Source organism: Dermacentor albipictus, chromosome 1, assembly GCF_038994185.2.
Source record: "Dermacentor albipictus isolate Rhodes 1998 colony chromosome 1, USDA_Dalb.pri_finalv2, whole genome shotgun sequence".
Classification (NCBI taxonomy): domain Eukaryota; kingdom Metazoa; phylum Arthropoda; class Arachnida; order Ixodida; family Ixodidae; genus Dermacentor; species Dermacentor albipictus.
The window spans coordinates 477,522,608-477,810,965 of NC_091821.1; the positions used below are offsets into that span (position 1 = coordinate 477,522,608).

The 288,358-nt window shown below is 48.0% G+C and overlaps 5 protein-coding genes and 3 long non-coding RNA genes across 12 annotated transcripts; 3 read left to right on the forward strand and 5 right to left on the reverse strand.

Annotated features, from left to right (window-relative positions):
• Nucleotides 1–19,073: 19,073 nt before the first annotated feature.
• LOC139054856 (uncharacterized) lies at nt 19,074–21,210 on the reverse strand. The gene is made up of 3 exons (XR_011511556.1): nt 20,669–21,210; nt 19,733–19,844; nt 19,074–19,521 (listed from the first exon to the last, which is right to left on the reverse strand). It is a non-coding gene; the product is annotated as an uncharacterized lncRNA (long non-coding RNA).
• A 5,106-nt stretch (nt 21,211–26,316) lies between these two features.
• On the reverse strand, nt 26,317–31,231 carry LOC139054857 (uncharacterized). Its single transcript, XM_070532522.1, has one exon. The coding sequence runs from the start codon at nt 31,199–31,201 to the stop codon at nt 30,026–30,028; it is 1,176 nt and encodes a 391-aa protein (XP_070388623.1). The 5' UTR covers nt 31,202–31,231; the 3' UTR covers nt 26,317–30,025.
• Nucleotides 31,232–58,246: 27,015 nt separating this feature from the next.
• LOC135907688 (uncharacterized) lies at nt 58,247–60,275 on the forward strand. Its single transcript, XM_065439391.2, has one exon. The coding sequence runs from the start codon at nt 58,263–58,265 to the stop codon at nt 59,538–59,540; it is 1,278 nt and encodes a 425-aa protein (XP_065295463.2). The 5' UTR covers nt 58,247–58,262; the 3' UTR covers nt 59,541–60,275.
• Nucleotides 60,276–78,432: 18,157 nt separating this feature from the next.
• On the reverse strand, nt 78,433–148,747 carry LOC139059553 (uncharacterized). 2 transcript variants are annotated; one of them, XM_070537984.1, is made up of 6 exons: nt 117,833–117,934; nt 107,615–107,721; nt 99,189–99,254; nt 98,460–98,534; nt 93,178–93,231; nt 78,433–78,598 (listed from the first exon to the last, which is right to left on the reverse strand). In XM_070537984.1, the coding sequence occupies exons 1-6, from the start codon at nt 117,918–117,920 to the stop codon at nt 78,497–78,499; spliced, it is 492 nt and encodes a 163-aa protein (XP_070394085.1). In that variant the 5' UTR covers nt 117,921–117,934; the 3' UTR covers nt 78,433–78,496. The 2 variants fall into 2 exon arrangements, 1 of the variants encoding a protein (XP_070394085.1); XR_011514196.1 differs by lacking the exons at nt 107,615–107,721; nt 117,833–117,934 and adding an exon at nt 148,543–148,747.
• Nucleotides 140,261–208,254, forward strand: LOC139059552 (uncharacterized). 2 transcript variants are annotated; one of them, XR_011514195.1, is made up of 9 exons: nt 140,261–140,505; nt 143,602–143,661; nt 144,436–144,488; nt 147,556–147,654; nt 167,907–168,689; nt 188,886–189,099; nt 190,082–190,124; nt 195,433–195,492; nt 204,480–204,507. XR_011514195.1 is itself a non-coding variant. In XM_070537981.1 (9 exons), the coding sequence occupies exons 1-8, from the start codon at nt 140,325–140,327 to the stop codon at nt 204,506–204,508; spliced, it is 1,308 nt and encodes a 435-aa protein (XP_070394082.1). In that variant the 5' UTR covers nt 140,261–140,324; the 3' UTR covers nt 204,509–204,538; nt 207,755–208,254. The 2 variants fall into 2 exon arrangements, 1 of the variants encoding a protein (XP_070394082.1); XM_070537981.1 differs by lacking the exon at nt 188,886–189,099 and adding an exon at nt 207,755–208,254 and having other exon boundaries at nt 204,480–204,538.
• Nucleotides 208,255–242,924: 34,670 nt separating this feature from the next.
• LOC139054859 (uncharacterized) lies at nt 242,925–250,438 on the reverse strand. Its single transcript, XR_011511557.1, has 3 exons — nt 250,296–250,438; nt 249,317–249,441; nt 242,925–243,062 (listed from the first exon to the last, which is right to left on the reverse strand). It is a non-coding gene; the product is annotated as an uncharacterized lncRNA (long non-coding RNA).
• Nucleotides 243,630–278,678, forward strand: LOC139054858 (uncharacterized). 2 transcript variants are annotated; one of them, XM_070532523.1, is made up of 3 exons: nt 243,630–244,388; nt 277,070–277,216; nt 277,963–278,678. In XM_070532523.1, the coding sequence occupies exons 1-3, from the start codon at nt 244,344–244,346 to the stop codon at nt 278,551–278,553; spliced, it is 783 nt and encodes a 260-aa protein (XP_070388624.1). In that variant the 5' UTR covers nt 243,630–244,343; the 3' UTR covers nt 278,554–278,678. The 2 variants fall into 2 exon arrangements, with proteins under 2 accessions (XP_070388624.1, XP_070388625.1); XM_070532524.1 differs by lacking the exon at nt 243,630–244,388 and adding an exon at nt 275,626–275,729.
• On the reverse strand, nt 258,147–263,143 carry LOC139059556 (uncharacterized). Of its 2 annotated transcripts, none has more exons than XR_011514198.1 (4): nt 263,008–263,143; nt 260,623–260,669; nt 258,541–258,640; nt 258,147–258,228 (listed from the first exon to the last, which is right to left on the reverse strand). It is a non-coding gene; the product is annotated as an uncharacterized lncRNA (long non-coding RNA). The 2 variants fall into 2 exon arrangements; XR_011514197.1 differs by having other exon boundaries at nt 258,541–258,663.
• Nucleotides 278,679–288,358: the final 9,680 nt, after the last annotated feature.

Genomic DNA, 288,358 nt, shown 5'->3' on the forward strand with positions numbered 1-288,358 from the left:
GACTGGTGGTGTTCTCAAGACTCCTTCCCGGAAACGCCGGAGGCGTTCGGTTAGCGTTGCCGATGCTCAGTGGGCGAACACTCTGTACAAATCATCACTGTCAGATTCCGGAAGCTGAAACTAGGAAGGGTCCAATTGTCAGGTCATAAAGTAACGTCCCTGGCAGAGGCTGGCGAGCGTTCCTGCCTGATATTTTGTAATAAAGTTACTGATGTGCTCAGGTCAAAGTATACACTTAAAACAATTAGCTGTCACTATTGTAACCCTGAGACTCTCCGAAGGATTGTGCAGTTCCGGTTAAACTATAATTTCTCCTCGGCCCACAATCGTAAGTGTAAAATATCGAGATGGTGCATAAAGCAAAAGTGAGGAAGGTAAACTACTAATTTGCGATGGAGAAAATTAAATGCTGTTAGAAAATATGCCCACCTCCTAGAGTAGCATTTCACACAAAAAGAAATGTATATATCAGCAGGAAAAGGATGTGACCCCGATAGAAAGGCAACAGATCCGAGCACTGTTGTACACATGTTCCCAGAGTTCTAATATATTTCGTGAGTACTATAACTAAATGTAAATTGTTACAAAAGGTTGTATTGCCAAAGCTTAAACATAAAGTTGACCTGAACATTACAAGAAATACATTCAAATTTTGGGCATAAATACTATCATGCACCCCAAAACAAATGGAATTAATAAGCTTTGTCCATGCTTCAGGCACAGCGCTGGCATGCACAAAGCATGTAGCAGTGATGTGTGCACATTGTTTCTGAGATTCTCATTAGCACATTGGCAATTTGCTTCTGCTCTGCTTCGAGCTTAACTGCATGCGATTCTCCTAACAAAAATAAGTTTAACAGTTTGCATTCATTGTGTCCTGTGTTCCTTCTGTTCCATTCTAAATGCAACTGTCTGCAGTTAAGTCAACCCTGGCAAGGCACGTAAAAATCAAACTACGTAATATACTCGTCTTCACAAACCCCGAACTCTAGCCGAACTATGTTATGTGTCAAACGCGATCTACCTTCCTGTCTTCTCTTCTCCTCGGACTCTGATGTGCCTGAGTTCGTTGCCCGTAAAGTTCAGTTTAAAAAGCTGCTAGTGACCATTGCTTGCATTTACATGCAACCAGCATCGCGCATTACTGAGTCAACTTTCATGCATTTCTTTCAAAGGATTCAGGGACCAGGCCTATTCTGCGGGGACTTCAATGCTCATAACGTTACCTGGGGCAGTAGCCACACTGATTCTAGAGGCATGTCTTTAGAAAAGGTTATAGACTCATGCGGCCTTGTTGTGCTCAATGGTGGATTGATTATCTTTGTAAGAGGCTACTATTACGCTAGTTGTCTTGATATTACTATAGCCTCCCCTGACCTTACGCACGATATTAGATGGTGCACAGATTATGAGACACGGGGTAGTGACCACTACCCAATTCTCATAGCGCATCCCCTTATGCATCCAGCATGATCTCCCAGAGTAACTACGCTTACTAATTGGCAACTATTTCGAGAACACAAGTCTGCAGTACTGAACCAAGTAAATGACCTGGACACGTTCATGTCATCGGTACTAATTACTCCAGGGCTACACGATACACAACTGTTCCGAAAGGACAAAACAGTGGCGACGCAGACTATGAACGACTCCGACCCGTTAGACAGAGAGCAGAGCGTTGGTTTTGTCATTTCGGACGGCTTGACGATTATCGAGAAAGTCAAGCTGCACACAAAAAATCTAACTGGGACATGCAAATACTGGGACAGCAACGGCGTAAGTTCTGTACGTCACTTACCCCCTTCGCTCCTTCCTTGGCCATCCGTTATCACAATGTAGTCCCTTCAAAAGCCTTGCTATAGCTCTTGGCATATCTGAATGCAAAATTGCAAACACGCTATCCGCAACACTAGTAAATTCCGCAATTTCTGTATCAATTCAAGATCAATCTATCTTTTCGGTGCAGCAAAGATTGAAAATGCTTGCAATTTAACTCATACCTAGTTGGATATCCTGTTCTCTCTATAATAACTGCAGCACGCTCTCTTGAAGACATGCCAAAGAACAGGCACTGGTCCTGACCACATCTCCTATTGTACCTTGAAAAACATTCGTCCAACAGGCACGTCCACTCTCCTACACGTTTTCAACAAAATGTGGGAGGAAGCACATGTTGAAGGATCACTAACGTAGTTCCATTGCTAAAACCTGGCAAAACGCCACTGTCCCTTGACACCTTCCGTCCTGTTAGTTTAACGAGCTGTGTTTCAAAGGTGATGGAAAAGATGGTCGATATTAGACTGCAATGGTGGATTGAATCCAGCAGTTGTCTACCATATCAAGTGGCTGGCTTCAGAAAATGTCGATGCATAATGGACTGCATTTTTTAGTCTGTGACGTTTGTTGACCACGAGATTAGCTGTGGGAACATTGCTGTTGCTGTGTTTATTGATATTAATTAAGAAGCTAGGCCTTTGACTCGGTCAGTCATCTTCACGTTCTGCTTGGACTATCAACTCTCGGAGTGCATGGCCGAGTTCTCAAATGGATCGCTAACTTCTTGAAAGACAGAAAGATATATATATATATATATATATATATACAAATGACGGACAAAGCGACGCACACACCATAAACAAAGGAGTTCCGCAAGGAAGTGTATTAAGTCCACTTCTCTTCAATGCAGCAATAGCAGGCTTACCAGCAGTACTTCCAGCAGACATGAACATATTGTTACGCGCGAAGGAGACCGTTTGTCACCCTTATGGATGAAGGCGACCGTTTACTTTAGGACGCGAAGGTGAGCGCAAGAGTGGCCAGCTGGTTGATCAACTCAGCTTCATCCTCTTTCACTTTTCCCGCTCCGGGACCGCAAGCACGTTCACCGGTATTCGTTTTCCTGACGCGTAACATTCCTCTCGTCGCAGACGAAGCCCGCCGGGCGAGTCAATCCACTTGTCTTGAAGTGAACAATTTCAAGCGGGCGACATGGACCACTTGGGTCTTTGCAGCTCTTCTACCATTCGCCGTGAGGCGAGCTATGTTAAAGGTGACTTCCGTGAGTATGTTGATGATAACAAACGGTCCATCGTAGGTGGCCAAAAGCTTTTGGCTTAATCCGCGTTTCCGTACTGGAGTCCACAGCCAGGCTAAACACCAGGGCGGTAGGTTACCCGATGGTGGGGAATGTTGTAGCGCGCTTTTGATCTGTTCTGCGATGCCAAAGTGCGCAAACGAGCAATACGACGAGCTTCTTCGGCAAGGCAGAGGGTCTCGGCGACAGTGAAATTTTCGTGACTACAAAAAGGGCAAACAGTGTCGACTGTGTACCGGGGTGGCCGTGCGTATAGCAGGAAGAAAGGGCTGTAGCCGGTAGTCTCGTGCTTGGCGGTGTTGAACGTGTATGTGATAAAAGGCAGCATATCATCCCAGTTCATGTGGTCGGATGAAACATACATGGATAGCACGTTTACAATTGTTTGGTTGGTGCGCTCCGTAAGCCCATTCGTTTGTGGATGGCATGGTGTCCAGTGACGCAAGTGGGATTCACACAAACGAAGCAGCTCCTCTACGACATCCGCTGTGAATTGTCGTCCACGGTCGCTGATGATCACGCGAGGCGGATCAAGTCGCAGGATCACATATTGCAGCAGGAATGTTGAAACGTCAGTGGCAGTTGCGGAGGGCACGGCCGCCATCTCACAGTAGCGTGTGAAGTAGTCGACGCAAACAACTATCCAGGGATTTCTCTTTGCTGATTTTGGAAAAGGGCCCACGAAGTCAATGTACACTTGTTGGAAAGGCGTGCTTGGAGGCGGGATCGGCTGCAGGAGACCAGCTGAAGCAGTAGATGGCTGTTTGTGGCGCTGACACTGCATGCAGCTGACCACATACGTCTCAACAGACTGTCGCATTCCAGGCCAATAAAAGCGTTCCTGAATCCGGTACAGCGTCCTCGCCGAACCTAAATGGCCAGACGTCAGGTCATCGTGCATAGCACTCAGAATCGCTGTGCGAAGGCTTTCGGTACCACTAAGAGAAAACGTGCGCCAGTGCTGGAAAAGTTCTTATACAGGAGTCCATCACGTACACAGAAACGGTTTGCTGTCGTCGAGGCGGTCGTAACGGTGAAGAGCGGTGCTAATTTAGCGCCTTTTCGCTGTTCGGCTTTGAAACAGTCGAAGTCTGGAAAATGCGGCGATACAGAAGCCACGAGGTGATCGAAGTCGTCGGCATCAGAGTTCGTAGTGCTAAGTGGCATACTCGAGAGGCAGTCCGCATCAGCGCGTCGTCGACCGCTCTTATAAGAGACGGCGAAGCTGTATTCTTGCAGTCGGAGCGCCCAGCGCGCAAGGCGGCCACAAGGATCACGGAGATTCACAAGACAACACTATGAGTGGTGGTCGGTGACAATTGTAAAGGGGCGTCCATACAGGTAAGAACGAAACCGCTGACCTGCAAATATTACCGCGAGGCATTCTTGTTCCGTGACAGTGTAATTCTGCTCGGGCCTACTTAATGAGCGGCTTGCATATACGATCACGTGTTCGCGGTCACTGTGGCGTTGTACTAGGACGGCACCAATACCTGTACCACTAGCATCCGTATGGAGTTCTGTCTGAGCTGAAGGACTGAAGTGTTGAAGAACCAGTCATGACGTCAGCAGAAACTTCAACTGACGGAAAGAAGAGTCGCACTAAGGAGTCCACTCAAAGGGGGTGTCCTTTCGTAGCAGGCACGGCGGATACGCGACGTCGGCGAATTTAGGAATAGAACGGCGGAAATAGAAAGAAAGTCCCAGAAAACTACGGAGCTCCTTGACAGAGCGCGGTGCACTGAACGCTTCAACGGCTGCTGTTTTCTGGGGATCAGGGCGGATGCTATCCTTATCGACGAGGTGCCCAAGCACGAGGGTTTGGCGGTCTCCGAAGTGTCATTTCTTGGAGTTTAAAACTAGGCCAGCGTTCCTGATGAAGTTCAGGCCAATATCCAGACGCGAGTTATGTTCGCTGAAGGTGCGGCCAAAGATGACGACGTCGTCGAGGTAGCACATGCAGATGTTCCACTTCAAGCCGCGCAGAACAGTGTCCATAAATCTCTCGAAAGTTGCCGGAGCGTTGCACAGTCCAAATGGCATCACATTAAATTCGAAGAGCCCGTCAGGGGTAACAAAGGCAGTGTTCTCCTTGTCGTCAGGGTGCATCGGAATTTGCCAATAGCCGGATCGTAAATCTACTGAGGAAAAGTAAGAGGCGGAATGAAGGCAGTCTATTGCGTTATCAATACGTGGGAGTGGGTACACGTCCTTTTTTGTAACAGCATTCAAACGGCGATAGTCGACGCAAAATCTCCCAGATCCATCTTTTTTTAAACAAGAATCACTGGAGCTGCCCACGGACACGCTGACTCTTGCACGACTTTGTTTTTCATAATTTCGTGCACTTGTTCGTTGATAATCTGGCGCTCTGATAATGAAACGCGATATGGTTTTTGCCTAATCGGATTTGCCGAACCAGTGTTGATGGTATGGCGTGTTCGAGACGCGGGGATTGCAGGTATTTTGTCCTTCTGTGCAAAGTCGAATACCGAAACGTGCTTCGAAAGCACACCCACTAACGTTCGGCGTTCACTCGTGCTGAGCGATTTATTTATCATTGACAAAAGGGTCGTTTCCGAGCTGTGGCCATCAGGGTCTTCCGGTACATCTGTAAGTTCAGTCACTGATAAGGACGCGGGTTCCCTGGCGAAGGCTAATTTCAAGCCGTCTAGCAGTATAACGGGCTCCTTAGAACAGTTTACGGTCCATAAGCTAGCGCGTCCGCCTTTGATCGACACCACACAATGTGGCACCAACACATTCTTCTTCACACAGTTAATGTGCATCGGTTCTACGGTAGCATCGAAGCTGTCGGAATCTTCGCCGCAACAGACAACGGGAATACGAACGGTAGATGATGCAGGTACGACCGTATCCCCACAAACGCACAGTGTAGTTTCGCGATCTAGAGGGTTCTCCAGGAGTCCTGACGGAATCCTACCACCTATGAATACTTTCCCTGTGCGGTAGTCGACAGCAGCACCACACTCCCGCAAGAAGTCCATGCCGAGAATAACACCATGGGTCGACCGAGGAATAATTACAAACTCTGTCGTAATAACATGGCCTCCCAAAAACACGTCAGCACTACACACCCCAATAGGTCGTAACGACTCGCCACTCACTCCACAGAACTTTGAATCTTCATCCCATTTAAACAACACCTTTCGCCCTAACACGTTTTTAAAAGAGACACTCATAATCGAAATTGTTGCGCGTGTGTCCACCAGAGCCATCACAGGCACATTATCTACAAGAACGCGAACTTTGTTTTTAAGCATCAACACGAGATGTATTTCTGTCAGTAGCACGTCTCCAGCGCCCTAACCTCCATTGGCCGCACTAGCTAGTTTTCCGGTGACGAAGGGGACGTGGTGCGACGCAGCGGCGAGGAAGAACGGCGAGTACGACGTTGCGATGGTGGTGTCAAACTCCTGTCAGATGCTGGGGAGCGATTCCGGAAGCTGCTCGGCGAATACTCGTCGCCAGTTGGTACGTGTGCTGGCCACGGGGCACCGGGGGGCCGGTAGGAGCGCCGTGAGGGCTGGCCATACCACGTGGTCATACGCTGGTTGCAAATCCGCGATATATGACCCGGGACACCGCAGGAGTAACACACTGGGAGAGGTCAAAACCTTAGTTGTTCGTCGATAAACCGGATATTATCGTTTTCCCTCATGTAGTGGGTTGGTTCATGTCGTGTGTCACGACGATACATCGGGCGTCGAGAAGGCGTGCGCTGAGCGCGTTGGTCATAGCGCGTAGTCAGAGGGCGTGTTTTCATCCTCGACTCTGGAACTGCGCTGTACTCTACGGCCGCTGCGCTAACCATCGGTTACCAAGGGGCCGAATGTGGCGCAGTCATAGCCTCACGTGACGTGTACACGCCATGGTGGTCAGCAGTTGAATGCAACATCTCTTCGCGGCGGGAAAGTTCCTCGCGGACAATCTGTCGGATAGTCGAAGGAAGGTCGAGGCAAGGACTCGTGTCCACACTGGCAACCGTCGTAACGTTTGCCAACCGACCAAAATTTGGCGTAATCCGACGCATCTTGAGTGTTTCAAAAGTTCCGCAATGCCGAATGACGTCGGACACAGAACTGAGGCTTTCCTTTCCAATTAGAAAATTATACACATCCTGAGCCACTCCTTTCAGTAAATGTCCAACTTTATCTTCTTTCGACATGCGAGCACTGCCCACCTTGCACAGCTTTAATACTTCTTCGATTGTATGTGGTGCACGTCTCACCTGGTAGCTGCGCCCGTTGCGACAGTGTCTGCTCCGCACGCTTCTTTTTTGGCGACTGAGTCCCCAAAACACGCCTTTAACTCGTCAACAAAAAGTTCCCACGTCGTAAGCGCGTCCTCGTGGTTCTCGTACCACACGAGTGCGGTATCGGTCAGGGAGGACACCACATTGGTGAGCTGAGCGGTTGCATCTCACCCATTGGACTTGCTCACTCGTTTAAAGTGGACGAGCCACTCGTCGGCATCTTCCCCCGCTTTGCCCCCGAAGGTGGTGGAACTCAGTAGTATGGCAGTGTACTGCTAGACGCTGCCCTCGGAGCGGCTCCTTCTTCTGGCATGTCGAAGACGGTCACGGCTGATGGCGGGAGGCCGGCAAGTCGACGGCTTCAACGAAGCTGCAGCAGTGACGGTTCCGTTGTTGTGAGCGCTACCCCGCACCTCCACCACTTTGTTACGCGCGAAGGAGACCGTTTATCACCCTTACGGATGAAGGGGACCGTTTACTTTAGGTCGCGAAGGTGAGCGCAAGAGTGGCTTGCTGGTTGATCAACTCAGCGTCGTCCTCTTTCTCTTTTCCCGCTCCGGGACCGCAATCACGTTCACCGGTCTTCGTGTTCCTCACGCGCAGTGGCGTAGCTAGGTCGTCTGGCACCCGGGGCCCACAGGTCTTCTGTCACGCCCCCTCCCCCCCCCCGGCTGTAGTCGAGGAAGGCGAGGATATCAACAATTTGCGAGTGTCTTCAGACGCATATGACCCCCCCCCCCCCCCCCCCCCGTTGCTACTCCATTGCTCAGGCGTAACAATATCTATGTGTGCTGATCAGGCACGTACCCAGGATTCTTTTTCGGGGGGGGGGGGGGGGATGGTCTCAACCCAAGGCAACTTCTATGCAAATGAGGGGGGGGGTACTTCACTACTACAAATGGGAATGACATCCACCATTCGCCATACAAACGCGTAAACCCACAAAAGAGAAATGAAATAAGGTGTATTTTACAGGTACGCCTGTGCGATACACCTCTCCTTTACTTGGCAAACAAGGAACTACGTCAAATGGACTTGCGCAGGAAAGAAGCGCAGGAAGAACGCTGCCAAGTGGCTTTATTCTGGACATGGGGATGGGGGAAACGCAGCCGCTCACGCAGCTGCCGCGCAAGCAGGTGGGCTTGATTACGCGTACAGCTCCCCACACTCCATTTCCTCGCCAAACCCCGCGGACCAAAATCCATACCTAAAGATATTTTGCTTTCGTAATGTGACACCAACTTGACGTTTTGCCTAAGAAACTGAAATGTAGGCACTGAACGTAAGGTTCTCGGTAAAGGAAAACAGTTTTCCTCCACAGTAAAAAAAATGGCTGTGGCTTAGCCAAGGTTAAGCCCAGGATGCGAAGCATACTAGCCTTTATTTCAACGCGACAGCGTTAAGGAGCTCGTGTCGCAGAAAAGCCGGTGTCGTCGGTGTCGGCGTCTGCGGCGTTAGCCGTGAGCGATAAATCCCAGCAGGCACTTCATGAATAAAGAACACGGAGGAAGGAAACTAAGAAGAGGCCCTACCCCCTCCGCGCGCTAGGAGAAAAGTGTGGCGGAAATGATGTAGTAGGTTCTAATTTTTTTTGCTGCTTTTCTCGCTATGTTGTGCGGAACATTGCTTGGAAACTCAGCAAATTTGGTACCCTCGGATTCCTGAAGTTGCAAGGCATCGTTTGACACCAGCCACGACGCAGTGAGTGGACCTTTACTCGAATTATAGAACCCTGAACATTGTGTGACCGTGCGCTCCAGTATAACCCTAACGCCGGGGCACCCGTGGCACGAGCGGGAGAGCAGCGGCTCGCGCCTGCATGCCCGCGGTGCACGCGCACGGTGCTCTCGCAGTAGGAGTGAATCGCGCAGAACCAGCATCTGGGGCGAAGCGCGCCCGCCCGCTTTTCTGGAAACAGAGATGTCGAACGCTTCACAAGAAGAGCCGACAACGGCGCGAATGGAGGTGAGCGGGGCTACCACCGATACCATACCACAGTGGACATACGACGCGAATAGCAGAAAAACGACGGGTAAAGCCCACATCGAGTGGCTACAAGTTAGTCGTAAAGGCAGATCAGCAAAAGAAGACAATAAATCCACCGAGGAAAGAGCCATGGAAGTCCTGAAACCACACCCCAAACCTCAAGCACAACCACTGCCGCAGCGTCAACGCATTCCGAAGATGCGCCCCTTCCCTACTGACGACTTTAAGATCGTCTTCCGCCCTTAAGCAGGCCTTGACCTCTCGAAACACACACTCATCGCAGTGACACATGCCATCGGAAGATCCAGTGGTTTGGTCCAGCTAGACTTTCACGATAATGTCCGAGTACAAGTGCAGAAACTAGAGAATGTGATCATCGCGAGCACGGCAAGTACGGAACGAGCTTCCAAACTGCAGCAAACTACAACACCATACAACTCGGCGGAACCGTCTATCAAGTAAATCCCCACATCCGGCACCCAGACGATGTGTGCCGCGGAGTGATATACGGCCTCGAACCGGGTACAAGTCCCGCGGAGATTGTTGCCGGCTGTTTGATCCGCACCGATGGCACCAGCTGTTGGAACCTCAGTGCTGACACCCGTTATTGCAATCGGACCGCTGGCGCCCGTTGTCGCAAATGGGTCGCAAGCCCCAAGGGTAGCGTTGGCCTGGCGGCCTGGGGCACACTGGAAGCATCCGAAGGTCCCAGCAAAGCATGAGGCGACTGCTAACAGAACAACTTGTTTATTCTAGCATCGCAAAGAGCGGGCGGTCAGGTCGACCGAAGTAGAGAGACGGGAGAGCACGTTACTCAACAGAAGAAATCGGAGCCTCTCTCCTGGCGTCCGGGGGCAGCTGCTCTTATACTCTTGGAGTTGAGAGCAAGAGGGAAGGTCACGGGACTACGTCACGTGACAGTGGCGACGGACGGACTGAGAGACACGTTGGAACAAGGAGGTGACGCATCAGACGGGCCGGCGCCGGTCAGACCTCCTCGCTTCACACTGGGGAAGCTCCTCTCCCGGGCTGCCGCGCTTTGACAAGCGTGGGCACACACACACACACGCACACACAAAGACACGTGGCACTGAACATGCCGGGACGCGCTCGGCGGGGATGCGTCGCGGCCGCTCCGAACGGGCCAAAATGTCCGCCGCTTTGAACGAAGCCCCGGCGTCCGTTGAATCCGCGCGGGCTACAGCGCGCGTCATAGGCGAAACGTAACAGACCGCCCCGCCGGGGGAAGGAGATCCCGATGGTCAGGGGACTGCATCCGCTGTCCATAGGGATGTCGCTCGATGATGCTCATAACCGAAGTCGGTCGTCCCTCGGCGTTTCTTGAGCGCAGCGCACCGAGAAGGCCTCGTTCTCACGTTCAGGTTCACACAGGACACTGCAAAGTGACTTCGGGAGAGTTCTCATTTTTCTCTCGTTCCCAGCAAGCGTTAGAACTACGCCGAAACTCAGCCGCTCAGTCAGCAAGCACGGCACAACCCTCACTAAGCCATGCCAGGCTCTTTCCCCTTTTATACTACTGCCTAGTTCCTTACAGTAGTCTAGCAGCACTCAGAACGCGTCCACAAATCGGAAAATTGCACTAGAAAGCACATCATCACTTTGAAACACTACACAAAAGCAATATGTTAAAAATCCTGCCTCAGGAAGAAAAACATCAATAACAAACAATTTTGAGGCTGATTCCCACGTTAGGGGCTTCGACTTAAGCCATCGGCGTTACCGTTGAGACTCCCCTTTTTGTAACGCACCTCAAAGGAATATTGTTGCAAAGCGAGGCTCCAGCGCAGGAGGCGGCCATTTTTGGGAGAGATGGTCTGCAGCCATTGGAGAGGGCAGTGATCCGTCTCAATGATAAACCTCGAGCCGGCTAGGTAGCATGACAATTTCTGAACGGCCCACACGAGACACGCACACTCTTTCTCGGTGGCGCTGTACGCCTGCTCACGACTGGTCAGCTTACGACTAGCATACAGGACGGGGTGTTCTACTTCTCCATTTTCCCGTTGGCACAGTACAACGCCCATGCCTCGCTCACTAGCATCGCACTGAACAACGAACCCTTTGGTGTAGTCGGGCGATCGTAGCACAGGCTGGCTTGTTAGGGCGCTCTTTAGGGCGCTAAAAGCTCTTTCCTTTGTCTCGTCCCAGATGACTGTTTGCGGCTCTGTCTTTCTTAGAGCATCCGTCAGGGGAGCCGCGATATCAGAGTACCTGGGGATGTACCTCTGATAGTAGCCGGCGACACCTAAGAACGACCGAATATCGGTCTTCGTGCGCGGTTGCGGAAAGTCTCGCACAGCGGCCACCTTTATTTCAGACGGGCGGCGACGACCCCGACCAATCACGTGACCAAGGTAGACAACCTCGGCCTGTGCTAACTGGCACTTGGGAGCCTTGACTGTCAAGCCCGCTTCGCGCAGGCGGGTTAGCACTGCCCGCAAGTGTGCCATATGCTCAGACCAGGATGCGGAGAATATCGCTACGTCGTCTAAATACGGTAAAGCGAATTCTTGCTGTCCCCGCAACACTTTATCCATGAGGCTTGAAAAACAGTATGGCGCGTTCTTCAAACCAAAACTCAACACTTTAGGACGGAATGTTCCCATTGGTGAAATGAACGCCGCATACCTACTAGCCTCTTCTGTAAGTGGAACCTGCCAATAACCCCTGACAAGATCTAGGGTGGAAATAAACTGAGCGCTACTAACTTTCTCAAGGCGCTCCTCGATGTTAGGGATCGGATAAATTTGATCTTTAGTTATGGAATTTAGCCTGCGGTAGTCGACACAAGGACGAGGTTCCTTGCCCGGTACCTCAACTAAAATCAAAGGGGAGGTATAATCACTCTCACCCGCCTCAATAACACCGAGCTGTAGCATCTTCTTTACCTCAGCCTCCATAATATCGTGCTGGCGGGGTGACACCCGGTACGCCTTGGATCGTACTGGCTCTGGGGAGGTAAGTTCTATATCATGGGTGAGGACAGAAGTCCTACCAGGCCTCTCAGAGAACTGACCTTGAAACTCTTGTAAGAGCTGGCGCAGTTCGGTTTTCTGCTCAGGCGACAGCGGTGCTTTACTGATTAAGTCACTAATGACTTGATCGGTGTCTTCCCTGTTCGTCACTGAGCCTAGTCCCGGAAGCTCGACCGGAAGCTCTTCGGGAGCGTTTACCATCATACACACTACTGCTTCCCGTTGCTTATAGGGTTTGAGCAGATTACAGTGGTAAACTTGCTGTGCTTTCCGTTTTCCTGGCAGACTCACCACGTAGTTGACGTCCGACAGTTTTTGAACAATCCGTGCTGGGCCCTCCCACTGCACGTCGAGCTTGTTCTTTAGCGATGTGCGCAATATCATGACCTCATCGCCCACCTCAAAACGACGGGCCCTGGCTGTCCGATCATAATAAACTTTGGCCCTCTGCTGGGCCTTTGCCATTGCTTCACCTGACAACTCCTGTGCCCTTCTTAAGCGTTCGAGGAGCTTAAGCACGTACTCCACCACGATTGGGTCGTCGCCCCTGCCTTCCCACGATTCTCGAAGCATGCGAAGCGGAGACCGCAGCGAGCGACCGTACACCAGCTGAGCTGGCGAAAACCCCGTAGCCGCATGCGGCGCGGTCCGTAATGCAAACATCACCCCAGGCAGACACAGCTCCCAGTCAGTTTGATGGTCGAAACATAATGCTCTCAACACGCGCTTGATGACGGAGTGGAGCTTCTCAACGGAATTCGACTGGGGGTGGTGCACTGAGCTGTGTAACAGCTTTACCCCGCACCTTTCGAGAAAGGCTGTCGTCAAAGCGCTAGTAAACACTGTGCCCTGATCTGATTGGATTTCCGCAGGAAAACCAACTCGCGCAAATATGGACAGTAGTGCATTGACTATCTCAACTGAGCTGAGTTCTTTAAGCGGCACTGCTTCAGGGAACATTGTCGCTGGGCAGATCACAGTCAAAATGTGTCTGTACCCCGTGGCTGTTACCGGCAGAGGTCCCACTGTATCAATAACGAGCCGTCTAAAAGGCTCAGTAATGATAGGTACCAACTTCAACGGCGCCCTCGATTTGTCCCCTGGCTTGCCCACCCGCTGACAGGTGTCACACGTCTTCACAAAGTGGTCTGCGTCCCGAAAACACCCTGGCCAATAGTACTCTTGCAAGAGACGGTCCTTAGTTTTCTTAACTCCTAGGTGTCCGGACCACGAACCCCCATGCGACAAGCGCAACAGATCCTGACGGTAGCACTGAGGCACGATCAGCTGATCGAACTCCACTCCCCTGCGGTCTATATACTTCCGGTACAGGACCCCACCTCTTTCCACAAAGCGAGCATTTTTCTTGGCGATACCTTCTTTGACAATGCAGCGTATGTTTTCTAGGCTGCCATCCTTCTTTTGCTCGGCTATCAAAGCCGACCGGCTGACTTTTAGCAACCTATCAAGTCCGTCTGACGTAGGCGCTATGAGCAAATCTGCAGATAGCTCTTCTAGCTTTCCCGCATCGGACATTTCCTCTCCAGTATCTGGTGCCTTCAACGCTACAGGCACAATTTTATTCAGTTCGGACGTGCTCTGAATATCAGCTTGCTGCGCCTCTGACCCTTTCTCATCGTTCGACAACGTCGGCCCCGCAACTACAGCCTTTGCAGCGAGCTCCCGAATCTTCGATCTGGTTAAGGCCTGAACGCTAGCCTCACCAAACAAAAGCCCCTTCTCGCGCAGGAGGTGATCGGACCTGTTCGAAAATAGGTACGGGTACTGGGGGGGCAGCATAGATGACACTGCCGCCTCCGTCTCAAGTGCTCCAAAAGGACCTTCAATAAGCACTTTTGCTACGGGCAGACACACGCTATGAGCTTCCACGGCTTGTTTGATCCATGCGCACTCGCCCGTGAACATATCGGGTTCTACGTAAGAGGGGTGAACTACATCCATCGTAGCTGCGGAATCGCGAAGCACTCGGCACTCTTTCCCGTTTACGAGGAGGTCTCGCATGTAAGGCTCGAGAAGCTTCATGTTCTCGTCAGTGCTGCATAATGACAAAAACACGACTTTTGTTTTTGTTTCTGGACACTGCGCCGAAAAATGACCCGGCTTCTGACACGTATAACAAACGCGCGCTTGCCTCGCCTCGAACCGCTTTCTGCGTTCGGCTTCGGCTGCCGCCGTCTCCTTACGTTCGGTCGGAATGCTTTCACTCGCATCCGTACTACGTGTGTCCCCCTTTGCTCTCATGGGCGTGAACTTCGGCCTCTCAAACTTGGAGCCAAATTCACCCTTTTGACCGTCCTTAGCTCCGCGAGCCCGACGCGTCACAAACTCCTCGGCTAGCTCAGCGGCTCTAGCCACCGTACTAACGTCTGGCCTATCCAAGACCCAGTACCGCACGTTCTCAGGTAACCGACTATAAAACTGTTCTAGCCCGAAACACTGCAGAACTTTCTCGTGGTCACCAAACGCTTTCTCTTCTTTGAGCCACTCCTGCATGTTTGACATAAGCCTGTAGGCAAACTCTGTATACGACTCACTTTTGCCTTTCTCATTTTCTCGAAACTTCCGACGGAACGCCTCCGCCGACAGCCTGTACTTTTTTAGCAGACTCGATTTCACTTTGTCGAAATCCTCTGCCTCCTCTCTCTCCAAGCGAGCGACTACGTCGGCCGCCTCGTCGGGTAACAAAGTGAGCAAGCGCTGTGGCCACGTTTCCCGAGAGAACCCCTGCTTCTCGCACGTTCGCTCAAAGTTAACCAGGAACAAACCAATGTCCTCTCCAAGCTTAAACGGCCGCATCAGGTCAGTCATTTTAAACAATACTCGTTCTCCTGCACTGTGTGCCTGACTTCCATTACGAGCGCGTTCCATCTCCACCTCGAGACGCTTCATTTCCAAAGCGTGTTGACGGTCACGCTCTTCTTTTTCTTTCTCTTTTCGTTCTTTTCGTTCAAGCTCATCTCTCTCTCTCTGTTCTTTACGTTCAAGCTCATCTCTCTCTCTCTGTTCTTTACGTTCAAGTTCCTGTCTTTTTGCCGTCTCCCTCTCCTCAATGGTCTCAAGGCATTCCGACAGCTCGTCATCCTCAGCTCCTAACTCAAGAATAGCCCTTAGCAGTTCTGGTTTTCTGAGTTTGTCTGAGACATCCAGACCCAACTCTCTTGCAAGCTCCAACAATTTCGGTTTGCGCAACGACTTCAAATCCATGGCTGCTCTGAATGCTGCTTTCTCTACTGCCTACTATTGTCTTGCCGCAACTAACCCGGCAGCAACGACAACCCCAATTACCAGCTCTGTTTCTGACACTAACAAAAGCCTGGCAAAACTCAGAAGAAGAAAGTCCCGCACTCACCAAACCTCGCAGCCAAGAATTCAGCGCAGTCGTTCCGCTGCAGGCAACCAGTCATCACACAGGGCTCGTTGCACTGCTCCCGGATGGTCGTTGTGCTGCTCAGCATACAGTCAACCGCATATCTCCGCTGCTGGCCTCTGTTGTCGCGATCTCACCGCTGGCAACCAGATGTTTGATCCGCACCGATGGCACCGGCTGTTGGAATCTCAGCGCGGCCACCAGCTGTTGGAACCTCAGTGCTGACACCCGTTATTGCAATCGGACCGCTGGCGCCCGTTATCGCAAATGGGTCGCAAGCCCCAAGGGTAGCGTTGGCCTGGCGGCCTGGGGCACACTGGAAGCATCCGAAGGTCCCAGCAAAGCATGAGGCGACTGCTAACAGAACAACTTGTTTATTCTAGCATCGCAAAGAGCGGGCGGTCAGGTCGACCGAAGTAGAGAGACGGGAGAGCACGTTACTCAACAGAAGAAATCGGAGCCTCTCCATAGAATAAAGAACAACTTTAGAGAAGGGAAACTGTACCTTCCACAGTGGTTCGAAAATAAGAAGCGGCAGCGCATGGAACTTAGTGGGGAACCCGACAGATGGCGCTACTTAAACAGAAAGCGGAACTGCTTTTTTTTAGTACACTATTCAATATGGCCGCTTTACAGCGGTGGCGTACGCTGGGTACGCGCCGTGTTCGCCTCGCTGGCTTTGCGGCATGCCTCAGCTGCCGCGTTTTAATGGCCAGGAGACTAAAGAGCCTCTACTGACGCCCATACAAACAAGCCACAAGTGAGTGAACAGGACGTGCGACTTTATTGGCAGAATAAAACCAGTGCACCTTCTCATACAAGATCAGAAATAAAATTTGCATGACGAGATGCGCTGAAACCATTAACGCGAGCTCGTAAACTGCTCACTTTCGTCGCCGCACATGGCGATCTGGTAACGAGCGACAATCAGTAGCGCAAGTAAATTGGGCAGTGCACCACCTGTTTGCATTGACAGTCGCCGTAACTTGCATTGCGAAGCAATCGGGTGACGCAAGGCATCTGCTGCCGCAACCAACACAGCGACATGGACTAAACGGCATTTTAGCGTTCCCGCCTTTCCAACCTGCACGTTTCTTTTTGTTCTTTCGGGGGCCGCTAATGTGCAACTCATAGTTGGTGCCCCACATTCTCCATGTGGGCATCACCATTTTGCAGCCACTTTTGCAGGCCTTTCCACCCATGTGGCTGTCAACTTCGGACCATGTAATAACGTGTGCTGTCTCCGCTCACGCCACATCACGGCCGATGAAGGCCCACAAGCATAATCGGCCGGTGGCTGCAGCAAGAAATGTCGAATGGGGAGAGCACCAATTACGGTGCATGTAAATTGGGAGTCTTTGTCGCTGTGTGGACTGCAGGAGCAGATGGTTACCTCGGGAGACTGTTGCCCATGCAGCTAACCAGGTCGCCACATCGAAGAAACATAACACGGCGACCATTATCAAATTAGACTCTGCATTCAATCACCGCATAAGGTTCAGACAATACACTGTACATTGGCTAAGATCCACATGACAACAGTGGGCATTCACGCACTACAAGTTGCATACAGCACATTCAGCTATCCGACTTCAGGCACAGTGCTTGCCTACGTCGCACATGGTGGTCTAATAACGAGTGACAACCAGTAGCACAAGCAGATTGGACAGTGCCCCACCTGTTTGCAATGACAGTCACCGTAACTTGCACTGCAAATCAATCGGGTGACGCAGGCACCTGCTGCCATAGCCAACACAGCGACGTGAACTACCTGGCATCCTAGCGTTACCTCCTTTCCTACATGCACGTTTCTTTTTGTTCTTCCAGTGGCCACTAATGTGTCGCTCACACTTGGTGCCCCACCTGCTCTCAATATGGACGTGGTCTGTTTTGTGGGAATCGCCAATTCGCAGCCACTTTTACAGGCCTTTCCACCCATGTGGATATCAACTTCATACACTTCAAACCATGTAATCATGTATAATAGTCTCTGTTCACGCCAAATCATGTACAAAGAAGGCCACAAGCACACTTTACCCATGGCTGCAGCAGGAAAGGACAAACAGGGAGCACCAATCACAGTACATGTAAACAAGGAGTTCGTGTCACTGTGTGGACTGCAGGAGCAGGTGCTTACCTCGAGAGGCTGTTGGCCAATACAACTAAACAGGCTGCCACATCCCAGAAATGTAACATGGCAACCATGACCAAGTGGGACAACATTGAAACAAGATTATGTAATCAAATCACTTTAGCATACTCTAACACAACACTCAATCTATACATTGGCACTATGCATTGGCTGCGATCTACATGACAACAGTGAGCATACACGCACATGGGCTGCTTGCGGCACATTCAACCGTCCGACTGTAGGCATAGCGTTTGCCTTCGTCGCACACTGCAGTCTGGTAACAAGCAACAACCAGCAGCACAAGCAGATTGGACAGTGTGTCTCACGTGTTAGTATCGACAGTCGGCGTTGAATATGAGCAACTTGCATTGCGAAACAATCGGGTGACGCAAGCATCTGCTGCCACAGCCAACAGCGACATGGAGTGCCCGGCATATTAGCGTTACCGCCTTTCCAACCTGCATGTTTCTTTTTGTTCTATTGCATGCCACTAATGTGTAACTCACACTTGGTCCACCACATTCTCCATATATGGACATGGTCGGTTTTGTGGACATAACTATTTTGCAGGCCTTTCCACAAATGTGGATATCAACTTCATACACTTAGAACCATGTAATTATGTATGAGAGTCTCCGTTGACGCCAAATCATGGCTGAGGAAGGCCACAAGCAAAATTTGCACACGGCAGCAGCAGGAAAGGACGGAACGGGGAGCACCAACCACGGTGCGTGTAAATTCGCAGTCTATGTCACTGTGCAGACTGTAGGAGCAGGTGCTTGCCTCGAGAGACTGTTTCCCAATGCAACTGACCAGGCTCCCACATATGAGAAACGTAACACGGTGACAAGTACCAAGTCGCACAGCGCCGAAACCATATTCTGCAATCAATCTCTTCAATGTAGCTTGCACAAAAACACAGGCTGTCGAGCAAGAATAGCAATCCTGAATGAGACTAGGAATTCAATATGGGAATGAGAAAGCTTGCATTCAAGAAAGAAGCCACTCTACCTTGCAAGCATTGAAAGCCAAAAACATTAACAAAAGTTAAATGCTACATAGCACACAGTGTAAAGGTTAATGCAAGACACACGCCAATGCCGCATCAGCTATTTCAGGAGAGGAATTGCACATGGCAACATACACTAGAAAGAACTGCTACACATATGTTATGCTACTAGACAGTGACTGGCATTAAGTATGAGCAAAGAATCGGTTGACCTTTAATGTTTGTATGAGGAATAGGAATGATCTCTAACAAAAGTGTGGAATGAAGAAGCGTGCATTCATTGAAACAAAATTATACTTGGCAAGAATTGGCAAGGCCAGGGAGCTCCCTAAGGAAGGGCAAGCTGACAGAACACTCTTAGCCAGCGTCGTCTGTGCTTGTTCAGAGGTTGCAGGTACATCTGAAGACAAATAATTTTTGTTGTTGAGGTACCTGGATGACTCGGCCAATATCCGTGCTGGTGGAATGATGGCGTAGGCTCTTTTCACTCTTGAAACAGTCGTCTGTAGACTTGATATCTCATCCAAATAATTCTGGAATGGCTTCTTTGTTCGTGGTCTTGTGAATTCAGCTCCAGCCCCTTCCTGTTGGTGTAGATGGGGGCTCCCGTGATGACCAAGATGTACTTGGCACAGACTCTGTTGGGGCAAAACAATGGCACATGAGATACAGCAAAGATTATCCAAACTCATGTAGTGTTTTCTTTTATGTTCGAACTAATTATGCTGAACTGTAAACATGAACAAATGTTCATATCGTCTGCTACAAACAAATGACATGTATCTCAAGACTAGCAAGCCAATACAGCATATATCAGGCATATTTATTTCTGAACCAGGTGTTGTTTACCTTGTAGTAGCAGCCAAAGTCCACACAATGACCTTGTTGTAGCAGGCATCAGCTTCTGTTTAGTGCATGGAGTGTGTTGCTTTATACTGGTGCCATCCTCATTACTGCATGTCTGGAACAGAAATTTTGACTGCATCAGAAATGGAATAAGCACAATTTTGCAATATAAAATGCGAAACGGTGCGACATATACATTGCAACGGTTTGTGACTACAGAACACATGCAAATGTACACTGTTTGTTCTAGGGCGCTTAAGCAGCATGGTAAATAAATATGGTTACTCTCCGTAAAATCGATGTCTGCGTAACTACAATGCATGTCAACAGCTTAAGTATTATTAAGATCACAAATAAGAACATTTGTGCGCTCGTTTATACACTAGAAGAGATCACACTGCTGATTTCACAAGCAAATAGATGAAAGACGTGAAGCTATTAGAATTGATGCATTCTTTTTGTGCATGAACGTGATGCACCGCTTCACTACTGCAAAAATAGATGTCCTGAGGTAAGCCAAACTGAACAGCAAGAACATTTGGAACCAACAGGTACGAAATATGGGTGAATTATCATGTGTGCAACTGTTTAATACATTAAATTCAAGCTTCAGTTTATCAAAAGGTTATTCGGTTCTGTGAACGAAAGAAGTTGCCGGCGGACTCGAAAAAAAAAATATATTGATAAGGCAACTCAGTCACTTATGGCTACGGCTAAAACGAGATGAAAAATGTGACGCGCGTTCCAATATCGTTTCTCTTTCGTGAATGTGTGCATAATGATGGTCTCGCAACTGAAAGTTTATTTCGGAAACAGCAACGGAGGGTCCTGACTGCCCTTATGTAATGCAGCATCTAGTTCGTTAACTTACCTCCGCCTGTAAGTTAACGAGACGAATAAATTACATAGCGATTGAAGCAGTGATGTTAAACGACTCACCGGTATTGCTGTCCCCAGTCGCAGCAGGACCCGGCTCCCATTTCGATGCAGCCGTGTTCCACATGGCTCACGACTGAAACCTAGCTTTCAGGCTTACACCCCAAGTTAAATAACGCGAGATATCGAAGCGCAATAAACTGGTGTTAGCACAAATTAACCAACCAATGTACGAACCAAGGAATCCGTACCTGCCGTGCACGCGAACATACCGGTAAAAATTTTAAATCCAGGCCAGAGGTCACGTGGGAGGTCGATGATGCTGAACGCTATTTTGCGTTTAAAATGACAAAAAACAACAAAGTTGGTAATGAAAAGTACAATGTAAAATTAGGAATTATACTTTTGTAGTCTTTATCATGCGATGAAAACGTTTCGTTTACTGTTGAAGAAAGTTTGAAGGTTAAAATTGCGCTTACTACGGCGCCTCTAGCGGGAGATAATGCGCTCAACGGGGAACCTTTTTAATTGGCGTACTATGCCTGTTTCTTTAGCAGCGCCGCGCGGTCGATTTTTTCGCCCTCTGTGGCCATTTGTTGAACTTGAGAGTGTGCCACCCCTGGCCTCTCTCCTGGCGTCCGGGGGCAGCTGCTCTTATTGGCCTCGAGCTCCACCACTGGAAAACCTGGCGCCACCGTCGGCGTGACGTGCTAGGAGGGATCACGTGGACATAGCGGCCGCGTCGGCTGCTTCGGGCGCGCCGAAGCGAGCTGAAAACGAGTTTAAATTCCCTCGTACGCTGCGGTCCTAGTTTAGTGGCGAAATTTTCCCGCTTCGAGTGTCTCCTTTACAACGCTTGAAAGCACTACAATAGGTAGTGGCTGCCTTTGAAGGCGCGCAACATGGTAGGCTACTGCTCGGTGCCGCAGGGCCGGACGCACGTAACGGAGGCCGGTGTCAGGCTTATTCACACGTAGCCGCAGGACAAGAAGCTGCGTGAAGCTTGGCTCGTGGAACATAAAACCGGCAAACAGTCATCGGCTACAACTCTGGTATGCAGCAAGCACAGACGCGAGGAAGATTTCTGCTACGGCCCCCGGTCTGCGATGTTCTGAAAACGCGCACTGAGACGCTCGTCCGCGTCCGCTGCCCGACTAATGTCATGACGGTTTGGTCTATGAACTTGTCGATGCTATAGATACTGGCAAGTTCAGTGGAATGGAAAGGCAGCGGTAAGAAGCACATTTAAAAAAAAAGCATGGCATATGGTCATGTTTGTGTTATGAATTAATGCACTGGATTACAAAAAAGGAGCAGCGGGAAATTCCACGCTGAGAACACCGATAAACATACAGTGCGACGCAACTCGAGAAATACTATTGAAAGGTCGAAGAATTTAGAAGAAAAAAACCTTGAATCGTCGCGACGGCACATCACAGTCCCCGTAGGCGTCGAAGTCTCTACAATGAAATTATTTTTGAACAGCTCTGATAGCGCCCACGCATCAATGGCTTCTTGTATACTGTGAAATGCTCATATTCTGCGGCCTAAAGCTCATGGCACGGCGCGGGAACGCGCGCGCGGAGAAAGCGACACAGTGCGCGGACAAGCATGCAGACGCGCAGTCGGTCGCTGCGAATCTGCGCGATCGCTGCATTGAGGCTTCGTTCTATTACACTCCATTTAGTTATGCAAACACTATAAGAACATATTTCACATAGTTTTCTCCCAGCGTTTACCTACCTTTCACGCAAGAAGCCGGTTCGGGAGACTCCATCGCGGCGACCGCGCGCAGTGGCGTTCGCTGTACGTATTCGGTAAAGAGATAGCGTCTGTAAACGATTGTGTGCTTTCAGTTTGCCCAAGATTATTATTTAGGCACTAAGAAACATCTCTCGTTTCGAAAGTACTTACAGAAATGTCCGGGAGAGCTCGCGCGTGGTGTTTTCAGCGAGCGCTGACAGCAAAACCTATGAGGAGCGCGCCACGTGATCCCTCATACTACGCCAGCGAGGCGCTTCCGCTAGATGGCGACTCCGTAACTCCTCGCCGCCAATACTCTTGGAGTTGAGAGCAAGAGGGAAGGTCACGGGACTACGTCACGTGACAGCGGCGACGGACGGACTGAGAGACACGTTGGAACAAGGAGGTGACGCATCAGACGGGCCGGCGCCGGTCAGACCTCCTCGCTTCACACTGGGGAAGCTCCTCTCCCGGGCTGCCGCGCTTTGACAAGCGTGGGCACACACACACACACACGCACACACAAAGACACGTGGCACTGAACATGCCGGGACGCGCTCGGCGGGGATGCGTCGCGGCCGCTCCGAACGGGCCAAAATGTCCGCCGCTTTGAACGAAGCCCCGGCGTCCGTTGAATCCGCGCGGGCTACAGCGCGCGTCATAGGCGAAACGTAACACGGCCTTCGAGTGGACACAACATACACGGTTCTCGGCGCGCGCATGCTAGGATCTTCAACAGCCGCGGTTGTCACCTTCGACGGACAGCACGTCCCTTATTACGTAACGTACCAGAGCGGTGACTACAGATGCAAGCCCTACCGAAAATCCGTCCAATACTGCAGAACCTGCGGCGCCATCGGACGCAGACAGGATATATGTCCTCAGCCGAGAGCCAACTTCTGCTACACATGCGGGCGCGATGGGGTCGCGGAAGAACACGATTGTCACCCGAAGTGCAAAATTTGCGGCGGAGACCACGAAACGGCAGGCAAGGAATGTAAGAAGAAACTCCGTAACAACCCGCCTCCCTACCAAGTGAGAAGACAGCAACTTGACAACGCTCACGCCCGAGAGAATCACTGGAGCTCGAGCACCGAAGACTTCCCCGCGCTGGCTACCACATAAGATAGCTCACGGGGGCCCTCGCCTCGACAAAGATCTGGCCGGAGTCGCTCTCGCTCTATCCTAAGATCGCGCTCTACATCCCGCTCTCGGTCACGGTCTCGCTCCGTTCGGCGAATCACTTACGTCGCCGCGGCGAACGGAAGCAGCGCCTCGAATTCCTCACGCAACCCGAGCAGTTCGGGTGAGACAGCGACGATACGGACTCTCGAACATAAAGTGCAGGATCTAGAGAGGACGATACAACAACAACCGGTAGCCGAGTGCAACATGTCAGAACTCGAGCAAAGAGTAGCGAAGAGAGTAGAAGAAAGCATACTAAAACATGTAGAAACCAGAATAATGAAGCGGGTAGACGAACGGCTGCAAGCACATGAAGCGAAGATTCTTGACCTTGTAGAACGACGCCTTCAAGTCTTCGAGGAAACCCTCACTACAAAACTTCTCGCATCAGTAGACAGGACTATACAGACAGTGATAACTAAAATCATGGAAAAGGTAGAGCCACTAACCCGTACGGTCAGCACACTCGACGCCAAACTGGATGGCTTCATGGCACAACAACACAACTTCATGACCTATGCTTACAAGAATTTCATTACTCATGAACATCTGGCGGAGCAGTTAGGAACCAAACGAAAAGGACGAAGGACAGTACGAGGGTAATCCGCAGAGGATTCTAGCTCGACAACGCCAAACCACCTACTCCAGGTGGAGGATAACCACCAACATGGCGGCTCCCAAACGTAGACATACCGAGCCGCTTCCCACCCTCCGCATTTGGCACTGGAATTGCAGATCCTATAGACCCCGCTCGGCCAACCTGCAAGAATATCTCAAAGCAAACAATCCTGACATAATCGCGCTACAGGAAACCAACACCATGAAAGTAAAGCTCCTCGGCTGCAACACTATGGCACAGACTGCCCGCACCGCAATTCTTGTCAAGAAGACACTAACCGCACAGCCTCACGAAATTGAAGACACTGAAATCGAACACACCATAGTGGAGGTGTTGCCGACTCGCAAGAATCAGCAGAGCCTATACCTGGCCAATCTCTACAGCCCGCCGCGGGAGCAGCTACTCCACTACGACCACTTCGTCCGGGACCTTCGCAAGAACGTAAACGGCAACCGGCTTGTTGTAGTAGGGGACTTTAACGCCCCACACGCGGCCTGGGGCTACCCCAATACCACCAAGAAAGGGACACGGGTTCACGATGCCGCACAGCAGCACGGTCTTACGTTATGGAATGACCTGCTCCAACCCACCCGAGTGGGAAACAGCGTGTCCCGGGACACCGATCCTGATCTCACGTTCACTCGAGACGTGCGAAAGGCCACGTGGACCCGACTCCCGGACACGTTAGGGAGCGATCACCACATAATTCAAATCGAGGTTGAACAATCTCACCGCACGCATAAGACAGCAAAGGCGCGACTCACTGACTGGAATGCGTATAGGAATGACCTTGATAACGATTCGGACGTCGAAGACGCTGAATCTTGGCTAAACGGTATCGTAGGTGCGCCTGACGGCCACACCAGGACGATTCAACTAGACGAGGACAACCCGGCGGTCGATAACCACCTACTGCACTTATGGGAGGCTCGGCGATCGCTCTTCAAACGATGGCGACGCCAAAAGCTCAACCGCAAGCTCCAGCGCCGAATTGCCCTATTAAGCATGCAGGCACAGGAGTACGCTGAGTACGCTGAACTTACTGAAACGTGGCGATACTCCCCCCCCCCCCCTACACCTGCATCATGTGGGTTCCGCGACACGAGGGACTCGAGGGGAATGAAGCGGCACACACCGCGGCCCGCGCAAGCGTCAACCGGGCTTCTCCGCACGGTATTCTAGAAAGGTCACACCCACACAAATCAGCGGAAGAAACGGAAACAATACCGTTAACTTACCAAGCACTACTACAACACTATCGGCTTGGACGCAGGGTGTACCCTCCACCACATCCCAAACTAACAAGAAACGAAGGCACCAACTACAGGCGACTCCAGAGCAATACCTTTACCCACGGAATCTTGCTGCATCATTTCCACCCGACGCTATACAGCTACACCTGTCCACACTGCAACGTGCCTGACACCCTGGCGCACCTCCTCCTGCAATGCAAGAACACCCGAGCAAGCATCACAGCGACACAACTAATAGCAGCAGACGCAGATCCAAACCTCCTCGCTAAAATGTGGGAGGCTGCGATCTCCAAGTCGGACCTGGTCGACCAGCGCGAACTGGTCGCCCGGGCCCGGAGGGCGATCCAAGCCAGAGGAATGGGAGGTTCCTGGAATAAGGGACCCTCCCACGTACCTCGACTGACAAGTCACGACTTCGAATAAAAGTTTCATTCTCTCTCTCTCTCTTGCTGTATGGTCACGCCTTTTGGGCCACAATGGCGGCGTTATTCTGATTTTGAGCGCTCACACGTGTTGCTCTGGTAGGTTTCGTGCCGTGGCAAAGGCGCTGTGTGGGCGGGTTTGCGTTAGTCACCGTGTCCTGTTGCGCTGTGTTACCTGCACCGTGCTCTGCCGGATGTTGCGCGAGCGCGCGCGCTCCGCGCGCGAAACCACGCGCAGCGCGGCGTGGTTTCGCGAAAGATGTAAACAAGAGAGGAGGGTGGCACAAAAGGCGGAGCATCGCCATGAGCAACGCCAACTTCCGGCTTCACTTTTGCTTCACAAAGAGTGACGTCAGGGCCTCTCCTTAGTTTCCTTCCTCCGTGATAAAGAACAACTTGCAAGATGGGCTGGGTGGGAATCGAACCAGGGTCTCCGGAGTGTGAGACGGAGACGTTACCACTGAGCCACGAGTTTTTTTTTTGTCTTTATTACCGACATGGCAACAAGGCTACAAAACAAGACATTTTAACAATAGACAACGGTCACGACAACATCTCTGCCATTGGTTGGCAGTCACAGGGCTAAAATCGCTTAAAATTCGCTAGCTCAGTCATCACACTGAGCCATGTTGGTTTTTCTTTTTGCAAATTATACATTTCCTTAATATGACAAATGCTTTCAATGAAGTATTCTCTAACAGGCCGGGCATTTACTTCGGCATGTCTCACGGCCATTCTAGTTCTCCATAAGCTATGTAAGGACACCAGCATGAACATGTCATAGGGTACTTTGTCTTCATTTAGAGTAGGCAAGAAACGAATCCCATATGGTGTAATCGGCAAGTCCTTCTTTAGTGTTCTCTGTAATATGTCCCAATGGAACACAGCATCCCAGCAGTCTAGAAAAATGTGTTCTATTGTTTCGGGTTTCCGGCATAGTAAACAGTTGACGCTCCAAGGCACGGAAAGACCTTTTTCATCTAGCCACGGTTTCACAGGTAAAGTATTGGTGTGGAGCTGGAAAAAGAAGGACTTTACCGATGGGCGTACTGGCATTCGTTTTACTCTTTTTAGTACGTCCTTTTCAGGTCCAATGCAGAACATCGAGCGATACAATGGCACCGGCAACATTGTGTCTACCAGGTCCTTATATAAGCGCTTTCGTGGTACCCTACTTAGGTATTCCATGGAGAACCGAACCTTTAACAGCTGAAACACCAAGACTACCTCTTTTAGGAAACCACGCGCTCTGCCTTGACTGCACCGATGTGACGATACAATAAACTCAGCTATAGCTTCGCTCAGCCTTGTCTGAAACATAGTTAATAAAAATGGGTCATTTTGGTCCCGTAAGAAAACAAACCGCGACACAATCTGCCTAATGAACAAATGTGCCAGACCTAATCCTCCATTTTTAACCGAACGAAAGAGATTAGTGCGACTGGTGCGCTCCCAGCTTGAACCCCATACAAACACTGCGAGTACTCTGTGTAAACGTTGTATGTTAGCCCTTGACATGCACAACGCTTGGAGCACGTAAAAAATTTTGGCAACGGCAAACAGGTTGCACACTGTCGCACGAGCAAACATAGAGAAATTGCGGCCTCCCCATTTAAGTGTACCTTCACGAACCCTTTCAGTTTCGGCATTCCAGTAATCAACGGCGTCACGGTAGTGCTCAAGCGGCAGCCCCAGGTACTTTGCCGGCGTGACTGTCCAGCGGATATTTGCAAACGTACTCGGATGGTCTTCCCAGTTGCCGATCCATACCCTTAGGGATTTATCAAAGTTGATAGCACTGCCTGTCATTCTGCAGTATGATAAAGCCTCTGCGACCGCGATTTCGATGCTTTCTTTATCCCGACAAAACAACGCGATGTCATCCGCGTATGCCAGCACTTTCACTTCCGCGGACTGCACTCTGAAACCCGATATTCTATTGTCATTCTTGATTTTCCTACAAAGCGGCTCTAGGTAAATTGCGAATAAAAGAGGCGACAAACCACACCCCTGGCGCACAGATGACCGGACACTAAAGGATTTGGTAACCTCCTTGTTTATAATGAGGCTGGCGGTACAGTCTTGATAGCACATCTTTACCCCATCCAAGATCAAATCCCCTACCTTTATGTGTTCTAGAATACTGAAAAGAATTTTATGGGCCACACGGTCGAAAGCCTTCTGCATATCTAACTGTAACATGGCACAGTGTTCCCCTAGGTCATTACAGTATTCTAAGATGCTTCTGGCAATATGAATGTTTGTGTAGATAGACCTACCTTTAATGCCGCATGTTTGATGCGACCCTACTATTCTGGTCACCACTCCCTGTAATCGCTTTCCCAGCACTCTTGTAAATATCTTATAGTGTACATTCATTAGTGATATCGGCCGGTAAGCGTCAACAGCTAACAATTTTTCTGGGTCCTCTGATTTCGGTATCAGGACTACGTGCGATGTCCGAAAAGAAGGGGGAACCTGTTTCTGCGCATAGGCCTCCTTAAACAACCGTAACAGGATCTCACTGGCATCACTTTTGAAGGCTTTATAAAAGGCCGCTCCGAGTCCATCAGGTCCCGGAGACTTGCCTACAACTAAATCATCTATGGCTCCTTCCACTTCGGTGATGCTCAGAGGCCACTCCAGACGCTTTTGAATGTCTTCCTCTAATTGCGGCATGTTTGACAAAAAGTCCGTCTTGAATTCTTCTGTGACGTCTTTAACAGTCCCGAATAATTTGCTATAATGATCAAGAAACACCTCTTCAATTTTTTGAGGTTGGCTCGTGATCTCGTTCTCGTGTTGAATCATTCTGATTTCATTTCGCCTCGCGTATGCCTTTTCGTCAGATAAGGCTCGTTTAGTCGGTGTCTCACCTAGCCAAGCCCTTTCAGCTCGTGCCCTTATAACTGCTCCTTTGAACTTCTCTTCTTCGATAAGCTCAAGCTGGCTTTTCAGTTCTCTTATCTCCTTTGTTCGGCTCCCGGGTCTCTCGCTTTCCACGGTGTACAAAAAATCAAGCTCACGTTGCATTTCATTTTCTTTTTTCCTTTTAATAAATTTCTCTTTACTGGATTTTTCTATAGCACTGATCTTGACTCCTTGTTTAAAGTTCTCCCATAATTCTAGCACGTTGCCATCTTCGGCTTCGATCAAATTATCTAACTTTTGCTTCACGCTTTCGCAAAAGGATTCGTTCATTAACAGCCCATCGTTGAACTTCCACAACTTCCAGTTAAACTTCGATTTTCTTTCTGTGGTACCTACACTAAAAGTTACAAGGCTGTGATCGCTGAACGAGACGTGTTTCACACTATAGCTGCCACACATCGGAACAAGCTCCAGTGCGACATACCCTCTATCTAGCCTTGCGTGACTTTGCCCTTGAAAATGTGTGAATGCAGGCGTGCCGGTACTACACAGGAAATTACCGACGTCATCCAGATTAGATTCTTGAACTAGTGTGTTTAAAAGTAAAGCACTTTTGTCACGCACTGGGAGGTTTTTCACTCGATCGGCCGCGTAACATACACAAATAAAATCTCCTAGCAATACGACTTTCCTGTCACACTGTAAATGCTGATTTACTGTTTCAAAGAAAGGCACACGCTCACTTTCAGTGTTTGGGGCGTAGACACATATCACGCGCCAACCTACACTCAGAAAGGAAAAATCCACAAAAACCAGTCTTCCACTTTCACAAGAAAAGACCCCTTCTTCTCTAATTCCCAGGTTGTTTCTAATGAAGATAGCGCACCCCGCGGAAGACCCAAGAGCATGTGATACACAAACATTGTATCTATTGCGAAACTGCAGCACCATGCGATCCGTTTGTTCCTCAGTTTCTATCTTTGTCTCCTGCACCGCTGCTATATCAACATCTGTTTCTAAATAAAGCCGGCTAAGCTGGTATTGCCGCTTTTTGGCACAAAGACCGCGGACATTTATAGTAGCAAAACGAAGTGCAGTGTTTTGAGCCATTATTATGTTTTTTGAAGGACAAACGAACCGCATGGTACCCACCTCATGCATCTGTGGCCAAAGCTGCTTTCGCCTTTTGCACAAACCTTCCGCAGCTGCCATGGCAGCCTTAGGAAGGCACAGTTGATGTCCCTGTCACGGCATTCCATCGTCCCTTGAGTTTGGCTTGGTCACTGCGTAGACTAGAAGAGACGCCGCGAAGCACACGCTCTCGCGGCTACGTCGGCGGCGTCTCCGCCGCCCTCCGGTCCGGAGGTATGTTCGGACGCGCCCTCAGCGTTGACCGCCGAATGCTCGCCGCCTTTGGCGGTGTTCCTTCCGAGATCCTTGCACCCAGGGCCTCATGCTCGTCCAGCGTAGCGTCGTGGCCGCGCTTGGAGACTGAGGCTCCGCTTGTTCCCTCGCTTACTTCCATGACTGCTGGCTCCTCAGGTGACTTCGACGGCGTTGAGGCATCCTGCACTTTCACGACGCCGGTGGCGTCGCCGGCTGCGTCGGTCAGCTTTGGGCTTTCCTTGTTAACACTCGCGTCTTGGGGTATGTCGGGCGGGGTTAACGTTGCCGCATCAAGTTCCTCGAGCTTCGACGTTGCTTCGCTTGCGGCTTCTTCAGCGTCAGCCTCGTCCATGACGAGTTCCGCAGTGTCTTCTCCACCAACCGGCCCCGCAACACTTGCGTACGTCTTCACGCACTGAGATTCTTCGTGTCCAAAACGACGGCAGTGCGTGCAGCGAGGAACTCGGCATTCTCGTCTGATATGGCCCTTACTGTGACACCGCAGGCACAGTGGCGCTCTACCGGGAGCGACTAGAAGGGCCATGTCACCGGCTACGCGAAGCTGGTGTGGAAGGTCATCAACCTTAATGCCGTTATGGAGCTTGAGGCGCACGAGGCGTGTCGTCGACCCCTTGTCTTGGATACCTTGAACTCTCCACTTTTCCTTCGAGACCTCGGTCACCTTTCCGAACGGAGCAAGCGCTACACGCACATCATCGTCAGCCACATTGAAAAGAAGCCAGTGAAGCTTCAGACGGACGTCCTGGTTTGCCGGATCAATAACCAAACAACGTTGGCCCTTCACCTTCATTTCGCCGCATGCCAAAGCTTTCTTTATCCCTTCCGTGCTCTTGAAAGTCACAGCCCATACGTGGCTCATCTGATATGCCCCCAACGCTACCACTTCGGGGAGCAAACCAAGACGCGCCAACATGTCCCGGAAATGTTCGACTCGGTAAGGCCTCGACCGGACATCCGCGTGCAAAAATAAAGTATTCAAAACACTACGACCTGATGGCAGAGTAGGCAAAACCACTTCGTATCCCTCGGTATCCATTCCGTCGATCCTGTCACCGCGGCCGCTGTTAGCCGCAACCACCGCTCCTTGGGAGCCCATGAAACGCACGTCCTTCCACTTCAGTAGCCAAGACGCGTCCACTAAGCCACGAGTTCGATGCTTCAAAGCGGTACAAAAGCGCCTCTAGTGAACGCGGTGTTGCCTTAGAAACGAGCTGTTTCTAAGGCTCAGGCGTGCGTCGCTTGCTCTGGCGCACATTTCGTTGTCGCGCCGAACGCTGCGTTGCTCGACGCTCACCGCGTCCGATGCGGGGCGCGTAGTCGCTGCGCCGTAGACCATTGTCTTAGGGCAAGATATAAGGGCAAGATATAGTCCGGCGTAACGCGCGCGCGCGGCTACGCGCGGCGCGCCCGCTTTGCAGCTGTTATGACGTCATATGGTAGCTACGCGGCCGCGCGCGGCGCAGCAAGGAAGAGCGTGATTGTGCGGCTAGTATGCTTCGCATAATAAAGCAGCTAGCTCAAAGTGCATGATTATTCCGTCGAAAACGCTTCTCGCTTCCGTCGTCTGCTCCATTAGCTAGGATGCGTGTCCCCGGGAAATGGAATGAGTCATCGCATGTTGGCGCCAATGCTCTTGTTTTCTTCCTAGAGAAGACATACACGACCTACCAGTGGTGATCCGCGCCCGTTCTAGGCCACGTTATTACTATCTCGTCAAACGTAAGTGACTCAGCCCGACTCGGCCGGCGGAGAAAGGCTGAATATCATCGACAGCGTTGCGTTCGTGATAGCGTCCTCGATCACCCGCACCGGTGCGCACCGGGGCGCCTTGGTGCGCACTTTCATCCTCGATCAACCGCACCGGTGCGCACCGACCATCCTCGATCACCGGAAGCTCACCCTGTTGGAGCGGTTTTCCGTTGCCCCGTCTCGCACCGAGAAAATCGGCGGTGCGTCGGGGTGCGATCCCAGCAAGCACTGCGGGACGCGCGCGAGCACTGCCGACTGGGGAACCGCGGACTCTCTGGCCCGATCGCTGCGGTTGCAACGGAGTTGACGGAATTAGCTAATGGAGACGTTGGCAATTGAAACTGCGGACTGCGCAACCCTGGAGCTGCGTGCGCACTGCACACCGCAGTGTGATTGGACGAACGATGGGGCGAAGGCGATGTCGGGGAAGCTTCTTAAGTACGTGCACGGCAGAGATTCGGCAAAGCTTGAAAAGACCGAAATTGTAGCGTCATTGTAACTTTTGACTCGCAGTATTTACTACATGTATGTATAAATAGTTTCCATCCTATCACTTGCGGATTTAATCTTAATAAACAGTTCACCACTTGCAATCAGCGTCACAGCCTTGCACACCTACTGTAATGTGAGCTGGCGAAGTTTTTGGTCAACGACATAGAGGGAAACCTCAGCTCTGCCCTGTCGTGCGATGTTAGATTTATTCTTATATCAGCAAAAGCATCGTAGACACAAAACCACAGGCCAGCGCACGCGCAAAAATGAGAAAGGAAACGCGGCTAGTTGCCGCAATCGATGAGCTTTTCTTCAAGTTCGTCTGACACCGAAGACGACATGCTGATCGACCTCGTCCAAAAACAATGTGGTGAAGAGCGGCCGAAAGTGGACCGATTCGTTGAACGGGTCGTCAGGATTAATTATACAATACATTGGTGTTTGCTTGCAACCAGGTATGTAAGAGCACGCAGTTTGACAAGGTTCGAGCGCTTGCCGCGGATGCTCAGCACCTGCAAACAATAAAATGTGTGCGCGCGCGTGCTCGCGCACGTTTTGCGCGCCAGGGACAAAGTAGCGCTGCATGCAAGCACCCTGCACGGGGTGCAGTTTTGTCTTCGATGTTGACCCTCCGCAGTGCGCCACCACCGCGGTGCAAAGCGCACCATTCTGGTTTCGGGGCAACCCTGGGGCAAGGTGCTCGAGGACGCTATGAGATATCCGCTGCGCGACCCAAGTGCCGGCGCTGCCATCTCTTGTTCACTTCGCTGTTTACTCGCACCGCGGGAGGAAACTTCAAGGCGCCGCCTTAGGTACAGGTGCCGACAAAAGTGGTATTGGCGGCGAGGAGTTACGGAGTCGCCATCTATCGGAAGCGCCTCGCTGGCGTAGTATGAGGGATCACGCGGCGCGCTCCTCATAGGTTTTGCTGTCAGCGCTCACTGAAAACACCACGCGGGAGCTCTCCCGGAAATTTCTGTAAGTACTTTCGAAACGAGGGAAGTTTTTTACTTTCTAAATAATAATCCTGGGCAAGCTGAAAGCACACAATCGTTTACAGACGCTATCTCTTCACCGAATACGTACAGTGAACGCCACTGCACGCGGTCGCCGCGATGGAGTCTCCCGAACCGGCTTCTTGCGTGAAAGGTAGGTAAACGCTGAGAACAAGCTATGTGAAATAGGTTCTTATAGTGTTTGTATAACTAAATGGAGCGTAATAGAACGAAGCCTCAATGCAGCGACTGCGCAGATTCGCAGCGACTGACTGCTCGTCTGCATGCTTGTCCGCGCTCTGTTTCGCTTTCTCCGCGCGCGCGTTTTCGCACCGTGCCATGAGTTTTAGGCCGCAGAATATGAGCATTTGCCAGTACGCAAGCAACCATTGGTGCGTGGATGCTATCAGAGCTGTTCAAAAATAACTTCATTGTAGAAACTTCGACGCCTACAGGGACTATGATGTGCCGTCGCGACGATTCAATCTTTTTTTTTTCTTCTAAATTCCTTGACCTTTCAATATTATTTCTCGAGTTGCGTCGCACTGTATGTTTATCGGTGTTCTCAGCGTGCCATTTCCCTCTGCTCCTTTTTTGTAATTTAGTGCATTAATTCATGACACAAGCATGACCATATGCCGTGCTTTTTTAAAATGTGCTTCTTACCGTTGTCTTTCCACTCCATTCAGCTTGCCAGTATCTATAGCATCGACAAGTTCATAGACCAAACCGTCATGACATTAGTCGGGAAGCGGACTCGGGCGAGCGTCTCAGTGCGCGTTTTCAGAACATCGCAGACCGGGCGCCGTAGCAGAAATCTTCCTTGCGTCTGTGCTTGCTGCATACCCGAGTTGTAGCCGATGACTGTTTGCCGCTTTTATGTTTCGCGAGCGAAGCTTCACGCAGCTTCTTGTCCTGCGGCTACGTGTGAATTAGGCTGACACCGGCCTCCGTTACGTGCGTTCGGCCCTGCGGCACCGAGCAGTAGCCTACTATGTTGCGCGCCTTCAAAGGCAGCCACTACCTATTGTAGTGCTTTCAAGCGTTGTAAAGGAGACACTCGAAGCGGGAAAATATCGCCATTAAATGAGGACGGCAGCGTACGAGGTAATTTAAACTGTCGTTTTCAGCTCGCTTCGGCGCTCCCGAAGCAGCCGACGCGGCCGCTATGTCTACGTGATCCCTCCTAGCACGTCACGCCGACGGTGGCGCCAGCTTTTCCAGTGGTGGAGCTCGAGGCCAATACTCCACGCAACGGGAGCCGGAGCAGCGGCACACTAATGGTATCTTCGACTGGTCGCCTGTATGCCCCGAAGCAGAGTCGGGTAGATCGGTCGTTTCCCGAGCTCAAAGGTAGGGCACAAGCGCGCAAGCCGAACGTGTGACTCGCTCTCGGAGGAGGAAATTGCCGACGCGAAACCGCGTGACTACCGCCAACGTCCGATGTTTCGCCTATCCAAAGCTCCCGGCGATGTCGGAAAAACCGGCGGACGTGCCGGCGGGACGAACGTTCGTCGAGACGCCAGCATGCAGTGGCCTAGGTTGCCAAGGTTACGGTGGGCCGTCGCCAACAGCAGCGGCGCGGCGCTGCGATGACGTTTCAATCTCGATGACTGCTGCGACGACAGGGCTCGGAGCGCCTCAGAGCGCTCCAAGATAGAGGAGAGCAAACGAGAAGAACCAGCCGAACGCAGGGCGCGCACCCTCTTTCAACCAGTCGAAGAAAACGCAGCTCGCGAGAGCGCTCCAGAGCGCTCAGAAACGACCAGCCGAAGATAGCATAAAGTCCCTTGATAATTTGAAAGTACCGCCACTCTTTGAACTCTGCCGCCGCCGCGCGACCTCCTCGCCTCCTCCTCGCCCCTTGCGTGTCCCCCCCCCCCCTCGCGGCAACCAGTTTTGCCCCCGTTTTTCTGCACGACGATTGGTCTCCCTGCCGTTGCCCTTGGAAACGCGCAGATCTTGAGTTTTGCTTGTGTTTTTCTTTTTCGTTCGCGCCATTTTCCTCCTGAGCACGGCTGGCTCGGTGCTTTAGCTCGGCGTAGCGAACGTTGTGCGCAGTGTTTCTGGTCTATGTGCTAGCGCTATGCCGGGCTGTTGCGCATATAACTGCAGCAAGAAGCCTGAAGATGGTTATGCCGTTTTTATGATACCACAACGAAAGCGTAACGGCTTGCGTAGGAAGCAGTGGCTGCATGACATTGGCCGAAGCAACTTTGTTCTGACAAAGAACAGCGTTGTTTGCGAGCTGAGGAGTCTTTCTTATAGCTCGTAGCAAAGCATCCCGTAATGCTGAATTTTTTTATTATTCTTCCGGCCTGCTCACCAGCGTTTTTGTTGCGGTTGTCCTCAGTATGCTTAATATTCTGGGGTGGCTCCATCACTTCGCACGTCGCTAACTGTTGTTATTCAGTCGGAAGCGCAGTATTATTGATTCTGCTTTGCGCCCTGAAAAAATTAGTGGCAAGTATCCCCGTAGTATTGTAGGTGATGAGCGTTCACTAGTCAAATTGAGCTTTTAAGTTTTAAGGCGAAAGCCTTTAGATCTTTATGTTTCAAGGTCGCGTTCTAAACTGGAAGTATCACGTAACCCAAGGAAGGCCAGAGGGGACCCAAAGCATGTCCACCCCTGTATGAGAGAATGATTACCCAAGTTAATTAATGAATCATTAGTGGTTGACACATAAGGTGGATTAGGGAGGATTAAGGTTGATTAGAGTGTACTAAAGAAGATTAAGGTGGATTAGAGTGCATTACGAATGATTAAGATGCATGAATTAAGGTTTAAGTGCGTGGAGGAGAATTAAGGCGGATTATGGTGGATTAAGGTGAAGTGTTGATTGGGGTGGATTAGGGTGCATGAACAACAATCCAATCACTAATCAATCATAACTTTGGTAATCATCTCTTATACGCGGCTGCACATGCTTTGGTTCGCTTCCCGCCTTCCTTCGGTCACGTGATATTTTCTGTAGCTCACAACGGGACCTTGAAACAGAGGTCTAAGGCTTTCGCTTAATAAGCCACACACAAAGGGATTTGTCACAAGCAATACTAGACCAGACGCACGAAGTAAAGCCTCTGATCATGTGGCAGAAAAATTGTCTGGAGTATAGAACTCGCCTCAAAGCTCCCTTTAAATCAGTATACCGCGTTCATATGGCTTTAAGAAAAAACCAGCCTCCTCATAAACGTTGCCTCCAGCATTATCGATGCTGTTATTAGCATTTCTCAAAATTTTCAACCCCACTGGGGCGCGCAACTGGCCCAATATAACACGCCTCCATAGAATCCTGCGGCCCGTCCGCGGGAGCCCAGGAGGAATAGCGTGCCGTGCGCAGCCGGCGGGCGAGGAGAATCGAGGAGGAAAGCGCCGTGAGGAGGAGAGTGTCGCTACTTTCAAATTATCAAGGGGTTTTACGGCACACTTTACGGCACGGCCGCCTCGATCACGCGCGCCCAGCGGGGCTGCCCCGCCGTGCGCGCGTGATCGAGGCGGAATAAAGGGCACCCATTGGCTGTCTCGATCCCGGATGCTGCCTGTAGATAGCGTTGCGATGCAGTTTGCCGTTGCTCCGGCTCCCGCTGCGTGGAGTATACCACTTTTGTCGGCGACTGTACATTTCTTTTTATAAATTAAAGAGACGCCGTTGTCATAACTTATAATTGTGCGAAAAGGCATTAATCTTGATTGCAATACAAACGCAGTACTGAAAAGTGGACAACGTTGCAGAAAGTTTGCCATGTTCAACAAATATTATTTTGTATAAACGCGTTCTTTTAGAAAATAATGGCCCAAAACACAAATGCCAACACCACCCGAAGTGATGCAAATACTATGAGCACGCGTTATGAACAAAATATTTTCATGGCGCCAAACGACAGGGAAAATGTGGCGATACACATTCCTCTCGGCCGCCATTGCACATGGCTGCTCATTAGCATAACTCGTGCGATTCGTCGCACCACAAATTATGGCGGAAAATCTCTGCAATCTCTGCAATTGACGTTAACAAAACGGCCCTTCACGTGACGCTCCCCATAGCATATTCCTTCAGCCACTCAGCAAGCTGGCATGGCGCATATCTTAAATCGCCACCACATATTCGCGAAATTTCAGATGCATTGCCATGGCTTCTGTACGCTACCGATCACTTTCTTTTTATTTATTGCCATGCCAGCTGCAAGGGGAACGGCATGCTTTGGCAGCGGATTTGTTGTGATACCGGCAGTGTGGGCCGCGATGAGGACCAAAACGTGAGCTGGACTGAGAAGGGAATCTGGAATGGGAATCACGGTCGCGCTGTTGATGGTGGGGCGATGACCGTAGTGCAGTAATAGTCTCAGCAAATATTGATGACAGCCAACCACACGCACAAATAACATACGCAGTACTGAACAGTTTAACTCGGGCTAATGAAAGGAAACGTGAAGTGATATTACAGTGGGTCCCGGTCCATGCTGGTATAGCAGGCAACGAACTAGTGGACTCATTGGCAAAATCGGCCCATAAAGATGCAGAAATTCAACTCATTCCTTTATCACCAATGTACACAAAACGGATATTGAGAGCACTAAAGAAAGGCTTGTGTATGTCAACATGGTTTAATGAAAACACTAAGGAATCAATCCTTTACAAAGTGGACCCTCAACTCAAATGCCAGTTGGATGTACAACGTTCCAAAAGTACCGAGACACTAATTAATCGACTGAGCCTTGGGACAGAATACACCAAACATTTCCTATATCTCATCAAACGGGCTCCTTCCCCAGCTTGCTCCTGTGGCCACGGAAATGAGGATGTTCGCCACCTACTCCTCGAATGCCCCATATACGAGATGCAAAACGGCAGCTACAACAAGAGCTACACTCCATTGATCCTCACCATCCTTTGTCACTCGCGAAATGGTAGGGCTCATAGCCATCGACAATAGCACAGCGAAAAGCATTGAACTCACTTGAACATTTTTATGAAGAAACAGGCATCCTGAACAAATACAAGGTATTGCACTGAATATACACACGATGTTACTATAACGTTCTTCTATTACTTGTAATTATTAGCGCTTGTATATTACGTGTCATACATTTTTTTTGCGCGAGTTATTTTAACACTGTGTAATTCCTCATCTGATTATATGCTCATCGAAGTCTACATCACGGCCGTTTGTGTGTGTTTGTGACTTTGTTTACGAACTCATTGGTGGTGTGCAACTTGCATTTGACTTTTATACCGTTATGTTCATGGGCGTAAGGACTGTGCCGTGGATTTCTGACCGTATGGAGTGATTTCTCCTCATTTTCTTCATTTTCCTACATATTTTTTATATTGTTGTTTCTGCTATGAGGAAAGGAGTAGCCGTCACCACTATAAGGTGACTGCGTCTCATTCTTTTATTTTAATTTCAATAATAAAAAATAAATAAATAGTAAATCCCATTAATCATTCGGTGTGTCACATTTAAGACTTCATAGTGAAGACTATTCGTCTTTACTAACGACCCCCCATTTGGGGGGTCATTAAGGTAGTAATAAGGGATGGGCTAACAAATGAAAGTTACAAAGAACAGTCTTCATGTGGAACAGTGTGCTGCAATGTTTCCTGCATAAGTTGATGGATATATGATGGCTGCAATGTCACAGGGAAGGGCATTCCAGTCCACTTCTGTACGAATAAAAAATGAGGCAGTGAAAGTGGTAGTGCGAGCACATAAGCGTGCAATTTGATGCGGATGGGATATGCGCATCGGTGGGATGATGTAGAGTGTGTGGTTGAGGAAGTTGTGCAAAAACTTGTGTAGCAAACAGAGGCTGGCGATGTGGCGACGCGCAGAAATATTTAAATGACCAGTTTCGTGTTTGAAGGATGATACGTATGACTATGAAGAATGAATGAAACTACCGGCACAATTTTGCATGGATTCGAATTCGTTGATTAAGTATACTTGGTGCACACTCCAGATTGGTGCCGCATATTCTAGTTTAGATCTGCTAAGAGGTTTATATGCGAAAATTTTATATCCTGTAGGGCGTGACACAAGTGATGCATCTAAAAAAAAAAGATATCTGTTCGCTGATGATATGATGTTGATGACATGTGCGTGCCAGGAAAGATCGCAGTATTAGGTGACACCTGGGTATTTATAAGATTGAAGTTGTTCAACAGTGGAATTAAGAGATTATGTACGGAAAAAGCAAATGATTACGCTGGTGTTGAAATGAAACGAGTTTGAATTTAGTGGGATTAAGCTTCATTAGCCGGATCGCACCACTCCTGTACACGGTTAAGGTCATTTTGGAGTGCAGTTTGATTAGAAAGGTTATAATTGTGTGATATATGACACAATCATCGGCAAGCATTCCATTCAAGAATTTGAGGGTGCAGGCTCAACTAGGCAAGTTTTAGTAACAGGCGTTTGTGTGATACTTTATCAAATGCTTTAGCAAAGTCCAGAAAGATTGTATCAGTGTGAAGGTTATCGTTACGATTGGAATGGAAATCATGAATAAATATTGACAGTTGAGTTTAACAACATAAGGGTTTATGAAAGCCATGCTGGGAATAATGAAAGAAATTGTTAGTGTCCAGGAAGTGCGTTATGTGAGAGTATATGACATGCTTCATGATTTTGCACTGGACGCTCGTTAGTGAAATAGGGCGGCAGTTTAGGGGGGATTGTTTGTTACCTGATTTGTATACCTGGCTGACCTTTCCCACTCTCCAGTCGTCTGGTAAAATTGCTGTTTCAAGCAACCGTGAGAACAGCATCGAGGAATACACTGCAATAATTTGTTTAGTATTTTTTAAAAGTTTACACTTAATTTTGTCGATGAGGGACGAAATGCTAGCAACAGAGAATGTCACTGGGGCGATCATTGGTAATGCTGTGTAGTAGGTGGTGTAGGTAATGGTACATAAGGTTCATTAGTAAACACGGATGAGAACACGACGTTAAACACGTCTGCACAATGAGCGTCGCTCACCTCCACGCCATTGTAGTTCATAAGTGCAATGTCGTGTGTCGGTTGCGGGTTTGTAACTTCCCGGAACTTCCTAGGGTTACTTGATAGAATTTTAGGTAACTCACTGTGAGAAAATGGCTGTTTCGCATTTCGAATTGCAGTATAATATGCGTCTTCTTCAGCTTAGTACCTATCTCATGCGCACACACTTCCATTAAGTTTTGCAGCACAAAAGAGGCTTCTTTTTTGTTTTCTTGTGTTTTCAAGCTTCTTGAAAACCATGGTTTGTTTTTATTGGCAAAAAAGTTCATCTTAGGGATGAATTTATTAGTTAGGTCAAATATTTTGTTCTTAAGGATTAGCCAGTTTTCATTAAGAGATTGGGAAACGATACTGGATTTCAACGCAGGCAGGAAATCACGTAGTTCATTATTAATTGCATCATAATTGGTCTTATTGTACAAACGAATTGTTTTGCTGAAGATGTGGCATGTTTTGGGGGCGAACTTGAATATAGTATGATTTACTTTGTGGTCACTGATTTCAATAAGTATGCGACAGATTTTAAGTTTTCGGGGTCATTTGTTAGTATCAGGTCTAAAATGTTCAATCATTCACTAGTGATGCGTGTTGATTCAGTTACCAGTCGACGAAGGTGAAAGTTCAGAAAAGCATCGTCAAATACCCTTGCTTCAGTATTTCCTGTAACTGGTGGTGTTTGCGTCAGCCAGTCAATATTAGGGAAGTTAAAATCCCCATAGAGGAGAATATGTGCGGTGGGGTATTTACTAGTAAGGGGGGGGGGGAAGCTGAGATAATATTTAAGTTTACGGCCAAAATCTGTATCAGTACAAGGGGGCTCGTAACATATGCCGAGTATTAATGTTGGTAAGATAGCATGATAGCTCTTTGTTAGTGGCGATGAATGCACCCCCGCCGCGTGCGTTCTTGCGATCATGGCGAAAAATGTTAAAGTGCAGCCAGCCAGCCAGGACCTCTGTATCTGAAATGTCATCAGTAAGCCACGTTTCGGTGAATATCAGTATGCTACTGCTAGATGATGAGGATGCGGTTAGGAAGAAAACTACACATGTTAGTATAAAGTACGGAGAATGAAAGGTTTGCTCTAGCATTTGTAAGAGGCTGTTCGCGCACCTACCGACAGCGTACTGATCCCTGTGATATCTCTTTGACAATTCCTGCTGCGTTGTCAAATATGTATTGCTGACATCTAATGTGCAAGGTCTTTAATTGCAGTGACAATGGTACAGATTTGCTCCTAGTGAAGGTAATGAGCTGCTTTCGTGCAATTCGAACAGGATGGGTGAAACCTTTGGCAATGCTAAAGTTTGTACCTTTTAGTTTTGGGCCACTTAAAAGAATAGATTCTTTAGTTTTGAAGGATGAAAGTTTTACTATTGTGGGGAGTCATTTGCAGTTAGTGGTGTGCTGCCCTTCCTTTAATTTTGGAGGATTAAAGTTTTACTATTATGGTTTGTTTGCGGTTAGTGGTATGCCACCCTAGGCCGTGCACACGCTGTATATCTTTTGGTTCGATTGTAAGATCAAGGCAGAGGTGAACAATTATTGGTTCCGATTGAGTTTATGTTTCCTTCGTATTAGTGAGCATGAAGTCCGGGATCGAATCCTGGCCACGGCGGCGGCATTTCGATGAGGGCGAAATGCGAAAAACACCAGTGTACTTAGATTTAGGTGCACGTTAAAGAACCCCAGCTGGTCAAATTTTCCGGAGTCCTCCACTACGGCGTGCCTCATTTTAAGAAAGTGGTTTTGGCACGTAAAGCCCCATAATTTTTTTTCGTATTTGTGCCAGGAAGACCTTAAAATATTAGATTGCTACGCCAGGAACAGTTCATGAGGTCGTCAAGATGCTCTTCTGGGTCACACACTTGGTGGGTTAATTGAACAGTCTTGGTGTTTATGGGGTCTACTTCTGTTTGAAGGGTTAGAAGATTTGACAATGATTTGCTAAATCTGCAATACGTGCGCGAAGATTAGTGATAGTTTGCTTTGTTGTCGTTAGCTGGGTTTTCAGACCTTGTACCTCAGATATTAGAGTTGACTAGCCAGTGGACAACTTTCTCAACTCGTCGGGGACAACTTTGTCACGACCAGGGTTTGTCACTGCTTCCCCAGATAGCAGTACCAAGGCACAATTGACATCGACACATTCGGTAACAAGTAAATAGCAGCACTGTAGGCTCAGCAGCTGCACCAAACAGTAATCACTTGATTATTTAGTAGGTGTGTGATACGAACTACCAACCTGCGTGATCAGCATTAACGGGTTAGCGGCCTGTGTGGTGGCACAGTCACGAAGCTCGCAGTGCATGCTGGATGGCGGTTGCTAGTTTATTGGCAGCGCAGATGATATTGGCAATGGTGATAGCGCAGCTGGATTTGTCACAATGATTCACAGCGGGAGGGGGCGGGCTGCCGAACGTCGTGAAGCATGGGTGACAGGGAGGGGGCAAACACAATTCGCCTTCCTTGGTAGCTGACAGGCGCGGGTGTCTCATTTCAGGAATCTCCAGCCGTTCGTGCGCAGGCGCGAGCACAAGTGGGTGCGAGAGAGAAAATCTGGTGGCTTTTGCTTATTGAATGTCTCTTTGTCTAGGTACTACAAAGTTTCTTTGCTCGTTTTGTATGCGTTTGACCCTACACTCTAAAGAAAAGTTTACACACTTTGGGGCTTACTTTGTCCCCAAACAATAATTGTCATCTGCCTTGCTTGCGTTTCCTCTTGAAAATTCGGTGCTCGCTACTTTCCTGTCGAGAATGGTGTGTCGAGCTGATAATGCGCAAGCCGTTCGTGACTAAGAGGTACCGGGCTTGCAGCGTTAAAGAAAGGAAATGCGGGCAAGACAGATGACGATTATTGTTTCGGGGCAAAATACAACCCAAAAGGTGTAAACTTTTTTTAGAGTGTAGGCGTACCGGCATTGCGGTTTCAGGTCTCGCGCGCGCAAGTACGTTTGTATTGATCGTCCAAAATGTTTCCTCCTGTTCCTTGGATGCTACCGGCGAGTTGCGTTTTTTTTTTGTCGCAACAGTAAACTAGGAAATCGTCTTATAGTCGCAAGGTGATCACATGCCGGATTACAGATTTCTCGTACCTTATGGCGCTCTACCTTCAATACAACATCACTGATTTTCCCAGGGGAGCAGTAGGGGCGGTAGTAGAGACCGGGATGTTCAAAGAGCAGCATCTTCGCTCGTGCCACGCTTTTCGTAAGCTGTAAGTGGAAGAGTGATCCTGACTTATAAGTAGGATCACTCTTCCTACACGAGTTTTAGGTCGCATGATCCAGCTTACAGTTTGTTTTACACTGTTTCATTTTCGAGTGCCGCCACAAGTAATTTTTGCAACCGCTTTCGGAGCCAAATTACGAATATCATTCCTTGTTTGTGGGATACAGGCATACTCGTTTTTGCCAGTGTGACACAGGGGGCCACAAAACCTTTGCAGCCCTTATTAAAAAACTCCCTAATGTGCATGGCATGACGGGTATATATTGCATGATGCCATGTTCAGTGCAGGCGCACGTACTCGATCGGTCTTGCGGTGAGCCTTTGCTCACAAGCCATGACTGTCGCGCTGTGTAGCATGCTGGGTTAATAAATATGCATTTCTTGACGATCCGTCTATGGTGCCTTCTCTGCGCCCTATCGACGAACGCGGCCGTAGCGTCCTCTGTGTGTGAGCATCGCGTCTTTTGCTGACCTTGCTTGCAGCGTAAGCTTCTCGCAAACCCGCCTCCACAACATATCGACTACAGCAATTAAAATTTGCATGGTATATGCATGGTTAGCACACGTGCGTCGGGTTTTGTGTCAAAAGTGCTTGCTGCGTCGCCAAATTGGCTTTTCGCCGACGCCAGGAACTGCGCTGAAATGTGAAATGACGGTTCCACCACTGATGGTGGTACACAATAAGTCTTTCGACATTCTTAGTTTTCGTTTTCGGGCTTGACGCGCTGCGTCATCATGACGACTTCAGAACTACGATGCATTCAGCGCATGCCGTTATAGGTGGCCCTCTTTCGCTTCATGCGATGAGATGTTTCTCGGCGTGGCCGCCAAGAGGCGAGCATCTAGTTAGAGTCACCAATATTACCCTTCCTGTAAGTTTCGCACACTCACAAAACTTGGAACAGTGCTATAAACACTGTATTAAACACCAGCACTAAACTATACAGTGCGAAAAATAAGCCATACAACGTCCTGCATCATACATATTGTTACCGTGGGAAAAGGAGGAAAATGTCGTCGATGGTGAAGACAACGAAGTGGCAACAGCCTCTCAGGATTCTCAGCTGCGGTTTATGTACGCCTTGTAAATACAACGACGCCGACGTCGTTGAAGAACTTTTACGGTTTTGTGGTTCTGTATATCGCCATTCCACTCCTTACCACCCGCAAACCAATGGCCTCACGGAGCGGACGAATCGAACCCTTACCAACATGTTATCAATGTATGTCGCTGCTGACCACAAGAATGGGGACGCCGTGTTACCTTTTGTAACGTACGCGTACAATAGTGCCAAACACGAAGTTACTGGATATGCGCCGTTCTTTTTGCTGTACGCACGCGCACCCCAGAGCTTTCTGGACACTATTCTACCTTTATCGTGCCCAGAAGATCCTTCCATCGCCCAAACTCTGTGTCGTGCTGAGGAAGCACGTCGACTGGCGCATCTTAGGACGTTGTCCTCACAAGGCAACAGCAAGATTCGGTATGATGCGCGGCATATCCCCGTCAGCTTTACTCCCGGTGATTATGTCTGGTTGTGGACACCTGTTCGCAAAAAGGGATTGTACCGCAAGTTTCTCGCCACTTACACCGGACCATTCGTTATACTCAGCCGCTTGAGTGATGTGAACTATGTCGTCGCCAAAGTGACGGCAAGTAATCGGCGTTCACGGGCGACACAAGTTGTTCACGTAGCCAGACTCAAGCAGTGCCATCACAGGTCCCTTTAACTCAATCAGCGAGCTTCGTTTGCCCCCGGGGAAAATGTCGCAGCACTGCGCGGCTGAGGCAGAGAAAGAAGTAGAGTGTGCGCGCGTGATCTCGCGGTACTCTGCGCCGGCTGGGCCTGGCCTGTAGCTTCCCTCTCAGACCTCGTTTCACCGTTTCACCCTGTAAATAAACATCATTCGTAACAATATGAATGCTCCATTTATTGGCACGACATACACCAGAACCGTGACCGAGAATATGCAAAATACCGGCTCAGTGATGGGAGGTGTAGGTTTCCCAATCTTCCTTGCAGATGTGTGAATGAGGATCCACTCGAGGTTATTGATGTCGTGTATCGACATCCATGCATTTGGGTCGATTACTGTGAAATCTACCCCGGTGGGAATGCTGCACATGAACGCCACGTGAACGTCGCGGAGAGCCGACAGGGAGAGTGCGGAGTAGCTCATATCTGTATGCGCCGATAGCCTATAGACTGGGGTGCGGAGGGCATTTGGAGGAAGGGAAGGACGGACGATAACTCAACACATTCTCATAAACGTTACTTGGTTGCACGAGTTAAATAGCTTTGATTGAGTGCAAAAAAAAAGAGAGCGGTAGCGTCCATCTGACAATGGCTGTGAAATGTCACCATAATGAATCTGACGCAACATTTTGCTACCGTCAAAACGAGTTATCTGTGAAGCGTGAACTGCAGCGGGATTACTCTTTCGCGCTTCCCTAAATGCCTGGCGCAATCTGGCGACGCCACAACGAAGCCTGCGCGTGGCCACCGAAACGCATGGCGCGTCGATGCGTGTCAACGCTGAGGAACACGGCAACCACACTCCTCTCTCGCACTCCTTTCTGGACACGCTGCGCGATATTGTGGCACTGCCGACAATTCCTCACGTGAACTCTGAGTCGAGAACCGTGGCGCGCCGGTGTCTGCTAACTGAGAGTCGCCCCGTCGTTTGCCGCACAAACTCAGTGGCCCACGTTGGCGAGAGTTTCATTGAAACCGTCGACTGAAAAGACAACGAAGTGGCAAGAGCCTCTCGGGGTTCGGTGCTGCTGTATATATACGCATACATTGTGTAAATAGTTTTATAGCCGTGACATTTTGGTGAAGTTGCGGGGTACGCGTCATCGCCACGGAGCTTCGCAGCGGACGTCTCACCCAGCCTGGGACCATGCTTCCAGTGGAAGGCACCGCGTCTGCAGCTACAATGCCGTCTACGCATGCCCAGTACGTTGCTCTACCTCAGCCACAAGACCCCGGCAAGTTCACCGGCCTCGAAGGTGTTGACGTAGAAGAATGGTCGAAGACGTATGAGAGCGGCCAATGTCGTGTTCTACCTCGACGGAACAGCGCATACGTGGTTTTACACACACGAAGAAGAGCTAAACTAGCTGGGACTTGTTCAAAGAGAAGCTGTCGGACATTTTTGGCAATCCGACCGGTCGACAACTAGCTGCCAAGCAACAACTCGCCACGCGTGCCTAAACCGCTGCCGAGTCGTATGTCTGCTACATTCAGGACGTCCTAGCCCTCTGTCATAAGATCGACACGTCCATGCCAGAAGCAGACAAGGTTGGACATAGTATCAAAGGCATTGCGGGCGACGCATTCAACCTTCTGGTCTTTAGAAACTTATCGACTGCCGACGCCATCATGAGGGAATGCCGCCGTTTGGAGCAGGCGAAGAGTCGCCGTATGTACAATCAGTTTGCACGGCTTCCAAATACTGCAGCGACCTCTTCCTGTACTGACCCCACCGACCAGTCTAGCTCACCGCCACCAAGCGAAAACGTGACCCGAATTTTACGCCGCGAACTCGAAGCAGCGTTTCCTGCCTCGCCTCAACACACGTCTTGGAACAACACTGCTGAGACCATATCGCTGATCCAGTACGTGGTTCTCCAGGAAATCGCTAATATGGATCTTACCAGCGCCTGCTCCTTCAGTCGCCCTGACACCCGCCCTGCTCCTATGCCTCGGTCCTATCGCAGTCCACCTCACAGGGTCCGTTATCCCTACACTACCAGGAATCCATCGGAATGGCGTACACCTGACGACAGGCCGATCTATTTCTGCTGCGGCCGAATCGGTCACGTTTCCCGTCACTGCCGGAGTCGTTGGCCGTCCCCTCCTCGAAACACCTTCTGGAATTCAAGTTCGCCGCGAAGTTCTTCACCCCGTCGCTTCTACGACGCTTCCGACGCCGCTACCTCGACTCACCGCTACGCTCGCTCGCCCTCGCCTCAATGTCGCCAGCCACGTCCGCTCTAGCTTCACCGCTTGCCGTCGCCGAGCGACCCAAGACCGTCCCAGCTGGAAAACTAAGCAATGCGACTCCTCGAGGTGGTGCTGCAATGTCGGATCCGCCGCAGAATTCTCATTTGACGCTGTTTACGGGACATAACCTTCTTGACATCCAAGTTGATGGCACACCCGTCACAGGACTTATAGATACTGGAGCGCACATATCGATTATGACCAGCCGATGAGGATAGCAATAGGGGCTTGTTGGTACGACATATCTTATTTTGTTATAGCGCAAGCTTGACAAGGACAACAGAAGGCACATCTGACACACACAGTGCTACTTTCAACAACAGATTTATTTCTCGTTCTCGTCGCTATATATACACCCTCGACCCGTCATACACCACGTGTAACATTTTTGGAATGTTACACGTGGTGGGAGCCACACTGGGAGCCACACGCCACATGTGGCTCCCAGTTTATATCTTTTGTTTATTTTTCCAAAAATGTTACACGTGGTGTATGACGGGTCGAGGGTGTATATATAGCGACGAGAACGAGAAATAAATCTGTTGTTGAAAGTAGCGCTGTGTGTGTCAGATGTGCCTTCTGTTGTCCTTGTCAAGCTTGCGCTATAACAAAATAAGATATGACCAGCCGCCTGCGCCGCCATTTAAAGAAGATAGTTACGCCTGCCGTTACTTGGTTCGTACGAATCGCCGATTGTAGCACGACCCACCGTGATTGCTTAGTGGCTATGGTGTTGGGCTGCTGAGCACGAGGTCGCGGGATCGAATCCCGGCCACGGCGGCCTCATTTCGATGGGGGCGAAATGCGAAAACACCCGTGTACTTAGATTTAGGTGCACGTTAAAGAACACCAGGTGGTCGAAATTTCCGGAGTCCCCCACTACGGCCTGCCTCATAATCAGAAAGTGGTTTTGGCACGTAAAACCCCACACTTTAACTGTAGCACGGTTACCGATGTCGGAAAGTGTAATGCACCTGTGAGCATTTCCGGCCGCCATACTGTCGTTCTTTTCACTGTGCTTGACCAATGCTCCCATGACCTCATACTAGGCCTAGACTTCCTCTCCGCCCATTCAGCGCTCATCGATTGTTCCACAAATACTGTGCGTCTTGACCTGCCAGTACTGGACGTTCCTCCGACACCACACGAAATTCGCCTAAGACCGACTGATTTTGTTCACGTTCCACCACGGGTCTTGACATACATCGAAATGTCGCCTTCTACGCCAGTTTCCGATGGTGATTACATCTCCGCTCCCATAACTGCCATTGTTCTCGCCCAGAATGTTACTGTCACGCATACAATATTATACTGAGGGTCACAGACAATCGCACGCATCTTCCTGTGGTGAATTTCAGGCTCGCTAAGCAAATTCTGCCTAAAGATATGTCTCTGGCTACTATCATTGCTTTAGAAGTTACCTGCTTTGAGGCTTTTGCCGTCGACGCTTCCTGTGAGCCTTTCCGGTCTGCCAAATGTACTGACAACGACATTAGGAACATGATTGCCCCGAATCTCACTCCTACAGAGACCGAACAGGTCTGCAGTCTATTGCTTCAGTACAAGGATAGAATTGACCTGAACAACCAACCTTTAGGCGAGACGTCACTTTTCAAACATCGTATACATACAGGTGATAATCCACCCATCCATCGACGACCCTACCGAGTTTCAGCTTCGGAGCGTCACGTCATCAAAACGGAGACAAGGTGCTAGCGAAAAACATCACTGAGCCATCGTCAAGTACCTGCGCATCACCTGTCGTGCTGGTCAAAAAGAAGGATGGCGCATGGAGATTCTGCGTCGATTACTGCCACCTCAATCGCATCACGGAAGAAGGACGTCTACCCACTACCTTTTATCAATGACGCCCTCGATTGCCTGTACGGGGCACAGCATTTTTCCTCCATCGACCTACGGTCCGGATATTGGCAAATCGCTGTCGATTATCTAGATAGTGAAAAGACCGCCTTTATAACGCCTGATGGTCTTTACCACTTTAAAGTTATGCCTTTTGGGCTATGCAACGCTCCGGCTACCTTTGAGCGTATGATGGACTCATTACTCTAAGGGTTCAAGTGGTCGACTTGCCTCTGCTACCTAGATGATGATATTGTGCTCTCGCCTTCATTCCGCACATACATTGAGCGCCTTTCAGCTGTACTTGCCGTTTTTCGCTCAACTCCAAGAAATGTAACTTCGGCCACCATGAGATTACTGTTCTTGGATATGTCGTCAATGCGTCTGCTATCCGACCGGACCCAGAGAGAGTTCGCGCTGTGAAAGAGTCCCCTGCTCCACAGTCCGCAAAAGATGTCCGAAGTTGGGCCTTTGCTCTTACTCCCGCCGTTTCGTTAGACTTTGCCACCATAGCACGCCTTCTCACAGATCTCGTGAAGAAAAGAGTGCCGTTTTCATGGGGATCCTCTCAGGCCGCCGCCTTTTCTCGCCTTACCACCATGCTCACCACCCACCGATTCTAGGACACTTCGCTACTTCAGCCCCTACAGAGGTGCCCACCGATGCCAGTGGCCACGGAATCGGTGCCATCTTGGCACAAGTTCAACACGGCCATAAACGTGTCATCGATTACGCTAGTCGTCTCTTGTCACCTGCGGAGCGGAAGTACTCTATTACCGAGCGCGATTCTTTGGCCGTTGTGTGTGCAGTAGCGAAATTCCGCCCCTACTTATACGGCTCTCAACTGCAGGATATTGTACCGATGCAGTTTTCATCCTGACGGTCCTCCCCTTCTCCTTGTCGTTCCTCAGCACATCCGCTCAACCGTGCTTCAGAAGCTTCAAGAGGATCCCCCGGGTGATCTCGTTGATGAACCTCTGGAACGTCTGAGCAGCGTTTCTCAGCCCGAACGGCATGCGTATGTATACTCGAAAAACGCGAATTTCATTTCATTTAATTTCATTTATTGATACTGTGAATCCCATCAGGGATTGTAACAGGAAGGGCTCTATGTTATACATAGGAACATGGTATAAGGTGTTACTTACAAAGTCTAATACAATAAAAAAAAACTTGGGCATATAACGATTTGATTACGTGATTATACAAAGAATAAATAGAACGGAGAGGTTATGACAAAGATAATTGCAGTTACAGAAACCAGTTACAAGGTCAGTATTGAGGTAATAACAGTCACGCAACAATCAAGGTTACAATAATGCTAACAAGAAATGTATTGCATCATTGCTGTAATTATAGTCAAGCACAGACACCGTTAAAGTAACAAGGCAACAAGGAACTACGTAAATAATGTGAATAATTATTGCTACAATGCGTATAGTTGATCCGCAATCAGGGTACCAAACGTATCTAAGGATGAGCTGTCAGTGATAGTTGTGCTAAGATTATTGCATTCGCGTGTCGCCCTTGGAAAAAAAGAGTATTTGAAAATATCAGTGCGGAATGGAAATTCGCTTAATGTGTGTGTGTTTACGACGAGTTATTCTATTCGAGGACGTTGATATGTATTTCATAATAGGCAGTTTAAGTTGATTGTGTATTAACTGATACATGATCTTTAGTCTAGCAAGCTTGGCTCTGTTATGCATGGTTAGAAGTTCTGCCCGTTTCAGTAATGCTGTTGGTGAGTCTGTGATGGAGTGTTTATTATATATGTATCTCAGCGCTTTTCGCTGTACCCCTTCAAGTTTTATGCGAAGCATATTGCGAGAGCTCAACCCAGCTCCTCAGGCGCGGCGGTGTCGCCTTGAATGCCACGTGACACCGTGACGTCACGACAGCGGAGAAACGGCGCTCCAACTCGTGCCGTCGCTCGCGGCGTCGCCTCCCGCATCGGACGCGGTGAGCGTCGAGCAACGCAGCGTTCGGCGCGACAACGAACTGTGCGGCTGAGCAAGCGCCGCACGCCTGAGCCGACGCCGACGACACCGGCTTTTCTGCGACACGAGCTCATTAACGCTGTCACGTTAAAATAAAGGCTTGTATGCTACGCATCCTGGGCTTAACCTTAGCTAAGCCACAGCCATTTTTTTTAATCAGTTTGTTAGTAGACGGGAACCAAACGGTGTTGGCGTACTTTAGAACCGGTCTTATGAGTGTTTTATATGCGAGTAACTTTGTTTCAGATGGTGCTAGTTTAAGGCGTCTGTTAATGAAGAATAGCTGTCTTATTGCGGTTGATGTGATATTGTTAACGTGAGAATCCCACCTGAAGTCAGATGTTAGTGTCACACCAAGGTACTTATGCTCATGAACAGATGCAAGAGGAATGTTGTTAAGGGTGTACTGGAAGGCTGATGTATGTTTTTTTCTGGTTACAGATAATAGAACGGACTTCTTTAGATTGATATCCATCTGTCAGTCCTTGCACCACTGGGAAACTGCTGTTATGGCGTTATTTAAAGTTCTATGGTCATCAAGGCAGTTAATTTCCTGGAAGAGAACGCAGTCATCTGCAAAAAGTTTGATATTCTGTGAAGCATATGCGGCTAAGTCATTAATAAAGATTAAGAATAATACTGGGGCTAAGACACTTCCTTGGGGTACTCCTGATGTAACGTTAGTTGTCGCGGACCTCTCGTTGTTAATTTCAACAAATTGTGTGCGATTACTAAGATAGTTTTTGATCCAATCAAGGATAGGGCCGCTTCCCAAAGTTAGTTCTAGTTTTGCAAGAAGTTTAGTGTGTGACACGCGGTCAAATGCCTTCATAAAGTCTAAAAATATGAGGTCTATTTGTTTCTGGTTATCAATGCTCTTGGATATGTCATGTGTTAATTCAATTTATTGCGTAATAGTAGAAAGGCCTTTACGAAAGCCGTGCTGACAAGGGGTTAGGATATCATTTACTTCTAGATAAGCATTTACGTGTTTTAAAATAATATGTTCTAATAACTTGCATACTGTACTGGTTAATGATATGGGTCTGTAGTTTGAAGGATCAGATTTATTTCCTGATTTGTGTATTGGTTTTATTTTGGCAGTTTTCCATTCCGTAGGAAGGGTGCAGGTGGATAATGATTTGTTAAAAAGGAGGATTAGGAATTTTGCCATCCACTCGGCATATCGATGAAGGAATATGTTAGGGATGTTATCTGGCCCTGGTCCTTTTTTTGTGTCGAGATTTAGTAAAAGATTTAGTACTCCTGTTTCTGTTATAGTTAATGGTTCCATCTTCACACCAGTGTCGGGGGTTATTCCTGGTAGTTCTCCGTTATCAGATGTAAAAATAGAGCAGAAATAATTACTCAAAGAAGTCGCAGCGTTTTTGTTATCCGCAGGAGATGTCGTTCTTTCGTCTATTTTCTTAGGGTTTAAATAACGTCAGAATTTTTCGGGAGCATTCTTTATAAAGTTAGGAAGTGTGTTTGTAAAATAGTGTGATTTGGCCTTCTTAATTTTTGTTTTTGAATCGTCCACGGCGTAAGTTAATTGTTGATCAGTTCGTTGTGAGGGATGGGATTTTTTATTTATTCTGATTCGGCGAACTTTCCTTTTTGCATGAATAACGGTCCGAGTATTATCCAGGGGTTATGTTTATGAGTTGTCTTAGTTTTCAAGGGGACGTAGTTACTGATGCAGTATGACACAACGGACTTAAATTTGTGCCATAAAATTTCTATGTCTGTGTTTCCATCATGTGCGAGTTGTTTGAATGACGATAGTTGAAATGACAGTGTATCAATAATGCTTGTATCATCAGCTCTGTTGTAGTCTTTGTACGTTTTTGTTGGTTGTGAAGAGGGTAGCGAATCTTGATACGGCACCTCACACAATACTAGTTTGTGATCTGACAAGCCGGTTGAGACTTCGAATTTAGCGTTATGGGTGGGGAAATGATTGCTTAAAAATACTAGGTCTAAAATGTTAGAACTGGATCCTTGTACACGCGTGGGTTCAGTTATTATTTGGGTTAGGTTAAAAGAGAGCATAATGTCGAAAAGAATATCTGCGCAAGGTGAACGGTGATGCAGTGTGTGCCAGTTGATATCAGGGAGATTAAAGTCGCTTAGTAATATGAGCTTGGTGCCCTTCACATGCTGCTGTATATACACGTGCAATGATTGCAACATATTCAAATCAGTAGAAGGACTACGGTAAATGCATCCAACAATGAAGGTGGTAGTGGCAAAGCAAAGTTTGAAAAATACAGCTTCAACCCCCTCAACGTCAGGCAACTTAACGTACGGAATTTCCTTTTTTATCAAAACAGCAACGCCACCGCCTCGTGTTGGCCGATCTTTGCGAATAATGACGTAGTTTGGGGGAGTAATTTCGAAGTCTTTGACGTCTTTGGTTAGCCAAGTCTCTGTTGTGCCTAGAAATTCCGGTTTGAAAGCTATTAACATTGATTCGAGGGGTCCGAGCTTACTACTAACACTTCGAGCGTTAACATTATCGAACGTTATTTTGGGTGTTAGGGACGGCGGGGACGCAAGGTTCGCGTACCGACGTCCTGGTTTTTTGTATCGCTTGAAGTGGACGCAATGGGGGTCACCTCATTATTTTCCTCGTCCCAAGAATAAAGGCAACTATTAATCTTTAGTTTGTCGTAGACCAGGGCCACTTTATCACTGGATTCCTTCCTTGCTTTTCCATATTGCCATAGCTTCTTCCTAATATCTCGAACTCGGGGTGAAAAGTCTTCGCTGATGGCGTAATCAGTATCCTTGAGTTTTTGCAGTTAAGTTTTGTATCGGAAGTCTAGGAGCTTAAAGATTATTGGTCTTGTTTTGTTTGCCATTGGTTTGCCTAGTCTGTGGATGCGTTCTATTGCCACTGCTTCTAACTTCAAGGTATGCCTAATGACCTTTTCATTCACCGCGCGTTCCAGAGATTCGGCATTTTCTTCTGTATCTTCCTGCATACCATACACAATAAGGTTCGACCTTCTGGATCTATTCTCTAGATCGTCTAGCCTTAATTCCAAGGACGATACAGTTTTTTGAAGGCTAGCGATTTGTTTAGTGCAAGCTGAAACATTGTCTTCAAGGCATGATAGTCGTTCTAGTTTTTTATCTATCGATGTCAGTCGTTCTTCCTTTATTGTCTTTATATCAGCGGCGATTTGAGTTAACTGTTTGGCAAGGCCCGAAAGGTCAGGCCCGGGATTTGTCTCGACATCTCCGGCAAGCAATAACAACTTTGCAAGGTACACCATGTCATACAGAGAATCGAGAAGCACTGTAGGGCACGGCAGCACGACGAAACAGCGTTCACTAGAGCGAAAATACTTTCCAAAATGTCTTCTTACCTGCATAAGGAAGACAAGCGGGTGAGCCATCTGCGTGCAAGCCCTGCTGCCGTGCCCTTTGGGATGTGCCGGGTCGTCGCCGGCTTTTATGCTCCGGGTAAGGTGAGGGGCCGTGCTGGATGGCTTCAAGAATCTTCTTCCGCTGGAGGTAGACTATGACGGGTTCCCTTCCGCAAATGGTAGGAAAGGAAACGACGAAAAGGTGTCGTTCTGAAGCACATGCACGTCGAGAATCACGAAAGGCTGATTTGGTTCTTGGTGTTCCGCTGGTATATCAGCAGCAGGCTGGCAATAATCTCCATAAAGAAGGCAAGCGGGTGAGCCATCTGCGTGCAAGCCCTGCTGCCGTGCCCTTTGGGATGTGCTGGGTCGTCGCTGGCTTGCAGTCTTTGTCGCAGTTGCAGTCTTTGGCCAGCCTGCTGGCTCGACAGGGATTTGATAGTAGGCCTAAATATATCTTGCTGAATATTACCTTTCCAGCTAGGTTGGCTGCGAAGTCATGAATGTGAGGGAGTGGATAGCGTTTAGCGCATGGTAGTCGCCGCACGGACGCCAATCCCCCAGGTCACGATATGGTACCATGTTCGCGCTGAAGGCCAAGTGCTCGACGAGGGAGGCATTGATATCCAGTTGTAGCATGTTGTTGAATTCTCTCCTTGCGATAGCAAAGCGGTCACCAGCGAGTCGTCTGGGTTGGCAGAACACTGGGGGGCCTGCGGTGACAACATGATGCATGACGTTGTGACGTACTGGCAGCTCAAGATTGGAAGGTTTCGCGATGGCTGGGAAGGCTGACAATCTTGAGGCGAACGCAGATGAGGATATCCTGAGTACTCTTATAGTGGTTGATGTCATAGGCGCGAGGATGCCTTGTACAGGCATCCTAGTCGTCGTGTCCACGAGGCGACGAACGTGGAGGTCGACACTAAGGACGAGTAGGCCAGAAAATCCACACCCAATATGGCCATGCGTGCGTCTGCAACAATGAACACCCACCGGAAGATGCGTCGGTGACCCAAGTCGATGGTAAGCGAGAGAGAGAGAAGTGGTTCTTGAGAGGAAGGAGAAAAGGATAGCGCTATTTTCTGCAACCCATGCGGGAGCACGGCTCAGCGCCAGCAGGGTGGAGGGGCCTATTGCAAAAACCAGCGCCACGGGGACCCAGTGCGCCGGATTATGGGCCCAGTACAGCGCGCTGGACGCTGGGGCGCTGGGAAGGCGCGGCGTACTGGGAGGCACTGGCTACTCGTGTAAAAAACAGCTCTAGCGCGGTAAATATGCGGTGCCTGGACACCGTACATATTTTTTTGAATACAGAAAGCACGAAAGAGCGCTTTAGTGCAATAAAAAAAGAGAAAAAAAACGTAAAAAATAAAATTGCTCCAACAAGGATTCGAACGACCGACCTACAGATCCCAAGCCCGTCACTTTACCACTACGCCACGCCATCTTTTTTTTTCTTTCATGGTGTTTATTATAGTTGCATTCAACCAGACGTTTACCAGTTCTGCATAGTCAGAGAATGGAGGGCACAATGAAAGTCACACAGAAGAGGCAGCGTTCACACTGTGAGTAGAAACGTTCATGTCACTTTAGAAGGGTGGTAAGGATAAGCACCTCACCAAAATAGGGTACCAGTCCGGTTGCACACCGAGTCCATCATAAACCTGCTTTAGGTGTAGTGTCATTTGGATGAAATTTGCTCTTGTAGGTACAACTGTTTCGGCGGTTCGGTCCATCATTCTCGTTTTCCACAAACTGTGCATTCCCATGACAAAAAACATATCGAAAGGTGCACTATTATCAGAGGTTGGCAGCAGGTATCGCACAGTATGAGCGTTAATCACAAAGTCTTTCTTTAAAGTCCGTTGGAGGACATCCCAAAATAGGATGGCGTCGGTGCAGCTAATAAAGCAATGTTCAGTTGTCTCTGGTACATCACAAAGGCGACAGTTAACAGGAGAGACAAAGATACCCTTTTTTTTTTGTAGTCGGCTTTCCCAAAAATAGAAAGTCGTTGTGGAACGAATGTCTGGGCGTAACTTTGCAGTACCGAAACCCGTTCTTTCCAATAGTGTGCGCTTAATTTATATGCGTCTAGCGGCACGCCAAGATACTTTGGCGGGACATCAGTCCACTTAACGCCTGCAAACTGTTCTGGTGTATAGCACCATGAGCCAAACCATAAGCCTAAACTTTTTGAGGAGTTCATTCGCGTTCCTGATACGCTGCCAAATTCTTCTATTTTCGATACTACTTTTTCAACACTGGACTTATCCCTGCAGAAGAACGCTAGATCGTCTGCGTAAGCTAGGACTTTAACTTCATTACCCAGTATATTGAAGCCATGGATGTTACTCGACTGAATTACGCTTAAGCATAGCGGTTCCAGGTAAAGGGCGAATAGTAGTGGGGACATCGGGCATCCTTGTTTTACTGATGAGCAAATAGAAATGGGTTCGGAGAGTTGGCCATTAATAACTAAACGAGTAGTACAACAGGTGTAGCAAAGCCTAACGCCTTTAAGCACAATGGAGCCAACATTGACATGCTCCAAAAGAGAAAATAAATAGGAGTGGCTGACACGATCAAAAGCTTTAGCAAGGTCTACCTGGAGCATTGCAAGCTGCTCAGTGGAACCATAACAGTATTGAAGAAGGGTACGGGCGATATGTATGTTGGTTTGAATTGATCGGCCCCTGATTCCACACGTCTGATGGGAACCAATTAGAATTGACATCGCAAATTGCAATCTATTAGATAGAACTTTCGCAAAAATTTTGTAATCCGCGTTTGACAATGTGATTGGTCGATAGCCTTCAACAGAACGCAGTTTCTCTTTATCTGAACTTTTTGGAATTAGAACTGTGTGGGTTTTGCAAAAAGACTGCGGAAGGGCGTCAATTTCTAAACTTGTAATAAAGATATCCAATAATATGGGGCTGATAATTGATTTGAAAGCTTTGTAAAATTCACTTGAAAGTCCATCGGGGCCGGGTGTTTTCGACAGAGGCAGCTGATCAATAGCTAGCTCAATTTCTTGAATCGTAAGGCTACCACTGATGACTGCACAGTCATCATCCTGTAATGGTTTTACAAGACATACAAAACTGTCTGAAACTTTTGCATCGTGATCATTCGGAGAGGCACTAAACAACATAGTGTAGAAAGTTTCGAACTGAGAAATTATGTCATTAGTATTTGTTAGAAGACTACCTTCGGAGTATATTTCCGGAATTACTTTGGAAATACCGTGACGTCGCTCGTCAAGTAAAGCTTGACGTGTTGGTTGCTCAGATTGCAGAGCGCGCATGTTTCGAGATCGAATTCGCGCACCTCTGTAACGCAGTGCGTCATACTTTTGTAACTCACATTTAATGTTTTCTATGTCAACAATGTATGAGAAAGAAGAAGACGGCGTTCCGAACGGTCGCTTTTCTCATGTTCTCCGCTTCAAAGGATTTATCGGCCCCTGGCCGAGGTGCTGCTCAGGCTTCAGCCAGCAGCAATGACTACCGTGTTGTGTTACCCCGTCTTCCTACCGGTAAGCTGGTTGTGGACTCCGTTTTCCTGCATGCTGACTTAAGTGGCCGACCGTACCGAGCCCAAGACTTCAGAGACGCCCTTCGGAACGTTATTGACCTGAAGGAAATAAGTTCCATCGGACAATTTCAGATGTCGCACGTGTGGATGGTGACGTGCAAATCAGGGATGACAAAATCAAAGCTAGTCGCATGCGGGGAATTATCCGTAAAAGGTAGACGCTGCGTCGTCATTGATCCTGAGCCCACGGAAGTTAAAATGAAGCTTTTGTGGCTTCCTGAGCGTTTGGAAGACGACTACATTCGAGATGCGCTCCAGGCTTACGGGAAAGTCAAGTCTATATCAGCAGAAAGCTGGAGAGTATCGGAGATGGAACAAATGCGTACGCTAAATCGGGACGTGGTGTTGACTCTTGCCGATGGAGTGAGCGTGGGGGACGTTCCACATCTACTACCTGTTTGTGGAGTGCAGAGTCTCGTATTAATTCCAGGCCGGCCCCCACTTTGTCTGCGCTGTAACAAGGTGGGGCACATTCGTCGAAACTGCAGAACCCCACGTTGTGAAACCTGCCGGCGCTTTGGTCACACAGCTGAAGAATGTGTCGTAACATACGCCGATAAGTTACGACACAGAACAAAGCCTCCGGATGAAAGCTTGCAAGAACACATAATGGACATTACGGAGGTTCTTGACGCGACGGGAGACGTTCCCTCTTCCGCGGAGACCCGCTGTGCCACTAAGGCCCCTCTGCCTGTTAAAGACAGTCACAATGCCATCGCAGAACTGCCCGTGAAAAAAGAAAGTAGCGAAGAGAAAGATGAGCAACCGAAGCAACAACCCAAAGGAGCACCCGCTACCATGGAGCCAGCTGCTGCCCAGCAAGCGAATGAGGGAGCCGGAGATGACTCATCTGATGCACCCAAGCAACTCGACACGTGCACTGAGCCGGCAGAGGACAGCCGAAGTAACGCGGATACTTCAGTTCCGAAGCGCCGTGCGACCAACAGATCGGAATCAAGCACAGACAGCGAGACGACCAGTACCACAAGAAAAGCCCTTCGCCGCAAAACATCGAAACACTCAGGAAAGTGCCGACGATCACGGTCCAGAAGGCCAGGTGGGGTTTCGGAGGGAGCCTCACCGTTGCCCTCTAGGACCGATCACATAGATCATTAGGTCCAAATACTTGGTAGTCACCATGGCCCTGTCCCAGCAACTTCTATTCGCAACCTTGAAGTACGAGGCCTTAGGTATTTGCAGAAACAGGCGCAGCTTCGCCGGCTTTTGTCTAGGAAGCGCCTCGACTTCGTCGCCGTGCAGGAGACGAAGATTGAGAGTGACGACGAGACAGATAGGGCTTTGCGACCTTTTCTCTCTAAGTATAATGTTTGTGTTTCACACGCTGTTGGTTTATCTGCGGGCTGTTTCCTGTTTCTGAAAAAGAGCCTACTTTATTCAGCTTTTAGTTATCATGTCGACACCGAAGGTCGATATATATGTTGTGATTTTGTGTTGCAGGGTGTGCCATGGCGCATAGTCAACGTCTATGCATTTAATGACGCTGCAAAACGAACTCTTTTATGTGATACTGTGTCTAGTCTATTGGACTGTGATCGCTGCATTGTTTTAATGGGAGATTTCAATTGTGTATGCGATCCGAACGATCGAAGCGGCAATAACACTCAGCGGGACAGGAGTGGTGAAGTTTTGTCTAACATAATAGAAAATGCAGGGCTCGTTGATATAGGAGTGTCGGGACAGGGAGCTCGCTCTTATACAAGAATTCAAGGCCATTCCTACGCCCGTCTTGATCGGATTTATGTTACTACGCCACGCCATCACATGGGAACTCGCGGATAATTTGCCATGTCAAATCCGAGAAGTAGCTTGTTTCGCAGAGCTACGTCTCATACAGACATGGTTGATGCGCTATCGTCCAGCAACTAAAACTCACGCCTGTACCAGAAAGAAAAAGTTGCCGTCCGTATTCAGCAGTATGCTTGGAAGTGCCACACCATCGAATTTCACTTGCGATTGCTGTTTTAACTTCGAAAAAAAGTCCTAAATGAACCGCCGACCCGGGATGGTGTATGGCCTGTTACTGCCGATTTCGATAGCCATTTCTGGTTCTTCACGCAAAGGATATGCACCGTTTCCTTAGTGCAGTGATGCCTTTCAGCCAAGACGCCTGGCTAGTCATAGATCTTCGTCAGAGAAGCGCGGGCTAGTGCTGGGAGGCTTCGGCGATAGCACACATACCTGTGTTTATGACGCGTCACATCTGCGGTCATCGCTTTTTATGCTGGCACTGCAGACATGAAAAATATATTTATTTAAGAACATCGATGCGAAAGCTGATATATAGAGTGATTTATCCTTGTTAGATTTGTTGATTCCTGCGCCTAGACACTCCTAGAGGATGGACTCGGCGGATACGCTAGGCCTAAGCTTCGGTGGGGACCGATTTCGGCGCGGGTAGTTAAAATAGCAATCGCAAGTGAAAATTGCTGGTGTGGCACTTCCAAGCATACTGCTGAATATGGAAAGCAACTTTTTATTTCTGGTACAGGCGTGAGTTTTAGTTGCTGGGCGATAGCGGATCAACCATGTCTGTACGAGACGTAGCTCTGCGAAACAAACTGCTTCTCGGCTTTGACATGGCAAATTATCCGCGAATTTCCGTGTGATGGCTCATACTGTGCGATACCTACTGCCGACCCCTGATAATAGTGCACCTTTTGATATGTTTTTTCTCATAGGAATGCACAGTTTGTGGAAAACGCGTATTATGGACAGAAACGCCGAAACGGTTGTACCTACAAGGGTGAATTTCATCCAAATGACCCTACACCTAAAGCAGGTTTATGATGAACTTGATACCCAGCCGGACTGGTACCCCATTTTGGTGAGGTGCTTATCCTTAGCACCCTTCTAAAGTGAAACCACATTTCTACCCACAGTATGAACGATGCCTTTTCTCTGAGTGACTGTCAGTGTGCTCTCCATTCTCTGACTATGCACAACTGGTGAATATCGGGTTGTTGCTACTGTAATAAATACCATGAAAGAAAAAAAAAGATGGCGTGGCGTAGCGGTAAAGTGACAGGCTTGGGATCTGTAGGTCGGTCGTTCGAATCCTTGTCGGCGCAATTTTATTTTTTACATTTTTTTAGAGCGCAGCTCTTTGGCGTCCGTTCCTGGGTTTCGCGTCGTCGTCGGCGTTGTCGTCGGCCTCGTAACCAGCTCCGCCCCCCTTTCATCCCCCCAGCGCTAGCAGCGACCGACTGATACCGCTGGATGCCGATGACGCCGCTCGAGAGTCAAGATAACGTGACTGCATAGAACAGCGTCGCCGCCATGCAGAAAGAGGAGGAAAGGGTCCCCCCCCCCCTGTTCTTGTGTGGCGGATAGGGTGCTCTTCAGTTGCCGACGCGCAGGTTATTTCACGTAGGCCCCGGCACGTCGACGAATACGTGACCACCTTCCCACGGCTAGACCTGGTTCTTAGCGCTGCGGAAGCGAGGGTATCATATTGTTTGTGTCGGCATCGGCGGCGTTGTCCCTGAAACCAACTCCGCAGCTGGGGTTGACTCACTATCGGCGTCAGCGGCATCAGTCAGTCGCTGCTATCTCTTCCCTCCTCCCTTTATCGTGTTGTCCGCTTGCTGCGCGCGCTTCTGCCCCCATCGTTTGCCGCTGGGTGTACACGCCGCCCCCCTCCCCCCTCTTCCTGCGAGTCTCCGGTTGTCAAAGCGCCGGCTCGAACTTAATTCCTTTCTTCGCTCCTCCTCCAATGCAACCCCTGTGCGGTGGCAATCAGAGAGCCAGATCGGTGGCGGCGGATCTGTATATGTGCACCGCCCGAGCCGAAATTGCCGCTGCCGTTCGCCCTGTGCGGTGGCAATCAGAGAGCCAGATCGGTGGCGGCGGATCTGTATATGTGCACCGCCTGAGCCGAAATTGCCGCTGCCGTTCGCCACTGCGAAATTATCTGCCAGTTCTTTCTGAGCCATGAGCGAGACGACCGATGGAAGTCCTCCGTCTGCTGCTGCTGCTGCTGCTGCTGCTAAACGAGCTGCCAGAGCAGAGGCCCAGCGCCATCGCCGTCAGAATCCAGAGGTGCGTGCCGCCGAAGCAGAAGCTTACCGTCGCCGCCGTCGAGATGATCCAGGAGTACGCGTCGCCGAAGCAGAGGCTAAGCGCCGCCGCCGAGAAGACCCTGCCGTTCGCGCCGCCGAAGCGGAGGCTCATCGCCGCCGTCGAGAGCAACCAGCAGTAAGCGAGGCTGAAGCAGAACCTCATCGCCGCCGCCGAGAAGACCCTGCAGTTCGCGCCGCCGAAGCGGAGGCTCATCGCCGCCGTCGAGAGCAACCAGCAGTAAGCGAGGCTGAAGCAGAAGCTCATCGCCGTCGCAGAGAAGACTCTACCGTTCGCGCGGCCGAGGCCGAGGCCAAACGCAAACAAATGCTCGCATTTGCTGCGCTCAAATTTCGCATTAGGAAGTAACGTAATCGTCGGTAATTTTTCTTTTTTTTATTGCACTTAAGCGCTCTTCCTTGCTTTCTGTATTCAAAAAATATGTACGGTGTCCAGGCACCACATATTTCACGCGCTAGAGCTGTTTTTCACACGAGTAGCCAGTGCCTCCCAGTACGCCGCGACTTCCCAGCGCCTTCCCAGCGCCCCAGCGTCCAGCGCGCTGTACTGGGCCCATAATCCGGCGCACTGGGTCCCAGTGGCGCTGGTTTTTGCAATAGGGGGATGGGGTTATAAGAGAGAGAGAGGTTAGGAGGGAGAAAGGTATAGAGGGTCGTAGAGATGGAAGCGAAGTAGTGGCCGATCAGAAAGCCCGAGGTGGTGGGATGGCCCTTAGGCCATCCCACCAGGCAGGCAGGACATCGCCGCCTTGGAGCCGCAGAATATGGCTGCCGGGGTCGCTGGTAGCTCCTCTGCAAGTAGGTCCACAGCAAGGTGGAGTCCTGCTAACTCTGCTGCGGTAGAACTTGCGTGCCGCGGGAGACGGCACAGCTTGCTCTTTCGTAGGGCCGGTGCAACGCAGGCTGCTGTGGATGAGCCAGTCTCCGGTATCACGGATCCATCGACGAAGATGTGAAGGTGGTCCTCAAGTACGTCTCTCTTGAAGGAGAGAGGCTGCCGTCTGCTGTAGGGCATATGTTGAGGAACGGTTCTTCGAGACACCTGGCAGCTCCGTCGAGATAGGGATTGGTGGTCGATGTGGTGGGCGAGGCTGTATAGCGTTTGCAGGCGTGTCCTCCTATGACCTCGTTATAGAGGCCACACAGCCGCCCCATGTGTGATGCTGGCGGGAGCGTAGGCGGGTCAGGAGTGCTTGACTATCTGCGGCATGGTGTAGGCGATCAATGTGTCGTAACCCCTATTGTAGGAAGAGTAATGACAGGGGCAAGGCACCTGCCTCAGCCAAAGTGGCGGCAACTTGTGAGGTTCGGGGAACGCCAAGACAGAGCCGTATTGCTGACCGATGCTGTAGCCCCAGTTTCCGCAGGCGGGGTGGGGGCAGCGCCACAAGGGGGAGGGCATACAGTAGCCGTGAAGTGACTGCAGCATAAAATAGCTGCAGGGCCCACCTGGTGGTACAGACCTGTCCACGGGCAAGGAGCTGTGAGATAGCCTTGCAAACCCGAAGAGCCTGGGCGCACAGGTCCTAGGTAGCTGGCAGCCAGGTCAGCCGATGGTCAATGCGCAGCCCTAGGTAGGTGACTGCCTTGTTCCATGGGATCTGGACGCCCTCCAACCGCAGCCAGCCAGCTGAGCGGTGGGCTGATGCTCTGGGGTGCAGTAGCAAGGCCTCGGTCTTCCTGGCCGAGATGGTAAGGCCGATGCTGCACAAGTAGGCAGCCGCAGTGTCCAGGGCTCTCTGTAGGGCCGCACGTGCCTTCCGGATGTGTTGCGGTGGTCGCCGCACCCATAGGGCGATGTCGTCCGCGTATATTGAGGACTGCACGGGGAAGTGATGGTCGATTGGCAGGGCAGCAGGCAACCGTGCCATGGCCAGGTTGAAAAGGAAGGGGCTCATCACTGACCCCTGTGGCACGCCTGCAGCGACTGGACGGGGGGGTGCTCTTCGATTGACCCACACGTACCCTGAGGGTGCGGTTGTGCAGGAACGACGAGAGGAACTCCCGCAGGTTGCCACAGATGCCGAGATGGTCCAGCCCCTGCTGGACTACTGCGTGAGGGAGGCTGTCGAAGGTACCCTGTACGTCGATCAGCAAGAGCATTACGAGGTCCTCGTCGGCCTTGGCGTCCTCCAGGGTGGACACCATGTCAGCGATGGAGTCCGCAGTGCACCGCCGCCGCCAGAAGCCCGTCTGTTGGTCTGCCAGGAAGCCGCGAGCACGGGCCACCCAGTCCAGTCGTGCCAGGGCCATGGCCTCCATCACCTCGCAGGCAGCGGAGGTGAGAGAGACCGGTTGATAGGATGACAGTTCCCTAGCCGGTTTTCTGGCCTTAAGGATGGGTGCCACAATGGCTGTGCGCCATGCCTCTGGCACCTGCCCTGACTGCCAGATCTCATTGAAGCATTCGAGCAGGCGCTGTTGCTCGCTGGTGCCCAGGTTACGGAGCATCTGTGGCGTTACACCGTCTACTTCTGGTGTGGTGCGCTGCGGTGTTTCCCTCTCCTCAGAGCCGCCTGGAGCTCGTGCAGGGCAAGTGGCTCTTGGCAGAGGGCAGCTACCTGGCTGGACGTCCAAGCAGGGTGGATGCTGTGGATGCACTGATCATATGTGTTGATAGAAGAGCTGTTTGCTACTTGAAGGAGCGCGGTTTTTCTTCACGCTGCCGGTCTAGTCGTGTGGCAGGAACGCTGACCTCTGCACCTGTGTCCACGAGGAATCGTTGTCCGGCAAGCCTGTGAGTGACGTAGAACAGGCGGTTTGTCGTGCGGCCATAGTCACCGGCCGCCATCAGTGACTCTGCGGCATATTTCCATGCCAGCTGCAAGGGGAGCGGCATGCGTTGGCAGCGGATTTGTTGTGATACCGGCAGTGTACGCCGCGATGAGGACCAGAACGTGAGCTGGACTGAGAAGGGAATCTGAAATGGTAATCACGGTCGCGCTGTTGATGGTGGGGTGACGACCGTAGTGCAGTAATAGTCTCAGCAAGTTCATTAATCATTTACTCAAGGCGAGGCTGTCGATCTTCGAGGTGCGACAGCGGAACGTTCGTTGTTGCCACGGTACCTCTTGCTGAATAATCAGCGACGTGGTCGGCGCCAGCGGTTCAAGGTTGTCGAAGGACATGTCTTCTGGTGCGGTAGCCAAGGCGACCACGAGACTCTTCTGCAGGTGCTGAAGGAACAGTTCAAGCAGCAGCGGGCTGTTCGCGTCCAGTCTGCAGTCACATAGGAGCTGCCGCATATACGATGTAGAAGTTATGACGGTCGCCGAGCTCCTCTCCGTTGAAACGTTGCTTGAGTCGCCTGCGCACATACACGGGCTTGCGCTGGAGCACCGTCGTTTTGAAGTGGGTATGAAGTCGGTTTTGAAGTAAGTGCGTCCACAACGTCTACGAAGTCCTCAACCACCACTGTAGATAGTGCAGAGAGAGCGTGGAGGAACCTCTGGCGCTGCGAGATAATGCGCGGAAGGTCGAAGATGGCACCTACCTGAGTAAACCAGGCTGCATGATTTGGAGGCCAAAAGCACGGCAGGCGGATCTGCACCGTGGCGTCTGCACTGGTCGTCGGTCTCTTGTTCGTGGCCTCGTCCATGACGTCGTGCTCGCCGTACGATCACGTCCGGGTCACCACGTTATAGCGACCGAGATTAGGTACACTACAACAATGTGTTAACAAGTGAGCGAAATGCCTGAAAACCGTTCGGACCGACTGCAGGAAGAGGAGCTCTTGTTTTCTTATTCTTATTTCCTTTTTTTGTAACCTCACAGGGCGCGGCACGAGGCACGAGACACGCGCGCCGGAGTGCGCCATATATGAGGAGGAGGAGGAGAGAACTTTATTTACGGCCAACACTAAGGCCTAGTAAAGTAGAGCGCTTGATCCGCTAAGGCCCGTTGTTGATCCGCCGAGTGCGAGTGAAGCCAAGCACTCCAGGAAGGAGGGGAAGGGTAAGGAAAATAAGGAGAGGTAGTGTAAATGTGTTACATGAATACAGAATGTGTTCTGTATCTGCCCTTATCTCCGGACAGTTGGGGCAGTGAACTGTGCTACGCCAAGCGAAATTGTAGAGCATTAGTGGCGTGAGAAGAGTGTTCGTTTGAACTTTTCGAAGGACATGCGGTTATTCCGTGTTGAGTGAAGGATGAGGTTGGGGCAAAATAGTGCAGTTTTATTTGATGTTCTTGTAGTGTTCGGCTATTTGCTCTTTGTACATGGCAGCGCCTTCCACTGTCGTTGGATTTGGCCAGGGAATCGAGGGCGCCCGGAGGTTAATTTCGCGGGCACTTTAATAAACCAACTCATTTCCCTCGATCCCAGCATGTCCAGGCACCCAACGCAGGGTGATTGTTATGTTCGGTTTGCGGTTACAGGATTCTATTAGGATGTCATGTAGGTGACTAAGAAGCTTGAAAACAAGTTAAGGACAGCGCAAAGAGCGATGAAACGAAGAATTCTAGGCATAACTTTAAGAGAGAGGAAGAGAGCGGTTAGGATCACAGAGCAAACAGGTATGGACGATACTCTAATTGACATTAATAGAAAAAAAATGACGCTGGGCAGGTCGTGTAATGCGCAGATTAGACAACAGTTGGACCATTAGGGTGACATAATGGGCACCAAGAGAAGGGAAGCGCAGTAGAGGACGGCAGAAGACTAGGTGGTGCGACGAAATTAGGAAATTTGCCGGTGCTAATTGGAATCAGTTGCCGCAGGACAGGGTTAATTGGAGCTCGCAGGGACGGGCCTTCGTCCTGGCAGTGGACATAAAATAGGCTGATGGTGATGATGAGAAGTGTTCGATTAGGGCACTAAATACGTCGGTCTCTTTGTTGCTACATGTCTCACGTAGTTCTTTTTTTCCGCGTGCCAATGAAATCCCCCAAAATACGAAAGAGACCACGTAATGGGGCCCGTGGTCTGCGCACTGCTATTGTGCTGCGCTCAAGCGTGCAATGGGTGAACAAGCACCTCCGAAGCCCAACTGGGACCACGGTGAAGTGACAAGGCGTCACACCGGTTGCAGACATCTGGGCCTCTAGCTCTCGCCGCATAACGGCGCAAGTGCATGCTACTGGCTAAGCGTTGCCGAAGCGATAAACCCCGATAAATCCACAGTCGGGCTGAGGCCGAGCTTCTTCTCCCATTGCGCGATTGAGCGCACCACAGCAGCAGTGCGCAAGCTTCCCATCACGTGGTGCTTTTCGTACTTCGCGGGCTTTCTTTGGCACGCGGGAAAAAAGAACCACGTGAGACAAATCATGCAGAAACTTATTATATGGTTTCTGAACGTTCTCTGCAACTTGTGTATCACACTTGTGGTCCTAAGCGACAAATCAATAAGTCCAGTAATTACATGTTATGAAATAATTGATTATGGGAAAAAAAAGGCTGAGTCACACTAGGCTCTTGCCAATACTATATGTTCAGTTCGATTTGCGCCCGAAGTGTTTTCCATTTTTGAAGTCTTGGTTCAATTTACCTGGTACAGCCTCTTTTTACTGATTCATGCATATTGCGTGTTTCTTGTGGACGATGCATGCAGGTGCCCCGACGAAGACGACGAACGCTCTCTAGCTCACGAGCTGTCGGCTGAACTGGCCAGCGCTGCTTCATCATCATCATAAAAAAAATTGGAGGACGCTTAAGCTTCGCCTTCAAGAGTGGGACGCGACAGCGTTCCCGTCGACCCGCCAAGGGGTATAAGACAATGCGCTACGGCACAGCAATCACTTACGATGCGCCCCGCATCGGACTTAGCGCCCACCTATCACGCGGTGAACGTCGAGCAACGCAGCGTTCGGCGCGACAACGAAACGTGCGCCTGAGCGAACGAAACGAACCAAAGAACTCGGTGTCTCGGAGGGGAAACGATCTACGCCAGCCAAACGTCGTGATCGGCACGGGCAGAGAGATAGATAGTAATCTAAACCGGAAGCACGGCGAAGCGTCGTCAGGGGAGAGGGAGTCCCGCGACGCGCCTGGCAGCGGTCCCAATGCGCGCGCGGCGCGCCTCCTGTCGGGGCAGCGCCGTACATTGAGAGGAGGGGGTCTTCTGTGTTTGCCGCAAGATGGCTCTGCGTGTGCGGAAAGCGCAAAAGAAATGCGGCGGAAACGCACTTCGCAACTCGTGTAATTGTGACTTCTGTACGTTACATGTTCATAATTACCGATATACACCGCAGTATAACTTTCCACGGCTGGTTTCGAAGGCAACACCGCATTCACTAGAGGCGCGTTTGCACCGCTTGGAAGCATCGAACTCGTGGCTGAGTGGTAGCGTCTCTGTCTCACACTCCGGAGACCCGGGTTCGATTCCCACCGGGCCAATCTTGGAAGTTGCTTTTTATTTATGAAGCGCCTGCCGTGATTTATCGCTCACGGTCAACGCCGCCGACGCCGACACCCGACGCCGACGACACCGGCTTTTCTGCGACACGAGCTCCTTAACGCTATCGCGTTAAAACTTTATTGTGAGACTGAGGAGTTTGGAGCACGCAGGCTCCTGGGCCCCCGCACGACCCCACTGCACTCAAGCATTTATGTTGCTTCGCTCCATAACGCTGGCAGCCCGATCAGTAGCCATGGTCTGCACGACCGGGTCTCCAGAGCGCAGCAGGGTCTCCCAGTCCTCCCAGGTCTTCAGGTGCTCGAGGCCCCGCGGGGAAGGATCCGCCGGGCAATGAGAAAGGAAGTGGAGAGCAGAAGCACGAGGTTCGGGACAGAGTTTACAGGCTGATGTGAGGAAAAGTGGGTGATAGTGAGAAAGAGTCAGAGGAGATGGGAGAGTGTGAGTTTGTAATCGGCGCCAAAGGGTTGCTTGTCGATTGCTAAGGGATTTGTGCGGTGCGGGGTACAGCTGACGCGCCGCCTTGGAGGCATTCGTCAGCTCGTTGAAAGTGTGCGCGCGCTCCTTCGCGAATCCCGGATCGAAGGCCGCAAGAGCCCGGTTTAAAGAACCTCGGGCTAAGAGGTTGGCGGCCTCGTTACCAGGATTCCCGCAGTGCGCGGGCACCGAAATCAGCTCCACATGACGGTGCGGGGGTTGCAACGGGCGAGTCCAGTATGCAAAAAGCAGGGACGTGGACTCGGCCTCGTGCGAAATTTAGGATTGCAGTTTTGGAGTCTGATAAAACATACCATGTTTCTGTGTTGATGATAGCTAGAGCAATGACGGCTTCCTCTGCAGCTTCGGGAGAGGTGTCTGGGGGGAGTGTGTGCGTTCCAATCGGTGAGAGATTGTGATCCACCACGACAGCGACCGCTTGATCACCCTTGCAGGCTGCGTCTACCCATACGGCGTCCGGTTCCGAGCAGTAGTAACGGTGCAGCGCTGTAGCACGAGCTCTGCGGCGCTTATCGTGGTGGTCGGGGTGCATGTTACGGGGGAGTGGCTTAATGAGCAGTTCGCGGTGTAAGGGTTTTGGTATGGGGCGTAATGTCGGATCGTTGGCTGGTATCCGGATTCCAAGGGAGTTCAGTATGTACCGGCCAGTGTTGGTTTGTGTGAGACGAAGGTATTGTGCTTGGCGGTGCGCGTCTACAAGTTCCTCGATTGAGTTGTGGAGGCCTAATTGTAAGAGTCGGTCGGTAGGTGTATTTATGGGAAGGTGGAGGGCGACTTTGTATGCCCGGCGAATAAGAGCGGCCATGGCGTCAGTTTCACGGCGAGACAGCTTGAGATAGGGGGTGGAGTAGAGTACACGGCTGAGTACAAAGGCGTGAACAAGCCGGCATAGATCACGCTCCCTCATGCCTCTGTGGTGGCCCGTGACTCGGCGTATAAGGTGCGAGATCGCCCCTACTACCTGCCTGAGTCTCCGGAATGTAGTCGTGTGCTTCCCATCACTCTGGATATGCATACCACGTATCCTGAGGGTTTCGACCTCTGGTATCGGTCTACCGTCCAGCTCGATGACGATGGAGGAGCAGGGCAAGTTGCGGTTCTTGGGACGAATGCACAGCAGCTCGGACTTCTCTGGGGAACAAGAAAGTCCTACGCTAACTGCATAGTTTTGGGTCAGATTGGTGGCTGCTTGGATGGCGTCCTGTATGGCGCCATCACTGCCATGGGTAGTCCATAGTGTAATGTTGTCTGCGTAGAGAGTGTGTTTCAGGTGAGGAACGGTTGCCAATTGTCGTGGGTGCGGGGTGCCTACGCTTTTTAGTGAGTATGTGGGGTAGGTGAGCGGGCCGAAATGAAGCTCGGCCGTGCGTGCTGTGAGGAATGCCTTAATGTAGGTGTACGTACGTGCGCCCACATACAGTGGGGAGAGTGCCGTCATGATCGCGTGATGTTCGACGCGATCAAAGGCTTTGGATAAATCCAAAGCCAGGACTGCCTTGGTGTGGCTTGGAATGAGCGGATCGAAGATGTCATGGGTGATTTGCAACATGGCGTCTTGTGTGGACAAATGGGGGCGGAATCCCACCATGCTGTGAGGGTATAAGTCATGGTCTGTCATGTGCTGTGCGAGCCTCGCTGATACCACATGCTCGAAAAGCTTTCCGAGACACGAGGTTAGCGAGATTGGGCGAAGGTTTTGGAGTGTAAGTGGTTTGTTGGGCTTCGGAATGAAGATTACCTATGCGTGTCGCCAGGACTAGGGGAGGGTGCCCTCTTTCCAGCACTGGTTGAAGTACTCCGTGATGCGAGTAATCGATTGATTGTCCAGATTACGAAGCGTTGTGTTGGTGACCTGGTCGGGGCCGGGCGCGGAATTGGTGCGGAGAGTCATAAGGGCTGCTCTGACCTCCGCCTCTGTTATGTCGGTGTCGAGTTCGGGGTTCGGCTGTCCTGTGTATGAGGGGAGAGGAGATGGTGTGCCAGGTAAAGTGTATGTGTCGCGGAGTGTACCCAAGAGAGCATCGGGGTTGTCCATGTGTGTGTGTATGAGCCGGGTGACGTGGTGCTGGGTGTTTTTTTTTGCTTTCGATGGATCGATGAGGTGTCGAAGGAGGTGCCACGCTCTTTTGGTTGTCAGTTTGCCGGCGATGCCGTCGCATACTTGCCCCCAATTTGAGCGGCAGAGCTCCTCCGAATGTAGTTGAATTTGGGATTGTAAAGCGGCTAAGCGTTTCTTTAGTGTTCTGTTATGTTTACCCCGTTTCCACCTTTCTAGGAGGCTGTGGTAGGCCTCCCAGAGGTGGGCGAGTCGGGTGTCTAGTGTCGGGGTGTCTGTGGTGGTTTCAAGCAGCTGCGTGTGGTGTTGGATGTCAGTCTGAAGTGAGTCTACCCAGTCGGTGATGTCGGTGATGGGGTTGTCAGGGAGGGCGGTCCGCGCGGTGCGGAGAGCGTCCCAGTTAATGAGTTTGTGTGTCATGTAGGCGTGGCGGGGTGGTTTGAATGGGACAGTGACTTGTATAATGTAATGATCACTGCCCAGTGTGTGTTGTGTTCTCGTCCAGGTCACATCACGGAGGGAGCGGCTGATCACCAGATCCGGACTATTGTCCATGCTGACACTGTTGCCGATTCGCGTGGGCATCTGAAAGTTGTTGTGGACGGAAAGTTGGAGGTTCTGCATGAGCAGCCAGAGCCTGCGACCTCTGTGTGTGGTTGTTTTATGTCCCCAGTCAGTGTGCTGGCCGTTGAAATCCCCACCGATTAGTACGGGGTGCTTCCCTACTAGGCGGTACAACTCTCGGAGGAGGGAGTCCAATGAGGCCATCGGTTGGGATAGGGGGTGGTAGATATTGGCCATAAAGATGGATGGGAGTGTATGTGTATGATGGATAATTTCGGTGATCACGCAGGGCGTCTCTGACGTGATGTAATGTGTCTTGTGTGTTAAGTTGCGGTGCACAAGTGTGGACGCCCTGGGTCTGTTTGTGGTGTCAGAGTGTGTGGAGTTGTAACTGGGGAGTGTGGCCTGATTGGCAGTATCTTGGAGAAGAAGGACTTGTGGTGTTGGGGAAAGTGTAGGAAGTAGAAGCTGCAGGGGCGCGCGCTTGCCCCAGAAGCCGCGGCAGTTCCAGGCTATGATGTGAAGGGAGTTATTGTTGCCCCGTCCCGCCATATTGGAGCTTAGAGGGATGGATAAGAGGGGCTAGTCTCGCGTCTATTGGGATGTGGGGTTCCATGGCAGTTAGTTGTGCTGTGGGGAGAAGGGGGGTAGAGAGCGAAGGGAGCTGCGTGAGGCGTGCTTCGAGGAGGTTGACCATTTTCTCAAGCATAGATTCCATGCAGCGTTCCAAGTGCGTCTCCACTTTCGTAGTGAGGTCAGTGATGAGAGTATTGAATTTGCTTTCGAGGCGAACCTCAATCTCTTTGAGTTTTTTGTCAAATTGGTCGGAGAGGTCTTTCAATTTGGAATCGACATCGATCGGCTCGGAGGTGAGGGGTGGGGGAGTGATACGTTGTTTTTTTGAGGGGGGTGATTGAGAGGTAGCGGTGTTGGTTTGTGATAGAGTAGGAGGTGAAGTTGGGGGGGAGTGAGAAAGAGTAGGAGAGGGAAGTGAGCTCTGAGTGAGGACTGTGAGGCGTCTTACCTCCTCCCGCAGGGCCCGGAGCTCCCGTTCGTTGTGGTCCGGAGTTTTCTGGGCGGGGGCAGGCGGCGCTTTTCTTGCACGGTCGGCCCAGGTGAGGTCCTGCTGGAGCTTGTGGCTACGGTCACGTAAAATGGAGCGCGCAGTGCTTGCACTGCGCGATGACTTTCGCAGGGCCGGCTTCTGCTCCCGGGTTCTTGACTGGCGTCCGGTGGTTGGCTGGGTGCGTGGTGGCGGGCGTGCGTACCGGTACTTACATTGAATATTCCCAGTATGATGCTCGTCCCCACAGACAATGCACTTGGGTGTACAGGTTGGGGGTTCCGTTGGCGTGTGCTTGTCACCGCAATTGTGGCAACATCCGCTAGTTGGGACGGGACAGACATCCTGGCGGTGTCCGATACGGCGGCAGTTGTAGCAAGCCTCCATTTTTGGTCGATGAGGAAAGCAAGTGTGAATACCCGCCCAAAAGCGGACAGCCTTTGGCAGGGGGCCGTTGGCGAAAGTGATAATAATGGATCGCTTTTTCGCGAAGGACCGAGCGTCAATAATTGGTAGTTGAGGATTGAAGGGAACAAGTCCTTTCAGGATTTCACCGTGCGACTCATCACTGTAGGCCATGTGAATGACGCCCCTCACGGCATCATCGGGCGGAGCGAGGTATGCGGTGACATCAGTTGCGCTCGTGCCGATGCGGATTGACGTTATTTGGGCATAAGCTCGAGCTCGAGCCTCCTCTGGAGTGCTGATCGTCAAGGTATTGTTTGTTGGGTGCAGCCGCACCTGGTCCTGAGTGAGCGCTTCCTGCAGGTGGATTTTGGTCGCATCACAGATTGCTGCGAAGAGCGTTCGAGGGGTCTCCTTGGTTACGTCCAAACCGCCGCGTGGTCGGACAACAATCTTGAAGTCTCCCCGCGGGAGTAGCGGGAGAGGCGCGTGTCGCGTACGGAGCGGGCGCTGCGCAGCTGGCGGCGCCGCAGCTCGGGATATCTCGGCGGTTGAACGGCCGTCGCCGCCCTTGGGTTCCGTATGGGGAGAGTGAGTGGCAGTCGCCGGGCGGTACTGTTTGCGGAGACGCAGGACAGTCTCCCATTCCCCGTTTAGGGCTTCGGCGGGGTCGATGTCAGTGCCGTTTACTTGGTATTCAATGGCTGGGTGGGCTGTGGGGGTCACGGACGCTAGGCCCAAGACAGGTGTAGCCTCAGCGTGCACCAGGCAGACGGAGAAACGGCCGAAAAATCCGACCCGGGCGGGATAGTGACACCCAGGTGGGCTCAAAATTGGCGGCTCACCTTCCCAGATACGATGGTGGCGATGTTGAGAGGCTCAAGTCGATATGACCGGTCGCTGTGGACTTCGAAGGAGGAGCCCATACACAGCGCGTCCGCTCGCAGCAATACCGAAACCACCTCCCTCCGCTGCTTGGCCAATCCCCCATCGTGGGTAGGAGCCACACGCATCACAGGCTACAACAACAACATCGCTGCAGTTATCCTTTGTAGATATACCGTGTAAATAGTTTCCAGTTGTTAATCCTTCGTTCACGTAACAATACTGTAATAGTGAGACCATTCTATGATTAGTTAGAAAACTGTTTCCGGGCCCCTTACAGTTACTCTAAAGGGCCTGTAGTAATAGCTTCATGGTTGTTTGGAAGCGCCAACACACACAAAGTAATAGTCACCGGAAAACCACTCTTACAACGTCCTGAGTCTAGCGACTTCCATGTCACTCCTACTCCTCGATCATGTAATCTCTATTTTTGCTTTCTTTTTGTTACAAGAATCAAAGTACTAAAGTGGCACTGTTTACTTATGGGGCAAAACTATTTCGTCGTATTGGGACCGAATAATAACAGCACACTTCAGGCACAGATAACACTGGTCGCGTAATTACTAAATGGCAGTCACGCCATGCATGCATTAGATCAAGTGTATTGTGCGATGATATATGAATTCATAATTAAGCAATTTTTTCTACATGCTGATTGATTTCCACGCCATTTGATGTTTGTGGTATTAAGAAGATTATGGAATCACCAACGAACACATCAAGATAAAGAGTGGCTGAAGAGCTTCACTCACTTCTCGATGCGATGACTACATTTGTTTAGAACGACGCGAAATTCGTCGTTCACAAAGCGACAATAAAATTGAAATTATTTTTGAGAACAGAGGGCGTGACACACCCACGTGTCTCGCTCTCGACACGTGTGGTCAATTGCGAAAAAAAAAAATTGCAGCAGATGCAAGGACTTGCACCGTTTTTTCGTAGGCGCCGCCATATTATGAACGCAGTGGCGCCGCCTATGAGCAGCGCCATACTGGCTTGGGTGAAAGCGGTGTTTTGCATGGCAGCTATGCGCTGGGCAGTAGGCTCTGGCGTTTGTTTTCGCGGTCGTGTGGTATGTTTAGTATGACGTGCGTCTTCTACGTGGTAAACGGTTCTTTGAGACGTGCTGGAGTGGTTTGAGGCGTCATGGCCGGAGTTTCTGCTGGCGTTGAGGTGAACGGAACACGCAGTGCGATGTGTGCGCGCATATTTGAGCCTACAATCAGCCTCAGAGATCATCTGTGTATTTCTGAATGTTCCATTCACTAATGCAACCTTATTGCAATATTATCCTTTATTTCTAAGCTGTGGTTTAGGAGCCATGAAACATACGCGACGATCACTGCGGTTGCCACTGCGGTTGCTGGTAGAGTTAAGTCGCGCTTGTTGGCTTTCGCATGCAGGCCAATTTACTTAACATTTTCGCATGCGAAATTTTTGTCCGCGTCGAGCAGTCAGCTGAAGGGAGCCTGGCATGTAATTGGGGCCGATTATTAAAGGGGAGTATTGGGGCTCGTAGCCGCTGCTGGGTGCCACCGCTGAGCGTCGGCAGTATAGGGGCAGCTGCGCGCAGGTGCACCGAGTGGCGTAATGTGAGGCGATACCACTGCATAGGAAAAACGGAAACGAAGAATGAGCCAAATGATTCCTTAAAGACTAAAGAAGTGTGAAGAAACGCGCGTGGAAAGCCGCCTCACAAGTACCGAGAGAGACGATTTTAAGGCGAGAACGTTAAGGGCCCCTTGTCGCTGAAAATCTGGTGTCGGCGTCTGGCGTCGGCGTGCCGTGAGCGAAAATCGCCGTAGTTATATTGTATACAGCAGTAAAGTTTTTGTTCTATCACAAAAATTTCTCATATCTTGTCTTAGATTCTTTACAAGCTTATTCCTCGGAATTTTGTGAATGGCAGCCCACATCAAATGTCATGAAACAAAACACCGACAGGGCATGCCTTTTATGTAAAAGCTTCTCAGCCTGAAATATTAAAAGTGCGAGACAATAACAGAAGATCGGCCCACGCAAAAGGCCGCGTATGTAGCAAAAAGATCGCCTTCGTGAATAACGTTCGTCGGGAGCGTTTGCCGGTAAAGATGACGATCACATAAGCTGCAGTTGGCGGGAATCGTGCGAAGCAGTCGGGAGATCTTTGTATGCCATCGCGTTCCACTCTTAAAGGCGAAACTTAGGCGCCCTCGAAATTTTTACCATCGCGTCGCGCGACACAACGACTGTGACGTCCTTGAGGGGTCTAAACACATGATGAATTTATACCAATGTCACTCAAGCACTTAGAAGCGCCGTCGAGTAAAATACGGATAGGGGGCTTCAGCGTGGGAACTTTCAACCACGATGTTGCACGATACGGATAGAGTAGATCGCGATCGCAGGCCGTCGTATGCATCGTAATGCTGAGTGAGCTCAACCAACTCGATCCGGATTGTTTGACTATGAAGCAGCTACCATTCTTGATCGCGAAAGAAAATTCTGATCCGTATCGGGCTCGACTACGATCGAGTGTGCCCGCGTTGCATGGTATCAAAGAATGACCACGAACCAAAGCGATTCAAACCGCCGCTGGCCTCCTCTCGCAAAGTAACTCGAGATGTCAAGATGAAACACAGTACGGTCCGCATTCTTTCGACAAGTTCTATACCTAATTGTACGTCTCTGCTAAAGCGCTCAACTTCTTGCCACTTGTTAGTACAGAAATGTTACCGATGAAGCGCGCGCTATCATGAAAAAAAAAGAAAGCAGAAACTCCACTGGAGTTGTCTAAGTATGTGTAAGCATGCACCCAAATTTCAGTTCGCTAACGCACAAATTTCAAGTTGGCCCACCCCAAATTTAAGTTGGGCCACTTCAAAATTTCAGTTAGCCCACCCCTCTGTAACCTTTCCCGTGCATTCTTTAAGGAGCCCTATGTATATCTATGGGTATTCGCTTTTTATTCTCAGTTTTTGTTTCGATTGTTTCTCGTCGCATATAAAGTTACCAAACATCAACAATTACACCATTATAATGATTAATTGCCGTAACTTCTCAAATTAAGCATTTTTGTGCAGAAACAAGGAATCACACTTTTCGTGTGACGGGGCTGGGGTACTCACAATAGAATGCTGACGCAATAAAAAAAATAAAAAAAAAAACGTGAGAGCACGATGTGCGTTGCACGCACGAATCAGCCGACGCTCTATGCGTCACTCAGAGCACGTCGAAGTAGATGTGCAGTGATATTCTCGTCTCCACGAGCAAACTGTAGCGACTGAGCTACAAGCCGACGCTACAACGCTGCCGCGAATAGTAGCAATCATTAAGTAAAACGGCAGACTTTCGCATTTCGACTTACTTGATTCGGCGGAAAGCGGTTATCCATGCCTGCCTGCGTTCCTTTTCACACCATTTACCCGGGAAACTGCAGGAATTGACAGGTGCCTGCAGTTCCCGGGGTGTTTTTGTCGTGGTTGTGGCAATTCACCACGCAACAGCACCGGCCACCTTACTTACCCGACCGCCAAACCATCGTGGAACAATCTTGCCGAGATCACGGGTGCCTTGAGCGCCTCACGTTGCCTGCCGGCGACCTGGCACACGGTGCGCCACTCTCCGCCAGGGGAAGCAGTGGCACTGGCGTCTGTCGGCGAACTTGAGGTTGGGAGCCCCATATCCAGACCTCAAGTGCCGACAGACTCCAGCACCACCAAGCTCCCAACCTCAAGTTTGTCAAGTATCTTATGCTCGGGTGTGAAAGCTGGAAGTAGTCCGGACAGCCTATATACATTAAGTGACAGCCGCAAAAATTATGTTTCTTTCATTCTTGAAAAGTTGGTCTTGTCATGGTTGAACGCCTTAAGCAATAAAAACCATCTTACGAGACCGAAGTCCTACTTATGCAAGGGCCAGGTTTCTGATATCTGTGGTTTACTTGAATGGAACTTTTTCCAACTTTTTTTATTTTTGTTTGATCATTTGTTTACCCTGCTTTACTGCTATCCCGAATGCTTCTTTTTTTTGTTTCAGGCGCGCAAAGTTTCACCACTTCATTTGGTTTTATAAAGGAGTCCTTTGTTTTACGCCATTTATTCGCCTTTATTTTTATGCGGGAAGGATCATGGTTTTCCTGGAAGTGATGCGAACGTTGAATTACGTTTGCCCTAAAGTACCGGGCTAGCCAAGTTGGCAGACTTCAGTAGGTACCGCACTGCTCCCAGGAATACAGAGCCGTCCTCAGGAAGCAAGCTGTCATCGATGCAGCGCTTTGGTTGAAGGGAAAGACAAAGAAAATTGTTAGAAAGCACAAAGTCCATTTTTCTAAATACAACCTAAGCAATCACGGCTGCGCACGAGCACACTGTCTGGTCTACTGCTAGACAGAATGCGCCTCTCGGTGGGCCACAGCAACGACGATCACGAATACACTTCTTTCATCCAAATAAACTGGCAGTTTCCAACAAAGTGCGAAGCATTGGGAGCGACAGCAGTGTATTACGCATGCGTCGAGCTCCTCGAACGGTGTGCGTGTTGACGTGACGCAGCTAGCACGCAAGGAAACTCCTCCTTTGCAGAAGGAACATAGCCCTGGCCGCTACCAAGCGTCTCACAACGCTGGGGTGATGATCACTGCCAGCGGCGCTGCGGGCGTCGCACCTCGGTGGTGCACGAAATGAGATCGACGGAAAGTTATCGGCGTGAGTCAGTGCCCAGTGAATTATTAAATACCGTTAGTTTGACGGTTACTGCTCAGACGAGAGCATGCACACGGCAGTTCATGCAGGAGCTGCTGCTCGGTGCTTATAATGGTGCTCCTAATGCGCGTGTACACAGCGCTCCCGCCGGCCGCGCAATGGAAGCCAGTGGCTGCAACTACTTGTCATAAGTGTGCTAACCACACTGCTGTAATTCTGTTAGTTACACAGGACGCTGCCCCAAAAGCTAGAAAGTAGAAATCTTACGGGCTATGCGTAAGATAGCAAAATTCAAGTTAGCCATCCTTATTTTTTTTTGCTATAAGCCTATATTTATGTCTATTTCTGAATGGATACCTCCCCCAAGGATCTCTAGGAACCCTAGTTATGCGCCAGCTGGCTCCGTCATTCACCTTCCAATTTCTGATCTTATCAAACCAACTAGTACTCCGCCGCAATGAATTGCGCTTTTTTTCCGTTCAAACCTTGTTACTTTACTCACTTTACTCGACTACTGATTATCTGTTCTAGGCATTACCTTACCTATACCTTAACGGAACGCCGTATGTTTAACGCATTCCTCCGCTCATTCCTAATGCTTTCGTTCTGTCGATTAACGTTCACTAGCGTGGTTTAATCGTGCATTACACAGTGCTTAGATTTGTTTGGCGGTATGTTGTGTAACAGTCCATGCATACTTTGAGCAGTTTAATACTATGAGATTCCTTCAATACCTTTCTTCTGGTGAGGAAACTTCCTCGAAAATTTCATATAGGGACAGGAGCTGCCACTAGAGGCGCTGACGCAAGTAGAAGTGCATTATTCTGCCACGCTGAGATGGCCGTAGTTGCTGAATTATGCGAATCTTTCATCACGCACGGCGCCTCTTGCACATTATATCAATTTTTTTTTGCAGACTGAAAGCGAAACGACAACCTTAGGGAAACTAATATAGCGTACATCACGTCTATGTTTAAATCATATACACCACAACATTGTGTGACCAATCTGGCCTGTCAAGTAGCATTGCTGTAGCGGTGTTCCGCGCCCTCGATCCCAGTTGTCCGTTTATGACAACGTGGCACCGACCTCCGATAGACGCTTATGTATGCTGCACATTGGGCTATACTTTTGCACAAGTGGACGCTGCATGTAAATTGCGTGTTATCGTTTTAAGCAGTGCATGCATTGCTTACATATGAAAATTGTAGCTTCCAGTAAAAAAAAAAAGAAATCCTGTGGAGCAGGTAAGAAAGGGCGCTCCACACCCGTCCACCATTGCCCTGAGTGGCGCTGGCGCTCCCAAGACTAGATTTAGCACACATAAATATCCAAGCTAGAGACTGGATTGATGACTGTCTCCGTAGCCCAAATGACAGCGCAACGCACGCGTATTGCGGAAGCTGCGGTTTCGTTTCCCGCCGATGTCGAGTTATTGTTTCGTTCCTTTCCTTCATTTTCTTTTTCTACGTTTTCATTTCGGCCACAGCTAATTACCCCTATGCTTTTCTTGGCTTCATTGCCTGTTGGCACCAACAGTGCAGCGAGATTGACGTAGCGGAAGCTTTCTGCAGGAGGATTGCTGGCGAAACTTGTTCCGCTGGAACATCGACGCTCCACCACTCACCGATTTCACGCGACCCCCGCATGGACCGTCCTTTCTCCATGGAGGAACTCGAAGCTGCACTGGCCTTGTGCAAGCGTTCATCTTCACCATGACCCGATGGTATAACCTACCGCGCCCTATGTAATCTGGGCGAAGAGGCTCGGAAAGTGCTCCTGCTCTTGTTGAACAGCTCCTGGCAGACAGGTACGGTTACCCAGGAATCGAAGACCAGCCGCCTAATTCCACTGCTGAAGTCCGGCAAGTCGCCTGTAGACATTGCATCATACCGACCAATTTCGCTTGCCAGTTGCATCGGAAAACTAATGGAGAGGATGGTTCCAGCAGGGCTAGAATGGTACCTCGAACATTACCAGGTATATCCAGATGCGGTGGCCGGTTTCAGACGTGGCCATTCTTCCATAGACAACGTTATCGACTTGGTGACGTACGTCGAGCACCAGAAGTCCTGCAAAAAATTATCTGCTGCCCTGTTTCTGGATGTTAAAGGAGCGTACGATAACGTATCGTACGAAGCGATTTTCAACGCGTTAGACGCAGTAGGACTTGACGGCAAAGTCTATTTCTGGATAAATAGCTAACTACATAAGAGATCATTTTTCATACTTACCGAGGATGGCCCGATCTCCCCGCATTACAGTAACTCAGCCCAACGCTCTTCAGTCTAACACTCATTGGACTCGCCGACATCCTGCAAGGCACCGTTGGGCTCCCCATCTATGCCGACAACATTTGCATTTTCACGTCGGCTGTGACGCGACTGCAGCTTCGCGCGCGGCTTCAGAAGTCAGCCACTTTAACATCATCCTACCTTCGAGAACAAGGACTTCATATATCATACAAAAAGTGCGCAGTTGTGGCATTTACCAGAAAATCAATGTCTCCATACGTGATATCCGTCGACAGACAACTGATCTCGTACAGCACGAGTCACAGATTTTTTGGGGGGGTCATTGACAAAAATCTCTCCTGGACCCCTCATGTGAATTATGTGAAAAAACGCCTTACAGGAATTTGCCATATGTTTAAGTTCCTTGCAGGAAAGACCTGGGGAGTGCCAATACACTCTATGGTGCAACTGTACAGGGTTCTCTTTATCGGATTCCTGCGGTACAGCCTACCGGTCATGTCCAACACCTGCAGAACTAACCTGAATATAATCCAAAGCATCCAAGCCCAAGCCCTCAAGATATGTCTTGGTCTACCGCGGAGTGCGTCAACGACTCAAGTTATTGCAGTCGCTCAAGATTCCACTATTAGAATGCACATTAGCATTGAAACAATGCATGTGCACATAAGACACTGCGCCCGGACCCCTACCCGCCACCTAGCAAGTCTCCCAGTAGATAGGCCCCACACGACATTCACTGCGACTGTCTTCGCGCACCGTGCCTCTTTCAGGTCAGGTTACATACCTGCGGCGAGGCCTTCCATTCCTCCGTGGTGTATACGCCGTACTCAAGTGAACCTTACAATCCCAGGACTTCCATCATCCCAGGACTTCCATCATGATGACTTGCCATCATCAGTGCTCAAGCAACCAACTTTACTTCTCTTGTCCGAGAAATACAGCGACTGCACACACGTCTACACTGATGGATCAACTTCATCAACCAGTTCCGGTGGCGCTGTAGTTATACCAGCAATGAGAATGACCAAGCGGTTCTAGACTTCCCATGTCACTACATCTGCAGCTGCAGAGTTCGCGGCTCACCGCGACGCGCTTCAAGTGATAAATGCTGAAAGTCCTAGAAAATGGGCAGTCTTCTGCGATTCAAGGCCGGCCTTGCAATGTGTGCAGTCGTTTCTGCGACATGGACTCATGATCAGCTCACGTGTGAAATGGCGGAACTTGTCCATCACTTAAGAGAAAAAGGTCATGATATCTCTTTTCAGTGGATACCAGACCATTGTGGTATCATTGGAAATGATGACGCCGACAAGGCAGCTCGGACGTCAAACCAAGAAGAATGCTGCGTCCCCATTCCTCTCTCAAGGACCGACGCCGCGAGACAACTTGACGTTCTAGCACGCACGATCTCCTTAGCACAGTGGAATACCGTACATAAAAGGCGCACAAGACTGCACAGACTAAACCCGTCACTTCAACTCAGATCTCCAGCCGGTATGCACCGACGTGAAGCGTCTCTTCTGTGTCGGTTATGGCTTGGAGTTGTATTCACGAATGCCTCGTCATCATCATCATCATCAGCCTAGTTACGCCCACTGCAGGGCAAAGGCCGTTCTCATACTTCTCACACTACCCCGGGCATGTACTAATTGTGGCCATGTTGCCCCTGCAAACGTCTTAATGTCATCCGCCCACCTAACTTTCTGCCGCCCCGTGCTACGCTTCTCTTCCCTTGGACTCCAGTCCGTAACCCTTAATGACCATCGGTTATCTTCCCTCCTCATTACATGTCCGGCCGATGCCCATTTCTTTTTCTTGATTTCAACTAAGATGTCATTTACCCGCGTTTGTTGCCTCACCCAATCTGCTCTTTTCTTATCCCTTAACGTTACACCGATCATTATTCTTTCCATAGCTCGTTGCGTCTTCCTCAATTTCAGCAGAAACCTTTTCGTAAGCCTCCAGGTTTCTGCCCCATATGTGAGTACTGGTAACACACAGCTGCTATACACTTTCATTTTGAGGGATAGTGGCAACCTGCTGTTCATGATTTGAGAATGCCTGCCAAACGCACCCCAGCCCATTCTTATTCTTCTGGTTATTTCAGTCTCATGATCTGGATCCGTGGTCACTACCTGCCCTAAGTAGATGTATTCCCTTACCACTTGCAGTGCCTCGCTACCTATCGTAAACTGCTGTTCTCTTCCGAGACTGTTAAACTTTACTTTAGTTTTCTGCAGATTAATTTTCAGACCCACCCTTCTGCTTTGCCTCTCCAGGTCAGTGAGCATGCATTGCAATTGGTCTCCTGATTTACTAAGCAAGGCAATATCATCAGCGAATCGCAAGTTGCTAAGGTATTCTCCATCAACTTTTATCCCCCATTCTTCCCACTCCAGGTCTCTGAATACCTCCTGTAAACATGCTGTGAATAGCATTGGAGAGATCGTATCTCCCTGTCTGACGCCTTTCTTTATTGGGATTTTGTTGCTTCCTTTGTTGAGGACTACGGTGGCTGTGGACCCGCTATAGATATCTTCCAGTATTTTTACATATGGCTCATCTACACCCTGATTCCGTAATGCCTCCATGACTGCTGAGGTTTCGACTGAATCAAACGCTTTCTCGTAATCAATGAAAGCTATATATAAGGGCTGGTTATATTCTGCACATTTCTCTATCACTTGATTGATAGTGTGAATATTGACACGTGTACTTATCTTTATCTGGCAACCACGTTTCGCAACCTAACAAATGTAATCGCACAGCGTGGGACGCGCCTGTATGTATCCGAAGTTTCTGGAAAGTTATCGATGCTTCTATCCACTGTCCGTTGTCGCCGAACGTTATGTTATCTGATTTCATCACCTGACGCGAATGGTGTAGAACTTTGTGGAAGGCACGCGGGTCCGAACGATTAGTCTGGAACATTCGATGACTGCTCTATAAAAGCAGACGCGCTTGACCCGCTGATCAGATTTTCGACGATCGCCGACTGTGTTCGCCGCTACCGTTGTGCTATAAGTGTAGCCTGTTTTGTGGGCACAGGTTTGCCCAATAAAATTTAGTTTTGTCGTTCACAGTGGTGCTACTGTGTTCTTCAACGTCACCACTACGTGACATTTGGTGGAGGTGCTTGTGCGTTCATGTACCGAACGCCCCCGCAAAGCCGCGATCCAAGCCCGAAGCCCGAGGACAAAACCGACATCGCCCAAGACCTGCCTGCTAGCCGCAGACTGCAAGGACTGCCCCCAGAGCACGGACTTCTACCTGAGTCGACAAAGAAGATCGTGGTCAAAACAACCGCAATGGCTGCCCCAGCGTCCCCCGTTATCCTACAACAACCTCGGGACCCACCGACCTTCCATGGAGCAGCGACTGAAGACCCAGAATCCTGGCTGGAGACCTACGAGCGAATCGCGAGTTTTAACAACTGGGAGTCCGACGACAAGCTGCGGCATGTATACTTTGCCTGAGAAGATGCCGCCAGAATGTGGTTTGAGAACCGGGAGTCGACCTTGACGACATGGGACCTCTTCCTTAGCGGCTTCCTGCGCACCTTTACGAGCGTCGTGCGCAAGGAAAGGGCCGAAGCCATGCTGGACGCCCGAGTGCAGCTACCGAACGAGAACTTTGCCATCTTCACGGAAGAAATGAACCGTCTCTTCCGCCATGCCGACCCGGATATGCCCGAGGAGAAGAAAGTCCGCCTTCTTATGCGTGGTGTGAAGGAAGAACTTTTCGGCGCAATGATACGAAGTCCACCGAAGACCGTTGAAGAGTTCCTTCGCGAGGCCACCAGCATCGAGAAGACACTCGAAATACGGAACTGCCAATTCAACCGCCTTACAAGCTCTACCCACTACGCAGGAATTCAATCACTGGCCACGGACGATCTGCGTGAGACCATCAGGGCCATAGTGCGCGAACAACTGCGCAAGGTCTTGCCTTCGTCGCAGCCTCAAGTGGCCTCGATCGCCGACATCGTGAAAGAAGAGGTGCACCGATCGCTTGGAGTTCCTCAGGTGCAATCAGAATCACCACAGCCCCAGCCGGAAGCGATGACATACGCCGCTGTAGCCCGCCGTCACCTTCCCCCTCCGCACCCGCGGCTGGCCCCAGTGACGGCACAGTTCCGTAGTCCACCACCACCCCCGCCACCAGCACGCCAACCCATCAAGCCACGCGGCATTCCAAGGAAGACTGACGTTTGGCGCGCCCTCGACCACCTCCCGCTCTGCTACCACTGCGGAGAATCCGGCCATGTGTACCGCCGATGCCCATACCGGGAGATGGGACTGCGAGGTTTCGCCGTTAAAGCGCCGCGGGCACAGACTGGCGAACGACCTCGCGATATCGCCGACTACCTCGCCGCCACTCAATGGAGCCCTCGACGACCTTCCCGTTCGCCGTCACCAGACCGCTACCTGTCGCCGCAGCGCCGATCATACACTGGCCCAGCCCGGGGCCGGTCCGTCAGCCCATATCCGGAAAACTAAAAGCAGCAACCGATGGAGGTGCGGCTGCTGTTCGTCGAACTGACGAAGATCCTCCGCCGCCGACGAAGACGCCGAATAGACTACTTCGACGACACAACGACACGCCGCCGTTCCGACGAAATGTGGAAGCAAAGAGTATGACGACGAAAGGCAACTTGACGACGCAACGTTCTAGCTTCAGTTCAACACGACGCAGCCGTGATCCGACGCCAAGACCTAATTGAAATGCCAGACAAAGAACCACCGACATCGATGTGCTTCTCGACGGCCACGCAGTCACCGCTTTAGTGGACACAGGAGCCAATTACTCCGTCATGAGTGGACCCATCGCCGCTCAGTTGAAGAAAGTTAAGACTACGTGGGAAGGCCTTCAAATTCGGACCGCTGGAGGACACCTCATAACGCCGACTGGAATGTGCACGGCAAGAATTACCATTCACGACCGGACTTACCCTGTCACCTTCGTTATCCTCCAACAGTGTTCACGAGACGTCATTCTCGGCATGGACTTCCTCAACCAACACGGCGCAGTCATCGACCTGAAGTCGAAGTCAATAACTCTGTCGGAAGACCATGCGATACCGCTGGAGAGCCCTCGTAGTCACCACGCCTTGAGTGTGCTCGAAGGTCAAGTGAGCATCCCAAACGCTCCAGCATTGTTATTTCGGTCGGCACCGAAACACCCGCTGACGTATAGAGGGCGTCATCGAAGGCGACCAACGTCTACTGCTAGACCGTGAAATTTGCGTCGCAAGAGGGATCGCTCGACTGCACGGAGGAAACACGAAAGTGTTGCTAAAAAACTTCAGCCAGGAGTTCAAGCACACCAACAAGGGCACGACGATCGCATACATCGAGGAAATTCTGGAAAACAGCAATGCGTTTGTCCTCTCGGATTCCGCCGCATCTACCCCGACGACCATGGTTCCCGAACCAGACTACGACATTAATCCAAGTCTCCCCGTGATTAAGCAACAGCAGCTCAGAAGTCTGCTCCGAAGATACAAAGGCTGGTTTTCGACGTCATCGAGGATTCGACAAACACCAGTCGCCAAGCATCGCATAATCACCAAGGAGTACGCTCGACCACTCCGCCAGAGCCCTTACCGAGTTTTGCCGCGAGAACGCGAAGCTATAAGAAAACAAGTCGACGAAATGCTGCGCGACGACATCATCCAGCCGTCGAAAAGCCCGTGGGCATCCCCTGTTGTCCTGGTGAAGAAAAAGGACGGAACCCTACGTTTCTGCGTCGATTATCGTCGTCTGAACAAGATCACGAAGAAGGATGTATACCCCCTCCTACGTATAGACGACGCATTGGATCGGCTCTGCAACGCTAAATACTTCTCGTCAATGGACCTAAAGTCTGGCTATTGGCAAATAGAAGTCGACGAAAGAGATCGCGAAAAGACGGCCTTCATCACCCCAGACGGCCTCTACGAGTTCAACGTTATGCCGTTCGGACTGTGCTCGGCGCCTGCAACGTTTCAGCGCGTGATGGACACGGTTTTAGCAGGATTGAAGTGGCAGACCTGTCTCGTTTACTTTGATGACGTCGTCATCTTCGCCGCAAATTTCGACGATCACCTGAGGTGGCTTGCGACAGTACTAGAGGCCATCAAGTCATCAGGGCTCACTCTGAAGCCGGAAAAGTGCCGCTTTGCTTACGATGAACTTCTGTTCCTAGGCCACGTTATCAGCAAATCTGGTGTCCGCCCAGACCCGCAAAAGACAGCTGCCATCGCACAGTTCCCGCAACCCATCGACAATAAGGCTGTGCGTAGATTCCTTGGCATGTGTGCCTACTACAGGCGCTTTGTCAAGGACTTTTCACGCATCGCTGAGCCGTTGACACGACTAACTAAAAGTGATGTTGAGTTCAAGTGGGAAACGCCGCAGTCCGACGCATTTGAAGAACTCAGACGATGCATGCAGTCGCCGCCGGTACTTGCGCACTTCGACGAGTACGCCGATACAGAAATCCATACTGACGCCAGTAGCCTAGGCCTCGGTGTCGTTCTAGTCCAGCGGAAAAACGGAGTCGAACAGGTAATAACTTATGCTAGCCGGTTGCTGTCAAAAGCGGAAGGCAACTATTCTACGACCGAAAAGGAATGCCTCGCCATCGTTTGGGCTACAGCTAAATTTCGCCCTTATCTATATGGCAGGCCATTCAAAGTCGTCAGCGACCATCACGCGTTATGTTGGCTAGCGAACATAAAGGATCCTTCAGGACGACTGGCGCGGTGGAGCCTCAGACTTCAAGAATACGACATCACTGTAGCCTACAAGTCCGGACGAAAACACTCCGATGCCGATTGCCTATCACGCGCCCCCATTGACCCGCCGCCGTACGATGACGAGAATGACGACGCATCCCTTGGAATGATAAGCGTGGAAGACTTCGCTGAACAGCAGCGGGCAGACTCGGAGCTAAAAGGCCTCGTCGAATATTTGGGAGGGCACACCGACGTTGCCCCCAGGGCAATTAAGCGCGGATTATCTTCCTTCACGCTTGAAAACAATCTACTCGTGAAGAAGAACTTCTCACCAGGCCGCGCCAACTACCTTCTTGTTGTTCCGTCGGCGCTGCGTCCAGAAGTACTGCGCGCCTTACATGACGATCCGACCGCTGGACACCTCGGATTTTCCCGGACACTATCGAGGATGCAAGAAAAGTATTATTGGCCGCGCTTGACCGCCGACGTCGCCCGTTATTTCAGAACATGCCGAGACTGTCAGCGACGCAAGACACCGCCGACAAGGCCAGTCGGATTACTACAGCCAATCGAGCCTCCTTGCCGACCATTCCAGCAGATCGGGATGGACTTGCTGGGGCCCTTTCCGACGTCAACAACCGGAAATAAGTGGATCGTCGTAGCGACGGACTACCTCACCCGCTTCGCTGAAACTAAAGCACTGCCGAAAGGTAGCGCAGCCGAAGTGGCGAAATTTTTCGTCGAGAACATCCTGCTGCAACATGGTGCTCCAGAAGTCCTCATCACCGACAGAAGAACGGCTTTTACAGCAGAGCTCATGCAAGCCATTCTGCAATACAGCCAGACAAGTCACAGGAGGACAACTGCCTACCATCCGCAGACGAATGGTCTTACGGAGCGCCTGAATAAAACCCTCGCCGACATGCTAGCAATGTACGTCGACGTCGAGCACAAGACCTGGAATGCGGTCCTGCCGTACGTTACATTCGCTTACAACACGGCGGTGCAAGAAACAACACAGATCACGCCATTCATGCTAGTGTACGGCAGGAACCCGACGACGACGCTCGACGCCTTGCTGCCGCACGTCTCTGACGAGGAGAATCTTGACGTCGCTGCCTATCTCCAGCGCGCCGAAGAAGCCCGACAGCTCGCCCACCTGCGGATCAAAAACCAGCAGAGGACCGGCAGCCGACACTACAACCTCCGACGACGCTTCGTCGAGTACCAGCCTGGCGACCGTGTTTGGGTATGGACCCCTATACGCCGACGAGGACTGAGCGAGAAGCCTTTGCGTCGCTATTTCGGACCGTACAAGATCATCCGACGTATTGGCGCGCTGGGCTATGAGGTCGTGCCAGACGGCATTTCGCTATCACAGCGGCGCCGCTCACGACCTGAAATAGTCCGCGTTGTGCGACTCAAGCCGTACTACCAGCGTTAATGAACTTTGGGGCTTCGCGTAACTGACCTTTGGACTTTGTTTTTTTTTCGTTGTTTTGTTACTTATGTTTAATAAGTGTCCTTTTGGGTTTCGCTCTCTTATATTTGTAGCATCGGGACGATGCTTTTTAAGAGGGGGGTATTGACACGTGTACTTATCTTTATCTGGCAACCACGTTTCGCAGCCTAACAAATGTAATTGCACAGCGTGGGACGCGCCTGTATGTATCTGAAGTTTCTGGAAAGTTATCGATGCTTCTATCCACTGTCCGTTGTCGCCGAACGTTATGTTATCTGATTTCATCACCTGACGTGAATGGTGTAGAACTTTGTGGAAGGCACGCGGGTCCGAACATTCGATGACTGCTCTATAAAAGCCGACGCGCTTGACCCGCTGATCAGATTTTCGACGATCGCCGACTGTGTTCGCCGCTATCGTTGTGCTATAAGTGTAGCCTGTTTTGTGGGCACAGGTTCGCCCAATAAAATTTAGTATTGTCGTTCACAGTGGTGCTACTGTGTTCTTCAACGTCACCACTACGTGACAATATGGTCTATTGTAGAGTAGCCTTTACGAAATCCTGCCTGGTCCTTTGGTTGACAGAAGTGTAAGGTGTTCCTGATTCTATTTGCGATTACCTTAGTAAATACTTTGTAGGCAACGGACAGTAAGCTGATCGGTCTATAATTTTTCAAGTCTTTGGCGTCCCCTTTCTTATGGATTAGGATTATGTTAGAGTTCTTCCAAGATTCCGGTACGCTCGAGGTTATGAGGCATTGCGTATACAGGGTGGCCAGTTTCTCTAGGACAATCTGACCACCATCCTTCAACAAATCTGCTGTTACCTGATCCTCCCCCGCTGACTTCCCCCTTTGCATAGCTCCTAAGGCTTTCTTGACTTCTTCTGGCGTTACCTGTGGGATTTCGAATTGCTCTAGGCTATTCTCTCTTCCACTATCTTCGTGGGTGCCACTGGTGTATAAATCTTTATAGAACTCCTCAGCCACTTGAACTATCTCATCCATATTAGTAACGATATTGCCGGCTTTGTCTCTCAACGCACACATCTGATTCTTGCCGATTCCTAGTTTCTTCTTCACTGTTTTTAGGCTTCCTCCTTTCCTGAGAGCCTGTTCAATTCTATCCATATTATAGTTCCTGATGTCCGCTGTCTTACGCTTGTTGATTAACTTAGAACGTTCTGCCAGTTCTATTCTAGCTGTAGGGTTAGAGGCTTTTATACATTGGCGTTTCTTGATCAGATCTTTCGTCTCCTGCGATAGCTTACTGGTTTCCTTTCTAACGGCGTTACCACCGACTTTTATTGCGCACTCCTTAATGATGCCCATGAGATTGTCGTTCATTGCTTCAACACTAAGGTCCTCTTCCTGAGTTAAAGCCGACTACCTGTTCTGTAGCTTGATCCGGAATTCCTTTAGTTTCCCTCTTACCGCTAACTCATTGATTGGCTTCTTGTGTACCAGTTTCTTCCGTTCCCTCCTCAAGTCTAGGCTAATTCGAGTTCTTACCATCCTATGGTCACTGCAGCGTACCTTGCCGAGCACGTCTACATCTTGTATGATGTCAGGGTTCGCGCAGAGTATGAAGTCGATTTCATTTCTAGTCTCACCATTCGGGCTTCTCCACGTCCACTTTCGACTAACCCGCTTGCGGAAAAAGGTATTCATTATACGCATATTATTCTGTTCTGCAAACTCTACTAATAACTCTCCTCTGCTATTCCTAGAGCCTATGCCACATTCCCCCACTGACTTGTCTCCAGCCTGCTTCTTGCCTACCCTGGCATTCAAGTCGCCCATCAGTATGGTGTATTTTGTTTTGACTTTACCCATCGCCGATTCCACGTCTTCATAAAAGCTTTCGACTTCCTGGTCATCATGACTGCATGTAGGGACATAGACTTGTACAACCTTCAATTTGTACCTCTCATTAAGTTTCGCAACAAGACCTGCCACCCTCTCGTTAATGCTATAGAATTCCTGTATGTTACCAGCTATTTCCTTATTAATCAGGAATCCGACTCCTAGTTCTCGTCTCTCCGCTAAGCTCCGGTAGCACAGTACGTGCCCGCTTTTTAGCACTGTATATGCTTCTTTTGTCCTCCTAACCTCACTGAGCCCTATTATATCCCATTTACTACCCTCTAATTCTTCCAATAATACTGCTAGACTTGCCTCACTAGATAACGTTCTAACGTTAAACGTTGCAAGGTTCAGATTCCAATGGCGGCCTGTCCGGAGCCCGGTATTCTTAGCACCCTCTGCAGCGTCACAGATCTGACCGCCGCCGTGGTCAGTTGCTTCGCGGCTGCTGGGGACTGAGGGCCGGGGTTTGATTGTTGTATTCATATAGGAGGTTGTGGCCAAGTACTGCACCTGGGTGGCCAATCCTGTCGAGCACGAATGCCTACTCAGCGCTAATTGGAATGGCTGATAGTCCTGTACGTTATGTTTGCGGATGCGAGGAGAACATTGACCACTTATTGTGCCATTGTCTTCAATTTCAAGCACAAAGACAATCTTTGTCCAACACATCGAGGAAATTAGATGATCGCTCCTGAGTGAACAAACAATACTAGAGCACCGTCCCGACCGATCATCGGCTCAGAAGGCAGTGAAGGCACTTTTGTGTTTTCTCAGAACTTCTGGTTTGCGCGAGTGGCTTTAACTCAAGTGTTGTCCGTACACATATCTACACCTTCTCTCTCCCTTCTCTATCTTCCCCTTCTCTCTCTTCCCCTTCTCCCATCCCCCAGCGTAGGGTAGCCAACGAGGCTATTAACTGGTTACCACCCCTGCCTTCCTGTATATATATCTCTCTCTATTGCCTGTTGGCTTCATGTGGTCGTGATGGACATAACATCAAGCCCATCGGATTCCCTCTCTTCTTTTGTGCATTAAGGCAGTGATGGTGTTCAACATTCTAAAATACGATGAGGAAATAGGAGGAAGAAATTAACCTCATTTGAGGCATTTTCCTTCTAATCATATATATATATATATATATATCACAAGAAGCAAACACTGACACCAAGGACAACATAGGGGAAATTGCGTGTGCTTAATAAATGAATTAAAGAAACGATAAATTAATGGAAATGAAAGATGACAGTGGATAAAAAAACAACTTGCCGCAGCTGGGGAACGGTCACACAACGTTCGCATGTCGCGTGCGATGCTCTACCAACTGAGTTAGTAGAACCCGGGGCGTGTTAGCGAGCGCCACCACTCACAGACCTTGGCGGCGGATGTGGAACATCTTTTATGCCACAGGCGTCACGAAAACGTGATCTCATTGACGCGCGCGCGCGCGCGCGCGTGTGTGTGTGTGTACCACGTTACCGGATGAATGTGTTCTTTCAACTCAGACAAGCAAGTAAGCCGGCTGGCTTCCTCGGTGGGCTTCTTCGGTATGGTGTCTGCCTTGAGCTCAGATCGTTCACGTTGCAGCAACGCAGCACCTCCGTTTACGGGGGACACGCCTGGGCGCATAGCGTCTTCGACATCAAATGTTTTTCTCACATTCGAGCACTTTTCCAGTCAAATGTAAACCGGAGGGCTTCTCGCACGGAATGAGGAGCTCCGATAGCACTAGACAAGTTCGTGACACCTGCCTCTGAACTCGGCTGCAAATGTGTAACCGACGACTCTCTGTGATCGATAATCTAGTGATACCATGCCTTTTCGCAAGATATGTACTCGCATGTCCTTACCCTGCAATATTCCACAAAGGCCTTGAACTGCTCCAATGTAAGCGAAAACTTCTCCTAAAAACGAGAAGGAACCAGGTGTTAGAGATGACTTCAATTGTCGACGTAATGAGCACTATACTGGTTGTTCCAGCGTCAGAAGGCATACGTGCTCACAGCGCATGCTGTTCACGTGGTGCTCGGCGAACACACTTTGCAATTGTATCAGAATACGATACAAGATCTTTGGCCAACAAGTACTTGAGATACATATACAAGATACTACAGCAATTATTGCAACCGATGCGATACTTTCCATTCGTCTCATAAGACACTTCGATACATTCGCAAATATCTTTTTATAGATCTATATAACGTAGCAGAAAACGAGCATGCACAAAAATGTTTCTATAGAAATTTCTAATCTGCGCCCAACCTTGTTTCATTTGAATGAAATGTTCGTTAGTATTTCAAATTCTTTTTCATTTTTGCCCAAAATATGATACCATCATTCAGAAACAAGTTATTGGAGTTGCTTTAGCTGCTTAGCATGAAAGCTCTTTATAGCTGCGCTGTCAGTTGTTTTTGCTTGTCGCTTTTATGATTGATGGGAGTAGCTGCATGGTTTGCCGACCAGCTAGCAGGCCGCCATCTAATTACACGAAGGCAAATAAGAAGCCTCTGCACGATGGCGCAAATAGCGCTGTGAAGTTTATAACCTTGTGGAGTTTGTCCACCTGCCTTCGCTGGAGGGCTCTGGTGGAGTGATAAATGAATGTCGCTGCCTTTAGTTTTATTCAGGTGGCTTAGTGGCAGCAGTATCAGCTTGAGAATCGGAGTTCAGCCAACATTTATAGTTTTGCACGGTGATTTTGCGATAGCAGTACTTTGTGTCGTAAGGTACGCGATACATTCTGTCATGCATCGGAAATACAGATACTGGTACACGTCTTGTCAGACCTATCATGATACCGATACAAGATACATAAAGAGTACCTAAGATACTACATATAAGATAAGTGTATCTGTGTGGCACACATGTATACATTTGTGGAAGTCGCCAAGTATTCGGAAAGTGGCTGATGGGATCAAGCGAGATGATTGATGCAATTATTTAACAGAACTTAAGTAAATACGGACTGCATGAAAACTCCGTAGAAATATATTGAGTACTTCGTGATAAAAAAGGAACACGCGGTAGGTTACAAACGTGTGGGGAAGATTGAGGATTCAGCAGAAACAATCCAAATTAAAGAAAAATGAGAGATCGTAGAAATCTTGCGCAGAACCTGTGGGGAAGTTGTCATGTGGGGGGGGGGGTGTAATTTAAGGGACGTGCAAAAAATTGTACTCCCCGCTCTCCCAATAGCAGGACGGGACATCAAAGTTGAAAATTATCATTACGTGGCAAACCTTAATTTCACTAGAAGCAGAAGAATAAAAATTGCGATGCGAAGTACTGTACCGGTGCTTGAAGATTGCTTCACGAAATTTTTAACTTTAATCAGTCACTATAGATTAGAATTACAACGCCTGTAGCGACTGCCATGCAGAAGAAAAATATTATTGTGATCAGGATGGTGTGAGCGCTGCTTGGGGACTACGGGAACAGCGCGTACGACAACGAGCCACATGGCGTTTGGGATTGCCAATCGCCTGCGATGGCGGGTTCGTCTCTGGAGGTGGGCAAGTTGTGCCCACTTTAACGCGGGACCATTGCAGATGACGAAATGAATTTATAGAGGTCATTTAGTGAGAGGACCCTAGTTGCTCCAACGGAGCTGCAACATCGTCTGCTTCACTGCAGCTGCAAGGTCGTACAGTCGGCCAAGCTTCTATCTGCATCTGTGTATTTATGCGCACTTCTTCGGCGTGAGGTAATGTCCGAAATGGGCTATGCGACGTTAAGTACGCTGTGTTTTGCTTTCTAAAAGGTGAGTAACATGTTTGTACCGCATGGTACTACCATTCTTTGTGCTGCATTTTCACTACGCTTTGTCATCTCGATTGTGGCAAGCTCTTTGCACACAGCGCTGGAGATGAACACAATAAAGTGATATCTTTTTAATGTTTTTTGCACGCTGCATGCAGTCGCGGGGAAAGCTCCAGAGTCTAGAAGTTTACGCATGACTTAGACACGAAGCAAGTATGAGCTACATGATGGTCTGTATAGTTCGCTCCCGCTTTCACCTTGTTCTCGTATTGCTCATCGTCTTGAATTTCCATCTCCCGCTTTCCCTCTGTTTTCCATGGGCTGGCAAGCAACACACTCAGCAACATAACCTATTAGTGGGCCAGTACTGTGGGCACGAGCGGGATGCATTACGTTTCAAATAGCGTGCGCTGCCAGTTACAGGTGCCGCTTTATTCGTCACTTACAGCGCATACATAGACGAGGGACAAAAAAGGACGACGAAGACAAGAAATACCAACTAGCCCGTACCCAAACCTTGCCGCTTTATTCTTTTTTCCTTCGCAATCAATAGAGAACACACAATAACTGTATCCATGTGTGAAATCACTGAACTTTTTTAGGAACGACTGAGCATGCTGAACGAGAACATAGCAGTTTTAGAGCCCCGACAATGCGCGGAATAAAAGAAAATCAAATGAGGCATTCAGCCCTATTTCTGAGCACACTTGTCTTACGTTGCTTTCTCTGTAGCTCTTAAAAATTCTTGCTCCCATAGTGTAAGGCACCGACTCGCGCTTCACTCTTTCTTACGCTGTTTCACGGTGGCGCTTCACTGATTTGCGTTCCTGAGTTTTGAGCTGTAGTGTAGGGTAACCGTTGCTCAACAGGTTCCTTTTCACCATAGCCATGTTTTTCGCAAGCTGGAGGCTCTTGCCTATATTTCGTGGGGCCGGAGCAGACGCGAAACGGCCGGGAAAAGATTGCTGCTGCGGCGACACTTTGACTAGACGCACCCAATTTGGCAAAAGTTACACGTCGCAGCAGCCCTCTTTTTCCGGCGCGTTGCACGTTGCAGAGCTGCAAGTTGTGAGGTCATCGATCAGCTCGGAAAGCTGATCAATGAGGCATGCAGAAGTCTGTTTTCCCTAGATGACGATTCGGAGATATATAAATGGAACGTACGTTTACAAACTTACTGAAAAGAATTGCCTGAACTTACACTGCCTCAAAGGGCGCCTGAGAGGCGACACGTTGACAACCTACAGAGAGCAACTATTGCTATACACAACCAGACGAGGCATTATGGTTTTTACGATAGATTATGCATTGACGAAGAAAGTTTGTGTGTGTGGGTTTCAGATGCCTCTCTTGAACACACAGCACCTTTGGACTGAATTTTCGAAGTTCTTTAACATCGTCCCGATTACGCAGTTCTCTCACATTACATTGTATGTTTGTGTATCTATAATGAGAAGTTAGTGCTGCGTGTCTAGAGACGAAAAGTTAACTTAGAGGGCTCTTTTCCAGCCCCGTAATGCGAGGTTTCTGCTTTTTGGAGTGGTAGGGAATTCATGCCGCTCCTTACGCGTTTGCGGCTGGAAGATGTATCTATCGGGTCTTCCGGCGTGTTGGATACCTATTTTTTCGAGCGGTTTGTTCGCCTTGAAGGAATCGCCTCGGGAGACGAGACCCTGGGAGCCAGCAAACCGGCAGTCGATGGCCCCTTCTACTGGGACGGTGGAGAAGCGCTAGCTTCAACCACGAGAGGGACGAATGGCCTCTCCGACGTCTCGCTGTGTGGGCCAGACAGCCGCTGGAGGTCGTTGTGGCGCTGCCTCTTAACGCGTCACTTGGGCGAAAGTGTTCTTTAGTATGTCCGATACCCGCCATCGTACCTCCCTTAGCGCTATATTTTACTTCACTTTATTTGCAACCAATTTCCTTTTTTCAGGATGGGCTGGACTGCGAGTCTGCGACGTGCTCCTCATCACAGTTACCACAGTGGGGAGAGTTTTTACATGATTGAGAGGAGTGCTCATGGGCACTGGATTGACACAGGTTTGGCAGCATCGGTGGTTCTGTGAACTGTGGTCAAATTGTTGGCATTGCGGCATCGCAGGCGGTTTGGGACATATGGCCTGACCCGGATCTTAACGTACCCTGCCTCAATACTCTCGGGAAGCAAACTTGAACCAAAGGTAAGTATTATATGCATTGTTTTTATCTCTTTTCCATCGCGCCACAGCATAATGCTTTTAGCATTGATCACGTCTTGCTCGCTGCAGCCTTCCAATAGTTTAGCTTCTGTCAGTTCTATCAGGTCATTGTCAGAAATACCACAGGTGGTGTTCATCGTGAGGTGCGGGGATATTTTTACTGGTATCTCCCTGAATAAGACTAGCTTATGCAGCTTGTCACGTTGTTTCTTATCGCGGAGTTCCATAACGAGATCACCGCAAGCCATGTTCGTTGCCTTGTAGGTTGCGCGAAGTGCTTCAGCTAGACATTTTGAAACTAGAAAATGTGAGGTCACTCTCACCATCTTTTCGGGCTTGTCACAATGGATTATGCGGAATCGGGTAAAATTTTCAGTTTGCGGGCCAAAAAGTTTTGATAAATCTTCGGTGCGCCGCCTTTTCTGAGGGCAATCCGGTAAAGTGGAGGAAGAATTACCAAGCGATGAAAAGTAAGTTTTCGGCAGAAGCGCCAGCCGCCCAATGGCACCGACGAGGAAATGTTGTAGGACCTGTGAACACAGGCCCTACAAACGCGAGCTGCGCTTTCCCGCTATAAACAAATACGTATAACCAAGGGTGGTTATGACACACAAGGTTATCCATCGCCGCCAGGAATGTTAGAAGTAAATGGAAGATGAGAAAAAAGCAGGAAAGGTTAAACGTTAGGGAGAAAGACGAATATTGAAGGTAAGGACAGTAAAAGGTGCCTGCCGATTTCCTCCTGGTGGGTTAGCCTGGAGGCGCCGTCTATATGAAGCAATGGCCAAAGAGGTGTGTGGCCGTCGCCGGGGGGCCTGAAAGGTCCGAACACGCAGCACTGGCTCAACCCCCAGGATTCCCTTTTCCCGATACGCGGTTTAGCCGCACATGACTAAACGCGGTATGGTCCCACCCTCATGTGCTCGGGTACGTGGTGCCGCAGCACACCATACGCATGCTAACGCAGACGCCCCCGTGGGGCGTGTCCCGAAAACTGTGTCCCAAGCGTTAGCCTGGAAAAGCATTGAACGTGAGCGCCTGTCTTTAAGTCCTCCGAGCTTACTCCCACGCGATAGTTCGCCGTACGTCAACAGCATTTTGGTGGAATGATGCAGAAGCTATTTGTTCGAAGAAGCTTGTAGATTCTGGAACACATGAGAACTGGTGGCACTTACAGGATTTCCGGCGTAGAAAACCGTGGCGCCGTTTACCATGCAATTTCGCACACGTTGTTTCATTGCACTTGTGTTCTGGAAAATATATTTTTGAAGATCTCATCACCACGCTGAACGATTACTGTGGTAACGCGAGAAAGACTCAAAACTTTTTGAAGCGGCGATTATTGAAAGCGACAAGGCGTCTTGCAATGGCTCGAAATTGATAGAAGTGACCACCAATCTTCGAATTTTTTTGTTCTCTGTTATATAATAACATTCTTCCATGGCTGCAATGCTCCTACATACAGTAACAATGAAAGAAGATATATTCACGAACTTTGTACCTCCCGTTTGTATTGGCCTGTTTACACATCACATGCAGTGCAAGGATGTCTATTATTGTCATCGCGCTGGTTAGATGCATCTCGCCACGCACTGCGTACGACTGGATGAAGTGAGTGCTTCTTCATAGGAGCCACAACGTTAAGGTACTGGCCCACCTATCGCGAAAACGGAAACGTGATAATCTCCGCCATGGTATCACAGCTAAAGCAAATTATTATAAAGCAGAGCAAAACAAAACACTCGTAATACGTACTGCGAAGTTTGTGAAGACCACTAGAGACATTTACAATCTCCAACGTTCTACCTGTCATGATCACTGGTTACAAGGAGTACGTATCGCTTTTTCGTACAGTCTGCAAAGGGCGCCACTGTACTTTTAAAAATGTAAAACGAATTATTTACCTTGTCGTCGCTGCGATTTGCGTATGCGTAGCAAAGTCTGATTCCGAGGCAAGCTTTCTCTGCAATCTGAAATATGCGAAGTATATAAGGAACAACTGCGACGTACGAACGGCTAGAATGCTAAGCTCAGCTTAAAACTACAATGCGATTTGTAGTAAATACACTGGGAAAAAGTGAGGAATGGGAGAGGTGCATGAGCTGCGGCTAATAATTTGAAGTCTTAGAATTTAAGTAGTCAATTTCCTCTGAATCTAATAGAATATCCCACAGCTTGAGGAGCTAACAACACATCTGCATAGTGACAACAGCATAGCGATCTCGATATTGTAAAGAACAGAGGGGCCGCAGCGGGGCGCTCGACCATCGCAGCCAGTTTCTACGACAGCACTGCACGTGCCGAGCTTGCGCATCGAGCACGCGCTGCCATCCCATCCTTATTTTCCTCCTTTTTCTCCAAGGCGCCGGCTGAGAGGGCCGACCTTAGCGTCGCCGCGTAGCGGCGTCGGTGGACGTTACAGTATAAATTAACTGCCCCTTTCTTTAAAAGGACGAATAAAGCTATTACAACAACAACAACTACTACTACTACTACTACTACTACTACGACTACTACTACTACTACTACTACTACTACTACTACTACTACTACTACTACTACTACTACTACTACTACTAGAAGGAGATTCGCCATGTTTGTTATGGTGCAGGGCGACTTGCTTATCATACGTTAACGAATTTTTGGTAATGGCTTGCTTATCACACCACTAGCAGACCACGCTCCAGCCAGTCTCATTTAAGTGATACGAACGAACGAACGAACGAACGAACGAACGAACGAACGAACGAACGAACGGACGGACGGACGGACGGACGGACGGACGGACGGACGGACGGACGGACGAACGAACGAACGAACGAACGGACGGACGGACGGACGGACGGACGGACGGACGGACGGACGGACGGACGGACGGACGAACGAACGAACGGAGGGACGGACGGACGGACGGACGGGCGGGCGCGTGAGCGAGCGAGCGAACGAACGAACGAACGAACGAGCGAACGAAGGAACAAACGAACGAACGAACGAACAGTTCAAGCCGATTGTCTCATTAGCTAGCTGCGCCGAGAAGCAAAAACCAAACGGTTCCTGGTTCCTGTCTGCACTTGGCACCAGACTCAAGGTTGCAGCCCCGTGTTGTACTTATATCAGTAACAGATTCTTTTTCAATATATTGTACTGCGGAATATGACGCGCCATGCACACTTCTTAGCTTAAAGAACCATTTACTGGTAAATTGAAAGCTCTGCTATTACCTCAGCTCGAGTGCAGATCACTAACAGGCAGGAGGAATGGCGAGCGCCTTCCGGATACATAAAAATTACTATTTGTGCAGATATATTTGCCTATATTTTACTTGTTAAACCACTCCCACAAAGATTCTTTTTCATTTTTACCAGCATACGAAGCACACAGAAAAACCTGACAGTGATAAGAACTTTATTAAGAGTGTCCTGAGGAACTCGATTGAGGGGACCGAAGGCTCCCCGATCAAGTTGGTGGCTCCGCCCACGACGGGACAGGGAGGTGGTGACTCTCCGCGACGTCGCGGGCCCTCTGGACGGCCTGTAGTTGGTTTGTGAAATCCGAGCTCTTCAGCAAGGCGTCCCACTTGGACTTGTTATGAAAGTCGGAGCCCGCGTTGTACGGGCACAGCCAGAGCATGTGGTCGAAGGAGCAGCACGCGTGACCGCATTTGGAGCACGATTGCGGGAAGTTCGGTTCTATCCAACTCAGCGCTCTAGGGGTGAGGTAGGATCTCGTCTGTAAAAGTCTGAAAGTAACAGCCTGAGCCCTGTTCAGTTTCGGGCTGGGGGGAGGGAATTTTCTCCTGCTTTGTCTGTAATGTGATGTAATTTCATGAAAGGTCGTAAGATTATCTTTGAAGGGGCAATCCTGCGGGAGAACCGGACCGTTATCTCGGGCGCGGTTCGTGAATTCACGCGCCAGGCAGTTGGCCCGCTCTTTAGGGTTGCAACCCGCTTGGTTAGTTACATCGTTCATGTGCGCCGGGAACCACGCTAATGTATGACCTCCAATGTGTTCTCGCGTAGTAATACGAAAGGATCTGTTGACGATGTCGGCTGCGTGTTTACAAACTAGAGCGGACGAGAAAGCCCTAACCGCCGTGCGCGAGTCGGAGAAAATGGTCGCCGGGCCTTTTGCAGCTTGAAGAGCCAAGGCTATCGCGGTTTCCTCCGCCTCATTCGCGTGTTTAGCGTAAATAGATGCGGCGCTGATAAGTGTTCCGCGCGCGTCAACGACCGTGATTGCAAACCTGTCTTCGCTGCCATATTTGGCGGCGTCGATGAAGAATGCGTCTACCCCGTAAGGATCGATTCGTCGAAGGATGGTTCTAGCCCGCGCTCTTCTGCGACCTTCGTTATATATTGGGTGGATGTTCCTCGGCACGAGCTCAACCTTTATACCTTCACGGGCTAATTTAGACAGGGGGTGTCTGTCGAGCGGTGCCTGTATAGGGAGTTGACCAGCTTCATCGAGAATTTTGATTCCCGGCTTAGTTGACGAAAGCCTGGAGATCTGTGCAACAAACTGCGCTTCAATTAATTCGTCTGTGGTATTGTGAATTCCGAGTTGAAGTAGTTTTACTGTGCTAGCGGGATACCGAATATTCTTTTGATGCCGGACCTGATGAGCGGGTCGAGTTTGTTCTTTTCAATTTTGCTCCATTTGAGGTACGGTGCCGTGTAAGTAATGTGACTGATGAAGAAAGCTTGGAAGACCCTGAGTAGGTTGTCCTCCTTAAGTCCCCCCCTTTTGTTTGCGATTCTAGTTATGAGTCTTAATATGTTTTTCGCCTGCGCACCCAGCTTGTTTAGAGCTTCTGCATTATAGCCTTTGGCGTTGATTAGAAGTCCTAAAATTTTGATGGAGTTCACCCTCGGAATGGGGTGCCCTTCTCGTGTTGTGATTTTGACTGGCAGCGTTTCCAGAGGCTCGAGGTTCCTAACGCCCTGCCTCGACTGCCTGTAGAGGAGGAGTTCGGATTTGGTCGGTGACAGCTGGAGACCCGTGCTTGTAATAAATTCTTCCGTTACATCTATGGCCGCTTGGAGAGATTGCTCTAGATCGGCCAGAGATCCCCCCGGGGACCAGATTGTAATATCGTCTGCATAGATTGCGTGGCCTATTTTTGGGAGTGCGGCCAGCCTTTCGGACAGTTTATGCATAGCGATATTAAATAGCAGCGGGGATAGGACCGAGCCCTGAGGGGTTCCGCAGTTGCCCAGTTCGTAAGGACCGCCCGAGATCGTGCCCAGCCGAAGGAACGCTTTCCTTTCCGATAGGAACGAGAGAGTGAAATTAAAGAATTTCCACCCTAGGTTGAGATTGGAAATTTCGGTCAAGATGTGTTCATGAGCCACCCTATCAAAGGCCTTAGTGAGAGATTATCCCAGCCTACGAGATTATCCCAGCCTCTCTGACTTTCCGCTTGACGTTCTTTGTTGCTATGTTGCCCACCCTGCAGGCCGCGTGCTTGTTGGTAAGATTCCTAGTTCTTTTACTCCACTGTGAATCAATGTTTTTCCTGTACAGATACATCAACTATCTGCCACCCCATTTACTTTCTTCCGTATTCCTCAGTCGTTCTTAATAATCAATTTTACTGTGAGCTTTCCTCACTTCAAAACTAGTCCAGCCCATATCGACCTGCAATGGTTTATTTGTAGTCTTCCCGTGAGCGCCCAATGCGAGGCATCCCACTGACCTTTGATTCCCATCTAGTCCCGATTGTACCCCTGATTTCAAGCAAAGAATCGAATTTCCAAAACTGAGTCCTGGAACCATTACACCTTTTCAGATACCTCAGAGCACCTCGTACCTATTGTATCCCCATAGCGCTCTGCGTTTCATTATGTCTGCATTTCTCTTCCCCGTTACTGTAATGGTTTTTTCCTGTGTCTTCATATATCCATTGCCTTCGTTTATCTATATACCAAGGTATTTATATTCTTTTACGCGAGGGGTTTCCAGTTCCTGTATTTCCACTGTCTGTTCTCTGTTTTCATTGAATAACATGGCACCTGATTTTCTAACGCTAAATTTCAAACCGACATTCTCGCCTTCCTGTCCACAGATATTAGCCAGACGTTGCAAATTACTTTGCTTGTTAGCTAGCAACACAATGTCGTCCGCATAAAATAAACCTGGAAGCTGCTGCTCTAGTACTGTACTACCTTCGACCCTGGATGGATGGATGGCTGCTCTAGTACTGTACTTGCCTTCGGTTGCGGAGACGCCAGGAAACAGTCATTCATCGATTACAGCTGAGTGTGGCATACACCAACCGATACCTTCACAAGATTGGACAAGCACGGGACCCTTAATGTAGCGTCTGTCACACTCTCGAGACAATAGCCCACGTACTTTGCGTGTGCCCTCAATATGCGGCCGAACGAAGAAAACTCAAATCTACTGTTGACAGCTTGGACTCCCGCCCCTTTTCAGAAGAAAAGCTTTTGGGCGCGTGGAGAAGTGTTGACTGTGCCCAGCGTGCCATAAAAGCACTTGTGAACTTTTTAAGTGAGTCTGGTTTAGACGATCGCCTCTAGAAGCTTTGAGACGTGTATTCAGTGCGAAATATGTTTTCGCAAAATCTTTTTGTGGCAAGATTACTTTTTGTATGGGCAAGATTAATTTTAGTGTATTGCGTCTCCAGTGCGCATCCGCATATTGGACAACGTGTACATAGTATCTCATTGTATCATATCATAATCATCCGCCACCTACCTTTCCGTGTATTTCCCACTTCCCCATTCCCCAGTGAGGAGTAGCAGGCTAGAGACACGCTCTCCAGGCCGACCTCTCCTCCTTTCTCTTCATTAAAATCTACTCCTCCTCCTGTACTTGCCTGTTTGTATGAGAGATTAAACCCGATATTACTTCCTTCTAGCGCTCTCTCCATCCTCACCATGTACCTCATAAACGGCAGTGGGGATAAAGGGCACCCATGCCTCAGTCCATTGTTGATATCAACCTTCTCCTCCATCCTAATCCGTTCCCATTCAACTCAAACGGCATTTTCTAGGTAAATCTCTCTAAAAAGCTGCAGACAGTCGTCGCCTAAGCCTTCACTTTCCAGAATATCCCACAAAATGTAGCGATATACGTTGCCATACGCTCCTGTAATTTATAAAAAGGCAACATATAACGATCTCCTTTCCACTCTTGATCCTTCAATACACTGAGTAAGGGCAAATAAGCTATCCAGACGTTTACCTATTCTGAAGCCATTATGAAGTTCTCCCAAAATGCCATTATTCTCTGCCCATGCTGCAGCGTTAAGTTTCCTGCATTGCTAACCTGTATATTACCTATGTAATGGTCAACGGTCCATACGAGTGAATTCTATCTTTCTCCCTCTTGCCTTTATAAATTAAATTCATTCCACTTTGTCGCCAACTGTCCGGTATTCGTCTACCTTTTAAAGTTTTTTCCACTGCTTTCAACAGACCTTCCTTACTTTTTGGTCCTAGTTCATTAACAAGCCAAACGGGAACCTCGTCTAGCCTTGTGGCTGTGTGCTTCGGAATTTTCTCTTCGGCTTTATTCCAGTTGAAATTTGTTAGCACCAGCTCATTTTCCATGTGGTTCTCTTTCATGCCCCTTTTTTCTTCAACTACAACCTCTTCATTGCCTTGGAAACATTCGTCTGTTATTTTGCGGATGTAATTTAATGTCGCGTCCCCTTCCAGTTTGTTTCCATCTTCGTCTAGGATATGTTGTCGTTTTGTTCCAGACTTCCGGCCTAATAACTTTATGTGGCTCCAAAATATTCTCGGTGCTGCCTTCTTTTTCTCACGCATTTCTGATAACCAACGCTCACTTTCATCTTGTAATTTTGCTTGCACCAGTATTTGAACCATAGACTTTTTCTCTCGGTATATTTCCCATTTACTGGTTACTTCATCCTGTGGCAACTGCGCCTTCTTTGCCTGCCTGTATTCTCGCGATGCTTTCTGTCGTTCGGTGATCACTTCTCGTATCTCCTTGTTCCACCAGCTTTTCGGTTTCTTCTTTCCTTTCCAACGAACATGTTGTTTCTCTTTCCGTATTTCTGTCGTTATAACATTTAGAAGCTCACCATATTCCCGCTCGTTGCTTGGTCATTTGCCGAGTTCTTCTTCGACTCTTGTGACTATATTCGTTATTTGTTCAGTGTTCCACTTTGGACTGGCCATTTTGCTCTTCTTGCTCTCTTTCGCAACTGCATATCCCTTTTTCAAAATTATGCGTTTATGTTCACTCCCTATGGTGCTGTACCCTTTCTCGTCAATGACCGTTTCTCTCAACTTTTCATGAATTCCTTTTGTCATCAGACAGTATTCAGTGGTTGATTGCCGCTTTTACCCCTTTCCACTTGGTCTGTGTGTCACACTTAGGCTTGTATTTACGATAACGAGGCTATGTTGCTCACAAAGATCTAGCATTGACTTCCCGTTGTTGTCGGTATAGCCATCTAGATCCTGTATGTGGGCATTCGTGCCCCCTAATAGGATAATTTGGCATCACTCCCGAAACCTTTAATATCGGCACTTCGGCATACCACTAACTTTTGATTCTTCTTTGTGCAATTATTTCCGGTCCACAAACACGTTACGCCGAGCCAAGTTCTCTTTCCGCTCGTTGTACCTGATAACCAAAGATGCTCTTGACATCTTGAATTCACTCTTTTCCATTTGGCTCCCCGATGGATGAGCATTCCGACTCCCCATTCTTTCCCCGTGGTAGGGCTCTGCCTGGCGGCCGATTCACCAGATGGCAGCGCGGGCGGCTGCGGAGCGAGCACGGTGAGCTGCAGCCGCTCAATCTGCGTTTAGCGTTGTCGGAGACGCCGCCGCCGAAGCCCATGTACGACGAATAAGATGCAGTGCGGTCCAGGTGCCCATTGGACGATGACTATGACATCTCCCCAGAGTATGACATGGAGTTCGCCTACGAAATCGTTGAAGAAATGTAGTGCTAACACCATGGTGCCGCTCTGAAAAGTACCGTCGAACATCGCTCTGCGAAGAGGCGTCATCGTGCTGAAAGGCAGTGTCATCGAGAAAGAACACTCAACGCAACGTGCGCTGTTCTCAGAACTACTTTTATCAGAACCACGAAAATAAAAATCGGCTGAGAGCTGGCAACAAGGCTGGTTTGTCATCTTGCGTCGTTGCGAGCTCATAAGAGGCAACGTCACACTCGGAAACACAACGCACCAGCACTAAATTCAGCAACATTTCGCCGCAAGACTAAGCTCAGCGACATCACGCAGCGACACACGCAGGGACGACTAGCGCTCTTGCATTTACGCATCATAAAAACTGCTTACGTGCCCCCATAGTTTTTTCATATTCTGGGTGACAAGTTACGCTTTACCCGCAGAGTGATTTGAAGAGGACATTGGCAGCACCTGCCAACGTTCCGCTTTCAAGAATTAGTTGGAGAAATTCACGCACAGAAGGAAACAAGGCGGATTGATTTTGTTTGTACTAGCTTTAGAGCTCCGCAAAAGAAGTGCCTGATGTATTACGGTTGAGGCCATACCTATAGACGAGAATTTTCAGCGCTCGAAGGTGACTGCTGGTGACAGCGGGAACAGGTGCATGAAGAGCAGCCATAGCCCTCACCTTGTTCTTTATCGTGTACTTGCAGCCTATGTTCCCTCGCCATCAGCTACCACTTTATGAAACCCGCAGTCCCTGCGCGTGTCCCACTGACAATGGTGACTAGGGTCGAGATTATGTGCGTTTGGTCTAAATGTGGGTGCGAGAGTAAGAATAAATTAGCTTTATACTTTCCCTTGGACATGACTCCTTGTATTCGTTATCTTTGCTGTACCATTTACCATTCCGATTCGGTAACCTTCCTTTGGTTGTTTCACATCAGTCTTCATTTCATAATCACTTTAACTGGAATCATCAAATATTCTAAGACAGGCTAGGTTTCAGTTACAGCGCTATATGTATACGCCGGTAGACAAGCGCTCACGAATGGTTTCAGCGCCTACCCTCCGAAAGCTAGGATGTGGCAGAGTCCTTCTTGGTCATCATTACCTTTCACTTCATGTTTGGTACAAATACGAGGCGATGTTATTACCGAGACGCTGCTGAAACAACGCTTTATGTGAAATCCTATCAGGCTACCTAGTAAAGGATCGGGGTTAGTTTATATTGTTTTGGTGGTTCATGCTGGAAAATACATCAAGAAGGCAGGACAAATACGACAGAAGAGAACGGGATAGCGCAGTCCCTATAAACTTAAGTTTTCATTACACGGAAGAGGGATTATATATACACCTCGGGCCAACCTAGTCTTACAGCCAACTTTATTGTTGTCGTGTAAGTGCATTCATTACCTTTATTACGACGGACGTGGGCAAGGTGAAACGACGAACAAGTTTCCTCGCACACTTCTGTATAATTTTGCTCGCAAGTGCAGCGCTTCTCGATGCTGTCTTGATACCTGTCTCAGGATGACAAGAATGAAATGGCAGCATAAGGTCGCAGATTGAAACTGTCCTATTTTTCAATACCACCTTTCCCCCACATCCCGAAAAATTCCTACAATATATGGTTAGGCGCCGTATGTCATTAAATTTTGTGTATATATATATATATATATATATATATATATATATATATATATATATATATATATATATATATATATATATTAGTCATATGATGGAAAGCCAACAAACACTGACACCAAGGACAACAAAGGGAAATTGCATGTGCTTAATAAATGAAATAAAGTAATGATAAATGAATGGAAATTAAAGTGGATGAAAAAACAACTTGCCGCAGGTGGGAACCGAACCCACAACCTTCGCATGTCGCGTGCGATGCTCTACCAATTGAGCTACCGCGGCGGCGTTTCCCCATCCACTTTCTTGGGTATTTATGTGTAGTAGTAGAACCCTGGGAGTGTTAGCCAGCGCCCCTACTCACAGACCTTGGCGGCGGACGTGGAACGTCTTTTTTGCCGCAGGCGTCACGAGAACGTGATCTTTTCGGGTGAAGGCAGCTGGTCAATAAACCCACATATGCTACCTGGTAGCATATGTAATTTGTGGCGCAGCCTGCTCGTTCGTCGGATTGCTTTCCTTAAGGAACCCTTGTCGACGTGGTTTCGATTCAGCTCAGCATCGGAGAAACTTAAGGGACCCTTTTTTCCTTGTGCAGTGGCACATTCCCGGTGGTCCGTACCTATAGTTAGCCAAGTTGACGCTAAAGACGTTCATTGAAGAGCTCACCTACTGGCCCATACCCAATGACCCGACTAGGCATCAAAGAGGTTGACTGAAGATGAACGAAGACTGTGTGGCACACACCCAGTGCACGATTGTCAAATTGTTTCTTCAGAGAGTGGTACCTACCCGGTCCCGCCTCTTACATTGACCCATATCGACGTGAAAGGGGTTCGTTGAAGGGCGGCACGTATGTACACATTGCCACATACTCAGTGACCCAAGTTGATCGCATAGTTGGTTTCGAACCTTCTCAGCGAAGTAGCGCGATGCGCTACCCATTCGACCACGGACTACCAGTGACCCAGGTAGGTGAGAAAACAGCTAGAAACAAACAAGCAAGTAAACAAAGTTACATACATACATACATAATACACACATACACACACATACATACATACATACATACATACATACATACATACATACATACACAGCCCTCGTATTAATTGTGTAGTGTGTGAAGTACCCTAAAATGCTAAAGCATTAAAATAGTACGTAGCACGTTGATGTGTGGCTCTCGCTTAAATTATCATCATCATCAGCCTATTTATATGTCTAGTTCAGGGCATAGGCCTCTTCCACCGATTTCCAATGGCCCCTGTCTTGCGTTAACTGATTCCGACTTGCACCTGCAAATTATAATTTAATCACCCAACCCAGTTTTCTGCCATCCTCGACTGCGCTTCCGTTAGCTTGGCACCCATTCTTTAACTCTTATGGTCCACCGTGTACCTGCTCTACGCATTGGATCATGGAAGAAGGAAAAAGATAGGAGGGAGCATCGCGCAATGCGATTGAAGACAAGAGTGTCGTATCAACACGTGACCAGAGATGCAGGCAGAGCAGCCGAGCAGCTGCCGACCAAGTACGTATCGATTAAAAACTACACATAGAATAAAGAACCAACTACCGAGCACCAAACATCACGGCAAATTTCGATTCTTGCTCCGTGATCTCGACGCAAGAGGTCAGGTGTTGGGCTGGCACTGAGCAATGCACTGAGCCTTTACTAGATGCCTACCGCATGAGCGCAAAGCCAGCTGCTAACACCTTTCCCCTTTCTCCTCTCCACTAGTGTCGGCGCGAGCGCCCCATGTCGCCGGTGGAATCACTGTGCACTATCTCATGTGGCTTCTGAAATCTTCCTCAGGCGTGCGCGCCGATCTTGAAGGCCAGTAACCTTCATCATAGCTGAGCGTACGTTTGCAGGCATTACAGGTGACAGATATTGTAGTGCCAGACAACCAACCTTTAAAATGCATACCAAAAGGATTGTGCCGACCATGGCTTCAGCGCGGTACCGACCACGTAAACACAGTGCGCTGGGTCACCAGCCGTCGCCAACACGGCCGCCTTGCGCACGGCGGGGCTTGCTCCGCCGTGCGCGCGTGATCGAGGCGGCCGTGTCGCCACCATAGAGTTTGGTCGCCACCGCCGGCCTCCCGTTAAGATGGACAGATGGCTGGGTGGATGGATGTTATGATCGTCCCCTTTGGAAAAGGGCGGTGGATTGCGCCGCCAAGTTCTTGTTATTTTATTGCCTAATGTACTACCTCTATTAAAAAGAAAAGAGAAAAAAGAAACCATGATGAATTCCCATAACCAAAGTTTCTGAACCCCTATTTTGAACTTTGTTTTTGTACGCCTCCGTTGTTTGTCATTTCCCTACATTTCTTGCACCAATATTCCAATCGCCTCTTACTAATCTCTATTGCGGAAATGTTTACTTTCCCCTTGCTCCCGCTGAACCCACGGGCTCCAACGAGGCCAGTGATTCCTAAATCGACCACTGGGCAGATATCTTCACATTCTAATGAAACATGCTCCATCATTTCCCTAGCTTTAGCGCAGCAAGCACATGCTTCTTCTCCCTTCTTATATCTCGCTTTATAAGTGCGCGTTAATTCTAAGGCACCCTGATCTCGCTTCCATAAGTGATGAGCTAATGATAGTGTCGGTCACTAACGCCACCTTGCGACTCTTGTTCACAACGGAGGGTAGGCCCGTCCCACTGGGAGCGCGAGCCATTCCGCAGGCATCTAGTAAAGGAGACAATGCATTGTACAAAGGGACTGGAGTCACAGATCGTTTGCTTCCCAAGGCCGTCGGCATGACGTAATGCCAATTATATTGACACGTGCACTTATCTTTATCGGACGACCACGTTTCGCCGCCTAACAAATGCTATCGCACAGCGCGGGACGCGCCTGTTTCTGGAAAGTTATCGATGCTTCTATACGATGTCTGTGGTCGCCTAACCTTTTGTTATCTGATTTCATCGCTTGACGCGAATGGTGTAGAACTTTGTGGAAGGAACGCGGGTCCCTACGATTAGGCTGGAACATTAGACGCTTGATGTATAAAAGCCGACGCGCTTGACCCATTGATCAGATTTTCGACGATCGCCGACTGTGTTCGCCGCTCTCGTTGTGCTTTAAGTGTAGCCTGTTTTTTGGGCACAGGTTCGCCCAATAAAAGCTAGTTTCGCCTTTCACAGTATTGCTACTGTGTTCTTTGACGTCACGACCACGTGACAATATGGACACTCCAGGCGCATTTTTGCCGTCGCCGTCGCCGTGAGGTTCCGTATGACTGAAGGCGTGTGAGGGTGAGCCGGCGAACGCGGTTCAATCTCGCGTGCGCGAGCGAGGAACGCGGCCCGGGTGCGTGCCCTGTCCTGTGGCACGTGAGGCAGCGAGGTGAGGCGAGGGAGGAGGGGTGTTCTTCTCCGGCCGCTGCTACGGTGCCTCGTTGTCCTCGTCGCCCACCGTCCTGTACAGAGTGGAGACAATCGCGGCGGCTTCTACTGCGTTGGCCACGCGAATCGCCCACAGCCCTTTCCAAGATAGTCTACTTACAGTCCGAGACATCCTCGAACACCAACGTCGCACGAGAGAGCGCCTTGCCCCCTCCCCCCCCCGCATCGGCAACTGGGAGTAAAACAAGCCCGCGCATACAGACGAATACAGACACACACCTATCCCCACTTGGGAAGAGCACACCACATGAATCCCACACTACATGCCAGCGCTTGTCCATGGTGCGGTGCGTGGCCGTCGCTGCCACATGTGACGTGGGGATGTACAAAAAGACCACGAGAAGCGAACTCGCCTGAGATGCTTACCTACAATAATAATAATAATAATAATAATAATAATAATAATAATAATATATGGGGTTTTACGTGCCAAAACCACTTTCTGATTATGAGAACAGGGATGAAGTACCTCAGACAGGCTGGCCAACGTTTCGATAGGTGGACCTATCTTCGTCAAAGGCGGCCTCGTCATCCTCGGCGTGTTAGTTTTAAAGGGTTAGTGCAGTGACGTCACGTGCGGGTGTTGTCGCTGGCGGCTGGTTTTAAAGAGAGAGAACAAGAGGGAACAGGCGCTGTCGTCCGACGTCTGTGAGCCTCATTCTCAAGACGAGGGGACAAGAGTGTGAGAGTGGGCACGCGGGGAGGAAAGAAAAGAAATAGAAGCAGAAAAAAAGGGAAAAAAGGGGAAAAAAGGAGGGGGAGCCAAGGCCGTACCAAGACACAACAAAGGGGGGGGGGTGAAAGAAAAAGAAAGAGAAAAATGAAATCTTTAAGAAATACGGGGGCTTGGGAGCGTGTTGGGGATGCCAAAGGTTAGGAGGTATTCAGGGGGAGTCGTTGGCGGCATGTTTTTGAGGCATTAGAACGGCCGGTCAAGCAATAGGTCGAGTAATTTTGAAATAGTCAAGGTGGCGACGAGGAGTCTGCGGTGCAATGTGTGAGGTGACTGAAAGGCAGCGGCATGGTCTTTCAAGGGGCACTGCCCCACGCGCTTAACGTAGGTGTCGTTACGGCGGCATCCAGAAGGCGATACTCTGGGTTGAGGCGCTTAAAAAGGCATATTGACTTCGGAATGTGTTGTCGACGGGGTTTAAAAAAAAAGACTAAAAAAGGGGGCAGGGGGAAGGGGGGGGGCGAAATCGGTAGAGCAAACAGGAGGGTGACGCGTGCAGAAGCGGGCGGGGGCAAGTGTACATGGAAGAAGGGGATCGTACAGTTGGTATAGACGTAAAATCCTGAAAGAGTACATTAAACTGAGTAGTAGGCAGGAAATTTTTTTTTTCCGAAATGGAAGAGTAGGTGAGGTTAAGAATTAAAGTTGGCTGGTGGCCTAATGTGTTTTGTGTATTGGTTGATGATATGAGAGTTTCAGATTTAAGTTACAGCTTTTAAAGATTCCAAGTTGCCGCGTGCCAAATTAATTCCTGTCGGGTGTAGGCAATTAAACTTGTGTATGAGGTATGATTCCGTGTACTTCCTTTCGCGAGGGGAACGGAAATTTGTTTGTAGTATATAGAGCCTTGCTTTGTCAAACATATGTCCATGTTCATTAAAGTGGCTGGCTACTGCTTTGGGTAAATTGTGTTTTGTGTCCGCGCGGTGACCATTGAGTCTTGTATTGATTTGTTGTCCGGTCTCACCTATGTATTGTTTGCTACAAGCGGCGCATTCTAGACAGTAGACTACATTGCTTGATGTGCAGGTGAAAGCCGAAGTTACCTTGTGTGTGTAATTCGACGCTGTACTTTTTACTGTAGTAGTGGATTGAATGTGTTTGCATGTAGAGCACCTGGGGCGACCACAGGGATTGGTTCCCAACTTCTTCTTTTTCTGTAGTTTGGCGTGCACAAGAACAACTTTAAAATTAGTGTTGCGTCTGTAGGCCACTCTGGGAGGGTCGGGAAAAATCTTAAGTTTCTGGTTGCTGGTGAGAATCGGGTAGTATTTACTTAGGATGTTATTCACGTTTGGGAGTGCGTTTGAGAATTTAGTAGTAAGAAGAGGCGTTGTTGTTCTTGTGATCTTCGGGCGGGGCGGGGCTCAAGCCCCGCCCCGCCCCATACATACATAAAATTTTATACAAAATACAAAATTTTATACCACAGTGTGCTATTCCATCTGTGAGCCCCTTTCTTGTTTTTGGACTTCTGATTATGAGGCACGCCGTAGTGGGGGACTCCGGAAATTTTGACCACCTGGGGTTCTTTAACGTGCACCTAAATCTAAGTACACGGGTGTTTTCGCATTTCGCCCCCATCGAAATTGCCTACAATAGGGAGCCGTGGGAGATCTTCCTCGCCCGGCCGGGGCCGGGGGCCCAAATGGGCCTCTTGGACCAGGCGGAGAGAGTAGCCAGGATCACTGGTGCCCTGAAATAGGCGTCCTAGAATGGACCCACCCAACCGCTTCCCTCCTACCCTACCCTTTTCCTTACTCCCCTCTTCCCTCTCAATAATTAATAAAGTTTTTTTTTACCACCACCACGCGAATCGCGGACGCCGTAGTAGACGCTTTGGCGGACGCCGTAGGGACCCGTTGCCGGCGCTCGTGTGTCTTCAACGAAAACGATCTGCGGCGCGACCAAAGTGCGTGCCTGCGCAGGCCTCATCTTCAAAGCGATCTGCGATGTTTGCAGAGAGCGCGTAGTGCCGGTAGCTTCGTATGCACTGTGCTTTCGACGTTTCGTTCGCGCTGAAGCGGGAGATGCATTAAAGTCAATTCGCTTGCTGCTACCGTGATTCTTCACTACAGAATTTTCACAGCGAGTTTCCGCGCTCATCGAGCGAGATGTGTTCATGTTTGCCTGTCTGCGCATGACACCGTGCTCGTTAATTTAGTTAAAACACGTTGACGGGCTAGTTGGTTGAATCCATGATACAATGTGTAAGCGTTACTTAACAAGGACGTAGAAAGAAGCAGACACACAAAGACAACGCTGTCTCTGTGTGTCTGTTTCCTTCTACGTCCTCATTGAGTCATGCTTACACCTTATATCATTGTTAATTTAGTTAGTAAGCGAACGTTTACAAGTTTAAACTGCCGATAGAACTACTATCGTTACTTCGTACAGCTATTTACTAATTTGCTATCTCAATCGATGCTTCGCCTTTCGGGCGGAACTGCGAATTTCTTTTCCTCCCTCCATGCATTACATGGTCTGCCTAGCTGCATCTTAGAGCGCAGCCCTTATTAAGCACCCGTTCCTGGGTTGAGCGTCGGCGTCCTTCGGCGTAACCGCGCAAACGAGCTCGTGTTACGGGCGTTCGTCATCGTCGTATTCCACAGCTCTAAAATCCCCTCCCGTCACACTTGGGGGCAAGGGGACCCCGCAAGGGTCGGCGCTATCACCCTTCCTATTCAACATAGCGATGAGGGGTCTCCCGGCGGAACTCAATAAGATTAAATCGATTAAATTTAGCATGTACGCGAATGACATCAACATCTGGGTGAACAGTGGGAGTGACGCAGCCATCGAACTTAAAATACAGATAGCGGCGAATATGGTGGAAGAGTACGCGGCCAGCGGAGGCTTTGCGTGCTCGCCACAAAAATCGGAGCTGTTAATCATTGAGCCAAACCATCAAAGGGGACACGCTGGGAGCAGCAGACCCATCAATGTTTTCGTAAACGGAAATGAGGTTCCCAAAGTGGAGGAAATCAGAATTCTGGGCATGTATATCCAGAGAAATGGATGCAACCTCACGACAATTAAAAAGCTTGAAGGATATGCGGCGCAGGTCACGGGGATCTTTAGGAGAATTCCACTCAAAGGCAGTGGCCTCAAAGAGAACAGCCTCCTCAGACTCATGCAAGCGTTCATTACCAGCGGTATAGCGTATGCCACACCGTATCTTGTGTTTAAACGAGAAGAAAAGGAGAAAATAGATGCGATCACTAAGAAGAGCGTTAAGAGAGCCCTAGGCCTCCCAGACTCGACCTCTACAGACCTCCTCCTCAATATGGGGGTACACAACACGCTAGTTGAGCTCACTGAGACAGTACGAGTGTCTCAATTGGAAAGATTAGGCCAGTCTAAAACAGGGAGAAAAATCATGGAATGGGTAGGAATCCAATGTGACAGGGGTGCCCCGATTGACAAGAAAGGCATTCCGTTGGACGTGCGTAAACGCTTCCGAATCGCCCCCCCCCCCTACCTAAAAATATGCATCCTATTTACAACAAAGAGAGGAGAGCTCACAGGGCTAAGGCTCTAGTAAATAAACTTAAAAACACACCAGCGCATAAGGTAGCGTACGTGGACGCCGCTTGCGGCAGAGGCGAGGCTGCGGTATCGGCGGTGGTTGATGGCGACGGGTGCGTTAAGCTAGCGTGCTCCACGTTCACGAGGGACGCCTGTACCGCCGAGGAGGTTGCAGTAGCGCTCGCTTGTGCGGGTACAAAAGCGGGAGTAATATTATGCGATAACAAATTAGCTATCCGAAATTTTAACCAAGGGAGAATCTCGGAAGAAGCCCTCCACATTCTACTGAAGAACCCTCCCAGGAGAGTCATAACCTTTATTTGGGTGCCGACCCATGAAGAAGTCCCAGGCAACGAAGCCGTTCACGAGCTCGCCCGAGCACTATACCACCGGGCAACTCTAGAGCAGCCAGTTCCAGGGATAAAAGATAGCATCACCACATGTAGGGAAATTATCGATCATTACAAAACCGAAAGAAGAATCTTTCCGCCTCCGTATCGGTCTCTCTCTCTGGAGGACGCTCGCATTTGGCGACGCCTCCAGGGAAACAAATATACATCACCCCATTGGATCTACTTAACACAAACGAAGGACTATAACGACGCCCTCTGCAAAATTTGTAAGCAACAAGGTATGCTAGACCATATAATATGGGAGTGTGCTGGCTCCCCAGGGGCCAAGGAAAACATTGACACCAGAGAAGCCTGGGAGGCCTTGCTCCAGATCGAGGCTGAAGACGACCAGCGTCTAGCAATCCGCCTGGCCGTTGAGGCCGTGAAGACTCACCGTCCTCAACGCGCGGGGACTGCTTCGTCCTCCCCCCCCCCCTACCTACGTGTAGGTTAAGAGGCGGGCACCCCAGCTCGGTGGAATAATAAAGTTTTCAATCAATCAATCAATCCACAGCTGGCTCCGTCGCCGCTCATCATGCCAGCGTTCCCATACTGCCCCCCCCCCCCCCCTCTGCGAAGGCGCTGGTGGCACTGGCCCACTGCCAGTCGGTGCCGTGATGGCGGTCTCAAATTCCTTGCCTCAATATATCGCGAAATGAACACACGTCTGCGCTCAAATTTCGCATTAGGAAGTGTCGTAATCGTTGTGCACATTTTTTTTCTCTTAATGTGAACTATAATTTCAGCTATCCCCGTTTGCTATTTGATCCACACCGCTCACCTCCTGTCTCTTGACGTTACGCCTAACATTTTTCGTTCCATCGGATTTACCGCGGTCCTTGTTCTTAGGTTCTTTGTTAACCTCCAAGCGTTCGTCCCACATGTTAGCGCCGGCAGAATGCAATTATTGCACATTTTTCATTTCACTGACAGTGGTAAGCTCTCACTGCGGATTTAATAATACCTGCGAATGAACATTAACCCATTTCTATTTATTCTTCTGCAAACGCCTTGTTCATGATCAGGGACCTCTGTAAGCAATAGACCAAGATGAACATACTCCTGCATTTTTTCCAGAGGCTAGCTGCCCATCATCAATTATTTTTGCCTTGCCAGGCTATTAAATAAACGTTGCCTTTGTCTTGTGCTTAATAATATTTAACCTTACCCCTAAGCATTGCCGGTTAAGGTCCTCAGTCACCTTTTGCAATTCATCCCCAGTGTTACTGAGCAGGACAATGTCATCTGCAAACCGAATGTCATTGAGATATTCGCCGTTGATTCTCATTCCTAAGCCTTCCCAGTCTAATAGCTTTAATACTTCTTCTAAGCTTACACTGAATAACATTACAGAGATTGTGAATTGTGTATCCTTACCTGAACTGTAACGCTGCACAATAAAAATAAACTATTCCTTATTGTATGCGGTAATGGTTCTCTCTCGAAAAGTTCTCACTGAAACGAAGTCCGTGAACGTCTGGTGCACGCAGACTTCAGATGCGCGAATGAGACGCGCGATGCAGCAGCTGCTAAGCATTAATGAGAGGTAATGATAATCACAAGTGATAACATCGTCAGAAGTGCTGAAGGGCTTTGCGTTGCATTCACATAATGACTAACTCATCCAAATTGCTATCCTAATTTTGTCGCTACATGTATGGTCTTTCCCCACGTAACTCCGAACGGCTCTAAGGCTAACATATGACCCAAATAATTTAGTGGGGTTGATACAGTTTGCCGCACGGCTTGTTCTTTCGACGGGTCGGTAGATGAAATCGAGTTTTGTTATGTACGCATTATATGGTTCGGAGAATCCAAGTTATCCCTCGGTGGCGATACAAGACGGACGCTGCTAAACATGGCACGGTCATGCTCTGGCAACAAGAAACACGCAACGAATGATCACTTACCTGGGCTTTTTCCACATACAGCAAGTTTTCCGCATCGCACATTGCCAAAGCTCAGACAAATGATGAAAATGCTGCCACTCAAAAGCATTGTCAGGTGTCCTGCATTCATTTTATCGTCACTTGCGCTTATTTAGCACTATATTTTATCGTCCAAGGAAGAGTAGCAGTGACTGTGAAGCATCAGTCATATACACTCTGAAGACAGCACACTGGGTGTGGAAAATGGCGATTTCCACGGCAACAAAAACAACTGAATACAGCAGGCCTTTTGCTCTTGAGACAGCCGAATTAAAATAATAATAAAGAAAAACCTGACGATAGCGCTCTGACAAAAAAAAAGAACAATGTTGTGTCCTCAGCTGAGGTGAAAAATGAATCTGTAGCAAGCGCTATATATTATTATAGCAGTCCAGTGTATGATCATTTGGGCTGGAGATAAGCGGCAAGATGGAGCTTTTGGCCCAGCAAATAGAAAGCAAGTTAAAAGAACACGATTATGACAGGACTTCTGTGATGCCCAGAGCGGGAAAACGCGAGGGGGACGGGGGATTTTTTGCTGAGACACTACCTCCTGCGTCGCATTTCGCAGACTTCCCGGTACGAGTGCACATGGAGGACAGCTGTGTTGGCTTACTCGTAATAAATGGAACTTACCCAGTACGGAGCCGGCAATGAATGATACAGTAGAACAATACTAGAAGGAAACACTTCAGATGAAAAAAAAGAAAAATACTTAGAATAATAAAGGCACGTATCTAGAAAGGAAGCAAAAATGAATAGAGTTGAAGTTCTGGCCTGTGCAAAAAAAAAAGTTGCGTTCACTGGGGAATGTTTGACAGCGGTCAGAAACTTTCGGTACTGGGAAACATAAAAAAAATATATGACACGACAATATTCTCGTAATGCGGAGTATGTTCGATAAGAAATTGACGTAGTTGATACAATGCGTGGCTGGTGTTTGTGTATCATGTTTTACGTGGGTGCGGCAGCAACGCCAGGGTGATGGTCGCACACCCGTTTCTGTTCCTTGCCCAGGTATTTGCTGGCTTGCTGCTGTCGTCTGGATCGACGACACGCGACACACCGGTGGTGCTTTTCCCGGTCCGTGACGACGGTCGGATCGCTCAGCCGCTTCACCTGACGTCTGTTCTCGAGCGCCGAACCAATGTTCCCAACGGGGCTACTCATTCATCGTCACATCGGCAAGACCCCTCGTCAACGTCAGCGACCAGCATAAATAGCCGCGCCAAGCAGCTCTCGGCAGGTTTCGCGGCAGCAACGCCAGGATGATGGTCACAATTCCATTCCTTGTCCAAGTGAGCAGACACCATGGAAGGTGTTTTCGCAGCAATAATGTTTGCCTGCTGGTGCGGCCGTGCCCACCGACTGTTTTTGAGATACGTTGAAATTTACGATTTTTATGCGAAGCATACTAGCCGCACAACCACGCTCTTCCTTGCTGCGCCGCGCGCGGCCGCGTAGCTACCATATGACGTCATAACAGCTGCAAAGCGGACGCTTAAGCTTCGCCTTGAAGAGTGGAACGCGATAGCGTTCCCGTTGACCCGCCAAGGGGTGCAAGACAATGGGCTACGGCGCAGCGACTACACGCCCCGCATCGGACGCGGTAAGCGTCGAGCAACGCAGCGTTCGGCGCGACAACGAAATGTGCGCCTGAGCAAGCGACGCACGCCTGAGCCTTAGAAACAGCTCGTTTCTAAGGCAACACCGCGTTCACTAGAGGCGCTTTTGTACCGCTTTGAAGCACCGAACTCGTGGCTCAGTACAATGACGGGGGTGTGTCCTATGACATGTTCATGGTATTAAGCATGCATAGCATGGGGAAAACAAGAATGGCTGTCAGACATGCAGATCCTATTGTAAGATCGGTAAGAGAAAACTTCATTGAAAGCATTGCCTATATCCGAGATGTGTACCAGTCCCAGGACGAACAGCCAACATGGTATCCTGTACTTAATGACCTAGTGTCATTAAAACGTTTTTAGCAATGTCGTGTCAACAAGCTACTGGTTGGCGCTTTTAACATTTTTGTGTTGGTTTCTCTGTTTTGTGTTGTCACATTGGAAATAAAGGAAAAAAACTCGTGGCTCAGTGATAACATCTCCGTCTCACACTCCGGAGACCCTGGTTCGATTCCCACCCAGCCCATCTTGCAAGTTGTTTTTTATTCATGAAGTGCCTGTTGGGATTTATCGCTCACGGCCAACGCCGCAGACGCCGACACCGACGACACCGGCTTTTCTGCGACACGAGCTCCTTAACGCTGTCGCGTTAAAATAAAGGCTAGTATGCTTCGCATCCTGGGCTTAACCTTAGCTAAGCCACAGCCATTTCTTTATTGCTTCTGGGTGGTGACATTAAGTCTAACCCAGGCTCAGGAAATAAAGCAGTTGCATATGACATCCAAGAAGTAAAAAAAAATAAAGGCCAGAACAGTAACCACAAACTATCCGCGTTAGACAAAAAAACAAAAACAAATTGCCTTGCTTGAAGCACAGGTCTCAGTATGCGTGAAGAAAGTGCACGAAGTTGATCAGTACGTTGAAACTATTGCCAAGAAAGTTGGCGACCTTGAAAATAGGAGCCGTTGATCTAGCCTTATTGTTTACGGCATGAGTGAACCTTAAGAAGAGTCTTATGAAATGCTTCATGACACTGGTGCTGGTAAAATCCTGAAAGATATTCTTGAAGTTGACATTTCTGGGTTAGAAAGAATTCATCGACTTGGTAGACCAAAACCAGATGACGAGACTTACGCTAGCTCGGTAATTTTCAATCTGCATGACTACAAAGATAAATAAAAAATTCTTCAGAACTGCACAAAACTAAAGAATAGTGGATACTCAATCGGAGAACATTTCTCGCGCAATGTCCGTGACATCAGAAAAAAGCTATGGGATTGAACGAAGGAAAACCGCGACCGGAAGGAAAAGGTAACTTTGACCTACGATAAGGTTCGCAAAGCTGGGCGCCTTCTTGCGGGAGACCCACGGCGTGATGACATAGTTAAAGTTAAACAGAAAAACGATGAGCAACCGAACACAAATCACAGAATCACGCGATGCCACCGCAAATAACGCTACTAAACTTGAAGGCACGGAGCCTTGTGAACAAAGCGTAATGTCTGGAAGCGATTTTGCTTGCATTAAGTCCGAATTCACTGCGTGCTTGGAAGAAGTATTCAAGCTATTAAACTGGAAAGGCTTAGGAGTAAAGATCGACGGCGAATATCTCAGCAACCTTCGGTTTGCCAATGACATCGTTCTATTCAGCAACAATACAGACGAGTTACAAAAAAAAAAAGATTGAAGACCTTAACAGAGTAAGTGCAAGAGTGGGTTTGAAAATTAATGTGCAGAAGACAAAGATAATGATAAATAGCCGGGTAAAGGAACAAGAGTTCAGAATCGCCAGTCGGCCTCTAGAGTTTGTGAAGGAGTACGTTTGCCTAGGTCAATTAATCACAGGGAACCCTGATCGTGAGAAGGAAATTCACAGAAGAATAAGAATGGGTTGGATGGCATACGGCAGACATTGCCAGCTCCTGACTGGAAGCTTACCATTATCATTGAAAAGGAAGGTGCACGATCAGTGCATTTTACCAGTGCTGACATATGGGACAGAGATTTGGAGACTGAAAAAGAAGCTTGAAAACGAGTTAGGGACTGCGCAAAGAGCGATGGAACGAAGATTGCTAGGCATAACGCTAAGAGACAGAAAGAGAGAGGTTTGGATCATAGAGCAAACGGGTATAGACGATATTCTAGTTGACATAAAGAGAAAGAAAATGGAGCTGGGTAGGTCATGTAATGCGCAGGTTAGATAACCGTTCGACCATTAGGGTTACAGAATGGGTACCAAGAGAAGGGAAACGCAATCGAGGACGACAGAAGACTAGGTGGAACGATGAAATTAGGAAATTTGCGGGCGCTAGCTGGAATCGGTTAACGCAGGACAGGGGTAATTGGAGATAGCAGGGAGAGGCCTTCGTCTTGCAGTGGACATAAAACAGGCTGATGATGATGAGTATGATGATAATGATGATGATGGAAATCCGAATGTGGTCACTGTTTCAGAAAAGTGGCTGCACCCAAACGTCTCAGATAATGAAGTTGTCTCGCCAGGTTATGCAATTCTGCGCATGGGTAGAACTTCGAGAGGCGGTGGTGGTGCTATATTGTTGAGGTATGGTTTCTCTTTCACGGTTATCTCTGATGTACCGAATGTTGAAAGCCTTTGGTGTAAAATAAATATAAATGAATTCATGGTGCATATAGGCGCTGTCTATAGGCCCCCAAACGTTGAAGCAGGTTATCTGAATTCCCTATATGATTACATGCATCGACACACATCTTGTACGAAAATTATTATGGCCAGCGAGTTCAACTTTCCAGAGCTTAACTGGAACTCTGAAATCCTAAAGACCTCTGTGTAATTTCACTTTTTCAGACATTATATTTACATTCAATTTTATTCAACTTGTTCGCACACCTACTCGGGTCCAAGGTTCCTCAAGTTCGACACTGGATCTGCTTTTCGTTAGTGATTATTTTCCCTCAGCCATAACAAATATTGAAATCCTGGACGGATTTTCAGACCACAAACTTGTGTTCTGCACTCTGCCTTTTGCGGTTCCCTCAAATATAAAACGTGACGCAACGCAGATACGTCATTTGGTAAGGCAAATGACGCAGCCATTATGAGATATCTCGTTCGCGAATATGCGAACATTTTTTATATGTTTATGAATGAATCAAGTACCATTGATGAAATATGGGCGCAGTGCAAGGCTCCATGTCAGGCGTTGCATTGATCATTTTATTCCCATCATAAGAAAAGGCACTAAGCAACATGATCCATTATTACACGCGATGCTATTCACCGAAAACGTAAAATCATACGCTTAAGAAAATCGGACAAGACACGTAAGATTCATCACTATCGTACTCGTTTATCTAACTCAGTCATTAAAAGGTAAAATAAAGGATGATAAACAATATTACTACAGTACCACACTGAAAGGGTTCATTAAAACTTATCCTCACAAGTTCTGGTGATGTATAAACTCCCAAAGGTCAAATAGTACGGCAAAATCCATTAATGTAATAGGTGCCGACTTCTTCAACAGTGACTTTCAGTCACTGTTTACGCATGGTAACGGCTCTACTGGGCTTACCCTATGAAGAGCATGTGAAAACACACTTATAGATTCTCCAACAATATCCGAAGCGTGAGGGCTCACACTCTTATTAAACATTAAAGAGAAAAAATGTGATGGACGAGATGGAGTTCCAAATATGTTTTTGAAACGATTTGCCGAGCCTATCAGGGAATCCATCTATTTAAGATATAAAAAATTACTAGACGATTGTCGCCTTTCCGCTGAGCGGAAGGTGGCAAAAATAATTTCAGTGCATAAATCGGGTAGCGTTTCACCTGCGGCTAGGCCCATATCCCTCACATGCACGTATTGTATATTATTGGAACAGATTATCTTAAAATTCATGGCAACCCTTGTTGAAGCCAGTACCATATTTCAACGAAACCAACACAGATTTCATAGGGGCTTGGCGACGGCTACATAACTGATCGAAATGATTCATGATTTTGCACAATGCCTCAATATCCAGTCACAAATTGACGCAATTTTCTTACATGTATCAAAGGCCTTTGGCCGAGTATCCTATGTTAAACCTCACGTTAAACTCATAAACATATTTGATGAAGGACCAGTGATACGGTGGATATGTACTTATCTCTGTGACCTCTGTCAGTTTGTGCAGGCTCATCAGCGCACCTCGCAATAAGTTCGCGTTCTTTCAGGAGTTCCTCAAGTGTCAGTTTTAGCTCCGCTTTTGTTTCTGTTGTACATAAATGACATTCCAAATGAACCCGATGTTAAAGTTTGACTATTCGGGGGTGACTGCGTGCTGTACACAAAAGTACAGGACGCTAGTGATCACAAAAAAACTGAAAACTACCTTAGGAGAGATATGAGAGTGGTGCAACAAAGGGGAGGTGGCGATTAATTTAGGCAAAACAGTCTCTATGTCGATAAAAAGAATAAAGATATCAAAACTTGAGTATGTGTACTCTTTGACTATTACGAATATCCTAAGTGGGACTGCATTACTTCTGACATAAATTGGACTGCGCATGTCCAGAGCATAACCAGCAAAGCAATGTCCTAATTGTTCTTTAAGAGGGCTCTGCGTCACTCTACAAGTGATAAAAAACAGTTCGCTTACGTCACGTTCATCCGACCAGCTCTGGAATATGCGAACATAGCCTAGTTCGCTTACACAAAAGATAACGTCAAAACTCTTGAAATTGGGCAAAGAAAAGCCATGCGCTTTATATGCAACTGTTATAAACCCGCTCAGTCAGCCACAGAACTTTTACACTCCGGAGGCCTCCACACGCTTTCCAGCCGTGCTGAAATATATCGCCTCAAAATTTTGTATTTATTACTTAATAACTCATTAAGAACGTCCTGTTCTGACTTCTGGCTTCGCTTTTGCTTAGTTCTGCTTACTTGTTTTTCCTAGCTTACGCGCGTGCACCTATGGACTTTCCAGCGGCAAACAATGCTTAGGCTTTAGTACACACTTGTCAGCTGTTCTTGCCACATTCGGCCGTTTCAAAGTGATCGTGCCACTTGAGCCGGAACGCCGGCCACGCGAGAGAGAGAGAGAGAGAGATTGTGAAGAAGTGGCGCTATTTTCTGCAGCCCTTTAGGGAGCACGACTCAGCGCCTTGGGGAAGGGGAGGGGGACGTAAATAAGAAAGAAAAAAGACCAGAAAGCGAGATATTCGAGGCGATTGCAAAGCTCGGTACCGTTATGTACCGCTGTCAGCGGTTGCCATGCGGCGCATTCACAATTTACAAGACAGCGCCAGGTCATCCAGGAACATAAGAAGGCGTCTGAAGGCGAAACCATGGTGCCGGCCGGGGAAACAGCAGCTGAGTCGCCGAGACCGCTGGCAGTCTGAGGCGTCGCAATGAGGCGTGGAGCTGCTTTTTCGGCTGCTCCAAAGAGAAGCCCTGTCTTTGGAGCAGGCGGGACAGGAACAAAGTCGATGGTCGATTGTTTCGTCCTCGCCGCACGCTGAGCAGGCCGGGGTTGAAGCCAGGCCTTTACTGCACCTCCGGGATGCCGTCCGCCTCGGCGGAGCAGATCGGTCGAAAGGGAACGCCAGCTGCCGCAGTGGCGCGTGAGATGTTGTGTGAGGGGGAGAGTGCATGGCTGCGATGCCATGTTACCCTCCGTGCAGCAAGCTTTTGTTATGCGCCCGTTTCTAGTCTGCGCAAGCTCTCGCCTGCGTTCTGACTGCGCCTCGGTGAGGCCCAATGAAAACGCGCCAAGCGTCGAACGCGCTCGCTTGCCCGCGAGAAGTTCATCACTCGAAGGACGATCAGCAGCGTTCGATTGCACATTGCGCCACCCCAAATCTCAAGTTGGTCTACGCCCAAATTTCAAGTTTACCCAACCATAAATTTCAAGTTGGCCCGGCCATCCTCGAATTTCATTTGGGCCACCTCCTTACCCCGAAACTTCGAGTTGACCAACCCCTAAATTTAAGTTGTCTTAGATGCAAATATCAAGTTGCCCCACCCACAAACTTAAGTTGGCCCACACACAAATTTTGCTGGCGCACCCCTAAATTTCAAGTTGACTCAACCCAAATTTCAAGTTGACCCACCTTCAAATTCCTGCTGGCGCACGTCCATATTTCGAGTTGGGTCACCTCAGAATTTCAGTCGGCCCACCCCCAAATTTCAAGTTGACCCAACCCCCAATTTCAAGTTCCACCCCCGCCCCCTGAGATTTCACTTGGCCGACCCTTACTAGAAAAGCCTCACCACGAATTTTATAAGGAGCCTTATGTCTCTCTATGTATATATTCTCTTCAATTTTATTTTATTTTAACTTTTTCCCTGTTGCCTATAAAGCTACCAATTATCTACGTTTACATATTGTAGCGATGAAATGTGTTTGAGAATTACGCACTTTTGTGCAGATCCTAGATATTACACTTTTCGTGTGACAGGGCTGGAGAGGTCGCCGAACAATGCTTACGTACTAAAATTGCTGAACTCGGTTCCAAATACTGGTAGCACTCTGTTTACACGAAAAATGGAACTTATCATTTTTCTTATTGAATAAAGTGGCGGGTTTATGCCTGTGCTGCAACTCATATTGAGCGTTATAGTATATGCAACGTAAACACACACACACACACACACACACACACACACACACACACACACACACACACACACAGACAGACACACACACACACACACACACACACAAACACACGCACACACGCACGCACAAGCACGCACACGCACGCACATGCACGCACACACACACACACACACACACACACACACACACACACAAAGAAATGTGGAAACCGAACGAAGCGCCACTACCAATTGAAGTTTTATTTTATAACACTTTATGTCTCATTATATTCTGATAGAACAGGAGTTCCGTTGCAAAAGTCCGAAGGTAGGAAGAAGTAGGGCTTCTGCAATTTTTTTTTTGTGATTTGGTGCTGTTGCAAGCTGACAAAGGGGGGGCTAAATGGTCCCGAAAGGACGATACGATAACAGCTGCAGAAAAAAAATTATACAATGATAAAGGCTTGTAGGCTATTGAGAAAATATTTAGTCTGGCGAAGACCAGTGTTGTAATAGGGAAGAACCAGTTTGCCACCTTGTTAACTTTCTTAAAATTAAATTCTGGGGGTTTTACTTGCCAAAACCACGACCTGATTTTGAGGCACGCTGCAGTGGGGGGACTCGGGATTCATCACGTCCACTCGGGGTTCCTTAACGTGCGCCCAAGGCAGGGTACACGACCGCCGAGGGCGGGATTTGATCCCGCGACTTGCGCCACCGTGTGTCCGGCATGAAAGCTTGCCAAAATAGCAAAATGTAAGGCAAACTGCTTTTTGTATATTTTTTTCGGCAAGTATCCATAAAGTGGCATTTAGGACCATTGTAACCGAAAGGGAGGCCATGGCAAAGGAATGCTGACCAAGTTTTGCCACAGTTTCTAAAAAAGCTCAATGTACGTGACCCTTTCTAAACTAAAGATGTCAAGTCATTGCAAAATTGTGATAGCTCGAAATATGCTTTCTCTGCGTACATTTAAGATTTATTTTACTCAAAAGCTGATGCTTCGATGCTTGCTTCCGTGTGGGCCTGAAGTGAAAAATATTGTTTTAGGCAATATTTCTTGCCTGAAATAGATTAAATGTTGAAGAGTTAACTGAGGCTACATTTTCAATGCCATCAAATATGAGGACGATTCTTTATTAGTGTTTAAACAGTGTGAAATGACGAAACAACTTATTGTTGACTTTCTAGTTGCCTTGCGTGTCAACACGGCTAGAGCATGGCCTTCACACATGGAGTCCCGGCTTACAGACGCATTCAGTTTTTAGACATAATTAAATATCGAGTTCATGAAGGGACATGTGCATTGGATCTATGGTCTCCTCTCTCTCTCTCTCTCTCTCACACACACACACACACACACACACACACACACACACACACACACACACACACACAAACACAAGGACGCAACAAACAAAAGGAACTTACTGCCTTACATTTCAGTGCATTGAAAAACTGTAAAAAGAGAAATGGCTTCTTTTACCCTTAAGCCCGCGCTTCTGAAATCACGCCTGCACCAGATGCTTTCCTCTTTTCATCATCAGTTGAACAGATTCTTTGGCAGGCGTCCCTTATAAAGTCTGGTTGCCAGTTATGGTAACTATCCTAGAAAACGTGAAATTGGGAACAAATACTAAATTTCAGTCAACAAGACCGACCTGAAGACGTGCACCATTTCCACATCATCATCATCATCATTTACGCCCACTGCAGGGCAAAGGCCTCTCACATATTTCACCAACAACCCCGGTCATGTACTATTTGTGGCCATGTCGTCCCTGCAAACTTCTTAATCTCATCCGCCCACCTAACTTTTTGCCGCCCCCTGCTACGCTTCCCTTCCCTTGGGATCCAGTCCGTAACCCTTAATGACCATCGGTTACCTTCCCTCCTCATTACATGTCCTGCCCATGCCCATTTCTTTTTCTTGATTTCAACTAAGATGTCATTAACTCGCGTTTGTTCCCTGACCCAATCTGCTCTTTTCTTATCCCTTAACGTTACACCTATCATTCTTCTTTCCATAGCTCGTTGCATCGTCCTCAATTTGAGTAGAACTCTTTTCGTAAGCCTCCAGGTTTCTGCCCCGTAGGTGAGTACTGGTAAGACACAGCTATTATATACTTTTCTCTTGAGGGATAATGGTCTGATAATGAGGATAATGGTCATGATCTGATAATGCTTGCCAAACGCACCCCAGCCCATTCTTATTCTCCTGATTATTTCCGTCTCATGATCCGGATCCGCCGTCACTACCTGCTCCAAGTAGGTGTATTCCCTTACGACTTCCAGTGCCTCGCTGCCTATTGTAAATTGCTGTTCTCTTCAGAGACTGTTAAACATTACTTTAGTTTTCTGCAGATTAATTTTTAGACCCACTCTTCTGCTTTGCCTCTCCAGGCCAGTGAGCATGCATTCCAATTGGTCCCCTGAGTTACTAAGCAAGGCAATATCATCAGCGAATCGCAAGTTACTAAGGTACTCTCCATTAACTTTTATCCCCAATTCTTCCCAATCCAGGTCTCTGAATACCTCCTGTAAGCATGCTGTGAATAGCATTGGAGAGATCGTATCTCCCTGCCTGACGCCTTTCTTTATTGGGATTTTGTTGCTTGCTTTATGGAGGACTACGATGCCTGTGGAGCCGCTATAGATATCTTTCAGTATTTTTACATACGGCTCGTCTACACCCTGATTCCGTAATGCCTCCATGACTGCTGAGGTTTCGACAGAATCAAACGCTTTCTCGTAATCAATGAAAGCTATATTGACACGTGTACTTGTCTTTATCGGGCGACAAGTATTGTCGCCTAACAAATGTTATCGCACAGCGCGGGACGCGCCTGCATGTGTACGAAGTTTCTGGAAAGTTATCGATGCTTCTATCGGCTGTCTGTTGTCGCCGAACGTTGTGTTATCTGATTTCATCGCTTGACACGAATGGTGTAGAACATTTTAGAAGGCATGCGGGTCCCAACGTTTAATCTGGAACATTCGATGATTGCTGTATAAAAGCCGACGCGCTTGACCCGCTGATCAGATTCTCGACGATCGCCGACTGTGTTCGCCGCTTTCGTTGTGCTATAAGTGTAGCCTGTTTTGTGGGCACAGGTTCGCCCAATAAAAGCTAGTTTTGTATTCCACCGTACTGCTTCTTTCTTCGCCGTCACTACCACGTGACATCTGGTGGAGGTGCTTTACGTCCATGTACCGGACGCCCCCGACAAGCCGTAATACAAGCCCGGACCGCAAAGACAACACCAGCGCCGTCCCGGAACATCGAGCAAGCCGCCGTCCTCAACAGCTGTCCCCGGAGCACGGACTTCTACCTGAGAAGACCAAGAAGATTGTGGACAAGGCAACCCCAATGGCAGCCCCAGCATCCCCCATCGTGCTGCAGCAGCCCAGGGAACCTCCGACGTTCCGCGGATCAACATTCGAGGACCCGGAAACCTGGCTCGAAACGTATGAGAGGGTCGCTAAGTTTAACAGTTGGGACAGCGACGACAAGATGCGGCATGTCTATTTCGCATTGGAAGACGCCGCCAGGACGTGGTTCGAGAATCGGGAAGCCACCTTAACGACGTGGGACCTTTTCCGAAGCGGCTTTTTGCACACGTTTACAAGCGTCGTGCGAAAAGAGCGAGCCCAAGCTCTACTAGAAACCAGAGTGCAGCTGCCAAACGAGACGATCGCAATCTTCACGGAGGAGATGGCCCGTCTTTTCCGGCACGCCGACCCGGAAATGTCGGAGGAAAAAAAAGTTCGCTTCCTGATGCGCGGCGTCAAGCAAGACCTTTTCGCCGGACTTATTCGCAACCCACCGAAGACTGTGGCTGAGTTTTCTGCAGAGGCATCGACGATCGAGAAAACTCTGGAGATGCGCACCCGGCAATATAACCGCCAGGGGCACACGCCGCAGTATGCCATCCAAGGACTAGGTTCGGACGACCTTCAAGAGACCATCAGGGCCATTGTGCGCGAAGAACTGCGCAAGGTCCTGCCTTCGTCGCAGCCTCAAGTGGCCTCTATCGCCGACATCGTGAAGGAAGAGGTGCACCGATCCCTTGGAGTTCCTGAGGTGCAACCAGAACCACCGCAGCCGGAAGCAATGACCTACGCCGCCGCCGTCGCCCGCCGTCAAGGCCCCCCTGCGCGACCGCGCCAAGGTCCTGTAACACCGCAATTCCGTCGTCCACCGCCGCCGCCGCCAGCGCGCCCACCCGTCGCCCAGCGCACCTATACGAGGAAGACGGACATTTGGCGAGCCCCCGACCACCGCCCGCTCTGCTATCACTGCGGAGAAGCCGGCCATGTGTACCGCCGATGCCCATACCGCGACATGGGACTGAGAGGGTTCGCCGTCAACGCGCCGCGTCCACAGCTTGGGGAGCGCCCACGTGACATTGCCGATTACCTAGCCGCCACTCAGTGGAACTCTCGACGACCGTCCCGTTCGCCGTCACCAGGCCGCTACCTGTCGCCGCAGCGCCGTCCATACACTGGCCCAGCCCGGGGCCGCTCTGCGAGCCCATACCCGGAAAACTAAAAGCAGCAACCGATGGAGGTGCGGTTGCTGTTCGTCGAACTGACGAAGATCCTCCGCCGCCGACGAAGACGACGACGAAACGATCTCGACGACATAACAACGACACGCCGCCGTCCCGACGAAGCCAGGAAGGCAAGACTACACCGACGAACGACGCCTTGACGACGCGACGTTCCAACTTCAGTTCAACACGACGCAGCCGTGATCCGACGCCACGACCTAACTGCAACGCCAGACAAAGAACCACCGACCTCGACGTGCTTCTCGACGGCCACGCAGTCACTGCCTTAGTCGACACAGGGGCTGATTACTCCGTCATGAGTGGACACATCGCCGCCCAGTTGAAGAAAGTTAAGACTACGTGGGAAGGCCCTCAAATTCGAACCGCTGGAGGACACCTCATCACGCCGTCTGGAGTCTGCACGGCAAGAATTACCGTTCATGACCGGACTTACCCTGCCACCTTCGTTATCCTCCAACAGTGTTCACGAGACGTCATTCTCGGTATGGACTTCCTGAACCAACACGGCGCAGTCATCGACCTGAAGTCGAAGTCAATAACGCTGTCAGAAGATAAAGCGATACCGCCGGAGAGCCCTCGTAGTCACCACGCCTTGAGTGTGCTCGAAGACCAAGTGAGCATCCCACCCCACTCCAGCATTGTTATTTCGGTCGGCACCGAAATACCCGCTGACGTAGAAGGTGTCATCGAAGGCGACCAACGTCTCCTGCTAGACCGTGAAATTTGCGTCGCAAGAGGGATCGCTCGACTGCATGGAGGGAAAACTGAAGTGTTGCTGACAAACTTCAGCCAGGAGTTCAAGCACATCAACAAGGGCACGACGATCGCGTACATCGAGGAAATTCTGGAAACAAGTAATGCGTTTGTCCTCTCGGATTCCGCCGCATCTACCCCGACGACCATGGTTCCCGAACCAGACTACGACATTAATCCAAATCTCCCTATGATTAAGCAACAGCAGCTCAGAAGTCTGCTCCGACGATACAAAGGCTGCTTTTCGACGACATCGAGGATTCGACAAACACCAGTCGCCAAGCATCGCATAATCACCGAGGAGTACGCTCGACCACTCCGCCAAAGCCCTTACCGAGTTTCGCTGCGAGAACGCGAAGCTATAAGAGAACAAGTCGACGAAATGCTGCGCGACGACATCATCCAGCCGTCGAAAAGCCCGTGGGCATCCCCTGTTGTCCTGGTGAAGAAAAAGGACGGAACCCTACGTTTCTGCGTCGATTATCGTCGTCTGAACAAGATCACGAAGAAGGACGTATACCCCCTTCCACGGATAGACGACGCATTGGATCGGCTCTGCAACGCTAAGTACTTCTCGTCGATGGATCTCAAGTCTGGCTACTCGCAAATAGAAGTCGACGAGAGAGATCGCGAAAAGACGGCCTTCATCACGCCAGACGGCCTCTACGAGTTCAAGGTCATGCCATTCGGACTCTGCTCGGCACCTGCAACTTTCCAGCGCGTCATGGACACGGTGTTAGCAGGATTGAAGTGGCAGACCTGCCTTGTTTACTTGGATGACGTCGTCGTCTTCGCCGAAAATTTCGACGATCACCTTAGGCGGCTTACGACAGTACTAGAGGCCATCAAGTCATCAGGGCTCACTCTGAAGCCAGAAAAATGCCGCTTCGCTTACGACGAGCTTCTGTTCCTAGGCCACGTCATCAGTAAATCCGGAGTACGCCCCGACCCCCAGAAAACAGCTGCCATCGCAAAGTTCCCGCAGCCCACCGACAAGAAGGCAGTGCGTAGATTCCTTGGCATGTGTGCCTACTACAGGCGCTTTGTCAAGGACTTTTCACGCATCGCCGAGCCCTTGTTACGTCTAACTAAATGTGATGTTGAGTTCAAGTGGGAAACGCCGCAGGCCGACGCATTTGAAGAACTCAAACGACGCATGCAGTCGCCGCCTGTACTTGCGCACTTCGACGAGTACGCCGATACAGAAATCCATACTGACGCCAGTAGCCTAGGCCTCGGTGCCGTTCTAGTCCAGAGGAGAAACGGAGTCGAACAGGTGATAGCTTACGCTAGCCGGTCGCTGTCAAAAGCGGAAGGCAACTATTCTACGACCGAAAAGGAATGCCTCGCCATCGTTTGGGCTACAGCTAAATTTCGCCCTTATCTTCATGGCAGGCCATTCAAGGTCGTCAGTGACCATCACGCGTTGTGTTGGCTAGCGAGTATAAAGGATCCTTCAGGACGACTGGCGCGGTGGAGCCTCAGACTACAAGAATACGACATCACTGTAACCTACAAGTCCGGACGAAAACACTCCGATGCCGATTGCCTATCACGCGCCCCCATTGACCCGCCGCCGCAAGATGTCGAAGATGACGACGCCTTCCTTGGCATGATAAGCGCGGAAGACTTCGCTGAACAGCAACGGGCAGACCCGGAGCTAAAAGGCCTGGTGGAATATTTGGAAGGGCACACCGACGTTGTCCCCAGGGCATTTAAGCGCGGATTATCTTGCTTCACGCTTCAAAACAATCTCCTCGTGAAGAAGAACTTTTCACCAGTCCGCGCCAACTACCTTCTTGTTGTCCCATCAGGACTTCGTCCAGAAGTATTGCACGCCCTACCTGACGATCCGACTGCTGGACACCTCGGTTTTTCCCGGACACTATCGAGGATACAAGAAAAGTATTATTGGCCGCGCCTGACCGCCGACGTCGCCCGTTATGTCAGAACATGCCGAGACTGTCAGCGACGCAAGACTCCGCCAACAAGGCCAGCCGGATTACTACAGCCAATCGAGCCTCCTTGCCGACCATTCCAGCAGATCGGGATGGACTTGCTGGGACCCTTTCCGACGTCAACAACCGGAAATAAGTGGATCGTCGTGGCGACAGACTACCTTACCCGCTTCGCTGAAACTAAAGCACTGCCGAAAGGTAGCGCAGCCGAAGTAGCAAAATTTTTTGTCGAAAACATCCTGCTTCGACACGGCGCCCCAGAAGTCCTCATCACCGACAGAGGAACGGCCTTTACAGCAGAGCTCACCCAAGCCATTCTGAAATACAGTCAGACAAGGCACAGGAGGACCACGGCCTACCACCCGCAGACGAATGGTCTTACGGAGCGGCTGAATAAGACCCTCGCCGACATGCTAGCGATGTACGTCGACGTCGAACACAAGACCTGGGATGCCGTCCTGCCGTACGTAACATTCGCTTACAACACGGCGTTGCAAGAAACAACACAGATCACGCCGTTTAAGCTGGTTTACGGCAGGAACCCGACGACGACGCTCGACGCCATGCTGCCCCACGTCACTGACGAAGAGAATGTTGACGTCGCTAGCTATCTCCAGCGCGCCGAAGAAGCCCGACAGCTCGCCCGCCTACGGATCAAGAACCAACAGAGGACCGACAGCCGACACTACAACCTCCGACGACGCTTTGTTGAGTACCAGCCCGGCGACCGTGTTTGGGTTTGGACACCGATACGCCGACGAGGACTCAGTGAGAAACTACTCCGACGCTATTTCGGACCCTACAAGGTCATCCGACGTATTGGCGCTCTGGACTATGAGGTCGTGCCAGACGGCATTTCGCATTCACAGCGACGTCGCGCACGACCTGAAGTGGTCCACGTGGTGCGTCTTAAACCATTTTACGGACGCTAACGAACTTTCCTTATTTTGTTTTTTTTTCTTTTTCTTTGCTATGAGTGCTTACTTATTACTTTCGTTTGGTTGCAGCATCGGGTCGATGCTTTTTAAGAGGGGGGTATTGACACGTGTACTTGTCTTTATCGGGCGACAAGTATTGTCGCCTAACAAATGTTATCGCACAGCGCGGGACGCGCCTGCATGTGTACGAAGTTTCTGGAAAGTTATCGATGCTTCTATCGGCTGTCTGTTGTCGCCGAACGTTGTGTTATCTGATTTCATCGCTTGACACGAATGGTGTAGAACATTTTAGAAGGCATGCGGGTCCCAACGTTTAATCTGGAACATTCGATGATTGCTGTATAAAAGCCGACGCGCTTGACCCGCTGATCAGATTCTCGACGATCGCCGACTGTGTTCGCCGCTTTCGTTGTGCTATAAGTGTAGCCTGTTTTGTGGGCACAGGTTCGCCCAATAAAAGCTAGTTTTGTATTCCACCGTACTGCTTCTTTCTTCGCCGTCACTACCACGTGACAATATATAAGGGTTGGTTATATTCTGCACATTTTTCTATCACCTGATTGATAGTGTGAATATGGTCTATTGTTGAGTAGCCTTTACGGAATCCTGCCTGGTCCTTTGCTTGACAGAAGTCTAAGGTGTTCCTGATTCTATTTGCGATTACCTTAGTAAATAGTTTGTAGGCAACGGACAGTAAGCTGATCGGTCTATAATTTTTCAAGTGTTTGGCGTCTCCTTTCTTATGAATTAGGATTATGTTATCGTTCTTCCAAGACTCCGGTACGGTCGAGGTTATGAGGCATTGAGTATACAGGGTGGCCAGTTTCTCTAGACCAATCTGTCCTCCATTCTTCAACAAATCTGCTGTTACCTGATCCTCCCCAGCTGCCTTCCCCCTTTGCATATCTCCCAAGGCTTTCTTTACTTCTTCCGGCGTTACCTTTGGGATTTCGAATTCCTCTAGACTATTTTCCCTTCGATTATCGTCGTGGGTGCCACTCGTACTGTATAAATCTCTATAGAAATCCTCAGCCACTTGAACTATCTCATCCATATTAGTAATGATATTGCCGGCTTTGTCTCTTAACGCATACATCTGATTCTTGCCGATTCCTAGTTTCTTCTTCACTGTTTTTAGGCTTCCTCCGTTCCTGAGAGCATGTTCAATTCTATCCATATTATACTTCCTTATGTCAGCTGTCTTACGCTTGTTGATTAACTTCGAAAGTTCTGCCAGTTCTATTCTAGCTGTAGGATTAGAGCCATTCATACATTGGCGTTTCTTGATCAGATCTTTCGTCTCCTGCGATAGTTTGCTGGTATTCTGCCTAATGGAGTTACCACCGACTTCCATTGCACACTCCTTAATGATGCCCACAAGATTGTCGTTCATTGTTTCAACACTAAGGTCCTCTTCCTGAGTTAAAGCTGAATACCTGTTCTGTAGCTTGATCTGGATTTCTTCTATTTTCCCTCTTACCGCTAACTCATTAATCGGCTTCTTATGTACTAGTTTCTTCCGTTCCCTCCTCAGGCCTAGGCTAATTCGAGTTCTTACCATCCTGTGGTCACTGCAGTGCACTTTGCCGAGCACATCCACATCTTGTATGATGCCAGGGTTAGCGCAGAGTATGAAGTCTATTTCATTTCTAGTCTGGCCGTTCGAGCTCCTCCACGTCCACTTTCGGCTATCCCGCTTGCGGAAGAAGGTATTCATTATCCTCATATTATTCTGTTCCGCAAACTCTACTAATAACTCTCCCCTGCTATTCCTAGCGCCTATGCCATATTTCGCCACTGCCTTGTCTCCAGCCTGCTTCTTGCCTACCTTGGCATTAAAGTCGCCCATTAGTATAGAGTATTTAGTTTTCACTCTACCCATCGCCGATTCCACGTCTTCATAGAAGCTTTCGACTTCCTGGTCATCATGACTGGATGTAGGGGCGTAGACTTGTACAATCTTCATTTTGTACCTCTTATTAAGTTTCTCAACAAGACCTGCCACCCTCTCGTTAATGCTATAGAATTCCTGTATGTTACCAGCTATATTCTTATTAATCAGGAATCCGACTCCTAGTTCTGTTCTCTCCGCTAAGCCCCTGTAGCACAGGACGTGCCCGCTTTTCAGCACTGTATATGCTTCTTTTGGCCTCCTCATCCACTTTTCCACATGGTAGCCTGTAAACTAAAGAAGGTCACGAGCAGGCATATTGTTCCCGCGGTGTTTCTTTTTTTGCCCAGGGGAAGCTTTTAAAGCTATGTCCCCGTATCTGCAGCATCAGTTGAGTCAAAGGGGAATGTGACAAGAATCACGGCATGCTTTTTACCAAATGTTCCGCAGTAGTCGTGAATGAGAGACCATATTTGTCTTGCGGCAAGCGAAGCCTACCTTGGCCAGACCGGTCGATTCGCTGATGGCCGTGTGAGGGAGCATGCACAAATTTAAAGAAACCCCTATGATGCTGACTTGGCCACACATGTAAACAGCTGTGGGTGCGAGGCAGGGTTTAATTACGCTAGGATTCTCAGCAGGAGTAAAGATATGGCGGCGAGAGAGGGCCCTATATAGAAGCCTATCGTATCAAGACAATGGGAGGGGGGTGTGCCTCGGTCGTTATATAACGTGGAACTTTCATCTGTAGAAGCTTAGTTATGAAAAGTTTGTGGCTGCTGATCAATTTTACCATTCTCATGATTGCAGCGCATGCGCAGCTACTATTCTGAAAAAAAGAGCTATGAAATGAAACTTCAGCTGGCTGTGGCGCTTTGTTTGGATTCCACCTTCCTCTGTGGACGCTGCATGTGCATGTGTTTGCGCCGTTCACGCCGGAATTAAGGTGCACAAACTCGCCCCGCGACAAGTTCTGCTAGGCTTTATGAAGGTATATATAGCTTTCTTCGTCTATTAGTTTTAGGGCGCCGCTCTTAATTAGAGTGAACGCGGAGCGGGAGATAAAAGACGCGGGCCGTGACCGGCGGAGATCAATGGCAACGACCCCTTCAGTGACGTGCGCGCGGGAAACTGGTGTCATGTGGAGCCGCCCGACCGCTCGATGCGTACTCGCATCTGGTCTCAGCCGGGCCGCTCGTTTCGCACTATCGTGCGCTCGCGTCAGCTCTCCCTCGCTCTCGTTTGATTTTCTCGGTTTGGTCTCGTTCGCGCTTGTTTCGATTGTCATGGTTTGCGATTGTTTTTACAATGATCAGTCTAAGCGGACACGTCCTAACGGAAACGCTTGCGGAGACACCGCGCCATATCCGATTCTGTACGACCAGACGGAGTTTGAATACAAGGAGGTGGATGCGACACCCATTCTCCCTGGCTATAGGACGCGGCTACGCCGCAGCAGAAGAGCGCACACGAACATGATTATGATCAGTGGCAACGACGTCGTCATCTTCATAAGATATGACTCACGTTAAGAACGAAGGACGAAGAACGTAAACACAGCGCCGACCTGCCATCAGAGGGAGGGAAAAAAAAACACGCGACATCCGGCACCTACCGAGAAGAGACGAGATTTTCACGCCGTCACGTGACTGCAGCCGCAGCGGCTCGCCGGCGACGCGCCGCGCGCGTTTTACCGCTAGTGTGTATGGGGCTAGCGACGATCGCTCCCAGATAACGGCAGGGTAGCGCGCTTCGTCTGTTCGCCGACGACGCAGTCGATAAGCCTTGCGACGAGTGCCTCAAAACAAAGCGCTACATGAGCGAAGCTCTGTCCGCAGCGGCTGCTCTGAATCGCGACCGCGTCACGCGCGAGCTGCCTCTCGCGATCTCCCTATTAGCGGGGCAGTCGCGCCACACTTTGCTCGTTCGCAATGCGCCTCACAAGACAGATTGTCCGCGCCAGCCAATGTATCGCGAAACGAGGACGTGTATAGAGCTGCGCTCAAATTTCGCACTAGGGAGTATCGTAATTGTCGGTGAATTTTCTTCTACTTGCTTGCCCATGATGGCACATTCGATCTTTTAATAAGCAATACTTCACAACGTACTATGTAATGACAGAAACTGGCTCGCTTTAAGAATACCAGCATGTGAACATCGTGTTATATTAATTGTGACAACGGCTGTTCATTATTCCAAAACTATTTGATATTAGATTCGATTCGCTTCTGGAACTATTCTATAAGTATTCGATTCGGTCTGAAAAATTAATATCCGCACACAAGGTTACGGTAACACGTACAGCGTTAACGTAAGAAACTCTTGCGGCGGTTGGCTTGCACAGCAATGAGTGTCTGTAGACATAAGATTTTACAAAACTTACAAAAAATATATATATTGCCCAGCATTTACATGTGCAGATTCTTTTTCCGGCACCAAATAAGCTTGCAAGCTTATACAAGGTGACCGATCCAATTACTGCTGACAAACAGCACTGCAATGGAAGATGCGAGGTTAACTTTATCGATTGTTCCGAGTGCCTGATACAGCATGTAGCGTACATGCCATTGTCGTACGGTGGATTTTATGTGTACCAGATGGGACGATGCCTGAATGTCCGGTTACGGTAACACGTACAGCGTTAACGTAAGAAACTCTTGCGGCGGTCGGCTTGCTATTCACTGCAATGCGTGTCTATGACGTCTATAATAATGTGCGATTAGCATTCTTAGCCTACTTGAGCCACATTGTGTCAATCCATTTACATCCTTACACAGATATTCAATTTTTCAAACATTACTTAAAATTTCGCTCGTGCTGGGCAGATTCCAACCGCGTCACATGGGTTACTCAAGGACCGTAGCCTTAACGTTGCTTTAGTACTGCGCAACGAATGGCCGCAATCATGATGATGGTATAATAAAGCTTTAATGAAGTCCTGCAAATCGTGAGTCTTCACGAAGCGGGCCGCTCCCACGTGGGAACCGGAAGGCCGTGCCTCTCGGCCGCATCCTGGGCCTGCTGGACAGCCCACTGTTGGTCAGCCAGAAGAGGCCTGCGGAGAGCCGCCTCCCATCTGGCCGAGCTGTTATCGATGATAGAGCGTTACCGGGCACACAGCCAGAGCGCCTGTTCTAACGTGGCTTTTCCCCCACACTCGTGGCACGTACCATCGGTGTAAGCATCTGGATATATTTTATGTAGGAGCGGCGGATTCGGATACGTATTAGTTTGTACCTGCGAGAGAATAATGCACAACGTTAGCACGCACAATGCGGAGTTGTGGGCGGAGCCAGACGTGTTAGGTAACACGTGAGATAGTTCAAGCAGCACATCTACAAATTTAGCAGATAAATGGGCGAGTATATGGTATCAGTTTCGTTTTCCGCAGAAGGGCAAGTACGTGCGCCATCTTTAGCATGTTGTCATGTCGTGTTTACCATGCGCAGTGGGACACATGAATATGCTTGTGTGTTTTCTAAATAAACAGATGGAAGTTACCACCATGTGTTGAAATAGTTCTCTTCGCTTTTCGTCCTTTCAGTGCTATCCAGTTTCCCACAATGATGCGGAGAGACAGCTATGAATTTGGCGATGCGGTAGAGTCGAGTTTGTGGGAATTCTTGATGTTTCGCCGTCGTCGCCGTGAATACGGAGGTGGAACTTGGGTGGGACATTAACAGCCAGAAGTCTAAGCGGTCAGCACTCCAACATGTAGAGGGGAAGCAGGCGGGAAACAAACACACTTACTTGATGGTGGTGACAATCTCGCCATGTGACGCATACCCACTAAGGCCATTAATCAAGAGACATGACAATTGCGAACGATCAATATCAGCTTTCAAGAGGCTCAATAAACAAAGTGAGAGTGAAAATAAATTGTGCGTGGTCTTCTGGGTAGCCATATGGCAAATGAAGACTATGCTAGAAGCACACCAGGAAGACAACCCATTGGCGGTTAATAAGTTCTGTACTGCAATTATTTAACTAGTCCTACCAAAAGAAGCAAGTTTACCGCTGTATATGGTAAACATTTGCCCTCCGTTTGAACTAACGCGTCCTACAACAAGACACCAAATATGGTAGCATGCCCTGACGAAAAGAAAGAAGAAGAAGCACACCTCTAATTCGAGTCGTAATTGCCATGTTTCGAGGCAACGACAACAATGTACGCCTCTCTCCCGACGCCTGTGCCTTCGCCAGACCATAGTGGAAGCCCTGAGCGCCAGCTGATCGTCACGCCCATCGGCGTAACGCGCTACTGCAAGCTGTGGATAGTGGTCGCCTGCTCGGCCTGCCTGGCTGGAGGCTTCGTCCTCAGGATGAGCAACCCGACGCAGCATCCTGGTAAGGTTACGTTCAATGAGCCATCTTCTAGGAAACGTGTGGTCGACGCACCGAGCGCGCTACCGACACCCTGCCACTGCGAAATATTTTTACCGATTCAAATTTACCTCTGTACTTTACCCAAAAGAACAAAAGAAGAAAGCTAGTAACTGGTAGAAGGTCCTCTGCCATGGCTCGAAACCGTCAAGGACAACCCGATAGTGCTTCGATACCTTTTCCACTAATGTCGGGACTACTTCTTTCATCAACCGCGATCAAGACCTGTCAATGTCCGAACATCGACTGCACTTGCGCGTCGCGTTGCACTGGGTACCGGATGATAAGCTTAACAAATTTTCGAATTGGTAAAGTTGCACGAAGGTATCTCTACCCGTCGTTGCGACAATGCTGTTATCAGGGTGGTGAATGATGATGTCACGTTATTGTGAATTAAAGTTTCTTATCTGCATTTCAGCTATACAGCATGTGCGTCAACGTTATCTCTCCGTTGAGTTTTTGTTTCTTGACTGATGGCGAAGACTTTTTTTTTCAGCAAGCACCGCCAGTCTTCGTATTTTCTGCTCCTGCTGAAGTGTCGGGCGAAGTTATTTTGTGCCCATCTGGCGACCACTACTGACTTGACACGAAAGCTTGCTCATTAGAAGCAAAGAAGTCTGGGTGTTACAACCTCGCAATCACATTCCACCCAATTCAACTATATCTGAACTACCGCGCGTCACCTACTTCTCGTAAGATAGGTTGAAATGCATTGGGGCGTTGCAGCTTATTGATGTTATGGTGCGGTTAAGTGGTCAGCTTATTTTTTAAAAAATATTCTAATTTAACGGAATAGTCTTCACCTGTAGATTCAGGCGCAAAAAATTGTCAGAAATCAGGGAAAATCAGATTGTCAAAAAGTTGTAACCACATGTCTAAAAAAAATTCTTTGACACTGCAACGAGAGCAGATGTCGCAATTTCTTAATGCGCTGCGGAGGGAGTGTTAGAACCGCCCAAATTTAGATCTTACGTACAACTTACGTTCTTGTTGGCGTATATACCGACTAACTACACGAGGCCTCAGCTTCTTCCTGAACGTACCGACGTAATTTATTGCCGCGCGTATTGCGCCAACGCTGTCTGCTTTAACATCTCTACAAGGAACACCTTTTCAGAACGGCGATACCATTTCGGCTCGCAGAGTTTCGTCGCTTGTAGTACATTATGCGTTGTCTCATTAAGGCGAAAGCCTTAAGTGGCTCATAGCACCGATGGCCTTGAAAAAAACGCTTCGTTCGGTTCAATGGTACGAAAGCTATCACCATCAGCAATGGCTCATGCCCCCATAAGCAAGCAAAAAAATGCAATGACTCATACCCCCGTAAGCTTGAGGCTACAAGCGCTCAGCAAATTGAAGCGAACAGTGCATACACTCATCGAAATCACCCACGCAACACCCAGAACAGCATACGTTGCGATCCCCTGCGGAGAGGGTGCAACGTAAAGTCGAAGAGAAACGTCGTTGGCGTGGTTGGCGTGAGTATGACCCCCCCCTCATAAGAGCGCGCGAAGCCGAGACTGCGAAAGCAGCAACGCGACGATATGAGAGGGCGCATTTCAAGCGTGCAGCCGGCTTTCGCCTTGACGTGTTACAATGGCGTAACATGCTGCCTAATTTTTTTTTAATGGCCCACTATAGTGCGTTCTTTTGGGTAGATGAGCAGCTGAAGGAACACCAGTCACTATTCTTGGCGTTATGAAGCCCGAGGGCTTAGCAAGTCCCAGCCTCATTTCGATGGGATCTAACTGCAAAAAAACAGCCGTGTACCATGCATTGGGGTACGTTAAACAAGCCCCGGTAGCCAAAACTAATCCGGAGGGCCCCTCCCCTCACCCCCCCCCCCCCCCGAATGGCGTGCCTCATGATCATAACGGGGTATCAGCGCGTAACATCCCATATTTCTTTTTGTTTTAATAAAATTATGGCTATTTTAGCTGTTACTGTTGAGGGATTTGTGCCTTCGACATCGATTTATGTGCGCAAATTTGTGCGGACTCCGCACTAAGGCTAACCATTGATAGTTAGTAGAAGATGAGGTTTAGGTTCTCGGACGCGTCTCAACATGAACCAGAAATCTTTCTCTCGTCACAATCCATCTGTCTCGGCCATGTTAGTTTTTCTTCAATGCTTCGAGAGCAATATCCTTACATACTCTGAGGAACTGACCACCACTTGTTATTTAGCGGAATGGTCGTATTTTATGGAACTGTGAAAAAAAAAGCTGCTCGCGCATTTGAAGCATGTGTTCAATGTGTGTCGTTATTGTCTAATACTAACAATTCAGAGCTAATGATATTGTATGCAACGTGAAATACAGGGTGTTTCAGAGAACACTGACAATATTTTTTAATTGCCTGTGGCAGATAGCGCAACTCTAGTACATGAGCTGGTCTACTCGAAGAGGTGAACATTACTTGCACAAAGCAATGAAATGCATAACCGACCAATGAACAAAATTCCACTAATTAAGTTTTTAACTATTTACCTTATTGCATATATTGCAGTTTACAAATTCTAGCGGATGAGACTTCAAGGCATATCTACTTGAAAAGGTTGGTGTGGATGACACCATTCCCGAGATATGCGTCGTCAAACTTGCGGTGAAAATGCACTGTTGTTCCACTTACATTGTTAACAATGCGTCGTTTTATGCATTGAAGCACGAAAGTAACTGGAATGTCAATGCATTTCTCCGCAAAGTTCGGGAATTCATATCTCGAAACTAGTGTCACCCTGAGAATTCGTTCGAAGTGGACCTGCCTTGCGAACTCCCAGGATAGAATTTGTAAATTTCAATGCGTACCATGCGGTAATTAGTTAGAAACGTAATTAGAGATTGTGTAATTAGTCAAATATGCATTTCAATTCACTGTGCAACAAATGTCCGCCTCTTCTAGTAGACAAGCTCTTGGACTAGAATTGTGTTATCTGCCACAGTCAATTAAAAAGAAATTGAAAGCTTGCGCTGAAGCACCCGGTGTGTATACTTCCTGTATCTTTCATGTTTCATTATTTGCAAAAAAATCCTACCACTGTTTTCGACTGTTTGCTTTGCAGGACCTGGTTTCCTGCACGCTGTTAAGCCCAATCGAAGAGTCCGCGTCGTACCTAAAAGTGGTATGAATACTGTTCATCATTGGTGGCACACATTTTTCGATTCTTTTGACATCGCGCTCTGTGGGAGAGATATAAATAAAATAGTTCCCAAAATATTGGTTCAATAAGCTAAATTTATATCGAACGTGACTAAACGAATTTTTCAAACACAGTGAGCATCCATTTTTTTACTATTGTTTTGAATCACGTGTAGATGATTACCAACACCAGTGCACACTGCAAAGCAATATACAATTTCGAATAGAAAATAAGATCCTTCACCTGTGTTGACATCTGCTTGCATAGACGATACCAGCTCTAAATGGCAGAATGTTTCATTCTATTTTCGCAATGCGAGATATCTGACTAGTTGTTATTCCAGGACCACACTTTTCTTAGGTGCGCAGACCCCCATCCCTGTGCATACCAAAGGAAAAAAATACAAGCTTGTGGCATTTGTACTTTTACCTTCTGTGCCCGTGGCTTCGGCGCGTTAAACAAAGTGTAGTCTCTTACTTTTATTTTCAAATTTAAAATGAGCTCGCTATCATTTTGAGGATAATACCTGAGCTAATGAGCCTACTGTTGTATGAGATTGCAGTGCGATCGTTGCTGTCTGCGCCAGCCTTACCACAATTTATTTGTAGCTGATGCTAAAGTGTCGTGCATAAGGAGGTGACTTGTGTGTTCTTACCGTAGAGAACTGTATTAACCTATAGCAATAATGTCATACCGCCCCTACAACCTGTGATCTTTGTCCCTTGCATTCATGTCAAATTTGCTATACCGTTGCAGGGTACCAACCAGACGACCTAACGCCCAACGCCACAGGAATGACCGATATGGAGGTAATGCGGGCGTGAAACAGTCATTGTATGTGTATGACACCTTCCTGCGATAACTGCGTAGTGAAACTCATGTGCTCTGCTTTGGCCATGCTACGTTTTGCGGTCAGGCTTTGTCCTGAACCAGTTTGGCCAACGGATAGTGTGGTAACACAACTTGCGCATTTTGAGGCACTGTCAACAGGGCTCAAAGTGAAGCGACGTCTGCCAAGGATTTAGCCAGGAGCGGCCAGGAGTGAGCGCCCACTGGCAGGCGTACCTGTGGTCTGATATGAAGTTTCACGTTGTTCGAGGCTAGCTGAGTGCTTAAAACTAATCAACATTAGCGAGACTCAACGGCTACGACGCCGATAAGCAGGTGGCCAAAGTTTAATTCCTACGCGGTCGGCCATGGCCGAGCGTGAGCAGACGATAATCCACTTCTTCCTGAAGTGCGTAATTATTATCGAAATTATAAAGCACATTTTAGCTTCAGCCTGTTATCAGATAGGTTAGAATGTGGGGTTTTACGTGCCAAAACCACGATTTTGAGGCACGCCGCAGCGGGGGACACCGGAAATTTGGACCACCCGGGATTCTTCAACGTGCATCTAAATCTCACTGCACGGGTGTTTTCGCATTTCGCCCCCACCAAAATGCGGCCGCCGTTGCCGGGATTCGATACCGCGACCTCGCGCTTAGGAGCCCATCACCACAGCCACTCAGCAACGGCGGCGGGTGCCTATCAAACAGCGTCACTAAATACACACAGTGACAGTAGAAAGAAGGGGACGGATCCAAACACCCTTCTCGATTAAGGTCAGGTATCAGTCAATAGCAGGCATATTTGTGAATCTTGCATATGACGACTGAAATGCAAGTCACCGGCAGCTTCGAAGCGGCTGAGGAGCAGGCATCTGTTGCAAAGAGAGCATTTGAGAAAAAAGAAAAAAAAAGATTTGGCGCCCGGCTGGCGAGCTCCACGCATCGCGCACGACTACAAAATTTGGCTGGCTGAGGTGCTAAGAGCAACGTATCCCATCTGCGGACTGCGTTTTTTTTTTTTTCACGAAGACCGAGGTGGCTAGAGAAGGTGTTTGAGCGCCGTTTTAAGTCCAACAAACAGTGGCTTAGAGGAAGTTTCACGACACACACGAGTGTCTTGCGCTTGAGTCTGGTGCCGTTTGAAAGAAGGTAATTAAGCGTTTTGTTGCAGTTGTATTTGCTAATACACTCCTAAATATTGCAGTTTTTATCATCCGTGTAACTTAATAGGCATCCTTTCTTTTCTTGTGCGGATTCATGAGCGCTACCTTTGGCTCCACAGATTATGGAAGGAGAATGGCAGAGTGGCATTGTGTGCGACGCTGTGTAGCTCTACGATGCGTATCACAAATGTACTGGGTGCCTGGTCTGTTTGAGAACGCATTATTGGTTTCTGGAAACGCAAAGATGCTTCAAGCAGAGCGACATGCTTCGACCAAGCTTTGTTGACCGTTTAATACTTTCCAAGGCAGTCATTCAAGATGGCCTACACTTGCGGGACAAACTCAACCGACCGGATTGCGTTTCTAAACTGGCTGTGGTTTTCTCTCTGTCATTACAGACTCGCAAACTGCATATAGAAATTACACGTGGGGCCGAATGACACCGCTAGCTTGCAGGATTCTCAAACAATATGGGGTCTTCGCTTCGCGCAAAGAGCTGATTTGGGTGCCAGGTCACAAGGGGGTAGAGGGAAATGAGCGTGCACACGCTGCCGCCCGGGCTTTTCTCACCCGGGGTCCCTCCTCCTCTCTCCCCGAAGACTCGGGCTTCCCAGTGTCATTAATAACTTATGCAGAAGTAACGGCACTTGCGTTTATCACGACGAAAATACCTGGGCCCGACCAAGGGATTAGATAAATCAGAAGAATGTCATTTACAAAGATTACAAACCATTTCATTAATAACCCAGTCCAGCTACATGCTATTGAGCCACAATCCTTTTCGGCCGAGCGTAAATTCCGGGGGGAGAAAGCAGATTCGTACAATATGGTTTGGGCCTGCCAGGCTAATAGTGCCTTGGAAACTATACAACAGCCAATGTGGAAAGGATGGGAGGCAGCCCAGTCCCCTTCAACCCTCGAGGACCAGCGAGCCCTCGTTGAAAGGGCTAGGGCGGCGGCCTTAACCAATGGAATTCCGGAATAAGAATCCGACCACCCATCTCCTAACTCCTCTGTCAAGGACCAGCAAAACTCTTAGAAAGCAGGTTAGAAAGCAGAGCTCTCTTCCGACCTTCTTTTTTTTTGTCTTTTTACCTTGCGTCAGTACTTTTTACCTTTTACCATGTATTGAAGTAACATGTACGTTCACATGTGTCATAAACTGCTCCCTTCGAACAAACGCGCCAGCTAGCTGAGCCGAACATTGGTTTTGTGCGCTAGATAGGACACACGAAACCCATCGCACCAACTGCCGACTGATTTAATGCTGCAAGAAAGATAACAAAGCGCAATTTTCGCGCATGCACAAAACGAGACTGATCACATGACAGTGATGACCATGTCTATACACTACTACAACTTTGCCTCAAACAGGTGCAACGCTGATGAATATAACGTGACTGAAGTGTAGCTGACACACGTGGAACCTTTCCAATAAAGTGTCCCTCCAAAACTAGCCCTGTTTAATTGCCGCTCCTGCCCAGAATATCAACACGCCAAGATTCGCGCGCGCACGCGTGTGATTGTGTGTTGTGTGTACTTTTTTTCGTATGTCCCACTTGGCGCCCAAACACAATGTGTAATAAACACGAACAACGTGCCCAAGAAGAATGTTCTTCTTGTTTAGTGGGTGAAATTGACGAGCAGAAATTGATAAACACAAAGCCCCTAGAATGACAAAAGATGATGGTTCATTCGCCTGGCTATAATAAACTGCGCTCTTGACGGCCTCGCACGTCCTGTACGATTCGCACACAGGAGTTCTCAGTGCGTGTGTCACACGCCGCTGTTCTTTCGGGCACTTTGTAGACCAACCAGAACAAAAGTCCGCAAGTTACACCCAGAACGTGCTACTGGAAGCTGACATTTTCTCTTTCTTCCAGGAGGCTCGAATGATTGATGAAACAGAACCATTCGCTGCCACTGGCGACTGGCCAGACGCAACGAGCCAGGCGGCCGATGTTACTGCGAAGTCCCAAAAGGTGACATTGCTCTTTTTCCCCTTCTCTTTGATACCAGCGAAACAAAACTGAAAATATGGTACTACAGGTATATTGTCGCTATTCCCTCACTCAAAACTTTTGTATGCCAAGCGGGAAGCGACGGCTGTTGGCGTACACACTAGCATGTACAACAAATACACGTTTATAGGGTCCACGCTTTCTTACGTCAGCGCTCGCTACGCTAAGTCGGTAGAGGCATTGGAACTAGCCCCACTTCTTCATTATTGGTCATTCATGCTAATCAGCAATGACGTGCAATCAGAGCTTTTAAATGTCCGTTAAATTTGGTATGCCTGCGAACTTATGAAGCAACTGTGTTCGACATACCCAGCGATGGGCATATTTCTCGTGTTACCCGCTTCTCTGGAACGCGCGGCAACGCTCCGCGGTATACAAAACGCTCCTGTGCCGTTCTATGGGGCGTCATAATGGAGCCCTCCACTATGACGTCATTCATAACCCAGCGCAATTTCAAGACGTTAAACTCCAAAGTTTGATTTCCATCGCAAAGGAGTCCTTCAATCCTCCCAAAGCGATAGCTGTCACGAGTGAAAAAAAAAGCTTTAAAAGGTAAGAAATAATAACAGCCATCCAATTCTCCCACGCGATGTGGTCGTTTGCATTGTTTCCACAATGTGCCGCCACGCGCAACTTGATTACTTGATAAGCACAAACAAGCTAGGTGGCTAACATTAAGTAAGAAGGGAAATGCCAATAAACTGGAAGGAGATGCCAGTAAACTATCATCACCGTCGTCAGCCATATGATTCTTCAGCGCACACTCGCTAGTCGAGATGGCGGATAGAAACGCGTTTCTAAGCATCAGATCGCGTTTAAATCATACAAAACATTTGGCGTTTTACGTACCGTCACCACGATCTGGCTTTCAATTTGCCGTAGTGGAGATTCCAGGATGATTTTGACCAGCTGGGTTTGTTGAACGCGCACCAGAAGCTAACTACACGAGCGTTCTTTCATTTCGCCACCGTGGAGATGCGGCCGCCGTCGCCGGGTCGACTCAAGCTCAGCAGCATAATAAATCGTCCCGAAGCGCTTGCTGCCACGAGCAAACAGCTGCAAAACTGAGAATTAAGCATGCGCCCGAAGCCTGCGCTTGTCGCCAAATGGTCAAAATGTTGCGCTATCTTGCCTGGCAGCATTGGTCTAAATTCCACCATCGGACACATCCACCATCATGCCCTGGCATCTTGTCTCAAGCCCTCGCTGAGCCTGTACTCGACTAGAACACGACCAGCGACTGATCGGCGTGCCTCATAACCAGATCGTGGTTTTGGCACGTAAACTCCCATAGTTTAATTTTAAATCATTCGGCGTCAAATTCCAGCTTTGTGTGCTGAATGAGTGTTGTACGTAGTCACGCTACAGCATCGCCATAAGATCCAATACAATTTTTCTTCGATGGTAGTGGCTGACCCGTCCACTGCCACTACGAGAGATCTGCCCTGCCATCATCATCATCATCATCATCATCATCATCATCATCATCATCATCATCATCATCAGCCTGGTTATGCCCACTGCAGGGCAAAGGCCTCTCTCATACTTCTCCAACAACCCCGGTCATGTACTAATTGTGGCCATGCCGTGCCTGCAAACTTAATCTCATCCGCCCACCTAACTTTCTGCCGCCCTCTGCTACGCTTCCCTTCCCTTGGAATCCATTCCGTAACCCTTAAAGACCATCGGTTATCTTCCCTCCTCATTACATGTCCTGCCCATGCCCATTTCTTTTTCTTGATTTCAACTAAGATGTCATTACCTCCCGTTTGTTCCCTGACCCAATCTGCTCTTTTCTTATCCCTTAACGTTACACCTATCATTCTTCTTTCCATAGCTCGTTGCGTCGTCCTCAACTTGAGTAGAACCCTTTTCGTAAGCCTGCCAGCGAAGGCATTGAAATAAAGGCTAGGGTGTGAACGACACATAATCAGTTAGAGTCTAGGACACAGAGCAACATGGTGCCTATAAGAGAGGTATTGTGGAGGACTCCAGATTGACTTTCGCCGTCATGTGTAAAAATCAATACAGTTGTGGCGAAACGTTGCGGTGTCGCTTCTGCGTCTGCGCGCCACGTCGGTGCTTCTCAAGATGAGTGCTGGTGAAGAACACTCTCGTCAATAGAAGATAGATAAACCATGTGTGCACCGTGAAAGGGATCAGTTGCTGTACTGTGTTTTGACTGAAAGCGTTAAAGGCCATGCTTTCCCACATCTGGTGACCCGGAAACCGAACCTACCGCACCGCCATGGCCGACGAGGAAGCCCTTGCCGCTCTTCGCCAACAAGTGCAACAACTTCAACAGCAACTGCAGGCCCAGCAGCAGATGATCCATAACCAAGAGCAGCAACTTCAGTAACAGCAGCAGCGCATCCGAAACGATACCGCACAGCCCCGCTCGGGTCACGCCCCACAAAGCTCCGGTCCAGCGGTCGCCGTCAACGCAGGCGCTGCTACTACTGCGGCCATTGCCAATACGGACGTCTTTCGCGTCGCCGTAAAGCTTCCACCGTTTTGGGCAGATTCACCGGAAGTGTGGTTCGCACAAGTACAGGCGCAGGTTTCACTGGCACGTACCACCCAGGATCAGACCCACTCCGACTACGTCGTCGCTCATCTGGACTCTCGCTACGTGACTAATTTCGCGACATACTCGCAAGTCCTCCGGCTGACGATTGTTACCTGCATTTAAAGACGGAACTGATCCGACGGCTTTCACCTTCAGAAGTCTAGAAAGTGCGTCAACTACTTCAGCACGAAGAGCTCGGTGAGCGCAAGCCATAGCAGTTCCTGCGCCATATACGTGCCCTCGCGGGCAACACTAGGGTTGACGACTCCCTCCTCCTAACCATATGGCTTCAGCGCAAACCGTCACACGCACAGGCCATCCTCCAGGTTCAGCCGAATCTACCGCTGGACCAGCTCGCCCAGATCGCAGACCGAGTGGTCAAAGTCTCTCTACCATCGCCACCACCCACCGTCCATGCCCTCGGCGCCCGACAGCCCACCCCCGAGCTCACGCGCCCTATCGACACCAGCCGTCAGCTGAACTCGATTCAAAGGCACCTAGATCAACGCCCGCAGTCGCGTCCCCGACACCGCTCCCAAAGCCACGACCGCAACGCCGACACATCGCATCGTAACTATAACGGCCGCTGCTACTAACATCGTCGCTTCGTCAACCGGAAATGTCAACCACCCTGTTCAGCAGGACGTCAGGGAAACTTCAACTGCAGCCCGTAGAAACGGCCGCGAGCTGCCAACTTGGAGGCCATCGCATTTTCGTCATCGACCAAGTCACTAAGCGGCGGTTCCTCATCGACTGCGGTTCCGACATCTGCTGCTTTCCACGAGCCCTCCTGCACGACAAAGCCCTCGCCCATCCTTTGATGTGAGTGCGGTGAGTCACTCGAACATTGAGACCTACGGCTCGCTCCGCCTTAACATTTATCTCAAAAACTTATAACGCCCATTTCCATGGAATCTCGTCATCACCGACGTTGCAGAGCCAATCATCGAGTCGGACTTCTGGGTGTACTACAATCTCCTACCAGTTGGCCGACATGACCGACTTAAGGACGCCGCAACAGGTCTCTCCTCGCCGGGCCAGTGCACCACCACCCAACAGCCCTCCAACCTGCCGTCCAAAATCAATCGCCGTATACCGTGCCCTTCTCTCAGAATTTCCCAACCTGACTCGACCTAGCGAGCGCCCTAGAGAGGTGCGCCCCACAGCCGTACACTACATGCATACTACTCCCGGACCGCCGGTCACCAACCGCGCCCGTGGCCTAGCTCCGGACCACCTGCGAATCGCCCAAGCCGCGTTTGAAGCCATGCTCCGCGAAGGAATTGCCCGCTCGGAGGGACCATACGCCTCACCACTTCATCCGGTGCCAAAGAAGAATGATGGCTGGCGACCCTGTGGAGATTATCACGGCCTCAACACCAGCGCCATCCCCGACAGGTACACCGTCCGTCATATACAGGATTTGGCGCATAGCCTTTACGGTAGCGCCAACATTTAACTTGTTGACCTCGTAAAGGCCTACACGCAAATTCTTTCCAGCCCGGATGTCGTCTCAAAGCCCGCAACCGTCACACCCTTAGTCTTATTAAAATTCCCTTTCATGAGTTTCGGCCTCCACAGTGCGGGACAAACCTTCCAAGGCTTCATCGACGACGCCGTCCGCGGCTTAGACTTCTGCTTCGTCTAGCAGACGACATTCTGGTCTTCTTTGCCAACAAAGACCACCGCCAGCATCTTCACCAAATTTTCCAGCGTCTCGAAGACAACGGCTTACTCATGAACGGCCAGAAGAGCATAATCGGCGCTCCCATCGTCACTTTTCCTTGGCCATCAAATCTCTTCGGAAGGGTCTGGACCCTTGCCTGACCATATCCTCGCCCTTAAAAAATGGCTGTGGCTTAGGTAAGGTTAAGCCCAGGATGCGAAGCATACTAGCCTTTATTTTAGTTGTTGAACCACTGTTTAGCCTGGTGAACTGCTGTTGCTTGGCTATATTTGGTTCGGCTAGACGAAGAAACAACTCATGCATTACTGCTTCGCCTTCAAGAGTGGAACGCGACAGCGTTCCCGTCGACCCGCCAAGGGGTGTAAGACAATGGGCTACAGGGCAGCGACTACGCGCCCCGCATTGGACGCGGTGAGCGTCGAGCAAAGCAGCGTTCGGCGCGGCAACGAAATGTGCGCCTGAGCAAGAGACGCACGCCTTAGAAACAGCTCGTTTCTAAGGCAACACCGCATTCACTAGAGGCGCTTTTGTACCGCTTTGAAGCATTGTACTCGTGGCTCAGTGGTAGCGTCTCCGTCCCACACTCCGGAGACCCTGGTTCGATTCCCACCCAGCCCGTCTTGCAAGAGTTGAGCCAAAGCCACTTCTCCTCTGTCGTGACGTCACGGTGTCACGTGGTTTCAAGGCGACACCGCCGCGCCTGAGGAGCTGGGTTGAGCTCTCGTAATATGCTTCGCATAAAACTACGCTCGGCCTACCACAGCAAAACACCTCCGCCGTTTCCTCGGCATGCTCAACTTTTACAGGCGCTTCTTGCCTTAAGTGGCCACATATCAGGCTCCTTTTCACGACCCGGTGGCTGGCCTACGAGGAAACCAATCTGTCACTTGGACACCACCTTTAACACAAGCTTTCGAACACTGCAAAAAAGGCCCGTGCAACGTCACTCTGCTCTCTCATACCAAGCCAGAGGCCCCCTTGGGCCTCTCCACTGGTGCCTCTAACATCGTCGTTGGAGCCTTCCTCATGGAGCACGTGGACAAAAACTGGTGCCCTTTGGCATTCTTTTCCAAGAAATTTTCCAGCGCGAAGACGCCCTCGTCCTCTGGCAGCACCGCCGATGCAACTTTGGCCCCTGCGGAGAAGACCTGGCCAGAGCTTCTTGCCATCTACGAAGCGGTCCAGCACTTTCGCCACATCCTCGAGGCACATCACTGCGCCATCTACGCCGACCACAAACCTATCCCTTACGCCTACTCCAACGCCGTGAAAAATTTCCACCGGCACAGCAGAACCAACTGTCCTTTAGCCCGTAGTTTACCACAGACATCGAACACATCAGCGGGAAAGATAATGTTGGCGCCGACGCACGATCCCGCGTCTCCGCTGTCGATTTGCTACCCGCCGCTGTCGATTTGCTACCCGTGACAACTGACGCCCTCGCCGACGCTTAGAAAACGGACGCCGAACTCGAGCAGCTCCTCGAGAATGATTCTTCTTTTCGACTTCAACAAGTTGCCGTCCCTGGGTCGACGGACACTCTCTACTGCGACATATCCACCGGGCGAGTGAGAACATATGTGCCTTCTCTGCATCGCCGCGGCCTTTTCAACCAGTTAAACAACCTCAGCCATCCCGGCATTCGCGATTCTACGCGCCTTGTGACTGACCGTTACGTCTAGCGGTCAATGCAGCGTGACTGCCGCACCTGGGCACTCACGTGCATCCAATGCCAACGCGCCAAAATCACCCGGCACGTTACTTCGCCGCTCGAGGCATTTCCCTTGCCGTCGGAGCGGTTCTAACACGTCCATATCGACATTATCGGCACACTTTCACCAGCTGGACCTTCCCGCTATTGCCTCACAGCCGTTAATCGTAACACTCGACGGCCCTAGGTATGGCCCCTAGAAAGGATCATCGCAGAAGTCGCCTCGGCCTTCTCAGGCTGGATTTCCCGCTTCGGCATTCCTCGTCGCGTCACAGCCGATCAACGACAGCAATTCGAATCTCAACTCTTCAGGCGTTTTGGGCTTTCCACCAGGTTCCAGCGTTTACGGACCACCAGTTACCACCCTTGCGCCAACGGGATGATTGAGCGCTTCCACCGACAGCTCAAGGCAGCCATCATGTGCAGCCCTAACTCAACCTGGCTTGAGGCTCTCCCAGCCGTCGGTCTTGGTCTGCGCGCCACTTTCAAACCAGACATTCAGGCCACACCCGCAGTACTTGTCTACGGGGAACCGCTTCACCTACCTGGGGAATTTCTCTCCGATTGAACTCCCGACATCCCCAGCTGGGACAATACAGACTTTGGCGCCCGGCTCCGTCGCACAATGGGCGACCTGCGCCCATCACCAGCGGCACATCACACCAAGCCGACTTCGTTTGTGTATAAGGGCTTGGCAACATGCTCGCATGCCTTCCTCCGCTACGAAACTGTACGCGCCCCCTTCCTACCACCTTACTCCGGACCATACCAGGTCATTCGTCGTGACAAGACATTCACCCTGCAAATAAACGGGAAGGATGTTCGCGTCTCTATCGACCGACTGAAGCCGTCATACATCGTCTCCGAGGAGACTCGAAACCCCTGCGCGTCCCCCGTAATCCATCCACAACAGCCTCCGACACCTCCGCCCGTGTCCTACACCACCCTCTTTGGATGCCGGGTACGGTTCACCAATCCTCTTCAACCCTGAAGGCTCCACTCTGTGTGTGTGGTGGGGGGGGGGGGGGCGAAACTGTGCGGTGCCGCTTCTGCACCTGCGCGCCGCGTCGGCGCTTCTCAACATGAGCGCCGTTGAAGATAAGAACACTTTCCCAAATAGAAACTAGATAATCCATGCGCGCACCCCGAAGGGGATCCGTTGCTGTACTGTGTTTCAACTGGAAGCATTAAAGCCATGCTTTCCCACACAGTGGATCATTTTAGCACTCCGTCCCCAATGGTATCTGCGTCCTCCTTGGCAGGGAGGCCTCTGCACGCGGCTTTGTACTCAGCATAATAATGTGACAATAACCGAGTTAGAGCTGAGAATACGTAACTTTCGATGGTAGGGTGGCAAGCGTCGCATGCCGCGAATGTCCTGGATACCGGCTCTATGCGTGGCGCTGGGCCTTGAATTAGGTTAGCAGTGCTTGCATACACACAGTTGGCCAGACGCCGTGTTTAGCTTGTTAATACTTGGGCTAATTGGTTGAAATGCATATTTGAAGGCCAGAGCAAACCACCAGCGTACACAGAGACGAAGGACCATCGAACAACGCGCCCTACTCACAGCTAAAAATTTATTGGAAATAATGAAAGAATAAAGACGCACCAAAAAGAAATCAGGATCGCGTAAAAGTATGGCGGAAAAGCAACAATGGTTACCTAAACAGTAATCAGTCTAATGTCCAAGAAACCGAACCCGTAATAAATAAGCGTGATTGATGGTAAGGTGATAGAATTTTATTTCTGTTTTCTAATAAAAAAAGATGCCTCTATCAGTTCTCTCTCTTCAATGGGTCTCGAACCTCATTCATTTGAAAATAACGTTTACGTTATTCTTCTATCAGTTCTCTCGTGAACCAATCTTTGTGCTGTTTCATTACCACTGTCTCATTCAATTTTGGGGCGCGTCCTCAGCTGTTAATATGTTGAACTAGATGAGTATAACCCGTGGTTAGCAATGATTGTCCATGTTCCTTTAATCTTACATTTAGAAATCGCACAGTCTTCTCCAATGTTCTACTATTTCTGAAAATTAAACACCGTGAATATTTGCCAAGCGGACAACTGATGAGGGACGGGGAGACACTCAGCCGCATTATAGCACCGCAGCTTCTTGACGGCCCTATATATGCGGAAGCGGCCGCCCATCAAATCAACACTTCTGTACTCACTACGGTATTTTGCGGTCGTGGCTTTGCTCGAGGGGGTTCAATCACGACCGCGGCAGTCGCATTTCAACCGGGTCGAAATGCAAAAAAAAAAACCGCTCGTGTGTATTTGGATTTAGGTGCGCCGCAAGTTATCCCGGGTGGTCAAAGTTATCTGAAATTCCCAACTATCAAGTGTCTCATAATCGGACTGTGAGCTTGTCACGTAAAGCCGCACAATTTAATTAAAATTGAATACTTCTGCCGTGATGCGATGCGTGTGAGGCAATGGCCATGCTAACCTGCTCGCAGGCTATGAGCAAAGACTCACAACAAGGCCTCAAGCAAACGCGTCTCACTGTGTGTTCTGTCTCCTATGTAAGCAAATACTAGCGGTGCGCGCAAGGTCACGTATAGGATGAACTCACTAGTCTCCTATTGCACTAAACACAGAGGAACTTATACATTCGCGGTCAACACCCCAGGAAATTATCGTTAACCAACGCTAACAGCAGAGAAAGCTTAGCTCACATAGATTCCCACAGTACGTGGAATCCGCATAATTCTTTCTTTTTTGTTTCTTCCGCTTTTTCTTGCAAGAATCGGTAAGTTCTAGGCAACGTATTGGGTGCCTACAATGCAACTGTTGTCACAAACAGAGAGGACTGTGGTCTGGGATAGGCATAGAAAATGCATGAGGAACGCGCTTGGAACGCCGTTTCTCGTGGAAGCCAACGCGCCGCATCTCCGACAGCTGGGGCCGTTCGGCCCATCCACGCGGCTGAAAATGCGGCTACGGCTGTCACGTTCCTCCCAATGCGAAAAGCCCGCCTGACGCGGCAGGCCGCACCTTCTTATAGCGATAGCAATTACATGGACGCCCCAGGCGCATTTCTGCCGCCGGCGTCGCCGTGAGGCTCCGTATAAAGTCCAAGGGCGATATGTTTTTTTAATCCACTGGCAGTGCCAAGACTGGCAGCTTTGAATAGACTAGAAAGCCTCATATGCCTCATGACAAGGAAAGTCCGGCAAGCGTCCGGCGTTAACATCGGATGGCAACAAAACCCACGTGACCAAGTGACGACGTCACGTTCCCTGCGCTGGACCTGCTGCGGCTCGCCCTGTGAAATCCCATGGTGAGCAGCCACGGCGTTGGACGGACGCCGTGGCCCACCCCTAAAATCGAATTTAGGTGGATGAAAGTCTACTAAAATGGATTAAGGCCGTTACAAATTATAGCAAGGTGGATTAACGTTGGTACAAATTACAAGATGGATTTAGAGGGAGCTTTAATTTAGGTAGTAACTCAGACAAATACTATTGCTCTCGCATTAAAATCACGTAAGGATGCTTAAGCGACTGCCAATTTTTCATGCGTTCTTTCTCGCCACTTTGCGTAAAATGTCTTAATTTGTCGCACCTAAGCCATTTCGCACATGCTAGAAAATTTACGGCTCAAAAGAATCACAATTACTGTGCTCGGTGGCACTGGCCTGCGTTGCCCAAGGACCCATCTCTACAACGCTCTCTTGTTTTGGTTTACATCTCCGCGGCAAATTAATTACATCTTACATCGTCACAAATTAATTTTTTCCTCTTCTTCCTCCTCCCTTCGAAAACACCGCGTCGCGTTCTAAAGTTGTCTTTCCATATCACGCAAGAATAGTGCGCGCGCACCGCGACTTCACGGTGCTTCAGATGTGTGACAGGTGTGTCAGCCTAGAAGAGCCAGTTCGGACACCAGTTTCAAGTGCTTCCTGTCAAGCGCACGCAACTGAAACCGGCATCTTTTATGTCATCGACCGGACACCAGCTTAAGAAGCAGCCTCTTGCTCGGAACAGGTCATTCAAATGATGACGGAGACTCGTGAAAGGCCAACCAACAAGCCGCGTTCGATGAATTCCATCCGACAGCCCCACCTGCGTTGCGCTCTCGTCAACTGAGCGGCTGGTTCATCGGTGCACCACTGCCGAGTGCATTGCACGCAGTGCACTAAAGGCAGAGTGACCCGCAGCCGCAGCGATGTCCTACGAACAGGTTCTCGATGTCAGCCGACCCGTGGTCGGCCTGGAGGAAGGTTGTGAAGTCGATCGCGAATGCCGCCGACGCTCTTGCGCAAATGAAACGTGATAAGAGCAGCCCATGTGATACCGCCGCATGAAGACGGCCCCATTTTGAATAGCTTCCGGCAGTGTCGTGTAAGACGAGGAAGCGCCACGAACGACGCTCAGCTTCGCGAGGCTACTTGCCGTCCCTGCACTATGGTGCTCAGAGGGTACTCTCCCAGCGTTGAGCGCCGGACGCTGGCGTAAAAATAAAAGTTTTTTCTCTATCTCTCTCTCCCGTCGTTCGAGCAGCTGTGCTTCAGTCTGGACGGCCGGCCCTTCTTCGCCATGGCGGATTCTCCGAACTCTTTCGTTGGCGATTATTCTCTTTAGTCACTTGGGCGCTGGGACTCGCAATGTTTTCAATGACTCCGTAAGCAAAATGGTCGCTTCTTTGTGGGAGCCATAGCTCAGATACGGTGCTTGCTAGTTATGGCTGAATCGTGTACGAAATAATATGTGGCCGACTTGTGCCTGGCACCATCGATTCTTCCTCCACCATCTCTTTTTCGCGAAAGCCTTTAAATGGTTTGCATTCTTGACGACTTAGTTTTGAGCACCTTTAGGATTGGCTTTGGACAAAATACTACGAAATAATGGCAAAAACACGATCAAGAACGAGAACTTACGTTGCAGGATGTGCAACAAATTTTACCGCAGTACCCGTTTTTGTCAAGGTCGCCCGCAGACGACTTGTCGGCCGATGACGTAGTTTGCGATCCACGAAAACTACGTCGTTCCCCCACATGGTAGCGCCAAGTTTAGCCTGATCCTTCGGCTTGAGGCCAAATGAGTAGCTGTTTTTGACCCATTCGCCCTGTTAACGGGAAGTGAATGGTAATGCAAATTTTCGGTACCATTCATCTGACCTCTGCAGCAACTTTCGCGCGCTCTCACTGCCCTGTTCTTGGAGATCAGTTGTCGATAATGGGGGACAAGGAACTAGCTCATGGTAACACTCTAATAACATGCGGGTGGTTCACCAATATAGGCGGCATGGATTTGCGTGGCTTCAGGCAGCAAACGCTCTTCTTCGTTTGTGGTAGCTCGTGCCTTGGAAATATGCAAACGACTGGCTCGTCAAAGCGCTCAATTTTATTATGCATGGTGGTGCAAAATAATTTCCCACTAATGCACGCGTTATATATATATATATATATATATATATATATATATATATATATATATATATATATATATATATATATATATATATATATATATATATATATATATATATATATATATACATATATATATCCACGCTGGTGATGTGCCCTCACGCGCGATGAAGGGCACACATATGATGATGATACCATACAGATGATGGAGTGCACAATAAATGCCCACACTAATTTCCCCCTTGCGAGAGCGGGCATCTTGGCTACTGCAGCCTCAAAGGACGGGGACGCCACGTGAAGGACTTCATGCGAGAAACGTGGACCACTTCGGTAGAGCGGCAACGGCGGTCAATTGAGGCGACAACAGGGGTCACCAATAATTCACGGTAGAACTCATTTGCAGGACCTTCTATGGGCCAATAAACCGGAACTGAAAGTTCTCACACAATCCAGAAGTGTGAACTCCTGTCTAGAGGAGCACTTCTTCGCCAGACTGGTAGAAAACTGCCCGATGAGATGCGTCATAATGATCCTTGCGGTCCTGTTGTCTGGCTTTGGTATCGACGTGCGCATGCTGGCAACAACGGACGAGGGGGGGAAAATGTATGCTTCGCAGGAAGATGGAGATGGGCTGACAGGAATGGCCAGTAAGCGGTTGTGCGTTGAACGGCGGTGTTAAGCACGAAGGTGTCGAATGGCAAAATTGCATCCCGATTTCTGTTATCTGGTTGAATACAGGCGGCTATCATGTCAGAGAGAGTACAATGAAACCGCTCAGTCAGGCCGTTGGTCTGAGGGTGGTAGCTTGAAGTAGTCTTGGGAATGGCGCCAGAGGCGCTGAGCACTTCGCCTACGAGTTGTGAAAAGAATGTCCTTCCGCGGTCGCTCAGAAGGACATGAGAAGGACATGAGGGACATGACGCAAGATTATGGCTTGAAGAATGAAGGCAGCAACTTCGGAAGCAGATGCAGAACTCGCACAAGCTGTTTCAGCACAGCGCGTGAGATGGTCGACAGCTGTTACTATCGATCGACTACCGGCCGGAGTCATGGGAAGTGGCCCGCAGAGATTGATGCCAACAACCTCGAACGGTTCCGCAGGACACGAGACTGGTAGTAGTTTCCCGGCAGGAGCTGATGCTGGCCGCTTTCAACGTTGACAAATTGTGTGGGAAGCGACGTATCTCACCCCACTGGTAGACAGGCCTGGTCAGTAGAAACGACTTCTTATGCGGTCGTAAGTGTTCTGGATACCAAGGTGACCAGCAGTCGCGTCTTCATGATAGGCCTTAAAATAATGAGCGCGAAGAGAACGATGAAAAACAGGCATCAACCTTTGACCGTCAGGGTGATAAATGTGGCGGTACAGGACGCAGTTGATTAGCATGAATAGCGTCAGCTGTCGACGAAGGCGGGTGTTGAGCGGGCGCGAAGTTCTGTGAAGGCGGTCTATGATGCGTCGACAGTAAGAGTTAACGAGTTAGTCAGATATGAATGATCCATGGTCATCCGAAGGAATCTGGTCAATAGCGGCTAAGGACAACACCTGTGTGGAAGGACGGTCCGAAAGCTTGTCGCGGAAGGCAGTAGCGGAGCCATTGCATGGCGCCGTAGGAAGCGGCTAGCGAGAAAGAGCGTCTGCGTCTGGGTACTTTTTACCCGACTTGTAGGTGATCTCAAAGTCATATTCTTGAAGACGAGTAATCCAGCGACCAAGACCTCCTGACAAGTTCTTGAGTGTGGACAGCCCGCATAACGCGCGATGGTTCGTAACGATGGTAAAATGGTGGCCGTCGAGATAAGCGCAAAACTTCCGAACGGATCAAACGACAGCTAGGCACTCCTGCTCGGTGATGGTATAGTTTTTCTCATCAGGTGTGACTACACGGCTGGCATATGCAATTACCCTCTTACGCGAAGGCTCGCTGGAGGAGGACAGCACCAATGCCATGGCCACTAGCGTCCGTCTGCAAGAGTGTGGGTGCAGTCTCGCCAAGATGACGCAAGACAGGTTTAGATGTGAGGGTGCCCTTCAGCTGGTCAAATGCAAATTCACATTAGGGTAACCACACGAAGGGAGCACCAGAACGAAGTAAGTTGTTTAAAGGAGCAGCTTTAGAGGCGAAGTCGCGTATAAATCGGCGAAAATAGGAAGCGATGTCAAGGAAATTGCGTAGTTCTTTTGTATTTTCTGGACAAGAAAAGCGAAGCACCGCCGAAAACTCATGAGAATCAGATTGAATATCATCCTTGCTCTCAATATGACCGAGGACTTTGCTTGCTTGAAAAATGACACTTTTTGGTGTTGAACTGAAGACCAGCGTTGGCGAGGCTTGTGAAAACCGCGTTCAGACGTTACAGGTGCTGCACAAATGTCGATGAGAAAATAACTATATCATCCAGATAGCACGAGAACGTCTCCCACTTCAAGCCAGCCAGAACGGTGTAAATCACGCGCTCAAAAGTTGCGGGAGCATTGCGAAGGAAGAAGGGAATGACGACGAACTTGTAAAGGCCACTGAGGTTGCAAAAGGCGTTTTTAAATGCGAAGCATTTCTTTGCGAACATTGGCCACTTGTCGACAGGGTCTGGCTGGCTGGCTGGCTGGCTCCGGCCGCCTACGTCTTAGTGCTCTCATGGTCGTTTCGTTAACGTGGTACGTACCAAAATTGGCACAGTATGACAAGAGTGTATGACGAACACAAATGATCGGTCATGACATGAAGATTATGATATCTGTGTCATGTAGGTCATGAATCAGCCGCTTACGTCTTGGTGCTCTCATGGTCGTTTCGTTTACTCGGTATGTACCAAAATTGGCGTAGTATGACAAAACTGTATGGCGAACATAAAAGATAGGTCTACGTCTGGGTGCTTTCGTGTTCGTTTCGTTAACTATTTAGCTTCTCCACACACTGCTACGCATAAAATCGATTCCCACAGGACGTGAGATCGGCCGGCTTCTTTGTCGTCTATGTGCATCGAAATTTGCCTGTAACCTGGACGCAGATGAAGACTAGAGAAATGCTCGATGCCTTGCAGGGATTCGAGGTCATGCTTGCGCGTGGTCTTCTTGAGCGCTCGGTAATACCAACAAAATCGCATGGTTCCATCTTTATTTCGGGCCAAAACGATGGGAGTTGACCAAGGGCTAGCACAGGGGCGGATTATTTCACGTTTCAGCATGTCAACGACGTCTTCCTCATTTTTTTTTCTTTTTTTAATAATTTGCACATTGAACATGCACGTTGATTACGTAACCCGCAATGCTAACCGCACTCTTGGCTGCTTGCGCCGAAACTTTTCCAAAGTGCCATCTTCCTTAAAATTAATTCTTTATAAAACTTTAGTCCGTCCAAAACTAGAATATGCATCCAGCATCTGGGACCCCAGTGAATCCATAGTAATCGCTTCCCTGGAATCTGTTCAGAATCGTGCAGCCCGATTTATTCTATCAAATTATTCCCGCTACGCTTCTGTATCCACTATGAAGAACACACTAAACCTGCCTGATCTGTCTTTACGTCGTAAATTTCTTCGTCTCTGCCTCTTTCACAAAATCAATCATGAAAATGAAGTGTTAAAAAGCTGTCTTTTTCTTCATCCGAGCACATTTCATCGCGTGTGGACCACAAGTTCAAGGTTGGTGTGCCATTTTGCCGAACCAACTTATATAATTATTCTTTCATTCCAAAAACCAGTGCAGAATGGAACTACCTTCCTGCATCTATCGCTGCCATTATCGACATTAAGTTCAGAAGTGCCATTGAAGGTTACTTATTTTGTTAACTTGTATTTTCATAAATTGTATTATTGCACACTCCTTTCTGTAATGCACTCGGGCTCTGAAAGTAATTGTAATAAATAAATAAATAAATAAATAAATAAATAAATAAATAAATAAATAAATAAATAAATAAATAAATAAATCTTGTGCTCGGTTAGAGACAGGCGATACGGCCGGCGACGCATTGCGTCTATAGGGTGGCCAGTTTTTCTAGAACAATCTGCCCACCATCCTTCAACAAATCTGCTGTTACCTGATTCTCCCCAGCTGCCTTCCCCCTTTGCATAGCTCCCAGGCTTTCTTAACTTCTTCCGGCGTTACTTGTGGGATTTCAAATTCATCTAGACTCTTCTTTCTTCCGTTATCGTCGTGGGTGCCACTGGTACTGTATAAATCTCCATAGAACTCCTCAGCCGCTTGAACGATCTCATCCATATTAGTAATGGCATTGCTGGCTTTGTCTCTTAACGCATACATCTGATTCTCGCCTATTCCTAGTTTCTTCTTCACTGCTTTTAGGTTTCCTCCATTCCTGAGAGCATTTTCAATTCTATCCATATTACACTGCCTTATGTAAGCTGTCTTACGCTTGTTGATTAACTTAGAAAGTTCTGCCAGTTCTATTCTAGCTGTGGGGTTAGAGGCTTTCATATATTGGCGTTTCTTCATCAGATCTTTCGTCTCCTGCGATAGCTTACTGGCATCCTGTCTAACGGAGTTACCACCGACTTCTATTGCACATTCCTTAATGATGCACATAAGATTGTCGTTCATATCTTCAATACTAAGGTCCTCTTCCTGAGTTAAGGCCGAATATCTGTTCTGTAGCTTGATCTGGAACGCCTCTATTTTTCCTCTTACCGCTAACTCATTGATCGGCTTCTTATGTACCAGTTTCTTCCGTTCTCTCCTCAAGTCTAGGCTAATTTGAGTTTTTACCATCCTATGGTCACGGCAACGCACCTTGCCCAGCACGTCCACATCTTGTATGATGCCAGGGTTAGCGCAGGGTATAAAGTCTATTTCATTTCCAGTCTCGCCATTCGGGCTCCTCTACGTCTACTTTCGCCTATCCCGCTTACGGAAGAAGGTATTCATTAGCCGCATATTATTCTGTTCTGGAAACTCTACTAATAACTCTCCCCAACTATTCCTAGAGCCTATGCCATATTCCCCCACTGACTTGTCTCCAGCCTGCTTCTTGCCTACCCTGGCATTGGAGTTGCCCATCAGTATAGTGTATTTTGACCTCACCCATCGCCGATTCCACGCCTTCATAGAAGCTTTCAACTTCCTGGTCATCATGACGGATGTAGGGGCGTAGACCTGTACTAGCTTTAATTTGTACCTCTTATTAAGTTTCACAACAAGACCTGCCACCCTCTCGTTAATGCTATAGAATTCCATTATTTTACCAGCTATATCATTATTAATAAGGAATTCGACTCCTAGTTCTCGTCTCTCCGCTAAGCCTTGGTAGCACAGGACTTGCCCGCTTTATAGCACTGTATATGCTCCTTTGGTCCTCCTAACTTCACTGAGCCCTATTACATCCCATTTACGGCCCTCTAATTCCTCCAATAGCAATCCTGGACTCGCCTCACTAGATAACGTTCTAGCGTTCAACGTTGCCAGGTTCACATTCCAATGGCGGCCTGTCCGGAACCAGGGATTCTTCGCACCCTCTGCTGCGTCGCAGGTCTGACCACCACCGTGGTCAGTTACTTGCTGGGGACTGAGGGCCGGGGTTTCATTTTTGTGTTCATATAGGAGTTTGTGGCCAAGTACTGCACCAGGGTGGCCAATCCTGCTCTGGTGAGGGAGTGCGTTACCGCTTCTGGTTCCCGGGATCAGGCCACACTCCAGGCCTGTTTATGCAATTTTATCAACACGCGGAATTTTTTTGATCCAGTGGAAAATTGCGCGTCACCGGGATTCGAACCACAGTCCTCTTGCACGCGAGGCGGATGTTCTACCTCTAGGCCACCGCTGCATGCACAGGCGAGAAATTCAGTGAGAAGCACAGGCGAGAAATTCCCATCCTAAGATGAGCTGGTGGGGGCAGGGCGACTGCACAGCGAACACTATGTGGTGGATAATGCTGTCTGTTATTACACGCACAGTAGAAAACGCGGAAGGGCAGATAGTGTTTCTTTGAGCTGCAACCAGCATTGGGTCCATCGTAAGGCGACGTAACATTCCTGAGACGCCTGCACAAATCAGCATGCTTAACAGATTAGGTCGCACCGGTGTCCACCAAAGCTTCGACTTGCACACTTTCACCGAATACATATCATATTACAAGAACGCGCTGGAGGAATTGTTGTCCTATCGGTGAATGCAGTTTATTACTCCGAAAACTGCATTACTTAGTATTCCGGGCGACGGGCAGACGTGAACGAGGCTGGCCGAAGCGGTGACGAGGAGCGGCGGAACGGCGAAGGTTAGCGTCGTCTGGTGCGGCGGTAACCGTTCGGTGCCTCAGTCGTTGCGGGCGGATATGTGGAAAGGCACGGAGAGGAAGCGTAACGCCGGCTTTGACAAGAGGCCTCACCAGAACAAGCACCGTGTTCAGACGTGTCGTACCCGCGGTGCTCATCTTGTTGACGCTTGCGTCAAAAACGTGATATATGGCCGCGATAACCACAGTACTAGCGGACAGGACGAGGCGGCCGGTAAGACGGGTAGTAGGGGACGCTCGGTGCGCTGGGAGATAGTGCGGTCAGATAGACCGACGAAGACTCAAGTGGCGTTGAGTGGACAGTGACCGGACAAGCGACATCAACTTGCGCGTATGTGGGTAGAGTCAACATTGAACGGACACTGGTAGGAGGCGCGATAGCAACCTGCGCGTACGTTGGTAGGAGATGAAGGGCAGGAGAGTCCACATCAGGCCATGGACGCGAGCTCCTTTTTGATGACGTCGCGCAACGCTGCACCAGAAGGCTGAGGAGGAAAGACCAACGTAGCTGAAAAGCCAAGCGGTTGAAGTTCCTCGCGTATAATCTCCCAAATATTTACACGCAGGACCGGGTCTGCCGTAGAACGGTGTTCGCAGTCCGGCTGCTAGTGTACGAACTTGAGAGCGTCCAGGCGACGGCACATCAAGATGTCAGCGACTGAAGTCAAATTCTTGACGGCGAGCACGTTGAGCGCCGCATTCCCATTATCTTTAAGAATGTGACGTAACCTGTCCGACTCAGCCATTACATTGTTGACACGGCGACAGAGAGAAAGCACATCCTGGATGTACGATGTGCAGGACTCACCGAAGACTTGCATGAGAGCATCAATAATTTTTTTCGCAAGGGTGGAGCGAGCTGCCGGTGTGCCAAAAATTTGTCCAAGCTGCTGCTTGAAGTAAGTAAAGTAGAAGATATCATTGTCATGTTCAAAAAACCAGGTCTTCGCCACATCCGTCATACAGAACGAGAGATGGCGGAGCTTGAGGAGATCATCCCACCTGTTAGCAGAGCTTACGCGCTCGTAATCGTCAAGCCAATCCTCAAGATCTTCACCGCGAAGATCAGCGAACAGACGGGGATCACGCTGGTGGCCACTTATGACCAGAGAAGGTGCGGCTTGCCGTGTCGGGATGATTAGGTTAGAAGCGCCAGGCTGCTCGTCCTACACAAGCGGCGACCTGAGCTCCAAGAAGCTCCAGGCTGTAGGCCAGGCGTGCAGAGGACGGGGTACCAAGAAGCACTTCCACCACTTGTGACGCCGCAGTAAGGGCCCACTTTTATTGAGCCGAGAGACACAGCGAAGGACCCTTGGCAGAGTCCACGCTGATGATGCGTCCACACGCGCGATGAAGAGAAAGGGCGCACACATGATCATTATAATATTCAGATGAGGAAGTGCACAACACAATGCCCACAATATATATATATATATATATATATATATATATATATATATATATATATATATATATATATATATATATATATATATATATATATATATATATATATATATATGTATAGTGCAACTGACAGTGGTCTGCTCGGCACCAAAGTCAGTTAACTTCGCTCCTCAAAGAGGCAGTAGGGCGTGCGTCGAGTGCGCTCCTGAACAACCCTATGCAATGTTGTGAACGCGGTGGTTCAAATCATGGATGCGTAGCCTCAAAGAAGGGCTTCTTAATGCTAAAGCATTTACCGTTAAACCGCCACTTAGTTGTTGTTGTTGTTGTTTTTTGTCAAGCAACGATGTGCATTGTCTGACCTGTCACTTCCAACTGCGAGCTCGCAAAGCATCAAACTGGCGGCTGTGTATTCCTTCACGTTTGGTGATTCGCGGACTGTTATACAACGGCCACTATATAAAAAGACATGCGGCGCTTTTCTCCAGCGGTCGTGTTTATACGTTGTTGAGCTTATCGTGTTGTCCTCCTGTTCACGCGAATCATGCTTTTCGTGCTGTCCTCCTGTAATGGCGGCTCAGGGGCCGCAGGGAAACTTTCAACGCTTTGCCACTCCGAGTCTGACGACGCTCGAGCTGGTAAAGTGCTTGTCGCGGAAGGCACCTCTGTTCCAGCAGAGTCTAGGTGCCTCGCGCCTGCACTGTGCGACTCCGCTTTTGGCGCAGGTCTTCTTTTTGAGCTCGATGACATGCTCCTCCATCGCCGATTCTCCCCGCTGGCGTTCGCGTTGCTCACGATTCGCGTGTTGCTGGAGATGGCGCTCAAGAGCGCGTCATTTTGATTATTTGCCATCTATATCTATAATAAAAAAGAGGAAGTAAGTTGTAAAAGCAATTATAAAAATTATTACGCCGAAAACGCACACTTCTTATGCTTCCCGAGAATGCCATCAGGGCGGTCTGTTAGTTAGGTTTTCTTGCTTGTGGTGTTGGGGCAGTTGATCCCAAATGCGCACACCATTGTTTCTGTGTGGAAATGAGTAGGTTACTTCAAAGTATTAGCCAAAAATTAACTTTGCATACCGGCTAGCAAATGTGAGCGCAAGCTTCCTTTAAAGACTGGTATTCATAACTTGTTAGCTGTGGATTTAAATTGCTTTAGAGGCCGGCTGTCGTATTTTGTAATCCAGTGTGCAACTACGTTTTCTGCAGGAACATGTCAGCACGCCTGAATCAAGCTCGAGCGTCACACCGTCCACGCCTGCCTATCCAACTGCAGAGCAGCCAAACGCCATTCTACTACAGCCGAAAATCGCGAAGGCATCGAGTGTTTCCGGCGCACTCTCGGAACAACCGTTATCTAGCTCGCAACTGCCCCACGAAAACGTTAACTTCAAGTCACGGGCATTCCATGTAATTTCATCGGGCTTAGCTGACATTGCGAGGAAAATTCCCAGCGCGGATACACTGCCAGTACCAAGAGCGGCGAGTCACGTGCCTGGCTCGGCATCCTCGATTCCCAAAAAGGAAGGGATGAACGTGGCACATTATATCTCGACGCGGCTAGAGACGGCAACGCACAGTCACGAGAGTCAGCGCGATCCGCCGCGTCACGTTATCTCCATAGAGGAACGCTCGGACGACGACGCGAAGAGTGGCGCCGGTCCTGGCAAGGCTCGTGCGACTCGGTGCTACTGCGAAGCGATAAGGGAAGACCTTAGTTCCGACGCTGCGTCATCGCCCACTGAAAGCACGCCGCTTGAGCACGTGGCGGAGGGCGCAGGGCCGGAAGTCAACGGGCCGACCACTGCCTCAGAAAACGCTGCGTCATCGCTCAGTAAACTCACGCCGCTTGAGCACGTGGCGGAGAGCGGAGGGCCGGAAGCCAGAGGGACGACCCCTGCCTCGGACGACACTGCGAAGGGGACCTGGTCTGCCGTTGTGACGAAGCAAGACACATTCGAAATGACGTCTCTACTGCCGGAGACGAGTGCCGTAAGTGTCAGCTTCACCAAAGTCTTTATTCTTTGTAGTTCGAAAAACTTCGTTTAATAGCACGGAGTCTATTGGGGCAATCCGGCCTGTTCGGGTGGATTACCTGAAGATGCGGACATCGCTTACACGACAAATCTCAGTGTGAAGGTGGCAAATTAAAAAGGTTCCGTGATTTGATTTTGCAAAATTTTCGAGGCGCAGCGAAAAGTCAGAAAAACGACAGGACAAGGCACTTACTGGTAACTGAAATAGTTATTAAACAAGATTCGCACATATATAGTGGACTCTCTATCAACAGAACTTCAAGGGACAATGTAAAATAATTTCGTTTATCAGGACAACGGCATTTACAGAGAAACTGAGCTCAGGCGTACACAAGATACTCTTTTGAAAGCGGCAGATACGTATATTTGTGAACACCAGATGAAAGGTGTATCAGATCAGATTACGAAGCTGCTTTCTACAGTTTCTACTAGCACGCAGCGGTCGCACAAGGGTTAGCGCAAGAAAACATAATTACGAAGAGAAAGCAAATGTCATTTATCAAAATAAAATAAAAAATAGCCACTTAAGTGAAGCAAACACTTTCGAATTCAATGATAATTTTGGCCTTCGTCTTCAGAATCAGCGCATTGTGCGACCGTTTCTGTGCCAACATCGCAAACGCTGAGCAAACTCGCAGTTCACCGACATAGCCAACGGAAAGAAACCGCAGCAAGCAACGGCCAATATAGATAACCGAGACACCAACAAAAAAGAAAAGCAAAATCTAGAAACCTTGGTTCTTGTGTCTACCTGAGCGTCGTGCGCATGCGTGTGTTGCGAGAGACTTCTGGGGACTTTCGCTTCGCGGAAGCTGCTCTTCCCTAGGCACTACACAATACCACGGAGGAGGACGCGCTTTGTTCCGTTTCTTCCTAGCCGAACTTCACTACGCGACAGCAGATAATTACTCCGATATGAGCTCGCCGTCCATTGCGGTTTCTTGACGCTGCGTCAGAGCGTTGCTCTTATTGACTGGAAGGTCCTCGGTTTAAATCGCGTGTTTGATCGACTTTTATTTTTTTAACGTGCATTGTTATATGATTTCCCCCTTTGACTTCTGCAGCAGCTTTTTTTCCTGTTCACCACCAGGCCTGGCAAGTAGGGTTTCTGCCAAAGGCATCGCGTGGCAAGAACTTTATTTTTGTCCTGAGAAACTAGGGCCCGAGGGCAAAAGCCCGAGGGCTAAATCGGTGGCTCCGCCCACGTAGGCACCGGTAGGCCAAAGGCTTTCCCGATGTCGTGAGCTCTCCGGACGGCCAGGAGTTGATCTTGGAGGACTTCGCTGGATATGCACCGACTCCAGTCCTCCTCACTGTTGAGATCCGAACACTTTTGCTTGGGGCACAGCCAGAACATATTATCAAATAGACACGGAGTGTGTCCACAACTCGTACATTCCGCGGGAGAATCCTGGTCAATTTTGTTAAGCAGAAAAGGTGTGGGATCAGATTTAGTTTGAATCATTCTTAATGTGACTGCCTGAGCTCGGTTGACCTTCTGATGGGGGCGGGCCCGGGGGGGGGGGGACCTCCTGCCGTCCCTATAGTGTGAGGTGATCTCCTGAAAAGTACTAAGTGGGTCTTTGTAGAAGGCACAGTCATCCTGGAGCAGTTCCTGATCTGATGCGCGGCATGTGTGATTTCGCACAGCACAGTGAGCCTGCTCGTTAGGATTGGAGCCATTGGGGCTGACCTAGTGGCCCTGATGAGCCGGAAACCAGACTAGGTGTGAGCTATCCAGTTGCTCGTAATTATGAGTATTAAGGTTGTGTATAAGTAACTTGTGTGCTTCCATTGAGACAAAACCGGGTAAGTATTTCCTAATAGCTGTATGGGAATTGTAGAAAATCGTGGAGCTTCTCCTCATTTTAATTGCAAGTGCTATGCTTGCTTCTTCGGCGGCATGAATTGAGCTCGTCCTTAGCGACGCCGCGCCTATTAATTTACCGTTCTCATCGACCACGGCAATAGCGTAGCGGTTGCCCCGATCCATAACTAGTTGCATTGACAAAAAGAGCTGAGTTTTGTTGTTGGTGCAGTTTACCCAGAATGCATGTGGCCCTGGCGTTCCTTCTGCCCTTGTTGTGGACAGGATGAATATTTCTAGGTATGGGGTCCACAAGTAATTGTGTCTCCACCTCCTTGGGTATTTTGAACTTATAGACGTCTCCTCCTCGAGGCAGTATTCCGACTTCATCTTGAGTTTCGCAACCTGCCTTAGTGTCGGAGAGTTGCAATTTGTGACATCGAATGCGCCTGAATGAGCTCATATATAGTGTTATGAAGTCCTAACTTGTTGTGGAGTTCGGTACTCGTTCCGTGCGGGAGTCCCAGAGCCCTTTTGAGTCCGGAGCGTATAAGTGTGTTTAGCTTAGCTTTCTCTCCTTTCCCCCAGTCCAGGTATGAGGCAATGTACGTGACATGACTTATGAAGAATGCCTCATATTCTCTGATGAGATTGTGCTCCTTGAGGCCTGCAATTTGATTTGAGACCCTGCCCAGGAGCCTTAAAGTACTCTTTGGCTGCCCTGTGAGACGGTTTAGGGCCGTAGCATTACAGCTGCTTGCGTCAATGAGAAGACCCAGAATTTTAATTGTGTCTACTCTGGGTATGACCCGTCCTGTGTTGCCTGTGATTTTAATTGGCAGAGTCTCTAAAGGCGCATGGTTCCTAACACCCTGTCTCTCCTGTGTAAAGAGCAGCAGCTCAGATTTACTAAGTGTTAGACTGAGTCCGGTGCCCTTAAGGAAAGATTCTGTGGTGTCTACGGCTGCCTGTAGTGTCTGCTCTAGTGCTGCGAGTGACCCCCTGGGGGCCCACACTGATATCGTCAGCGTATATGACGTGCCCCAAGCTCGCGAATTTGGACGATTCCCCAGAGAGCCTGTGCACGGCAATGTTAAGGAGGAGTGGGGACAATACCAAACCTTGTGGTGTGCCGCTGTCGCCTAAATCTGTGGACCGCCTGTGACTATATCGAGTTTGACCCGAGCTGTCCGATTAGCTAGAAAGGACCTCACATTATTGTAAAAATTGCTTCCCAGGTTCAGGGCTGAGATTTCATGTAGGATATATTTATGTGCCACCGTATCAAATGCTTTGATAAGATCCAGACCCAGGAGGCCCTTTACGTCCCTGCTAGGGTCGTCAATAATAGCCCGTTTGATCATGAGCATAGCGTCCTGCGTGGATAATGCCTTCCGAAAGCCTATGAGATTGTGCCTGAAAGGCTCCTGGTTTTCTATGTGTTCTATTGTTATGAATAGCATGTTCGGCTACTTTGCCAATACAGGATGTAAGTGATATAGGCCTGAGGTTCTCCTTTGTTAGTGGTTTGCCAGGTTTCGGTATAAACGTCACCTTGGCCTCCCTCCATTCCGGTGGGACATTGCCGGATCTCCAGTGACTGTTAATTTTGACCGCGATTATGTCTATGACATCATCGTCCAGGTTTCGCAAAGCTTATTTGTGATGCCATCCAGACCTGGGGCAGATCTGCCATTTAAATTAAATAGTACATGCCTTATCTCAGCAGCAGTGTGATCACTGTCCAAGTCCGGTTGCGATATTCCGGAATAAGGTTCACTTATTTCTTCTTCGTTCTCATATTCATTTTGAAGTTGCAGGTGCATGTATGCGAGGTCGTTGGCGACCTCTCTTGCTGTCCGCCCAGACATGGCGAAGTTTGTAGTACCTCTGGAGAGCTTGTCGTTAAGGAGGCTCTTCAATAGATTCCATTTGCCTCCTCTGTGCAATCTGCCGTCTGTTTCTGAGCAAGCTTCGTCCCATTGTTGACGTGAGAGTTGAGCCGCGTAGGTTTCACTATCACGATTGACTTGGGAGATCTTAGCTCTAAGTCTTCTATTAAGTCTGTGATTCTTCCATCTGTTTAGAAGGGAATTCTTCGCCTCAAGCATGTGAACTAGCTTGGAGTCCATTTTTGGGACTTCGATTTCTGTTGAGACTGCTTTAGTAGCTTTCTAAATCCTTGCCTTTAGTTGATCTAAAAGCTCCTCATAAGATTCGCCATCTATGCTGGTTTCCTTACGTAACTTACGAAAGCGATCCCAGTCCACGTACTCATATTTCTTTAGTGATGGTGGTTGCGTCTGTATGATGACCTCAGTTATGTAATGATCACTTCCTAAAATCCCCTGCAGATTGTGCCACGAGCGTTCAATTCCCCGAAGGAATGTTAGATCCGGGTTTGTATCTCTGTTAGTGGAGGTACCAGTTCTCGTGGGCAAGTTAGCATCTGTGATAAGAGCAAATTTTAACTCGCTGGCCGAGGTTGCCAAATTAGTACCCTTGACGCTCTGATGACCATAGCCCCATTCTTTGTTGGGAGCGTTGAAGTCCCCAGCCACTACGAGTAATGCTGTATCTATCTGCCTTATTGGAAATGCGGCCCAAGAGGGCCTTAAGATCCGTTTTTCTACCTGCCGGAGAGCTATAAACGTTAGCTATAAACACGTTAGCTGCTTTTTTGTTCTTCAGGATGAGTTCGATCATTTGTGCGTCTAGACGAACTTTGTACTTGGGAAGCTCGTGAGTTTCATAGGAAGTACCCTTTCTAACCAAAGTCGCTATTCCCCGACCCCCTGGAGTGATCAATGTTTCGGAGCTGTAACCCGGTAAAGTGATATCCTCCTTAGCTAGTGTTTCTTGTAAGAGAATAACGTGCGGCTTTGCTCGATGTAATGAGCTGCTGCAGGGGAACCTTGCGCCTTTGGAAACTCGCGCAATTCCACTGCCAGATTTTAATGTTATTGTTCTAGTTTGCAGCCATTACGATGCCATTGGTTGACTACCCGTACTCCTAGTCTGCGCTCGGGCTACCGCTTGTGCCTCCGTGGACTGCCGATGCAGCCGCAACGTTGGCCTTTGCTTTAACTTTGAGCCTTTCTAGCTGACCCACTTTAGCATCTAGATTAGTGATGAGCTCCATGATTTTCGCCAGAGTCCTGTCTATTGTTGCTAACGTTGCGGCTATTGCGACTTTTTGGGGTTTGATGGGTGCCTCACCCTCTCCCATCTCATCTGCCTCAGTGGTTTCTAAACCTTCCTCCTCCGTTTCGCTAATGGGAACAGGGTGGGGGGCTTTACGTTTGGGTTTGCCGGCCAAGAGGTCTGGAGCCGTTGTCTCCATCTGACTACGGGGTGTTTCGCTCGCACACCAATGAATAACGACACATTGTTACTGCGAATTCGTCTTATTGAAAAAAATGACCGACGATTACGTTACTTCCTAATGCGAAATTTGAGCGCAGCAAATAAGCTGTTTCACCTTTTCGATAGATTGAGGCAAAGAAATCGAGCAACACATGTATGCGCTATCACAGATTTTTTTTTTATTTTTCACACGTATTCCTTTAACAAAGACTCCACGTTCACAACTGGACCCTTAATGCCATATTGGCCTCCGCCGTGCATCAGTCGTCGCACTTGCATGAATGGGATTCGTGGAGATACGAGTCTTACACTCACCGCATTAAGTTGTGGAAGGTGCGCTGGCCTCGAGGGATATTTGTAACCGTTTGTTGTCGAAAAATGAGGAATGTCACCTTTCCGCACAGATTGCATGCATGAAGAACACAGTCTGAATTGACACAAGTCCGAGTTGGGAAACGCACACCGGAGATTCTCACGGCACGTATCCGGAAGCGGTTTCACGTCATTTTGGAACCAGAGCCGATCACACACTGAACACAAACTTCCAAACGGATTGTCTGTAAACTGTCGCCGGAAAGCATTTGTTGCACCCTGACTGTTTGCGAGCCTTTGTTTGCGTTTGGCCTCGGCCTCGGCCGCGCGAACGGTAGAGTCTTCTCTGCGACGGCGATGAGCTTCTGCTTCAGCCTCGCTTACTGCTGGTTGCTCTCGACGGCGGCGATGAGCCTCCGCTTCGGCGGTGCGAACGGCAGGGTCTTCTCGGCGGCGGCGATGAGCTTCTGCTTCAGCCTCGCTTACTGCTGGTTGCTCTCGACGGCGGCGATGAGCCTCCGCTTCGGCGGTGCGAACGGCAGGGTCTTCTCGGCGGCGGCGATGAGCTTCTGCTTCAGCCTCGCTTACTGCTGGTTGCTCTCGACGGCGGCGATGAGCCTCCGCTTCGGCGGCGCGAACGGCAGGGTCTTCTCGGCGGCGGCGCTTAGCCTCTGCTTCGGCGACGCGTACTCCTGGATCATCTCGACGGCGGCGACGGTAAGCTTCTGCTTCGGCGGCACGCACCTCTGGATTCTGACGGCGACGGCGCTGGGCCTCTGCTCTGGCAGCTCGTTTAGCAGCAGCAGCAGCAGCAGCAGACGGAGGACTTCCATCGGTCGTCTCGCTCATGGCTCAGAAAGAACTGGCAGATAATTTCGCAGTGGCGAACGGCAGCGGCAATTTCGGCTCGGGCGGTGCACATATACAGATCCGCCGCCACCGATCTGGCTCTCTGATTGCCACCGCACAGGGCGAACGGCAGCGGCAATTTCGGCTCGGGCGGTGCACATATACAGATCCGCCGCCACCGATCTGGCTCTCTGATTGCCACCGCACAGGGGTTGCATTGGAGGAGGAGCGAAGAAAGGAATTAAGTTCGAGCCGGCGCTTTGACAACCGGAGACTCGCAGGAAGAGGGGGGAGGGGGGCGGCGTGTACACCCAGCGGCAAACGATGGGGGCAGAAGCGCGCGCAGCAAGCGGACAACACGATAAAGGGAGGAGGGAAGAGATAGCAGCGACTGACTGATGCCGCTGACGCCGATAGTGAGTCAACCCCAGCTGCGGAGTTGGTTTCAGGGACAACGTCGCCGATGCCGACACAAACAATATGATACCCTCGCTTCCGCAGCGCTAAGAACCAGGTCTAGCCGTGGGAAGGTGGTCACGTATTCGTCGACGTGCCGGGGCCTACGTGAAATAACCGGCGCGTCGGCAACTGAAGAGCACCCTATCCGCCACACAAGAACAGGGGGGGGGGGGGGGGACCCTTTCCTCCACTTTCTGCATGGCGGCGACGGTGTTCTATGCAGTCACGTTATCTTGACTCTCTAGCGGCGTCAGCGGCATCCAGCGGTATCAGTCGGTCGCTGCTAGCGCTGGGGGGATGAAAGGGGGGCGGAGCTGGTTACGAGGCCGACGACAACGCCGACGACGACGCGAAACCCAGGAACGGACGCCAAAGAGCTGCGCTCTAAAAAATACGGCATAAATTGCCCTCGATGTTTGTCGAAGTCAATGCGAAGCATTTTCGAAAGTGAACGACGCGCGATGCGTACCGAAGCGGCGAGGCAGGAGGCGAAGCGACAGGCCAACGAGATAACGCTGCCGTGGAACGGCGCGTCATCCCAGGGAAGCGCTCGTTCGGGGATCGCCGCACGCGTGGTCCGCGACACCCTGACGGCGTCCGATCGGAACAGCCCCAGGCGATCGCTGCCGCGACACGCCGCACCAAATTCATCTTCGACGAAGCGCTTTTGAAAGCCCTACTCTCCTATCTCCTCTGTTTTCACTATCTTCCCACCATCCTGTTGGCCCTAAGCCGTGCTCCCGCTAGGGCTGCGGAAAATAGTGTCAACCCTTCATTTTCCTTTCATCAACCAATTTTCTCTCGCTTTTGAAAGTACGCGACTGCGCGGCGCAAGTGCATGGAGTGCCTCCAATCGGCGCCGCTTGGTCTCGGCGCCCTATTCAGCAACTGCCCGTTTGGCGTGTCGCTCGTGTTCGGCCGTGCGTCACTTGTTGCTCGCGATCCACGGCCACGCGTGTCTTGTCGGCTCGTCGCTTCGCCTCCTTCTGTGCCGCTTCGGTACGCATCGCGTACCGGTCGTCTCCGCTGAGCCTTAGCACTATTACGCTCCTCTTCCGTTTGATGCTTTCGAGGGACCACTGTTGTATCTGCTACTATACTCGCGGACAACTTTCTGTGGCTATGAAGGGAAAGCTACAGGTGCGGAGCTTCCGCATATGTGTTACCGCGCCAAGTAGTCCAACACCCAACAGCGTTTGGCAGTGCCTTTGGTTGCTCGGAACTGACGATGAATCGGGGCAGCTGCCATGAGCGACGGTTTCGCGTTTTCCTAGGCGCGGAATAAGGGAAAAGCCGGAAAATAAGTAAGCTTTAACATTCAGTGGTGTGTTTTGTCTTACTTAACTGTTGCTGATAGGGTGTTTATGTTTTCTCTTCGCGAGCTTAAACCGACGTGGATTAAAACGCGGGACTCCCTTCAGAAGCTCTCTCACTTGTGCGCGCTTCGCCTCCGTAGCTTTCACTTCACAGCCACAAAAAGTTGTCCGTCCGCGAGCGTAGAGGCCTACGCGCAACCGAGCTGCACCTATTTGTGACGCACGCATCCGTACGGGTGAGTGCAGGAAAGAGGCACCGAGCCAACGGTGGCGAGCAAGCTGTCCCATTTCGCATGCGCCCACGCTACAGCGGCTATGGTGCGGACGCATTGGCCACAAACTCTGCGATCATGCGAAGCCTCGCGTTTGACTTTGGCTCGGTCAAGTCAAAGAAATAATACTTCGCATTTAATATTCGTTTGCAGGTTATACTTAAGTTCTCGTTCATGGCTGGGTGGCGTGACGTAGAGCGTGCTCACGTGGCACGTAGTCTTCCCGTCACCGGCGACCGCGGCACTGACAGAGCCCCGAAGAGGCACTGCGAAGCGGCAAGCCTTATCTTACGTGCGCCACAGTAGCACGGGCCAACCACTGAAAACAAACTGCCGCTTCGCCGTAATGGACTCTGTATCGGCCGTTACGATCCCGTTTGGGCAAAAGTATGCTTACACGGGACAGCAAAGCGCGTCGTCTTTGGTACAACATAGCCAAACGCAGATTATAAGCAACGGTCCTCAGCAAAAAGTGCCCACATCTCGCAAAAGTTTCCAGAAAAAGCCTCTAGATGGTCTCTCCCGCAACTTACGTTTGCGCACCACGCCCGCGGGCAAGTACGAGAAAGTTCTCGTAGCAAAAGCTGCCTTGGTTAAGGTAGAGAACTGACGGGAAAGCCCTAAAAGGCAATGCAAACATTGTAACCGTAGCGATGCCGCTGAGATATACGAGTTTCATTTTCGGTAATATTATTCGTTAAGCTTAGCCGGGGTTGGAAAAAATGCCTTTTAGTTTTTTTCGTTTGCATTGCCTTCGGCTAATGCACAGTAATATGTACAATCAATTTCTTCTTTCGTTTAAGCGATTTCAGCTTATAGAAATTCTGCTGTACACAAAAGTGATCCCGCATGTGAAGATAAGCAAGGGTTACAAATAGAAACAATGAGCGATATTTAATCTAAAACAATAACGGAAAGTTAAATCAGAGCATGGTTCACTGACGTGTTTTTTAAAAAATTATTCACCTCAGAGCGCATGTTTCAGCCACGAAATGGGAGCTGGCCAGTAGCGATGCCATGTCTCATTAGCATGAATGCTAAGACCAGCAAATCCTGTTGGATAACATATATGGCGCTGCAGTTTTGATCACATCGTACTGCTAGAGGGACGCTTGCGGTAAACTGATTTTTAGAGCGCAGTGGCGCCAGTTCCTGCGGCGAGCGTCGGCGTCTTCGAAGTAACTGAGCGAACGAGCCCAGCAAGGGGTGAAAGAGCGAACGCTGAGCGCAGTGGCTGATGAAAGACGGCGAGAGCGAAGAGAGCGCGAGAAGAAAAGCAGAGGAGGAGGGCGTGGCGAAATCCTGAGACAAACGTAGTGCCGCGCACGAGGGGCATTGCGGCGATGATGGCTACGAGACGGCGCCAAAGTAGCGTGCGTCGTCTGTATGGAAACAAAGCGCTGCATGAGCGGAGGATATCTGCGAGTTGGGCCTCCACCACTCCGTACGCCGCTCTATGTCGCCGCCGGCTCATGGTTCAGCCCATGCATATGGGTGAATAAACGATGGGCGGGCTATAACGTGATTATGGTCCAGTCTGCTTCTATTCCGCTTCATCGACTAGCTCTCCACTACTGGTTCAAAATTTCTCTAGACACCATTAATTCGCCTGTCTGTCATGAAAACCGCGAAAACTCCCCCATCTGTTATGACGTGTACACAATGATTATGCATGATTAGGCTGAACAAAAGAAAGCGAAATTCTTTCCGATTCAGCCCCTTTTTTCGATATTACTTTTCCGCTATCGGTGAACAGCTTTCGGGCTGCACCTACTTCGCTTGTTTATATAACGCGACGTTACAAATCCGCGGAAACTCACTACATCAAAGTGACATGCACGTACTAAAGGTGCATTAATATGCCGAACTAAGCCGATTTTTTTTTGTTTTATGGAAGATCCGGTGACTGCACCTTTCAGAATACAATAAAAGTGCCAATCACTCTGGCACTGGTTACTCGGTGGTGCCGGGTGGGATGGAATAAATTTTTCCCTGCCAGTATTAGATTTGATGAGCCCTTTCGGCACGTACACGTCATCGCTCGACCAACTCCATGCGTTTCAGAGACATTCTGAACTCCCACTTGAACGGAAGCCGCAATATTTGGCCAGCCACCGCAAAGTAAGCACATGAAAGCGAACTAACCGCAGACGCCGGCACCGCCCTCGTCACCTGGTTATATAGTTTCACTGCGCCATTCTCGGCCCCGCAGGAGCCCTCTCCACATCTGCGCGTTCCACGCCTCTCGTCTGTCGCCCATGTCACGATAACTGCCATCGTTAATCCGATTAGCAGTGAAGCACCTTAGCGAAACACCTTGTTGACAACGCCGAAACGTGTACACAGCCGGACTTCTCTCGTTACTCTAACTGCACACGCTGCGCCAGCTACCGGCGCCGCCGCAAAGGTCGCGCGCAGCGAGGGTTCAATTGCGCCGTGCATCGGGAAAATTTCAAGGATCGTTTTTGTCGTTGCGGAGCGGCACATTCCCAGTGGGGCATACCTATGGTCACCCTATAGTTAAGGTCAAAGAAGTTAATTGAAGAGCGGCGGACTACGCGTACTGGCACATATCCAGTGCTCGAAGTCGGCGTCTAGAAGGTTCATCGGACGGCGGTAAGTACCTCGTGTCAGGTGCCCAGAGCTGCACCCGCAGTGGATCATGTCGGCGTCAAATAGGTTCCCCGAAGAGCAGCGCATATTCACTTGCCGTGGTTGCTTAGTGGCTATGGTGTTGGGCTGCTAAGCACAAAGTCGCAGGTTCGAATCCCGCCCACGGCGGCCGCATTTCGAAGGGGGCGAAAACACCCGTGTGCTTAGACTTAGCTGCACGTTAAATAACCCCAGGGTGCCTAAACTTCCGGAGTCCCCCGTTACGGGGTACCTCATAATCAGAAAGTGGTTTTTGCACATAAAATCCCATAATTTCATTCTTTTAAAATTTAAGCAGTGCATAGATGCACAGTGCGACACGTTCAACGTGACCCAAGTTAGTCCGACGGTTGGTTAAAAATCCTGTTCCCTCATCGCAGCAGCGAGATGTGCTGTCCATTCGACCACAAACTACCCAGTGATCCAGGCTGGCGGGGAAGAACTGTTATAGACATACAGATAGACGGTCAGCCCCCGGGAAGTGCGTGAAATACCACAGGAATGCTAATCGCATTAATACCTGTCAATATAGGCAATCATATTTGCTTTCAAAGCAAACAAAGGCTACGTTCTATAAATCAACAGAGCGTTTCACTGGGCTGGCCTTGCGGGTCACCGCCCGATGCTTGTGTAAGCGGTTACGTACATGTGACATCAAGGGATAGGAATATTCCCTGATGACCATTACGCGTAGTAAAAATGATCATTCATTAGCACCCGTGTTTGCACGAACGAACGCCTACAAATGTAGTTAATTTCCCAAAACAGTGAAAGACTGGAATTCGCTACCACGGGAGAATTAGAAGGTTAGTGATTAACATTGTAATGTATTGTACTCTAGGTGTTGTTGTTGTTGTTGTTACCATTGACTGTGTTCTTTTTTCGCCCCTTCTGCTTAGACCAAGATGTTAGTCCGCAATATGTACAAATAAATAAATAAATAAATAAATAAATAAATAAATAAATAAATAAATAAATAAATAAATAAATGGAATAGTTTTACGTTATACGACCCCAGCTCATGTCTACAAGTATGTGCAATTTGCGCATAAAGGACACGGACACAAGAAAGAACGATGAGACAAACAAGGCGCAACTCGCAAGTTTTAATTTGGAAAGAACATGACACTTTTATACACTTGCTACAACACAGCGCATGTCCCGAGAAATACCTTTACACATGTGTGCACCCTTCTGTATTTTGTTTTCTTTGGCAGTGTCTCTAACATGGGAGAAAAATGTTTCGTGACTTGTATATGATAATGGCAAATGACAACAAGCAATGCATCCTACCTGCCTCTCGACAACGACATCAAACGCGCCGTCGAGACACACGGAAAAGCATATATTCATTGGTTTGTCTTTATACTTGTGCTTTGTAGCGCATGCAAGAACGGCGCAAGTAACTAAAACGCATGACTGCTGTTATGTTTGTGCCTTGGGATTTGCCTGACGGGAGGCCAGTGCTGTGGTGTGTCGACCGTGGAGGCAGCATTCATCCCCACATGGTGCCCGCTTCGGGCACATGACGACTAAGTGCACGGCTTGGGTGTCCTCGCGGCTGCACGGCGTCAACGACGGAAGCGGCCGCCGGCTCACCGACTGCTATTCGGCCCCTACTCGTGCGGACAGCAATGCGCCCCACCCCCTCCTTTGTGCGGCGGCGCCCAGGGGCAACCCTTTTACCGACCACCCAAGGACTATGTTTCGACATCTTGCCTTGCAGATTGTTCCCTTTGTCCTATGCCGGGCCATTGAACTTGCCCGGCACACCATACCGACCGACCGCCAGATTGGCCTGACGGCGCAGCGCGGTGCCCGGAGGCGCCGGCCACTGAAAGCGGCGTTGGGACCACGGAGGCTGCCCGGACCCTCTCTCTCTCGAAAATGTTCGTCCTTAGGGACCATCCGGGGAATCTGGGAACGGGAAGTGTTATTTAAGCAGCTTGCAACTGCTCTGTTCGTCTCTCCTGTTAACCACGCCAACTTGTACATACTGTATAAAGAATTCTTCGCCGAGAAAGCTCTCCTCGTCTCTGACTCTGCATGAAGTGGGGTCCAGACCTCCTGCCGGCCACGCATACCTCGGCACACGCAACACTGCTCTGGTCACGCGGTCCGATGTGTTTGGCAGTCCGGCAGATGTGATGGTGCACTGCTTCCTGTCGTCTTGCCTGGCCAGATGTAGGCGGTGAAAAGGCTTTCGCTACGTCAAGCCAACTGCCGCAAAAAAAACAATAAAACAAACTATATAGTGAATTGGTATTCAACCCAGGTATTTATGCGTAGCAACTAGAGATTTTACCGCGACGCTAGGAATACGGCCGACTTGCGATGGTTTTCTGTACTTGTAAAATTAACCACCGACCGCGAGCTGTTCAGCTTTCTGCCGCATTATTTTCGTTGATTTCAGCGTGTGTGAAAACCAATTACAGTCCGCATTGTACCAACGTTCTGCTCTAACCTTGATTAATGCGTTGGCATTATTAGGGTACTTCATGCACTTTCTTTAGGCTGGAAAGATGGCGCTCTTTGACCATACCGGGCCCTTGCGCCATTAAACATCAAACATTCATTCATTCCTGAGGCTGCGTACGTACGTACGTACGTATGTATGTATGTATGTATGTATGTATGTATGTATGTATGTATGTATGTATGTATGTATGTATGTATGTATGTATGTATGTATGTATGTATGTATGTACGTACGTACGTACGTATTGTAGGAGTTGGGGTCGGGCTTGAAATAAGTGGTAGCTGGCCCATGCCATCGTCCGACTCATCCACGCTAAAGACGTTGTTGAAGAGAGGGACTTGTTCTCATCGAGAACGAGGAATGTTGGATTTATTTACAAAATCTACATGAAGGGTGGTGAACGGTACATTTCATCAGTCTAGCATGAGTGAAAAGAAAGCACACCAAACAGCCAGAAACGGCTGCTTAAAAACCCTGTGTCCTCCCTAGATTCCTCGGTGAGGGAAAACTGCCGTTCAAGCTTCGTCCAGTGGGAGCGTTCAAAGTCATCGTAGTCGACCCGCCTTTGGAGGGGAGGGTTCACACACTCACTTCCGCACCTTGGATTTCACTGAACACACCGAGGGGAGTTGGTCGTCGTAGACAGGGGTTGATACGCCTGACCCAAGCAGGCGCCTCTTCATCCTAGAGCTGACCCCGCAGCAAGCCGCCGCGTCTGTCCATCGACTGTGACGACTTCTGGAGCCGGTGAGAAAGCACCGCAAAACACCCTTTTCCAGGAGTTCTCTTGCTCCAAGTAGACCGTGAAGGCGACAGCGAATCGACGAACGATACTCGGCCCGCCGAACGTGGCTAGCCTTGCTGGAGCCACCGGGCTGTCCGAGGAGGCCCATTGTTGTCTTTACAAAGCGAGTCGTCGCAGCGTGCCGGGAAGGCTTCGAAGGTCGCTTCTCCGAAGATCGCTAACATCGCAGGTCGATCGAAACAACTGCAGCGGGCTGTGAAAGGTTTGCAGTTCAGTGCCCCTGCAGGCCGATCGTAACAGTATGTATGTATGTATGTATGTATGTATGTATGTATGTATGTATGTATGTATGTATGTATGTATGTATGTATGTATGTATGTATGTATGTATGTATGTATGTATGTATGTACATCGGGCTGCTGGGCTGAGGTAACAGGGTTCGAAACCAACCATCGAACCAATTTGGATCACTGACCAAGTGGGAATGTCTACATACGTGCCGCTCTTCAACGAACCTTTTACGCCGACAAGGATCACCATATACACAGGAGTGCAAGTAGGTACCGCTGCTCGAGAGAGAGATAGAGATAGAGAAAAAATATTTAATAAAATAAAATGAACCAGCACAGTCCTTCAATAGGCCCTGGGCGTGGGTGGAGTCTAGAAGCCCATGGGCCGCTGCCGCCCAGCGTGCTCTCACGACCAGGCCGAGCTGGTGCACGGAGTTGACGCTAGATAACGAGGCTTACTACTGTTGTGTGGTAGGGTGTGGGATTGTAGGGTTCGCGCGCACGAGATGGCACACACATGTGGCGTGGTAGAGCGTGGCCGGAGCATTGCAATCTGGGCGTTGTAGCTGGCATTGTGTGGGGTAGAGGGCGAGAAATAGTGTGCCATGCGGAAAGGTGTTTGTCTGTAGGTGCCTCCATGAAACTGCTCCGGCACACGTGAGAGATTCGTGCTGTGGGAGATATTTCCTGCGCTGTAGTCTGTAGTGTTGTAATATGGTGTGAAATGGCTCGAAGAAACTCTTTGACGCCGACTTGGAGTACTGGGTATGTGCCACTCGGCCTGTGCTAGTCTTGAATGAACGTATTTGATGCCGACTCGGGTAACTAGGTATGTGCCACTGGCAACGTGTCGCTCCACAATGACGAATAATATCCCTTAAATTTCTCCGATCCTGAGTGGAATCAAAACAACGTCGCTAGGGTTCCTCAAGGACAGGAAGCCAACGCATTAGCAGGTTGCGGCACAAATGCACTGGGTATGTGCCGCGTTTCAATGAACACCTTTTGCGTCGATGCTTTAGCGAGCTGCGCTTTGAATGTACTACGTATGTGCCGCTCTTCAATGAACCTCTCGTCAACTTGGGTCAACGAGTATTCTGGTCCACGAGTGTGGGCGGCATGGGTTCGTGTCCCACTTCTGACACCATGTCGTGTGCGCTGCCGGAGCGCTGATGCAAGCAAAAGACTGACGCCACTCCGATGTAGCCACGAACCCAAAAAGCCCCGTGTTTATTAGACAGCCGCTTTTTCTCCCTTTTACTCAATGACGTCACAGCTTGCGCACACGAGTGCTTGGTTAGATCAGAGAACCGATAACACTACACCACTTAGTGTGCAGCAAGCGAGGAAACAATTCTTAGCTCTCGCAGGCACCGGCGTGCCATGCATTTAGTTTCGGAGGCCACGCGCGGACTTCACGGCAGCGTGTCCAGAAGAAAACGCGACAGAGGAGCCCGGTTGCTCCATGACGCGTTTCTCAGGCACCATGCATTTCTGAAGCCACGCGCAGGTTTCACGGTCGCGGGCCTAGATGGCACCGAGTGTTCGTAGGGAAGCCTGAAATAGGTGTCCCGCTGCAGTACACGCATCATACATACCTCGTTTCGACGGTGGCAATATGCTACGTCTCTATATTAGACAGGTTGAGCTTGTCCGGTATTCCGCTACGCGCAGGCGGACTCCATGATCGTTTCGCCGGATAGGCGGGAACGTAAACGGGAATGGCTTGGCAGGTGGCCCCACTTGGTGGCGCAGAGCTCAACACCAGACAAACAAGGTGAATATTGCAGCAATCAAGTGTATCTCACTTTGCTGCTGATGTAAATTGTCGGCTTCAATATGATTACGCCATGAATTTACATCAACAACGAAATAGAATACACCTGCTTACTGCAATATTAGGTCTGTGTTTGTCTACTTGAGCTCTGTGTCACCAGACGACTATATCGCGCAGGTCGTTCACGTTTGCGTCTCCGCCATCCAATAAAACGCCCAGTTCACTTGCGTTTACCGTAATACCAAACACGCTGAAACTCTATCAATTCCATGCTAACGCATTACTGTTGACAGTCACCGTGAGATGCGTTCTGCCGCAATTTGTCTACAACTTAAAGGGTTATATATGAATGCGAGCTAGTTGGTATGAATTGATAGGTGTAAACAGCGCAAAATAAACACGGACAAGGGAGGAACACATGACGAGCGTTGACTGCCAACTACTTAGCAAACCCTCTACCCCCTATTTTTTCATACGTATATTTGTCTATGCGCACGATAAACCCTGGTAGTTGGAAGCTCAGCGCTTGTCCGGTGTTCCTCCCTTGTCCGTGTTTATTTTGCATGCTTACACCCATGGTTTTTCTATAATGTATTGAACACAAGCATCCACTGCATGATTCGATATTAAAGCGAGCACTCAGCCGCGTTGGCACTCATTACCGTCGAAGTGAGCTACCGTACATGCATTCTGGATGACGTTTGCGCAGAACCCCATCTATACAGCATTCACTGCACTACATAGCCGAATGAATGAATTCTAGGTCCTTGCTTGCCAAAACCGTGATTTCATTGTGAGGCACGCCGTAGTGGAGGACACCGGCCTAATTTTAACCACCAGGGGATGTTTAACGTGTCCCCAATGCACGGGACACGAGCGCTCTTGCTTTTCGCCCCCACCGAAATGCCGGCGCCACTGCCGGGATTTTAATCCGTGACATCGTGATGAGCGGCGCAATGCCATAGCTACTAAGCAACCGCGTTAAGTAGAAGAAGCAGCATCAAATTAGAAGTGTGTATGTTCTACTTGCACGGCCGAAAATGCTTTTAAACGTATGCAGAGCCATGACATTTTATACGACGCCGTAACTGGCGTCAAGAAAAAACTGCTTTAAGCGACAAAGCAAACGATGCGAGAAAGGCCACTCGCGTCTGTTCGCGAACGGACACTAAAGGCAACTTTAACAGCGGTCAACGGAGCTGACTGTACGGAGAAGAGCTGCGTTTCCCTGCTTTCGTTAGTTAACGCTTCCGTTATTTTTGTGGATTCCAGTTGCGACTTCGACATCATCGCAATTGCGAAATGCTGCAACACAAACGGATCTCCACCACTCATTTATTAGACCGGTATAGCGAACGGTGATAGCGGCATTGCTCCGTTTGCGATAAGCACATGTTGTCATAGTACCGCGTCGAAGGGCACCTAATGGAATGCGTTTTTTTTTTTTTTTGCTGTGAAAGCGCGCAGCAACGCTATGGAAGCCGATGCGGCACCTCCTACATGACCATGCTGATTTGCGCGGACGGCGCCGAAACAGGCACGCTGGACCACGACACACACGGAATAATTGCTGACGCGAAAGAAACGTGTATGTAGCTGTTCAGCGTGCTTATGCCCGACCTATACCCTAGCGTGAAACATGGAGAAACCAACGATAAGCGTCAGTCGTACTATAAGAACACTGGCAAATCCAGCTAATGTCCCTTTGAAGAAAGTTGGAGGGAGACGTCGGATATACCTTTAGCCGCAGCCAATTATTTTTCACTTGTAAGAGAACAGCTGACTGCAGATGCTGTTCACTTGGCCCTTGTTGAGGAATCCACCGGCCGCTTACAAGTAATGCGCAAACAAAACATTGTTGTCGCGGCAACTACCTTGCTCGTGGAACACTTCTTAGAAAGAAGTTTGAGTCAAGGCTAGCGTAAAAGCTCGGCGCTCGCCAATCAGCGCCCAACCAGGTAGTAGGTGACAGGAAACCGTACGTTCAGGCGTTGCCAGCGCTACTGCAACCTGTGCAGTTTTGCTTCGTATCGCGGCCGTGCTGACCGCATTGCACCACGGCTACGCGCTCGTACGAGCTTGTGCGCTTTCCGTTCGTTCACCAGAATATCGCCCAAATTTTCTTAAAGAGAACATTTTAAAAATTCCGGCAGAATTTATCTCACAGTGACTGTCGACGTCAGGATGATTAGCGTTCAAGCAATATGGCGCCACACGTTAATGCGACCACCCGACACGCGTCATCTTTGAGCCGTTTTACTGTAGCCGGAGCCCGGGTGGATGGATGCTATAGGCTTCCCCTTTGGAACGGGGTGGTGGGTTGCGCCACCAATCTCTCGTTATTATATTGCCTGATGTCTTAAACATGTTAAAAAATAAAATTAAAATAAAAGGAAGAATAAATACCCACGATGAATTCCAATAACCAAACTTTCTGAACCCCCATTGCGAACTACATTTTTTGTACGCCTCCGTTTGGTGTTTCGCTACTTTTCTTCCACCAATCATCCAGTCGATCATACTGATCTCTATTGCGGACATGTTTACTTTCTCCTTGCTCTCGCTGAACCCAAAGGCTGCAAGGAGACCAGAGGTGCCTAACTCGACCGCTGGGCAGATATCTTCACATTCTATAGTAAAACATGCTCCATCGTTGCTTCTTCTTCCTTGTTGTGTCTCGCTTTATAAGTGCGTGTTCTAAGGCATCCTGCGCTCGCTTCGAAAAGCAAGGAGCTTTCCTGTGAGTTATCATAAACTGTGTCTTTCCTGATTTAGTTTTTTTCCTCTTAACTAGTTACTCATAGCAGGCTTCTCTTCCATTGCCGCCGCCCATGAGATTATCTCAGCCGCTCTGACTTTCCGCTGCGACATCTAGCGCTGCGCCCGCGCAGTCGCCCTGCTTTTGCTTGGCCTCCGAGATTACAAGGGTGGCATGCCAGTGCGTGCTTAACATTTATAGTTAATCCTTCACTTCTCGCGGGCATTCGTGACGCAGCGCTGAAGCGTCGTCCTGCTGTGCTTGAAGAAACCGCGTGACGCGGATTCGATTCCGGCTAGCACCTGAAAAAGATGTGAAGGACATCTTTAAAATGACACAGTGGCGTGAGAGGGTAGGTAGATAAACACGAAGAGGCTTAAGTAGGCGGAGAATAACAATAATAATTATGAACTCCTTTATTATTTCTAGAAAACATACTACATTAATCAGGCCTGCCAAAGCCACATTGGGCTTTACTGGAAGAGCGTGAGAAGCAGCGTACAAACTGTTAGAATACCAATAGAGGAAAAAACGGGCAAAAATACCAAAAGCGAATAAACTTGAACAAATACACCGATACGCACATTATACGCATCTATAATACATGTATATATATGCACGCATACATTTTTGAGAAGCGCATCTAGCGCATACAATTATCACCATGCCACACGATTAGTTTGCATGGCACAATAATAAAAATAAGTACGTGATTATAAACATGAATGCTAATCGCTTTAAAAGTTGCGGGATAGTGTGGGGAAATGCAAGCAACGTTAATGCCGCTTTAGGCTGAATACCCTAACAGATAGGCCATGTTCTTCTCTTAATACAGTGAACAAGTACAAACTAAAGAAAAATGACCTAAATCTGTCGCTCGCATGCTGAGCAGCTGTCCAGAGTTAGCCCAGAGCCCGTCTTGCGCGGCACTACAGTTTTTCTTCTCACGCTTTCGTTCCACCAACGACGAGAGCGGCTCTTCGTCGCGGGGAAGTCGTGCCACCAGTGTCAGCGGCAACCACACCCAAGGGAGCGTCCCATCGTAGCCGCTCACCATCGCCCCTTGCAGGTGCAGTGATCCCCGTCATGAACGATGGTACCGCGGACTGACCTCAGCAGCAGACGCCGCGGACGAGCGTAACTCTCCCCACCTCCCGGCACACTGGCCCCCCTCGGAAGTGCAGATGAGATCGCCCTCGCTGCTGCGGATGCCCTGGCCACCGGCCACTCAGCCCATGCGCAAGCCGTCTCCCCTCCACTCCTCCTCCGCTTTCCTCCTCATGGTACCACTGCACCCTCCTCCTGCTCTTTCCTCCTCCTCTCTTTACGATGGCCTTTCTTTTATCTACCGCTGGGCTCTGCGTTCGCTTTCATTCTTTCGGCGCTCGTTCGCTTGGTTACGCCGACACCGCCGTCGCCCGCCGTAGGAACGGTCTGTTAAGAGCTGCGCTCTGAGGAAAGATTCGTGGTGGATGTCGCTATCAGTGCACTATATGACGCCGTGGAAATATGGGCTGACCATCATGCCGGAGAATATTGGAGCCGTAACCAGACTGCTTTCGCGAACAAGTTATCGGATTCTGTCGTTACGTCAGGTCGTAGTCTCTTCACTGGTGACCTTACACAGAGGGCAGGCGATGCTTCGTCACTTAATGTTGTTTATAAGAATGTGCTTTTTTCTTGCGTTACTTTGATTTCCTGTTTGTTTTATTCCGTTTCTTCTTCGTATTGTTTTGTAGCTGCTCTATTATTCTTTGTTTTTTTTCATTCTCTCTCCACGGTTTATTATTCTTTCGCAAGTGCACGTTTCTCAATTTCTTCTGTTACTCTTAACGTTGACTGTTTACTGCGTTACTGCTTGTTCTGTGTCTCTCTCTCTCTTTCTCTCTCTCTCTCTCTCTCTCTCTCTCTCTCTATATATATATATATATATATATATATATATATATATATATAGAGCGAGAGAGAGAGAGAGAGTGAGAGAGAGAGGCAGATAATGAGATATAAAAATAAATATGAAACAAGAAGAGAGATTTGTTAAGTAAATTAATAAATTACTGGACAGTCACCAAAACTGCAGGAGGTCAGGAGCGAATACTTGTTCGTCACAAGCGTAGGCAGAGGATGGTGCCACAGATAACAGCAATGCAGTCATTATCTAAAAAAATCAGTTGGGTTTGGCTCAGTGCGCACTATTATACAATGCCGGGCGCGGCGCTTATCATTTCATTGATGATCATTACTGTATTCTCTTTTTTTTTTCAGGGCAATAAAACTTACGCACCGCCATATGATTTTGACGCCACGAGTAAGTACTTCCTTATAACAAGCGTCGTCCCCATTATATTTATTCTTCTCGTTCTTTGCTGCTATACGCACCGACTGCAAAGATATGCGTGTTGCTAGTGAAGTGAGGTGGTAAAGTGTAAATAAAAAAAATTGAATAAATTTGACTAAAAGAGGTCTTCCTCTGAACGCACGCAAATCCCACCAATGTGAAGCATCACTAATAAGAGGAAGGCTACACGTGGGTATATCTTATTCCATTTGGTTAATCAACTTGGCGGAGGTATAGTTTTTGTGAAAGGCCTGCTATTGTAATCATATTTCATTAGGAAATAAGATTACATGCTTTTGAACGCGCCATTTTATTCACAAACAACGGGCGCTATAACGTAAAGCTATTCCAAAGTTTTATATTCCAATTCTGCAATCAGCCCACTCCACGATTGGTCAGAAAAATTCCGGGCCACCTCCACTTTACCTGTTTCTCACGCAACGTCACGAAAACCACGAAAACGCCCCATCTTATATGAAGTGCGCACACTAATTATGCATGATTAGACCGAGCGAAAGAAGTGTGATTATTTCTGATTCGACGCCTTTTTCGCCATAATACTCTGCCATTGATCAAACGTTCTCACGCTGCGCCCACTTAGCCTGTCTGTCACGCGACGTCGCAAAACCGCGGAAACTCACCGTGTCAAAGTGACGTGTTCGTGCCAAAGCCGCATTGATAGGCCGAATTTTTTTCTGAACAGCCGCAGACTGCCCCGTTCCGGAAGGAATAGAAGATGGCTGCCGCCGATCGCTCAGGCACTGGCTACTCACACATGCCGGAGACCTCGGGTTTATTTGCGTATAATAAACATTTTTCCTTGGCAGTATAACGTTATCGAGCCCTTTCGGCACGCATACGACATCCCTTTACCAACCATTCTTTGCTGAGGATTCGTTATGGTGGCATTTTTAACGTTCCGTTGCACGCCGCCGCGATTTTCTATAACCCACCACAAGCTAAGGGGAAGCGGGCACATCACAGACGCCGGCCCCACTTTCCTCATCCGGTTAACTACTTTCACTGGGCTGGCTCGGCCCCAATGGAGCACTCTTCACTTGAGCGTGCTTCTCGCCTCTCGTCAGCCTGCTCGATGTAGGCAATGCTCTTCGCTTTGAGATAAAAAAAAAAATCACCTCCTATAAACGAGGAACGCGGTTGCTTGAGCTCTTCAAACAAAGTTGCGCGTGACCGTCCGAAGCTTGCGTTAGCGGTTACTTAAATTTGACGTCAGGAGATTGGAATAAAACCAGATCGAAATAGTTTTACGTTATGGGGCCACACCTTTTGCGCCAACGTATATTTTATAGCTTCATATTTTATTTTAATTTATTGCTTAATATGTACACGACGTTTAGGGACGCGTTTGGCAAGCACACCTAAGTCGAGAAAGCTGGTTACGATGTGTGAAGTATTTAATCATACTTAATCAATATAACCACGCCAGTAGTGATTAATGGAGCGCAAACTTACAGGACAATCAAGTGACAATAATGTTGGGCATCGATTAAGCACATTTTGCCTATTTACTCGGATAAACTTTGGAAGCACTTTCTTGATTTATATTAGAACATTGAGAGTTAAGTATGCTTAAACCTTAAAAAATTGATATGTGCGGTTTACTTCCATAAATTTTGAAGAATAACATAAACCTTGCTATAAATCAACAATTACATTTATAATTTACTGCAACGTGTGGTGTCAGCGAATACAGAAGTATGAAGTGTTTAAAGTTTGGGGTGTTGGTTCATTCTAGGAAACAGTGCAGTCTTGTCTTGCCCTGTTGTAGCCTCCCCCGTCTTTTCGCACTGGTCCGAGAGTGATTCAAGCGTATCAAGCTTACCTGAGGCGAGCTGCCGAGTTAAATAAGCTCAATGTTCTCCGGCAGTCCCAGAACTGGACGTGTAGCTAAACAACGGGAATAAGACCCGGACGCCTGTCCGATTCGTACATCCGGCAGCGACTAAACGGGACCACCATGCGGCTGCTGATGCCGCAGCTTCTTCACTTCAAACGGGACGCGCGAGCCTAAATATACGTAGGCGGCGCTAAGAGGAAGCTTTAGCTCGGGCCCAACTCCAACGCGGCCTATTCAAATACATGTAAAAACGCAAAAACGTTTTTCTGAGATAACCCCTGGACCGATTTTAATGAAATTTGTTGCATTTGAGAGAAAAAGTTAAATTCTAGTGACTGTTGGAAGTGTAATTTTGATTTAGGGCTTGAATTTTGTTAAAAGGATTTTCAAAAATTCAGACGTTTGAAAAAAATAGAAGCACGAAGTTTACAAACTAATAGCTCTGCATCAAGAACAGATATCGTGATTCTGTAAACGGCATCCATTAGACCATTCAAAGCGGACAAATTTGTTATGTCAGTTTACATCTTACGTGAATCTGTTACGTTGTTTACGAGGGTTCTGCAAAAGTTGTAATTACACATTTCCCCATTTTTTGAGGTTCATGTGTAACATATCAATTTTGTCCGCTTTAGATGTGCTATCAGGTACAATTCACAGAATTGCGATATCATTTTTTCTTGCTGAGTTACGGAGTTGTAAAATTGATAGTTTCGTTTTCTGAAAATTTGCGATTTTTGCCTAGTTTTTATAAAACATTGACGACCTAAATCGAAAATTCGAAACCAAGAGTCACTAGATTTTAAGTTTTTCTTTTAAATGCAGCGAACCCCGTCAAATTTGGTGCAGTGGTTGCCTAGAAAAACGAATTCTCCTTTTACATGTATTTAGATAGGACCACCCGAGTCGAATTGCGAAGGTTAGAAACAGCGTGATGTCGGGCACTCCAATTCATCAGCGCGAAGAAAAATCGGGGCCGACTGCAATGCCGCTTTCTAAAATATACGCGTAGAACGCACCAGAAATGTTCTCGTGAGAAAACCCACAGGGCGATTTTAGGGAAAACTTGCTGCACTTGAAAAAAAAAGAGAAATAAATGCTGTAGGAACACTATAGGAAGTAGGATTTTCATTCAGGGCCTGGAATTTTTTACAATTCCCAGAAATTTGTTGAGGTTAGAAAAAAAAACTGAAGCGCGAAGTCTACACATCAGCAACTGTGCGTCAAAAACAGATATTGCTGTTCTGTAAATAGCAGATGTTGGAGCTTCTAAAGCTCAAAGAGACGATGTACGAACATACAGATTACATATAGTTATTGCACTGTTTACGTCAATTTTGCAAAGGCCCCGCTGAATAATCAGCGGTATACTTCAGAGCGATGTATATTACACCAATTTTATCCGCGTTTGATATGTTATCGGTTGCATGTCGTTTTTTTTCGTAGTACTTAGCTACATAGTTGTAAGCAGGATGCTTGATTATAAATAATTTTGCAATTTTGCAGTATTCCTTAAAAAATACGCTGACACCCTTAATAAAATAATAATCTATCTAGAGTCTCTAGATTTTTACCTTTTCTTTTTAAGTGCAACAAACTTCATGAAAATCGGTGCAGAAGTTGCGGAGATAAACGACTTCTCCGTTCTCGTGTGTAGAGGTAAAAGTTCTCGACCTAAAGCTTGCTCTTTCTTCATTAACTTGTCACCGGCGTAACGTCCAAAGCCCAGGCAGCAGCAACTGCAGCATGAAGTTTTTATTCCGCCGCCTTGAAGTGCAAAATGCGTGGGTGGCTTCTATCATGTTCTACATGAGCCGCCTTAGTGTGAGGCTTCTTCGGAAAAATGATCCTTTACTGTCAATGCCGCAAAACTTTCTGCGTGTACTTGGCGACAATGATAAAAGGTTTAACAGCCGACCACAATGTAATTAGTTCAGAGGGCATCACGAAGGAAACGATTACAAACGAGAGTTAGTCATGTACGCTTTGTTCAAAGGCGCACCGTAGATGTATGACATAGAACTGCATATACCAGGTGTTCCTTTTAGACCATGCAGAATTTAAAAAAAAGTGCCTATGGCAGATATAATTTCAGTCATTGAGGCGGTGTACACAGAGAGGCGCACATTACCTACGTGAATAATCGAAATGGTTAGGTGATTAATTATCACAATTAACAAATCAATTTTCTCATTATTATCTTTACACCACATAATGCAATATGACTTGTAGCCGGTGAGCTCGCAAGCCGTGTCCACTTGGAACGAATTTTCAGGGTGGCGCAGTTTTGAGATGTTCATTCCTAAAGTGGACGACGAAATACATGGACGTTTCAGGTACATTTTTGCTTCAGTGCATAACACGTAGGTATGTTAACTAAGTGAAACAATAGCGCATTTTTGCCACACGTTTCACGGCGCGTATCCCAAAGTATGGTGACCCCTGGAAATTGTTCCTAGCGAATATACCTTGCCAGCTAGCTCACCGTCTACAAAAAAAAGAAGTAATTAGGGGAAATGTTAATTAGGGATTTCCTTAAATTAGGCGAATATGCATTTTGACTTCTAGTGCGGGTATCTCCGCCTCTTGTAATCCACCTCGAAGACTGGAGTTTCATTACCTGCTACAGGCGATTTAAAAAAAAAAATGTGTTTGATCTGAAGAAAGAAACGTTATATTGCATGCTTTAGAAGTCGAGTGGTGCAGTGTCCGTATTTTAGTCACAACACCGCCAAGATAGACGGCTTTATTTGCACGCTTTCTGCACTGTACTCATAAGAAGTGTGTTACTACCTATTGTCACGATATTTACTCTTCCGTTACTAAATGCAGTTATACCAAGGTATTGATTTCTTTGACAACTACCGGCTGTAACTGCAATAACTCTTTTTTTTTTAAGCGCGTAATTTTTGTGAACATTGCCGGTCGCTTTTTTGGAACGTTGTCCTATGGCAGACGCCACAGACTGGGGAAACGCATGCTGCGCCGAACAAGCGAGCGGTTATGGGAAGTAAGCGTGAATACAGCGTTGGATACGCCCTTACGAATATCACGAGGGTTGCAATGTGGGCTTGTTGGTAATGCATCTTCAAGGGGTGTGCGGTAGCGCATGGTTTAACATATCACTTATAAAAATGTTTCGCTCTGAATGTTTATCTGTTCACATGGCTCTGACTCATTCTGGCTGAGTGTATAAGTACGGCCTGGTTTTCAATAACAAACATTGTTGGAAGTTAGCGCTGTGTGCGACCCTGTGTGTATTTATTTGTCCCGTCTTTTAATCGCGCTACTGTACACCCCTTGAAGTTACGAATATCGCTGATAAAGCTGCTAGGGAATTTCTTTCAAGCAAGTACGCTGCACCTTCGACGAGACAGTGCCCAATTATACGTATAATATACTTTTTTTTTGTCTCCTCAGGAAAGAAGCCATACAGCGGGGATCAAGTGATGTGCAACAGCTCGTTCTGCCTACACGAAGGTAAGTTTTGCATCGAAACCTTTGCGAGATTCCGCCTGCGCGTAGTGAACTAGCCCTGCCCTACACCTGCAAAGCTGCGGCGCCGCTCCGATGCGTCCTCCAGCATTCAACTCGGACGCTTGGGGCACGGAAACGCGACGCTAAAACAAACATGAGCGACACGTGTCCCGTAGCTCATAGCTGCGTGTAAAATTAGGGCAGGATAGTCAGCGCCATTGCGCTGAAACGCGAAGCACGCGCATGGCCTTTAGCGTGTCTTGTTTCCTCTACTTTCGCTGCATCCTCCACCGATGTGATAAGGATGTGTCATCGCTTAAGTTATGTCACGTAGGTTAGGCAACGTCCTGAAAATTTTTGGCGCGCGTTTGTATTATGGAAATTATGTGCGAGCGTGTGGAATGAGCTCACTCAGGTCGAGGTCTAATTGTTGGGTATTTATAGATCCTTTTTATCCGTGCTGGGGCAGCGTTCTTTTCATAACACCACATAAACATCAGGTCATACATTTTGGGCAAGCAGGTTCGCCAAGCAAAACTAAGCGTGTTGTCCCATAGTATATACATGTTCTTGATGTGTTCACATATAAGGAACGAGCACAATTCATGGAGCTCATGTAGGTAACCTTCTTGCTGTACTTAGCAGTAAAATTCATTTGCCGAATATCCTAACTGCAAATTGGGCCTGCAGGAGAGTTCTATATACACAGTGTCCTACGTAACTTGTGCCAAATTTTTAAAATGCGCGCGTGCCACGTAGTTAGCCCAAACCAAGGTAATGTTGTTTGCTGCCGCTTAGAGCAAGTCAGACGTGTTTCTGTCACATATTTTGCCTAATTACTAATTAGCTATTTCTGATAAATAAAGGTCTCAAATATTATAATCAGTGAAAAATTTGTAACCAGAAAAATGTAGCACACCATCGAAAATTCCCTATCAATCTTTCTGTCACTTTATACGACAAGCATAAAAGTTTTTTCAACGTCTACAAGAAGCCCGCGAAAAGCGCCACGCGACTATTCGCGCAACACTTTTGTGTTTCGCGGATTTTCTTTAGCGCTTGGGGGAAAAAAAGAAGCCTTTACGACTACATTGCGTAGCCGGGGACAGGAGGCGACACAAGTTTATGCTAGCAGCGTCGCGGGAATGGATTGCATTCCCATAAACGAAAGCAATTCCACATTTTTTTCTCCCTAAAAACGAGGCAATTAACTGACTCAAGTGTTACGTTGAACGGCGTAGACTCCAAATTTCAATTTCACTGCGATATTTGAGCCCCAGCAGTCCAGTGGTAAGCGCAAAATCTTTTTTTCGAACATTTTAAGAGAAATATGCACGCTCCGGTATAGTCTCCTCTGGCGGAGGGAGGGCATAAAATTTTGCATCACGATCTACTCCTAAAGGCGGTGTGTCAAAACATCTGAAAGCTGTTTCACTGGTTCAGATAAACACGGATAAACAATCAGCTTCCCTTTGAGTTATCATATATTGCTTCTATCCTGATTTCATTTTTTCCTCTTAAGCAGTTACTCACGGCAGGTTTCCTTTCCCTTGCCGCCACCCATGAGATTCTCTCAGCCTCTCTGACTTTCCGCTTGACGTTTTTTTGTTACTGTGTTGCTCACCATACAGGCCGCATACTTGCTGGTACGCTTCCTAGTTACTTTCCTCCGCTGTGAATCAATGTTATTCCTGTACAAATAGCTAGACACTTTCCCACCCCATTTACTTTCTTCCATATTCCTCAGTCGTTCTTCATAATTAATTTTACCGTGAGCTTGCCTCACTTCAAAACTTGTGCAGCCCATATCACCCTGCACAGCTTCATTTGTACTTCCCGTGAGCGACCGATGCTAGCTGTCCCACTGACCTTTGGTTGCTATTGAGTCCTGATTGTACCCCTGATTTCAAGCCAACAACCGCATTGCGAAATGTAAGTCCTGGAACCATTACTCCTTAATTCCACATACCCCGAAGCGCGTCGTACCTGTTGCATCCCTAAGCGCTCTGTGTTTCGTTATGGCCGCATTGCTCTCCCGCTTTACTGTTATCGATTTTTTCTTTGCGTCCATATATCTATTGTATTCGTTTATGCATATACCAAGGTATTCATATTCTTTTACGCGAGGTGTTCCCTGGCCCTGTATGTCACCGTCTGTTCGCTGTTTTCATTGAATACCATAACACCTGATTTATAACACTAAATTTCAGACCTAATTTATCCGCTTCCTGTCCACAGATATTAGCCAGACTTTGCATATCACTTTGCCTGTTAGCTTTGCTTTTTAGCCTTGCCTGTTAAATCCATAGGCGCGCGAAAAGACGCCGCCGCATCATGCCACCGTCCTTTTTAGCTCACCCTCGCAAACGCTCCCTCGCACCTACAGCCTATGGCGCTAGTGTTCACAAAATTGCTATCGCAGCAAAAGGAGTTATTTTCCAAGCGTGATTCATACACTGGAGAATCTCCGCTTGCTCGGGGTCCGATTGCAGCAGGTCCCAAGCCACTGCAGCGTGCTCGGCAACGAGCATGGGCCGTGCCGTCTAGCCGACGGCGTCGATCGCATAGCCACGCAGTCCTCCTGGCGTACGGCATCGTGACGCGTTTATACACAGTAAAAGGGCGCGGGAGGCGGCTCACAGAACAGCGCGTGTCTTCTTGGAGCAGTCGGGCTTCATCATCCGAGTGCGCTATACGCAACCTAACGGGGCTGGTGTGCAGGGCCAGGAGACGCACTCTCTCGAAGGAGTCACTCCACAAGTTAACTATAGACAAGTGTGACCTAGTAGCTCCGCTGTCCATATGTACTTAACTCCTTTCTATTACGTACTCCCTCTATCAAAGTTGGGGAATGCAAGCCCTCATTCCATCCCCACTCCATTCCGGAGAGTGGAGATACCCGTAATTCCACTCTCCTTTTGACTCTTCTGAATGGTGATAGCCGCATCATTCCCACTACTGGAGTGGATGAGCTGGTCCGTTCCGTTTCTTCAGTTTCAGTAAATTAAACGCTCTCTATATAATTACATACTACTTGAACATACGTGCCTTGCGACAAAAAAACAAACAAACATCTTTTTCGATTTTTAACGACATAAGAATTATTGTGACGCAGTATTTTTTCGTGCAAGAACCAACACGCTTTGCGACACCGATAATGATAATGATGATTGCTGTGGCCTTCCCTTTGTCTCGGGCGATCTACGGCATGATGAAAACTCGATCTTGCGTCAAATCTATGGCGCAAAAGTTCTTTACGACCTTTTTGCCTGTCATCTGTCTTAATTCTTATTTACTTGAATAGAGCAAAGTACAAGATACCCTATCACCGAGTCCCCCGTAGTGAGGAGCGCAGTTATTTAAGGAAATACGCAGCAAATCGAAATTACTACGGTGGTCTCACTCCTTTTGGATGGCGGTAGTTATCGGCGTCTCCTGGGATGTGAAGGCCATTTTCCACATCAAATCGGTGCCCGCGCGATTAGCTCGAGATGCATTAGGTTGTCACCGTCTATTCAACGGTCACGGGCATCGTTGTTGCTTCGCTAGTTGAACCTTCTTCGTTAAGACTGATCCAGGGACCAGGAAAGGGATTCAGTTCGTGGTCAGCTGGTCTGTATGCACGTGGAACGAGTTGCGGCCAGAGAAAATGCCAATTGCGCTTAATTTTTCTTTTTGTTTCATTATTTTCTCGAGTGACTGCTCGCCACGACGCTGACAGATGCTCGGAACCATATACCCGTGATAAGGGTTAGATAAGGTGGAAAATAAAAGAATGCGAGACAGCGTCCATCATCATACCCTGCAATAACCCTATAACTCATAGGCAATATGACTGTCACCCGTTAACTCGTCTGGTTTTTCCCTGATTATACAGCTCTTTTCGTGCAAAATTGCCAACTGGAAACAAGAGTCGCAAGGATTCGAGAAATTAAGCAATCTATTAAGGGAGAGAGCCAAGGCAAACAGCCAAACAGGAAGGAAAAGCGAAAATTAACAAATTTAGCCGTTGTTTTTGAAAATATTCATGTATCAACATATTTTTATTTAAAAAGGAAGTAGTGAGAACGCCGCCGGAAATGGACGACAATTCCGTGTGTTCTGAATGACGCTTCTACATTTATCATTCGAGCCGCCTAACGTAGCCACTTCTCTACTGTGCTTATGTAGGTGCTTTTGTAACCTCGGTGGGCGCAGTACGTGTAGAATCGCAGCTTCCTGCTCCATACGCGGTTGTACGCGACTGGCGGCCATGCATCGTTACGTAACTTCCCAAATAGCAATATGAGTCGGTTGTGGCACTTAGCTTGTTAGAGCCTTAAACGAGGGATCCAAAAGAACTGTGATTGTTCCGCAAACATATATTTCTGTATAATTCTTCCAGACCTAATTCTAAAACACTACTATTGTTGGATACAACTTAAGTCTGCAATGAAGCCCCGCCCACGCCCTCATAACAGCCAGCCACTGTTCCTCCGCGAGACTGCAAATAATCTGTGCTTCAAACTTTTTCTGTTACCGAAATAAGGCGGTAACTACAAAAAATAAAATTATTAGCGCGTAATTTTATACCTTTTCCCTCGCCTATTATAGTGGAATGGCGAATGCCCAATTCTTTATTGAACTGAAATAACATGCTCCTTCGCTACAACTATTTGTTGTGAAGTTTCCCTTCAGTTGGCAGTGAAGTTTCATGAGTAAAACGGGTTCAGCAGTGAAATGAACTGCACCGGACTTTTGATGAGTGAAATGCTCAGTCCCCATACATTTCGTACGTGTCTGTTGCACACCTTATTGCTTTATCAAAGCAGACGCTCCGGAGGTATCAAGTATGACGCCATATTGAAAAGGCTGCATGACGACGATTTTGTTCGCTTCTCTAATTGGCTGGCGGAGTAAAACAACTCCGCGTGGTCCGTGTGCCTTTGTTTCCAACTGCTGCTTTTTAAAAGTTCTATTCTACTAAAGTAATCTTTATTTTACACTTTCGCTTCTTTACTTGTTCTTGGCAGTGTTCTTCCTGCGCTTCTTTCCTGCGCGTGTCCATTTGACATGGTTCTTGACATTTGACATGTTTGCCACATAAAGGAGAGGTGTACGCACAGGCGTACCTGTAAAATACACCTTATTTCATTTCTATGTTGTGGGTTTACGCGCTTTTATGGCGAATGGCGGGCGTTATTCACATTCGTGCTATTAAAGGTACCCCCCTCATTTGCATAGACAAGTTACCTTAAGTTCCCCCCCCCCCGAAAAAGATCCTGGGTACGTGCCTTCTCTCTATTATCATCTCTCCCTGTCCTTTCTCCTATCCCAACTGCTGGCCCAACTGTCAGCCGTCTGCACTGGACAGTTATAGCACGGTCGGCAGTAAATTTCCTTTCGTTGCTTTTTATTTAGTTACTTTTGATGTATTTCTTCGTTAAATAAACATCCAATTACTACTACTACAACTGCTACCGTCGGTCTCTTCCCCACTAAGGCCCATGCGAAAAGCAAGATTCATCAGAAAGGAATCGCGTCGAACAAGCAAACAAGGGCACTTCCAGAAAGCAGAAATCACCAAGGCTCAGTCTGAAATATTTTGTGAATTTCGCGGGAAATTCACGTGTTTGACGCTGTACGCTTTTTTAGGAATAGACAGCTCAGCGACCGTTAACGACTTCAACAAGTGAATATGTGAATGTTTCAGTCAGCGATCTATTCTTTCACTATATCCAAGAATGACAATTTCATGCTTAATGGTATACTCACGCGTGCTGCTGTGCACAATATGCAATAACAACGTAATATGCGAAGTTTTCTTTTTTTTTCCGGAGAATAGTGTCGCCGACGCGAGCCTCCGATGTTGCATTGAGTTTGTCTCAATTGCTGATGCCCAAATTTAGAAACTCTTCAGATAAACTAGCAAGTATTGACTCTGGCGGGCAGAGTGCATGGTCCTTGGTTGCAGCACAACACCGCTGGGAAACGGGACAAGGTTAGGAGAAATTGCGCAGAAGCTAGCTGCTCTATTTTAACAACAGTATGAATTTATTGTATGCTGTGCTTATTGTAGAGGGAAAGAACAGCATTAATAAAGGAGAAGTTACAAAAGAACAGCCATCACAAAGCCGGAGCAGTAAAATCAATTTTGTCTTGCAAAATTACAGCCATGGTGTCTGTACTTCGCCGTATCTTACCCGTCTCCTAGCGCTGCTTTTCTGTGTTCTACCATGCGTCCCAGCAGACGCGGGCCGAGCTGTCCGAAAGAAAAATAAAGCTGTCTTAAAAAAAATATCTTGCGCATTTTGATGCACCATCCTAATTATGTTAATCGGAAGATGCATTGCGGTGGTTTGCACAAGTTATATCGAAGTGAACACACAATTATATCGCCGTCGTACACGCATTATCCTCTCGGATATTGCGTGTACCACGGTAGCAGGGAGGCGCCCTCATCGCAGTCGAGGCTCACGCAGAGTCGAGGCAGCACTCGCAAGGTCCATCTTTACAGGTCATGAAGCTTGGAACGAAAATCGTGCCAAAACCCATTGCCAGAAACATCGTGTTTGACATCATGGAGCCAAGCCAATGTTTATAGACACTTTGTTTAGTTTCGCAAGTCCTGCTCTCGATCCGGGCGCGACCTGTTCCTAGAGCAAAAATAACGTACAGCGCAAAGGACAAGGACAGCGATAGACGACATACACAGCGCTGACTTCCAACAAGATTTTATTGCGTCGCCACATCGTGTGTATATATACAAGAAGAGGCATGCGCAGAAAATGCATGCGCAGAAAATGCATGCGATTTTATTGCATGCGCAATAAAATCTTGTTGGAAGTCAGCGCTGTGTATGTCGTCTATCGCTGTCCTTGTTCTTTGCGCTGTACGTTATTTTTGATCATGAATTACCAACTAGCCCAAGCAACCACCCTGTTCCTAGAGACTGTGAGGGCGCTGCGGTCGAGCTTTGCGCAAAGTAAGCGGCGCTGCTCGGCTGACATGTCCACGCTGGCAAAGTTGTGTAAACGTTGATCCTAGCACCATAATATGGCGGCGTTTGTAACACGCCACCACTTTCTATATGTGGGATCCTACGGAAGCTTTGTCACCAGCTCCTTGTCACTTACGTAACGGGTTGGCGTATTGTACAGCTGTATGCACTAGCCCTGGAGATAAGCCGGTTGCTGGCTCTGTTCTGTACGGAATTACGCAATGAAAAAACGTGGCGCCTAAATATCCCACTGCAAGGAATATATACGTTCGAGCTCGTAATTTCTCTTTAGGGCAAAGCTTTGCCTGCCCTCTTTCTCGAGGTTTGACACGTCTACTCGGTAGTTTTCCCGTAGAGTAAAGTGGGCCGATCGCTGAGATAGTGCAATAGAGAGTTTGGGAATAGGAGCCCCAAACGTTTTGGGGCCCCAACGAAATAGCGTTGAAGCCACTGCGCATGCGTGAGACGCAAACTGCCTTTGGGTTTCGCGTCGGGCACGCTATTTCACTGATTGATCGGGAGCCCCAAAAGCTGCATCAAAAGCTTTGCGTCAACAAACATGGCGGCACCCACCGAAGCGACGGCTCTAACCTAGCACCAAACTGGGTTCGATTCGTGGTAACGCGTGAAGTTAGAAAGCTAGGAGAAGTAAATGCGCTTATCTATGTCTCTCAACTAACATGTCGACAGAAGATGATTAATTAGACACCGCGATTCCAAATTGGAGTGTCGATTTCATGGCTCGTAGTCCAACACGGCTTAACATGGCTTGTGAAGGCGCGTAAAGTTCGTTACACAAAACTAGGCGCAGCAAATTGCTTGCTGATTATAGAATATCGTCTAAATTGCAATTAAATGCGAAAACACATGTCAAAATTACAGTTCTTATCATAAAATCGTATATCGTATTTTATTGTTTATAATAGCTTTTCTTTCACGTCGTAGCTGTGCTGCAAACGCAAGACGCTATGCGCAAACGCAAAGCCCTATTCTAAAGATTCTTCACAATGGGAGAGTCGGCTTACCAGCTGCGAGCTCACGGCGGGAAGTCGGCTTACCAGCTGCGAGCTCACGGCCCAGAGGGCCTTAGCGCAGCACGCTAGTGAGGTAGCTAGGCTCAGTGGAGCCCTGGAATAGGGGCCCACCCTTGCTGAAAGAGGCTCCAAGTCGCCGGCGCCCAAGACGACCGAGACCTCGAGACGCTAAATCCTTGAAGGAACCAAAATAAAGTTTCTCTCTCTCTCTATCTCACTCATATGCGCCGCAACGGGAACACCCGCAAAGCTCTTTGGGGCCCCTATTCTAAAACTTTTTAAAATTCTAATCTGCGCTGATCCCGGATGTAGCGTAACAAAATCCGGACTGATCCCGGAGGGAGAGTAGTCCATGAACATGTAGGATACTTAATTGGTTCGCTTGGGGGGAGTCTTCTTGTTTTGCCCATTTTGCCAGACATAATAATAGCTATTGCTGCAAAACGCGTTGCAAGAGATTACGCATTTGTGTCATTAACACAACTACGAAATCTTCGCTTCACTTTTTCTAACATGTACGTTGGGTCGGTATAGTTTTATTGCATGCACATTTTTTTTTCAGCGTACTCTCTCATAGAGCTCTAAGAACGAAAATATTTCATTGATTGTTAGTGTGCATTCTGGTAGTTTGTAATTGTATTCGTATTTAGGGCTAGTGTTTCATGAACAGGAGCAGTGAGTGTGTCATCATAAGAACGAGGCATTTCACTGCCCACTGCACTAGCTCAGTGAGTATGGCGTTGCACTTCTAAGCTGGAGGTCGTGGCCGTTGCGGCCACATTTTTATGTAAGAACGCTTGTGAATCTTCATGATTTAGGTGCACGTTAAAGAAAGCCAGCTGGCCTGACAAAATCCGGCGAACCCGCTACTGCGTGCCACATAATTAGATTGTGTTATCAGCATGTAAAACCCTAAAATTTAACTTTTTGTGCTGTGCTCACTTTCTGATGATCGTTGCCTGGCCTTCTTGTTCTAGAATTACTGCACAAGCCGAAACAGCCCTAATCAGGTGAAGTGGATGATTATGCGTGACAGGTAAGTGCGGCAAAATTTGTTCGTGTGTTTTTTTTTTCGCTGTCTGTCCTCTTTGATATCACACCGAGAAAGTACACTCGCATTTCTGAACGTTTTGTAATCGCACTTATCCACGTGGTCAAAACGTCCAGCGTTGATGGGTATCTTGTGTACTTTAGAAGATCATCAAATAACAGTGTTGGCAAATCATTTCGTTGATTTCTGCTCAACTGTTTTTGCTGCAAATCGAGTACGCTGTGCTCGAACGAGACGCGGCGTACTACACATATTCAGATGCATCTCTTTTGCGGCCGGGCTGTGGCAGATCACTATGTTTTTATTTGCTTGCGACGTTACGAACTTTCACTCAAGCGTCACTTGAACAAGCGCCAAGAACGGCCATTTACTTAAAATATAGTTGTTTTCTTCACGCTGTAATAAATGCTGAAGCTAGACGGCAACGAAAGTAGTACGATACCAAGCTGAACTTCGCGTAACAAAAAAAGTCGCAGTTTCGCGCGAATGCCGAAGCATCGATTGCGATAGCAAAGTATTGGACAACTATGTGAAGTAAAGATAGTTTTATCAGCCGTATACTCTTGTAAACATAGGCATACTAGCTAAATGAGCAAGCATGGTGTCACGCCCGCAGAAGCAAACATGAACACATTTCACTCGATCACCGCAGAAACTTGCTGCCAAACGCTGGAGTGAGGAAACGCGGCAGCAGCAGCGAGTGAATTGACCTTCGTGCTGCGTCTCGCATCAACGCGAACTAAGTCACGGAAACACAGCGCGCGGCGGACTCTGTCCCCGTCGCAGATGGCTTTCAAGATACAGTGACCCGTGCGGGCACGCGCGGCCGCCCTGGCCGCGACTTTACAATCGCTAGGCAGCACAGTGCGGCGTGGCATTTCAGAAGTCACCCGACGCTTGTGCGGAGGCGCGAGTGGGTACGAGAGAAAAAATGTTGGGGCTTCTATTGCTTTAATATCTGACTTTACCTAGGTACTACGGAGGAGAAGTTTCTTTGCTGGTGTTGTATGCGTTTGTCCCCTAGGCGTGCCGGCATTGCGGAGTGGCGTCGAGTTTGTTTACGCTCCGACGCTGGCTGCCAGCGTGGTGGACCAGGTGAAGCAGGTGAAATAGTGGGCACTGACACCCCATTTGTGTGTAAGGGTATGACGAACAGACTTTCTCGCACCTGCGGCGCTCATGCTTAATCAGTCATGCCGGATTATAGCTTTCTCGCAACTTACGGCGCTCTGTCTACAAGAAAACATCAGGGATGTTCCCGGGGGAGCAGCAGGGGCCATAGTAGAGGCCGGGCCTGCTCTTCTGGAGCAGTATGTTCGCTCGTGCCAGGCTTTTCGTATGCTGGTGTAAGTGACCTTTCAGGAGCATTTTTGAATGGTCCCCTTTGAGCCAAATAAACGGCTTCCTGCACAAACATGTGCCAAAATCGCAGGCGGGAGCCGCAAGGGCAAGCGCATGCAGAACGAGCAAAGAAACTTCTCCTCCGTCGTACCTAGGCAAAGTCAGATATTCAAGGAGCAAAAGCCCCTGCATGTTCGCTTTCGCACACGATCCTACTCGCGCCTGCGCACAGACGTCGGGCGACTTCTGAAATGCCGCGCCCCGCTGAGCTACCTGGCAATTGTAAAGGCGCGCCGGGCCACCCGCAGTAGAATGTGCCTCCCTCCCTACCCTTCCCTCCCCGGGCGCCTTGCGTGCGACGGAAGACGGCGCGCTTCCTCTCCGCTTCCCTCCCTTGCTTGCGCGAGATTGTGCCGCGATCGCCGGCTCACCCTGGCACGCTTTCACTCGCGCATGCAGCATACGGCACGCGGCGACGATTTTATCGTCCTTGGACATTATACGTGACTTCACGGCGACGACGACGACGGCGACACGGGCGGCAGAAATTCACTTGGAGTGACCATATAATTGATATCGCAATAATATGCTCGAACAGCGTATATCGGCACACGATTCAGTCAGTGAAAAAGCATTCACACTGAAGAAAACAGACGAGCTATCCGGAGTCCTCTATTACGGTGTGCTTTATAATCAAATTGTGCTTTTGGCGCGTAAAACGGCACTCTTTATTTATTTTTTATTTATTTATTTACTTATTTATTTATTTACGTACATTAAGGATATGTGCTGTGCTGTATTCCCCATTACTTTGTCGGCTTTACAGTGTTGTGCGTACCAGCCAATACCAGTGTTACCGTGGCTTTTGCAGCGAAGCTCTTAGCCTCTAGATGGTGAGAATTTTTCTCCGCGCGTCCTCACATACAAAAAAGGGACCTTGAACAGTTAAAACCCGCCGTGGTTGCTCAGTGGCTATGGTGTTGGGCTGCTGAGCACGAGGTCGCGGGATCGAATCCCGGCCACGGCGGCCGCATTTCGATGGGGGCGAAATGCGAAAACACCCGTGGTACTTAGATTTAGGTACACGTTAAAGAACCCCAGGTGGTCGAAATTTCCGGAGTCCTCCACTACGGCGTGCCTGATAATCAGAAAGTGGTTTTGACACGCAAAACCCCATCATTATTTTTGAACAGTTAAAAAGAAAACTTCAACGATTGAAGCGAAAAGTGTATCATGAATACTTTTGTATCATGCATACAACATACAGCACATCAATGCATTCGTTTCAATAAAGAACAAACACAAAACAAGTATCTGAAACACATAATTGTTGATTAGGCGCTCGTGATAGCAATGCGAAGCACGTAGCGCTCCCCCGCATGCGTTTCGCGGTAAGGAAAACTGTTGCGCAAGCTGCCACGGCGACGGCAGCTTGCGACGTGGGGAGTGACGGCACTATAGCCTTCCGTCGGCGACAGAACCAGCCTAGCAACTGATTTCATTGTTGTCGCAGCACCAGTGTGGATAGGCAGCGCATTGTTAGGACTCTCTAGGACCCGCGTGCGTACGAGGAGCAGCAAAGGGAAAAGAAACGGCAACACTAGCAGCGGCGGCGCGCTGCCAAAATTACCATTACTGCCATTACCACCATCACTCAAACAATAAAGCATTGCATGCCCTCCTTCAAATCTTGTAGTGGTGGCTTCTACAGCTTCACTGGACATGCATTTTCGCAGGGCCGTGATGGCGACTCAATTTTTTACATCTTGGCGCTAGTTCTTAGTAACAGCGCTGGTGTGCTTGGAAGGCATTTCTCTTTCATTGTGTGTGTATGTGTGTGCGTTTGTCTTTTTCTTACAGAGTGAACGTGCCCTTGAAGAATTCGTACGAGTTTGCCACTGCATTCGGATGTGCACAGGGCACGGCAAAGAACCCATCGAACAAGTGCAGCTTCTGGGATTGACAGCATGCGACGAATATCTTTTCCTAGCGCGCTTTAGCGCATTGATTATTGTGTCAATTAACATAGCAAGATTATTTGGGCATCGCAATGTTTAGCTGGCGTTATATCCTCACTTAAGAGGTATAGTTTGAAGTATGGAATGAAAGGGCATTGCCTTTCATACATTATGATCTGCCTCATTGCAAGCAGTAACGAGAAAAGTCGGGAAACGCGTAGATATTTTACTGGCGGAACTGGTCGCGTCAAGAAATCATGGCTAGTTTTCTACAAAACTGAACGCTTTATGATTTGTTACAGCTGTCACTAAAATCGCGAAGGTACGACCTTATGTAGAGTCAGCCATAATAAATATGGATGTTATTCGTTTAAAATTAATCAATGTCGCGTCTCCTAAATACTTTATAGGATAAGGACATGCAAGTCCATTGTACCCAATCCCTATGTTGCTTGGGAAACACAGGCTCTGTTTTCTTTCTCTTTCTTCCGATCATGTTAGCACGACGGGCGCAATGTTACGTATATATGTATATATATATATATATATATATATATATATATGTATATATATATATATATATATATATATATATATATATATATATATATATATATATATATATATGTGTGTGTGTGTGTGTGTGTGTGTGTGTGTGTGTGTGTGTTGTAAAGGCGGTTATTAGTCACCGGCGTTTGGGACCGACCGTTAGCACAGGGAACGGACTCTCAGCACGAGCGGCATTCGCTGAAGAGGACGAAACACTACATTGTTCCCACCCACCTCTACAATTACCCACGGGAACGAAAAGGGAGTCTCCCGGTCACCTAAACAGCTTGTCACTAGGTGTGGGTCATAGTAGGTCTTGAGGTGGTCGACGTTGACAATGTCTCGTCACGAGACGGTCATTAGAGGAAACGCCAGTTCACGGGATTGGCTAGTCGTTTCAGCGGGTGCGAGAGAGAAAATCTGGGGGCGTTTGCGCCTGAAATTTCTCCCTTTGCCTAGGTACTACGGAGGAGAAGCCGATTTGCTTGTTTCGTATGCGTTTGTCCCTAGGCGCGCATTTTGCCGTGTGTCGGCTGGCGATTCCTTCAAATCAATGTGTCCTTTTTTGACGAAGCCGTGCGTGCCGTGCGTCGTGCATAAGTTTTCCTCCTGCGTCTCCTTGGATGTTGCCGGTAGGTTTGTTGCGCTTTTTGGTAACATACGGAACGTGCGACAGGATCAGTGAACCTGTGATATGGAGGACCAATCGGATAACTTAATGCCACGGCGTAATGCCACGGCCACGGCGTAATGCCAAAGCATTACGCCGTGTCCATCGTGTGTTGGTTATCGGTGCATACTGCACCCTTCAAGAGATACGCGTGAACATGCATGTCTGCATGCCGAAACACATTTATCACCCTGTAGCTGGGAAAAATAGACCACTCTGAATCGTGATGGCGGCCGCAGTGTTCCGACTGGTGTTATAGAAGTGGCGGGGTGCTTTTTTCGTCCCGACGATATAATGGATTTTTACCAATACTGCGACAGGACGGCATACATCACCGGCAAACGGAGCCCTCACGAGAGCACCTGAGCTTATAATAACGCTCTGTCTAAATGTACATCCGATCCCGGCCACGGCGGCCGCATTTCGATAGGGGCGAAATGCGAAAACACCCGTGTGCTTAAGTTTAGGTGCATGTTAAAGAACCCCAGGTGGTCGAAATTTCCGGAGTCCTCCACTACGGCGTGCCTCATAATCAGAAAGTGGTTTTGGCACGTAAAACCCTATAATTTAATTTAAATGTACGTCCGACTTGCCTGCTTTGCTTCCGTTTCGCTAGCTCTGCGGCTCCCGCTTACCGATTTATTGCACATGGTTTTGCTGAAGAACCTTTATTTATATCGAAGGGGACCATTCAAATATTCCATTTAAAAGTCAGAGAGCAGCGTACAAAAAGTGTTGCACGAGCAAAGGTACTGCTCCAGGAGAGCATGCCTGGTCTACACTGTGGCCCCTACTCCTCGCCCGGGAAGAGACACAAAACATTTTTAATGAGACGAAAGATGGCTCATTAAATCAATAATCCGCCATCACCAACTCGGCACGAGCGCCGTACGGGCGAGAAAGTCTTTCCGACGTACACCCACTTTAGCAGTACATTTCAACTCGACATAGGTGACAGATTTCCAGAAGCACAGGCTGGTACACTTGGCTCACTGTAGCCAAGTGTACCAGCCTGTTACTGCCATTTTTATGAGACACCTGCTGCTGCTATCTCTTGCCACAACTGCGCCTTCATTTCGTTAACAGCGCCAGGACTGATGCTTGGCATCAGTAGCATTTGTGACAGAAAATGCTTGCTCTTTGGCAACTGATGACCCAATTAATTTGCTACTTTCTTCTGAAATTTGTGCTCATAAGTGCTGCTCTTGTCGTCACTGTCAAACTGATCTCCTTTGTGTGATCCCTTGTACTTTTTCTGTACCCTTCTCCCTGCACATGCTTGATCACTTTTTGTTGCTCTTCCCTGTCGCCGTTCATCTACAGTGGCACTGTCTTTTGCTATATGTGCCTGGCTGTCTATTGCTTATGCCGCATGTTCACTGTAATGATTTCCTTCGCCAGATACGTGAATTGTTAATTGCTAAAAAAACTTTTATCTGCAGGGTCTCCTGGAAATTCATCCACAGCTGGAAACCAAAATTGTGCTTCATCCCAGACCACAGCTTATCTCCACATCAAAGCCTCATATCACCATTACATCTCCAGTCTCACTCACGTTTGCTCTGAACAGAAAAAAAAAGAACAGTTGCTGCACTTCACAAGGCAAGAATCCATCTAATCATTTTCTCCTGGGGGGGGGGGGGGTATTCTGTAAGAGTACACCTAGTGGGCTGTCTATTTCGGCCACTGCTGATTGGATTCGGCTGTGAGAGGAGGAGACGAGCAGCCCTAGCCAATCAGTAGCGGCCGTAATGGACAGTCCCCTAGGTGGGCTCTTACAGAATACTCCTCCCCACACCCCACCCCCCTGCTCACCACATCTTGCCTGCTGCTTTCTCTTGCCTTTCTGCTTTGTCACTACACCTAAGCTTTTTTTTTGGCGTTGTTGTTCAAGCAATAGCTCTTCATTACCATTGCTATTTTCTCGGCCTTCACGTATTCTATTGCAGTCACTAGCATCATACTTACTAATCAGTGCGGAAATAACGGAAGACACACAGAAGGGCACAGGACGAGTGCTTTCTAATAACTGAAATTTATTGGACACTAGCATCAAATGTCTCTTACCTTTGGTTGCGCCATATAACTTGCTAGAAATGCAATAGAAATCTTTATCATAGGGCATTCAATCTTGGAGCATATTGAAATTATAGCTATTTGCTTTGTGATGAAATATTACTTTGGTAAAAAACAACTAATTAACTTGGCAAGTTGTTTCCAAAGACTGCATCCTTTGCATGTCCAAATGTCCGCACCGTCCAAGTTCCTAAAGAACTTCACAGCTTCAAAGGCTTTTGCTTCATAATTTTGCAGCTTAATTTGGCATTTTATCCCCATTGTTCATCTGGTTAATGTGGCTGTTGTGTGACAGTACCGAGCTTATGACTTAGACCTTAGCATGAAGCAATGCTTAAAAACTGTTGTGCTCTTACACGCTTTATCAAATCATAGCTTTGGTTTAATGTTACTGGTGCTGTGGCTTTGGTGTTGGCTGCGAAGCCCAAGGCCGTGAGATCAAATCCAAGCCCCTGCGGCCACATTTCGATTGGGGCAAAATGCAAAAAATGCTCTGCACCATGCATTGGGTGCACGTTAAACCCAGGTGCTCAGAATTAATCCAGAGTTTCTCACTATTGCATCCCTCATCATCATTTAGTGATTTTGGCATGTAAAACCACTGAGCTTAATTTTTAAGTATTTGCCCACTACAAATCTAGATTTTGGACATCACTGCAAATGTAACCAATACACAAATTTAAATACGTTGTCATCTAAAGAAGAATGGGACACTATAGAATGCAATAATCACCATTATGTGCCTTGAAGCCAGAACAATATCAACACGCTAGGAAGCACCATCGCTATTGCCTGTTGCTTGACGACTCCAATACACCTCGTCACAGTCAAACAGAACAGCTTTCACCTCCAACATTTGTCCACTCTTCTTTGCCTGTTGTCTAATCATCTCGCCAAATTCTATGGTTGCTATCCTGTTCTCCAGCTGTGAATTGTGGTAGGACCACTTCAGACGTCTGTTGACTTGTTTATCTGACACAGTGAAGTAAAAGTGTAGTGCAGTGATGTTGCAGTGATACTCTTGCCAGAATAACCTACTTTTCATGAAACCAGTGTAGTTGTCAGAAGACTGGCATTTATGCCAGCTGCATTGCCAAGCTCCTGCACAAGAGCAGAGCTTAGCATCTGAGCATTCGCATCATTATGAGTATTCTTGCATATCATTTGTGCTCGTTAAACCTTGCTACAAGACATCAATTTTCAGCAGCCAAGCCTGACAGTTTTGGTCAATTTTTCGTGCTCCGAGCTGGTTTGATGCAATACTTTTAATGGAATTTCTTTATTGCTGTTTATTATGTGGTCAGTCACAGGATTTTTTTTTATGCAAGAGTTAAATGGTTCCTTCAGTGAAAAAGCCGGCAGTATCCGTAGCAGCAAAACGGTGCTTAATTTCCGTTGACTGTGACGCCATGTGAGCACACGAGGCACGCTCATGACACTAGCTTGCACTTGCTGGCTCGTGTCTCAGCGGAGGAAAGCGAGCGAATGGGAACATCTGCTGCTGCGCTACTTCGCGAGGGGAGAGTGCATTGCTATGACAACACATCACCTTCCCCCTCGCAAGCCTGTGTTACCACCTGTTCCTTGTCTACTCAAGCTCTTGTGTGTGTTCTAATTGTGCCTTGGTAAGGCTAAATCAATATATGCCAAGCGTCGTAACATACCCGCTTGCCCGCGAGGAGTTCATAACTCGGACTGCTCAGTGGCGTTCAGTTGGACATTAAAGTATTCAGAACTCATAAGAAGTGCTTAGGTGTCCTCGGATTTTCTTCGTACTTAATGCACAAACTTTTAAGTCATTTTCCCTGGCAAAATTAGTTAAATATCATCGTCCCTTGTCCGCTGTCCGTCCTTTGTGTGAGCCTTATACATCTTCGCAGCCACTCCTGTCATGCACAGTAATTTGTGTACTTGTGCTTGTATCTTCCATGGCATATGATGAATTAATGCATTTTATTTGCATGATCCAACTAAACATGATCTCAAAAAGCTTCACTTGACTGCTCACTTGTCCCTGTGGCTACATTGTGTGGATGTACTATCACCGTCAAATGAAACGCAAACAGCACAGTGCGTGCCTGTAGCATCACTGAATGTATAGTGCACACACTTGGGCAATCATCACCCTCACAGGCATGCACATCTGGTTTCACAACACTGTGCAATGATGTTCGCCCTATACTGAGATATTTTTCTTTCTGTTTTGCTTCTTGTTTTCTTAAATTTTTGGTTTTTTTTTTGTTTTGAAATAAAAGGAAAGCATAACAGAAAAAAATTTGACTGCATTCAATGTGTTAGAAAATTTTCACTTCAATTTTTTTTTCCCACACTCGAATCAAAAGCAGTGTGGCAACACTGAGTCTTGATGAAATGAATTGGCACCCTCGGAAACTGTTCCCACTGGTAATCGAAGCTGATCTTGAAGGCCATGCCTTTGCCTACTGCAAACACTGGAACTGATTTCAGGAGCTGGGAACTACGTTATGGCCCTCATTCATTGTTTTGCTTTTGCATCTTGGCAGTTTGCTGCTGCTATTTATAGCACAAGTGAAGGAATTGTAGCACAAGTAACACTGACACCTGTGCTGCCCTTTTTGGTGCTAGAGTGTGCGAAGGAAGGCTGCTATCTGGTCTTGAAATCCATCGAAGCAGCCTTATTCCCAGACATCACACAGCCTTGCCAAAATGGCGGTTGGCACGAAGGGTCTAGAGGCAGCGACTTCAAATAGAATTTTCGACTTATCGTACCAGAAATGGTTTTATTTCCAACAAACTTTGTTGGGTGTCCTCAAGGCGAAAAGCTGCAACATACAGCTTTAATGTGCCTGAAGGCCCTTGCATGGCAGCAGTAAGTCTCCTATTGGCAAACGCATAACATACGAAACACTAATCTATCAGGATATACATTTACAATGTAGCAAAAGAAATGTGCGAAATCTAAAGAAACATTAATCTTTTCATATAATTACATAGTATTTATAAAATAAATTCTTAATGCGCAACAAAGCCAAGATGCATATTATATGTATTATATGTCCCAAAAGATCACATTTCAAAAATAAGCACTACAGACAATATGTCTAGTATGTACACTCGCCCACAAAATATTACAGGGTGCGCGAGCGTGTGGAAAAACGACCCTTCTCCCCTTCTAGCTGTGCACCCACGGTATCAAGTTTGCACGCATGCGCATCCCTCCGAGACTGCAAGCGTGCATGTTTCTGCACTTCCTCCTTGTGCGCCGGCAATATCCGAATGTAGCCGTGAGGTGCCTCTCTTGTGATGGGCGCGAAACTATGTGAAGCCTGAGCTTGCGCGTGCCGCTGCGGCTGCTTTTTGTCGAGTCACGAGCGCCAACGCGTATGGCCCGGTGGCGAACCCAGCAAGTAATTTTTTTTTTAGCTGCACCATTTCGTGTCCAATCTTTGTTGTTTCTTTTTATGAATGGGGAATTCTCCCACAGAAGAGCGTGTCAGAAAATGCCCTTATAGAAGGAGACAGTGTCAACTCCCATTGAAGACCAGCACTTAGGACACATGGACCTGTGACAGAGAAGCTGACGGATGGATCTGGGACAGCGACGCTGGCCTGTACTTTCCTATCGTCTCCATTATCCATGGCAACCTGGTATGAAGAGCATGTGTTAGCCATTTATGCTTGAACTACTTTTTCCTGGAAACAGTTAAAAAATGGTTTTGCATGGAACAAAGAAGGTATGTTCACCTGCACAAGTATTGGCTCATAGGGAAGGCTGGCACATAGACTGGAGGGATCAAGGTCGGACATGTTGATCTGGACTGCACTTTTAACTCGAAGTCTATGGCAGCCTGAAAGCAAGAGTGCTTATGCTAATTTTCTGTTTCCCCTACGACATAGAATACACTGCCTACTTAAAGTACTCGGTAAAGCTGTTGAACAAGTCCAACTTAAGAGGAATTGTAGAAGCCCGGTAACCTGGGAAAGTTGGTATGATTTCACTGAGAGGGAAAATTATTTGCACCCATTCAAATCTGAACTACTGGAGGCACCAGCACCTAAGCCAGAGAACCAGGGGTCTCTTAGAGAGGCTGGCCAAGACTGCTTTCATCAAAACTCGTAGTAACATGATGGGAAGACGTCTGCCAGCCAATAACCGCTTCAACTAAAACTGTGCAGCATAATGTGGACAAAGCAAGACACAAAAGCTATAGAGACAAGCCCACGATAACTATGCTCATCCCTGTAATGTTGTTTTCCTTTTTCGATGATGCATGGCACAGTTTTACTTCAAACTCATGTTTACAAAATGGCCTCATACTATGTTTTATTGTGGAGTAACTGTTTATTCCATCACATAGTCAGCGAGATCATTACAACAGTCAAGTGAAATGTTTACCTCTGCAAGCAGCAACAAGCTTTCAGCACAAGCTTGCATGGGCTGTGAATATGCACAGAGTAAGTGTACGACATGGCTTGTTGTGTCAGGTGTACTGTCACATTGGCCAAGTGTATGAGGAAGCTTGGAGGTTCCAAGCTTGAGAGTATTAGTTAAAATAATGGGAAGAATGTCATATAGCAATAATTCATTACAATTGAACCTTGTTATATGAAACAATTATAAATAGAATTATTGCTTAAATAACACGTGGTGAATCACCAAGAGAATTACATGTATATGAAACTTCATACATCAAACTTGCTCAGACATTAAATGGATATATTGAACTCCGCAGCATTGGACATTGGGACACATATTAAAGGCTTCACTGCAGTACATCGGCAGATCCTGGTGGCGCAAATAGGACCTACAAATTCTGCATGGGCTAAAGGGCAGAAAGCGCTGCTCTGAATATATCTATGTAGTCAAAGCCTTTTTAACAAAGTGCTCGCACCTTCAAAATCCTTCGCTATGCAGGTCACTTTGTTTTAAAGGTTGCGCAGCTCACTGCTCACAATAGCTAAGCACTTTCACCAAAAGAAAATCTTTAACAAGAATTCAAGAGAGACTTAATGAAATAGACCGCTAATCTATCTCTGCAAAATAGCCCTGACAGCATGTTCTACTGTAGCCACCCTGTGCTCCATTGAGGTTCCCAGCTTGCTCTCCAACCAAATGCAGGAACCATGCAAAGCAAAGCCCCCGATTGTCTAGTGCCCAAAGCCTCCCTTGCTGCAAAATTTTTGGTCGCCTTCGTTGACATTCGCGGCCTATCCATGCATTCGTCAGCCATTGATCCGTTACAACAAGTAGCATATGAGGTGAGTGAATCCTGGGGCAGAGCAACAGCACTAGTAATATCAGCACGCTCTTCAAATACACTGCTGTTAGCGCTAGCGCACAGCTTACCCTGGTGACATCTTCGCGGGGCAGTGGCGGCACTGGTGCGGCATTCGTTTTATAAACGTAAATCAGCCACCAGGGACGCATTGGTTTCTTTGTTTTACAGGCAAATTAATTGTGGTCTTCATTCTAGAGCTGTTCCATTGTAATCTAGTGCTTATGCTGACGCTACTTGCTGCATGCCGCGGTTCGTTTTCCTCACGTGATAGTGTGTGACACTGTTGTATCTCAGCTTTTGGACTTTAAAACCAGCAAGCATCTAAAATGTGCTGCATAATAGACAGTTTTAGTTTAGCATACATCACTGTGCATGCGCAGAATGCTAAACGACCCATTGCGTATAGCGTACACACACTATTTCTCAGATTGAGCATTAGCGTCTTTGTGTGGTTTGCGGAATTGGCGTGAAACATGGCGGCGGCCCCGGCTGCCAGCTTTGATCGAATTGAATTTGGCGTTGCTTTTGTAAATGGATTTCGTTCTTAGCAACTGACTGTGTAAATGGCTTTCGCTTAGTCTCAGGCTGCTTCGATGACAGAGTATTATGGATAACCTTGTGGTGTTTCCGAGATCGCTTCTCGTTTCGAGTGAGTCGAAGCCTAACGAAAGAAACATCCGACATGTTAGCACCACCTATAGCTACAGTAGGGAGATAGCTGCAATGACGGCACATGGCCTCTGAGATCTGAACATCTCACAGGCCAACTAAAACTAAAAAAATGTGTTCTGCTTAGCATACGCTATATATACTATAGCGTATAGCATACGCTATAGTTGCGTACGCTAAATTAAAGCTGTCCAATGTCAGACCCATAAGTTAGCTTCATCCCAATACAGTGGTGTTAAGCATTCAACCATGCACTTAGCATTGTGATGAAGTACACCAACAGTGGGGAAGGGTCACAAACACTGGACATAGCAAGGTTACGCGGTCAAGCATACCATAGCGCTGAAGCATACTGAAAGTGGAAAAAGATAAAATTACATGCAGAGTATCCTGTCGGAGTTATCTAAATGATGCATAAGCATTTGCTACTGATCACCTACTGTTTTGTCGTCATATGCTGCTGCGTTTCATATAATTGCGAGAAATGCCACGAAAAAATCATGAAATGGAGAAGCGCAGATGCAACACCAAAATGTTAAACCAAGACCAGCATAAGTATGAAGCAGAGGCCAGTAGTAGCACCCTTCACTCCTTTTATATCATGGTGCGTTTGGATGATGTTGCTGCTTCATGGAAGATGAGCATTGGCCAATGCGTGCTGTTCTACGTGACGTAATTGAACAGTGTCACATTAGGTAGACGTCATACGTAGATGTCAATGATGCTGCCTCTTCTCGATGCAAACCATTATCAATTGTACATTAGCGGCCGCTGCTTATGGCGCGGCTGCGCAGGCCCGATCTTACAATTCGCTCGCTCATGCGGGCCTTATCTTGAAAGCAATCATCTTACGTGACGGACGAGTTTTTTCATTGGGTAAGCATAGAAACCTTTACGCATTTTGTTTTAAAGTGAAGCTTTCTTTGTCTCTTCTTTTCACTTTCCCACTCCAGCTGCTGATGTCACACACACCACGTCGGAGGGGGGAGGGGGGTGTTCAGAGTGTGTATATACATGACAGGCACAAGTAAGAGAGGAAAGGAGATGGGAGAAGCTTGTTTTCACCCCACCGCATCGAATGTGCACAATGCCCTCTGGAGCTCCCTGGCCGTTGTCACATTAGCCACCTGACAGCTGCAATTATCCGTGACTCCTTTCGGAAGCACTGAAGAAACTGCAATGCTTACGTGCGAGGCCAGAGGGGACACAGATAGAACTGTAGAGAGAAGAGGGAGAAGAGGCAGTTCCCATATAAGATGGGGGAAGTGACGTGAGAAGGCAAGGAAACTCCACTAACATACAACAGCGGTTGCGGGGTGCTTATGTTCAAGGCACAGTGCAATATGTTGCTGCTATTTCTGAAAAAATAAACACCATGCAAATATGTCAAGCGAGCAACTCACACAGGGCGTGCAGAAGCAGAGCCGCATTAATTAAAACGCACCGCAGCGTCCAGGAAACACTACAGAAGTGGTTGACCGTCAAATCAACACTTCTGTGCCCGCCGCATTAGCTCTGCTGCTATGGCATTGCGAGAGGTCATGGATTTGATCCCAATCGCGGGAGCCACATTTCGACAGGGGTGAAATAGAAAACCCATGTGCACTTAGATTTTGGGACACATTAATGAACATCACGGTGTCAAAATTAATCTGGAGTCTGCCACTATGCTGTGCTTCATAATCTGAGTGTCGTTTTGGCACGTACAGCCCCACAATCCAAGTTTAATACTTCCGCCATAACGCGATGTGCCATATGAGGAAATGACAACACTCAACCTTCTCAGGAGTTATAAGATATGGCCCACAACAATGCCTCATGCAAACACCCCTCCCTGTGTGTTCTGCCTATTGCGCAGGCAAACAGCAGTGGTGCCCACAAGGTAACGTTTAACATCAATTCGCCAATCTCATGTTAGCCTAAATGTTGAAGAAATTAAGCTTTAGCCGTCAACGCTGCTAATTATCGTCAATCAGAGCATCCAGCATGGAAAGCTTCACTTATATCAATTCCCACAGGGTGTGGGATCTGCATAATTTTTCTCTTATTCCTCATTTTTGTGTGCGTAGCATGAACAGGAAGATGTTCCAATGAGCTAAGTTTTGAAAATATACTATTATATGTGCAATCTCCAGTTACGGTAAAAGCACCGAGACCCTTAAGAAGTGTACAGGCAGGGATTTAGGGCTATTTCCGGCAGGGTTGTGGTGATTTGGGCCCTTGCTTCGCCCATATGCAAGCTCCGTATACGAGAATGCAACACAGCCTTGCACATGTTCCCGGCTATACATGCACACATGTGCCGTCATCTGTCGCAATATGAGCACCGAGACATCTAATAACTCACCTGACACCCATTCAAAGCTGGTTCTGACGTTGCTGCAGTGATGGACCGCAATACATCACGGAAGCTCCAGTGCATAACACAACTACATTGCGGTGAAGCTCAGTCTAGGGCATTGGCATTGAAACTTGTTTAAGCAATCACATTTCCTCAAGCCACAACCAGCATGCGTATTCGTGCTCTTAAACTGCACAAGGGCCATCCATATGCCGACGTGTCGGAATGTTAAGTCAGGTGTAGTTCCGACCAGAATGCACATATTGTTTGGCATGTCTAGAAAGTGTTCCTTAAGTCACCTCTGCCGCATTACAGTTGAGTTAAGCAGGGAAGCTTATGCAATGTATTGCATTGAAGCATGTTAAAAGCAAAAAATTGCAATTTAATTGCTGTGGTGATTTAAGCCCCTTGTTTGGGGGGCCATGACCGTGCCCCTCTGGAGGGCACAAAGGAGTGAGGAATCATGGTTGGAGAGCATGACATGAACCCTGGCGATGGAGAAACAGCTTTGATGACCTGCTCTACAGAAACTGCACTGCTTGTTCAGCAGGCGTTAATCAAGAAGCTAGAAAAATGAAACCTAGTGGTCCGGATATTTATTGACTACAGCAAGGCTTTTGACAATGCAACACAAGATTTTATTAACAGAGTTCGCTGCGAACGGTGTACACGGAATGACACATTTTGTTGTGTTCGTATCTGCTTGATTGCAGGCAATACATTGTCATTGAAAATAGTATTTCCTTCAACAGGGCAATATTGTTAGGTGTCCCACAGGGCAGCATTTTAGGTCCCCTTCGACATTTACGTTAATGACATGATAGACATACTAGGGTTGATCCAGAAATAAGGTTCCCATCAATTTTAGAAAAAGACAACATTGTTTATTCTCATAGAAATTTACGTTATTGGAAAAATGAAACTTACATAATCGGCATCTTTTCGGCAACTTATAAGTAAAACTTTTATAAGTAAAACGAAAACATATAGCTTATTTGTCCATAAAGCATCTAAACATGAACTTGTAATGCGTTACCGGTCCATTTTATCCAGTGGAAAATAAACCCCATCTTGGAATGCATCTTGGGGAATGCCACGTGATAGCCAGCGAGCTTGCATTTTGCATCCAATCTGGTCCTTTCTGATGCTAACGTGCTGCACAGCGTGCATCACATACTCCCGTGCTGCGAGGTTTTCAAATGGGTCAGCATGCGCACCTTCTAGCAGACATAAGTCTTCGTCTGTGCAAATCTATCTTGTAAAGAGCAAGGCAGGCAAGGTGCCTCGATGCACGAGCCAGAGTGGGTGTGTGCATCAACCACCCTTGCTAGGAAAAAATGGCAGCAACCTTCTGCTCAGGCAGCTTGTAAGCGGACCGTGTTTCTGACTCCGCCAGCTCGCTTGCACCTAAGTGGAGGGCGCATGTGCATTCGCGCTTCCGCTCAGCTGCTTAGCAGAGTGTAAAAACGGCAAACTCTACTAAAGCAACCAGATCACTTGGCTTCATAAGGCACTATTTGCACCCGGCTAACTCCAAGACAAAATTTCTCGCTTACTTGACTCTGACTCTAGTTTGTGTCGAGGCCTACCTCGAACACAAACTAGTCCTTGCAAAATAAGGTTGCTCGCTTCATCACAAGAAACTACTCGCATACATCTAGAGTTACGGAAATCAAATATTAAATTAATTTAGCTCCTCTCAATATACGCAGGCTTCTGACAATATTGTCCTTCTTTCATAAACTTTACTCCAATCGGTTGTCCCACGTTACTCTAAATATCAGACTAGCTTGTGACGTGTGTCTTGACGGCTTGATCACCAACTTAAAATCGCACCCATCTTCGCCCACACTAATCTGTTTTTCCACTCACCTCTCCTCCTCGCTATCTGACACGACTCATTTGTACATAATTTGACGTTGTTCCTAGATATCTGAACTACCTCTTACCTTGCTGTTCTGTTCGAGTTGCATTTCTTGATGTTCTTATTTAATATGCAATTTTGCTTTCCTGTTTAGGAATCTATACTTAAATTTTTTTCCATTGTTTTGTAATGTGAAACAGCTCATTGTGATAAGTCAAGTATTTTAGGAACCTTGAACCTTGTCATTACTATGTTTTTTTCACACACTGTATATACCCTGTAATAAGTCATTTTTTTGCACTAATTCATGTTGTTCCAATTCATATTTCTTGTTTAGTTGTGTACTTTTGGTATTTTTTGCTCCTTTCATTGTAATCCCTGTAACAGGTGGTGTCTGCCATGAAAAGGGTACCTGGCCCATACCATTGTTCGACTCATTCATGCTAAGGATGTTGTTGAAGGGAGGAACTTGTTCTCATTAAGAATGAGGAGTAGGGGATTTATTTACAATATCTACATGAAGGGTGGAGAACATTACATCTGATCAGTCTAGCATGACTGAAATGCACACTGAACAGCCGAAAATGCTTAAACACTCTCTGTCCTTACTAGATCCCTAGGCAAGGGAAAGCTGCCATCCAACCTTCATCCAACCAAAGCGTCCAAAGTCGTCGAAGTACCCGCCTTTGAGGGTGAAGGTTCACACACTCTCTTGCACTTTTGTTTTACTGAACACACCAAAATGAGTGGGGCCTCATAGACAGGTGTTGTCACGCTTGACTCAAGCTGGCACGTCTTGGTTCCTGAGCTGACTCTGCAGTTAGGTGCTGAATCTGTCATGACTGCGACTTTTACCAGGGTACATGGGGGAACGCCATAGAACAAACATTTCCAGGAGTTTTCTTGCTCCAATTGGTCCCTGAAGGTGACAGCGAACCAGCTAACAATCCTGTCCGCCAAACGTGTCTAGCCTTACTGGCTCCGAAGGGCTATTCGAAGGGGGCGTGTTGTTGGCTTCACGAAGCGATTCATTGCAGCGAAGCCAGAAGGTCACTATCCCCGCTGGCCAATCTTAACATCCCCCACCCCTATGCCTCCTGGGCTCTTTAGAGTACTTGAACAAAAAAAAGTGTTATGGAAGCTAATATGACCGGTATAAACAGCAGCATTGCAGCAACACGGACTGCTGCAGACGGCAGCACCAGGTGTGCTGATGACGTTCTGATCATTACAAGCTGATACTGCTCTTTAGTGCCTTATCCATCTACGTCAAACCATTATGCGCTGCGTGGACCATATCTTGAACGCCGTGTTCTCGTCGCTTTGCCTTGAAGAGCGGGCCCATGTCTTGAAAGCGATCTGCGAAAGGGGCACGGTGCGGTGTGTGCTGAGAGATTTGCGAGCGCTGCTTCGATCTCGTGGTAGCGACAGGCAAAACAAAGGTAAAGCCACTCGCTGCTGCATGCTCTATCTATATTGTATGCACTTTTCACTTTGTTGAGTGCTTGAAGGCTGTTCACCTCTGCCGTGGGTCGGCCCAGTATTGCACTATCTCTGGGATCGGCCCACATTTTTATCTTGCGTGATGGAGGTTTGGTAAGCATAGAGATGCTTACACATTTAAGAAAATTTTAACACCCAGAACCAGCCAATTGGTACCATGCCAGTATGTTGCAAGTACTTTTATTTAAGTAGGTAGAAAGCCTTTGTAAATAATTAAATGAAAGTTTTGTGGGCTAATGAAAGCAGCTGTGTGCCTAGGCGTCGGAGAGGCAAGAAATTACAACTGCACTAAAACAATTCGCTCTGTCACAAATAACAAAAGTGAAGGTGAATGTCTTATGTGCATTGCAAATGACGCATGTGCTTTCATATGCACTATGGCATATGCACAAGTGTATTACACCCGATAACAATGCAAGAAGCTCGACAAGAGACTGCCGCGAGGCTATGAACGGCGTCCAGAAGGAGGGGCCATAGCACAAATGGATGCAAAGATGGCAGTGGTGGACACAAACAACATTGCTACCATTCCATGCACTCTTTTGTTACAAGGTGGTTTGCTGGCCTCTGCAAATAGATATGAGTCGATTCATCAGCTAACTGTAGCTTTAGTTGCTGATACCCAACCTACCTGATGAAGCGGTGCTGATTAGGGCCAATGGTCATGAAATTAGCGCCATGAAATTAGCTTTTGTTGATTGTGATATGGGCTGCAAGCAGTCGCAGGAAGCATGGTGTTAATATATTGGTATGATTGGCGATTGTTTCCGAGATCATTCGTACGGGTTTTTGATAACTGATGAAGCACTGCTGTATGAGTGCATAAGATCACAGCAGATCTGCTTTCCATGTGAAGCTTTCGTCACTTTAACTTGCATATTATTCTACTATATGCAGGGCTCACAAACCATATACGATATTTTCCGGACAATAATTTGAACCTGGCACAAGTAACCTCCCCCTCTTTTCACAAGTCAACAACCATCACAAGTGTGCACAGAAGTTAGTTTCTGTACTTAAAGGATCACAAATTGCCATACAGTTCTGAACCACGTGCAAGAACACATGTATGCAATGCAAACTGTGTGCCTTCCAGTGGTCAATGGGTCTTAGCGCATGCCATTGTGCTTGCTATAAATGCTGCTTTTGTCACCGTACCCTGTTAGCATTGCATATAGTATGTGCTTCGATTGGTGTTGACAGCCAGGACGAATTTTTACTGAGAGAGGCATGCCTGATAATCAGATCGTGGTATTGGCATGTAAAAACGCAGATTTGTTTTGTGTTCTTGTTTAGAGACAAACCAAGTGCCCTTGAAATGCTGCATGCAATGCATTGACCTCGGGCAATCCATTGCATTACTGCAAATATTACTCAATATTTGAAAAGTCTAGTAGATGATCCATCTCAAACTGAATTACTTGCACGTTCACTATTTGTTTCCTATATTTAAGTCTTCTTCTCATACCCCTGCTGAAAACGCTGCGTTGCCCTGAAAGCGTGAAAATACCGCACCTTTGCGCCGTTCACGTAGCCAGGTTTCAGGCAAGTTGAATAGTAGCTAAATGGTGTAAATGGTGTAGTAGAACCACCATTAAGCATGTGCTGGAAGTCCAGTGCTTAAGTTAGAATAAACCACCCGGTTATCTTTTTCCACAGCTACAAGTAAACAAAAGCTGAAGCGCCCTTCAAGTGTTAAGTGTGGAAAAAGATGTTTTGCGGCAATGGCTGTGACTGAAGACAACACATGTATGTATGTGGTTTTCCAATTCAAGCACAGAGGCCACGACTTTGAACTGGGTCGTGTTTTTCTGTCCAAGTCGGAAAGAACTGCTATTGCTGGTAAGAAACCGCTTTTGCTCTGCTTTATAATACATAAAGAGTGGTTGTTGAGTTTTCAACATCCCAAATACAAGGCAATACTCATGCCAGACCATGCAATGAAATTGGAGCACATGTTAGTGCATTTGAAATTCATGATTTCCACATAATTCGAGGCCACCTTTACCGACTGCAGGGCATTATAGTTAAAGACATCATAAACATGTTTATCATTTTGCTACATTGTATCAATGCCTGAAGAGTTCAGAGAGAGAGAGAGAGAGAAAAGGGAACCGTTCTCCAATTTCACAGTGGTAACAACTACCTTGGCACAGCCAGTGGCCTATATTTGACCTATATGGCTATTCTTATTGCAGGCAATGACTTTAGTTATTTTATACTTGTTTGCATCACTTCATGTACCAAGCAGGAAGGTGTAGTGCCTCCTGGTGCACTGTAGGCCACGCAGCAGACTGTGGCTTTTTCTCTTTCTGCTTTATTTTTCAGGCTTGCAGTTAACTGGATTGGTATGACTTATGATCCTAGTGGGATTCAATGTCTCAAAATAGCAGTAAGCTGGAATAATTTCCACTTGGAATTACTTAAGGTGCATTGTACATAATTATGTCTGCCATTTTGCTGAAACTGATGTGTAAGTATTACAGACATTGATGAAACTGCGACCTCTCACCACTACTGTAGGTCATCCACAGCAGATGTGCTTTCCATGTGAAACTTTCATCAGCTCAAGTTGTATTTTACTCTACCATATGTAGGGCTCACAAACCATGTGCCATACTTTCTGGACTATAATTTGAACTGTTGTACAAGTCACCCCCTTTCCCCCTCTTTTCACAACCTTCAAAGGAAAAATATGTGTATATAACTCATTGTATAAGATGCATCTATCTTAACTTGGGTCAGCATCGTGAAATGCGATTGTGCATGTTTATACACTTATCCTAAAATGTCGTACTTACCCATTTCAGGGCAATAAACTTCAGTAAAAAAAATTTTCATGAGCCGCACATTCTAGCAGGCAAAATAAACTGCAGGCACATTGCTGGAGAAAAAGATTATCTCATGTTGGTCTTGCATATATAAGTTACTGTTGTATAATACGCTTGGACGAAAATGAAAAGAATAGTGGCACCTATGGTACCTAAATATTTTGAATGCTCATGAATCAGCTATGTGAATAAAACATGATTGGAATGATCACGATAATTAGGCTTATACCCCGTCACACGGCAAATCTAATGTCATTTCCAACAAATGACATTTCTTGCGATTAATGTCATTATCACAGTGCGCTGTCACACGGCGAAAACTGTCATTTGAAAATGATGACAATGACGATAGTAAAAAAAAGACACGGCTCAAACCCACTTTTGTCCAATAATTATTTTCCAATATGCTAAATTCCACTAAATATGTGATCGTTGCTTTCAAACCGTAGCGTTTGATCACTGACTTGTCGACATTGCCAACGAAGTCGAGTCCAGCTAAGGCAAGCAACAGGGCGAAGAGAGCGATACGTGCGTCCGCTACATCTGCTAAAGTGGTAAGAGAAGGGCATTTGCATGTCATCGCCGTTCTGATGTGCATGCGAGCTTCTAATATCCTCATTCTTGGAGCGTGCCACAGGAAAACACGCGCACGCTTTTACGCCAAGTCAATTGAAGTGGCCGCGGCCGATGCTCCGGTGAGAACCAACACAACTGCTGCAGCGAAAGAGGGCTGTCTGGTCACTAAACTGAGAGTAGTTTTCTGAATTTACGCACATGATGGACTTTAATGTCGTTAAAGCAATAATTAGGTAATAAAATGGATAGAATAACAGTTATTTCTTGTTAAAACAAAAAATAAGCATGTACTGTTTGCAAAACACTGGTAAACTTGTGGTGTCGAGGATACACATTCAGTTCCAAACGAATGCAAATGACTTTGGCGAACTCATTTGTTTGTAAATGTCATTTTCGAAAATGTCCTTACGTTTTACCGTGTGACAGCAAAGAAATGGCATTATCAGGAAATGTCATTCGTTGTAAATGACATTAGATTTGCCATGTGACAGGGGTATTCAGGGTGCCTACCAACCGGGAATACCGGGAATTCTCAGGGATTTTGAGTAGTCTGGAAAAAGTCAGGGAAAACTCAGGGAATTTGGGCCTCTATCAGGCAAAATTAGCGGCAATTTTATTGGAAGGGTCGAAAGTCGCGGTAATGCTGGCTCGAGTAGCAGACAGGAATCATAATGACTCGTATTTGACGCCCTGTCGTTGGCAGGAGGAGTTGCCAGTGTATAGTGTCAGGATTGGGGGCTCAATCCCATCGTCCGTGGTCCTTTGCCAAGATTGGAGTACGGCATGAATTCGAAGGTAGCTGGCCCATGCCGTCGTCCAACTTATTTACGCTGAGATCGTTGATGAAGTGAAGAACTATTTCTCATCGAGAACGAGGAAAAGGGGTTTATTTACAGAAATTAACTCAGTCTAACATGACTGCTTGAGAAAAAGAGTATCAGTTCAACATGACTGCTCAAGAAAAGTGTCCTCAGCATTCGCAAAACCACAGTTTTTATACACTCGATCCGCCGGCCATACGAGGCGGCGACTGTTCGTTTACTCATCACCAACTCGCCGCTGCTCTGCAGATCAGTTTACAGACACAAAGACACACACATTCCGAAGCCCAAACGACGGCGTTGGAGGGGTGCCGTTCCGGGAACTATCGGTGCCGATCGAGGGTCGCTCGTTGTTTTGCGTCATGCCAAAGCGTGAGAAGCCCCAAAATACGTCTTCCCCACGGCAGCTTGTCCATGCGTGTCAAATCAGGTCCACGTTGGGGAACTCCGAAACCATTGTTCACACACCGAACTCGTCCCGTCACAATGTCGATGGGGCTGGAGGAAGGAAGCGGGTTTTCAGCACAAAGGCCGCTTCTTCGAACGCCTCCTAGCTGCAGCGACGGTGAGGGGGAGATGCACGTCGTGTCGCACTGTCGTAACTGTGTGGCAATCTTGTTTTGCAGCTCGCCATTCTTAACAGCGCAAAGGCCGCTTCTTCGAACGCCTCCTAGCTGTAGCGACGGAGAGTGCGGAATGCGCGTCTTGCCCCCTTGTCGTAATTGGGTGGCAATTTTTCCTTGTAGCTCGCCATTCTTAACAATAGTCAACGAGCGACTTTCCGGATTCCTGATAATTTGGACGGCTTCGCGGCGCCACCTCGTACCCCATAGTGTCAACGTATCGGAACGTGTGAAATTTCCGACGTAAGAACTCCTTGCCGTCCGATTTTCCGGACGTTTTGCCGCGACCGCAGGTTCGACACGGCATTAATCAAAGGCACCACCGCTGCCGTTTTGATTACTTCGCCGCCTCGAACCGGCACTCGCACGCAGATCCGCTGGCACCCGTTGCCACCACTGCGGCAACGCTAGGCCTAGCTGCTTCGAAGTTCGCTACGAAGCTTCTTGCCATTAGGTGCCGAACTTTTTATTGAAAGAATTCGCTGCTGTCAGCAATGGCACGGACTCCACCTTTGTGGTCCTAGCGATTGGCTTAGAAACTTGGAAAACACTGCGTTGCATAATGCCGGTTCGTGAAAGTCAGCTTCGCCTCTGTACAGAAATGTTACTCAGTAAAGCTTACGGAAAAGTATTGCAGTGAAGCATAACAAGCGTGGGAAGGGGCTATTGCCACGGAATACAGTATGTATATCTTAATTACGCACGCGGGCACCCGGCATTTCCTGTCACAGTACGAGCACAGGTATGCCTAATATGTGTACCGACAGGCCTTCAGAGCGTTTTCGAACGTGCCTGTGGCGGTTTGAGCCCCTAAGGGCAGTAAATGACACGCATTTATTTTTTTCCAACTGGCCGATTTTTCGGACGTTTTCGCAGCCCCAGGGAGCTCGAAAAATCGGTCGTGGACTGTGCAACTGATTAAGATGCTTCAAATGGTCCTTGGGGCGGACAAGAACAGAAGTGACCTACGCATTGAGGAATAAACGAGAAAGGAAGCTTGTTGCCGCCGTTTTGAAAGAGCTCGAGCTCAAAAAGTAAAGTTTTGGCTGATGCCGAGATGCAGGTGTCTCTCATCCAAACCAAAATACACTCTTTGAAGCAGTGCAACACAACACTCGGGCGTTGTGCGCGGGCTGAGAGTATGTCAGGACTGTTGAGGTTGACTTACGAGCTGTTGAGACAGAATCTCAATTGTGAGAGTTCAGGCCTCATGCCACTGAGGTTGCTATCAGTTGATAGAAATAGCTCATATTAGAAAATATTTGCCTTTGTATGCATCTCCTTTTTATTCGTATTTGATAAATGTCCGACCCTATTTGCAATTGTTTTCGAAGACACTTTATTTGCTGTGCATTTTAATAACCCCTGCAGTCTATTCTCTTTTTGAATAACATAAACACTGCTCCTTAGTATTCAAATTGGATTAAGTTGCTTTTTTTTTCATGTGCTTACTAGAGAGTGACAGCATCAGGTGATATGGTTTCAGCCCGTGTTGATATAAAACATAGTTCTGCATCACTCAGGGAAATTTGCTATGGCACTCGGGGAAAACCTGGAAAACTCAGGGAATTTGGAAATGTCAACTTGGTAGACACCCTGGGTATTAGACATGAACTCGTAAAACAGCTTCAAGTGTCCAGTCAGTACTCTACTTGACTGAAATAATACCTTTAACTCAAAAACCCACATGACTGCATAGCCTTCAAAGCATACGTTCACAGGTGTGTCTGCTCCGTAAATATGGATGAGTGACTGATAAATCAACTCTATAAATAATTGCTGAAAGCTTTAATTGAAAATTTTTATATTGACATTAATCAAATTATGTCCATCAATGCAGTCAGTAACAGTGATGTTTATATTTAAGTTAATCTGGAAATGCTGCACGTTTTCGATTGCCGACTCTGTTTTGCCCTTCTATGGTGGCATGCCACTATGGAAGTGGCAATAACTTCTGCTATGGAATGTAATTGGAAAATGAAGTTCTAACTGAAGGATAAAAATTGTAAATAATGGCAATATTTAGTAAAGGAAATAAAAGTGGAAGACATTTTTGCCCTGGGTAGGATATGAACCACAATCTTCACATGTCCAGTCCAGTGCAATGCTTTCACAATGCTTCAGTAATGTCTTTTGTGCGGACAAGGTTACCAACAGTGAAGGATGAAATTGGCAGCCTAGCTGTAAACTTGGTACACACAATAAATTTCTTCACTTACGTACCTGATAGCACTGGTGCAGATAATCCCTATGACGGTTTATCAATGACACCAAACATTGAAACACCTAAATATGTAATCTTGCCTCTTCAAATGTAATGTAATCGTGTAGTGTAATTCAGAAATGTAATCTTGCCTCTTCAGCAGCTGAAGGCTGCATAGCACCATGTCCTTGCAAAGAACTGACCTAAAAAGAACAAAAATTGCGACAGCTTGAACTATTTAACACACACCATTGCAAAAGGTTTTTGTAAGGCAATGTAACTCATTATTCAATTAAAGGAGTTCTAAATAATGATATTAAAAATGTTCATCAGTGCCCATTTCACTTCCTTGCGTGCTCGGTAATAGTTACTTATGCTTCAACTAATGTACACTTTTTCTCTACTCTCTCAAGACACGCTGCGAGAAGGCGTGTCCATTGATGCAGTACTGGATAATGTGCAGTCCAACGTGGATGAGACATTGCACCACATTAACCTGTTAAGCAAGCAGGGTCTCCGCAACATAATGAGGGATACCAGAGTCTCAAAGACCGAGCGGCTGCATGATAATGACTATGTGAGCGTGCAACTCTGGGTTGAGAGGATGCATAGTGAAAAGGAGAACCCATTGCTCTTCTTTAAACACCAAAAAGTGACATTCTTTTAGAGAAAAAAATGAGGACCTTTTGGATGACAGATTTTATGCTAGTCATCATGACCATACCACAACAGGAGCTTTTCAAGAGGCTTGGAACTGATCGTGTATGTGTCCATGGAACACTTGGAACAGCAGGTGAGCAGTACTATATAAATGCACTAATAATAAAAGCAAAAAAGAGGGAATGCTGTCTGAGAATAATTGCAATAGATTTGATGAGTAGTATTCCTTCACACATGATTTTTCTCTTAATTTTTCTCACATTTTTTAATTGATGCAGTTCTCGATTATCAGTAACAGAGCAAGAATGAATTCATCGCTCTGTACACTGGTGATATCATTCCATTGCTACTGTCCTCATCGCTACATGCCCTGCATATCCTGTCTGTATTGGCACCACGCAGTTATGATAGGTCACATAACACAGCTCTTATCACATTTGTCTTGTGGGGATGCGCGACTGTCGCACGTCCCCTGATATGTTGTTTTTCCTGTATAGCTTCCGTCTCCTGCATTGCGGCTTCGCTGCGGGCCCCAGGCCATGCGAGAGATGGCGCAAGTGTTGCACTGCCAACGCCGCCTCACGGCAGGGTGTCAAGAATGGCGAGCCGCTGAGCAGGATTGCCACCTTGCCACCCGATTACGACAAGGGGTGCAAGACGCGCACCTCTCCCTCTCCGTCGCTGCAGCTGCGAGGCGTTCAAAGAAGCGGCCTTTGCGCTGGAATCCGCCGCCTTCCTCCAGCCCCTTCGACATTGTGACGGGACTGGTTCGGTGCGTGAACAATGATTCCGGAGTTCCCCAACGCGGAGCTGATTTGACACGCACGGACAAACTGCCGTGGGGACGACGTATTTTGGTGCGTCTCACGTTTTGGCGTGGCACGGAACAACGAGCGACCCTCGATCGGCGTCGATAGTTCCCGGAACGGCACCCTGACAACGTCGTCGTCGGACATCAGAGCGCGGTTGCCTTTGTGTACGTAAACTGGTCTGCAGAGCAGCGGCGCGTTGGTGATGAGTAAACGAACAGTCGCCGCGTCGTAGGACCGGCGGATCGTGTGTATAAAAACTGTGGTTGTGCGAATGCTGAGAACACTTCTCTTGAGCAGTCATGTTAGACTGAGTCACTTCTCTCATGCAGTCCTGTTGGACTAATACTCTTTTTCCCAAGCAGTCATGTTAGACTGATTTAATTTCTGTAAATAAACCTTTTTCCTCGTTCTCGATGAGAAACAGTTCTTCACTTCATCAACGATCTCAGCGTAAATAAGTTGGACGACGGCATGGGCCAGCTACCTCCGAATTCATGCCGTACTCCAATCTTGGCAAAGGACCACGGACGATGGGATTGAGCCCCAATCCTGACAACTGGCTGACAGCGGTGAGATGGACTTTGCGACATGGTGCTGTATCTGCGGTGAGTGCTTGGTTTTTGCTTTGACTCTCTAGGCTTCATTTTGTGGTTATTCTGTTTAGAACAGTAGGGAAGCTAGATTGTTGTGTGCTAGCTAGGTTGTGTTTTCCTAGCTAGATTTAGAGAGCAGAATCAAGGCAGTAAAGCAGCAGTCATGGAATTAAGGACACTGCTGAGAGACGAGTTGTTGATTGTTGGTGAGGAACTGGGCCTAGATGTACGTAAGGAAATGCTAAAATCAGAATTATTGCATATCATTTCCGAACAGGCCAGTGAGGAAGAAGTTGAACTGGGGTTTGAACTTCTGAAAAAGAGAGAAGAACGAGAGAGAAAAGAAAGGGAGGAACGCGATAAAGATCGCGAGTTAAGAAAAATGCAACTTGAACTTGAAAGCAAACGTTTGGAGTTGTCTCAAGGAAGTGAAGGCGCTCTGGGACGATCAAGTGAGGCAGAATCATACCGCATGGACAGGCTATTAAAGCCATTTGAGGTCGGGACCGACATAGGCTTGTTCCTAAGCAATTTTGAAAGGACTTGCGAAAAGATGAACTTCGGCCCGAGTACATGGCCACAGCGGTTGCTGTCTATGTTGCCGTGTGAGGCAGCGGAAGTAATCGCCAGACTGAGTGTGCAGGATGCATATGATTATGCAAAAGTTAAGGCTAGTCTCCTGAAGAAATACCGCCTTTCAGCCGAAGCTTTTCGGCAAAGGTTTAGGAGCACAGGCAAGAAAGATAGCGAGGGCTATCTGGAGTTTGCATATAGCTTAAAGGCCAACCTAGTCGAGTGGCTTAAAAGCGCGGAAGCGTACGACAGCAGAGACATGATCATTGAATGCATGTGTCTAGAGCAGTTTTACAAAACCATCCCCCAAGCTGTGAAACTGTGGGTGCAAGACAGAGGTAATGTAAACACTGTGGAAAGGGCGGCTGAATTAGCCGAAGAGTACGCAACCCGTAGAAAGTTGAACGCCGAAGAGGGAAACTGGGACGGTCGAAATGGACCGCGGAAACCATTTCCGTTCAAAAAGGGTGCGCAAACTAGACGATCTGAGCCTGTAGACATGGCGGAAAAGCCCGCAGAAAAGAGCGAGGAGAAACTTAACGGAGAAACCGCACAAAAAGAACAGAAAAGAAAATTCGAATCTGTTAGACCAATTCGCTGTTACAAATGCCACAAACTGGGACATATAGCTGTAAACTGCGAGAAGTCTAGCGTAGTTTTTTCCTACGTAGAGGAAAAAGATGAGAATATGGAACTTTTAAGTCCATATCTCCACGACCTGCAAGTTAATGGAAAACCATGCCGAGTGCTAAGAGACAGTGCCGCCACGCTGGACATTGTTCATCCGTCTTACGTGATGGTAGATGACTTCACCGGAGAAGTAGCATGGATAAAACAGGTTGTAGAAGAACACAGCGTGTGTCTGCCCATGGCCAAAGTCAAAATCAGTGGACCATTCGGGGAGCTAGAGACTGAGGCTGCAGTTTCCAAATTTTTGTCACTGCAGTATCCCTACATCTTTTCGAATCGTTCGAATCAGTTACTGCGTGACAGAGGGCTCAAACTGGGAGAGGGCATAGTACAGGCATTGACCAGAGGCCAAGCTCGTAAGATCGCGGCGCTTTCGGCTGAAAATGCTCAAGCTCCTCCAGCTGAAGCAGAAAAGGGGATAGCTTCAATACCCGAATCCGAGCTAGGCCCGAGGGACAAAAGAACAGTTGAGGAGAGCCTGCCAGTTGACCAGCTCAATGAGAGCGTAGCACTAGAGTGTCAGAGTTCTAGCCTGCAGGAAGAGCAAGCAGACGCGCTCACAAGCGAGACAGGGTCGTTATTATCACCGGCCTCAAAGAACTTTGATCAACTCTTACGCGTGGATAGAGAGTCACTGGCAGCTGAGCAAAAGAATGATGAGAGCTTAGCTAAATTACGTGACACAGCTAAAGAAGGCATTGCTAGGCGCAACGTAACGATACATGAGAGAGGAGGATTGTTGTATCGGCATTACAGAGATCGAAAGGGTAGGATTTTAGATCAGTTAGTCATACCTACTAAGTATAGGGAGGACCTTTTGAGTCTTTGTCATGGAAATGGGTGGTCCGGCCACCTAGGCATAAACAAATCAAAGGAAAGATTGCTTATGGAATACTACTGGCCTGGCTGTTTCAAAGATGTAGAAAACTTTGTAAGATCATGCGACGCCTGCCAGCGTTCTGGTAAACCAGGAGAGACTTGGAAAGCTCCACTGAAGGTAGTGCCCTTAATAACAGAGCCTTTCAGACGACTTGTAATAGACACGGTAGGGCCTCTTCCAAAAACAAAATCAGGCTACAGGTACTTGTTTACCATGCTGTGTCCGGCTACCAAGTTTCCAGAAGCAATCCCTTTGAAAGAGCTCAGCTCCACCGAAGTAGTAGACGCGCTTTTGACAGTGTTTGCACGAGTTGGGTTTCCAGCCGAAATTCAGGCAGATCAAGGGTCAGTATTCACGAGCGCACTGACTTCCACATTCTTGCAAAAGTGCGGGGTAAAGTTAATACACAGTTCTGTCTATCACCCTCAGTCAAACAGTGTAGAGAGGTGGCATTCGGTGCTTAAGCGAGTTTTGCGTGCGCTCTGTTACGAGCACAAGGAGGACTGGGAGAACTGTCTGCCGGCAACTTTGTTTGCCTTGCGAACGGTTACACATGAAGCGACAGGGTTCTCACCAGCAGAACTAGTGTATGAGAGGACACTCCGTTCTCCACTGAGAATGTTAAGAGAGATGTGGGAGGAAAGAGGGGAGAGTCCAACAGTGGTTGAATACGTGCTAAATTTACTGGAACGGCTAAGCGCCACCCAAGAACTAGTCGGAAAGAACCTGGCAATAGCTCAAAAGAACGCCAAAGTCTTTTACGACAAGAATGCGAGGCTTCGTACGTTTAAAGTCGACTTAACGATGAAAGCGGAAAAGTGTAGGTTTGGTTGTTCGCAGGTTACTTATCTGGGTCATGTTGTCGGTCAGGACATGAGACGGCCGGCTGAGCTGAAAATAGCTACGATTGGAGAATTTTCTCAGCCGCGCACGAAAACGGACCTTCGTTCATTTTTGGGACTTGTGGGGTACTATCAACGGTACATTCCGAATTACTCGCAATTGGCAAGTCCATTAACAGACGCCCTCCGAAAGGGAGCACCGAGTAACGTACACTGGGAGAAGGACAAAGGGAACGCTTTCCAAAGTTTGAAAACGCTATTGGTTTCTCGCCCTGTGCTTCGCGCGCCAGACTACACAAAGAAATTCATAGTTCAATGCGACGCAAGCGACAGAGGTATGGGCGTGGTACATAGTCAGGTCGGCGACGATAACGAGGAGCATCCTATCCTCTACGCCAGCCGTAAACTAAATGTAAGAGAGGAAGCCTACAGCGCTTCAGAGAAGGAATGCGCTTGTTTGGTTTGGGCCGCCCAGAAGTTGTCGTGTTACTTGTACGGAGCGAAGTTCATCTTCGAGACCGACCACTGTCCTCTGACGTGGCTCAATCAAATGTCACACAAAAACGGTCGCTTGCTCCGATGGAGCCTCACTCTCCAAGAGTACAACTTCTCCGTTAGATATAAGAAGGGAAAGTTGCATAGCAATGCGGATGGTTTGAGCAGGCTAATTTGAATTCTGCGTTTGAGGGTCCCGCCTAAATTTTGGGGTTACTAGTGTTAGCTTTTCTTTAGGCGAAGAAAATCCCCTCTCATTCAGCAGAATTCCCTCCATTAATTGCTGACTTTGTCAGCAGGAATTTGCTTCAGAAATTGGCATAGTGAAATGTAGCATTTTTTTTGTTTCTGCATTTATGTTGTTGTTGTTTTTTTTTGAAGCCTAGCGAGTCTAAAGTGATAGCCAATGCACGCCATCTCGGCGCAGAGCCGTGTTGTGGGGTTCATTTTGGAGTTGCCTGTCCTTGTTGGATGTTTTGGGGCGGTGACATCAATGCACAAGTGGTCGCTGCGAGCCAAGACATCAATCCCCCCCTGACCAGCAGCCGTTCTCTTCCTGCCTAGCGGTTGTCAGCGCTAGACAGTCGAGATTTTTCGGGCCATGGAGGCGCTGTCAAGAATGGCGAGCCGCTGAGCAGGATTGCCACCTTGCCACCCGATTACGACAAGGGGTGCAAGACGCGCACCTCTCCCTCTCCGTCGCTGCAGCTGCGAGGCGTTCAAAGAAGCGGCCTTTGCGCTGGAATCCGCCGCCTTCCTCCAGCCCCTTCGACATTGTGACGGGACTGGTTCTGTGCGTGAACAATGATTCCGGAGTTCCCCAACGCGGAGCTGATTTGACACGCACGGACAAACTGCCGTGGGGACGACGTATTTTGGTGCGTCTCACGTTTTGGCGTGGCACGGAACAACGAGCGACCCTCGATCGGCGTCGATAGTTCCCGGAACGGCACCCTGACAATGTCGTCGTCGGACATCAGAGCGCGGTTGCCTTTGTGTACGTAAACTGGTCTGCAGAGCAGCGGCGCGTTGGTGATGAGTAAACGAACAGTCGCCGCGTCGTAGGACCGGCGGATCGTGTGTATAAAAACTGTGGTTGTGCGAATGCTGAGAACACTTCTCTTGAGCAGTCATGTTAGACTGAGTCACTTCTCTCATGCAGTCCTGTTGGACTAATACTCTTTTTCCCAAGCAGTCATCTTAGACTGATTTAATTTCTGTAAATAAACCCTTTTCCTCGTTCTCGATGAGAAACAGTTCTTCACTTCATCAACGATCTCAGCGTAAATAAGTTGGACGACGGCATGGGCCAGCTACCTCCGAATTCATGCCGTACTCCAATCTTGGCAAAGGACCACGGACGATGGGATTGAGCCCCAATCCTGACAAGGGTTACTTGGGGGCGCAAGGGAGAACACGCTTCCTCTTTGGTTTGGGACGGCAAGCAGCGCGGACGTGCCACGCGTGCACCGATCCATGCTTCTGCAAGACCGTCTCGTGAGGCCTTGTGTGAAAGAGCCACCGTTCGCGTGACCGTGCACACGAACAACCAGGCGTTGGGATCCAGCAAGGGGCAAACATATTCGCTCGCTATCCAGTCACGGTGAGTCGGACTTCCGCGATTTGTCGCGCACCCATTGGCATGTTTTGTGGATAGCAACTTGGCTAGCAGGCATTGATCTATGAAACGTGCAATAAATTCCCTTGTGATTGTTTGCACTACTGTACTGTCGTCCCTTCGACCCAAGAGTAAGGGATGAGAATCCCACAGTCTAAAGTGCAGAAACAGTGCATTGCACTGTGTATTAGTGCCTTCTGTCAGAGGTACAGCTGTCTCAAGGCTGTTTGGCATCCTGAACTGTTTGCCAATTAGGCGAATCACTGATTACTGCTACAGTCAAAGGTGCTTTTTCTTGGCGGCAAGGGGTGGTTCCCTGAGGACTGCAAAAACAAAACATTTAGAAAATCAGGCAGTCCAAAAAAAAAATGCATGCCTTTTACTGCCATTTAAAGGGAGGTGCTAGTCGAAAACATAACAAGAACCTAGAACTATGAAACCCCAGCTGTTTACATACTCTCTTCGGGTAATTTGAAATACTATATAAATAAGTTTTAAAGCAACTTGCATAGGTTTTGTTCTGTACAACAATGTGTAAAACGTAGACATTCTTGCCCCCACTTTTTTATCTCTAAACTTCCATAATTGCAGACCAGTGATGGCGCATAATCCTCCAAATCAACTGTAGAATACTGAAATATGTTACCGAAATTGATACCAAAATTGTTATTCACTGTTATGTTTTAAAAAGTGCATATAACAAGTGTTAAATTAGAACCTGTGAAACCATTTCAAAATGTTTAGACAACCAGTAAGTGTTACTCAAGATTTATCTTAAGTACATAAGTGATGTTGAAGATCAACCCCTCAGTGGTGGTGGTCAAGACAGTTTAGGATTTCAAGCACAAAGTTGTCATTCTGGAGCAGAATTTTTTTTTCTACTTCGTGTTCCAAAAGATTTTGGGACATTTGGAGTAGTACAGAAGTAATCTAGCCATTTGGTGGAGCTTGTTATTACTGTGCAGTCAGTAAGTGCTGCTCAAGAGTGAAGCAAGACACAAAGCCAACAGCAACCAAGTAAGCTTGCCTTCCCAAGGACGGTATACCGTGCACATCATGTTGCAAACATTTTTGTTTGGATAGGCAAGGAACTTAATTTTGTACCCGCCCTAGTTGCTTAGTGGCTGTGGTGTTGGCCTGCTAAGCACGAGGTTGCAGGATTGAATCTCGGTCAGAGCCGCCACATTTCAGTGGGGGCAAAAGGTGAAAACACTCATGCACTTAGATTTAGGTGCACGTTAAAAAACCCCAGTTGGTCGAAATTTCCAGAGTCCCACACTACGGCATGCCTCATAATCAGAAAGTGGTTTTGGCACACAAGACCCCATAATTTAATTTTTCTTAATTTTGTAAACCAACCACAACACTTATTAGGCTTCTTGGTGCTTGTGCTGTAACAGAAGAGAGTATGTATGTGTGTAAATAAAGAAATGGAAATCATGCCATGTTACAATGGCCCCTTTACACTGCTGGTATGCTTCACCACGATACATTGCATAAGCTTCTTCCCGTAGCAAGCTATATTGCAGCAAAATTGACGCTTGAAAACCGGCATTATACAACACTCAACAATGGTTGTGCCTTCCGCACTACGAAGGCAAAGCATTTCAGCATCCAAAATTTCAGCTGTCCTTATAATTAATTGCCTCTATGAGGTACGTGGCTGTGTTGCAAAGATACCCGAATTCTCATGCATGCCCAAAAAATAGTTTGTTGGGTGTATTTCTGCTTGGTAATGAAGACGGCTATAACAGTGCACATTGGTGACACAACAGTGGCCAAATGCTCAGATTTCTTTTAAGTAGAGTGCTGTGTGCTTTTATGACTTTGGTGAAGTTAGCATCTGAATTTGCCATACACACGCCTGCAAGTTATCTATTTATTAAACTCACGCACACATAATATCACTATAATGAGAAATGCATAGTGTTTTAGCTGTTCCCTGCAGTATGTTTTCTGACAACTGCTTTGATGATGGATTGATGGATGAATAAATTTCTTGCGGTCCGTTGGTACATGCGATTGGTGCGCAGCGGGCCAATCCCACGTCGGGACAGAGAGGCCATGCCCCTCCGCCGCGTCGCAGGCTCGATGGACAATCCAGAGCTGTGCTTCAAGGTCCGAGCTGTGTGGAGCTTGGTCCCACTCTCTCTTGGTGGTACCGGCACCAGGGGGCAAGCCCAGAGCATGTGATCAAGGCTAGCTACATCCTTACAGTAGAGACACGCATTGTGAGGGTGCGCATCCGGAAAGATTTTGTGCAGGAAGGCCGGGCATGGGTAGGTGCCCGTCTGAAGCCACCTGTACATGACTTCTTGTGCTTTATTGGGCGCTTTGTGTGGTAGCAGCATGGTTCTCTTGACTAACTTGTAATGCTGGGTGAGATCGTTTTAAGTGACGAGGGGATCGCGCTCGCTTGCCCATCCTGCCGAGAGGGAGTCCGGGCTCACACGGCGAGTTAGATCTTGTGTGGTGTCGTGTGCTGTCTCGTTGAGGTCACTTTTTAAGAACAATATTTGATCACGAATATACTCTTAATGCTTCACACACAAAACAATTTGTTACCTTGTTGTGTCCATGAAAGGGTTGTATTAAGAATAATTTTTGGCAGCCTTGTTGACAGTTTGACAGCATTAATCAGTGAATCCTTAACAGGCACTCTGCAACACTTTTTCAAGAAGGAAAGCCAACCTACTCAGTCTCCAACACATGCGATTTTACATTTTGTCACAATCTTAATGCAGCTGGCACATCTGGGTTCAAGCTTATATAGTGCTAACTTAGGCAAGTTGGCACATGTTGCAGCACTTCATTTGTCTCCTTTATGTCCTATGTGTTGTAATGTTATGTTTTTTATTCAAGCTCATACTTTTGAGCAGCAAGCAATATGCAGTTAACTTCATTCCGTTAATTCGACTCTGACGGGACTGATGAAACAGATTGAATTATTTGGTGGGTCAAATTTAAGAAGATGCAGAAGAAATGCCAACACGCATGACTGATTTATTTGCCATGGTTTACGTACAGATTCTAACATGCCCCAGAGTGAAACACACGCCCGCTGTCTGTGTGTCCAAAGTGTAAACTAGCATAGAAAGGACAAAAGCCCCTAAAATGAAAGAAAAATCAAATGCGCACACAATTTCTATTTAAAAAAAAATGGACAAGGGTCCAATGTGTTGCACATTGCAACCAATTTTCCAAAGTGAGCTTCGCCGCAATACATTCGTGTTATGCGGTAAAGCATACGAAAATCGCCAAGGAAGTTTTGTTAAAGATGGCACATTAGAAATGGGTAAATAACACAATCAGACGTTTTGATCTGTGATTACTGCTTGGAGCTCCTCCTGGGCAGGCAGAAAATAGGCATTTCCTGCAGGAGATAAAGTCTGTTTAACACATCTACTGTCCTCTGAGGTGTGTCACCAAAGGGGTCGCTTATTGGGTTCACTGTAGGGGTCGGCATGCATGCCGACTGCTCAAGTTGCAATTATTGGGTGAAGGCCTATTTTAGTATCAAAATAACTAAAGTTTGGACCTATAGAAATGCACGTGTGTCGGCTGGGACTTTCAGCCGGGATCAAAGTCTACTGTTCTGCAGCCACTGAGCACTGCAGTATGCCAATATTCTGCTATGTGTAGTAGGAGATACATTCTCGCTGTGAAGTCCACTGCCTTATATATGGTACAGTCGACTTCTGTTAATTCGACTCCGGGTAATTCAATCCTGGCCAAAGGTCTTGGCCAGCAGTCATACATTTCTACAGTCCCGAATCTCTTATTTTGATCGTAAAATTGGCCTTCGCAGGATAATTCGAACTTGGAACAGTGACTCGCTGTTGACCCCTATGGTGAACCCAATAGCGACCCCTTTAGTGGCAGCACGTCTACCTCGGCGATGCTTAGGAAACAATGTATGCATTCAACACTTTTCAAGCAAGAACCATATATCACAACGTTTAATTACGGTATTTACCTGATTCTAATGTGTGCCTCATATGTTAGCACTAGTAGAATGCAATAGTTGTACACTTTTCTTTTCAATGACACCCGCCGTGGTTGCTCAGTGACTATGGTGTTGGGCTGCTGAGCACGAGGTCGCGGGATCGAATCCCGGCGGCTGCATTTCGATGGGGGCGAAATGCGAAAGCACCCGTGTACTTAGATTTAGGTGCACGTTAAAGAACCCCAGGTGGTCGAAATTTCCAGAGTCCTCCACTACGGCGTGCCTCATAATCAGAAAGTGGTTTTGGCACGTAAAACCCCATAATTTAATTTTTTTTTTCAATGACAGTGGTAAGCTCCCAGCTTTTATTTGGTAATGCCTGCCATATGCATATCAACCCATTTTTATTCTTAAGTAAATTGCCTTTTCATGATCAGGGTCCCTTGCGAGCAACTGACCTAGGTAAAATTACTCCTGTACAGACTCTAGAGGCTGACTGGCGATGTGAATTCTTGAACATTGTCTTCTGCATATTAATCTTCAAACACACTCTAACTCTTTTTTGGTCAAGGTCCTCAATCACTAGTAATTTGTCTCCACTGTTGCCGAGATATTCACCATTGATCTGCAACTGCAGATTTGAAATGGCATTAATCAAAGTCAACACCGCCGTGTTATCTCGCCACCTTGAATTGACACTCTCACACTCAGATCCACTGGCCACTGTAATCACCATGGCGGGAACGCTAGGCCTAGGTATGCTATTACAGTGCTTGCCATGCAGTGCTGTCTTTTTCATTGAAAGAATTCACCGCTGTCAGCAATGGTACCCACTCTGCCTCTGCAATCCTCGTAAAGCACGGCGCGTTGCATATTGCTGGTCCTCGAAAGGCAGCTTTGCCTCAGCACAGTGATGCTACGCGGTGAAGTGTATGGGACGCAGCACATATACGTGCACTTGTCGTCTCCTGTCACAGTGCAAGCACCTATATGCCTAATAAGTGTACTGGCAGACCTTCAGAGCTTTTTCGGACGTGTCTGTGGCGATTTGGGCCCTTAAGGGCAGTAAAAGACGTGCGTTCATTTTTTCGGACATTGTAGCGGCCCTTAGGGACTCTGAAAAATCGGACTGTACAACTGATCAAAAGGATGCTTCAAATGGTCCATGGGGCGAACACGCAGTGGAATGAGGACAAGAATAGGAAGGACCATTGCTTTGAGGAATGACTGGGAAAGGAACTGTGCCTCCGCCTCTTTGAAGGAGCTTGAGCTCAAAAAGCAAAGTGTTGGCTGACACTAAGATGCAGGTTACCCACATCCACACCAAAATAAACCCCTTAAACAGTGCAGTGAAATGCAACACTGAGGCATTATGTGCAGTCTGAGAGTATCTCAGGACAGTTGAGGTTGACTTTCCAGTTGCTTGGAGAATCTGATATGTGACAAAGTTCGGGCATAATACCAATGAGCTTGCTATCAGTTGATACAAATAGCTCTATTTGCTTTTGTATGCATCTCTTTTTATTCGCATTTTAAAATGTTCGACTATTTGCCCTGAGCTAGACCACTTTTTTTTTTACAGTGAAGCTGTCTATTGCGAGGATCTGGCGGATCGCATCCGCGCATAGACCAACAATTTTTCATACGATGGGCCGATCCTGAAGAAATTGCAATACCAGGCCAACCCGAGGCAGAAGTGAAGCAAGCATTAAGCACTCCCCATATGTGGGCTGATCCCGAAGGTCGTGAAATGCCAGTCCAACCTGCGGCGGAGATGAAGCAGGCTTTAAGCACTCCCCACACATGGGCCAATCCCATAGGTAGTGCAATACCAGGCTGACCCGCAGCAGAGGTGCAGTTCACCATTAAGGGGCCCACATACGCAGCTTCGCTGGTCAGCCTTCACAGAGTAAAGGGGCACTGGGTTTCTTTCGAAGATATTTTAGTAGCTGTGCATTTTACAAACCCCTCGTTTCAGTTTTCTATTTTGAATAAAATAAACACTACTCCTTACTGTTCAAACTGCATTGTTTTTATTTTTTTAACATGCTTACCAGAGAGTGACAGCATCAGGTGACATGGTGTCAGCTCATCTTGACGTGAAACTTGGTGAAAACCTGAAAAAAATCAGGGAATTTGAAAATGTCAACTTGGTAGACACGTTGTTCTTCTAAGCATGCAGTATGGCACATAAGCCTGGAGATTAACGAAGAATCTCGAGAACGCGTTAAGGACCGTACAAAGAGCAATGCAACGATAAATGTTAAGAGACAGGAAGAGAGCGGTGTGGATAAGAGAGCAAATGGGGATGGTCAATATTCTAGTAGACATTAAGAGGAAAAAATGAAGCTGGGCAGGCCATGTAATGCATAGGGTAGATAACCAGAGGACCATTAGAGTTGCAGAATGGGCACCAAGGGAAGGGAAGCTTCGCCAAGGATGATGAAATTTGAAAGCACAAGTTCGCATCAGCTAGTGCAAGACAATGATAATTGCAGGGAGGTGCCTTCGTTCTGCATTGAACTTTAAGATAGGATGATGATGATGGTGAATGCGTGCAACTCTTTAAAAAGAAATTTGGGCCGGAAATAGCTTGCACACTTCACCACGACACGAAACCAAATTCGTATGCTTTGCCACTAACACGGATGTATTCCAGCAAAGCTAACTTATGAAAAGCGGCCACCATTGTGTAATCATCTCTATTTCATTGTTGGAACAGCTTGCGAAACATAGCATGATGTGTTGGAAGGAGCCCCGTAACTTTTTTTTCTTTATAGCCGGCTATAATATGCACATGCTGAATTTTTTATAATTAATGCTATGTGATGTGCAAATTAAGCAGCAATTTTATCCAGTATTAAAACGTACCTTAGTGTAACAATACAATGAGAGACGTAATCAAGAATTTGTATGTATGCACATCTGAGTGCGCATGCATGCGTGCTGTCATTCTTGAGTGCGCAAAGACGTGAAACTGGTCTTAGTGCAGCTTGGTAGCTCATAGTTTGTGAGGGGATTCGTAATGGCAGTGCTCCACCACGCCACAATGCAGCAGTCAACGCTGATGGTGTATCCACACGACGGACGGCTCCGCGCAAGTCTGTGCCGCAGACGCTTAATCCGCCACCCATCCAGACGATGGACAGACTGAGCAGACGACCGCGCCGGAAAAATAAACATGGCGGCACCACCCGAAGCGACTGCCGTCCGCCTCGAACCTGTGAAGTCGTCGTCGTCCACTGTGTGACCCGTAATTTTCAAACTGAGGCTTGTATTTGGTTTAAATTTGTGTCCAGAAGCTTCGACAGCAATCCATTCGTGATGAGTGGGCACCGTTTCTGAAAGAGATACTCAGATTCTCGGCGTGTAGGCTTAGAGTGGCTGTATGGCTGAACATGGCGTCGACGATGTTGTGGCGGCCCGGGCGGATCTCAGTGGACGTAAGTTATTATGATTGCTTGTTTCTACTCACTCTAGATGGCGCCATCGGTGTAACAAAGACTTTGTCAGACTTTGTCATACGTGTTTTTCACTCTGAATGAAAATGGCAATCGAAAGGAAACGACGGTTGGCCGCAATGGCTGTCGTTTTGTCCGAATTGGATGATGACGAGTGCTTGTTTCATCGAAAGAGGTCTTGTTACGCTCTCATGTCCACGTTATCGGTGAGAGTCATATCCCACAACGCGGCAAACTGCTCCACAAGATGTAAGAACAAAGTTACCTCGTCCGCTCAGGTTCATTTCAGTCGCTCTTGTGCGAGTCACACGCTCGCGAACAGACATGAATGGTGTCAGCAGCGATGAAGCTGTTTCAGAAAGATCCCAAAGCCGCGCTTGTTGCCACACTGTAGAGCATGCTAGGCTAAATCCGCAGCGTGCAACTCCCAAAATCCGGATGCGAAAAATAGCACGGCATTTTCCGTCCGTGGGGGTCGCGGACGACGCGCGGACGGTACAAATCAGTGACGCATAGTCACGTGATGCGCCGTCCGTCGCGAAAAAGACGGATTTCGTCTGTCGTGTGGATCCACCATGAAGAGAGGAAATGCTAATCTTACCGACACTGCACATGCTCAACAGGCCAGTGAGAGTGCTGACACGTGAGCTTGAAGCTCGCCAGATCCATCTAACAATTTGTGCGTCGTACATGACAGCATAATCAACATTTAATCATCGATTTATTTCAACTACCACGTACGTCGACGTTGTCTCTTTAGTGTTGACCCCCTCCCCTTTTTTCTTCGAGGATACTTCTGACAGTGAAAAATAACACTGAATGTCCACATCAACAGGAACGGGCACAAGATGCAACCACTTGCGACCTTTTTAACAGAAGCTTGTATTGCCTCACTGGTGTCGGTGTTACCGCGCGAAAAAACCCAAGCTGCGCAAAAATAGGAATTGCTTATCAGGCTGCGGATTTGAACCACCGACCTCCGGATTGCGAGACCACCACGCTAACTGATTCAGCCACCGTCAGTTCATCAAACGCTGCCTTTAAGGTGGGTAAGTAGAAGCAGCGCATGGCATGAGCCAATCACGGGCGTCCCCTTCCTCCAGAGAAGGGAAAGGGTGTGTTCGCGTGCTTGACACCAGTTCAGGCCCAGGAGTCAGATGGGGAGGCCGCGTTTGGTCTGTTCTGCCAAAGAGCAGGCTGCATTGAAGGAATGGCAGTGGGAGCAGGCCACGTGTTGTGCGTTTGGCCAAAGAACAGGCAATGTTTGATTGATGCCACTGGGAACTCATTCGAGAAAGGGGTCGACGTTGATGTGCCGCTCTCGCCGTGAGGCGTTACAAAGAGCAGCAGATCCCAAGCTTCGCTTGCACCCCGCTTCACAGCAGTGGAAGGGCAGTAACTTTTTTGGCCTCCATCCTTGTGTCATAGTCCAAGCATGCTCTTGCTAAATAGAATCATTCTTGGCAACTAAAGGTTAGTGTTTAAGTGCAATTAAAGCTCGTCATTGGAACAATCTCCAGGACTTCAGAATTTCACAATAAGCAGAATACCATTTTGTTGGTAAGTACCACGGCAGAGATAGTGACCTATATATAGGTAGATACTGAAAGAGCCAGTATTCAGTAAAAACTTATAAATGTAAAAAAATTCGGCCTAGTCTAGTTTAGAGTAATTGGCAAGGATACCTGTTTTTGCAGTCTTATTCTAGTGAAGGTTTAGCACTACAGGACTGTGCCAGTTCCATTCCAACTAAATCTGCCCAATTGATGCCATTATAGATTAACATTACTGAATATATTCTGCAATCACATTATTTATTCATGAATTACACTTGCGCAGGTAACATGCATGTACTGTCAAAAAGAGTAGATATGAGAGAGATTATACAGCTAGCAACGCACTGCAAAAATAAAAGGTCACAAAGCGAATATGTTCTCGTTAAAGAAGCATAACATTATCTGCAATGTTGTCAGAACTTCAAAAATAAGTTTTTTGTTGAAAGGCACAACTAGTAAACAACTATAGTAAGAATTTCATTTAAAGTTGGAGAAATAGTACAACTCTTGGCATTCTGGGGAGTTAAAAAGAGTGGAATTAAGAAATCTCAACTTTGTCAAGTAGGAATGAAACGGAGGGCCCGCCCCATTCTGCAACTTTACTGTGGACCAGTGTACGCCAACATGGCAAGTAAGAAAAAAAATTTGGGTATTTCATGGTGCGTGTAGATCCATAGACTTTTGTTCCCAACGGTATCTTTTGATGACATGCCCAGGCTTTTTTTTTTCTAGTCACTTGTTGCACTTTAATGCGATAAAATCTACTTGAACCTCTTGTGGTCGCAAGATCCGCAGGCGAGCTCGTTCCCTCAATCGGCTGCCACCACCCAGCCTCTACTCAACCATATCTTGTGAACATTATATACATTTTTTTTTTGCCTCCTAGCATTTTGGGTGATATCCTGAGTGATAAAAACAAGCACTTCATAAAATCAGCAACATCTATCATTACGACAGATTCATAACAATAGTGCAGCCACTACATTGTTTTAGCTTTCCATACTAAATAAACTCACTGGGTCTGCGTTAGTGTGGGCAGGGGTAAGCTTGCACACATAAGTTTTTGTTAACATTCATAACAAAGCAAACAAGCTTTCAGGACTATAAACCTTTGAGTCGCATCAGCTACGTGGGAGCAAAATATACATTCGAAAAACAGGAAAAATAAGCACAGTGTTATGTGCCACTAATCCTTTCCTAAAAAGCTGCAAGAATTTTAGGCGGTTTTGATAGAACTATAGCATGGCACAAAACTGATGGTGCTGTGCATTTGGTCACTGCAAGCAGCTGTACATTGTTAACCTCTCTGGCCAATCATGTCTGCTGCAGAAGCATCCCTAGTATGTCTCCCAATTTCAAGATACTTGATTTAGTGCAGTATCACTCTTTGTTGGCTTTTTTATCAGACTGACGCAGAAGTGGGAGCACTGTACACTGTTCACATTTTCTTTGTGCGCAAAAGATAAGTATGCGTTGCATTCACCACTAAGAGAATGTATTTAATGCTGTTCTTAAGTTTACAGCACATGACACAGGTATTCATGACAAATCTGTGCATGTCATACAGACCGCTGAAATTTCAAATGAAACACCACTTTCCTCCCTCTCGAGAAAGTGCCACACCCAGCCAGAGTCAAGGCAACACAAACAAAATAGAGTCTTAAAAGTGTTGCTCGCCATGTCGCATTACTTAGGTAAATCGCCCAATTCAGAATGCGCAATGCCATGGTGGAAAATGTGCCATGCAGCAAAACCGGATAAGAAAAAAAAAGCGGGTGGTGCTAGTCACGTGAACCCGATGTGGTTCTTCGGCTCAAGTATGTGACAAGGCGAGGAAGGAACGTCGCTCGCGGAGGCTACTCGAGGCAGAGTGTCTCTGTTGGCAATCATGCTCACCTCATGGTGGTGTGGTAAGAGGGCATTCAATTTCTGCTGTCTCCTCTAATAATAAACCAGTTTAAAAGATTATTTCTGTAAAGAAATGCCAGAAGTCTGAAGTCGTTACTCCAAACATTCATCGTGGATATGAAGTCCGATGCATGTGGAACTGTAGAAAGTGGTTCACTCATATTCTTCTCATCTACTTTCAAGAAATTTCACACTAAATTGATGTAGACCTCTGCATTGTCACAAACAGCAGGAAGCAACCTTGAAGTCTGTTTTGAATTCCTCATTAATGCATGAAAATCCAGGATGCAGCAGCCAAGTAACAGTCTACTACACATAACTCCATCTTCACCTCTGCGTTCAGGCAATGAAATGCAGTTTTTACCATAGCGAGCATGAGATGTTTACTTGGAGATGCAGCTCTTAGCCTGTCTACGTATGACTGTGATATTTAAAAAAGATGCCAGTTATTTAAAACTATGTTATTAAAAAAACATCTTTCATGTTCGAAGCATGCCTGGAGGCAATAATAACCAGCTTGAAAAGTAATTATGTCCCATGGCTGTATTCGGGTCTCAAGAAGCTTTAAATTGCAGTGTAAACTAATAGCGTCCTCGATCACTCGCACCGGGGCGCCTTGCTGCGCACTTTAATCCTCGATCAACCGCACCGACCATCCTCGATCACCGGAAGCGCACCCTGTTGGAGCGGTTTTCCATTGCCCCATCTCGCACCGAGAAAATCGGCGGTGCGCCGGGGTGCAATCCCAGCAAGCACTGCGGGACGCGCGCGCGCACTGCCGACTGCAGAACCGTGGATGCTCTGGCCTGATAGCTGCGGTTGCAATGGAGTTGACGGAGTTAGCCAGTGGAGATGTCAGCAATGAGAAAGGAAGCGCTGCTAATTGCCGCAATCGATGAGCTTTTTTCAAGTTCTTCGGACAGCGAAGACGGCATGCTTATCGACCTCGTCCAAAAACAATGTGGTGAAGAGCGGCCAAAAGTGGACAGGTTCGTTGAAAGGGTCGCCAAGAGTATTTATAAGATCCATTGGTGTTTGCTTGCAACCAGGTATGTCGGAGCATGCAGTTTGACAAGGTTTGAGCGCTTGCCGCAGGTGCTCAGCACCTGCAAACAACAAAATGTGCGCGCGCGCGCGTTCGCGCACGTCTTGCGCGCCAGGGGCAAAATAGCGCTGCATGCAAGCACCCTGCAATGGGTGCAGTTTTGTCCTCGATGTTGACCCTCCGCAGTGCGCCACCACGGCGGTGCAAGGCGCACCATTCTGGTTTCAGCGCAACCCCGGGGCAAGGTGATCGAGGACGCTATAAAACTTGCTAGGGGGCCTGATGTAAGGCCCTCAAAAAACAGGCCAAACAGGGGGCTAAATGTTTCTTCAATAGGATAGAAAGTTTGCGCTGGAAAGTTAACACCAAATATAAATGAAAATATATTACTTCAGACTTACCACCAGACTTTCACAATTCGAGTCTTGTTCTCCAAGGTGCATTGCCATTCCGACTTGTCCAGCTAGAGAGAAATGCAGTTCGTATTGCCTCCGCCAATGTGTTGCACATGCACATGTGATGAACTCTACAAAATGAGAGCAGCATTGAAGATAAACTGAGCAGCTGAAAGTGCACGCACTGTTTCTTCTACGCACAATATGGAAACTAAACAGCAGGGGTAAATTTCGTTAGAAGATTTGCGTAACACTTCATTCCCGTTCATATTGAAACATAAGTCGACTCTGAATATAAGACAACCCCTACTTAAAGACATCGCATTACAGTTCCCTTTATAATGGAAAACTACATGTTCTATAAAAAATTGGGCACTGAAAGCACCATGCCCCGCTTTGCATCAATTGTTTCGCTTAAATCTTTTGTGTACCCAGCAGAAATTCTAGATTCTAAGCATTTGTTTTAAATGTAACGAACCTCGTCAAATTTGGTGCAGTGGTTGCCGAGAAAAACGAATACTCCGTTTACATGTATTTAGATTGGAACACCCGAGCTAAAGCTTCCTCTTAAACGCGCCCGCCACGCGGAGGCATTGCCGAGCCCGAACCGAAGGAGCAGTATGGTATCCACATTTTGTCTGCTGGAGGCGCCGCCAAATTATACTAAACAAAGAAACATTGCGTACACTTAGTACACGTACAAATTTCCTCTTTATAGGGACAAGGTAGGGGACTGTGGCTAGCAGTGGCAGCCGGCTTTACCTATGCGCCGCCAGTCTGGTTTCTCAGACGTGTAACGATTGCGACAGTGTACGCGGCGGAAAAAGCACCTGGGACTCCTGCAAGACCAGACAAAACCTTGCCTCTGTGCATTATCTAACTCCTTCTCATTACCGTTAAACAAAACTCGAGAACGCAGTCAAGAATTTCGCATTGAGGTGAGATAAGCAACTGTTCAATAACTAGAATAAATACGTCCACTTGCCTGTCTGTTCACGCCAATACCGCAAGCTCTATTCAGAAGCACGAGACGGGCGCTGAAAAGCGTCGAGACATTTCACTCTGCGAAATTAACCGCTTGCATTTCCAATGCAGCGAAAAATCAAGTGAACGATTAGAGTGTATTAACGACGTGAATGATGCAGTCGGCCATTTTGGGAAGTTTTAGGCGTGGATCGGCTTGGCTATTAGCCCCGAGAACGAACACGAGCGGCGCTGCGAGCGCCGCTCGCGTGACGTCAGGGCACGGACTCGCGCCTGTCGTCTGCTACAGTTCGGGCGTTGTCCGGGCGCTTTCTGCGGTGTTTTCGTTTGTTCGCCCTCGTTCTCTCTGCTTGTATACTTATGGTGGTCGTCTCAAATATATTTTTACGACGTCTTCCTTTGAAAACATTTATTCAAAGAGCTAATTTCTTAGACAACAATGCAGCTCTCGAAGGCAGCGCTACAGTGCCAGCCGAAGCGACGCAGACCAGCCCGTTGCGGGTTTTTCATACGCGGATAGACAATCGCAAAAGCATAGCCTATAGGAATGCAGTTATGATACCATACCTGCCGCGGTGCAACAAGTATGTCACAAAGCTGGCTATATATGACTTCTACAGCAGTCACGTTGATTTTATTCCGCTAAAACAGGTTTGCTCACGACGAGTAGTTCATGGTATAATATCGAATTTTTGCATTTCCTCACAGAAACGCTCGGCAGTAGCACGGGGACTTAACTAATACTGGAGCTTAGATTCTACACGCCTCACTTGCTTCTTTACCTGCTTGTCAACACTAGGCGGTTCTTCACGTGTTTATTTTTTATAAGCGGCGGAAACTTGAAGTAAAGTTAATGAAGGCTTACAGCTATTTACATAGTACAAATAGGAATGTACCAATATATATTCCCTTTTCCGTGCTACACGTTCAACTCACCTCTTTAGAGCACGTTTGTTAATGATTACAGTGAAAGCTCGTTAATTCGAACTTCAATAATTCGAATTTATGGATAATTCGAACTGTACGATTTGGCCCGGCCAAGCTCCACAGAAGTCTATGTATAAGAAAGTCCGTTAATTCGAACGCGAGAAGGTGCCCTCACGGATAATTCGAACTACGCTCGCCTGGCACACGGCCAGAGAAACGCGCCTACTGCCTACACACAAGGCTGTATTGCCTCCGAAACGGAGAGAACGGCGACAGAAGGCAAAATCGGAAAAAAATCTAACCGACGCGGGGTCAGCCAGAAGGCAGCGGCGGCTGCCGCCTCTCCGTTCTACGTAAACTCCGAGACTTCTTGCCCGTTGCGAATCTCGGAGGCTTTGCAAATCTTGTACAGCTGCTAATGTTGTGCGGAGATGGCACGGCAAGCTCCGAAACACAGCGAATCAAGTACGTCGCAGCTGCGCTTGCAATCAAGAACCTACGAATCAGGGCCTACGCCACCTTCACATGTTCAGCGTCTTTGTCTCGGCAGTCTTCATCGGTTGTGCACCTCTGTTTTCAGCTTAGGAGGTATCGGCCGTCGCGATTCATTGTGATGGTGTTAAGCCTCGGCTCACGTTCGTTTCGATGGACATCGGTGGTGTGGCACAGTCGGACCCGGAGCTTCGACTTGAAGATGGCGTGTGCCCGCAGCACACGCCAAATTTCTGACATGCCCTACTGCTTCCAAATCGCAGTGTACTAGTTGCCCTCCTTCACTTTCATTAGTTCGAACTTTCGTTAATTCGAACTGAAGAGGCTTCCCCTTGCGGTTCGAATTAACGAGCTTTTACTGTAATAATGTTTGTTATGTTCCTCTTTTTTTGTTTATGGTACCTAGTGTATATCATTTATTTATTTCAATGCCGCAGTGTGTTTTGCATTGTTATTGTGGAAATATTTCACTGTTCTTTCATATATTGTATAACTGCTATGTTTTATGGCGACTATATAAATGTAATTTATATGGCACTTGATGTGTTACCCCATGCAGCCATATTGTACCTAAGGGGGTGAGGTTACCTCAAGCCGCGTCTGTGCGGCTTTTTTCCCTCATCCACCTCCATTTACCACTCCTCTGTACATGTGTGTGTGTAAATGGAAATTAATAAATCAAATCAAATCAAACTCATTTGAGAAATTTACTGGTGCTTGTTGCTTGAGGAATATACATGACGAATCTGTTTGGCGAACTGACACAGGCTACTCGGCCCAATTTTTTTAGTGAAGCATGCCTGCTGGACCGCATAGCTGCAGCTAGAAAGAAGTCGAAGCGTCAATGACTAGTAGTATGGGACATATTCAAGATATCGAAATTCCCTGGGTGGAGGGTCAGAAATCAAGTGAAAGTATATGCAAGGCTTGTGGTGCTTTCTTTATGAATGTTTGCGATTGGATTGGAGCAAACTTAATTTAGCCTGCAAGGTTCTCTTTTATGTACCGACGAAGCGAATTGTTATCCGTTTGTATAATTAAATAACGCTGGATTGAGACATCATGAGACAGAACGTGCTTGAATTTTCCTTTTGTAGGCAATCTAAGCTGCGGTGTAGTAGCTCGAGAATACTTTAGCCATTCCAGTTGGCGCTGTAAAAAAATGCTTTATGGTTTTAATTCGAAGTTGTAGTGAACTGATGGGTTTCGCGATCATAGCGTGCCTCGCTATACGGACAGTCGATTGCTACCGTTACGTGATCAGGGGTGTGCCATATTGTCGATAAAGGCTACTGAGGGCCACTATGAAACATTTCATCACTTTCAATTGAGTGGCTCTCGATCTTAACAATGAAACTTTTCTCTCAGGTGATTGCTACTATGGTGTTTGTGAATTAACTATGTAAATACTCTACATGACGCGCCGTCGTGTTAGCAGCCATGAGCAATTTGTTTTTTGGAGGCCTGTTTCAGAGGGGGATGAAAGTAGCAGCAAACTTTTTCATAAGAAATACGCGCCTAACTATTTTTTTACGCATTAATGAATGGGCATATTTGAATAGAACAACACACCAGAGTAATAGGAATCATGATGACAGCTTCGCTGGGCAGTGTCTTTCTAACATCGGATGACATGTTGACGCCAATTACCAAATTTATCTTCCACGTAAAATGCAATGCCTCTCATAGCTAAATACTAAAGGAATGTTAAGTGTTTAGCGAAGCATCACACACAACTTCGCGCGTTGAATTTGCAGATGTTCTTTTTTTTGTCAAAATTTACCGATAGACACGGCGCATATATGCATTGCAAAACCCAGTAGACCCCTTTAACGCTGCTTAGCTTGCGATATCCAAGCCGCAAAGTTTCTCGACTCACACGCTTTTGAAGAAGAAACTGTGGTTAAGATATGGCAGCTGAAAGAAGCCGACGTATTCTTCAATACGTACGGCTCGAGCCACCCATACCCCAAGCATACACGAAGGGAACGAGCGCGCGCGGCAACCGAGCGAGCCAGAGCGAGCGGTGTCCTGGCCGTGACGTCACTCGCGAGAGGGCGCCACTCCTAATCCTCGCCGCTAATAGCTGCGCACAATCTTTGGAAGCGACCTTTTTTTGTTGTTGTTGTCGCCAGACGAAAATCACTGTGTTACTTTTTTTTTTTACAGAGAAGATATGTTTATACTAAGGGTATGGTGGCTAGCATACAATCTTAAGCATAATTACACCCTTTTGCCATACAACGATAATTGTCATCTGCTTGCCCACATTTCCTTTCTTTAACGTGGCAAGCCCGGTACTTTTCAGTAACGAACGGCATGCGCGTTATCAGAATGACATAGCATTCCCGACAGGAAGGTAACAGGCAATGCTATCATGCTGATAACGCGCGTGCCGTTCGTTAGTGGGCTCGCAGCGTTAAATAAAAAAACGCATCAAGGCAGATGACGATTATCGTTGGGTGGCAGAAGGGGCACTCGAAAGGGTGTAAACTGTTCTTTGAGTGAATAATCGTCACTCTTACTCTAAAAATATTAAGTGCAATATTATGGCCTTATAAATAATATGTACGAACAATTTACTGGATGTACATGTTAATGAAACAGGTCTATAGTTACGTCGAGTTTAGAGCCAGATTTGTGCACAGGTATTACTTTGGCCCTTCGCCAGTCATCAGGTATCACTGAAGTTTCCAAAGATCGCCTGTAAATTACGTGTAAGTATTTTGACGTCCAAACTGCATGTTTTTGCAAAAATGCATTTGATATAAGATCACGGCCACAGGGTTTCTTTACATCCAGATTTTGTAAGAGTCGAAAAATTCCTTGTTGGTCGATATCTATTTCAGGCATTGGATTCTCGAACTGATACTGTGGAGAGGGACAGTTAAAGGTAGTTCTGTTAAATACAGATTGAAAAAATTCATAAAATTTGCTTGCTATGACGTCAGGCTGAAGAACTGTCCCGTTCGAAACAGTAATCTGCGATACGGTGTGCCGCTCCCTCGATAGGTAGCGCCAGAATTTTTGTGGTTTATTCGTCAGGTAAGAAGGCAGAGTAACGGTGAAAAAATGCTCCTTGGCCATATGGATCTTATATTGTAATAAGCGTACGAGATCTTGAAGGTCACGTGTGGTTTTCTTTCTGCGCTTCCTTTTAATTTTTCGTTTTAAATGTATTATTTCACGCGATACGCAAGGATGTTCTCTGTTCACTCGTTTATTTCTGGAGGGAATGTAGTTTTCTTCACAAAAGTGCACAATACGCTTAAAATGTAACCATAATTAATTTACATCATGAAGTAATGAAAACTGCAGAAAGCAGGCGTTTAAATATTCTGAGATAGCATTGTCATCCGCTCTTGAGTAATCCCTGATAACAGCAATCGATGGCTTAACGCGTTCACGGTTTCCTAAAATTGGACAGGAGAATACAATCATTTTATGGTCCGAAATGCTATTTTCAACGTTTAATGTGTTATTTTGAAATAGACTGCTTACGAACATCAGATCAAGCACAGAACATGACCGACCAGCTATTCTAGTCGGTTCGGAAACTAGCTGGTCTAGAGAAAAGGTAAATGACATGAACAATAGAGATTCAGCACTTTTTGCGTCACAGCTGTTGTGCGAAAGATTAGACCAATTGATTCCTGGTAAATTGAAATCACCTGTGATGATAATATTGGAACGTGAATTAGTGTGTTGTGCAATGTAAGTGTGCATAACGTCTAGGTATACAGGGGGCGCATTCGGAGGTCGATATAGGCCACCCAGAAATATGCTTTTTCCATTAAATGTAAGTTTACACCATACGCTTTCATGGTCAGGTATGCTTTTTAAAACTGTGAATTTTATGTTAGATTTAATTGCGACAGCAACCCCCCCCCCCCCCCCCCCGCTATTCTCTGTATTTCCGTATGAGCCGATAAGGTGGAAACACTTCGGAATCCTGGACGCTTTCGTGAAGCCAGGTTTCCGTGATGACTATAACGTGTGGTTGATGGGCTGCAACTATGCTTTCAAGTAGGCTGAACTTAGTGACTACACTGCGCGCATTTTGTCACGTGCAATCGCGAGCTGCTGAGCCAGCGTGTGCAGAAGTTATCGGTTTAGATAGTTCACTTCTTCTGTCCTCACACTCATTCCATATGAAGGTTTTGCCATTTATTTTTAGTTTATCAAATGCCAGAGATACATTTGCCCCTTTCGCCTTGTCACTTACTGCAGAACGCCATAATTTAGCAAGTGTGTCGCGTACTTTCTTTGAGAAATCTTCGGATATTGAAATCTGGGTGTTTTTCAGCTTGAAGCAGCTTGATAATATTTTGTTTTTCTCAGCGAAGTTGAATAGCCTGATAATAACGGGGCGTGTCCTTTGGCTTTGCTTTGTACCGATTCTGTGAACTCGTTCTATTGAGTTAAGTTCTATTCCTAGGATCTTCCTAAATATACCATCTCGCACTTCTTCTTCAAGTGTTTTAACATCTTCAGCAGAGCTCTCTCTTAATCCATAAATTACTAGGTTATTCCGCCTACTTCTATTTTCTAGATCATCGACCTTCGATGCCAGAAATTCTACTTGCGTCATGGTAGATTTCAAGATTCCTCGCAGTGTACTATCTTGTCTTCGCATTCTTTCCATAATCCCCTTTCATTCTCAATAACTGTCAATAACTGTCGAAAAGGCTGCTGCTTTTATCCGAGTGCCATGGTGTCTCCGTCGACGTCACCGTGCTGGTCAGGTGGTCCCAGTGCAGTGCACGTGGTACAGCTTCCTGCGACTTGTTTTGTCCGATGAAGCCAGCAGGGCAGACAGCCAGAGGTACCAGTAGATAGGCCTGATGCAGTGCATACTCAGACCCTGCGTCGACGAATCTGGTCCTCGACAGCACGATCTCTGCGATCAGAAAAAATTTGATCAGCATCCGCGCTCGTTTGGTGCTTCCAAGTCCACTATGATATATGCAACTGAGCCTGTGTTAAATAATAATATGCAAGATAACAGATCATAATTGTATACTGGGAGTCATTTGACACAACTGTATTACAACTAGTTTCCATGTAATAACATGAAAATTTCTATATGTATTTGCGCTTAAAAACTCTTATATCCACACTTTATCCGTAATTGTATTCCTACACCAGCCGCTTCCGTGCCTGTCTGGGAGACCGGAACTTTGTCAAGCCGAAGAGAATTCGGTTTTATCCCAGCTCTCCCTTTTTCACCTTGTATCCAGTGGTGAAAATAAAAATGATGATGATGATGATGATGATGTAGCAGAATATGTTCACAGAAGTGAAATGCCACTGTACAGAATTTTGTTAAACTGAAAGGCATTTGCATTGGGTTGAATGGCGTTTCGATGGGGGATATAAAAAACTTCGTACAGCTGACTAATTTGTTCAAGTGACGTTCAAGTGGTAGTTTACTGTATATTGGTTTTCTTGGATAAAAAATTTAGTTGGAAACAGTGCCTTGTATGTCCTCATTTTTTCTTAAACATTGCTCGATGAACAAGAGGTGCAAAAAGAGACCTTTCTATTTTGTCTCTTCCGACCTAACTGGCATTTGGCGAATACCTCTTGCGTGCGGGAGAAAGTGGGGGGGGGGGGGGGTTATATAGGAAAAAGTTTGGCAGTGTCTGGCTCCTCCTGGGGTGGTGTTAGAGGTGTGTATGAACCACTGCTTAGATAAATCGAACTCAGTACCTTTTTCTCAGTACAAGCATTCGTGAATGTTAACTTGTTATTCCAGCAGTTTAAAAAATGCCTGCATAGGCCCTATATCACAATATGTCCCAAGCCTCCTATTTTTTTTTATTTAAGAGGACTTGAAAGCATTTGAACTTCAATGTTAATGAAAAGAATGTTACAACTTTCAATAGCAAGGGATTGTTGTTATCAAGACTCCACAAAATGATGCAAAAAGAGCTGTTCTGCCATGAACAATTTCCAATATTGTAATCGTGAGAAGCGGTTATTAAGTTTTGAGGAGAAAGTTTGTTGAATGTATGTTCCAGCTTGTAAACCGCGCACAAACTATTTGAGGGCGGTAAGAAGATTTTTTATTGTTTAATATCAAGAGTTGACGAACAGCCACAGTTCAGCAATGTCATGTGTTTTCTCATTTTGAAGAGCAAAAATTATTTCAACATATCTGAGCTATCAACCCTACAATAGTCATGACATTAGCCATTAATCAAGTGGGGGACCAAGATTACAATTTTTATCCTGTTGGTCTAATAGGGCGATGGTTCATCTCAATATCCCCACTCACCAGAGGGTTACAGGATTGGGACACCATCTGGGCAACAAGTAGGAATAAAATTAAGGCACCGACCATGTGGGCAATGAAGCTATGAAGCAATGAAGGGATGGTCAGAACATATGCAGTAAGCATTATCATGGTACCACACCTATTGGTGCTCCTGCTGTCGTGCCCGCTGAAGAGGGGCAATCCAGTGGTGATAGTTTTGTAGACAGTGCCATCGACATCATGATGATTTAAAAGTCTGAAGTGGTATCATTATGTACATTATTCACATAGCCCAGTGGGTCACTGGACAAACTATGACTGTTTCCCAAACAGAAGATAAATCAGTCCATGCTTGCATGGAGGAAAAATTGCACAAGCTTAGCAAGAGTCAATGACACGAATGCAGGGAAGTGAAACACTGTGGCAACAACAAGGCAAAGAAAAAGAACTGCACGAAGCACAGAGATCTAAGCATCGTGCCAGTGCTGCTAGAGGATTGCTCACTCAATATGAAAGTTCAGTTCCAATCATGCATACTACCTCTTGGTTTAGCTTAAGGATTGCTTACCTCAACAAAATAATGCCTCTTGTCACTCTCAGTTGTCCCCATGAGTTTAAAGCAGTCTTTCACAACCTAGGCTGAGAACACTCCCAGGAAATGTTGTATCCTGTACACAAGCCATGCAAGTTCCTGTAATATTTGAAGGATCCACATCTCACAGTATAACACAAGGTTGTGAAGAAGACAAAGGCATATTGAAATGAGCATGACAGCTCACTGCCTACTGGCAAAGGCTTTGCAAAATGTTTACAGCAATAATGCATTGTGGTGCCTCAGAACCACTGGGATTAGCAAGATTCCACTGTAACTGGAATGAGAAAATACTGCGTTCTAATTGACTTACAGTGCAGTGTTAAGCACGACAGCAGCACTGCATTAAAGCATCAATGTTCTAATCGATTTTCCTCAAACATGTTATGGTACGACTTTTAGTGACTAAGCAGCATTTGTACAAAGGCACCAAGCTGGTTTGCTTCAAGAAGTGTCTTCTGATCTATACTTTGAGAAAAAATGTTGCACTTATTGCTGGTTCTTTGGCATGCAAGTCTTAAAAAAAATGGGATTAGCATGCATCTTACTCAGTAACAGAAACTTAGCAAGTGGACCTCCTTGGCTTGGATTTTCAGGGTGACAGATAGATGGGCATTGACATGTACAGTCAAAGACATAAGAAAGTGCCTGGGACCTCCAAAATCGTTCGTAATACCGGTCACATCGTTGTAAAGATTGTACACCACACCGCCGCCAACAATTGAGCTGGCTGGACATGTTAAAGTAGAGAGAACCCTTATTCTATGAATTAAGGGACACTTAGTGAAATAGGTCACTAGTATTTTTGTTTATAGTTTGTGTGGCTGAATGTGCGACTAACATGTCACTAACCTTGCTCAAGTTTAATGTTATTGACACATGCACAGCAGGAGTTGAATGATGATGACTCGCCTTCCCTTTCTTCTTTTACTCTCTTTATGCCCATTGCGAATTGTATATATTTGTGCACGCTTCAATAAAGGTGTTGTCGGCAGTCAGTGCTCGTTCTGTGTCCTTCCTTGTCCGTGTTTTTTGGTGCTGTTTTAAATATGAAACATCTTTAGTGGCTTTCTTGATGACCGACGCCGGAGTTCTACGGCAGACATCCGTTATCCTTGCCTTGAACTAATCTGACTCTGTCTCAATTACGTAAGCAAGATCATTCACATAAATAACCCCAAAGAAAGAAATCGAGTGGAGAGAGGTCACATGACCTAGCGGGCCAATTCACAGGCCTGTGCCTTCCAATCTATTGCGCATTGAAAGTCGCATCCAGCCAGTTTTGTGCTTGGCTGCTGCTGTGTGCGGGTGCCCTATCTTGCTGATACCACAGAAGCGGAAGAGGTGACAGCGGGACTTCACAGAGAAACTCATCCACCACTCTTTCAAGGATTTTGTTGATGTAACACTGTCCAGTGAGTATGTGATCAAAGAAGGTGGGACCGATTATAGCACCAGCATAAATTCTGAATCACAATTTGGGCAACTACTGGTACTGGTGCCTATTGCACTTCACACAGCGTGGATTGGAGTCCCTCCACTAGTGCGCATTATGCAAATGTACCTAGGTGTTTCGGCGAAAATTGGCTTCATCTGTGCACATGATGTTGCTCAAAAGGTATGATGACTCATGGGCTTTTGCGAGAAATTTAAACGATTCTACGGGTCCCTATCTTCCAAGCATTGTTGCTGGTTAAGGTGGGACGGGTGAAAGGCTGTCATTCAGAATTCTCCAAACTGACTTGGAAATTGGTACCTGGGCGGCCACGTTCTGCATGCTAGCATGAGGATTTGAGGCCATAAATGCTAGAACATCCCTGCGTAGGCTAGGACTCAAACATGGAGTCCTCCGCTGGTTTGTTGAAGCTGCCGGTTTGTCTCAGGTTTTCACAATTTCTGATGATAGTCGATGTATTTGGTCTACCGCCACACTTCCATTAGTGATATACATATTTGTAGTCTTCCTCTTGTTGCCATTTGCAGATGCCAAGGCGAGGATCATGCTTACCGGGTGCTCATTAGAGAAACACATGGCAAATGGGATGGAACAAAACGTACCTTTAAATCTTTGCACTGACGTCAATTCACTTTTGTGGTGACAGGTTCTGTAGCAAAAAAAAAAAAACATTCGTGCACTTTATCTACGCTAAAACAACAGCTATCACAACTATTTTCCAGGTAACACCAAACGAGACGTGTTACTTCGGCAGGGATGCGGCAGATAAGGCATTAGGTCGATCACAATGTTTTTCTTTATTTCCTTTATTTCGTCCTGGATTACTCAGAGGGAGCATGTTCGAGGGCGCTGCTTTATGATGCGAGTGGGAGCACAGTCATGTAGTATTCTCCATATTTCACAGGGTTTATTTATCTATCATAAAAAATTAGTACACAATTAGTACGTCGCTGAAAATATCGCAGTTAGGTGTCCCTTGGCTGTGCCTTTAGATGCCTCATTTATCATTTGATAATTAGGATAGTACATGTCGGCTTAGATAACTAATTAAATGACCAAATTAAATCTGGAACGAAAAAATTACTGGCAGCTACTGCAATGTACTGCAAACAATATGCGCTAGGTTTTCTTCGAGTAACGCATTACTCTCTTTTTAAATCTTGGTGCATTATAATTAATTGGGACACTCTGTATATATTTACGTTTGCATGTAAGTGACAATGTTCCCATACGTAATAAATGTTGTAAGTTATTAGAAATGTTCTTTTTTTCATGAGTCGTTGACATTGCTTACTGTAAAGAGAAGCAACACCGAGACACACAACATTCACATGCATTTCATACGCCGTGGATAAAAGAGTCTGCTGACGGGGTCAGTGAAGTTTATAGGTTTCATTAATGATCAAAAAAGCACGCAAAACAATTTGAAGCGTCGTGAGCTTACAACAACATATTCATTCTCTAGACATAGGCTATCCATACCGTTAGAAATAATTCTTAATTGGCTGCCTCCATCTCTTTCAAAAATATTATAAACTTTGTCCTGTGTGTATATTTAAATATATTGCATATGTGCATGGTGTTTACAGTGGAACTTTAAAATAATGTTGAAGTGAGAAAGTATGGATAAGGCAGCCACCGCGAGTGCTTCTGATGGGCGTGTCCCCCTATTGTCAGGATTTGAAGAAATAAAGTGACCCGCCGTGGTTGCTTTGTGGCTATGGTGTTGGGCTGCTAAGCTCGAGATTGCCACATCTAATCCCGGCCACGACGGCCGCATTTCGATGGGGGCGAAATGTGAAAACACCAATGTACTTAGATTTAGGTACATGTTAAAGAGCCCCCCGTGGTCCAAGTTTCCGGAGTCCCCCACTATGGGGTGCCTCACAATGAGATCGTGGTTTCGGCACATAAAACCGCATAATTTAATATTCTTTTTTGCAGAAATAATCGAAAATATTAATTAAAAGCCATTCAAGTCCGCGCCAACAAGGATGCAGTAAGCTATTAGCCTCAGTAAAATTTCAAGGGAAAAAGTCGAGGAAAGTGAAAAGAAACCTCAAATGATGTGGGTGACAAAGCACTGGTATTGGCACTTTAGGTGTGTGTGTGGGGGGGAAGGGGGAGGGAGGCTTCGGCTTCGCCTAGGCAAGGTTCTGACTGGTGTTGTATAAGTCGCAGGTCGCTTTTTAAGTCGCGACGATAGATTGGATTTTTTACAAGCACTGCTCCAGGAGGGCACATGCAACCAAAGGCCTCAGGAGAGGACCTGAGAGCACCCAAGGGGTAGTGGGGAGATCAAAGCTGGAAGCATGGTCCGTAGATTGGAGTGGCGGAGGCCTAAGCGTGCTGGACTTAAAATAAATATTATTACGTCCAGCCGCCAACTTGTGACGCCAAGACTTCTGCAATAGCAGTCAGAAGTTTGCCGTTTAACATACTAAGGCAGCAGCGGAAGCGGACGAAGACACAGAAACGTGAAAAAAAAGACCGCACGCTACAAGTTAGTAGTATTTTAAAGTTTAAATGATGGCAATTGAATAACGCGCAACTGAGCCCTCTCGAAGCGTTCGACGCATGGAAAAATTCGCGAGGACGGTAAGATACCAGTGTGACAGATGCACAAGCAAGGAACGAAAACGCACACACAGGGCAAACTGTGAATATACTATATATTTTGCTATATATGTAATATATGCTATATCTATCAAGTGACTAGTGCCATGCTCTAATCTTCAAAGGTCGCAATGCTTTCGCAATGAAATTGTTGACAGTGTGCGCTGTGTGTGTATCTTGTGTTCTGGCTCACTGCTGATCGCGATCACGCCCGATCCTGATCGAATTTCGAGGTCGTGATTGCCTCCTTTGGACAAAATGAGCGAGAGACCCAATCACAGTCGAGAATTTCGATCCGGATCGGTGCCGATCGCGATCAGAAGTATACGTGTGACACTGGTAGTGACAGGGCAACGCCATATCATACTCGCCTTCACGGGAGACCACTGACGAAATGACAACAATCGTTCGCGCCAGTGCACTGTGCCAGCAACACCCAAGGAGACGCACGAGGAAAACTTGTACACGACGCACGGATCGCCAGCCGACGCATGGCAAAAATGCCGACACGCCAGGCACGCCTAGGGACAGAACGAGCAAAGAAACTGCTCCTCCGTGGTACCTAGGCAAAGGGAGAAATTTCAGGCGCAAACGCCCCCAGATTTTCTCTCTCGCACCCGCTGAAACGACTGGCCAATGCCGTGAACTGGCGTTTCCTCTAATGACCGTCTCGTATGTCTCGTCCACGACGGCGCATCTCCGAAGAGGGTTCAACGGGCTCGATCACGTATTTGACCGGAGGTGTGCGTTCGACTACGCGTTAGGGCTCTTCATACTTGGGCAGTAGTTTCGACGAGAGCACATGTGCAGTGGAAGGGACCGAGAGCCACACAAGCGCTCCGGGGAGGAACGTGGGCGCAGAAGTGACGTCACCGCAAACGCTCTTCTGGCGCTCTTGGTCATTTCAATAAAGGCCCGCGCGAGAACGCGACGTTCTTTGGCATCTCTCGTTGTGGCAGAAATAGGCGCACACTCAGATGCATCGGCTGTGCGCCCCCTTAAAAGTAGGTGCAGGAATTAAAGCAGCGCATACATATATGTGAGCGACCGAGCAGCGCCGCAGGCTGGACCAGCACGAAGCTACAGTGAAGTTGCTGGTGGCGCCACCTCTCGTGCTTGACATGAACGGCATCAGTGAAGGAGGGGCAGTGAGCCCACTGCCTTCTTCTAGTACACTTTATCGCTGCTGCGGATGCCCTGGCCACCGGCAAATCAGCGCATGCGCGGGCCGTCTCCCCTCCGCTCCTCCTCCGCTTTCCTTCTCATGGTACCGCTGCACCCTCCTCCTGCTCTTTCCTCCTCTTCTCTTTACGATGGCCTTTCTTTTATCTACCGCTGGGCTCTGCGTTCGCTTTCATTCTTTCGGCGCTCGTTCGCTTGGTGACGCCGCCGTCGCTCGCCGTAGGGAACGGTCTATTAAGAGCTGCGCTCTGAAGAAAGATTCGTGGTGGATATCGCTATCGGTGCACTATATGACGCCGCGAAAATATGGGCTGACCATCATGCCGGAGAATATTGGAGCCTAACCGGGCTGCTTTCGCGAACAAGTTACCGGATTCTGTCGTTTCTGTCGTATGTGGTCGGAGGTTACATACATTGCTAGTATGTCGCCAAGCTTACGGCTAAAGCGTTCTGTGGGGCCATTGGTGTGCGGATGGTTAGCAGTAGTTGTGCGGTGCACAACGTGGCACTCTTTGAGGATGACATCGACGACTTCCTGCAAGAAGAGACGTGCGCGATCGCTGATCAACTCCTGTGGTGGATCATGACGTATAGTATGAAATGGCGAAGCAAAAAGGAGGCAACATCGTGTGCTCTAGCTGCCGGGAGGGCCGCAGTTTCGACGTATCGCGTGGGATAATCAACAGCCACGATGGCTTAGCGGTTACCAGCAGATGTCAGGGTAAGTGGCCCATACAAATCGATGCTGACACGCTCGAACGGCCGGGTAGGGCAAGGTAACGGTTGCAGACCGGTTGGCGAGAGGCACGGTGAATATTTCCTGAGCTGGTAATCGGGGCACGAGCGAACCAACTTCTGAACGTAGCCGTACATCCCTCGCCAGTAGTACCGCTGTCGAATGCGCTGGTAAGTTTTGAATACTCACGAGTGTGCACACGAGGGGTCAGAGTGGAATGACGCGCATATTTCAGAACGCAGACTGCGGGGTACTACTAGCAACCACTGGCTGCCGTCGGCGGTGTAATTGCGTCGGTGGAGTATATCGTCGCGAATGGCAAAATGGTGGGCTTGACGTAACGCGCGAGTGGTTGGTTGTGCCGACGGATCAGAGAGCAAGTCTATCAGCGAGGCGATCCAGTGGTCCTTGCGGTGCTCGGAAGCGATAGTGGTAAGGTCGAGCGAAGAAACGGCAAGCTGGGATACGGAGCAGCGGCCATTGTCGTTGGGCAAGGGAGAACGCGAGAGGGCGTCGGCGTCAGAGTGCTGGCGGACGCTAAGGTAGAGCGCGAATATCGTAGTCCTGCGGGCGAAGTGCCCAACGGGTAAGTCGGTCTGAGGGGTCCTTCAGTAACGACAGCCAACAACAAAAAAAAAAAAAATGCGTGGTGGTCCGTGACGAAGTCAAACGGGCGGCCACACAAATATGGCCGGAACTTATTTAGAGCCCAGATTATCACCAAGTACTCTCTTTCCGTCATGATGTAGTTACTGAAGAGTTATATCACGGTGTAGTACGGGAGAATCCGAAACCACGATGTTAAAACCATTAAGAAATACTACGCCGTGCCACCTGCCACGATCATCAAAACCCGTATACCGCGGATAATTCAAGCATGTTTTCAGGCACTTCAGATATACTAGATGGACTTAAACTGACTCTACCGACATGCCTCACACTGACTTTCTGATAACCCCCCCCCCCCAAAGGAAAGAAAAAAAATTGCAGCGCTAATGGAAGAGAAAAAATGAGAAGGTTTGTAGTAGCACGCAAACAATAAGAAATAAATAACGTAACGTCAACAGTTGCCACGTTCACATACAGATTTTCATTTTAAAAGAAGTCGTAGTCTGCGTCCAGTTATTTCTTATACATTTGCACCTATATTCGTTTTCGCGAGTTTCCGTCTGTTCTCCTGTAGGTCACGAGCATGTATTCGCAACTGTAAGTGGTCGTCGGTACGCCAATAGGGTTTGCCTAGCCGAGTTCACAGCCGTCTGGGCACTTGCGATCGCGGATACATCAAACACATCTATCGCGGATAATTCAAACAAGCTTTCAGGCATGTAGGGCCCTCTGGGCTGTACGTGTCGGCGATAACGTACCCTCGCCGCCTATGGGATTATCTGACAGCTATGTCGAATGCTCGGTTGCCGTAGTTGGAAGTTCTAATGATTTTTTTTTCTTTTTACTATGGTGAGCTTCAAATTCACCTCCTCCAGTGAAGAACATCTGCAGGCTTGGAGTCACGCCTGTCACCAGCAAAAAATGCCGAGAGCGAGTGGGGCTATACTAATCCAGGTACAAGCAAATTAGGAAGGCCCACTAAGCTTCAACAAGGCACTCCCTCACCAGAACAGGAATTGGCCTCTCTGGTGTAGTATTCGGCCACTCCCTCCCAAGTGACTCACTCAATTACCCAATGACCCTCAGTCCCCAGCAGCTGCGAAGCACCTGACCAAGGCGGCGGTCAGGCCTGCAACGCAGAAGAGGGTGCTAAGAACCTCTGGGTCCGGACAGGCCACCAATGGAAACTGACCCTTGCAACGTTTAACACCCGAACCCTATTGAGTGAGGCTAGCTTAGCAGGACTCATTGAGGAACTATCAGACATTATTTGGGGTATCATCAGCTTTAGTGAGATTAGGAGAACTGGTGAGGCTTACACTTATGGAACCACCTTCCCGGCGCAGTTGTCGCAATCAAGGACAACTCAAAGTTTCGTTCGGCATTATCAGACATCATTACTCCCGGATGCAATTAACTAATCACATTTGTTGTTTATTGCTGCTTTGTTTATTTATTTGTGTATATTTTTTTACCCACTCCCCTCTGTAATACTTCGGTCTTGAGGGTACAATAAAATAAAAAAAATACATTGCTGAATAAAAAACATGTCCTCGGCTATAGAGGTCTCCCAGATAAGAAGCAATACTGGGTAGGATTCCTAATCCATAAGGACATAGCAAGCAACATTGACGAATTCTACAGCATTAATGAGACGGTAGCTGTAGTCGCAATCAAACTAGAGGTGTAGACTAAAGGTAGTACAAGCCTACGCTCCAACATCCAGTCACAATGATGAGGAAGTAGATCAGTTTTATGAAGATGTTCAATTAGCGATGAGAAAAGTGAAAACTCAGTATACTGTAGTAATGGGCGACTTCAATGCAAAAAGGGGGAAAAGCAGGCTGGTGAACAAGCAATTGGCAACTACGGCATCGATTCTAGGAACGCCAGAGGAGAGATGCTGGTAGAATTCGCAGAAATAAGCTTCGAATAATAAACACCTTTCTCAGGAAGCGTAGCAACAGAAAGTGGACCTTGAAAAGCCCTAATGGTGAAACAAGAAATGAAATTGACTTCATACTTTCTGCTGAGCCCAGCATAGTGCAGGATGTAGAAGTGATAGGTAGGGTAAAGTGCAGTGATCATAAGTGAGGGCTAGGATTCACCTCAATTTGAAGAGAGAAAGAACAAAATTGGCCAAGAAAAAACAGGTCAACCTAGAGGCAGTAAGGGTAAAAGCAGACAAATTCAGACTGGTACTTCCAAACAAATATGCAGCATTAGAACAGAGAAATGATGATGACATAGAGCTAGCGAATCAAACCGTAACTAGGCTGGCTTCAGAGGCAGCAATTGAAGTAGGAGGCAGAACACCAAGGTAACAAGCAGGCAAGCTCTCCCAAGTAACAAAGGACCTTATAAAGAAACGACAAAGAATGAAAGTGTCCAACTCAAGAGATAAGATAGAATTCACTACTACATTATTCGCGTCGCGCACACATGCAATCGGTTTACACAAAGTTCGGTCACAGACAGCGGATGGAACCATCGATAACATTCCAGAAACTTCTTTTAGTTGCAGGCGCGTCCTGCGCTGTGCGATAACATTTTTAGGCGGTGAAACGGGTCGCCCGATAAAGACAAGCAAGTACGCATGTCAATATTTGAATATTTAATTTGAATATTTAAAACTAATATCACACTCTCTGCGGCCTCTTACGACTCATGAATTTGAAGATAAGTCTATCGATCAGATTTCAATAGCTTATTCACTCCGAAATTTTTTACCGTTGTAGCAGTAGCGGTGTGCAATTTTGCGTTCGCAAAAAAATTAGTCTTTTCTTTTTTTTGTGTGCGAAAGGTACTTAATAAATAAACCAGGTAGAAGTGCCGGTAAAGTTGTGCGTACTGATGTGAACGTTAGAAAACTGCTAGTTCACTGCTGCTGCATTGCTTAAACTGTTAACCTGACAGAGAGAGAGATAAACGGGATGGGAAAGGAAGGAAGGTTAACCGTTTAAGATTCGGGTTTGCTACCCTGCATTGTGGAAAGGTAAGGGGCAATGAAAGACGGAAATAACAGCGGAGTGAAAAGGCAAACAAACGAAAAATAAGACAGGGAAGATCGTGAACGTCCATGATAATTAGACTCTCGATAGGCCACTCAAACGTAAAAATTTCAAGACTGCCTTGAGTTAACTTGACAGGTATTGCTGCAAACCAAGTGATCATTCTATGAAGAATCTTGGAACGAATTTGGCAAGCAACGGTAGAGTCTTGACAGAAACGGCAACCTACGTTTATTCTGTGAATTTCCTTCCCATGATCAGGGTCCCCTGTGAGTAATTGAGCTAGATGAACGTACTCCTGCACATACTCCGGAGGCTCATTGACGATCATCAATTCTTGTTTCCTTGCCAGACTATTTAACATTCCCTTTGTCTTCTGCCTATTAATCTTCAACCCTACTCTTCCACTTTCTCCGTTAAGGTCCTTAATCATTTGTTGCAATTCATCCCTGGTGCTGCTGAACAGGAGAATGTCATCTGCAAACCGAAGGTTGTAGAGGTATTCGATGTCGATCCTCAATCCCAAGTCAGTCTAATAGCTTAAATAGTTTTAAGCATGCAGTGAATAGCATTGGAGAGATTGTGTCTCCTTGCCTGACTCCCTTCGTGACACGTAATTTTCTACTTTTCTTGTGGAGAACCAAGGTAGCTGTGAAGTCTTTGTATTTATTTCCCAAGATATTCAAGTATGTCTCCTTTACTCATTGATTACGAAATGCCTCCATAATTGCTGATATCATTACTGAATCAAGTAAACTTTCGTAATCTATGACAGCCATAAAAATATGTTAATTCTACTCCGCAAATTTCTCGATTACCTGATCGATGACATGAACGTCATCCATTGTAGAATATCCCTTCCCGAAGCCAGCCTGTTCTCTTCATTTATTGAAGTATTGCCTGATTCTATTGCAAATTCTCTTGGTGAAAATGTTATGCAATACTGAAAGCAAGATCACTATCACCATCATCAGCCTGGCTACGCTCACTGTAGGGCAAAGGCCTCTCCCATACTTCTCCTTCTACCTCGCTCATGTGCTCATAGTGGTCTTAATCTCATCCGTCCACCTAACTTTCTGCCGCCCCCTGCTACGCTTCCCTTCCCTTGGGATCCAGTCCGCAGCCATTAATGACCATCTGTTATCTTCCCTCCTCATTACATGCCCTGCCCATGCCCATTTTCTTTTTCGTGATTTCAACTAAGATGTCATTAACTCGCGTTTGTCCACTCACCCAATCTGCTCTCTCCTTATCCCTTAACGTTACACCCACAATTCTTCTTTCGACAGCTCGTTGCGTCATCCTCAATTTAAGTACAACCCTTTTCGTAAGCCTCCAGGTTTCTTCCCCGTAGGTGAGTACTGGTAAGACACAGCTGTTATACACTTTTCTCTTGAGGGATAATGGCAAGCTGCTGTTCATGATCTGATAACGCCTGCCAAACGCACGCCAGTCCATTCTTACTCTTCTGGTTATTTCAGTCTCATGATTCGGATCCGCGTTCACTACCTGCCCTAAGTAGACGTATTCCCTTACCACTTCCAGTGCCTCGCTATTTATCGTAAGCAGCTGTTCTCTTCCGAGACTGTTAAACATAACTTTGGTTTTCTGCAGATTAATTTTTAGACCCACCCTTCTGTTTTGCCTGCCCATGTCAGTGAGCATGCATTGCAATTAGTCCCCTGAGTCGCTAAGCAAGGCAATATCATCAGAGAACGGCAAGCCTCCATGACTGCTGAGGTTTCGACAGAATCAAACGCTTTCTCGTAATCAATGAAAGCTATATATAAGGGTTGGTTATATTCTGCACATTTCTCTATCACTTGATTGATAGTGTGAATATGGTCTATTGTTGAGTAGCCTTTACGGAATCCTGCCTAGTCCTTTGCTTGACAGAAGTCTAAGGTGTTCCTGATTCTATTTGCGATTACCTTATTAAATAGTTTGTAGGCAACTGACAGTAAGCTGAGCGGTCTGTAATTTTTCAAGTCTTTGGCGTCCCCTTTCTTATGGATTAGGATTATGTAAGCGTTCTTCCAAGATTCCGGTACGCTCGAGGTCATGAGGCATTGCGTATAGAGGGTGGCCAGTTTCTCTAGAACAATCTGCCCACCATCCTTCAACAAATCAGCTGTTACCTGATCCTCCCCAGCTCCCTTCCCCCTTTGCATATCTCCCAAGGCTTTCTTTACTTCTTCCGGCGTTACCTGTGAGATTTCGAATTCCTCTAGACTATTTTCTCTTCCATTATCGTCGTCGGTGCCACTGGTACTGCGTAAACCTCTGTGTAGTACTGTGTTCACTTACCCGGTAAACGACAAACGGAAATAAGTTTGTGAAAACGCTAAAACTCTCTATTTATTTATTTCGAATTGTTTCAGAAACGAAGGTGGTCTCGCACGACAAGGCCCGTAACGGCAGAAACCCTCTGTCTGACATAGGTTCTGCCACCGGTACATTGTATTCATTCTCTGAATCTGGGCACTGCTATTGCAGGTGGTTTTCCCGGTCGGCGTTGCGGACCCGGTGAGCGGTTCTCGCAGTGTGGCACTGCCTGCTCCGCCGTGTGTGGCCGGCCTCCGCCGCAGGCCTGCAATTACCACTGTGTCGCCGGGTACTTCTGCCGACGCGGACTCGTCCGCGGTATCAACGGAGGGTGTGTGCCCGAGCGCCCGTGAGACCGAGTAGGATAAATGCCTGTTAAGAAAAACGGAACGATGCAGCATTGCGCAGCGCTACGCGTTATTCCTTATGGCAGTGCGTCTACAAGGTCGTCAATTTGCGAGAGCCGGAATAGTATATAGCCGTGCGTCCTAACAAAGCGAAATAAAGAAAAAAGCGGTGGAACCCATCTTACCGTGACCGACGACGGTAATGCCTTAGCGTTAAATCAAAATAGCGACACTGTAGTGTCACCGTCGAAACGCGTTATGTATGAGGCATGTTATGCAGCGAGACTCCTATTTTGCACTTTCCTAACTACACTCGACACCGGTAGGTGCCGTTGTCGTGAAGCCGGCACGTGGCCTCCGAAATGCGTGGCACGCCGATTCGTTCGAACGGCGAGAAACGCGTCATGCGGCAACCCGGCTCCTCTCTCGCGCTCCTTTCCGTACACGCTGCGCCATCTAGGAGCACTGCCGAGAAGTCCACGCGTAGCCTCCTAGACAAGAAGCGCTGCGCGAATGTGCCTGCGAACGCTTAGAATTGTTCCCTCGTTTGCTGCACACTCAGTGGCCCAGACTCACTGGCCCAAGTTGGCGAGAGGTTCACTGAAGAGCGTTATATACCCAGTGCATAGACGACACAGCTCGCTAAAGCGTTGACGTGAAAGGCGTTTACTGAAAGCGGCACATAACCGCCGCATTCGTTGCGCAGCCTGCTGATGCATCGGGTTGGTGTCCTTGAGGAACACTAGAGACGTGTGTTCGATTCGGTTCAGCATCCAATAAATTTAAGGGATCTTTTTTTGTCATTATAGAGCAGTGCCTTCCCGGCAGCACATACTTAGCTACCCAAGTTGGCGTCAAAGAGATTCATTGAAAACCAGCCGGACCGAGTGGCACGTACCCAGTGCTCCAAGTAGGAATCAAGGAGTATCTTCAAACAGCGCTGCATTCGCGGTCCGGCATCTACAGCGATGACCTACGTTGGCGTGAAAGTGGTTCCTTGAAGAGCGGCACGTAAGAACACATTGGCGCCTAGTCAGTGACCCAAGTTGGTTGGATGGTTGGCTTCGAGCTCTATTACCTCAGCAGAGCAACCCGATGCGCTAGTCATTCGACCACGGACTACTCAGCGACCCAGGTAGCAAGGAAAACGGTTACATACAACCATGGATAGATAGATGTGCTCAAAAAGCCTGAAGCATGCAAAGAATGCTAATTGCATTATTAGTCATTTTTTGATTACGTTCTCGAATCTAATTGTCATTATTTGAAAATACCTAGAAGAAGAAGAGAAGAAGGCTGCGTGCTCTCGAGAATCATCTGACGCTATAGACAAGCTCCAAACCAGGGTATGGCTGCACAGGTGGCTTCTCTCCGTTACGGTCGTCGCCAAGTTCAACGTGCCACGCGCGTCTCGATGAAGAAACATCAACGATCTCTGTCCCTACCAGATATGACAGGGCTGCACCGAGCGAGCACAGATGGCCTGAAGGCAAGGAAAGCTGCGTCAGTGCCCATCCGTGTTGTGTGCACGGCACTGTCGTGGGCCAAGACCCAACCACCGGTCACACAGCTGCAGCCTGCTGATGCAGAGCGCCTACAAACGGCAGGACTCAAAAGACGCAGAATAGTCCCGGTCGTCGCCGCAGACTTCAGGGACAAGAGGACGTACAAAGCAGAAGCGACTGTTACTAGCCAAGGAATCCAAGTGGCTGGCGTGGTTCATCGCATCACCGGTGAGAACGATGACAAAGTGGCCAAAAAACCAACACTCGCAAAGTCGTCAAGGCATGTGCCGGGTTTCACGAACCGTCCCCGTTCAGCAACCAACGAAGCTCACGGACGCGCACGCGACCCACCTACAGCCCTTTGCAATGGTCATCACGGAACTAAGCTAGCCGCCTCCGCCTACCGTCGTGCTTCCGTAGAAGCCACGAATGTTAGCCTCAGCGAGGTACTGGTCGAAGACGCGACGAGAAGGTCCAGATGCCACGGCTATCGTCGCGAGCTACGTGATACGGCCACACAGCATTCGCCCACCGATTCGGCGTCTCCGTTTGTCTGGAGCTGCACCGAGTCGGAGAACGTGTTCCTCGCTGCCAAGCAAAGTTCGGGAGAAGATTCGCCGCGGGTGTCGACCGTGGGAGGAGGCTGCACTTGGTTTCACATCTCCTTCGCGGGACTGGTGCTACTGAGCGCCTCGCTGCTCACATTCTGCGTAATCTACGCCGTCAGCAATATGACCGTGAACGCCAACGATCTCGCCGGAAAGAGAGTTGCCCTTGACGACGCAAACATGGCGACCGTGGTACCGGATGACGGCGCGGCGGCATTAGCGCGAGGAAATGGCGGAAGTGAAGCTTTGCTAGACTCCCGACTTCGTCTGACGGCGGCCATCCGCCGCAGCAAGCTTCGTTACGAAATTACCCCCAGCGACGACGGCACACCGAATGATGAAAAATAGAAATGTCGATTGGAATGAGCGCGTCTGCGGTACCGTCATTTCAGCGGATTGCTTGACGTAATTAGCATATCGGTGCATCAAGCGTGGAACATTTTTTGAGCGAGTCTAAAATTCGCGCCATGGAATCAATAGCGCCCAGTGCATGCGGTGCAAAACAAAAATATGTATTCCAATCAAACCTGTAATAAAGTGATTTTCGTTTTTTTTTAACAGGGACGCTGCGTTGTTTTACATAAAGTGAATGACTTCCCGTTAACTTATTGCAGTATTTTATGTGCGGGATACTATAGGGAGAATTTCGGCGATGTTGGCCCGAAATACCGCATATGACTTCCACTTGTACATTGTGAAGAGTTAGAAAAGGAAAGGCAGAAACGTTAACAAGGTTTCACCTGGTTTGCTACTTTACAATGGAGGAGGGGAAAAGGTGAGAAAACGAAAGGCAGACCAATTGATGCGCGTGGTTATAGAACGCTGACTGCTAGGATTAATAAAAAGCCCATGCGAAAGAAGTTTTACGCGATCGCGATCACAAGTCCGAAAATATAATCATTGTAACTACGTGAAATAAAATAAATGATGTCATCTCATGAAAATATATAAAAGATACGTTTAGTATTTAGTGTTTGAAGACATTCCGTATGCGAGTTCCAAGAAGTGCGCGATGCCCTACAAGAACCGCACAATGTCCGCTAAATCTTCTGTGCTGAATGGTTCATTTTCATGTGTTCACCACGCAGTAAAATTTTAACGTGATAGCGTTAAGGATCCCGTGTCGCAGAACATACGGTGTTGGCGTCCCGCGTCGGACGTAGCTTCGGTAAAAAGATTTTCGAACCACCCATACCTAGGCCATACTTCTGACGCAGGAAATTTACTGAACTAATTGAATTTCTCAAGCTAAAATACGCGGAAAAATTGTAAACTACGATATACACACAACCTGCAGACATGATAGCTCGCAGATTGTAATATGACTATACGAGAAAGCATAATTCTGTTACGCGAAAACTCAAAGAAACCTCTTTTCCAGCGTTTCCACAATTCACAGACCGACCACGGCGTCCGCCATTTCCGCGCGCCGGCGCGTGGGTGTCTCTAGGGCCACGGAGCGGCGGTCCCGGTTCCTTGCAATAGCTCCAGCTGGCGCTAGCCTCCGCCGCATCGCGGCCCACGCAAGAGGCCGCGTTTCTACCGCAAAGCCCGTTCTCGTGCATAGCGTTCGCGGCCAGCGTTTCCCGGTAAACATTACGGTTACATACGCTCCAGTTGCCAGGAAGCGTCAGAAACAGTCAATGATCTTTGAATGCTATCGCGTTAGCCTAAGCTTCCTCCAATTTTTTTTTCTTTTTGTGCAGTGGAATTTTTTCCGCGATACATACGCAGATACACCTCATATTTAGCTAATATTCCACCTCGGTCGTGTGCAGTGCTACATTTTACGCTTGATAAACACATTGCTACTACAGATTAGACGATCCTATTTTTAACTTGGCCGATGGAATGGCTTGCGGTGGTTGCATATATTGGGATTTTAGATAAGACCTATTCTTTTACATCAATTTTTATGACCACGCGATCTCACTAAACATGCACTTCTCGTTTCATTCATAAAGGCATCACGCGTACAAATGCTTTCCGAAGGACAGGTCCTTCCTGCTCGATCTAATTGCCCTACGTCTTATCGACCAAGCAATTCTTAATTCTGACGCTCTCTTGGTTCCATTCTTTAGGAGTAACTACAGCATAGGAAAAGTGTATTACGAAATTAAGTGCAGATATAGGATAGGATGTTAACTGACATTCCGTTTTACTTCCGCTTCGGTTAACGTAAAACGCACTCTGAAAGCACTCTTTTGGTACCCTGAATGTTTTGTGCCATCAAAGAAATCTGCAGACTTGTGCCATGAAACTTACATATATTGAACTTGGGCTTTAAAAAAATATGCAGCGCAAGTTCCATACACAAGACAGCAATAATGCGTTTTTGAAAGGGGCCGATACGAGCCCAGTGACACTGCGTGGGATACAAAACCATCCACATGCCAAACTATTACGCATGGCTAGGAGGTACAAAGTGCTTGCGGTCACGTTTACTGCCTTGCGTTTCACGGCAAATGCGTTTCACGGCAAACGTACGTTTCTCGTGATAAACCATTTGAGTCGAAATAACAAAAGGCACGGTAGTTTTGCAAGAAGGGAAAGCAAAGCGAGGAGCGATAAAAAAAAAACAACAACAGGTTTGAATGCATGTTTCGCGTACAGAACAATTTCACACGCGCCGTTGACGAGAGTATAAAAGCTAGCTGGGGGCGGCAAGGAGTCGTCACAAGACATCCGTCATCGCCTCAGCGTCGTCTCGCGGAGAACAACGTCTCTGGAAAGAAGTGGGAGCTTCATGAGACTCGAAATGCTTCCTGCGGTGAGACACAAAGTGGTGCTCTTTATCGATTAACGAACTAACTCGGCAGTGTCCACTGAAAGCTCAGTCTTTTATTCTTTCCTTGATTATCATGCTTGAATGTTAAGTGGATACTCGCGAGCATCGCACTTTCTGTACGTATATTTCTGTGCTAAGTCATTACGTTTAGTAATTTCAGTAGAGCAACATGCATTGCATGTTAAGCAGAAGTCATTTAGCTAAAAGCACAGTCAGTATTGTTTGTGTTTTGCCCAACGTCGAAATACGATGATGGGAATTAGAGGTGTGCGGACCGTGCAAAACTGTTTTTGCCATAACCCATTATACGCACGCCCTACTGTTCCGCGCTATAGCAAAGTTCCAGCACGTATTTTCTTAACGGGAGCATTTGTGTTGCAACATTAAAACAATTGGCTTCTTATGATCTGACCAAAAAAATCGGGCCCCTCGGTTTACCCCCTTTCTTCTCTCGTTTATTACGTTAAAACAAAGCTTTTGTGCATTACGTCTTTCTAACGTATCAGGGCAACACGTCTTCACGAGACGCCTTCATGAGAATCGCCTTCCCCATCTATACCTTCCAGCTTTCCTTAAATGTCAACTCCCGTGTACCTACAGCGCTGTAAGAAATCGCAGTCTTCGCACCGATATAAAAGTGTCCAATACTCTCGTAAGGGATTGACTTCTTTAGCGTCAACAATGTCACCGTTTCCTTCATCCTGAAAGTACTTCGCTCGCTCTCTTTCTTGAGATTGAGCGGATGAATCACGCGGACTGATGCGATTGAATTCTTGCACAACTTCGGCCACTTTATACCTATTAATAAATTATCGAGCCTCTTTACGTCGCCTCTTCAGTGATAGAAAACAAAATTTATCCGGTGCTCGGTGTATTCGAACCCTCGTCATCCGGGTTCCTCAACAACAGCACGATTCTTTATCGCCGAGCCACGAATTCCCGCGGGCAGCGGGGCATTAATTATCCGCGTTAGCACGCGCGGCGCGCAGCCGGCGAGATCTCGGAGGCCACGCAAAGGGGTGGGACATGGCGCGTTGGACTTCGCGCGCGTGCCGCTAGATGGTGCAGCGTCTCCAAAGGGCATTGAGAGAGGGAGAGAGGAGCCCGGCTGCAGTACGTGGCCTATAGATGACACGTTTCAGCGGTGGAAATACAATGTCGCTACACTGCTCGCATGTTAATCGCATTAATGTCGGCAGCCATCGTGTGATGGGTTCTGCCGGAATTTTTGTATAACGATCGGACAGCAGTGTTCGTCTAGAAAGCAGGAATATGCACTTTCATCGCTCTACATGGTTGATGTTGTTTCTGTCAAACACAAGGTGCAAGTGCTGCTTCTTTGGCTCGTTGGTGACGCCTACGCGCAACACCACAACCAGCCGGCTCGAGCCGCGCAACAAGGCTTCGACTATCGCAACTACCTTCCTGCTGTAGCACCGTACGGAGGAGGATACGACGCCTTCTCATCTGTGAGTGCAAACTACGCTGCTTATACAACCACTCCACAGTAGTATTTTGGAGTAACGGTGCTATTAGACTTATGCGCTTAGACTTTTGAATCTAGACGCGCTGACTAGAGAAAGTAGCCTTTCATGTTCGTGTGACCTAACCGGATAAATGACTTAACAGGACTCGTAACTTCGTTATTATTCTAATTATTATTCTTACCGTATGATTATAAAAATATTTCAATAAACAAGAAGTATAAATCGTAATGACTGTTCATGGCCTATTGCGCGTACCAAGAATTGGAGTTGTGTCGCTTTGCAGCAATACACGTTCAAAGCATTAGGAATACTTCGTAGCCATTACACACTTCTTCAGCGCCCCTTCGTGCGTATATAACTCACGAACGCACCAATTTATTGAGGATGGTTTTTCATGTTACACCAGAAGTCGTACGCCCTTCCAGACTATATTTACACCGTCGTCAAACCTAAGTTGTCTCTTTCTTAGAAGATTAACATGGATTTCACGGGATGACGCTAAATGCTACAACCTTGAAGAATAACGGAAACCGATATACCAATATATATATATATATATATATATATATATATATATATATATATATATATATATATATATATATATATATATATATATATATAACCTGCAACAACAGAAGGAACCAGTCAATAAATGCCAGTGATGCGATGTTACCTGACGTACCGCTATGCAACATCCTCGAAGCTGGTAATGTTGTGCTCTCCAGCTTTTCCAGACCCCGGCGCAGCACAGTTTCGGCTATGATACTCCGGGCCAGTTCACCGACCGGCAGTTCGGCACCGGGCAGGGCGGCTCGAACGTTGCGAATTCCGGATTGTACGGCCACCCGGGCGCCAATGGCATGTACCGCCAGATGAACTACGTGGGTGCCGCACAAGGTTTCCGGCCCACCGGAGGTTCCATGGTTACCAACGAGAAGGGCCCCACCCCTGGCGTCAGCGGTAACGCGGTCTTCAGCGCGCCGCCGGTCGGCCTCCCTGTTCCGGCAGGATCTGCCCAGAATGCTGCAGCCGCAGCCTACGGCGCGAGGGCCGCTGTACCTGACGCCGGAGACTACAGCCGTTACGGACGGCCGGCACCGGACCCGTACGCGCTCGCTGCTGGCGCTTTCGAGTACGCTCCGTACGGACGCTACGGCTACGGATTCAACGAGGCTGATCTCGGTGGGCAGGCTTACGGCAGCTTCGCTCCCTTCGGTCCTGCCGGCTACGCTGCTGGATACAACCCCGGTGCTGACGGGGCATCTGCCGGGTACGCAAACCCTCCTTCCGCCCACCGGGGCTACCGCCGTCGTTGAGAAGCGCGCCAAGGCCACCGAATGTAGCGCACGAAACAAACAGCGCGGGAACTATGACCAGTTTGCGACGAGAGTGCACTGTAACTGGATCACACTTTACTTCAAGGAGAAAATAAAGAACTCGTCCAAAGCAGATGCACACTACGGGCTTGTCGTTGTGTTTTTTGTATGTGCGTGTGTGTGTGTGTGTGTGTGTGTGTGTGTGTGTGTATGTGAAGTACTTACGGCACGAAAATTTATTGAAAAAGTCATCTTCAAAGCATATGCCCCAGGGGCCTGTTGGAAGTCATCCTTCCCTCCTGAAATCAATCATACTGGCGGCAATGGGCTATTTCTAATCATCTCCTATTATGAATATATGCGTACGCTAGAAAACAAAAAAGAAACACAAAAAAAGGTTGGTGGGACCATGTCGCAAAGTGCTGTCATCTCCACTATGCGTCCTTTGCATGTGTGTGTGTGTGTTTTTAGTAGCCCTGGTAGCAGCTAGAAAATCATCAACCAATTAGCTCAGCTTCAAGCGTTTTTGCCAGGAATCGTTCCTGTTCTGCGCACAGTGTACCTACAAAATACCCAATAAGTTCCTCCTAGGCAAAGCGGCACAGAATTCTTGCTCAAAACAGTACAGCAAAGGCGCTGTGGAGGGCTGCTGATTATTTTAGTTCATCCGAGGTTTCTTAAAGAGACGTTTTTCAAAGATTTCTTCTCCAAGGTTTTTTTACTCCAGGAGCAGCCTGCTAAGGAGGTGCTGTGCTGTGATCACCACTCAATCCCTAGTTTTCGCCGCGCCTCGTAGCCGAATGCGGCAAACGTCAGCGCCCGTGGCATAATGAATGGGCCCGGGGTAGCTGAAATACCAGCGGAATAGAATTTTTTCGTTGAAAGTACAAATTTAGGAGCGAATATGCATGTTTCAATTTGCTTTTGTGTAAGCTTAATTTTGTTCATTATACCTTAAATACACCTGTGGTGTCCATTCAAAGCGTTCGCTCGATATGTTTCTTTTTTCCGGGATAATTTATGAAAAGGAACTGTTTCCGCTTATAAGTAAGAGTAATTATATTTCGCTATAGACATTGTTCATCTAGTGCGGGGCATCATGTGCACGTGCAGGGCATCGTTTACGCTGAGCAGCCACACCGGGTTCTGGGAATGCGAGTGACGCCACTTCAAGCCGCATACAATATTATATATTCAGCAGCCAATCGTCCAATAGCATACGCAGTCGTTCGATCGATATGCAGAATAATTGCCACCGAGGAGAAAACGACAGCACCTCTGGCTTGCCGGCGAGAGTATCTGCGCTTGCAGCTGCAAAAGACGGCGCTCAGAAATCCGCCGTAGCAAGTTGCTGAAGTTTGAATGTGCAGACTGCAACAATTGTCAGTTCCACGTACCGACTTCAGTCGGGTCCGCTTTCGATCAACGGCGCTTAGCCCGAAGTATTGCCTCTCAATTTGTGTGCATATGACGGGCGTGTGTACGATTTCGAAATCAGTAATCTCGACCAGGCAAGAAATATAGCGGCAGAACCAATCACACGATGACTGTCGACAGTAATGCGTCAGCATCGAATCACTACAGCGACACAGCGTATCGCCAGCGTCGAAACGAGTTACGTCCGAGGCGTGTACAGCAGCGGGTCTCCTCTTTCATGCTTCCCAAAGAACACTCGGCGCCACCTAGCGTCGCCTGCTGTTGGCCTCTGAAAAACTTGGCGCGCCGGTGCGTGCGAACGCTGAAGAACGCGTCATGCGGCCAGCGGGCTCCTCTTTCGCGCTTCTCTCTGGACACGCTGCGCCATCTACTGACACTGCCGAGAAGTCCGCGCCCGGCATCCGAGACGAGAAGCGTGGCGCGCCGATGCCTGCGAACACTGAGAATGTCCGCACACCCACTGTCACACAATGACCCGGTTTTGTGAGAGGTTCAGTGAAGAACGGCACATAACCACTGCATTCGTGGCACAGCTCGCTGAAGCGTTAGCGTGAAAGGCGTGCGCTCATTGGATAGCCGCACATACCTAGTGCATTAGTAGCGCGGCCCGCTAATGAATCGGGCTGCTGCCCTCGAGGAACCTTTATGACGTAGGTTCGATCCCGCTAAGCATCGGACAAATTTAAGGGATCTTTTCCATCATTGTAGAGCGGCACATTCCCAGTTGCAAATACCCAGTGACCCAAGTTGTCGTCAAAAACGTTAATTGAAGAACGGCACACACACCCGCAGGCGACACCCAAGTTGGCGTCAAAGAAATTCATTGGACCAGCACAAACCGAGTGCCACATGTCCAGCACTCCAAGTCGGCGTCAAGAAGTTTCTTCGTAAAGAGGTACAGTCAACCGCAAAAGTTTACGGACCACGGTATCTCAGAAAACGATCAATTTCTGAGCAGCCTGTAACAGGGGTCAGTAAAACCGAAAATGACAATGCTGTTCACGCACACTGGTAGAGGCTGCGCGGACATTCAGTTTTTTCTCAGATCTTGTATTTCGTAAAATTTTGTGGTTGGCTGTACCTACCCAGCCCTGCGTCTACAGTGAGCCATGTCCGCATGAAAGCGTCTGCGCACGTCAATCCTACTAAATGTGCCAGTGTGGAATACTCACAGGCCAGAGGCACGCGGCGCATATATTGTCGCGAGCGATCCCCCCCCCCCTCTTTCTTAATTATTTGGAAATAAAGTGAAAGTATGGGATCAGAAAAAATTGACAACCATTCTACTCTGTGAAGATGGAATGCCAGCGAAAGCTGGCGACAGTCAAAGCTCTCAAACGAAACGGGTGGGCCGGACATTGCACTACCTTCGGGGCGGACCCACGTAGCAGGCGCTTAATGCCTTCGCGGGTGGGCCTGGTATTGCACTATCTTCGGGATTGGCCCACGTATGGTGAATGGTTAACGCTTGCTTCATCTTTCCCCGGGTTGGCCCGGTATTTCACTATCATGGTGATCGACCCATGTATGGTGAGTTATTAACGTCTGCTTCACCTTCGCCGCAGGTTGACCTGGCATTGCACTACCTTCGGGATCGGCCCACGTATGAAATTCAAGAGCGCCGTACAGGTTCCCGAGCCCTTAGGGGAATCTGCCATTGAACTTGGACCCTTTCTGCACTATCACCAAAATCAACCCACATGATAACTTTTCTGTTGACGGACGCCGAAAAAACTAAGGAAGGTTAACCATATACAGCTTTCGCTGTAAAAGAAAAAAAAATATCGGTCATGCACTGTAGAAGAAGTATCCACTTTCCGAAGCGTCTACCGAGTGTACATTTCCTTCGTAACTTCCACCTATGAAAATGATCATTGCCTTTATGTTTCCTTTATGCCCGATCACAGACATTGCCCGATCGGGGAATGTCTGTGATGTCACGTGGAGAGTTAACAAGCCTTAACTGGTTCTATGTGGCTTTGGTATACTCCCTTGAGGTACCCTTCAGGTGTAGAAATGTAGGTATTCACATACCGTCTGGTGTTGAGTTCCAGCGCCTTGATTTACTATCCTCTGCAACTTGCTAGTTGAGTACTTGCAATGATGGTGTTGGATTAATTGCGGAGGCGCTGCAGGAATTTGTCACCACTGCACGTTTCCGGATCTTCAGTTGCACGTTCAATCACTCTTGCTACTACATATTTTTTTAAGTCTCTCATTATCAGCCCTGGTTTGAGTCGTATTATAATTTTCATATCATCCTTGGGTAGAGGCGCCGCTCGGGAACGTCCGCAGCCTCTCGTCGCACCTGTTGCATTGCGCCTGCTGTCGTGCTCTGTGTGTGTAGTGACTTTTAAAGAGAATGGAAGAGATAACTGCAGTGCCGTAACTGTCTCTCAGAGGAGGACACCTCAACAGCACTGCACAGGGAAAGGGGAGTGGGGAGAAAAAGATCAGGGAGAGAAGGAAAAGAAGGCGAAAAAAAATAACAAGAAGGGTGAAGAAGCAATGCGGGGCTTACAGCCGCGCTCTCAGCTGCGTGTCACAGCAAAAGTCTAGTAGGGCAGGAAGCACTTTCTTGACAATGGAAGGGTGGACTGCCGGAAAGAGAAGTGCTCCCTCCGAGTCGCAGGGCAGTCGCACACGACTGCATGATGCAATTAGCGCAGTGCGCTCAACATCGAATGCCGGGCAGCGGAGCAGAAGGTGCTCAAGCGTCTCCTCCTCGCCGCAATCCAAGCACGCGGGGCTGCCTCTTCCGTTCAGTCTGTGCATTCTGGCGGCCGTCTTGTAGCAGCCGACGCGCAGCCGAAGGAGAAACGAGCGGTCCCAGCGGGAGAGACCTGCGCGGGGGAGGAGGCGAGGGGGCGTACCTAAAGCCCCTTAAACTTCGTAAAGTACTGCCACGCTTTGAAGCAGGCCGCTTCCTTCACGCGCGCTCTGGCCGAGGCCGACGCCGCGTCGCTATTGGCCTAACAGCATCACGTGGGCCCTCGCGCCGTGCATCAGCGCCATTTTCGCTCGAGAAGCGTCTACGAAATGGCGAGGAGCACATGTTGGCGACGTTGCTACGCTCGAGCAGTGTAGGCGGCGCCACGGTCGAGGAGGGAGCGTGAAAGAGAGGAGAAACGAGGAGGAGTGAAGGCGGAGGAGGAGAGTGTCGCTACTTTACGAAGTTTAAGGGGCTTTAGGCGTACCTGCAGCAACGCGCGGACCATGGTGATTGTGTATATCAAGTTCAACCTGATATACATTGTGCATATCAAGTTCAACTGGTCGGTGTTTACGACCTGTGGCTACGTGCAGGTCTCCCCGTTTTTTTTTCTTTAACAAGCCATAACATGCTCAAGAAAGAAAGAGTAATTTTCATCTTTAATTTTTAGTAGCTATGAAAACTTTTTTTATCGGCCACGATAGCAGCGACTACAATTGGGGCCTGAGATGCCCGACCAGAGACTCAGAGAGACCCCCGCCAGAAATTTTGCTTATACGTTATAAGCTGCGAAGTGCCGCATCAACTTTTCCAAACGTGGGGTTCGGTAACAGGCGACACAGCAACGTGTACTTATAGAGGTGTGAAATTGAATAAGGACCTACCGGAAGACTATGAAATGTGGATTATGAAAATTACATGATGTAATTCAATTAGAATGCGCATTAAACGAGCATGCATGCTTATATTTAACTTCGTACGGTAAATGTGCCGCAAGGCCGCCCAAGAAAAAAAAAATGCATGCTTAGCAAATATTTATAGCCCATTTATGCAATAATGCTCCCCACAGCGGGAAATCTCCCACTTGTCTCAACCTCCATCCGCGCCTCTCTCGTGCCTTCTCTGGAATAGCAGTCGAGTACCTGCACCCTATATAAAGCGAAGGTTTCTTTTCCTGCGCTTAGCGGGTGGTGGCTGCCGCTGTCTCGCTGATTATACAGAATTGGGCCACCATATATGTGCAACTGGGCATGTTCCACAGGCTAAGTGAGCATTCTACCTTCTGGGTATGTAGGTGCCTCAATTGACAAGTAGTACTAGAGGCAAGAAGTGAGCGAATCGGCATCAAAGGCTGTCCTAGTTTCCTCTTCACGGCTTTTAGGCTTCCTCCTGAATGCAAGGTAATGGGCATATAATTCTTTAGTCCTTTAACGTCTCCCTTCTTATGGATTACTATAATGTTGGCATTCTTCCAGCTCCCTGGTACATTTAAAGTTGTGAGGCATTGCGGATAAAGGGTCACATGCTTTTCAAACCTACTATCACCTCCATCTTTGATTAAAGGTATAATGTGTAATTAGTTGTGTGTAAATGTGATTGGAGGTATGACACGTAAAGTATCAAGTGCAAATGCAGCTTAGAATACATTTCAATTTATTTTGAAACTTGTTCTCGTGACGAATTGGAAACTGCATCACTATCGATGTATTAATCAGCGTACGTCCCATTTGCAAACAATGTCATGCTACGAGCTTCGGCGATTGATTTCGGGGATGTGCCACGTGATTGGCTTGTCTCGCCGTTCGAAAGATCTTTCAATATGCAAAACAGAAGTGAGGCGTGCAGACAGGACACAAGAGTATAGAAGTGGACAACACGAACGCCGACTATCAACTGAAGGGAGCACTGAGGCGAAAAAAGAAAGAAGACACAAAACTCATCTGCGCATGCTCAGGAATGGTAACACCACTTGTCAGTCGGGTACACGTGCCGGTATAGGTGAGAGATAACTGTTAAGGCACTTAGTATCTTCCTTATGTAAAGTAATCGATGGCTGACTCACGCACGCACTTCCACCATTATAGATATGCCATGCCTCTACCATAAGACGCGTATCTTCATTCTAATGCCTGTACGATATCACGCATTCATCTAACTCTGGTGTGCAGTTATAATCTCGGCAATGTATCGAAAGATTAGAAGGCGATCCACCGGTTAACGACGTTTTATGTTCCAATAACCTGTGATTGATACACCGTCCCGTTTGCCCTACGTAGAACTGGCCACAGCTAAGGGGAATTTGATAAACCACACCCATACGACAGCCAGTAAAACTGTTGTTCTTATTGTGCTTCACTCGACAAATATCTGTTTGTTTCTTGCCTTTTACCCGCTCCTTTTTTCTCTGTACGGCAGCGCATATCTTACCTAGCTTATTGGGAGCAGTGAAAGCAACATTAACATCATATCTACTTGCAACTTTTTTAAGCCTGTGCGACTACTGAATGAATATACGGAATAATCACTACTCTTTTTCTTTTTTTTGCTATTACTGCTTTCTGTAATCACGTCCGTCCTTCTCGAAGCCGACTTCTTTAGGCGCTCAGCCACAGTGGCCACTGCTACACTATGATCATCATCATCATCATCATCATCAGCCTGGTTACGCCCACTGCAGGGCAAAGGCCTCTCCCATACTTTTCCAACGACCCCGGTCATGTACTAATTGTGGCCATGCCGCCCCTGCGAACTTCTCAATCTCATCCGCCCACCTAACTTTCTGCCGCCCCCTGCTACGTTTCCCTTCCCTTGGGATCCACTCCGTAACCCTTAATAACCATCGGTTATCTTCCCTCCTCATTATATGTCCTGCCCATGCCCATTTATTTTTCTTAATTTCAACTAAGAGGTCATTAACTCGCGTTTGTTCCCTCACCCAATCTGCTCTTTTCTTATCCCTTAACGTTACACCTATCATTCTTCTTTCCATAGCTCGTTGCGTCGTCCTCAATTTGAGTAGAACCCTTTTCGTAAGCCTCCAGGTTTCTGCCCCGTAGGTGAGTACTGGTAAGACACAGCTATTATATACTTTTCTCTTGAGGGATAATGGCAACCTGCTGTTCATGATCTGAGAATGCCTGCCAAACGCACCCCAGCCCATTCTTATTCTTCTTATTATTTCCGTCTCATGATCCGGATCCGCCGTCACTACCTGCCCTAAGTAGATGTATTCCCTTACGACTTCCCTTACTACGACTTACACTATGATAACCTGCTTCTAATAGGCGCCGGACCTGCGCATTAAAAGTGGCGCTCATTTTGTGCATGCAGGATCCGGTGAGGCAAGACTTACGGCACGACATGGCAATTCCGTTTTTTACTACATTGGAATGCTTGGATTGAAAGTTAGCAACGGCTTCGAAGATCTTGGGGGTGTACTGCCAACAAATATGATTTTGTTCGAAGACCAAGGAAATGTCAAGAAACTGAATTACGCGTCGCTGAGGAAATTTCTTGGTAAACTTTAATCCTCTTTCATATAAAGTTGAAATTGCTCACTTACTGAGGTAGCAGCGGAATCGAATTCTTCACTATTGCAGAAAATCAGGTAATACCCAACGTAACGAAATGTCTTGATAACGCTATCACCTAAGGCGTTCTCTAAGCAGTTGTCAACCTTAGTTAGATAAATATTGCTAAGAATAGGAGCAACCTTTGAGCCAATACAAATGCCCGATTTCTACAGAAAAACGCCATCTCTACACCCAATCAGCGTCGACCTCAAGTACATTGAAAGAATTTCGAGAAAAGCTCCCGTGGAAACACCGCATCTGTCAATAAAAACCGACTCTTGCACTTGTTCTTTAATGCACTCATTTACGGAATTTAGCAACCCGTCATGCGGCAAAGAATAATATAGGTATTCGATATCCATACTAAAAGCTGTACAATCACCAGGATTTTCCTCTCTCAAATACTGAACTAGTGCCTGAGAATTACGTAAGCAAAAGGGGTCTGAAAAAACTAGTGAAGCTAAGCAGTTTCGTAGGTAACTAGCGACACAGACCTGCCACGTCCCTTTCTCTGACACTATAGCACGAAAAGGAATTTCTTGCTTATGGGTCTTGGCCGAGAAAAACAGTTCTAAGGTGAGGGATTTAGTTCTCTTGACATTACAGACAACCCTATCAAGATTATGTCTTGACAAGAGGTCAACCTCACGGTGCTTAACTACCGAAGGCTTGAGTTTTACTGGCTGTAAATTCTTTTCTATGGCTTAAATCGCTTTTTCTGAAAACATGTCATCTGGCATAATAACAATATAACCTTCCTTGTCAGATAATACTGGTCTAAGTTTATGCTCCACAAGGTAATCAACTAACGATCGGACAGGGCCAGACGTCTTAAAATGAGAATTTGATTGTTTAGTGCTAGCAATGCAATCCGAAATACAACGCGAGCCTTCTTCTTCCGGGACGAACCTGGTTATGCAGCGCGGTATGCTTAAAACGTCAACGGGTTTTATGTTAGGCTTAAAACAGTGCTTAGGACCTTAAGCAATGCATAGTTGCCTTCTTTTTTGCATAATGAATCCTTACCAATTAGCTCAGCTTTCTGTCGTTCTAAAGATCTTTCAATACTGCTTTAATTGCGTGTCTCGCACTGAGCGCACACGAAGCGTGCGTGCAAGCTTCATACCGTTTTCGGATCACCAGGTTACCAGAGCTGTGGCCGGCGGTAGCAAAGCTGGTGCCGACACCTTGTTTTGCTTTGTTCAGCTACAATGCTTCGAAAAAATTTTTTTTGGCAGGTCATTGTATATTGTCGAAGGGAATTGTCACACAAGCATAATACCTTTACGATTATTTCGCTGTTAACATTTTGCACCAGCAGTTAGGTAGAATACTTAAGGTGCAGTGTTAGTCTTGCGTGATCTCAAGTCAGACACCTCCTTACCAGACATCGCTGCCCGCGTTGTTCTGTTTAGAGATAGAGGTTTTAATGAGAGAAGTAGTGATCTAGATCAGATAGGAAAAATGCTAGACGGCGTCAGATGAAGCGAAGCCGATTAAATCAAGCAGACCAGGTGACTATTTGTCGCTATCCCGTTACAAAGAGGATGCCAATAAACATCATCATCGTGCCGACACCTCTTCACGTACCCGGTAAACGACAAGCGGTAAGAAGTTTGTGAAAACACTAAAACTCTTTATTTACCTATTTATTTATTTATTTCAGATTATTGCAGAAACGAAGGTCGTCTCGCACGACAACGCCCGTAACGGCAGAAACCCTCTGCCTGACATGCCCGCCGCGTCAACGTCGCTAGACTAGCTTCTGTTTTAAAACTCGGCGCCGTTGCGCGGAACCGCCACCCGCCCGCGCCTTCGTGGCGCTGCTGTCGCGCCCGGCTTCACTTCCTCACTGGCCGGCTACGCGGGCGGGCCGGACTAAGCACACGGTGCAGCGTTGGTGTATTCTGTTGATTCGTTGTTGACGGCGAATTTCAGCAAGCATGTCATCCGTGGAACTGTAGCCTTCGCCGAGTTTCTCAATATCAGCAGACGATGCCGACGTGCAGCGTACCTGGCTTCAGAGCTGCTATCGGAACGATGTCGACAGTTTGGCGCACCACTTTTTCTGTGCTCCCAGCAA

Bases quoted from the DNA above. Each gene is read 5' to 3' on its own strand.
- LOC139054857 (XM_070532522.1), bottom strand. From the start codon at position 31,201: ATGGGCTCCCAAGGAGCGGTGGTTGCGGCTAACAGCGGCCGCGGTGAC.
- LOC135907688 (XM_065439391.2), top strand. From the start codon at position 58,263: ATGTTCTCCGCTTCAAAGGATTTATCGGCCCCTGGCCGAGGTGCTGCT.
- LOC139059553 (XM_070537984.1), bottom strand. From the start codon at position 117,920: ATGCTTTTGAGTGGCAGCATTTTCATCATTTGTCTGAGCTTTGGCAAT. The intron at 107,722-117,832 runs GTAAGTGATCAT...ATCCTGAGACAG, and splicing joins TGTATGTGGAAAAAGCCCAG to GTATCAAGACAGCATCGAGA. The intron at 99,255-107,614 runs GTAATGAATGCA...CGCATATTTCAG, and splicing joins CCACGTCCGTCGTAATAAAG to ATTGCAGAGAAAGCTTGCCT.
- LOC139059552 (XM_070537981.1), top strand. From the start codon at position 140,325: ATGTACGCCTCTCTCCCGACGCCTGTGCCTTCGCCAGACCATAGTGGA. The intron at 144,489-147,555 runs GTAATGCGGGCG...TCTTTCTTCCAG, and splicing joins CAGGAATGACCGATATGGAG to GAGGCTCGAATGATTGATGA. The intron at 147,655-167,906 runs GTGACATTGCTC...CGTTTTCTGCAG, and splicing joins TTACTGCGAAGTCCCAAAAG to GAACATGTCAGCACGCCTGA.
- LOC139054858 (XM_070532523.1), top strand. From the start codon at position 244,344: ATGGCGTCGACGATGTTGTGGCGGCCCGGGCGGATCTCAGTGGAC. The intron at 244,389-277,069 runs GTAAGTTATTAT...GTCAAACACAAG, and splicing joins CCGGGCGGATCTCAGTGGAC to GTGCAAGTGCTGCTTCTTTG. The intron at 277,217-277,962 runs GTGAGTGCAAAC...TGTGCTCTCCAG, and splicing joins GATACGACGCCTTCTCATCT to CTTTTCCAGACCCCGGCGCA.